The 228,607-nt window shown below is 41.6% G+C and overlaps 4 protein-coding genes and 1 pseudogene across 5 annotated transcripts; 2 read left to right on the plus strand and 3 right to left on the minus strand.

Moving 5' to 3' along the window:
* Positions 1–4,835: 4,835 nt before the first annotated feature.
* LOC130073640 (5S ribosomal RNA) lies at positions 4,836–4,952 on the minus strand (annotated as a pseudogene).
* An 8,557-nt stretch (positions 4,953–13,509) lies between these two features.
* drd1b (dopamine receptor D1b) lies at positions 13,510–16,095 on the minus strand. Of its 2 annotated transcripts, none has more exons than XM_056239156.1 (2): positions 15,443–16,095; positions 13,510–15,249 (listed from the first exon to the last, which is right to left on the minus strand). In XM_056239156.1, the coding sequence occupies exon 2, from the start codon at positions 15,121–15,123 to the stop codon at positions 13,780–13,782; it is 1,344 nt and encodes a 447-aa protein (XP_056095131.1). In that variant the 5' UTR covers positions 15,124–15,249; positions 15,443–16,095; the 3' UTR covers positions 13,510–13,779. The 2 variants fall into 2 exon arrangements, with proteins under 2 accessions (XP_056095131.1, XP_056095129.1); XM_056239154.1 differs by having other exon boundaries at positions 13,510–15,327.
* Positions 16,096–55,731: 39,636 nt separating this feature from the next.
* rad50 (RAD50 homolog, double strand break repair protein) lies at positions 55,732–196,143 on the plus strand. The gene is made up of 26 exons (XM_056239157.1): positions 55,732–55,863; positions 56,138–56,292; positions 57,283–57,366; positions 57,491–57,642; positions 60,470–60,655; positions 61,510–61,714; positions 67,340–67,468; positions 69,303–69,468; positions 70,134–70,327; positions 72,552–72,758; positions 74,811–74,993; positions 77,020–77,177; positions 78,610–78,785; positions 80,505–80,742; positions 82,208–82,397; positions 83,670–83,796; positions 171,808–172,001; positions 175,868–175,978; positions 176,157–176,249; positions 176,348–176,461; positions 187,188–187,315; positions 187,561–187,785; positions 194,669–194,754; positions 195,394–195,536; positions 195,652–195,785; positions 195,939–196,143. Exons 2-26 carry the CDS (start codon positions 56,164–56,166, stop codon positions 196,123–196,125), a joined length of 3,939 nt encoding a protein of 1,312 aa, XP_056095132.1. The 5' UTR covers positions 55,732–55,863; positions 56,138–56,163; the 3' UTR covers positions 196,126–196,143.
* A 3,138-nt stretch (positions 196,144–199,281) lies between these two features.
* il13 (interleukin 13) lies at positions 199,282–200,658 on the plus strand. Its single transcript, XM_056239134.1, has 4 exons — positions 199,282–199,701; positions 199,809–199,859; positions 200,093–200,206; positions 200,296–200,658. The coding sequence occupies exons 1-4, from the start codon at positions 199,546–199,548 to the stop codon at positions 200,401–200,403; spliced, it is 429 nt and encodes a 142-aa protein (XP_056095109.1). The 5' UTR covers positions 199,282–199,545; the 3' UTR covers positions 200,404–200,658.
* Positions 200,659–207,829: 7,171 nt separating this feature from the next.
* On the minus strand, positions 207,830–209,346 carry pou4f3 (POU class 4 homeobox 3). Its single transcript, XM_056239130.1, has 2 exons — positions 209,148–209,346; positions 207,830–208,876 (listed from the first exon to the last, which is right to left on the minus strand). The coding sequence occupies exons 1-2, from the start codon at positions 209,241–209,243 to the stop codon at positions 207,974–207,976; spliced, it is 999 nt and encodes a 332-aa protein (XP_056095105.1). The 5' UTR covers positions 209,244–209,346; the 3' UTR covers positions 207,830–207,973.
* Between the last annotated feature and the right edge of the window lie 19,261 nt (positions 209,347–228,607).

Genomic DNA, 228,607 nt, shown 5'->3' on the forward strand with positions numbered 1-228,607 from the left:
CGTGTCTCACAAGGGTAACGTCTTGACCCAGCCATCTGTGATCTTGTGTCAGCTCATGTCTGACTTTCTCACAGGCACAAGTCCAATAGCGTACAGCTGTGACCATGTCATTCAGCGGTTTGTTATGATCGGCACTGCGCACTGCAGACAGGGTGTCTCATCAACTTAATCTCATTAATATTCATAAGAGGACAGCGATATCCATTCATCCCCGTCTACGATGCCATATTCCACAGGAACGTCTTATAAAGCCCCGGAATGACAAGCAGAAAGAGGAAAAACGACTTCGTTCATACTTGAAGTTTGATGAACATTAGAGCTGTCAGTGCTGTCCTCCGAATGTCCTTGGGTTTCCACGTGTGCGACAGTGTTTATGTGCTCCTTCGGAGTGAATAATGCGCGTTTGAAGCAGATTTCATTCCTTGACAAGTCAACAGAGTATTTCATGCTCTTTCGTGGCAGGGGGGGTTTTGGGGCACGGGGGGTGGGATTGGTTCGCTGGTTTGTTTTCCCTGGGTGCTCAGGACAGGATAGAAGTGCATGAGATGAATTAAGAAGCCAGTGGAAGAATCTCCCAATGGACTCCCTACACCCATTTAAACGCTGCAGGAGCGAGTCTGGGAGAGCACATCGGCAGTGTTTTATTCTTAGCTTGTGCGTTTTTAAGTGCTGTTCCCCAGTAAGCGCAAACAAGGCACAAGAGGAGCATGCTATGAAGAACAATGACGTTGACGGGAGTAAACAGGGCCTAAATGAATAACACAAGGGGTTGGAGTCAAGACTTTTTCAGTGCAACCAAGTCAAAAATGCATAGAAAGTCATAAGTGCTGTTGCTTATTCACAAGGTTAGAGATTTCAAGGATGAACGCCGCCTCAAATCATGCAGCTAAAGGCCCTGTGATATAATCATGGTGAAGTTCTTTTTCGTTCTTCACTGAATACCCTGATATACTTCAAAGTAAATCAAAAAATGAGAGGCTTTAAGATGAATATGTACATTTGAGCTGCGCTTTCCCCCCAATAACGAAATAAAACACATGGCAAATAGGAGAGTGGTGAGAAGCTTTTAAGAAAACATCTGATCATAGCTCTGCAATTCGTCTCTCCAGTCAAAACAAGTCACGCCACATTTATTTATATAGCGCTTTATACAATAGATTGCTTTAAAGCCAGCAGTTCACAGTATTAAGAGTCAGCTTAGCGAAATATTGTGGGCAAAAAAACATTGTCCAGTTTAGAAATGTACGGTATGAAGCACTGCTCACAGTCAAAGTCCATTTCAAACCAAGCAGCTTGCTGTTGGTAAATACCGCATGGCCATCTTGAACTCTTTGCGAAATCAGCATTTGGAAACATTTCCCTGTCATGCAAAATTCCCAGTCGCGTGGATTCCTATTTGAATTACGCCTGCGAAAATTCACCAAACAACCTAAAATGTGACTGTGTAAGCTTGTTTCAGCCACAGAATAAAACATTTTAAAAAATAATTGCGACTTTTTATCTCTTTTACATTTCGAAATTATGACTTAATTTCTCAGATTTGCGAGATATAAAGTCATAATTGTGTGATAAAGTCTGAAGTCGGAGAGATAAACTCGCAATTCTGACTTTATATCACGCAATTCTGACTTTATATCAGGCAATTCTGACTTTATATCACGCAATTCTGACTTTATATCAGGCAATTCTGACTTTATATCACGCAATTCTGACTTTATATCAGGCAATTCTGACCTTTATATATCAAGCAATTCTGACTTTATATCTGGCAATTCTGACTTTATATCACGCAATTCTGACTTTATATCACGCAATTCTGACTTTATATCAAGCAATTCTGACTTTATATCACGCAATTCTGACATTATATCACGCAATTCTGACTTTATATCAAGCAATTCTGACTTTATATCACTCAGTTCTGACTTTATATCAAGCAATTCTGACTTTATATCAAGCAATTCTGACTTTATATCACGCAATTCTGACTTTATATCAAGCAATTCTGACTTAATTTCAAGCAATTCTGACTTTATATCACTCAATTCTGACCTTATATCAAGCAATTCTGACTTTATATCAAGCAATTCTGACTTTATATCAAGCAATTCTGACTTTTTATCACGCAATTCTGACTTTATATCACGCAATTCTGACTTTATATCTGGCAATTCTGACTTTATATCACGCAATTCTGACTTTATATCAAGCAATTCTGACTTTATATCACGCAATTCTGACATTATATCACGCAATTCTGACTTTATATCAAGCAATTCTGACTTTATATCACTCAGTTCTGACTTTATATCAAGCAATTCTGACTTTATATCAAGCAATTCTGACTTTATATCACGCAATTCTGACTTTATATCAAGCAATTCTGACTTTATATCACGCAATTCTGACTTTATATCACTCAATTCTGACTTTATATCAAGCAATTCTGACTTTATATCACACAATTCTGACTTTATATCACGCAATTCTGACTTTATATCACGCAATTCTGAATTTATATTACGCAATTGCGACTTTATAACACGCAATTGTGACTTTATAACACGCAATTGTGACTTTATAACACGCAATTGTGACCTTATAACACACAATTCTGAGATAAAAAGTCAGAATTGCGAGATAAAAAGTCGCAATTACCTTTTTTGTTTTTTATTCTGTGGCGGAAACAATCTTCCATATGTGACCGCACCTTTAAGCATGAAAAAAAAAAAACTTTGTCAGTGTCACTTTCAATTGGAATTACAACCCAATCGCTACTATAAAGCAATTCTCCAGTGTGTTTATGTTTTTACTTGCGTCTGACCTCGACGGACTACACACAAAAAAATTAACCAGAGAAGATTTTAACGTCAAAGAGCCCCAGAGCACACCTGCCTATTACGTTATCACTGCAGACCAGGTTTGAAGGTAAAACGAACTTCGTTTTGGCCTATAATTTTAATCGAAATGACATCACTCTGTCTCTGATTAGGTGCCTGTAATCAAGCGCACGACAAAGGAGATACAATAGGAGACTTTAATTCAAAACTTAAGGAAATATACAACCACATATCACTTGTCATCACATATCACAACAGTAACCATAGCAACAAATGAGTGGCGGGTAACAGGGACCAATCAAAATACAAACAGAAAGTCTAGACAAGAACAGAAACGTAACACACACTAGTATAGGTTTATCGTGGCCATTAGGGTCACGCTATGTCACAATGCTTCATATCCATCAATAGAGATGGTACAATCGCAAAAACATGGAGAAAAAAACAGGTTAGCGAAAATGCACAACTGTTTTACCACGACTCACGACATTTTAACAACACCTCAGCAATAACACAGCAACACCTTGGTAACCACCCATAAGCTCTTTATCATGCAGAGAGCTTTGCATGTGCAAGCACCATGCATAGCACCATGCAAATTTATTCAGAAAATGTAAAAACCTTGTTGAGTTTTGCATACGAATGAACATTCTTGAAAGAATGAAGTAATCTGAACTGAAACTGAACCAACATTATTCTGATCACATGCTAGCAACAAGTTTTTACAACAACGTTCCCTCAGGGAAAACTGCTGAGGTCTTTTCGATACGATGACAGCAAAGTCAACACAGAGAAAACAAGACAGAGACAAGAGCTTTTCACCTCTCCTGACCCCTCATGCACAACATTATTATATATTCAAATGAATATAAATTCTCCAATTGGAAATGTATTTAGAATTTATAGTACATAACATTATTGCACACAACATTATTGCACACTATTACACATTTAAATTACTTTTTGTCGAGAAAAAGGGCTTTAACACAAATAAATGTGTTCACATGACAGAATTATATATATAGACAGAACACTATATAGCGTCCGTGTTTGTGGCATTGCTCCTGTTAAAGCACCATTTCTCTGTAATAATCAAAGGTGCATTAAATCTTTTTTATTCATTTTATTAAATTGTAGGCTATATTAAATTATTTTATTTCTATTGGTAAGAATTAGACACGTTACAGTACCTCTCAAACATCATTCATCATTATTTGTGTAACTTTGTCTAATATGTTTTCTTGATTACACATCTTGATTTGATGTTTCTTTTATTTTATAACAAGTTAACATGTATTCATTTTGTTCTGAAGATGAAAAGTCCAATTGCATTATGTACGCTAAAAATGTTTTCAACTAAGCGTTCATGCTGCCGTAAAATTTTAAGTTTAGTCAACTTTAAATGTGTTTTTTTATGCGACAACTTAGATATTTGAGTTATCTTAAGTCAAATCTGGGAAAGTTATTCTGACACAAATTTTTAATTTTTCACGACATTATGTATGGAAACAACTTGACGGCAGATTTTTTTTAGTGATACAATAATAATAATTAATTCATTACATTTATATAGCGCTTTTCTAGGCACTCAAAGCGCTTCACATAGAAGGGGGAATCTCCTCAACCACCACCAATGTGCAGCATCCACTTGGATGATGCGACGGCAGCCATATTGCGCCAGAACGCCCACCACACACCAGCTTATGGTGGAGAGGAGACAGAGTGATAAAGCCAATTAGTATATAGGGATGATTAGGTGGCCTCGATGGACAGAGGCCACTGGGCAAATTTGGCCAGGATGCCGGGGTTACACCCCTACTCTTTCGAAAGACATCCTGGGATTTTTAATGACCACAGAGAGTCAGGGCCTCGGTTTAACGTCTCATCCAAAGGACGGTGCTCTTTGACAGTATAGTGTCCCCGTCACTATACTGGGGCGTTAGGACCCACACAGACCACAGGGAGAGCACCCCCTGCTGGCCTCACTAACACCTCTTCCAGCAGCAACCTGGTTTTCCCAGAAGGTCTCCCATTCAGGTACTAACCAGGCTCAGCCCCGCTTAGCTTCAGTGGGCAACCAGTCTTGGGTTACAGGGTGATATGGCTGCTGGCAATGAAACTTGCTGTTTTTTTATGCATATTCACTTTGTTGATAATAAAAATCTGCAGAAAGAGGATGAAACTTGGCTATTAAATCATTCATTCATTCCAACTTTTAAAAAAATAATTCATTCAGATTAATTAAACATTTGGGATAGACTCCAGCAAATAACATAATAATAATAATAATAATATATTTTATTTGTAATGCGCCTTTCTCAGACTCAAAGCGCTAAACATATCTATCTATCTATGTATCTATCTATACAGTATATATATATATATATATATATATTGTTAGTATTGGAAACTTTTTACCCACCATTTTTTTTTATTAAAACTAACATTTATTTAGTTAGTTAAACCAGTTAGTTGGTGATCTGCCAGAGCCAAAAACAATTAAGTACTGTATTTATTGTTTAAAAAATGATAATATCAATTTTGTAGTGCAATTTACACCACAATAATTACGTTCATGATTTCCAACTGGTATTTTTCAAAAGCTATTTTACTTATTTACGAAGGATACAGTGTCAGAAAAATGCACGCTTGATATGAAAGGAAAGGAAAGGAAAATCAAAGTAAATATCACTTGTGAATAAAATATATCCATGCAGAAAAAAAAGGTCTGTGTGTAATAAAATGCTAGCTGTGAATGTAGAAGACAAATGGTTGATCATTAGTGGTCAAATTTCCCCTTCCTAAAGGGATGTGAACGGGTGATTTGAATGCCTCCAGTGTGCCAGTGTTGCTAATAGATGTTTGCTATATTCCCGTTGTGCTGTCACCGAACCTAAGAACTGCATGGCCACAGGCACCATACTAACAATCAATCCAGCACTGTAATGTCATAATGCCTAGACCTCTGAAAAAAGCAGGACAGGCACACTAAGCTTTTACCGTGAGCTATTGGAGAGCATTATTTCCAAGCACGGTAGTCACAACATTTTAGCTAAAAAAGCAACAGCACAGGAAGTGTCCCAACTGTAAACAAATGAATATTTGAGTCAGCTTCAAATTGCCTCGTTAATATTTCATCTGCCACAGCAGCAGAGACAACTATAATGTACTCTGTTTGCACTGAACGTGAAGCTTTGTTTACCTACTGTCTCTGATGCTAACGCTAGCCTCAGCAAGGAAAAGTGCCTCGTTCTTAGAGAGACCGTGAAGAGTCGCTTTCAGAGCGTCGCATCACGCTGTTATCTATCTCAATGCCTTTCAGCAAGGGCAGCACAGCTTCAGAACTGGCAAGAGCGATGCTGTTCGGGTTTGCGTGCGCTGCTGACTCATATTGGAAATAATGGGAATGCTACAGCTGTCACATGCGTCCTGAGAAAATGAAATCGTGTTATTCCGCACCCGGTGAACAGCCAGTATTGAACTAACAACATCCACCTACCAATGCAAGCAAAGGGGGATCTGGTGTCTTTGCATGCATACGTGATATTTTTTGGCAAACACTCTGCAAGCGCCGGTTTTAAAACAGCGTTCAGTGGTAAAATCGGGCCCGAGCGCCAGTTACATAAGAACATTACAACGGCTCATAGACATCCCTTTTCCACCACAATGAGCATTGCCCCAAGCCAGTCATTAACCTTGACTATGTGTTTTTCCAAACGGGGACCTTGTGAACTCTGGTGCATGTTGGTGGGTTTGTGTGTTGTGTCCGCTCACAAATAAAGACCGGGTCAGATATCTACAGTTGAGAACCCTCAGGGGTCTGTGCTGGGCCCGTGGCTATTATTACTCATCACATTCTCATACTGCCACCGATGGAGAGCAAGGCATTTGACTATTCATGATAGTGTATTTTACACTTGAATGGCCAGCACTGCAACGCCTTATGGATGAAAACAAGAGCCAAACTAAAAACGCCTTAAAGGCAACCTCTGTGTGCACTGGCTTTGACTCATTCAGCTGTTGTGAGAAATGCATTGTTCTCTGTGTCAAATAAGCATTCAGAAAACATCATAACCTGTTAAGATTGCAATAGAATTAAATGAGTATGAAAAAATGCACTCATTTATGATTCATTTGACCTAAATGTGCTTCTATGCTGTTAATCCATCCAAAATCTGCCTATTAAACATGTGAAAATACAGTATATTCTTTGGTTACTGGTTGCTTTTACAGAACTAGTTGAATTCTTTACAGTTACAAATATAAGGCAACTGCATACCGACTTCGTGGTGAACAGGAGCATGAAATGGCTGTGATGTAACATCATTGTGCTGTAGAATCGCTACGATTATCTGTGTCTGCACTACCCCTTGTATAGCACAGCTCCATTGTGTTATTTTTTTTATGCAGTTATTTTAAGTTTGTTTATCAGAAATTTATATTTGATGATTGTCAGCCAGTATGCTGATCTAAAATCCGCATATTAGAATGATTTCTGAAGGATCATGTGACACTGAAGACTGGAGTAATGATGCTGGAAATTCAGCTTCGCATCACAGGAATAAATTACATTTTAAAGTATATTAAAATAGAAACCATTATTTTAAATTGTAATAATATTTCACAATATTACAGGTTTACTGTATAGGCCTATATATTTATAGAGATACACACACACAGTACCGGTCAAAAGTTTGAAAACATTATAATTCTCAAGAAGTCTCTTATGCTCATCAAGCCTCCATTTATTTGATCAAAAATACAGAAAAAAACTGTAATATTGTGAAATAATTTAAAATATACTTTCAAATATAATTTATTCCTGTGATGCAAAGCTGAATTTTCAGCATCATTACATTATATATATATATATATAGTTTACTTATCAGTTTACTTATAATGACTTAAATGTCTTCCTGGAGCACTAACAAAAAATATAAATAAATAAATAAACAAATACTTGCACGTACACTGCTGCTCTATTGTTCTACTAAATGTGGAGTGGAAGGACTGCTTGTACTGTTCTGTCCCTATTGGATTAATTAGTTCTTGTAATTTTCTCATTTGTAAGGCCAAAAGCTTCTGCTAATTCAATAAATTGTGTAAATAAATGTGCACATAAATAAACCCAAAGTGTTCCCCCAGCACTAAAAAAGCACATAGTAACAGACAGATTTATTCATGCTATGACCTGACTAAACAAAGTATATTCTGTATTCACTTCACAAATCGTAAACAACATCTAAAAGGGATATGAAAGTAGTAGACATGTTAGGAATTCAATTTTTTTAGGAACATTTTCAGCTGAATGGATACCGGAGAGAATGCATTTGAGTCAAACAATAAAGGCTTTCACTCAGAAATTAAAATTCTTTCACATTTTTGTTTGGGAAACCAAAAATAAGACATTTAGCAGAATGTGCTGCTGCTTTTAAAGTAAATGGTATTTGTGGCTGTTAAGCGAAGAGAGCTTTAAAAGTACCATTAAAGGATAAGAATGACTTCAGAAGACTTGGATTATAATATTCAAATGATATGGATTACTTTTATAACACCTTTTTTCCTTTTTGGAGCTTGAACGTATTAACCAGTCAATTTGTTTGCATGAAAAAGAGCCACCTATTTACACTTCTAAGTGTGGAGGGAAAATGTCTAAGGATGAATACATGAATTTTCATTTTTTTTTCTTATCCCAAGATAACATTATTATTAGTATTTCATTTCTAAATTGGTCCTATTTAGAGAGGACCAGTTTTCCCTCAGGTAAATTTGTGTTTGTTTTTATTCCCAGACTCACTTTATGATTTTAATCTCATCTGAATTGAACACATCTGTGTTTTTCTCAATATAAATTATGTAGCAAATTGCCAACTGTTCTTTTGATAACTCACGGTTCCCTCTGAGAAATCGAATTCCATCCGGATAGGAATGTTTGTGATTGTGTTATAATAGTTATTCATATCTTCTCCTCAATTATTTTGACCTTCAACAAATATCGGGAACTAAAGCTGAATTCCTGCATTCAGCATTTTCATAATGAGCTGAAACCTTTTCGCCAACTTTCAAGGTAAAATAACACTTTACGAGGTTCAAATTCTGCTGGCATGCTGATTTAAAATGTGTATTAAATCAATAATAAGAGTCTGATCTCAGACTGCTCAAAAAGGGCACATCCAGAAAGCGTTAAAGGGATAGTTCAACCAAAAATATAAACTACGTCATTCAGGTTTGGGTGATTTAAATAATGTTTTTTCATCATTTTGGGGTGAACTATGTCGTTGATTCATATCCAGGTGGGTCGGCAGGGGAGGCAGAGCTAGTTCTTGCCCTTGAGTTACTGATACTAATATTCTGGTCTCCCCTCTGACCATCCTGTTTTGCCCTCGGATAAAAACCCTTAACTCCAGTTCACTCCAGGGGCCCGGTGACATGTCACATTACTCCTCATACCTGTCATCGCGCAAGCCTTCTGGCCACGGAATGACAATAAAGGTTAAAAAAAGAAAGTGTAATCAATCGAAGGAGCTGAACTTTCCTTCTCAATAAAAAATGTTATGTAAATTACCCGATTGAGGACACACTTCTAGCTGACAAAAGTGCGTCATTGATGGTGTAATCAATAAGGATTGATTTTCCGCAAAGAGCTGACCTTTAAATAAAGAATTGGCAGTGACATACCTCATAAAAGATTCCGTGACACCTCGTATAGTGAAAATACACAGCAAACAAGATTACAAAAACAACATACACTTTTATTTAGCAAATAGAAAGGGACCGTTTTATACAAACTGTAAACTAGGTACTGTAATAAATTTGTTGGGTATACCTTGAAGAACTGCAGCACACATATGAACCTGTACAGAGACGGTCAGCGATTTTGCCAAGTTGGACATGTTCCCCGATCGACATCCTTGATCGTCCCGGAACAACATTCATGTCAACCTGTCAAATTTGTAGGTTAGGTTTGAGGTTAAGCATAGGCTTAAAGGAATATACTGGGTTCAGAGCAAGCTCAGTCGTGATGCTGATTACAACAAAAATGAATTTCCGCTCGTTCCTTATTTTCTTTGAAATTGAAATGAATGGGGCCAATCCGTAAATAATGAAATATTCTGCTTCAAAAGTATATAGCCACAATATACATGTTAGCATGATTTTAGTGTGAAAACCCTTTTCTGTGTAAAATTAAATCCTGTCTTGCAGTGTCATTGCCACAAGAAAATATTTAAAGGATTTTAAGATTTTAAATAATGCGTAAGTTTTAACAGAGGAATGCTTTTATAAAACTATCGGCTTCACATTTCTGCTCTCAAATCCTTCAAAAATTGACCTAATACACTTCCATTTAATGTGACTTAAGGTCCTTGCACACCGAGTCCGAAATCCACGACAAAAAAAAAAAAATTCAACCTCACGTTGTGTCAATCACGTTTACACACTGCCTCCGAAACTTTCGTTCGTTATAAAAAAATTCGGATTGGGTTAAATTTTCTGAATTTTTCGCATCCGTAGCAAGCATTTTGAGAGGTGTTTTGACAATTCAGAGCCACCGTACAAGCGGACCCCAAAATCCAGAACTGTTCAGGATCAACTGGTTCACAGAAATTGGTGGTCTTCTTTTTAATATGTGGCTCCAGTATCGCTAGCAAAGCATCGAACTGAGCCACTGACATCCTGAAGTAAACTTTGAATCGTTCGGGATAATCCCGCAGCTCCTTGATAAGGAGCTGGAACTCTCCTTCCTCTCTACGCAATCTCAGGATTGGATGGACCCAATATTTCCTCTTTCTTTTTATCTTTTTGAGATGGTGAACCTCACTGCTTGAAGACTTTGTATTGTTTTGACATTTTTTCGCAATGGATTAATTCATACGCATCAGACTCAATGTGCAAGGTTTCAGTGCGTGACGAATTTTTAGGATGACAAATACGAAAAAAACACACGAAAATTTCGGACTCAAGGCAAGGACCTTGAAACTTATTTTCTTGGGAAATATGGTTGCTGTTGATTGAACTTCTGCTGAACCCGGAATATTCCTTCAAGGCTGAGGTTGGGGCTTCAAAAACATTACCAACCAATCCAGGTTCAGCGGTAGATCATGTTAACGTCAGGACAATGTTGTTCCAGGACAAACAAAACATGTTAATCCAGGATCACATCCTACTTGATGGGATCACGGAAACCGGTACAGTGCTTTAACTGCATGACAAACACACATGAAAACATCATGTACATTTGTTCCCTCTACTCACAATTAAGGACTTAAAGATAAAAAAAGCACTTGTGTTCACATCTCTATTTTAACATCTTACAACACAGTTTTTTCTCCCGTTTATGTTACAATGCGTATACTCGTTGACCATCTGAGGTTAAGGTGTCAAATAGTCCTTTTTGTATCACCTTGGAATGAATGTCCATAAACAGTGGTACAATGCAGCTGATAAAGTAATGTTTCAAGGGGGTTGTGCTGCCACCGTCACACAGAATTGTAAGTTCTTGCCTTTATCATTGCAGTTGTCATTTTCAGCCTTCTCCAAAAGAAACAGAAATAGACAGATCTCAACCTGAAATCACTGGTTTGTGTAAGTATACAGAGCAACACCTGCAAAATCAAAAGATAAACCTGCAATCTTTGGTAAGAAAGAAAACGAGCAACTTGTCCCACTGTTATGTTATTCACTTCTAATTAAAAGACTACCCGTGGTTCCCCAGCAATCCTGGGAATACCTTAGAGTTTGCAATAAAAGAAGCACCTGGGTCTTTTCAGAATGTCACTGAGGTTCATTTTAAATGCTAATAATCTCGTTGGAGAAAATAAATCCAATGTTGCTTAACTGAATGCTGCTGAAACCAACCACCCTAAATATCCCAACATTAGCATTTGAGTTTGACACGTGAAGGTCATTAAGACAAACTTCCTGGAACTAAATAAAACATATAGCTGAATATTTCCATAGCAGCATTATGAAGAACGGGTCTTTGACAGGCGGGTGAGTAAACAGAGTCTTTTGGAAAATTCCCTGGAGCAAATGTCCAATTTTAGACAAATATGTGTACTGAAGTCTCTGTTTGTCTAGTCTCTCTCTCAAATTTGTCCAAGTTGCACGTACATATTCACTTACTATGTTACCGAACAGTTGAAGTTGATTCTGACAAGCTTTTAGACAGAAGGAGAATATTAGAGTAAGAGAAAAGGACACTGGCAAAGTCTGCTGATCATGATGTCCTCAGCATTTTGGCACAGAGTATTATTGAAGGCAAAATATTCGAGATTTTCTCCATTACATGAGAGTCAGTGTAAACTAAATGGGTGTCTATGATCAGCTAAAAATGGGCAAACTGATCTAAAAGCTACCGTCATTGATTTAGACTAAATATGTTGGTCTGGTTTCTATCTTGCTTGCATTTTCCCCCCCTAATGCACTCTGAGAACAAGCTCATGCGCGTCAGTTCTTTCAAATCCTGAAGTTCATGGGAAGCGCTCAATGGATGATAGGCCCTGGAATTAACTTAGATCAAGGGCAGTTACGTAACCAAACAAAACAGCTCAACAAATTATTAAAAGTGGGACAGCAGTTTATACGCCCCGGATTCTGTTTGGGCAAGTGAGCTAAAATGGTTAAAGTGTTCCAAGGCAAATTGAGAGACAATGTACCTGGATGTGACGTATGTTGGTAATCATACACCCTCCCATCTGACAGCTGACATAACAGTTCAGGGGCTGGATTCTGCACAATAAACTATATGCATGATGCAAGATGGTTTTCATCCTGGATATGCTTGGAAGCACTAGAAAGACCTACAGAGTGCTTCCTATGGTGTTTCCGGCAAGGTCACAACATCTTTCTGGGTGGCTGGGCAGATGTGTTGCATAAGATGCAGTAATTACATTTTTCCATTGTGCATTAGTGGTATTCCACACTGTCCTAGAGCAAAGTTCATCCACATAGAGTTGGCAAAAGAAACGGTTTAAAGGCAGCCGTGGTGCCTGCAACTACTTTTGTACGTTTAAATTGGATGGATTTAAAGAGGAAAAGCAGAACTAGGTTCCACATGAGCCTTCTTCTAACATTTAAATACACCCTGTGATGGATACAAGAATATATATGTGAGCATAATGACGATTGAAATGTAGGTAGCGGCCGGTGAGATTACTGCTGGGATCGTATTTTCCCTGTGCTGTCCTGCACTGTGACATGTGTAGGGCTAACGGTAAGGAAGGGGGTTGGGTGAGTTCTTTGACATCTAAGCATTAAAAATTACATCCAAATTTCATGGCCACTTCCACAGCTGATAAATCACATAGCAGAAAAATCCACTGCCCCCTGACTTCTTTGACATCACACCAATGCACACACAGAAGACAAGGTAAGAATGGCTACTGCTCTCAAGTCACATTATGGGGTGGTTTGCACATACAATTTCACAACTAGCAGCGTATGGAGATGTTGACTTAGCCAACTCTGATAAATGGTGAAAAATATAAACAACACTATGTACATTTTATTGTCGACAGTAGACGCAACCAAGTTTCACTACTTGTGAGCCATTTACGTAAACTCACCTACAAGATATTTTACTAGTGACCTAACTCTTGTCCTTATACTAACAACAGTAGTTTAACCACAACCACATGGGCATGCACATGTATACACATTTCAAATTCATAACATGTATACATATGCATACACGGTTTATTCACATTACTTTCCATTGATGTCTTGCAACAACTGACCTGTTAAAGTCAATAATAAATGCTGCGAATATTTTGCAGATAGTTATCCAGCATAAAGTGCCTTCAATTGGAACATTCGTTTGTTTTCCCGCAAGTTTCATTTAGTCCAAGAATTGTTATTAAGGTCCTCAGTGAAGCTTTTTTTGGATTCAGTACTGTATAGAAACAAGGATTCTTTGTTGGGGTCAAATCTCAGCCAATACTCAGCAGGGTACGGATTTGTGCTGCCCGTTTTGTGTAATGGGGTTGATCTTTTCTAGCGAGATTTCCGCATCGCTATCCAAGTTACCCGACATGGAAGGTGACAGTTTCTCAAAGGTCTTTATCCCAGAGTCGTCCTCCTTCTTCTGGGTCTCCTCCTCCTGGCAGAGGATACTGTGAGGGATCACATAGTTGCTGTTATTGCCCTCTTTGGGGATGTGGCCCTTAGGCTGATAGTGAGAAGTAGACGGAGGGCCACCGTTGTTGTTGATACTCACAATCTCTATAGCGTTGCTGCCCGGGCAGAGCCGATGACAGCCCAGCAGGATGGAGAACGCCTTGCGGAAGTCAGCATTGAAGGCATAGATTATGGGGTTGAGTGAGGAATTGGCCCAACCGAACCAAACGAAGACATCGAAGGTGGTGGAACTGATGCACAAGAAGTCGCTATCGCTCTCGTTCGGGTTGCAGAAAGGAACCATGCAGTTCAAGACGAAGAAGGGCAGCCAGCAGAACACGAAAACGCCCATGATGACCGAGAGGGTCTTGAGAACTTTGGTTTCACGCTTGAAGGACATCTTGAAGGAACTTTCGGACTCCATACTGCCATTGTTACCCATGCTACTGTGGCGGTTCTTGGCGCTCTCGGCCGCTCTTTCTAGCGCAGAGATCCGGCGTATCTGCTTCTGAGCGATGCGGTAGATGCGGGTGTAAGTGACCAGCATAATGGCCACAGGTATGTAAAAACTGATCAGGGAAGAGGAGATGGCATATGTCCGATTAAGGCTCGAGTCGCAGTTGTCTGGGGGAAGCTCGCCGTAGGTGCCGTTCAGCTCCGTGTAACTGGTTGTCTGGGCTTTGTGCCAGTTTAGCTGCACTGGGATGAAGGAGATAAGGATGGACAACGTCCACGCCACGCTTATCATGATGAACGCCACCTTGGGCGTCATCTTGCGCTCGTAGCGGAATGGGCTAGAAATGGCCCAGTAGCGGTCCACGCTGATGACGCACAGATTCAAGATGGAGGCGGTGGAGCACATGATGTCAAAGGCCACCCAGACATCGCAAAAGGCGCCGAATGGCCAAAAACCTACAATCTCGGTGGCCGCTTTCCATGGCATCACCAAAATGGCCACCAGCAAGTCAGAAATAGCCAGCGATATAACAAAGAAGTTGGTGACTTTTGAGCGCAGGTGGCGAAACTTTGTGACGGCAGCGCAGACCAATGTGTTGCCCAGTAAGGTGGTCAGGATGAGGAGCGAGAGAAAACAACCAGTCAGAACTCGCTTCGACGAACCGCGCTGCGACACACTGCTGTCCAGAACCGTGGAGTAGTTCACATCCATGGCTTTTTCACCGAGTCGAATGAGCAGTCACCCCATAATTCCAGACCAAACCAAGAGTGCTTACACAGGAATCGGAGCAACTAGTTGATCTGCTTTGTCCGTCGCTATGCTGACTGTAGCAGTCATCTTGCAAAACAAATATCATAATTTCAATGTTAAAATCTTTTGAGGAGCTCAAAAACGGATCCATGATCTCCCACAGACCTTCCCAATGAACATAATATGACCAAAAGAAGAAAAAAGACATACATTTAGTCTAGTAATTACTTAATCATGCTTATAAAAATATTTAGCATCTAATTCATTTCTGCTTTCATACCTTGTCAGTTTGTTCATGGTCCCACAGCATACTCTCCAAAACAGGTTAAGCAAACATAGGCAGGCGTGATGATTAGCCTTATATATGAGCTTATCGATAGTATTGATCAGATTGCTGCTGCGTTGGTCTGATTTGTCCCCGCTAATGACAGCGCGTCCGTGTCATGTTGTTCCCAAAGCAGACTCTACAGAGAGGCAACGGGTGACAGTTCGTTTGAGAAACAACAAGAGATCCGCATTTCACATCGTTTCTGTCGAATAAAATTTCTCCGCTCCTTTTTTTTTCCAAGCTTTTTTTGCCAAAGGGCTTCACTTAACTGGCAACAAAGTCCTCTTTGCGGTGCGTTCCTGTGTACATCCAGTACTGTGTTGCGTTCAGCGCATCTCAATTCGAGCGCACTTCTCACGTTTCAGGCGTCCGATTTGTCCCCGTTCCATCTTGTGCGTTAACACAAACATATTCCTTCTATTAGTTTTCCTTAAAAGTGGGTTTAAAGCGTTTGCATCGGTCCTATAAGGAAAGGCTGTTGTCGTCCCAAGCACATCATGTGGGTTTACAGCTCACTCACTCGTCTGGTCGCGCAGCATCACATGTGCATCAGCAGTGGCAGTGGAGCGTGCATATTCGTATGTCAACTTTACAATGCATTAATAAAAAAAAACTAAAAGGCGCTAAAGAGATTGAAAAAACAACGATAAGTTTTTTAATGATATGCACTGTTACAATTGCATGTCTGTCTGTCTCAGGAGATTGATGCAAACAGTCTTGAGCATCATCGTGTTTGTTTCTGGCAGTGCAATAGTTTGCTTGAGTTTTTCAGAAGACTTGCAGTCTACTGTGCAGGGCTCTACTGAAAAGCACTGACATATCTGAGTTATGGCAAGCTATTTTAACATGTATTTCTTCCAACTAACTTGAATTTATGCCTGCTTCTTTTTTCTTTTTTATAATAGTAAGCAATCTAATTGTGACTAGTATCTTTTTGAATTCCTTTTCACAGCAACTTATTAAATACCAGTAGCCTACTTATTCCATAGTGACTAGTAGCCTATATAATAATATTAATTCTTATTCATTTGCAACTGGTCACTATCCCATTAAATGACAAGGAACTGTTACTATAACAAATTGCATTTTATTTTATTTTTGTCATATGACGATCTTTAGTTCAGATATTCACTTACTATTGCAATTGTTACAGGTACTTCATCCAGTTTTACTCCTTTAAGTGGTATTTTCACTTTCTTTAGTTACTTTTAACTATTCAAACTATTCAACATTCTGACTAGATATGACTAGTTAAAAGCACTAATAAGATCATAAATGTTACTGGTAACAGTTGTGAAAGATATTAGTGTCTCATATAGGTACAATTATCCAGCAGTAGCAAATGAATAAATACTAATAGGCCTATTTAAAACATGCTGCTACTGAAATTGAAAAAAAATACATGCACACTTATAGATTACTTACTGTCAAATTAAAAATAAGGGCTAGTAGCATAAAAATATTTAGTCTGAAGGAATAAACATTAAGAAGGCTTGACATACTGAAGTACCTACATCCAAAACCTTCACAAATCGATTAATGAAATATTCATGAACATTTAATTTCTCTTAGCCACAAAATAAATACACATCCACCATGCATCAATTTTATTGTTGGTTTAAAGGGTTATAAACCAATACGCCCTAGTCATCAATACATGCTCTCTCAGAACATGATGTTGATTGTTGTTTCAGAACAACAATACTGATGAAATAAGCTTAAAACTAAAGCAGAACAGGTTCATTTATGAAAAGCAGGGCTTAAGCAGGCTTTTTGCATATGAAATGGCTCAATGAGGCCATCTGCTGGAACAGATTATTTAGATATGGGAATTACTGTCAGCCTGGTGACTGCATAGAAATCCTGCAATCCCCCTCTAACTATATTTCTATGTGAAAATCTTTTCACATTGTGAAGTAAAACGGACATAGTAATATTGGTACATGTCCAAAAAACCTGATAGTGTTAAATTTTGTCAATGGAAATAGATAATGGTCAAGTAAATGTTTCAGTGCACACAATTATACATAATTAAATCACTTATGTGTTTTGATAGGATGGCCTCACATGCTCAATCCTAAAGCAAGTCAGATGTTCAGCTTCATCCTGCAGAACATTAGGTTAATGACAGTTCCTTGGACAGCGCCCGCAAATACAGTGCCTGGGTTTATTAACTCAAATCCTACGGCTTAACACAAACCCTCTCATTGGACTTGCTTGACTCGGAGTACGTGGGGGTCAAGCTTTCCATTGGTTTCAAAAGGAAGATTTGATAGCCATTCAGTTAGAAGGATTTTCAAGCTTATTTAGCCCTTGCACAAAAGTCAGCAAGAATCAAGTGACAGTTTCAGGCCACAGCACAAATGAGCCTTTTTTATCCTTGTCAGTGTTATCGGAGCGTTGATAGAGTTGTAATATACCTTCCAAAGGTGGAGTTCCTTGATTAGTTTTGGCTTTGCAAGGACAGCGAGGTCGAAACTTTACCTTAATCTAAAGCGTTTTCAAGTCTGATAATCTCCTGAAACTTTTTGGTTGCGTCTGCTAAGGCCAACACAAGCTACCTTTGATAATGATATGAAATTCAGCTGATAAGACACTATATAGATGGGTGAAAGATCTGCCTTTCTGCTTGATATCTCTACATGCTGTTCAGCTGATTGTGTTCCTAGAAATTCAGTGAACTTACAAAGAGGTCCAGGAGGAGGAAAGACAAACACAAAGCTATTGATGCGTTCAGTCGATTCCTTGAGTGTTTCAGAGGCACCATTATTTTTGATGAGCAATCTTCACATAGAATGAGATGGTTAGACAGCTGGGATTGTTTCCTCGACTTAACTGTGTAAAACAGAAACGGATATAGTTTACTTGGTTATTTTTTCCTATATGCCCATGGAAGTGGGGGTCCATAAACACCTGGGGGTTTATGATGGTGTTCAGCAGCATTATTGGTAACACTTTTATTTTGCGGTGTCTTTGTTACACACGTTACATGTACTTGCTACAGTAATCACATGCAACTAAGCAAGAGCATGTTGTAAATTTATTAAAGTAAATGTATAATTACACTGTGACAAGCACACCTAAAATAAAGTATGACCGCATTATTTTATGTAATTAAAGCATGTTTTTGAATCTATGTTAGGACTAAGTATTTGGCAACACTTTACAATAAGTTTAGCATTAGTTAATTTAAACGAATTTACAATGAATGCGTTTATTAATTAATGTGAATTTCAGCATTTAATAATACATTGTTTATATACACTCTAAAAAATATTGGGTTATTTTTTATACCCAAATCCTGGGTTGAGCCTTTTGGGTCAATATTTTGGGTTATGTTTTGAGTGTTTGGGTAGTTTTTGTGTTACCCAAGCAGATCAGATATAACAACCCAGGGGTTGAGTTATTTATCACTCAAGGCTCAGGCTTTTTGCGACCTCTTCTAAAAAGATGTATGTTTTATGTTAATATTAAGATTTAAGATTTGTGTTAATATTAATGGATCTGGGCCCGTACTCATAAAGAATCTTAATGCAAAGAGTCGCTCCTAGTGACAAAATTCTAAGAAAATTCTTAGAAATGTGGGTGTTTCCCCTTAAAATTAAAAAAAAAATCCTAGTGAAGAAAAAAGTAATTCAGAGAGTCTCTTAACCCTTAAAATAGGTCTTAAGGTCACAATTGTTAGGAGTACGGACGAGGACTTTTAAGAGGCTTAAGAGTTTCTTTAGCAGAGGAGAAAATGGCAGGAAGACGAAGAGGGAGAAGAAATGTGTTGCAGACAATGGATGACAGTGAGTTAATAAGACGCTATAGATTGACAACCGGCCCCAATGTTCCTTTAAGGATGGCCTTGTGTTCATCCACTAACTGGGCTAACAGTAAACACCGTTCCTCTGTCCAGTCGGGCTTTCTCGTCCTTCTTGGTTTTGATTCCATATTTGTTACATTAAAACCAACATTCAAACCACCACTTAAATAGACATGCCAGCAATCAGTGTAATTGAAAGAGTGGAACAATTTTTATCATTCTAAGCCAATCAAATACCTTATACAGGAAAATAACAGCATGGTAAATAAAAAAAAAAGGATTTATATACACATATTTAATGTGTGTGTGTGTGTGTGTGTGTGTGTGTGTGTGTGTGTGTGTGTGTGTGTGTGTGTGTGTGTGTGTGTGTGTGTGTGTGTGTGTGTGTGTGTGTGTGTGTGAGAGAGAGAATGGTCAAATAGGAAAAAATGACGCATTTAATTTTAAAGTGAAGGCGTAGAATAGACCCTATAGTTAAAATCACTCTTTTTTTTCCTTCTTGGACAACCAACCAATCACAATCTTCAAAAAATTGTGTCATACATAGCAATGGGGTCAGCCCCGCCTCCTCACTAAGATGAGAGTTTTTGTCTTTTCCTTACTCAGAGTTGCTCTCAGATCGGTCCCGAATCGCTCTTAAAGGGATAGTTCACTTTGAAATTAATTTTTGATATGTTTTAGCTTACCTCAAGGGCATCCAAGATGTAGGTGTCTTTGTTTCCGCAGAAGTTTCAATTTTGATATTTTTAGGTCAAATCGTTCTTGTCTGTCAGTCATATAATGCAGGTCTATGGTCACCACCTCAAAGAGCATGCACAGAGAAGTCCAAATTAAACATGATTTAATGACTCGTAAATGTAAGTACACATTGATGGTCTAAGACACGAAACGAGCGGTTTGTGTGAGAAAACGAACAGTATTTATATCGTTTTTACCTCTTGTAAACACAGCCCCGTCCAAGTGATCTGAGGGTGCGGGCGCTTCGGTCTTTTCCGGCAAGCACCGGAAGTGATCTCTCGCGCGTGTACTCACTGATACAATTGTTTTATTTTTTTTGGAATTGTTTTCTTTTACGACGGTTTAAACATCCCAGGTAAGCGCAAATTAGTACCCTTTTAATTAGCCGTCTTACCTACAATCTCTGCTCTGTGTAAACAATGAGTGACTTACACGCGCGAGGTTTCACTTCCGGCGCTTTCCGGAAAAGACCGAAGCGCCGGCGCCCTCAGATCACTTGGACGTAGCTGTGTTTACAAGAGGTAAAAACGATATAAATACTGTTCGTTTTCTCACACAAACCGCTCGTTTCGTGTCTTAGGCCATCAATGTGTACTTACATTTACGAGTCATTAAATCATGTTTAATTTGGACTTCTCTGTGCATGCTCTTTGAGGTGGTGACCATAGACCTGCATTATATGACTGACAGACAAGAACGGTTTGACCTAAAAATATCAAAATTGAAACTTCTGCGGAAACAAAGACACCTACATCTTGGATGCCCTTGAGGTAAGCTAAAACATATCAAAAATTAATTTCAAAGTGAACTATCCCTTTAAACTAAGACTCCTACGTAAAAGTTTTTAAGCTAAATTAAGAGTTTTCTGAGAGGATTCTTATCTTTATGAATACGGGCCCAAATGGTCTTTCCGCCATTTTCTCCTCTGCTAAAGAAACTCTTAAGCCTCTTAAAAGTCCTCGTCCGTACTCCAAACAATTTTGACCTTAAGACCTCTTTTAAGGGTTAAGATACTTTCTGAAGTACGTTTTTCTTTACTAGGATTTTTTCTTTAATTTTAATAGTAAACGCCCACATTTCTAAGAATTTTCTAAGAATTTTGTCACTAGGAGCTACTCTTTGCATTAAGATTCTTTATGAGTACGGGCCCAGAGATTTTTGACTTTGGGCAATTAAGCAAACTCCCCAAAACATTATAGCATTATGGCAGTGGGCATTTCATTCAACTCCAGAAGAAGAACCTCTCATATATTCTTGTTCCTTCTTCTTTACTACCGTCTTTGATTTTGAACCCTGTCTGAGATGGAAGAGCTATATTGTTTTAGATGAATCAACTCGATCTTCCCTAAAAATAAAAATAAAACAGATCCCAAGATATGCGACAAGGGCACTTTACAGGTCTATCCTCTAAAATAAGACTTTAATGACTCAATTCACCAATATAAAAATATAAATATTCCAGTTCCAGAGCCATATGATTTTGTTTTTTTCTGTGGAACATAAAAGTGACATTTCTGAAGAATATCATGGCCACTGTTTTCAATATAATGAAAGCTGCGGTGGTCAAGCTCTGAAAAGCTCAAACAATATAAAAGTTTTCTGTATGACTTGTGTGCTATGTTACAAGTTGCCCGGCGTCACACATTAAGTGTGAGAAGATGAGACTGAAATTTATTCATTGATAATATCCTCCTTCACCACCTCTCAAATCACATTCATACACTTGAGTATGCACATATTAAAATTTGGCAAGGCACAACATGAGAACCAATGATGTTTGCCATACATCAAACCTGGCATGGCATGATATTTGGATTTATATATACATATTATTTACATATACACAAAATGAAGGTTCTTGTGACAGGACCGGAGTAATGGATGATGACATTTCTGCTGAAATATTTTGAAATATTATTCAAATGTAAAATAACTTTTCTATTTTAATCTATTTTAAAATGTAATTTATTCATGTGATGGCAAAGCTGAATTATCAGCAGCCATTACTCCAATCATTGGTGTTACGTCTAGAAATCATGCTGATTTGCTGCTCAAGAAATGTTGAAAACAGTTCTGCTACAGCATTTATTTGAAAAAGAAATGTCATATCATGTATAGAAACACACAGTATAGTCACAAAATGAAGAAGATTCCACTGGTTTCAATAAGAAAAGTCTTTAATTAAAATAAGGTAAACTCTGGTAAATACAGAAGGTGTAACAGGGTGTGCGTAAAACAAACGCAGACAAAAACATCGACCAACACACACAGAGTGAAGGCGAGGAACTAAATAATGAAAAGCCGTGGTGAAGATAATGAACAGAAGATTAGTGTCCATGGAAACTGATGAGTGGCGGGAAATTCAAACAAAGGAACACATGTGACTAATGAAAACAAACAAAAAGTCCATGAAAACGACCCAAGGGACAAACACAACAAAATAGGCATGATATTTACAGTATATATCTCAGAGGCTGTCAGTTTTTTTTTGGCATTAGAATCCATGATATCTGATGTATCTGAACTAGGGCTGTCACGATGTTAGATTTTTCACACCACGGTTATTGTGGCCAAAATAATTCACGATATCCATACAGTCATGGCCAAAATTGTTGGCACCCCTGGTAAATATGATCAAAACTGGCTGTAAAAAATAAATCTGCATTGTTTATCCTTTTGATCTTTCATTAAAAAAATTGGCAAAATTCTAACCTTTCATTGAAGTAAAATAATTGAAAGTGGGGGGGAAATCACATTATGAAATATTTTTTTTTCTCTCCAAAACACGTTGGCCACAATTATAGGCACCCCTAGAATATTTGACGAGTAAAATATCTCTGAAGGATATTCCCATTAATATTTACCTTTTTTTAGCACACCAGGGTGACTAGGAACATGAAATTGTCCAGCCATGACTTCTTGTTTCACAGGAGTTTAAATATAAGGAAACACAAATGCCAAATTCCCTTAATCATCCATCACAATCAGTAAAACCAAAGAATATAGTTCTGATGTGCATCAAAAGATTGTTGAGCATCACAAAATAGAAAGTGGCTGTAAGAAAATAGCTAAAGAATTGAAATTCCCATTTTGACCATCAGGGCAATAATTAAGAAGTTTCAATTAAAGATGTTACGAATCTGCCTGGAAGAGGACGTGTATCTATATCATAGACAGTATAAGAAGTGGACAGAGCCATCTCATTGGAACTCAGTTGATAAGTATTCTGTTGCTTTTATGGACTCATTATCTATGGGCTTCTCCCTTGACGGGACGTCCCCCCGATTGCCTGCGAGCTTCTCCTCCTGTCTGTACGGTAATTTCTGTACAGCGCGACAGAGAGTCGAGTGGTTATGACGCAATCGTTAGCCCATTTTTACAAAATCTGTTTCTACGGGGCCATAATGTAACATAGAAGGTAATGGAGCCCTTTATACATTGTCGTGTTTCTTTAGAAATAAATAATGGACAAATGGAGTCTTTAAACGCCTCAGATGTAAAGTTATTCGCTGTCAAAGTGACGCCAAAATGAATGGGAGGGAGTCAATGGAAATGCTAACGCAAGTGAAGTTCTGCTACAACATGGCGGCACCCGGCCGGCTTCAACTTCCGGTCGATGGATTACCCCCTTGGTCTATATTGCCTTAAGACAATATAGACCAAGACTCTTCAAGCCAAAGACTCTTCAAGGATCACAGATGGAGAATTGCAGAGATTAGTTGAGTCTTGGGGGTCAGAAAGCCACAAAAAAAAAAAATCAAACAACCCCTACATCAAGACATGTTGTTTGGGAGGGTTTCAAGAAAAATCTTCCTCGCTCATCCAAAAACAATCTCCAGCATATTCAGTTGTTAGACACGGCTGGAACTTCAAATGGCACAGGTTTCTGTGGTCAGAAGATGAAACTAAAAAAAAGAGCTTTTTGCTAGCAAACACGCTAGATGGGTTTGGTGCACACAAGGATAAAAAGTACCCCATGTGTACAATTTAATATATCGTTGGATCTTTAATGTTGTGGGCATATTTTTCAGCTGGAGGTCCTGGACTTCTTGTTCAGATACATGGCATTGTGGATTCTATCAAATATCAACAGATAAAAAATCAAAACCTGACGCCTTCTGCTAGAAATTTTATAATGGGCCGTGGTTGGATCTTCCATCAGGACAGCAATCCAAAACAAACATCAAAATCAACACAAAAATGAGTTACGGAGCACAAAATGAAGCTTCTTCCATGACCGTCCCAGTTCCCTGACCTGATGAGTGGAGTGAACCGAAGAGAAGAAGGACCAACATGGATCTGGGAATCTGAAGAATCTGGAGAGAGTCTGTATGGAGGAATGGTCTTTGATCTCAGGTCAGTTGTTCTCCAAACTCATCCAGCATTACAGGAGAAGACTCAGAGCTGTTATCTTGGCAAAGGAGATTGCAAAAAGTATTTAATAAAAGGGTGCCAATAATTGTGGCCAACGTGTTTTGGAGAAAAACATTTATTTCATAATGTGATTTTCTCTGCACTTTCAATTCTTTTACTTCAATGAAAGGTTCGAATTTTGCCAATTTTTTTTATGAAAGATCAAAAGGATAAACAATGCAGATTTATTTTTTACAGCCAGTTTACATCATATTTACCAGGGGTGCCAACAATTTTGGCCATGACTGTATATCGCGATATCTAGGAACACATGTGACTAATGAAAACAAACTAAAAGTCCATGAAAAAGACGCAAGGGACAAACACAACAAAATAGGCATGATATACAGTATATGTATATGTATATATATCTCAGAGGCAGTAAAAGGCATGATATACAGTATGTATATGTATAGGCCTATATATATCTCAGAGGCTGTCAGGTTTTTTTTTTTTTTGGCATTAGAATCCAGCTGAACAAGATGTCCAGGACCTCCAGCAGAAAAATAGGCCCACAACATTAAAGATCCAGCAGTATATTTAACTGTGGACATTGGATACCTTTTATCCATTTTGCACCAAACACATCTGGTGGGTTTGCTGCCAAAAAGCTTTTTGACTTTCATCTGACCACAGAATCAGGTCCCATTTGAAGTTCCAGTTGTGCCTGACAACTGAATATGCTGGAGTTTGTTTTTTAGTGAGAGCAGAGGATTTTTCTTGACACCCATGTGGGGATGTAGGCTAAGGGTTGTTGGATTTATATATAACGTCTATTCCGATAAAGATGGACAAAATTCCCAAAAGGTTGATAATAATATTCATTATTAAATAAAACATACTCAGGTAATCCAACAGGAGACAACCAACGAAACAGTGTGCCATGCACAAACAATACCAGACAATATATATATTATATACTGTATATATACATTAACGATATATTAATTATAATTATAGTTAATTGAGAAGCTAGGTCAACACTAGTGTAGCATACTGTAATAACATTTGTTGTTCATTTTAATATTGGAAAACAGGGTTAAAATGTTTTAGTTTTTTTGCATCTTAAATATATCAATGTTTAAAAAAATTAATTGGGGAAAAAGTTGAGTTAATAAAAATATGCATATGCATAATGCATATTTATGCAGAGTGGGGTGAATTGAGATTTCCAGAGCTGACGTTTGCACAGCTGCAGTTTTATGGTCAATTGCTCTCGTTGAGTTTAAGAGCAGTAACTGGCACACTGGGGCACAGATTTGTACCATTTTATTTCAACCTTTTCATTTGCACCCGTTGTACTGACAGACACTTACGTTTTCTCGAGGGAGAAATTGCTAATCATTTGGCTTGTCTAATGAAACTTTCAGCCGCCAAGGAGAGCAGAGACCTCATTTAAACAGGTTAACATGCGCCACCCTGATGTTTCCTCTCATCAAGATCTCTTCCGAGATGGCTAGAACTCTTTTTGAGATACAAAGAGTCCAATTTCACATTACCACCCACTGCTAAGAGCAATGTCAAGCTTATGACTTGGAACATCAAGGACCACAAATCCTCTTTGACATGTCAGCACATATCTGACTCGGGGTCTCCGGCGGGTATTAGACGTGTGCAGAGATTCAACATCCAATTCTAATCCTCCAATTGAGAGCTTCCGTATAACAACAACCACGCGGCTATGGTGGATTTCATGTAAAAATCTTTACGTCCATTATTAGTTATGATTGGTCTGTGTATTTTTATGGGACGCTTGGTTTGTATATGGTCTGTGGTATAGGCTGTGATCTTTTGAAGATTTTCCCTCAGGCTCACAATAGACCTTTAATCGAAAAGGCAAGAAAATAGAAAACCCCACGAGGCAGCAGATGCGCTTTTCTCTTGCGGTAATAATTCTCTTGAGTGTATCGTTTTAAAGAGGATAGATTCCCTGGAGAGGGCTATTCATTCTCCCCTCAGTGCCTGCTAACAGATTTTTGCTTTAACTTTGGGAAAGCACTGTGTTCTCCAGGCAACATATTTTACAGATAATTTTGATCATCACCCAGCACTTTCCTTAGAAAAAAACTACCATGTTTTTAACCTGTTAAGTGTCACGGGCCCACCGGTGGGCCCAAATCCATTACATTTTTAAAACAGTAATATCATATACTAAACCCAGAGGTGGGTAGTAACGAGTTACATTTACTCCGTTACATTTACTTGAGTAAGTTTTTGAAAAATATATACTTCTAGGAGTAGTTTTAAATCACTATACTTTTTACTTTTACTTGAGTAGATTTGTGAAGAAGAAACTGTACTCTTACTCCGCTACATTAGGCTACAATGAGCTCGTTACTTTTCTTTTCACCTCTTTGGTATTCTACGCATTGTTTTTTATCCGTATGCCTCATTTTAATGTTTTATTTTGACAGAGAGAGAGAGACTTCCGCTAAAGGCTCCACCACGTGACTGTGTTTCACCAATCAAACGTAGTTGTGCAGTCTCACTCATCACGTGACCAAACTCAATCTCAACGGCGGGACGGGTTAGCTGTACAGTCGTAGGCTCGTAGCAAAACAAAAATGTCAGAAACCGTCAGCAATGCAGACACAGACGATCAGGAGGAACACCCCTGGTCTCATATTGAAAGCATGTTTACCTTAGTAAAAGTGCGAAACAGCAGCTACATTATGCGGTGTCTTCTGTGTCTACCAAAACAAACGGACATTTCAGCATTCAAAAACTCAACATCTAACTTGAGGAAACATGTAGCGGTAAGTGTTCTAAATTCGTTTTCTTTTCTTTTTTTGTTGCTGTGGATAGGCGAATGTTTGTCTTTTAGGTTACACGTTTTAAATAGGGCTGTCGAACAAAAAAAAGTTTCGAAAACGAAAATAGGGAATTGATTTTAACGTCCTTTCTTTTTTTCTACCAAAAATGTGTTTTAGGTGGATACACTGTACAATACAGTACACAGAACATGTAGGATGTTGGAAAATAACAATGTCTTTTTTGTTTACAAAATGCTTTTTAATATTCGCTATTACTTCAATGCAAGTGAACAAGCGCGCCGTTATTTGTTGCTTAGTGACGTGTGTGTTCAAGCAAGCCAGAAATGCGCAGATTCTGCGCAATACGCTGTATTTAATATATCGTGAGGACTCATGAGTTGCGTATTTGCGCTAAATCCGCGCATATTTGGCTACACGAACTTCCCCAGCAAAGTGAGTAAACATTAAAACACGACAAATTGGCTCGTGATTTGACAGCGTTTCCCGCCAAAGTTAATTTTTACCCGTATTTGCCGGGTTGGCGGGAGTTAATCTCAATCCCTGAATGTTGCAATCCTGTTTGTCATTGTGCATGAAACTTCACGCCAATAAATCATCAGAAATATTGCTCGCTTGTGCGCGTCTCCAAGCGCCCTCTTTACGCTCGTCCTAATGCCTGTTAGTTGTCCGTGGATTTGCCTATATTTTTGGTGTTGAAAATGGAAACGTCTTTAGACATGGAAAATCGATTTTTCAATCTATTCAATGAACACTTGTGTCTCAAAAATCGAAAAGGATTTTTTTCACAAAAGTGACAGCCCTAGTTTTAAACATTTCCTATATATCCATCCAAATTTGATGTAATAAGTCTCTTTTAATGTCTTGATCTCCCTGTAGCCTCACAGATTTATTTATTTTTATCCACAGAGGGTTCATCCCAACAAACTGTCTAAGTACACAGACTTACTAGAGAACCACAGAAAGCGCAAGTCCTCCTCTTCCAGTGATACTCCTGTGAAAAATGAAAAAATTCCAGCCTTCGCTGCCCCAGGGCGGGTAACACAAGCAACGCTCGACAAGCTGGTGCTAAATTTTGTATGTGAGGCAAACCAGCCATTTTCTGTGGTTGAGACGCCATCCTTCAAGACTTTGATAGAAACCTTGCAACCTCATACAGTAATGACAAGGAAAACGTTATGCACAAGAATACAAGAAGCTGCAAAACACAAGAAGAGCATAATAATCAAAAAGCTGAGTGCTGTGAACTATGTTGCTACCACAACAGACTGCTGGTCTGCCAGACAACGTAGCTACTTAGGTGTCACCTGTCACTGGATAGACGACACTTCACTGGAGAGGCACTCCGCTGCATTGGCTTGTAGACCTGTCAAAGGCTCGCACACGTTTGACGTCCTTGCTGCTGCATTAGAGGAAATACATTCTGAGTACCACATCAGGGAAAAAGTGACCAGGACAACAACAGACAGTGGCTCAAACTTCCTGAAGGCCTTACGATTATATGGTGAGGAGGAAGCCACCAATGTACAAGAGAAGAGTGACTCCACCCTTGATGATGCAATAGAAGATCAGAGTGAGTCAGAGGTGGAGTATCAAGATGTGGAGAATCAAGATGTGTCTGCTATTCTGGATGACAACCCAGGCCTTGAGTACCAACTTCCAAGGCACCAAAAGTGTGCATGCCATCTCCTCAATCTTATATCCACAGTTGATACCAATGCTACAGGAGGAGCTGCAAACGAAACCTACAAGAGGCTGTCTCGGTCTGCTTTTGCAAAATGTCATGCTCTTTGGAATAAAACCAGCAGGTCAACCATGGCTCATGAAACAGTGCAACGTGAATGCAAGCTGCAGTTTCTCCGACCCAATCAGACACGCTGGAGCTCCCTCTTCCTCGCTGTAGAAAGGATTGTGCGCATTCACCGAGAGCAAGGAGAACAAGCAATTCGCAATGTCTGCACAGCATTAAAGATAAAGATGTAAGTTGACTTTTTTTTCTTTTTTTTTAAAGAATAATAAAAATAAATAAGCCTTGCTGATTAATGGGTGAATCTCAAGTAACTAAGTTTTCTTTGCATGGTGGTGTGACAATTGTGGATGACTTAACCAAATCAACTATTTTATTTTTTATTTATTTGTGTATTTAACATGTACAATACAGAATAAAGACATTATACTAGAAATAGCTATAAGTAATTTTTATTATCGTTACATCTTTTATAGGTTCCATCCAGCTGAAATGGGTTTTTTGGTTGAGTATGCTGCTGTGATGAAGCCTGTTGCCATGGCCCTTAATATCCTTCAAGGGGAGTTATCTGTGCATATGGGCCTCCTGCTGCCAACACTTTACCAGTTGCGGGACAAGCTGAAGAGGTTGGAGTCATCTTGCAAAATGTGTACACCTCTTGTTCACGCCCTGCAGCAAGGGATCCAGAAACGTTTTGGAGACGTCATGAAAGAGCCTGAGCTGATTGCTGCAGCAATACTCCTACCAAGATTCAGAACATCCTGGACCACAGAGGAGAACATCTTAAATGCTGGTAAATATACTTGTTTATCAATTAAAATGTGAACTAGTAGAAATTGACCTATATGCAGTAAATCTGTATAATGTTACTGTCATTTAGGATTATAGTGTGTCAGTGACAAACCACAGGGCGGCAATATAGTTAGAAGCTCAGGTAGCTTTTAATGTTAAACATCAGCAGCTTGACAGTCTATACAGTAGAACGGTAAGAATAATGTGCAGACCTAATTATTTATCTCGCCACAGGCCTTGACTACATAAGAAATCACCTCGACACAGACTTGGATGATGTCAGCACAAACAACAGCCTCTCTGATGAAGACGACTTCTTTGCGTCCATGGAGTTGGGAAAATCACAAGTAGGAGAGCTGGAGAGGTACCTTGCATGTCTGTCCCCTGCAGGTATGGATATACTCCACACCTTTCCTCACATCAAGAAGCTGTCACTCAAAGTCAACACTGGTCTTCCTGCATCTGCAGCCTGTGAGAGACTTTTCAGTCATGCAGGACTCCTGTTCACTGCTAAACGGTCACAGCTTCACAGCAAGAACCTTGAGAGCCAACTACTGTTGAAGCTTAATAGTGACATCACTGAGTGATTCTTTGGTGAATGGTGAAATTGTTTGTATCTGCATGTTTTGACACACACACACACACACACACACACACACACACACACACACACACACACACACACACACAGTTTATGAGAGTTTATGGGCTGCCTTGTTCTAGTTCTGCCTACAGAGGCTGGAAAAAAAGTGTCAAGGTTTGAAAATTTGTGTTACTTGTGCTTATTTATTTTATTTATATTTTATTAACAATATTTTATTTAAGTACTTGAATTTACCTGGATTATTTTAATTTACACTATTTTGTAATTAATTTAAATTTATTTTATTGATTGGATGAACTATAATTTGCCTAAAGATGATTATTTTGTATTTTTGTCTGTCTGGTTGAACGCTTGAGTTAAAAAATAAATCAGACGTTACTCAACAGTTACTCAGTACTTGAGTAGTTTTTTCACCAAGCACTTTTTTACTCTTACTCAAGTAATTATTTGGATGACTACTTTTTACTTTTACTTGAGTAATTTTATTCTGAAGTAACAGTACTTTTACTTGAGTACAATTTTTGTCTACTTTACCCACCTCTGACTAAACCTAAACTAATCTTGACAAACTATATATCATTTGAAAGCTTACAATCTCTAGTTTCCATATTTGGTGATTTTCAAAATACATTACAGAGGAGCCGTAATTTATCAATTTGCAACAAGAATATTTTCATACTCCTAAGGCGTGTTTAGACCTTTATTTTGAAATAGTGATGAACATGAAAAATCATGAAAGTTTTTTTTTCATGCCAAGAGTTCAAACGATAGCATCCATTCAATTATTTTTGAAAAAAAAGTCTGAATATGTTAGAAAAAAATGATAGTTTCACCATTTGTGATGTGGCAGGAAGCTATACCTGTTAGTACCTGTTATTTTTACGTGTTTCTTAGAGGTTGAATTCATATCAAAATCTGCCAAACTTCTCATATTACTTCTAAATTGGATGTCTACTTCATAAATTGTATGAAAATTGTGGAAATAATGGTTCAGATCACTCAAAACACATATAGAAATGGAGCGCCCTTATATGGGCAGTAATGGAGTCTGGTCGTGAAACATGGAAGCGTTCGGTACTGCGCCCAAACAAAATCTCACTGAAAGCTCATTTTTTGAGATATCAACCTAAAATTTGAAACACAACTTGTTCAGATTTTTGGCTTTGATTTTTTTGCAGCTTTAGAGTCGACCTAGGTTTTGAAATTATATATAATATTATATAAAATATGAATAATTAAATATTTTACATTGTACATTTTCATAAACTCAAACTTCTATAACTTTCTGTTTCACTTTCTTAATTTATTTCACTTCTATAAAAATCTGCCAAATGTCTTCTTTAAAACGAGACCAATCTTACGTCTATATTCCAAAGCATTCTGGAATTACAACCATTTAAGTTCGAAATTTTCATGTATATAAAAAAAAAAGGGGGGTGACAGTTAACAGGTTTTAAGCAGGAGTGCACATAACTGGTGCGCATGCATGGTGAAAGTAAACGATGCGCAGCAGAAGACGTGCGGGAAGCGCTTTTGAGTACCAACATTTGTTTTATTTTTGGAGACAGGGACACGTTTACTTACTGGAGTAGGATTTTTCTCCATATCTGGTAAGATGGCAATTACCGTATTTTCCGCACTATAAGGCGCACTTAAAAGCCTTTAATTTTCTCAAAAAACGACAGTGCGCCTTATAATCCGGAGCGCCTTATATATGGATGGTGAACACACGTTTACCAAGACGGGGAGACAGCGCTGGGCGACTTACGCCACTATCTGCCAATGGATCGTGGATGCCTGGGCTGATATATCAGTCTCAACTGTGATCCGAGCTTTCACGAAGGCAGGAATAATCCCTTTATTCAGCCAGCTCACATACCCGTATTTACTTCCTGTTTTCGGTCGAAGTCCACAGTAGTTGATTGTCGAGTTCGCGCGCGCGATCAAACCTCCTCCGTGTGTTCAACATCTGATCCGGATGAACTATCCATTTGAGCTGATATTCTCAGAACACCACACAGCACCGTCATCGGCTGACAGCTGACAGTCTGAGTCTCCACTGTTGCTTAGTTACCAATGAGTGCGCGCGCACTCGACAATCGCCTACTGTGGACTTAGACCGAAAACAGGAAGAAAATACGGGTATGTGAGCTGGCTGAATAAACATCATTTTTATTCATATCTTTCACATTTACCGCAGTCAGATTCACCGTGTTCACTCACATGGCTGTGCACTTGTAATGACACATTAAGGTTGTTAAGAGGCTAAAAGCAGGTTTAAAACTTGCCCCGTTTAAGTCAACAGGGTGCAAATTTTAAAAAGAGGATAACACGGTGTAGGCAACACCGGTTTTTGTCGTTGTTATCTGTACTGACAGCACTCCAAATTTACAAAAAAAAACAAGCTCAATGTTAAAATTGACCGGAGTTTTCCTTTAACGTTTGAACAACGTTACCATGGGAGTGAACGGAGTTGTCAGAACGCTTAATAAAGTTTGACTTTATCTGACTGTTTTGTTGACATTCCCTTTAACACATCTAGTGGATGCATAACGCAAACCCAGTCAAACGTTTGACTGCAGTATCTTATGCGCCTTATAATCCGGTGCGCCCTATATATGAAAAATGTTCTAAAATAGGTCATTCATTGAAGGTGCGCCTTATAATCCGGTGCGCCTTATAGTGCGGAAAATACGGTATGATGATAAGTACCGAGCACTCGCGTTTCCTGATTTTTAAAGGATTTTTAACGCGATTGATAAATGATGGATAATTTTTAAATGATGGATCATTAAAACCGGGACTCCCGCACTGTTTGCACAGCCTCACACACCCGAATTGCGCGCGCACGCAGAGAGAAAGAGAGAGGCGCGTTTCAGACACTGAATTTATTCCTCCCTGCGTTTACTTGCACTTGAACAGACACACACACACAAAATGATGTCAAAATAACGGTCTCGGCAAGTATTCTCTCGGTTATGTCATAAGTGAACATTTGAGAAAGAAACTGGATGCGTGTCAGTATATTCGGTCCGTGCATTCAATCTTAAAGTGACAGCAGCCTAATATTCCTGCTGTTGTCTATGTCATTAATGGTAATAAAAATAAAAAAGTCAGGACGAACGTGATGACGGCAGCTTGTATGATAAGTATACCGTGTAAAGTGTGAGTATCAAACAGCATCTCCAGGTGCTCCCTTGAGAACCAGACGAAAAATGTTTTGTGCCACCCTTGAGTATAAGCACAGTTCAGCTGTTTATTTATGAAAAATGGATTTGTTGGCAAGATCAACTTTCCGATATACTCAGTAACATATTTAAACAGTTTTTTTGTACTTAATAAAACATAATATTTCCATATGAATCTGCTGCAAATTAGGTGGCTTGCCAGTTACCAGTGGGTTGCAACACATACAAAACTAGATTTTGGTACATCAATGTATTTATATTTTCTACAATATAATCATGAAAGTGCATTTGAAAAATATGTTTATATTTGCATATGCTCACCAAAGACAGCATTTATTTAAATGAAAATACTGTAAAAACAGTAATATTCTGAAATAATATTAAAATAAAATAAATAGCCTTTTTCTATTTGAATATGTTTTAAAAACTAATTTATTCTGTGAGGGCAAAGCTGAATTTTCAGCATCATTACTCCAGTCTTCAGTGTCACATGATCCTTTAGAAACAATTATAATTTGCTGCTCAAGAGATTTGCTTATTATCAAATGTTGAAAACGTGCTGCTTAACATTTTTGTTGAAACCATGATTTATTGTTTTCAGGATTATTTGATGAATAGAAATTTAAAAAGAACAGCATTTATTTTTATCAGGTCGCCACATATGGCAGGAAATAGATGAGACTGGTACAGTATGTGAGTGACAACATTCCTATTCACACATGCTAAATTAAACTAGATCACTCCATTTATATTCCTTTGTTGTCTGAATATGATGCCCAAGTCAAATAATATAGTTGTTATGTGCAAACTATAATGTACGTTATCTAAAAAAGATGGGTTTCTCAAGAGTGTCACCTCAATACCTGGAAAGTGATGCTTCCGTTAACCTTGAGAAGGTCTTGTTAAGCACTTCTATCGATTATATTTTTGACATCATTTCGATCCTGGTTCCTGGATGGATTTCAAGAGCACAGTGTCAGGAATGGTCTGCATCCTGTGTGTTCAGTGTGCCTCATACAGCAGTAAACGGATCAGACAGGTGTGTTGATTGACTATTCACACACACGAAATGAAGTCATTCGAAGTCCTTCTACATCTTGCCTCTCCTGGCTATTTGAAAATGATGGTCAAATCAGGTAATACATCAGCAATGTGTGTCTTTCTAAAGAATAGTGGGTTATTATGTCTCATTATCTGGCAAATTATGTTTCTTTGTTACATTTTTTGTTATAGCAGTTCCATTTTAATATATAATTTATTCCAGTGACAGCAAAGCTGAAATTTCAGCATCATTACTCCAGTCTTCAGTCTTCTTGCTGTCTGGGATGATCCTTCAGAAATCATTCTAATATGCTGATTTGGTGCTCAATTATTAATAATGGTTCTTATTGTTATCAGTGTTGAAAACAGTTCCTTTTCGAAGCAGTCATGGAGTTGATACTATGGGCTGGAGTTGCCTGGTCATGTGTAAACACGCACCAATAAATCATTGGCAGACAGCGGTCCATGCCGTCACACGTGGAGCGCCCGCGAGGATAAAAGAGTGCCTGTAATACACGTCATCAGCTTTTTTGTCTTCAGGAGCCGCTTGTTTGTATATGCGTGTAAGATAAGCGCGTTTGACTCCCGAGGGAGCTGGATGTGCTCATTAGGATGCATTTACGGTAAGAAGCTCTGTTATTGTTTGATTCTCTCCCGAGGGATAAATATCTAGTGTTTGTTCAGCTAAGTGAAATCTGTTCACCATAAAATGCGATTGTATCTCTCAGAAAATTTGGACTAAACCGTTCAATTCATATGGATTATTTTACGATCTCTTTATGAACTTTTTAAAGCATCAAAATGGTAGTTGCGTAGCTGTAAATGGAGGGACAGAAAGCTCTCCGTTTTCATCAAAAATAAGTTAATTTGTGTTCTGAAGATGAACGAACGACATAAGGGTGAGTTAATAATGACAGAATTTTCATTTTTGATTGAACTATCCCTTTAAGGGAGCTGCACGTGCTCACTGTGTTGAGTCGTGACGAGGGAGCTCCCTTCTCACTTGATTTTGTCTTTTAAAAAGGGATTTAGGCCATGGTTTAGGTCTGCTGCAGCAACATGGCAGCTTCGATTGCAGGGTCGCAGATAGGCAGAGTAGAGGTGGATGTTGTCAAATAAGTCCTCCGCCTCTGCTTACCACCTTGGGGCTCATGATAGGATACAGTATATGCGGAGGCAAGACAGGCCTGCGGGGCCCTGCACATCATGAATTTCACCACGCAGGGCTGTCGGAAGGTTGCATGCTCTTGTTCGCTCCCCTGTGGATGGTTGCCTGGTGGTATTCCTCCTTGTTATTTTGCAGTCTATAACTTAGACGAGTGAATGGAGTCTTTTATGGATCCTGGAGAAGCACCTGCTTGAGCACTCTTTCTTAATTGCTCTAGGTATTTAAGTAGAAGCTCCCCCTAGGGGTTGAGTTTCGACGGTGAGAGTCTTTGGCAATAATATTATAGCGTTCCCATATTTGCTTCCTTTCTGAAGAAGATAAGGGTTGCATTCTCCCCCTGGAAGTAGTGGTAATATCGAAGGTCATAGTTTATATTGCCCCTTTGGTAGGCTACTACCTGAGGGCTTTTGCAAGGTGCTGACATAGCTGAGCCATATTTTCTAAGAGCTCTGCAAGTAAGGGAGTAAGGTTTTAAAGGCTGGGACTTCCCTTACTATAAAAGCATAGGAGCTTGTGTATCTTCTCCTACTATTGGAAAATGTTGGCTTAGGGAGTGGCGCCACTATAAAGTATAGTCATTTTGGATGTGCCCTTGGGGTTGATGCACTCTGATTCATAATCCGTGGAGTCAATTTATGATATGCCCATTATATTTGTGCATATTCACAGCTTGGGTATTGGTTCTCCATAGTGCCAACTCCATGACGCATGTCTTGTTGCCATGCCTAGAGCTTGCCTGCAAATCTCCTTCAAGCAAAAGTGTTGATGACGTGTATTTCGGTCGCCCTTTTATACTGATGGGGGCTTCAGTTGTGACATCATGGACTGCAGTCCGCCATTGGTTTATTTGAATGTGTTTACATGTACTTCAGACACCGGTCATGCTGATGCTGTCCCCATTGTGTCAACTCCATGATGCAGCGTCTCGTTTCCCTTATCAGGGAGCCGGGGTTACAAATGTTACATACGTAACCTAAACGTTTTCACTGCTTTAATTTTTTTTTTTTTTTACCATTATAAAATGTCTTTACTTTCACTTTTTATATATACACTCACCGGCCACTTTATGAGTAGGCCTACACCTGTTCAACTGGTTGTTAACTCAAATATCTAATTAGCCAATCACATGGCAGAAAATCAATGCATTTAGGCATGTAGACATGGTCAAGACAATCTGCTGAAGTTCAAACTTAGCATCAGAATGGGGAAGAAAGGTGATTTGAGTGACTTTGTACATGGCATGGTTGTTAATGCCAGATGTGCTGGTCTGAGTTTCTCAGAAACTGCTGATCTACTGACATTTTCACACACAACCATCTCTTTTGAGGTAAACGCATAGTCCGAAAAAGAGAAAATATCCAGTGTGCGGCAGTTCTGTGTGCGAAATGCCTTGTTGATGTCAGAGGTCAGAGGAGAATGACCAGGCTGGTTCGAGCTGATAGAAAGGCAAAAGTAGCTTAAATAACTGCTCGTTACAACCGAGGTCTACAGAAGAGCATCCCTGAACGCACAACACATCCTACCTTGAAGCAGAAGTGCTACAACAGCAGAAGACACACCGGTGACACTCCTGTCAGCTAAGAACAGAAAAATGAGGCTACAATTCACACAAGCTCACCGAAATTGGACAATAGAAAATTGGTAAAACGTTGCCAGGCCTGATGAGTTTTGATTTCTGCTGCGATATTCAGATGTTAAGGGCAGAATTTGGCATAAACAACATAAAAGCATGGATCCATCCTGCCTTGTATTAACGGTTCAGGCTGCTGGTGCTGTGCGTTGGATATTTTCTTGACACACTTTGTGCCAATTGAGCATAATTTAAACGCCACAGCCGACCTGAGTATTGTTGCTGACCATGCCCATGCCTATATGACCACAGAGTATCATCTTCTGAAAGCTACTTCCAGCGAGATAACGTGGCATGTCACAAAGCTCAAATCATCTCAAACTGGTTTCTTGAACATGACAATGAGTTCACTATACTCAAGTCACAGTCACCAGATCTCAATCCAATAGAGCACATTTGAGATGTGAAGGAACATTCGCATCATGGATGAGCAGCCGACAAATCTGCAGCAACTGTGTGATGCGATCATGTCAATATGGACCAAAATCTCAGAGGAATGTTTCCAGGACCTTGTTGAATCTCTGTCACAAAGAATGAAGGCAGTTCTGAAGGGAAGAGGGGGGTCAAACCCGGTACTAGCAAAGTGTACCTTATAAAGTGGCCGGCAAGAGTGTATATATACTGTGTGTGTATTATACTGTATATATACACACACACACACTAACGTTATACAGTAACTAGTGAGAGACTGAATTTTACCAATACATTTTTTTCTACAATAAAAACGCCAACAAATTCCATAGCTCTTTTCACTAAGTCTAGTAACCAACCTAGAAACTGCGCAGAACACCCTAACATCCACCTAGCAACCAAACATAATAACCAAGCTGCTTATTAATATGTGAATCAAGTGGCATACCAACATGTAGAAATACATTTATATCATAGAGCGGAGCCCTAAAGAACCTCATGAATATGCGTCAATGTCAAGCATCACACTAGAAACCACTCACTTACACAGACAAGCACCACCCACATTTTCCGGTTATAGTTATCAATTTTATTTTTTTGCTTTAGTGACCTTAAGTCAATATGATGGACAATGATGATATTCATGTTGATGAATATCATCACTGTCTATCATATTGACTTGGTCACTAAAGCCAAAAAATAAAATTATATTGATATGTGGCTAACACATGCATGGCACACAAATGAGCATGATCTAACAAAAAGAAGATTAGATACGGTATTTGCACTGAAGAGCAACTTCAAATGACTTTCCCTGTCAGACAGGCCTTGCTCTCTAATCAGTCTGGGAACCATGAGGAGGCAAAAGCAGACATTTGCCGAAGTAATGAGTGTCCCTAATGACACTAAGTTCATTTAATTTGTCCTCGGGATGGTAATAATTGGACTCCATTATGACCTTGGTGCCGTAATTAAACTGCTGCCTGGTGATATCCTACACACTGGCATGTAGTTGTCAGTAGTGATTATCAGCAATGAGAGAAAGGGAGTGACAAGCTACAACTTTTCTGGCAGCCCACAAAGAAAAGCCATTTTCAAAGGCAGATACTTTTTCTGAGAATGATGTGTCATTAGAAAAGCAAAGCGATGCAGACAGGTCCATTAGCAGGCCAAAGGCGCACGGGGTGGTAGAGCAAATTAATCAAACTACTTTCTACCATTTAAATGGCTGCTAAATTGGATAGGCGAAAGGGCCCGCATTCCAAACAGCAACCGGGCCGCCGTTTGACTTAAGGCTCTCTGGCAAACAAGTGACCTTGGCGTTTAATCAATAGGAAAAAAGCAGCTTTTCGGAATAAGGACCGGATGGAGATAAAAGTCGTCCAAAAGGAACTGAATAAATTATTATGGGAAGCTAGGAAGCGTAAAAAGGACTACATTGAACAAAACTTCTCATCTATGAACAATAAAAAACTGTGGAACTCACTAAGAACTATTTCGAACATGGATTCCAAAAAACAACGTTTCATTACTACTGATGATTTTAAGAAAGCAAATGAGTTGAATTACTTTTTTGCAAGGTTTGATAATAATGATCCTGTTAAGGAATGTGAAGAGTTTTTGCTAAATGTTGATTGTGCAATGGGTTTAAGAATAATTGTGGATCCTCAAGAAGTTACTGCTCTGTTTCGTAAAACTTGCACTAAGAAATCAACTGGGCCAGACGGTATCTCAGCTTATCTCTTGCGGGAATGTGCAGAAGAACTAACCCCAGCTTGGTGTCCAATTTTCCAGCAATCGCTAGACAATCATACGGTTCCGTCGTTATGGAAAAAGACTATCATTACGCCAGTTCCTAAAAAAACAGGTGCTGTTGATAATAATGATTTTAGACCAATTGCTATAACTTCTGTAATTATGAAATGTTTGGAGAAGTTTGTGATATCAAAACTGAGATGTAGTGTAAATTCATTATTAGATCCATTTCAATTTGCCTATACAGTGGGAAGAGGGACTATCGATGCTGTTAATACTATCACTCATTTGACTCTTCAACATCTAGAAACCTCCAATGCCTATGCACGATTGCTCTTTGTAGATTTTAGCTCCGCTTTTAATACGCTTCAGCCGCAGTTACTTCTGAGTAAGCTTGGAAAGAGTGATGTTAACCCTTTTATTATTAAGTGGCTCTTCTCTTTCTTAACCAAACGTACTCAAATTGTAAAAGTAAATAATACACTCTCTGATCTCATACCTATATTGGTGCGCCTCAAGGTTGCGTATGTTCTCCTTTTCTGTTTACTTTATATACAAATGACTGTCTTAGTATAAATAAGAATAATTATATAATCAAATATTCTGATGACACAGTAATATTGAGTCTTTTGGCGAAAGATCATGATATATCAGTGTATCAGTCTGAAATTGAGAATTTTGTGCGGTGGTGTAATGTAAATCATCTCATCATAAATGCATCAAAAACTAAAGAAATTATAATAGATCCAAAAAAACTAGGTGATTACAGCCCAGTCATCATCTATGATAATTTTATTGAGCAGGTGGATACCTATAAGTATCTAGGTGTGGTTATTGATTGTTCATTTACTTGGAAAGCCCACATTGATTACATTGCCTCAAAATTCCAACAACGCTTGTATTTTTTAAGAAAACTTCGGCTGTTTGGTGTAAATCAGAGAATTATGCAATTATTTTATTATGCCGTTTTAGGTAGCCTTTTAAATTATGGCATGCAAACTTGGTATGGCAATCTTTCGGTTCAATTAAAATCACAGCTTGCACGTCTTGTGAGAATTGCAATGAAAGTTATGGGTATAAGAGAGTACTCATCACTACAATCAATTTATGAATCGTTGGTTTTAAAGAATGCACAGACAATAGTAGGTGATACCAGCCATGTTTTATTTCCAATGTATGAGTTGCTGCCATCAGGGAGACGGTATAGAGTCCCATTGTGTAAGAGTAACCGTTATAAAAAATCCTTTATTCCTCTATCAATTAATATGTTAAATAGCAAGATGTAGTAATGTAGGTCTATAGTTTGTGTGTGTATTTGTTGTATGTATGTTATGTATTAATGCAGCCTTGAGTCCAAGACAAATTTCCTGGAAAAGGACAATAAAGTATACAAACAAACAAACAAACAATCATCAGCCGTTTCAACTTTGATGTTTTGACTGACATTTCCGGCAATCCAATTTACACCCGTTCACACTTTTAACAGCCGGTCAATTGGTCCAACGTGGTCCAGACATATTTTATTTGGAAATATATCGATTTTTTTTTCCACCACTTGGCCACCTAATACTGCTCAGCCACCAACCGAATTAATCTTGTTCAGAGATTGAGCATTATGTTTAATCTCTCGCTTCACCGAGCATTTTCAGATGATAGTTGGCTGGGTATTTCCTTGAGAAGATGTAACATTTCAGGGGAAATTGGGAATGATGAAAATTGAAAGCAAACACTTTGATGATTTACATAAATCATCATGATAATGGAGTAAATCAACTGCCTTTTTATTTTTTTAGAAAAGCCTTTTGTTTAGTTTCAACAGATTGTCTATGGGAAATGCAATGTCTATCCGTACCCTTAGGCTGTGTCTGCAAAATAGAGGTTGCTTTATGTTCTCTATGCATTTGAACATGGTTAAAAATAGCCCTGGATCATGTGACAACAAATATCATGTGACGGCAAAGAGCATTTGGCAGGAATTCAAGCGTAGAGTGCACATTGAATATGGGGTCATATAAGCAATATAACTGTAATGAGATTTCTACTTTCACTACTGACCTTTTTCATTCGCCCTTCATGCAGATTACAAATAATTTTTGAATGATTTTTTGGCAGTTTTTGTTGGGCTTGCTTTCCAATATATCTGTAACCTGAATGAGGAAAAAATAGATGGCAATCATTCTGATAACAAGTGAAAGCTTGGTCTTATATAAAGAACTTTCAATTTTAAAATCTCTTTGGGCCAGCATGAACATGAGGAACATGAACATCTTTGAAGCAATCTTTAATATTATATTAATCGAATATTAAAAGGCACACCGTGTAACTTTTGGCCAAAAAGAGTTGACATATATGAGTTATTTTAAATGATTCCTCCGGCCAATATACAGCGCTTGACACTATCAATGCTCCGAGCGGGGCTGCCCTCTTGAAATACCGCCTATATAAGGCCATGTTTACACGGAAACGATCTGAAGAGAAAACGCAAAAGTGGCGTTTCGTTTTCACTTTTTATTCTGCGTTTAGACGAGCGTTATGGGGGGGGGGGAATCTGCGTGCATATGGAGACGCAAAAGTGTTAGAAATGCGATGTAGTATGCACTCCAGGCGGCTAGGTGGCAATGTGAAGCACTGCCACACAACAACAACAAGTCCGTGCGCCTGCGTACAACCTTCCTTCTACTTCTCTCCCTAGTAGCGCAAAATTGAAAAGACTCTTGGACGTTTATCAGAGCTGCTAGGGCAACTTGAAGGTCCGACGTATGGAAATAATCCGACATGTTGGTTGTTATTTTCCTGTACTGGCGCATGCCTGTGACGTAAATGCGTACGCGACGAGAGCCGCCATGAGCAGATTTGCGTTTTTACCCGTTTAGACGGAAACGCGACGGTGGAGCGTTTTTAAGATTTCCACTTTGGAGGGTGGTTTCACTTTTTTGCCTTTTTAAGCCCCAAAAACGCCGTCGCCGTGTAAACGAAAGGCACATCCGATAAAATATTATTACGTTTTCACCCGGAATCGTTTTCGTGTAAACAGGGCCTAAGTTTGAAGAAGACGCACCGTCTTTGGCCAGGTCATGTGACCTGGAGAATGCCTGGAGAACGTATCGCTTTTTGACCATCACGTGACCACAGGCTCGGAAGATTCAAGGAAAAGAAAAATAGAAACTGACCGCGTGAGAAAACCGGACAAGAGTCTCACTCGGTCAGGCTTTCACTTAAAATAGGATAAGAATGAGCATCAAACAGAATTAACCCGGCGCGCGCAGCTCTTAAAGGGGCCACACCTTATTTCCACTCGTTATTTACGACAGTACAAGTACTCCACAGCGACTCTAGGGGTCGCTGTTTGACAAAAACGGAATTCCTACACAGTGTAACTTTAATTAAAAGAAAAGGTCCTTGTAATAATTTTCTTTTTATTAGAAAGTACAAAGGCAAACACATTTTATGTAGTGTAGGTCTACATGCTGAGACGTAGTAGATGATATTTCATATAGGAGAAATTAAGGAATCTGGATTATTTTCAATGTATGTACTACTGCAATGTCTATGCTACGGCAGCTATGGCTATGGCATGTTGTTGTTTAGCTCAGACAACAGTTTCGACTAGTTGCGCATTTCCTTTAGGACAACTGTAACAATTAACATTTTTTTTTAAATGCAATCACCATCGTTTTGATGTTTTAACACCTTCAAACTTCAAGCTTGTCAGTTCTGCATCATTGTTCTATGTTCTATATAACTACGATTATTGGAGTATGTTTCACAAGGAAATGCTATTTCAGTCTTTTACAATGAGCCTGGGTTGGGTACGGTTGCCAGGAAGTTGTTAGGTGGTTGCTAACTGGTAGAACACTATTTATAATGGTATTCTTAATTCGAAAAACATTATTGGAATGTAAACTTGTCCTAAAGAAAAGTCAAAGAGCCCAGGATGCTCCTTCAATGTAAAAAAAAATTTTCAGCATTTATAGTCCAAAACTGGTCCTCAACAAGCTATGTAATTTCTGTCTGTATAGCACAACCGGTGGGGAATGAGTTACGTGATTAAGTTTAATACGTTCGCGCTACTATCGTATGAGTCTTCAAATGTTTGATCTATTTTGAAACAAGTTCTCAAATACTTTAGTAAAAGGAAGTGATAAAAGGCCAAATAAACAAGTATCTTTGATCGTAAAACCTCAGTTTTAAATAACTAACAGTCTTTGGTCATTCAGTCAAAGCCTTGAAGGAGTACCATCAATTTATCTGAGATTCTAGTCAGACGAAAAATAATAACTTGGGGGGACTGGCAGAAGTCTCACTCGGGTCTCTGACATCTCCTCTCATCTCCTGGACTCACTGAAGTTCTGGTCTTTGATCCCTAGCTAGTATGTAGCACCTCACGCAGAACGCTCACGGCCACCCATGTGAGATATATGATACTCTGCTTTATGCAAAATGGAGTAATGGAATGAAACTACTGCAATGTTAAAGCCCCTTTAAGGCAAGTCAGTCTGCTTGGTGGCCATTTTAATATCATAAAGCCCCTTGGCTTTTTGACTACCCATGACTATTTCCAGCCTGGGAAGTACTGATTGAAAGAGGAGAGATCAAACTCTACAAAACTGTTGGTCAAGTTTACATTCTAATAATGTATAAATAGTGTTCTTTGAGTCAAATCATGAAACTAAATTGTAAAACTAGAGTAAAAATAATCCATAAGTACTTTAACTGTAAGGTGGGATTTTCATTCCTAATGTTGCCATGATGTCTCCTTGAGAATTCTTGGGAGAAATAAACAAAATTATCTTCTGGATCTACTTTCAATGTTTTACATGAGATCCCAAAAAAATGTTTTACCTGATTTGCTATATTTTATTTATAGAGAGGAAGGCAATAGTGAAAAGGGTCAAACAACAATGGGCCAGACTCAAATCTTTGGGTTATCCAAGAAGGACACATTAAATTGATCAAATGTGACAAAGACATTCATAATGTTACAAAAAAAAAATCTATTTCAAATGCTTTTCTTTTGAACTTTCTATTCATAAAGAATTCTGGAAAAATATAACCGTTTAAACAAAAATAGCAGAAAACCTGTTGTCGACATTGATAATAATAAGCAATGTTTCTTGAGCACCAGAACGCCCATTGGCTGAACGTCTGATGCATATGGCACACTCAACCGGAAACACTTCAGGATTTTCAAAGTCGTCATTTAGTTGGTTCAATGAAACAGGATGTCCGGCAGACGTCTGTGTCGCTTTCTTTAATGGCCCGCCTAGAAACAAATGCTGTGACACCAAAATCCCCTTGTGGAATTAAAACGCTGCCGTGTTTACAACTGTGACAATGAGCGCTAACCAGGATCAACTAAATGCTGGATTTTCAAAAGCATGTGAAATGAAGGCAGTAAATGTGCACAACATTGTTGGGGCATCGACTTTACATTTTCACACCCCTAACATGACGCGGAAAAAAACTAACTGTGATTTTCTTGGGCGGTCCTAGGCCAAATAAAGCTGAGTCCAGACCTTCTTGGCCACGTGAGACTACACCAGATCAGCATATTAGAATGATTTCTGATGGATCATGTGACACTGAAGAATGGAGTAATGATGCTGAAAATTTACCTTTGCATTTGCCTAGGTTTCCCCATGCTGCCTTTGCACAGCACGATTTTATTCACGCTACTAGGTAGTCTGGATACCATGCACCTGATTTTCGCCTCAGTGAGGGGACCAATCACAGAACGGGGAGGGAGCAGCAAGACGATGACGACGTCTATGCGACACACCGAAGCAGTTTGTTTATACCTATGGATCAAACATGGCAGCAGACGCGATGTTACCTTTCGATGCAGCCTTAGATACATACGCCATCGTGTACACATAAATCTCTGACCCATCGTCGTCTTCCTCGTCTAGTTTCTGTCGCTCTACATACGTCATCTGGTATATTTGAAACGATTGGCTGTGAGCTATGTACAGGCGCATTTGATAGACATTCGTATCACCCAATAAACGGCTCTGGGCATTCGTAAACCACGCCTCAAATACGAGAAAATTAACATGTGGTTCCCAGACCACGTCTCAATCTCAATGAGACTTGGATCTGACGTTAGCCAGGCTACCTTTGCATAGGAATAAACTATATTTTAAAATATAATTAAAGAGAAAAAAGTTATTTTGAATTGTAATAATATTTCACAGTATTACTGTTTTTACATTTACTTGCTTGTTCAAAAAATGCAGTCTTGATGAGCATCTGAGGCTTCTTTCAAAAGCATTAAAAACATCCCAAAGCCAGCCTTTTAAATGGTAGTGCTCTTCCTAAGAAATCTAGTTTCAAACCAGTTTCAGGCACCCCAAAATCACATCTAATGACAAGCGAACCATTGAGATAAAAAAAAATTTCTTCAAATTAATAATGCTTATTTCTCCATAGAATAATCACACTAGAAGTTCTTTCAACCAGTCTATCAGACACTGCTTTTAATCTCCCAATCAACTGGCTTTAAATCACACTTTTCTCGATATAGACAGTTTTTTTTTTTTTTTTTTTAGATTTCACACTCAGCCAATGTCTCCAAACGCGGAGTCAGAGCAGCGAAGTATGGTATCTGTCTTGGCTGAAGCTTGTTAAATCAGTGTTAGTGAGCTGCCTCCTCTCTCGCTGTCTCTCTTTTGTGTAACAGAGCTGTGTAAGTGTCTGCTAGAAACCATCCGAGTCCCAATGGATCCAGCTGATTTGCTTCCCAAACCACCTCGAAATAACTTCCTGCCCACGTACCACACTTCACCTGCATGCGCTTTTGTTTCTGGATCCTTATAAGGAACTTTGCATGTGTAGGCTTCAGGTACTGTATACCTTTATATATTTATACATTGCATACTTGTAACATACATTCAGTTATTTTTGTCTGGTTTCATTTTCATGGACCTTCAGTTTGTTTCTATCCCTTTTTTGCCCGCCAGTCTTTAGGTGTCAATGTCATAGTAACTAATTTGATTTGTCCTCCTGTTCAGGTGTGTGTACCTCATTCTCATTTACATACAGGTTCATGTGCGTTCCCCTTTAGTTGGTCCGGTCTCATTAAAGCTAGTGTTGTGTTTCTATCCCTGCCTTGATTTGAGTTTGCTCATGTGGATAATTAAAGACTTTCTTAATCTGATTTTCTTCTTTATCGTGTGTTCTCTGCAACCGTGCATGACAGAAGACCGAACCAACTATGGATTTTGGAGCACAGTTTGCTGCTTTGGCCCGGAGTGGCCATAACTGAATGAATTACACGCTGCAGTTCTGTCGATGCTCCCAAACACCAAAGGACTAAGCTGGAGGAAGGGCATCATCAGGTGTCTGGAGAGTGTCCTGATCCAAACCTCAGGCACAGCCAGACCCAGAGCCCAGCCCGTCACCACCCCGATCGACGGACACTACGCCAGAGCCCCCCGCAGACTGGAAGCTTCTGCCTACCGCAGCGTGTGGGTCTGTGCCCGAGGAAGGGAGGACAGTGCCCACCATCGCCCGCTTTGTTTAGTTGGGTTTTGTGCTGCTCTCTAATCTCTTTCTCAGTCCTAAGCCAATCCTGACACCCAGTCGTCATCGTCCCCCATCGGTCCCTCAGTGGGGGCTTCTCAATACTCTATTACACCTTTTCCACCAAGGCAGAGCTGGTGCTGGTTCGGAGCCAGAGCCTAGTTTCTATTCGGTTATTTGTTTTTCCACACGCAAAGCACCAGCTCCGAACCAGGAAAAGTGGTTCTTAAGTAGCACTAAATCATTGCTGGTCTAGAACAGAGCCAAGTAAGAACCGCTTGCGTCAGCGGCTGGGGGTGGGGTTACCGTGACCAACAAGACGAATAGAAACTTGTGACCGCCATTTTTAAATAGCAGCTAGTCGAGCTAATAGCAGCTTGATTATAATATCCGTCTATGTAAGTTACGGCGAGCTGCACAAACGCGTTGGATTCCGATGTATTTTTGCAAACCCATGAGCATCCATAGTAATGCAACGTCCATTATTGTTGATGGCTTGTTCGATCGGAGCTGCGGGAGTGTTTGGAGATCATACGACTCCTTGTGCTTTTGGATCGCTTTCGCAGTGCTTTGATGTCATGCGGCGATCGATCTGCGAGAAGCCGATGCATCTCGAACAAGCCTGGCGTGTTTGTGTTTGGCGCTACCGCACTAGCGTTGCTGGGCAACATGAGACGTATGCAGTGACGTAAGATCTGCCTCTGTTGTGGCTCTCTAGCCGGTGGAAAGGCAAACCGGTTCTTAGTAAGCTTGTCAGTCGAACCAACTCCGAACCAGCTCTGGCTCTGGCTCTGAACCAGCACCCGGGTCTTGTTGGTGGAAAAGGGGTAAAATTGACGCTTCCTCGTTTCCTGGCTCCTCCGTCCTCCAGCCCGTGACCCGGAAACCGGTCTAATTCAGCCATCTTGTAGGACATCTCAATTCTCTAATTGGCGAGGAACGAGGAGTGAGGAAGCTTCCAGAGGAGTCATAAGCGAGGATGCACAGGTCTTTCTTGTCGAGAAACTTGACGCACGTATAAATTCTCCTCCCACTTCACACGTCACATTTCTTATTTGTGCATCCTCATTTCCTTTCCTCGTTTCCTATCCTCGTGTCTCAGCTCCACCCCCTGTAGGATGCGAGGGAAGGCTGCAAGGAAAGAAAATGAGGACGGAGGAATTGAAGGAAAGTTTATTTGTATATTGGAATATTCTTAATCACTCGAGCGTCACTATAAAGCGTCATCAGCTGCGCTCAAAGGATCTGCCCTTATGTTGTTAAAGTTTGGTTATTTAAAGCTGCAGTCCATAGCTTTTTGGGGGTTAAAAATTATCCAAAATACATATTTGAGAAAATACATAACCAGCCAGTGTCCAAAACTCTCTGCTTGCCTTAGCTCGATTCAAAACGGTAAGCTTGTAATAATGTTTTTAATTCCAGTGGTACTGGTGGATTTCTGCGGGAGATTCGAGCTTGTCTTTGCGTCATTACGTCACATCTGTACACATAAAGAAGGAGTCTCGGCTAGTTGGCTATATTGCGAGTGAGGATGTTGGAGGTGGAGATTTATAGCCTTTTCTCACAGCACTTGATATAATTAAAATTATCGATTTGATGGCGGATCCAGAAAGGTTCAAACGACAATCACCAGTGACAACTAGAGACTCACCCGCTGTAAAATACAAAAGACTTCGTTCGGACTTTGGAGTGGCTACAGAAAAAAAGAGACTGCAACCGGACCCATGCGAAAACAAGGACACATATCGGAAGGACATTACATGTAGTCACGCAATGCTGACGTTGTTAACATTAACAATTTGAGAACAAAGTATAATTTGCACGGTTTTGCGTGATATGATAAGCTATTTTTAGATTAAATCAGCGCGATTTACTGCAATGTCAGAACTAGAACAGTTGTTACTTACTTGTTCAGATGACATTTTCCGGTGAAAATTATTATGTTGGTCATACTAGCCTTTTTAAATTTAGTCCATAAAGGAGCAGTATACAAAGGAGTGCAATATGCCTTAAACAGGCTAATTTTGACGTCATATGTGCACGGATGACGTCAAAATTAGCCTGTTTAAGGCATATTGCACTCCTTTGTATACTGCTCCTTTATGGACTAAATTGAAAAAGGCTAGTGTGCAGGAGCTTAATGTTGCTTATAATGACTGTATGAGGATACTGCTCAACAAACCCAGGTGCTCTAGTGCAAGTGACCTGTTTTGTAATGCAGGGGTCAGCACCTTTCAGGCATTACTGAGGAGACTCATCTACAAATTCATTTGTCGCCTGAATGACTCCCAGAACAGCATTGTTATGCTGCTAGTAAATCCTAGGTTTAGTGCCATTATACCAATCATCACTATGGAAAGGCTGGTATAAGTGTCTTTTATTCTTTTATAGAAATGCCGTATTGTAGTTTTTTTTTTTTTTTTTTTTTTTTTGTATCTTTTTATCTCTTTGTATATGTATCCGTTTTTGTGTATGTTGCATGTTATGTCTGTGCCTTCTGAATGGACCAAGAGTCTGGTAAATTAAAGTTTATGAAGAGGATGATGACTTCCAAAAAGAATAATCTGTGATTCTGAATGCCAGTATCCACACCGGCACGGTGACTGACACACACACTCTCCACAAACATTGGGTTCATCCGCGCTGTGCCGTGTCGAAGTACAACTTACGTAAAATTGATAATTCCGCGAATAACTGCAATTGCAGATTTCGAACAGAGATGGCGACAAAGAGGAAAAAGCTTTAAGAAATTAATAAATTATAAAGATAAAGCAAGATGCCCAGTTGATATATGTGTTATATATATACGGTTTATTTAAACTCCATTTATACGTGCTTCAGGTTTCTCGACAAGAAAGACTTCCTCAGAAGAGACACCCGTGGATCCTCGTTCATCACTCTTCTGGAGGCTTCCTAAGTTCTCGTTCCTCGCTGTGTAATTAGAGAATTGAGATGTCCTTCAATATGGCTAAATTCGATCGGTTTCCGGGTCACAGGCTGGAGGACAGAGGAGTGAGGAAACGAGGAAGCATCAATTTGAGTATTGAGAAGCCTCCATCCTCGGAGTGCTCTGTCCCACCTCGACCCGTCGTCCTGACTCCTCCACCTGCACTCCGTCCTCCCTCGACTCCAGCGTGGACCATCGGGTATTCGGCCTCGCTGGGTTCCCTCAGACCATCGGCTCCACCTGGGTCGGACATCGCCACGCCTTCGCTACTCTCCGGCTCCTCCACTCCTACGGCTTCGGCCAGCTCTGCCCTCGGTTGCTCCAGCTCAACCTCAGCCCTCCGGATCCCCACTTCCATCTTGGGGGGTCATCATTGGCGTCCCATCGCTCCCTCGTCTGTACATCTGCGCGAGGGGCTCCACTCCTAACGGCTACCTTTCCGTCGGTCGTCCCCAGGATTGTCACCTGCCAAGTCACCATCATCACCACCCTCCATCAACTCCACTGTGGGCTATCGTCCTGGGTCAGCACAATCTGGCCAACTGTCCCATCTACTCCTCCATGGTATCGTCTGCCTGCTTTCACAATCCCTTCGCCATCTCCTTGTCGGCCTCCAAAGCTCCCTCATATTTTCTGTTATGCCGTAAAGTTGCGCCTTCGGGAGGGGTGTAATGTAACATAAGTCGCGTTTCCAGCGAAATTACCCGAAACAATTTGTCCCAGGAACTTTTTTTACCAGGATTTCTTTCCCCCAGACCTGTTGTTGTCAGGATTTCCAACGCAATCTGAAATACCGTGAAGATTAGGAAAATAGTCCGGTGATGTAGGACTGCCTGCTACTTTACAGTTCCCGCTGGATTTCATCCTCTGAATTGAAGCTTCATAAAGCCTGAACCTCGTCGTCGGTCCATCGGTCGTATTTTTTTTTATTCCATTGTTGATTCGTATAGCAAACAACTGTTTCTGCACGCACCGGAACAAATGGTGGTTGAAATAAAATGCTGCGTGGAGTCAACCAATCAAAATGCGGCGTGAACTCAACCAATCAGTATGTTCCACCCATGAAAGTTCCTGAATTTTGAAAAAGTACTACCTTGCAAGCAGGGACTTTCGGATGGGGAAATATTTTCCAGAACTTCATTTAGACCCTGGTTCCTGCGGTGGAAACACACGGAGTACGCGGCCGGCTATATATTATTTTTGTCTTAGTTTCACTTTCAAGGACCTTTAGTTTGTTTCTATCCAGTTTTCTTTTGCTTTTGTTCTAGTGCCCGCCAGTCATGCAGGTAAAGGTAAAGGTTTTAGGTTATTTTTAAATTATTAATTAGAATTTTACCTTTTTTATGATTTAAATAATTAATAGCTTTTCATTAAACTCACAAACCCCCTGCAGTTCCTTCACGAACCCCCGAATGTAATATTTAATGCACTTTGTGTTGTTGATGATAAAGAATGGAATTAATTTTCTTTCTCTTTGTATTTTGTATATTAATATGGTACAAGATTATCCTATTCAAATCAAAGTGATAAACAAGTTAGGTCAAAAATAATATAAAGTAATCGGATTAGATTACTTTAAACGTTTATTGTAATGGATTATTTACTACCTACAATTTTTGTCATGTAATTTGGAATCAGTAACTTAATTTGTATGTAATCTATCCAGCACGGTTTATGCTATCAAGTACAGCTTTAGGGGCTGCTTTCATGGGAATCTCATGAATAACTACTTAATCATGACAAACTGTGTTATTTCCAATACAAAATTAATATACTTTTTTTGTGTTAGATATATTCATGACCGACAATGTCTCACAAAAGCAAGATGGCCAAAGCTGTTTTCACCAGCTTGTTTTACAGAGCAAACAGAGCCAGACAGGAAATAGAAACTAATCATGTTAATTTCTGCTGCTTTTAAGATATAATCTTGTAACTTAATAATTACTCCATAATCTAATCACATCCAACCTCATTTCACTGACTCAACTATTTGTTCCCCCACCACATCTGTTAAAATGAAGTGGCAGCCCATGGATGTTTGAAGGACACTGCCTTCTACTGCCAACTTAACTTCACTCTCAAAAATAAAGGTTTTTTATTGCAATCGACGGTTCCATAAAGAACCTTAAACATCCATCGCACAAAAGACTCTTTATAGAGTAAAAAGGTTCTTCAGCATATTAAAACATTCTTTACACTAAACAAAAAGGGGGAAAAGGATTCTTTTAAGAACTGATCTCTGAAAGTTATCGCTAAAATGTTTGTTTTTTTAATGGCATCGCAGCAAAACTCCCTTTTTGAAACCTTTCTTTTTAAGAGTGTAAATAAATATAGTGCACCAAAAGTACATAAAAGAGAAAGCTTGCCAAGTTATAGTCACACATTTTATTTATTGCAGCATTATTAAAGAAATCACGTAGAAACGGTGGTCGAAAGCACTTATCAATATTAGATTTCAACTTTGAGGTTGTCCTGCTATAAGCCATTTAACTGTATAAAAGCAATAGATGGACAATTAAACAGCTATTTAATGCAATGATCTAAATGGAAGTCAAAGCGAATGAATCAAAAGTCACTGCTGGTTATGCATTTGGACATCCAGTCCTGGAAAAATGTGAAACATCGACGGATGAACGTCAACTCTTGATTACTCCTCAAATTAATCTTGCGAACCATGACTTTGTCTTTTAGACAGTGTTCTCCGATCTTGCAAAACAACATAAAGGGAAGAAAAATACATCTGAATACATCATTGGGCCAACTTTCAAGGCACATATAAGAGAGAGAGAGAGAGAGAGAGAGAGAGAGAGAGAGAGAGAGAGAGAGAGAGAGAGAGAGAGAGAGAGAGAGAGACATCTCGCTTACCGAATTCTGAAGGAGAAATCTGATGTTGTGCTGTAAGAGTCTAAGGGCAGTGCGAGATTCGACAGCGCCGTCTTGTTCAGTGATTTCTGCTGAAACTAATGTCTTCAGAAGCTCTTGAGCAATGAACTCTTTACAGCTGCACATCTGAAAGAAAACAGGCCAAGTCTTGTTCATATACAGTATATGATATCTTCAAATGTCTCTATAGGCCTGCTAAGCTACTCGAAACTCACCTCTCCGCTTTCAATATGCACATTCGGCATGTATACTGTGTTCATGCCCTTTAAAAGATGCAGAGAATTACAGTGTGGGTCTTTAAAAAGCGGTTTGTTTATAGTGTAAATGCAGAAATTTTAAGGGACAATTGACAATCTTTTTTAAGGGTGCGTCTCTCAATCAGTTTCCTAGTTCAGTAGTCAGGGCACTGATCAGGGAGTCGGCCATTTTAGGAGCTGTCTCAATCTTTTCCAGTGCACTGAAGCGTTCGCTTCCTATAAAGTCCCACAACGCACCGTGAAAACCAGACCTGTGGCCTATGAGTTTCTTTCTGTTGTTGAACACAAAAGAAGATATTTTGAAGAATGTTAGTAACCAGACAGTTGATGGACCCCATTGACTTCCACAGAAGAAAAAAATACTATGGAAGTCAATGGCTACCATCAACTCTCTGGTTACTAACATTCTTCAAAATATCTTCTTTTGTGTTCAACAGAAAAAAGAAACTCATACAGGTTTGGATTGACATTTTTGGGTTAACTATCCCTAATGGAAGTTCGGAAGCACGAAACATAAATCATGTGAGCCAACTCACTACACATAATGACACGCTGTAGATGTTTTTAAAATACAAATCATATTTCAGCATAAACATACATCGCTAGACGGGTAATGAACATAACATTTATCATTTATTTGCGGCTGAAATGTTTCACGTATACATATTTATCATGATGTCCTTTAAATAACATTAAAACATAATATAATAAAGATCTCAGTGCTGCTGTTGTTCATAAACACCAGTAGTGAGTGGTATAGTGGGGACATTGTCATACTGTCCTCACAGTGTCAGAATTAATGTACATGATATACTGGTTCACGGCCTAGAAAGCTAGGAGGCTGATTGAGACGCACCCTAAGTAAGATTGTCATGTTTATGTTCACTGAGCATGTTACTTACAAATGTGAAGAGATGTGCATAATCCATGAGGTCTCTGAGGTGGTAAAGTGCCTCACGTATCGTGTCATCCCCCAGAGCCATGTGCTGCAATGCTATAAGAAAAACAGCACAGTTGGAACAGTTTTTGGGGACCTGGGAGTGAGTGTGTGTGTGTCAATTAGTGAATTAGCATGCTAATTCATTCTAGAAACATGCTAGCAGCAACAATCCAAACATTTTTTTTTTTTTCTGGGAGACTGTATTGCCTTCAAAACCTTCAAAATTGAAACTACTTTAAACTTCAAACTACTTGCAATTGAACATCTTGAAACGGCTTCAAATGGAAAACCTTCAAACTTCAAGATTTTAAAACATCTTCACACTTTCTGGTCAGGCTTTCTGAAGCCAACATCAAAATTCGTAATGATACTGAATATTCAGCTTTGACAACACAGGAATAAGCTACATTTTAATATAGAAAACAGTTATTCTAAATTATAATGATATTTCACAATGTTGCTTTTTTTTTTTTATAAACTTAATTTTTCATTTAAATAGGGCAGGCCTAATCTTAATTCTTCCAAACTGTATATTCTTGATTTTATTATATCCTCACCCTCGTGACTCTCTTCAGCTGGATTCTCATTTGAGCCTCTTTTTTATTATTATTCAATGCTTAAGAAAAGAAAAGAAAAGACTCTTCTTTTTCATAATATAGCTGGTAAACCGAACATCCTTATCAAACAAAAGGAAAACACCACCACCAAGTGGACGAATGTGGTGACGACAACGACAATAAACTTTAAATGTGAAAATGTGCCTGCCGAATGAATGTGAATATAAACAAAATATGCAGGAAAATTCATAGTGTTTTTTAATTGTATATTTGTATAATATGCAATTGAGAATAATTAGCTAAAAGATTTTTATTTTTTTTGTCGTTTTGGGAAGCCAATATTATAAAATGTGACTCCACACATCAGAATATGTACTTTTCACCTGTTTCAGACGGTCAGTAAATCAATGTGAATGATATGATCCTACTTCGGAGTACTTACAGACAAGAAACAGCATGAGAGGGAAGATTTGAGAAATTGTGGGTGGAGGTTTGCAGGTCCGTGAGGCTTTGAAATCATTGAATACGCGAACACGATTCGGCCATTTCGCACATGCTTAAAGCTCTTCTTCATCCACATCTACAAACCAAACTTTGGTAGTGTTCATGTTGATACGGTTAAACTAACCGACAGTTTCCTCAGGAAACTTGCATCTCGTGACATGAGCATTTGATACGTTTTAAGAATGTGCTGCTAGTAAACCATACTAGTTCTGAAAGCAATTACAACTCATAATCATAATATGCTAACTAATAATCTTACAATGCTGTGTTCAAACAAGCACTACTTCAACAAATCCTGCTTTAATGTAGGATATAATATAAAATAAAATAAAAAAATTGACGTTTTAAATTTAGCAGTAGGAATTGTCCTTAAAAATCAAAACAGTGCAAAATTGTATTTATGAGAGAATAACATTTCTTTTTTTTCTCAATATTATTTAATTATATATACAAATTACAATTGCTTGTATCTTATGTATTCGTTATTAAATGAAAATAATCGCTGTTAACATATTTTTTATTATTATAAAATTGCATTGTGGGATATGTAGTTTCTAGATGATCCTCGTGACGCTGAGTTGAAGGCGGAAGCACGTCACTGCGCCGACGCGGGAAACACGCGACTGCCGAGACTGACTGCCTGCAGTCAAAACAAACTAGTACAGTTTACGTGGAGTTTACTGATTTATTTATTCTGAGTGAGTTATTTTCATAAAATGTAATGCTATTTTAGAGCCGTGTTAAAGTATTTATTGAATTTTTTGCTAGCCCAGCTGCACTCTAGTACGACTGTGTTTTAAAACCATATATATGCCTCTTGTCCAAGTAATTATTTGTTCTATCTAATCAACTTCACAGGCTTTCCTTAATATATGAATACATTGACAACATCACTTTCAAGTTCTGGTTATTAAAATGCGATTTTTTAATTGTGTGCTCTGATAATTAATTTGACTTTTATATCATTTCAAGGCTACAAGTCAAAGCACTGGTCCAAAATGTCAAAGATTGAAAAGATGAGTATTCTGGGAGTGAGGAGTTTTGGAGTTGAGGATAAAGACAAACAAGTGATCTCCTTCTTCAGCCCTCTCACGGTGCTTGTGGGACCTAATGGAGCTGGAAAAACGGTTTGTATATTGCTGTCGGTCATTATGTGTGTATAATTTAAATGCTGGTAATGAGAAGAGTATTTAGAAGAGATTTAAACATGGCTCCACACTAACATTTGACAGAGGTGGGGAGCTTTAAAGGGATAGTTCACCCAAAAAGGAAAATTATCCCATAATTTACTCACTCAAGCCATCCTAGGTGTATATGATTTTCTTCTTTCAGTCAAACACAATCGGAGTTATATTAAAAAATGTCCTGACCCTTCCAAGCTTTATAATGGGAGTTAATGGTACCTTGTTTTTGAAGCCCGAAAATATGCATCCATCCATCATAAAAGTAATCCATAAGGCTTCAGGATGATAATAAAGGCCTTCTCAATTATTAATTTTTTCCTTTGTATTCGGCTGTAACAGTATTCAAAAAGGACAATATATACTGCACATTTGTGGTCTGCTCTCGCAAATATATTTATGATATATCCCATGAATAATTCACTGGAATCCACTAAGAATTTCAGGGGGGTTTTTTCGCCCCAAATCCTCACGTGTCTTTCCAGTTTTGTTTTCACACGGATGCTTTAAAATGTAATTGTCTCCCCTTTTTACTTCTAATCCCTATTAGCAGTGTTTACTGAAGTATTTCTAAGGCAGGTAAAAATAATATTTATTGCCTGTCACAATGACGGAAATCGCTTTGGGTTTTTATCACTCAATGTTCCAGTTAATGAACATTTCAATATTTAACACATCCATAATATTGCTGTGGAAACGTAATTTGTTAAAGCTTTTACACTTAAATGTCCTTTCAATGTTCGATGGTTGAAGGGTGAGTAGAATTATGTCATCTCATTGTACCCAGTTTTTGATAATGTTTATAATTGCGTTCGTAGAGCGAACCTTTTGCTGATTGTTTACAGATGTTACTCCCATAATTCACACAAAGCGTCATAGGGGCGCAAGAAAAAAAAGGTGGATATGAACAAACAATTTCTTTTTATGAATTTCCAGACCATCATTGAGTGTCTCAAATACATCACTTCAGGAGACTTCCCACCAGGAAGTAAAGGAAACACCTTTGTCCACGATCCCAAAGTAGGTCCTTGACAGGAGTGATTCAAGTAAACAATATAAACTGTAATAGAAATGTTCTGATTTACAGGTTTTTTTTGCTTGTCTTATTCAACTTATTCAACTAGATAATGTTGGTCTGTTGTAGGATGCTCATGAAACGGATGTACGGGCACAGATCAGACTCCAGTTTAGAGATGTGAATGGCGATGCTGTGGCAGTCCAGAGGTCTATGCAAAGTACACAGAAGGGCAAGAAAACTGAGTTCAAAACCCTTGAGGGAGTCATTACCAGAATGAAGTAAGTTTTGTTTTTTCAAGTCAAGTCACCTTTATTTATATAGCACTTTTTACAATACAGATTGTTGAAAATAATGCAGCAAAGTTTGTTTCGGCTGTAGTGTACAGCAGCTCTGGTGTCATAAAATAGTGTCATTGTCAAGTTCAGTGTTGATTCATTTCCGTTATAAAAATCATTAGTTATTAATTTAGTTAATTTATATAAACAGCAGCTCTGGAGAAAACTGATGTCATCGTCCAGCTCAGTTCAGTTCTCATCTAATGGTGTCAATGCAAGCAGATCAATATTATCGTTCAATATTAAAGCTGCAGTCCGTAACTTTTTTGGGTTAAAAATGATCCAAAATACATATTTGAGAAAATACATAACCAGCCAGTGATCAAAACTCTCTGCTTGCCTTAGCTCGATTCAGAGCGGTAAGCTTGTAATAATGTTTTTAACTCCAGTGGTACTGGTGGATTTCAGCGGGAGATTCGAGCTTGTCTTTGCGTCATTACGTCACATCTGTACACATAAAGAAGAGTCTCGGCTAGTATAAGCTATATTGCGTGTGAGGATGTTGGGAGGTGGAGATTTATAGCCTTTTCTCACAGCACTTGATATAATTAAACTTATCAATTTGATGGCGGATCCAGAAAGGTTCAAACGACAATCACCAGTGACAACTAGAGACTCACCCGCTGTAAAATACAAAAGACTTCGTTCGGACTTCGAAGTGGCTACAGAAAAAAAGAGACTGCAACCGGACCCATGCGAAAACAAGGATACATATAGGAAGGACATTACATGTAGTCACGCAATGCTGACGTTGTTAACATTAACAAGTTGAGAACAAAGTATAATTTGCACGGTTTGGCGTGATATGATAAGCGATTTTTAGATTTAATCATCCTAAATTTCCTTTAGTTGGTCAGAACAAAAGTGAATGTTTCTTACTTGTTCAGAGGACATTTTCCAGTGAAAATTCTTATGTTGGTCATACTTCCAAAAAGAATAACCTGTGATTCTGAATAGGGCTGGGGGATATGGAGCATAAAATATATCTCGATGTACGATATATATCTCGATATCTTTACAGGAAAAATAACCCCCCAAAAACTACTGCAAAAACAAATATGCCAAATACCAGTCTTTTTTTTTTTTTATTGGAGTGCAAAGAGGTAGGCAGTTCATGTAGGAACAAAAATCCCTGTATACAAAAAATAATAATTCAACAACGGCAATGGGTAGGGTTGCCACCTGTCCCGGTTTTACCGGGATTGTCCTTTTTAATAACCTGTCCCGGGAAATTTATCCACTCTCCCGGGACACAGAATGTCCTGGTTTTCAAAAGGCTGCGTGAATATGTATGGTCAAACCGTGTAGCGCGCGCACAGCAGAGAGGGAGAGAGAGCGAGAGACTTTGCGTGTGTTTGCTAGTGTGCGTGTGTGCCTCAAGAAGTGCATGTAAGACAGCGCCACCATGTTGAATGAGACAACACGCGAGGGGAGGGGGAACAAAAGCAAGGAGGCGGGGGCGAGCACAGCACAGAGAAGGCAAACAAGCAAAGTGGCGAAATCAGAAATAAATATATCGATATATACGATATGTCAAAATCCATATCGTGTTTAAAAAATATCTCGATATATTTTAAATATCGAGATATCGCCCACCCCTAATTCTGAATGCCAGTCTCCACACCGGCGCGGCGACTGACAGCTGCACACTTTCCTCAGACATTGTGTTCATCAGCGCTGTGCCGTGCCGAGGTACAACTCACGTAAAGCTGATAATTGCGAGAATGACTGCAATTGCAGATTTCGAACAGAGATGGCGACAAAGAGGAAAAACTGCGGACTGCAGCTTTAAGTTGTCTTACTAATCTCCTATGCGCACCAAGGCTGTATTTATTTGAGCAAAACTACAGTAAAAATAGTAATACTGTAAAATATTATTTTCTATTTTAGTAAACGGCTCTAGACTGCAACCTTTGTTCCCGCCGCTGCGACATAATTATGTTAGGTGTCGCTCTGGTGCCACTACAAACTTGATGAGCGCTACCGTTTCTGTTGCGTATGAGAAATATTAAACGAAAAATGCGCCAAAAAGCAGAACGAAACAGCACTACACGTTTAGTAACCCAAACTGTAAAGTACATATTTATATTGAATTCTGTTATATTATTAATGTAGACATATGCTTCTTTATTACAGTATTACAGTAAATGTATTAAAGAAGTAATGGAATATAATAATATAGTTTTTTGTTTTTAAGATGTATGTATTTTTTGCTTTTGTATTTATACTAAATGTGCTATTGTAACAAATATCATATAAACCATATCGTTATTTTTGCATGTTAGTGAGGTGGTCTATGCGTGGGGTTACCTGATATATATATATATACCGTATATAAATGTTGTGTAACATTATAAATGTTTTTACTGTGAAAAACTTTTTAAATGGTATGTCTGTTTATTTATATGTGATTTAAAATGTTTAATTAATATAAATTTTTAATATAAATTAATTTTATTTTTGACATTTTGCTATTCATAACATTTACTTTTTTGTGTTTTTTTCTCTTGTGCATATTTTTATGAAACAACACAGTTTTTCCTTTGAATCTCCTTCATTTTATTGATTTATGTGAAGAGGTTGTAGTAGACTGTTGTTTTAAATGTCTTATGTTGGAATTCATGAGGTTTGCAACAAACAAAAAAAAGCCTTTTTTTATATGCCATTTTTTGCTCCCACTTGGCCCTTGAAAAGTGTACATTATGGCCCCTGTTTGAAGGACTCGTTTGCTTGTTTGATGTTTATGCGCCTTGTCCTCTCTTGATGTCAGGCACGGAGAGAAAGTGAGCCTGAGCTCTAAATGTGCTGAACTAGACCGTGAGATGATCTCATCCCTGGGCGTCTCCAAAGCTGTCATCAGCCACGTCATCTTCTGCCACCAAGAGGAGTCCAACTGGCCTCTCAGTGAAGGGAAAGCCCTCAAGCAGAAGTTTGATGAGATTTTCTCAGCCACAAGGTATTTTTATCTGGACAACGGCTTTGTCACTGAAGCTTCAGTCATTAAAAGTATTCTATTGTACTTATTGTATTCTATTGTACTATTCTATTGTACTTCTATTGTACGTATTATTGTTAGTTTTTTTTCCTGAGGTCCACATATGACTCTTTTGGTACAATCTGCATCATGTTTTAGTTTTTCATTTTACATCCTCCCTCTGAACCTTAGAAGTAGACGGTCCCCTTCACATGCTTAATGGGCAACAGCACTAAATGCCTTTTAATTTAATTTTATTTAATTAACTAATTAATGTCTAGTCATTTTTGTAGCAATAAGTGCGAAGGATGTTTTCAGTCAGTTTATGAGTTCATCAAGCCATTTTATCTTATATTGATTCTTGCTGCATAGATATATCGTCCTCATGACCGCATTCAAATTAAGTTTTAATCATTAAATTTATGGGTTTTTTTACATTATATGTTAAAAAATATATATATATCAGAACATTAAATGATATAGGCCTACAAGAAAACATCATCCCATTCCAAAGTCTTTTTAAGACTTTAATATTTCGTATATAATTATTTATTTTCCCCTTCATTTAATGCATATTTTTACCCTATAAATGACTGTTGTGTATTATCTACACAATATATGTTTTGTAAATACTGTAAATTCTCTACAATCATGCCAGAAAAGCTTTGACTCCATGGCTCTAATTCTGTAGGCCTACACCAGTAGATGGTGATGAATGAGTGTCTATTTAAACAGACTTTTTGTTGCCTATTGGCTTGTCCTGTTGTGTAATTTGCTCATATTAAGCTGGCATTGCAAATGAATGGCTGAAAATAACCAAAACTTTTTGCTTGAAGGTACATTAAGGTATTGGACACCCTGAAGACGTTGAGGCAGAAGCAGACCCAGACGGTTAATTCCTGCAGGCTGGAGCTCAAGTACCTAAAACAGAACAAAGATAAAGCCCTTGAGATTAGAGAGCTGCTGTCCACTAAAGAGGCTCAGCTGTCTTCCTCCAAAGAGAGCGTCCAACGCATCGAGAATCAGATTGACCCACTGGAGGTGAGACACCACGAGTTTGTGACAGCATCCGAAGGTCTAAACGCCATGGGTGTTTTCTGTGGGATTTTAGAATAGAGGTTTTCCTTTTTTGAGATCTGTGGCAGAGGCAGTAGATTGTTTTGGATTATCAATATTTTAAATTGTATTCATCAATACAGGCAGGTGTAGGGGTGGGCCGGTAGACACGATTAACCGGTACACATGCATTGATGTGCAGCAGTGGTCACGAAAACGTATCATTTGCATGCGTTTTCAAGCATTGCGGTTTGAAAAAAAAAGTGCTTGTAAACTAAAATATGCAGCGAAAGATAATTTCGCCATATGTGTGTGCTCTTTGAGAGACGATTCCTGAGCGCTGTCTGAGAGACATACATGAAGCTTGAAGTTATTTTTGCCGCTTTGTTGGCCTTGACCTGTTAAATATACAAACTTGTATGTCAAAATGCCTGTCTTAAACACAGTCATGATTTATGTCTTAAGTGAAAGTAAACAGCTGAGAAAGAAAACGTATGTGTAACAGTATATTGGGTCCAGGTATTCTTAAAGTGCCTTATATTCCTGCTGTCGGTCATTCATGTTAATCAAACAACAAAAGAGAGAAAATCTCTCACTGCTTTTGACTAAATCACTTCTGTACATTTAATAAGAAGAAATGTATGTTTAATTTCCCCATTGAAGACTATAGTGTGTTTTTTTATACATTTGATTACTTTATACAGTTTAAGCATTTCTTATTTATTTGTTGTTGTTTTTTGGTCATATTGCTTGGAAATTGGTTTCTTATTCTTATTTTATCGCTGACATGTCTTCACTGAGCTTGAGTTTTTTTAAGGCTAGTATTAGTTTTTTGTGATACTGACATTGGTGACAAGAATTATGACATTTCTATGGTATCAACATTTTTGATATCATAGCCTAATTGTGCCTACGGGCCGAACGGCAGTGCAGAGTACCCGGCCTTCTTGGGGTCTCTGGGAGGAGTGCTGGAAAGTGCTCCGACTGGGGACTCCGTCGTTCTACTGGGGGACTTCAACGCTCACGTGGGCAGCGACAGTGACACCTGGAGGGGCGTGATTGGGAGGAACGGCCCCCCCGACCTGAACCCGTGCGGTGTTCAGTTATTGGACTTCTGTGCTAGTTACAGTTTGTCCATAACGAACACCATGTTCAAGCATAAGGGTGTCCATCAGTGCACGTGGCACCAGGACACCCTAGGTCGTAGGTCGATGATCGACTTTGTGGTCGTTTCATCTGACCTGCGGCCGTATGTCTTGGACACTCGGGTGAAGAGAGGGGCGGAGCTGTCAACTGATCACCACCTGGTGGTGAGTTGGATCCGATGGCGGGGGAGGAAGCTGGACAGACACGGCAGACCCAAGCGTACTGTAAGGGTTTGCTGGGAACGTTTGACCGAATCTCCTGTCAGAGAGATCTTCAACTCCCACCTCCGGCAGAGCCACGACCGGATCCCGAGGGAGGCTGGAGATATTGAGTCAGAGTGGACCATGTTCTCCGCCTCCATTGTCGAAGCGTCTGCTCGGGGCTGTGGCCGGTGCCTGTCGAGGCGGCAATCCCCAAACCCGGTGGTGGACACCGGAAGTAAAGGATGCCGTCAAGCTGAAGAAGGAGTCCTATCGGGCCTGGTTGGCTTGTGGGACTCTTGAGGCAGCTGACAGGTACCGGCAGGCCAAGCGGACTGCAGCCCGGGTGGTTGTGGAGGCAAAAACTCGGGCCTGGGAGGAGTTCGGTGAGGCCATGGAGAAGGACTATCGGCTGGCCTCGAAGAGATTCTGGCAAACTGTCCGGCGCCTCAGGAGAGGGAAACAGTGCCCTACCAACGCTGTTTACAGTGGAGGTGGGCAGCTGTTGACCTCAACTGGGGATGTCGTCGGACGGTGGAAGGAATACTTCGAGGATCTCCTCAATCCCGCCGTCACGTCTTCTATTGAGGAAGCAGAGGCTGGGGGCTCAGAGGTGGACTCGTCCATCACCCTAGCTGAGGTCACCGAGGTAGTCAAGAAACTCCTCGGTGGCAAGGCACCGGGGGTGGATGAGATCCGCCCTGAGTACCTCAAGTCTCTGGATGTTGTGGGGCTGTCTTGGCTGACACGCCTCTGCAGCATCGCGTGGCGGTCGGGGACAGTGCCTCTGGGATGGCAGACCGGGGTGGTGGTCCCTCTTTTTAAGAAGGGGGACCGGAGGGTGTGTTCCAACTACAGGGGGATCACACTTCTCAGCCTCCCTGGGAAAGTCTATGCCAGGGTACTGGAGAGGAGAATACGGCCGATAGTGGAACCTCGGATTCAGGAGGAACAGTGCGGTTTTCGTCCAGGCCGTGGAACACTGGACCAGCTCTATACCCTCTACAGGGTGCTGGAGGGTTCATGGGAGTTTGCCCAACCAGTCCACATGTGCTTTGTGGATTTGGAGAAGGCATTCGACTGTGTCCCCCGAGGCGGCCTGTGGAGGGTGCTCCGGGAGTATGGGGTCCCGGGTCCTTTGCTAAGGGCTGTCCGGTCCCTGTATGACCGAAGCAGGAGCTTGGTTCGCATTGCCGGTAGTAAGTCAGACTTCTTCCCGGTGCATGTTGGACTCCGGCAGGGCTGCCCTTTGTCGCCGGTTCTGTTCATAATTTTTATGGACAGAATTTCTAGGCGCAGCCAGGGGCCGGAGGGTGTCAGGTTTGGGGACCACGCGATTTCGTCTCTGCTCTTTGCGGATGATGTTGTCGTGTTGGCCCCCTCACACCAGGACCTTCAGCATGCACTGGGACGGTTTGCAGCCGAGTGTGAAGCGGCTGGGATGAGAATCAGCGCCTCCAAATCCGAGGCCATGGTCCTCAGTCGGAAAAGGGCGGCTTGCTCACTTCAGGTTGGTTGAGAGATCCTTCCTCAAGTGGAGGAGTTTAAGTATCTTGCAGGGCTCTAGAGTGCGACCAAAATTTGTAAGGGTGCGACAAGAATTTTTCCTAGGTCGCACCAGTGCACCTAACGTTCTCGCATGATCGCAATCGCATCCGCTGCCTCTCCACAAACGAGTCTTATGTTCTCCTTGCACGCATGGTTGGATCATATCGTGGTCTAAACCAATCAGAGATAGAGATTGGGTGGGTCTTTGCCTCTGATTGGTTGTGGTTCAGATATTCCTGTAGGACTCAAATGCTCCGTGCAGTGTGATTGAAATAAATTGCGACCTGTCACCTGAGCACCAGAGAATCAGTTACGGCAATCAGCAGCATCAGCTAAATAAACGCAGGAAAACAGACGACGAAGAAACTTTTAAAAATGTAGGCTACTTGAACTAGGTAAAAAATATTGATTTCTCGATTCTCATTGATTTTTACGAACCGTTGGGCTATCAGTTGATGAATGAATGGAACATTGTAGCGAGCATCCCATCCAATAAATCGCAATAATCTTTGTGCTTTGTTACTATTGATATGAAACAAAGTCTCAGATTTCAAATTAGGTCCATTTTCTTACGAAATTAAAAAACATAAATAGTGTATTGACGCTGTGGCGTGAGATCACTCTGGCTCAGCTCAGCTCAAGAGAAGCAGCAGTGCGGAGCGCACATGATCTCCTCTTCCGCCTTAATAATACCAGTTACAGCGCGAAATAAACATGAACGAGCATCTGAAAGTGTGTTAAAAGATAGAGTACAACTTATCGAAATCCGTATCATGTCACATGGAATCGCTCAATCACTGTTTCAACCGTGGAAAGACGTCAGTAAAACGCTTGTAAACAATGTAATGTAACGCCACATTTACCTCAAAAAAAACATATCCAGTGCCCATAAACTCGTTAGCTAGCTAGAAAAATTAACTCTAGAGGAGCATTGTGCCTAATATATGCACCATATTACATATTCATTATAATTTTTTATGTTTTTCAATATTTAATGCATGTTGTTTGAAAAAAATCTGGCAAGTTTTTATGCAGCCACCATTTAAATGTTTATATTTCATTTAACTTTATTATTATAAAAAAAAGTGTAATTTAGGTGTTTGTGTACAAATCAGGTAATTTTTACCTTCAATATTATAGTAGGCTAATGAAGCATAGTGGGCTACAACTGACTCCCAGTTTACAGCATTAGTTGAGATCTGTTTTTTTTGAGAAAATTTGCCATGTAGCCTACTGTACCTGATATCCAATATAATCAATATTGAATCGAATTGTGAAATTTGTGTCAATATCCTGCCCTAACTTGAACAATGTAAAAACAGCACTTTAATTTTTTTTTTTTTTTTAAGATTTATATTTTTACATACAGTATAATTGTGCTTCAAATTAAAAAAAAACTACACCTTATTCTTGTTTAAAAGCATTTACATAATATACATGAATATATGGAACGTGATAAAAAGGTGACCTTGAAATTGTGGCGTTAAAGATTTGGCGAGACGAGGAAAAATTTGAGTGCACCTAAATTTTGTGCTGGTGCACCTAAATAAAAAAGTTAGGCGCACCAGTGCAACCAAGGCAAAAAGTTAGTCTGGAGCCCTGTCTTGGGGTTTTGTTCACGAGTGAGGGAAGGATGGAACGGGAGATTGACAGACGGATCGGTGCAGCTTCTGCAGTAATGCGGTCGATGTACCGGTCTGTTGTGGTGAAGAAAGAGCTGAGCCGTAAGGCAAAGCTCTCGATTTACCGAAAGGACAAGATCCCGGATACAGGCGGCCGAAATGAGCTTTCTCCGCAGGGTGGCTGGGCGATCCCTTAGAGATAGGGTGAGAAGCTCGGTCACTCGGGAGGAGCTCAGAGTAGAGCCGCTGCTCCTCCACATGGAGAGGGGTCAGCTGAGGTGGCTCGGGCATCTGTTCCGGATGCCTCCTGGACGCCTTCCCGGGGAGGTGTTCCGGGCACGTCCCACTGGGAGGAGACCCCTGGGAAGACCTAGGACACGCTGGAGGGACTGTCTCCCGGCTGGCCTGGGAACGCCTCGGTGTCCCCCCGGAAGAGCTGGAGGAAGTGTCTAGGGAGAGGGAAGTCTGGGCATCTCTGCTTAGACTGCTGCCCCCGCGACCCGGCCCCGGATAAGCGGAAGAAGATGGATGGATGGATGGATAGCCTAATTTAAAGCAAAATTATATATATGGTGATGTATATCGTTATCATGAAATAAAATTACTTATATCGAAATTTTTTTCATATTGTCCAACCCTATGATTGTAGTGCAGATTAGGGTCCGTTACAGCATCACAGTATTGTTGTCTTTGGCAGCAAATTCATCCAAAAATATGTTTTACGAGTATGTATTTACATAAACATGGAATAATGGGTATTTTTAAATAATCCAGTCATTTAAATTCTTTATTAATAAAAAGGTCATCAAGAAGATTATTATTATTATTTTTTGATACTTGTTATTTACTTACTTACTATATACCAAACTAAAAGATCAAATTTATCCTAAATTATTGATAAGTCTGACATCAGTGCAAAAACAAGAGCTTCACATTATGAATCAGTCGAGTTAAAAACAAAAGATAGATGAGCCCCACAGTAAAATAGTCTAAATGTGTACTTGTTGTGACTGGACATCAGTTGATTTTTAGCCCATACACTTATGCAGTCATGTTGTGTAAATTCACTAAACACACTTTCCCCATATTTTCAGAACCGACTGTATGACATAGACAACAGCCTCAGCAAAATAATGAAGTTGGATAATGACATCAAAGCTCTGGACAGCAGGAAGAAACAGATGGAGGATGATAACCGGGAACTAGAGGAAAAGATGGAGCAGGTAACAAAACGTTTTTTTTATTTTTTATTATCATCATCAGTCATCAGTTATGAAGCTTTCACTGCTTCTCAGTATTAGTCATAAATGCCAGATAATGATCATGCGAAAGCAGAGGAAGTGTTTTGCATAGAAAACATGTACCGGATGTTAAGTAATGGATGGGTTTGGTATATTTACTGCTGCTGTTTTTCATATGATGTTGGAATGAGGGGTTTGCGTTTGCTTGCTTATCTTTGTTATTTGTTTTATATTGTTTGAAAATAAAAGAGGTCCATCCACTACGTTTTCTTACTAAAAGCCATTACATTTTCTTCATTTACCTAACTGCACGTTCACACCGCCGCCGACTTGAGCTTCCAAAGCGGCCGGAAGTCATTCATTTTCAATGGAAGCTGGCTTTTCTCAGCTGCAAGGAGCGTCAAATCCATCGGCGTCGCGTTTTGAGCGTCAATCAGAAAGTTGAAAGAAGCTCAACTTTATGGTAATGAGCTGTGACGCGGTTCAGCGGCAAGCAGCGGCAAAACGCCAGCAACTAATCGGAATATAGACGTCCTTCGCGCTGGCTGATTCCGGAGAAACATACAATGTAAACTTTCGTTCCTACCAAAACATTAGTTCCGAGAAAATGGAAGAGAAGCTAATAAACGCCGTTGCTGGGTTTCCTACATGTTTCCTATCATTTATGACATGACGTTGTTTGCTAATATGGGGACCGCATGAGCGCAACTTTTATTTGAAATATTTACGAATGCTCGTTTTAAAGCGGGAATGCAATTCATTTGCTCACAGTGACACCGATTTGACCGCAAATAATAATAATAATAGCTAACTATTCTTTTTTTACCGACCAAATGTGACCAAAACGGTTATAAAAATGCTGTCATTATAAAAGGTTTCTATAAAAGGTATTGCTAGTTTTTTTCTGTTTGTTACATTTTATGTCGTGACACTTCTATTCTCCCTGCAACGTCAGAGCGTTCAAAGCGTCCAAAGCGTCAACAAGCTTCCCCGTACTTTTTGACAAGCGTCCTTGACAGGGCGGCCAGAGCTTCTTTGACGCTCAAGTCGGCGGCGGTGTGAACGTACAGTTAGTGTTCTTCTGGACTACTTCTCTTTATCCAAATAAACTTTTTATGTGTTAGTTCTCAACAGTGCTCCCATTTAAGTAACATTAGTGTTGATGCTTTGGTTCAGTGGTAGTCAAGTAAAGTCACCTTTATTTATATAGCGCTTTTTACAATACAGATTGTTTCAAAGCAGCTTTACAGAGATAACAGGAAAATAATGCAACAAAGTTTGTTTCCAGAAGAAAATAGCGTCACAGTCCAGCTTAAGTTAGTTCAGTGATGTTTCATTTTTGTAGTAAAAAAAAAAAAAGTTATTAATTTAGTTAATTTATATATATATATATATATATATATATATATAGCAGCTCTGGAGAAAACAGTGATGTCATCGTCCAGCTCACTTCAGTTCTCATATAATGTTGTCAATGCAGGCAGATCGATTATATTGTTGAATATTAAATTAAATGTCCCCAAGTGACAGATTTGAGTTCAACCTGAGTCATGTCTCGATTTATTCCTCCCCTTTCTCTCCCCAAAGGTTTCTTCTTAAATTGTAATAAAACAGAGAGACAACCATCAATATTAAAAATGTCTGGAGAAATGTAGAGTTGTCAGCATTACAATGAAAACTAATGCCATGTTTTGTAAACATATCACCTAAAGGGAGCATGTATGGACAGAAAAACGAAGGGCCTAAGACAGAGCCTTGCAGCACACCATTTGTTCATTCCTTGGGGCGCCTTGACTCTGTTGTGCTGTGTTTTTAGGTGTTTCAGGGCTCAGATGATCAGCTGCAGGACATGTATCAGAACCACCAGCAGACTGTCAAAGAGAAGGAAAGGAGACTTACGGAGTGCCAGCGCGAGTTTGAACGGGCCGGCCGAGAGTGCCAGAGGATGAACCGCATCAAATCTGACCTGCTAGTTGAGCAAGGTATAGTTATTCATTTATTGTTCTGTGGTGGTGGTGGAAATGTGTTCTCTATATATGATCAAATAGTTGTTTCGTTGATTGTAGTATTTAAAAGAGTCAATAGAAGAACAGTGACGTCCTTTTTTTGTTTACATCTTAGCCTGATTTGCTACTTACTTGCTATTGTAAGTCACAGGAAGGTGGTATTGGGTAGATTCACTAGGGTTGCAACAAGCAGCTATTTTGATCTGATCATTACTTCTATGATTAAGTGGGGGAAAAAAATATTTAGCCCCATTAAATGACGCAAGCACTTGGTGTGGCAACCTGCAGGCCACATAAAAACATGATCCTGACCTTTTTAGAAGTTCTTTTATAAAGTACTCTCGTCTCGAGCTTTGGGCAACTTGGCGTTAAACACATTTTTGCTTTTATCTCACTTTGTGGCCTTCATCATTTATCCTCTTTTTAGATTGAAAATACTACTACTGCAAAGTTACTTCACTTATGAAATGTAGATTTTATAGATTAGTTATCGCTGTCCTAAAGTACACTATACTTATAGATATGCTCTAAAAACTAGTACTTTCACATCGAGTGATTTTGCTCAAAAATGCATTTTTAGCAGGAAAAATGTTTATTCTTTCTCAGAGCTGTTCATCGTCATTGTTTCTGTTCATTTGAAGGCCGTCTGCAGTTGGAGGCAGACAGACACACACAGAACATTAAAAAGAGGGACACCCAGGTGAAGAGTTTAGCGTCTTCCCTGGAGTTGGAGGGCTATGATCGGACGCCTCTTAACGAAAGACAACTCCAGAGCTTCCACAGACAAGTCAAAGAGAGACTGGACCAGGACACTGACGCCCTCAACCAAACTATGGTAGATAATTGAACTGCAGGACATAATTTACCACCCAGTTCACGCTCTTCTGTTATATATACAGTATATATATATCAGGGTTTCCGTTGTCCGGTGATTACCGGACATTGGCCGGGAAAAAAATGAAATGTCCGACAAAATTAAATCTCTCTGGTCAAATTGTCCGATTAAAATTGCGTAATAATCCCGCCCCCCTAACACAATATGAATTTGAGAATAAGCCTAAAATGTATAAAGCAAAAATACACCGACCTTTGGCTATTTTATAAAGGAACAGGCTCTACCGTTTGAACGTTATTAAACAACATGAACGATTGAGTGAGACGTTTCAAATATGGCCAGGCCGGGCCCAGGCAGGCTAGCCTTAAAGGAACACTCCACCGTTTTTTTTTTAAATTGGGGTTATTCACGGTCTCCCCTACATTTAGATAGGTGGGAAAATGCATGTTTGGAAGCACTGCTACTTGGGCGCAGAGATATCACGCAACACCTGAAATAAAGCTTGCCACAAATAACCGGCGAAAGTAATGATTATGCATGAAACGTTTGAATTATTGATAAAGTTGATAAATTGATAAAGTTGACGATGCAGACTCGCCATCTTCACAGTAGTGAACGCGCCTATAGAGAGAAGTGTGCACGCGCCGGCGCCTCTGTGTCCTGATTATATTGTCCACTATATTTGCTTCTTATTTATTAATCCAGGCAAATTTGTTGATGAAACATTGATTAAAATGAAGATACAATTTATACAAAACGAAATAAACTTTAAAGAAAGGCTTTCTACAAAACACAATTTAGAAGATACAATTTATACAAAAATAATATTCGAAGATCGCTGGGTTGATTATTATTCGAAAATCGCACGCACACATGCATTAGGCTACACACCAGAGCATGTGAGCAAAGCGGAGCGGTGTGACGCTTAATATAAGTTAAAAAACTGAAACATATGTTTCATATTTATAAATAATATAATGTTATTATTTTTTTATTTCATCTATGTTGATTATATGAAAAGGGAACCACATGAGATGAGTAAGATAGGATCATAAGATGACCAATATATCGGAAAACATTTGGAATGGGTCAGATTTTGACCACTTATTTAGTTTTGTTTTGTAGAAAGCCTTTCTTTAAAGTTTATTTCGTTTTGTATAAATTGTATCTTCATTTTAATCAATGTTTCATCAACAAATTTGCCTGGATTAATAAATAAGAAGCAAATATAGTGGACAATATAATCAGGACACGGAGGCGCCGGCGCGTGCACACTCATATGAAGTGTGCATTTCCCTCTCTAGGCGCGTTCACTACTGCGAAGATGTCGAGTCTGCATCGTCAACTTGATCAATTTATCAACAATTCAGATGTTTCATGCATAATCATTACTTTCGCCGGTTCTTTGTGGCAAGCTTTATTTCAGGTGTTGCGTGATATCTCTGCGCCCAAGTAGCAGTGTGCTTCGCCTGTGTATAGTGAAGATTGCGCAACTCGCGCAGCGCGTCGTCCATGACACTGATAGCAGCGGACACGAGCACTCAGCTTGATTTAAAAAAACAACTGATTTTAGCGCTAGATCTCTTATTTAATAGCGAGCTAAATGAATGATCTGCTAGTTAACTGGAGATGTTTTATTTATTTGTATTAGGTACATCCGTGCCTTAATGTTTCAAAAAGTGAATGTGTGTGAAACCATAGTAAAAAACAATTGGTGTTGATTGACGCCAATCGGACGTTGGTGTGTTTTTCCGTCTATTTGAAAGTTAGGCTAATAATAACATGTTGCATTCTATACGGCCTAATTATGTCATTTTTAAAGTTACGTAGCCTGCCTCCAGTTTTCCTCAACTTGACTAATTAAGAGGCGATATTTGACCGGCATATCATCAAAATGTCCGTTAAACGAAACCTCTGCCGGTCACTTTGACCGGCACCATTTTTTTCTAGCGGAAACTCTGAGATATATATATATAGATATAGATAGATATAGATATATTGCATTGCCAATTTTTTTACACTTTATGAAGTGTTTTATCCAATAAAGAGACATATGTAATGTTTGGGTAACACTTTAATTATATTATTTTTGTATTATTTAATGCTTAACAGAAAATTATAGAATAAAATTCATTCAGATATGTATAAATATCCTTATCCTGAAAAGTTCAATATTAGTATTGTAACGTGTTGCCATTTTTTAATAATAACTTCTTGTTTTCAGCGAGATATGCAGGAGAAAGAGGCACAGAAGCAGCAAAGCATCGATGATCTCCGTGATAAGAAGACCGGTCTAGAGAGAACCGTTGAGCTGAAGAGAGACATACAGGCCAAGAAACAACAGGAACTGAAGAACATCAAGTCTGATCTCCAAAAACTGGAGGGCTCCTCTAGCAGACTGCAGGAGCTGGACACCGAGCTTCAGAAAGCGGTTAGATCCGCACTACACCAATAAACTTGCCTTGAGCATTAGGCCCAAAGTATACTTGGTTTTTTAACGCGTGCGTTAGCGTATGCGTACAGTCGAACGCGTAGCCTTTCAAAAGTGTACTCCATTTGATAGCGTGCACTAGTGCTGCACGATTAATCGAATCGCAATCGTAATCGGGATGTCAAACCTATGCGATTATATAACGCAAAATGCCGCGATTTTATATGAACACAGCATCTCTTCTTTTTTGTCATCCTTTGACTAGTGTTACATGATCCCGCTCTTATTCGTGCAAATGCCTTAAAACCATTTTGCACGACAAGAAGTCAAAAGAGAGCGCGCTGCCTGTGAATGTCCTGAATGTGACTCACAGAAAAACGCGCGCCAGTATAATGCGCATGCACAGACCGCGTGCCAGAATACAGTTCTCTTTCGAGCTTGAACGAACAATAACACACACAATTATGCCAAAATGTCGTTTTGTCGTTTATCTTCATAACATAAGAGCAGTCTTATGATGGACAAAAAGAGTTGTGCTTGTGAGAGAATGAGGCGCGTGAGAGATCCGCGTCTCGGCAACGGCTGCTCTTAAAGGGCCAGCAGCGAATAAAGCGTTCCGTCAGTAAAGTTAATCAAAGAATAAAGGGAACAGAAAATTACTCACTGCTCTTGACTAAAGAAGTTTTGTGGGTTTAATAAGGATTAGTCTATATATTTAATTTATAATTCATGCAGCGCAGACTGTTTGATAACTTTATTCAATTTCTGTATATAAATCTGTATATAAATCCTCAATCCTACCTGTTAAGACAGGAAGGGCACAGGTAAATATGGCATTTATTATGGGTTTATGTGAGGATTGTTTGAAGTTCACTTAATTTAAAAGCTGTTATTATTATTTTTTAAGCCTAATAAATATTTTAAAAGTTGATAGCTTTCAATTGTATTGATGGAATCACTGTAAAGTTGGATGGCTATAATTAACGTTTAAAATGTGGGGGGTGTCGTCATTTTTATCCAGACATCAATGGTTTATTGATCATTATAGGTGTTATCAATCATTTAGTTGTTGTTGCTAGTTTGAGTTAAGAAATACACATTAATACACAGAATGATCACTAATCTGTGTGTGCATTTTACTTTAGAACCAAGCAAGTTGACTCATGAAGCCATTTGTTTATTATATCGCAATCGCAATATTGACCTCATTAATCGCAATATGACATTTTCCCCAAATCGTGCAGCCCTAGCGTGCACAAACGCAGACGGTCGACACGTGCGCTCTAGAAAGTTTCATCTATGTCCAGTGTTTGCGATGTTTTTCTCCAGAAGTTATGACTGATAAAAATGTCTTCTTCTAAAATAAAGTTGCGGCTATCTTACAGTATAACACCCTCACACAACCGCTTGTCAATGCATGTCCGCTGTTGTTGCAGGCTTCGGTATTTCGGTACAAAGTCAGTCCGCATGTGCGACCTGACAGACCGCATCTGTCAATATTCTGTTGGTTTCCTCAACTGAATCTTAAACTAAAATTACTATGGGTCAGATTTACAAACGGCTTGCACCAGCTCAGTCCCTTTTTTGGCGTTAAAAAATACTTTATATTTTTTTATTTGATTTACTGAAGACACACAGTGAAAAAATAGCGATGAAAAGACAGACAGTCATTTTTGCGGCTGACCTTATTGCATATGCATTAATAGGAGTTTCCCTTTCAGATGTAACATTTATAGGACTGAATTTAAATAAATTATACAATGTAATCTACTAAGATTTGCGGTTATCAATTTACTGGTGTTTGCCACATTATTTAACGGCCACAAAAAGCAAGTCTTGTCCATTTTGTGCTTGACATGTCTGCCACTCCCATCTGCGCTTTTATGGGATTACAGTCTCACGCTAATTTGCCCTGTTTAGTAAATCTGGCCCAAAATCTGAAAATAAATTGTAGAAAGAAAGCAATACTAACACTGCAACTAACAAATCTACCATCATCGGCACCCTGCATTGCTTGTGTATGTGTTTTTCTTAATGTACGTGTGTTTATAGGAGCGTGAGCTTGAAAATGCCACGCAGGCCTGCACTGTGGACAGTCTGAAGGCAGAGGTCATCGAACTACAGAGGGAGAAAACTGAACTGGATCAGGCCCAGCGCAGACTGGACCAGGAGATGGAACTGCTCAACACACACACCAGGGCACATGCAGAGATGGACATGCTAAAGAAGACCAAGGTGAACACACACATCATTCTCGCCCGCAGCCAGGTGGATGTTCATGAAAATATTTTCCTAAAAATGTAGGGAGATATATTGAACCATATTAGTACAAAATATTATTTTGTGTTAATAAAATTTCAAAATTGTGTTATATTTTCCTTAGTTTTTTGTATATTTTCTGTCCTAAAGAGCCTATATATTATTTTATTTTACTTTATTTCATTTCACAGTGATATTTCATCATTAAAGAAAAGATCTAAAGCAATAGATATGTCAATATAACACAGTTTATCAATGTTGAGATTTATTTTGCATAATTTGAAATTTTCAGCACGTTTAAATGTAAAATTGGTAATTTTCATACCTTAAGCTACCTACATGGCACTGCTATCATGCATTTTTGTGGTCAGAGGGCGTGTCTGTTTTGAAAAATAAACATTAGAATTGGTGCCCTTTTTGATACCAATTTTCTGCCCGCCTCACGGACTAGTAGCCCAAGACTGGTTTCCCACTTAAGCTGAGCAGGGTTGAGTCTGTCAGCACCTGGATGGGAGACTCCTGGGAAAACCAGGTTGAGGCCAGCAGGGGGCGCTGCTCACCCTGTGGTCTGTGTGGGTCCTAACGCCCCAGTATAGTGATGGGGACACTATACTGTCAAAAAAAGCACTGTCCTTCAGATGAGACGTTAAATCGAAGTCCTGACTCTCCAGTTGTGATTGAGGAGAGACCATATGTACAGTATTGTACAGTAGTACATTATAAAAAGCGCTTTATAAATGCTTGATCCATCCATTGTGATAACACCTTTATGCCTAATTCTGAAACAAATGCAGCAAACATAAACAAAACAAATTCCTTCGGGCAATAAAGGGGTGCAGAGGTGACGTCAGACCCCGGAGGGTTAATTCGCTGCTGGTTCCTTCAAAATTATTTCCTATGGGGTTTTGTAATGAGGTTTTTCAATTTGCGAGTAAAATAAAAGTCTGTGGTAAACATAACTTGATGATACTAAACTGCACATCTGAACAACACGGAAACATCCAGGATTCAGCTAATAATCTCGAGATACCATAATATATCCTACAAAATTTGTTAAGTTCTAGATGTGTATTAGTTTGCCAGCACAATGCTTGCAATATATAACTGTAACACTGGATGTCAGCACAGTCTTTCTACGATTCCCTGAACACCTAATATCCTCCAGTCTTTTATAAACACTAAATCACAAAAAACTAACTATTTATAACAATAGGTACATTATGTTAAATTTCAGTTTCAACAAAAAAAGTTTAACTGATGCCTTTTAAAATGAAAACTAATGCTAGGTTTATTTTAAAATGTTTGATGGGGCATCAAAATAATTTATAACATTCCATGCTGCCTCAAGCAAGAAATGATTGGAAATCTGAATTTGAAAATGAAATGCTCAATCAAACACATAATCCATTACAAACATTGGTCATCCATTTCTTGCTATGATAATTTTTCAGATAAATTTTTTCTTTTTTAAATAATTATTTCTTTAGGTCATGTGCAATCTATAAAATAGTTCCTTCAGAAATTGTGTTCATACTACTTTTAAAAAGCAAGAGTGTTTGCAATTTCCAGTCCTATTTTTGTTCATACCTTTTGAAACATTCTAAAAAAGAAAAAAGGGAGAAAAAAAATATATATATATATATAATCCGAGTGTGGGATAAAAGCAAAGACAATATATGCTACTATTTATGTTTTAGAAGTTTGCAGATTTTTATATACAGTATGGATTAACCAAATAATTCCCATTATTACATTTATCAAAATGTGCTGAATCAGAGCAAACTGTGAGATATTAACTGGACGTCACTTAGGACAAAAGGCATTCTTTCTAGGCAGTATATAGCGGTATACAGAATATACAGCACAGCAATGTCTGGATAGTGTGATCTATATACTCAAATATAGGAGTTTTATGATCAGTGCTTATGCCAGACAGAGGCTTGCAAAGTGACAGTTTTATCCAACTAGAAAATAAATAGTTCATCTCTGCTTCGGATTCCAGATGGATAAAGAGGAGCAAGTGAGGAAGATCAAGTCGAGACACAATGAAGAGCTGGTGTCTCTGCTGGGACACTTCCCAAGCAAGAGAGAGCTGGAAGACTGGATCCACTCCAAAACCAGAGAGATCAACTCCACCAGAGAACGGCTCAGCAAAATGAAGTCTGTCACACTTTGATTCGCTTTTCTGCAAACGTTTATTACAATAAGCTAGAGAATGCCATACATGATGATATTCAGTGCGAGGGCCTTTAATGTGTCATGCAGTTCTAATCATAATTTTAATGTCTCTACGGCCTCGTTTACGCTGTCAGTGAAATGTGACCCAATTCCGATTTTTTACTCGTATGCGACACAGATCGGATGTGTTCTATGACAGTGTAAACAGGAAAAAAACGCATGCATTCGGATATTTCGAGATCGGTTTCAGGCCTCGTTCATATGTGGAAATAAATCAGATGTAAATCGGATATGTGCCAATGCGACTGTCATGTAAACAGGCAGATCGGATTTTCCGAGGCATTAGGCTGCGTCTCCGCGGTTTAATGACGAGAGAAACCCCGACGCGCATCTGCAGATGGACGGATGGCCCGACGAAACATTGTGTCGTCGTAGGAGAGGAATGTGGACACACGTTGACACAACATATCAAAGGTTGGCTTGCTCATCCTAAAATTTCGGACCCACTGCTCCTCGTTAAAGCCCGCCACGATCTCATGAAAGTGTGTTTATTGCACGATTTTTTTTTTCACGTGGCATTTACGCCAAAAATAGTTTTTGCATGCATGATATGCACTTTATGGCGTTTAATACGCACGTTTACAGTGCATATCATATGCAAGCAAAAACTATTTTTGCCGTATAAATGGCATGAGAAATAAAATTTGTGCTATAGATACTCACTTTTATGAGATCATGTTCCCACCTGTCCTGAGATCTCGCTGCGCGTTCGTCCATCTAAGCAAGACCCCTTTAAACATGCGCGATGTTTCAGTCAAGTGTAAACACATGACTCGGATATGGGTCACAATTTAAAGAACGTGTAAAGAGACGGTAAAAAAAATCGGATATAGGCAACAAATCAGAATTGGGCATCAAGACCTGCAGTGTAAACGAGGCCTACGTGATAAGCGACATACACACATGCATTGAAACTGATGTCACAGAAAATACTGGCCTTTGTACAACCACCCACATACTTAAATCTTATACATATTTGGTTTCGATTCTGAGTTCCTGAGGAACAGGTCACCTTCAGGTCAGTAGTGTTCAAAGGGTGACGTTTAGCTTACACAGACATGTCTGATATAGGGCTGTCTAGCAAATATGGCAGAAATGACTTGCACTTGTAGTAGTGTACATAAACTGTTCGTAAGTTCACACACATCAATAAAAAACATGTTTATGTGTAAAATAATATCGGAGAATGTACAATTTTCCAAATGCTGTATTTGCACAATAAAATGTAATTATTCTCCAACTTACTCTAACTTTAACAGTGCTGAAATAATTCCCAATAAATGTTAATACATACTTTGCAGCCTTCAGATAAATGAACTAGCATTACTAGACAAGACTTTTTTATTTTTCGTAGTAAGGAGCTTGCATCTGGAGAACAGAAGAAGACTCACTTCATGGCAGAAATCAAACGTAAGGAAGAGCAGCTGGTCAACTATGAAGAGCGACTCTTCAACGTGTGCGGCAGTCAGGACTTCCAGTCGGACCTGAGCAAACTGGAGGATGAGCTGGAGAAGTCTTCTAAACAGAGAGGTCTGGTCACGCTGATGCTCTCACCAAACATTTCAGATCCACACTAAAATACAGGTGAAACTCGAAAAATTAGAATATCGTGCAAAAGTTCATTTATTTCAGTGATTCTACTTAAAAGGTGAAACTGATATATTATATAGACTCATTACATGCGAAGTGAGATATTTTTCAAGCCTTTATTTGTTATAATTTTGATGATTATGGCTTACAGCTTATGAAAACCTTTTCACAATATTCTAATTTTGAATTTGGGGTTTTCATAAGCTGTAAGCCATAATCATCAAAATTATAACAAATAAAGGCTTGAAATATCTCACTTTGCATGTATTGAGTCTATATTTCACTTTATGTCAGTTTCACCTTTTAAGTTGAATTAGTGAAGTTAATGAACTTTTGCACGATATTCTCATTTTTTTAGTTTCACCTGTATACATTCTGTGCTCATTTTGTAGGTAAATCTTCAGAATAATGCACAAAATCATATACATTTGGTAGAAAATGCTAATATAATGGATAAATCGTACATGAACCCATTAGGGTCGAGGGACACGTTTTGTGTATGATGGCCTTTGAATTCTGCTGAAGTCTTTGAAGCTTTTCAGATGCAGATTCTGTGTGGGCCTGCTTGACGGTAAATTACTGTTTATTGGTAAACCGGATATAGACTTCTTTTATGCCAAGTATGGCAATGACTGTTGATATGAAGTATCAAACTGGGACCCACACAGCTGAGTTTATGTAGTCCACAGCAGTTACACAACCAAGTATGTGTGCGAATTCAGAACATCCCTGGTTTTCTCAGTCTTCCGTGTTTTGAAATGTGATTATCGGAACTGTTGGGAAAAGTTACTTTGAAAAGTAATGCATTACAATATTGCGTTACTCCCTTAAAGGTGCTCTGTGATGTTGGGTGACGTCACTTCTTGCTGACGTTCAAAGTATTGTCAAACAAAACGGAGGCTGATTGTTACATTACTTTTGCGTTACTTTTTTTGCTCCTGGGCTGGGCTTGTTTTTTTAATAACAAAAAAGTTATATTTTTGGGCAAATGTAAAGACCCTTTAACACCAAAAGTGAAATAATAAGCCTCAGGCTGAAGGAAATGCAAATTCACGTGTGTACAGTAGAGGGCGCAGCTCAAACAAATCAAAGCTCTGCTGCCATTTCTGGATAACAGAAGAATAAGATGCAGGAGAAAAAAGTTTAACACTTACTTTAACCAATAAAAACAAAAAAATCTATCGTCATTTTTGCTTATGGTTTAACTGATTCATCAAAGGTCAGAAGTACATTGGTCAATAAAGTGAGATTAAATGCATGAAAATTTGTTTTATTAAACATATTTAGTTATTAAAGATTTGCATAGTATTCTGATTCTGCATTTCACCGATTTTATTCATTTTGATGAATATTTAATATTTTTTGTGCAAGTGAGATGAGTAAATGCACACATTTAGTCTAGAACTACAATGAGCATCATATTCACACACAACGCCTCTGCACTTACTCATGATTCTCTCAACATGGGGACAGGAGAGATGTCAGTCAATAAATGGGAAAACAAAGTAACTTGCGTTACTTATTTGAAAAAGTATTTTAAAAGTAATGCCTTACTTTACTAGTTACTTGAAAAAGTAATCTGATTATGTAACTCAAGTTGCTTGTAATGAGTTCCCCCCCGACGCTGATTCTCGGTGTCTTTGTGTCTTCTCTTGGCAGCCATGCTGGCGGGCGCCACCGCCGTGTACAGTCAGTTCATCAGTCAGCTGACGGAGGAGGGCGAGCCCTGCTGTCCCGTGTGTCAGCGCGTGTTCCCCTCAGAGGCCGAGCTCCAGGACGTCATTAATGACATGCAGTCCAAGCTGAGGCTCGTCCCAGACAAACTGAAGAACACCGAGCAGGACCTGAAGAGAAAAGAGCGCAGGCGTGATGAAATGATGGCACTGAAGCCCATCAGGCAATAACAGTTTTCTGTCACTCTATTTATCTTTCTGTCCATTACTCAATCTGTTTATCACTTTAACTATCCATCCTTTACTTCATGTTTATACATCCATCTTTTACTTCACATATCCATCCGTCTATCCATCATCCATCCTCCTGTTTACCCCTTCATTCCCCATCCATCCACCTGTTTACTCCTTCATTCTTCCATTCATCCATCCGTCCACGTTTACTCCTTCATTCTTCCATCCATCCATCCATCTGTCCACCTATTTACCCCTTCATTCCCCCATCCTGCCATCCATCCATCTGTTCACCTATTTACCCCTTCATTCCCCATCCATCCATCTGTCCACCTGTTTACCCCTTCATTCCCCATCCATCCATCTGTCCACCTGTTTACCCCTTCATTCCCCCATCCTTTCATCCATCCATCCACCCACCTGTTTACTCCTTCATTCCCCTATCCTTCCATCAATCCATCCTTCCATCTGTCCACCTGTTTACCCCTTCATTCCCCATCCATCCACCTGTTTACTCCTTCATTCTTTCATTCATCCATCTGTCCACGTTTACTCCTTCATTCTTCCATCCATACATCCATCCATCTGTCCACCTATTTACCCCTTCATTCCCCCATCCTGCCTTCCATCCATCTGTTCACCTGTTTACTCCTTCATTCCCCTATCCTTCCATCAATCCATCCTTCCATCTGTCCACCTGTTTACTCATTTCATTCCCCCATCCTGCCATCCATCCATCTGTTCACCTATTTACCCCTTCATTCCCCCATCCTTCCATCTGTCCACCTGTTTACCCCTTCATTCCCCATCCATCCATCTGTCCACCTGTTTACCCCTTCATTCCCCTATCCTTCCATCAATCCATCCTTCCATCTGTCCACCTGTTTACCCCTTAATTCCCCATCTATCCATCCACCCACCTGTTTACTCCTTCATTCCCCTATCCTTCCATCAATCCATCCTTCCATCTGTCCACCTGTTTACCCCTTAATTCCCCATCCTGCCATCCATCCATCCATCCATCTGTCAACCTGTTTACCCCTTCATTCCCCCATCCTTTCATCCATCCATCCATCCGTCCACCTGTTTACTCCTTCATTCCACCATCTATCCATCCACCCACATGTTTACTCCTTCATTCCCCCATCCATCCATCCGTCCACATGTTTACTCCTTCATTCCCCCATCCATCCATCCATCCATCCACCCACATGTTTACTCCTTCATTCCCCCATCCATCCATCCGTCCACATGTTTACCCCTTCATTCCCCGCACCCATTCATCCGTCCACATGTTTACCTCTTCATTCCCCCATCCATCCATCGTAAACAGGTGGACACCTGTTTACTCCTTCATTCCCCCATCCTTCCATCCATCCACCAGTTTACCCCTCCATCCATCTATCCACCCCTTATATTGATATTGATATTGATGAATAATTTTTGTATTGACAGGCATTCCATAGTGGAGCTGCAGGAGAAAGAGCTGCCAGAGCTCAGAAATAAACTCCAGCGTGTGAACCGAGACATTGAGAAGCTGAAAGGAGACACTGAGGAGCAGGAGACGCTGCTGGGCACACTGATGTCTGAGGAAGACACAGCCAAGGCCTGTCTGCAGGACGTCTCCCTCATGGATCGCTTTCAGGTCTTAGCTCATCTCCAGCAAGCCCAAACACAGAAAATAAAATCCAGTAACATGCAGCACGTCAGAACAACACAACATATACTTAAAGACTTATTTATTTATCACATAGAAGAGTCAGAACACTGCAGTTTTGTGATTCTTATTAAATAAACACAATACTGCAAGTTTATTATTTACTTAATCTCAAGTTTTCTGAAGTCATATAGTAGCTTTATAAAGAGCAGAGCAAAAGTGGTTATCCGGCTGTAAAGGTGCACAATGCAGGATCTTCAGTTACTTAATCTTGGCCCCTCCTTGCCCTCTCCCCTGTCATGAGATATATCAGTTGCACACGCAGCCGAACGACTCAAGAGAATACCAGCGGGAACATGAGCGATGAGCTGTTTTGTTCATTACATTTTCAAATATTGTGTTTATCATGCATAAATAGCATTGTGTATACAAAAGAACAGTTACGTTAATAGTTAGATGACTGCTTGTAATTTGCGAGCTAGTTTAGTCATCATTAGTCTAGCTCACTAATAAGCAATAATTCCGTGTCATCATAAAAGCATAAGTATAATGCCTAGTATTCTGACGGGTTACAGATAGATGTTAACAAGGCAATAGAAACAGACCGGACAGCTTAGCCGAGCTTCAGACTCACATGATAAAGTCCCGCCCTCACCTGTGCCCAGCATCATCATTGTTGATTATAAATATAGGCAGTAGTGTATCTGTAGACACAAACACCACTGCACACTTCTAGTGGACCATAAATAGTGATTGAGAGGCATTATTTTTATTTTATTTACTTTTTTGAAAATCCTGCATAAGTGCACCTTTAAGTCTGATGTCATACTTTATAGTTTCCAGGTTCAAATCCTCCTTTAGATCCCAAAAGCAAACAAACTGTGCTAATATACACTCCTGGTGTGCTGAACTACTACCTAAAGAAATCATGATCCTAACCTTTATCTCCATAGAAATCTTAGTTGGCCAGACATTGATTCATTTTTTTATGAATCATTAAAATATTGGTGTCCGGGACAGAGTCCAGAGAACGTAGGGGAGACCCTTGTATTTTATTTTATTTTTTTTAAAGCTTAGTTTAAAGGTGTGCTATAAATAGTTCTCATAAATGGCTTTATATATATATATATATATATATATATATATTATTCTCACTTGAAATAGAGTATAAACTTGGAGTGAGTAATCGATGTGTCACAACTTGACAAGCAATATTTTTATTGAACTGTGGGTAATCAGAATGTTTCCTGTCATATGTAGCTTGACCTGAAGGATGTGGAGAGAAAGATCGCTCAGCACGCAGCCAAGCTTCAGGGAGTTGACCTCAGCCGAACCATGACGCAGGTCAGCCAGGAGAAACAAGAGACCCAACACCGCCTGGACACCAGTACGTTCAGCTCTTTATGTAGAATACAAAACACTTTTTGTGAATCTCAATGTACATTCCTGTTCAAAAGCTTGGGGTCTGTAAGAGTTTTTGAAAGAAGTCTCTTCTGCTCACCAAGGCTGCATTTATTTGATCAAAAATATGAGGAAAAATATTACAATTTACAATGTTTTCTGTTTTAATATATACATGTATAATAGTGTAATTTACTCCAGTGATGCAAAGCTGAATTTTCAGCATCATTAGTCCGGTCTTCAGTGTCACATGATCCTTCAGAAATCATTCTGATATGCTGATTTGACACTGCTTAAAACAGTTTTGCACTTTTTTCAGGAGTCTTTATGGATAGAAAGTTCAAAAGAACAGCATTTCAAACAATCATAATATTTTGTAATATAATAAATGTGTTTACTGTCAATTTTAATCAGTTTTTAATTAGTATTTTATCTGAATAAAAGCATTAATTTCTTTAAAAAAAAATCTTACTGACCCCAAACTTTTCAATGGTCATGTACATAAATTTAAAAATGTGTCATTTGTTCTTTGATGTTCTTATATTATATTTATATAAATTTTAATCTTTTGAAATTGTATATCTTAGGTGGGCTACTATAGATAGATAGACACCTACACTACTTAGACTACACTACACTACCAATAAGGATTAAGCTTAAATGTAGATTAAATCAAGGTGTATCTAATAATTCTATTGCACCAAACTTTAAAAAAAAAATCCAGACTTTCATTTAAACTCATTTTGATCCTGGTTTTATTTTACATTTAAGATAGATTAACTTAGATTAAACAATCTTGTTGCTCCATTACTTTAAACTCTGATTTAAATCTCAATTAGGCATCAACTTTAAACTTAAACTAGAAAAAGTTTGTCGAGACAAACTTTAAGTTGGCTTGTGAAAGTTTGGACCGCAAAGTTTGAAGAAGTTTAAATTAGTTTGAAGTTTAAATTAGTTCAAAGTAGTTTATAGTTTAACTTAGTTTAAAGTTTAAAGTAGTTTAAATTAATTTAAAGTTTAAATTAGTTTGAATTTTAAAGTAGTTTGAAGTTTAAATTAGTTTGAAAGTTAAAGTAGTTTAAAGTTTAAATAAGTTTGAATTTTAAAGTAGTTTGAAGTTTAAATTAGTTTAAAGTAGTTTAAAGTTTTAAATAGTTTAAAGTTCAAAGTAGTTTAAAGGTTAAAGTATAGTTTCAAGTAATTAAATGTTGCTAGGGTGTTTCTAGTGGGTTGCTAAGGTGTTGTGGGTGGTTGCTAGGTGGTTTCTAAGGTATTTTGAGTGGTTGCTAGGGTGTTCTGGGTGGTTGCTAGGGTGTTCTAGGGTATTTTAGGTGGTTGCTATGGTGTTGCTAGGGTGTTTTAAGGTATTTTGGGTGGTTGCTAGGGTGTTGCTAGGGTGTTCTAAGGTATTTTGGGTGGTTGCTATGGTGTTGCTAGGGTGTTCTGAGGTATTTCGGGTGGTTGCTAGGGTGTTGCTAGGGTGTTCTAAGGTATTTTTGGTGGTTGCTAGGGTGTTGCTAGGGTGTTCTAAGGTATTTTGGGTGGTTGCTATGGTGTTGCTAGGGTGTTCTAAGTTATTTTGGGTGGTTGCTAGGGTGTTCTAAGGTATTTTGGGTGGTTGCTAGGGTGTTGCTAGGGTGTTATAAGGCATTTTGGGTGGTTGCTAGGGTGTTCTAAGGCATTTTGGGTGGTTGCTAGGGTGTTGCTAGGGTGTTCTAAGGTATTTTTGGTGGTTGCTAGGGTGTTGCTAGGGTGTTCTAAGGTATTTTGGGTGGTTGCTATGGTGTTGCTAGGGTGTTCTAAGTTATTTTGGGTGGTTGTTAGGGTGTTCTAAGGCATTTTGGGTGGTTGCTAGGGTGTTGCTAGGGTGTTCTAAGGTATTTTGGGTGGTTGCTAGGGTGTTGCTAGGGTGTTCTAAGGTATTTTTGGTGGTTGCTAGGGTGTTCTGGGTGGTTGCTAGGGTGTTCTAAGGTATTTTGGGTGGTTGCTAGGGTGTTCTGGGTGGTTGCTATGGTGTTGCTATGGTGTTCTAAGGTATTTTGGGTGGTTGCTAGGGTGTTGCTAGGATGTTCTGATGTATTTCGGGTGGTTGCTAGGGTGTTGCTAGGGTGTTCTAAGGTATTTTGGGTGGTTGCTATGGTGTTGCTAGGGTGTTCTAAGGTATTTTGGGTGGTTGCTAGGGTGTTGCTAGGGTGTCATAAGGCATTTTGGGTGGTTGCTAGGGTGTTCTAAGGTATTTTGGGTGGTTGCTAGGGTGTTCTGGGTGGTTGCTAGGGTGTTCTAAGGTATATTATGTGGTTGCTAGGGTGTTCTAAGGTATTGTGGGTGGTTGCTATGGTGTTGCTAGGGTGTTCTAAGGTATTTCAGTTGGTTTCTAGGGTGTTCTGGGTGGTTGCTATGCAGTTGCTAGAGTGTTCTGGGTGTTTGCTATGGTGAACTATTTATGAGTTTAAAAGTTCATAAGTGTATGAATTCATGAGAGTTCATACGTGTATGAATTAATGCATTTATAAGTTCATGAGTTTATAAGTGTATGAATTTATGAGTTTAGAGTTTATAAGTTTAAATGAGTAAGAGTTCAGAGTTTATTAATTTATGAGTTTGAGTTCATAAGTGTATGAATTCATGAGTTTATAAGTGTATGAGTTTATAAGTGTACGAGTTTATGAGTTTAAAGTTTAAATTAGTTTGAAGTTTAAAGTTTAAATAAGTTTGAAGTTTAAAGTTTAAATAAGTTTGAAGTTTAAATTAGTTTGAAGTTTAAAGTTTAATTTAGTTTGAAGTTTAATTTAGTTTAAAGTAGATAGATAGATGGATAAGTGTCATAGATAGATGAGTTTATTAGTTTGAATGAGTCTCATTGGCTCATATAGTGTATAGAATGGCAGTTTGATTCAGTCTAGGGTTTCAAGGGATTTACATTTGAATTTTTGACAGTTGGGGAGTTTGAAAATCTGAAGATTCCGCAATGTAAAGTCAATGGGAGTTTTTCCGACTTTGATCGTCATTTTTAGGAAAACCGTAAGTCCGATCAGTTAGAAAAGATATAGCATACCGAGTCAGAACAGTTTGAGTGTCCGTGCCGAGTTTGGAGTATGTGGAGTTAAAGCTCTAGGAGGAGTAGCAGTTGTAAATTTTGAGTAAGAAGAATAATAATAATACTAGAATGTACATTTCCAGAAGAAAATGTGAAGTGGTGCTTGCAGTGGCAAAACTCGCCGCTCGGTTGCTAGAGTGTTGTACATGATTGCATACAAGCCAACAACCATGTCTGTACGATTTTCTGGTGCAGAGATATGGCTTATTCATGTGTTCAGGTGGTTACTAGGGTACTCTATATGGTTGCTATGGTGTGCTTATACAGTTTATGAGATGATATTTAAAGACTAGTTGACAGTCTAAGTAAAAAAATCCAAACTCCATGTTTCTATTATTTTCTGGAGCTGAAATATGGCTTGGAAATGTAGTTTTATGGTTGCTAGGGTGCCCTAATTGGTTGCTAGGGCGTGAATATGAAGGTAATATGTCACTACTTATTGGCTGCTTGATAGGCTGAGTCAAAAGAGCCCAACCCCAAGTCTCTATGACCTTCTGGTCAAAAGATATGATCTCACAAATTTTGTGCCAATGTTAAGTCTATGGGACTTTTTTCGGCCAATTTATCGCCCGCCGGACGAACATCGTACAACCGATCGCTTAGAAAAGACATAGCACACCTCTCCTCAATGAACCGGTCGATTTGACACCTCATTCATGTGTCTACGACAAAACGTGCGGGAGGAGTAGCGCGCCGAAGTTTTGTCTTGGTGAATAGTAATCACAACACTAGAATGTACATTTCCAGAAGAAAATGTGAAGTGGTGCTTGCAGTGGCAAAACTCGCCGCTCGGTTGCTAGGTTGTTGTACATGATTTCATACGAGCCAACAACCATGTCTGTACAATATTGTGGAGCTGAGATATGGCTTATACATGTGTTTGTATGGTTACTAGGGTACCCTATATGGTTGCTATGGTGTGCTTATACAGTTTATGAGATGATATTTAAAGACTAGTTGACAGTCTGAGTCAAAAAAGGCAAACTCCATGTTTCTTCTATTTTCTGGAGCTGAGATATGGCTTGAATATGTTGTTTTATGGTTGCTAGGCTGCCCTAAGTGGTTGCTAGGGCGCGAATATGAAGTTATTATGTCACTACTTATTGGCCGCTTGATAGGGCGAGTCAAAAGAGCCCAACCCCAAGTCTCTATGACCTTCTGGTCAAAAGATATGATCTCTCAAATTTTGTGCCAATGTTAAGTCTATGGGACTTTTTTCAGCCAATTATTTGCCCCTGGGGCAAACACCGTACCCCCGATCGGTAAGAAAAGTCACAGCACACCTCTCCTCAATAATCCGCACAATTTGACGCCTCACTCAGGGGTCTGTGATGTCGGCATGTATTTATTTACAGATAATTACTATGGAGTTTTATATGGAGTTTTTATAGAGTTTTTATAGAGATATTTAGTATGGCCTACGGTTCCTAGGGTGCTGTAACTGGTTGCTATGGTGTGGCTATGAAGATGTTAGGCCATTACTTATTGGCTGCTTGATAAAATAAATCCTCTGAGGGAGAGAGAGAGGGCCTGACAGCAGGGCTGTCAGGCCCTTTTCTGTGGGTGTGTGTGAAAGTGGCAGTTGAGATTTAAATTTCTGAAAATTCCGCAATGTTAAGTCAATGGGATTTTTTTGGCCGCTTTTTCGTCCGCTGTGCGAACATCGTACACCCGATCTCTTAGAAAAGTCATAGCACACCTCTCCTCAATGAGCCGGTCGATTTGACGCCTCACTCAGGTGTGTGTGACAAAAGCTGCGGGAGGAGTAGCGCGCCAAACTTTGTGTGGAATAATAAGAATAACTAGAATGTACATTTCCAGAAGAAAATGTGAAGTGGTGCTTGCAGTGGCAAAACTCGCCGCTCGGTTGCTAGGGTGTTCTTGGAGTTTGCTATGATGATGCAAGGCAGTTGCTAGGGTGTTCTGGGTGGTTGCTATGGTGTTGCTATGCGGTTGCTAGGGTATTCTGGGTGGTTGCTAAGGTGTTTTGGGTGGTTGCTAGGCGGTTTCTAGGGTGTTCTGGGTGGTTGCTAGGGTGTTGCTAGTTTGTTGCTAGGTGGTTGCTAGGGTGTTTTGGGTGGTTGCTAGGGTGTTGCTAGGCGGTTGCTAGGGTGTTCTGGGTGGTTGCTAGGGTGTTGCTAGGCGGTTGCTAGGGTGTTCTGGGTGGTTGCTAGGGTGTTGCTAGGTGGTTGCTGGGGTGTTCTGAGTGGTTGCTAGGGTGTTGCTAGGTGGTTGCTAGGGTGTTCTGGGTGGTTGCTAGGGTGTTGCTAGGTGGTTGCTAGGGTGTTCTGGGTGGTTGCTAGGGTGTTGCTAGGTGGTTGCTAGGGTGTTCTGAGTGGTTGCTAGGGTGTTGCTAGGTGGTTGCTAGGGTGTTCTGAGTGGTTGCTAGGGTGTTGCTAGGCCGTTGCTATGGTGTTCGAGGGTGGTTGCTAGGGCGTTGCTAGGCAGTTGCTAGGGTATCCTGGGCGGTTGCTAGGCGGTTGCTAGGGTGTTCTGGGTGGTTGCTAGGCAGTTGCTAGGGTGTTTTGGGTGGTTGCTAGGCGGTTGCTAGGGCGTTGCTAGGCGGTTGCTAGGGTAATCTGGGTTGTTGCTAGGGCGTTGCTAGGCGGTTGCTAGGGTATCCTGGGTGGTTGCTAGGCGGTTGCTAGGGTGTTCTGGGTGGTTGCTAGGGCGTTGCTAGGCAGTTGCTAGGGTGTTCTGGGTGGTTCCTAGGGTGTTGCTAGAGTAATTTGGGTGGTTGCTATGGTGTTACTAGGTGGTTGGTAGTTGTCAAAGATGGTTACTGTTGAGTTTGTAGCATTTTATTGGCATGATTTAGCACTTAGCTAATCGATATTAGCATGTAGCTATTCACTGCTAGCATGTGTAGCATGTAGCAAGTCCTGTTTGCTAGCATGAGTCAAAAGACCCAACCCCCATCTCTATACGATGTTCTGATGCAGAGATGTAGGTCTTGCAAAATGGTTGCTAGGGTACTCTGTTTGGTTGCTAGGGAGTGGCTTGGCAGCTGCCAATCATGAAGCTCCAAAGTCAATGTGAATGTATAAACCAACCCCCATCTCTATACGATGTTCTGATGCAGAGATATTGGTTTTGCAAAATGGTTGCTAGGGTACTCTGTTTGGTTGCTAGGGAGTGGCTTGGCAGCTGCCAATCATGAAACTCCAAAGGCTGCTTGTCACTATGAAAGATATAAACCAACTCCCATGCCTCTGTGACATTCAGAATGGACGATATTCCTCTTTGGATTTTGGTTGCTAAGGTGCTCGACAATGGTTGCTAGGGCGTGGCTAGCAAGTGTTGAGGTGATTCATGATTGGCTGTTTGCTGGCCCGAGTCAAACGAGACCACCCTCATGTTTCTATGACAATTCAGTCCAGAGATATCCCTTCGATCTCTTTCAATGGAAGTCTATGGGAGTTGTTGCTAAGGTGCTCTAAATGGTTGCTAGGGCGTGGCTTGATAGCTTCACAATGATCCTGAGAGACTGATTGGTTGTCTGAGTAAAATGAGCCCGCCCCCTTGTCTCTATGACACTGTGATCCAGAGTTATGTTCAATATAAAAGCGGTTTCTATGGTGTAGGACGGCCCATTTCATGGGCCGTCCTACACCATAGTAAGTCAATGGGGAAACTTTGGGCAGCTCCTGCACCCCAGGGGTGCAACTTTTACCCCATTGTGTGGTATGTTCTTACAGAGTCTGTCAGCCTCTTCAAATGTGGCAAATTTCACGTTTCTGCGACATCCTCGTTCCGAGCTACGACTCGTCAAAGTTTTTCGCAATGTTAAGTCTATGGGATTTTTTTGGGCCGTTTTTCGCCCCTGGGGCGACCATCGTACCCCCGATCTCTTAGAAAAGTCATAGCACACCATTCCCGAACAGGCCGCACGTTTTGACACCTCATTCATGGGTCTGTGACAAAAACTGCGGGAGGAGTAGCGCGTCAAAAAGTGGCCAGAAGAATAATAATAAGAAGAAGAAGAAGAAGAAGAATAACTAGAATGTACATTTCCAGAAGAAAATGTGAAGTGGTGCTTGCAGTGGCAAAAGTCGCCGCTCGGTTGCTAGAGTGTGGTACATTATTGGATACAAGCCAACAACCATGTCTGTACGATTTTCTGGTGCAGAGATATGGCTTATTCATGTGTTCAGGTGGTTACTAGGGTACTCTATATGGTTGCTATGGTGTGCTTATACAGTTTATGAGATGATATTTAAAGAGTAGTTGACAGTCTGAGTCAAAAAAGGCAAACTCCACGTCTCTATGATTTTCTGGAGCTGAAATATAGCTTGTAAATGTTGTTTTATGGTTGCTAGGCTGCCCTAAGTGGTTGCTAGGGCACGAATATGAAGTTATTATGTTACTACTTATTGGCTGCTTGATAGGCCGAGTCAAAAGAGCCCAACCCCAAGTCTCTATGACCTTCTAGTCAAAAGATATGATCTCACAAATGTTGTGCCAATGTTAAGTCTATGGGAATTTTTTCGTCCGATTTATCGCCCGCTGAACGAACATCGTACAATCGATCACTTAGAAAAGTCATAGCACACCTCTCCTCAATGAGCCGGTCGATTTGACACCTCATTCATGGGTCCACGACAAAAAATGCGGGAGGAGTAGCGTGCCGAAGTTTTGTCTAGGTGAATAGTAATCACAATACTAGAATGTACATTTCCAGAAGAAAATGTGAAGTGGTGCTTGCAGTGGCAAAACTCGCCGCTCGGTTGCTAGGGTGTGGTACATTATTGCATACGAGACAACAACCACGTCTGTACGATGTTCTGATGCTGAGATGTGGCTTATTCATGTGTTCAGGTGGTTACTAGGGTTCCCTATATGGTTGCTATGGTGTGCTTATACAGTTTATGAGATGATATTTAAAGACTAGTTGACAGTCTAAGTAAAAAAAGCCAAACTCCATGTTTCTACTATTTTCTGGAGCTGAAATATGGCTTGGAAATGTAGTTTTATGGTTGCTAGGGTGCCCTAAGTGGTTGCTAGGGCTTGGCCATGAAGTTGTTATGCCCCTACTTATTGGCTGCTTGATAGGCCGAGTCAAAAGAGCCCAACCCCAAGTCTCTGTGACCTTCTAGTCAAAAGATATGATCTCACAAATGTTGTGCCAATGTTAAGTCTATGGGAATTTTTTCGTCCGATTTATCGGCTGCTGAACAAACATCGTACAACCGATCACTTAGAAAAGTCATAGCACACCTCTCCTCAATGAGCCGGTCGATTTGACACCTCATTCATGGGTCTACGATAAAAAATGCGGGAGGAGTAGCATGCCGAAGTTTTGTCTTGGTGAATAGTAATCACAATACTAGAATGTACATTTCCAGAAGAAAATGTGAAGTGGTGCTTGCAGTGGCAAAACTCGCCGCCCGGTTGCTAGAGTGTGGTACATGATTGCATACGAGCCAACAACCATGTCTGTACGATGTTCTGGTGCTGAGATATGGCTTATTTATGTGTTTGTATGGTTACTAGGGTTCCTTATATGGTTGCTATGGTGTGCTTATACAGTTTATGAGATGATATTTAAAGACTAGTTGACAGTCTGAGTCAAAAAAGGCAAACTCCATGTTTCTACTATTTTCTAGAGCTGAGATAATGGCTTGAATATGTTGTTTTATGGTTGCTAGGCTGCCCTAAGTGGTTGCTAGGGCGCAAATATGAAGTTATTATGTCACTACTTATTGGCTGCTTGATAGGCCGAGTCAAAAGAGCCCAACCCCAAGTCTCTATGACCTTCTAGTCAAAAGATATGATCTCACAAATTTTGTGCCAATGTTAAGTCTATGGGACTTTTTTACCCAATGATTTGCCCCTGGGGCGAACACCGTACCCCTGATCGCTAAGAAAAATCATACCACACCTCTCCTCAATAATCCGCACAATTTGATGCCTCAATCAGGGGTGTGTGATGTCGGCGTGTATTTTTTAACAGATAATTACTGTGGAGTTTTTATTTGGAGTTTTTATAGAGTTTTATAGAGTTATTTAGTATGGCACGAGGCCTGCGGCCTCGTGCCTATCACCCACGGTTGCTAGGGTGCTGTAACTGGTTGCTATGGTGTGGCTTTGAAGATTTAGGGCCATTACTTATTGGCTGCTTGATAAAATAAATCCTCCTAGGGAGAGAGAGAGGTCTGCCTGTCAGCAGGGCTGTCAGGCCCTTTTGTGTCTGTGTGAAAATGACAGTTGAGATTTAAATTTCTGAAAATTCCGCAATGTTAGGTCAATGGGACTTTTTTGGCCGCTTTTTCGTCCGCTGTGCGAACATCGTACACCCGATCTCTTAGAAAAGTCATAGCACACCATTCCCGAACAGGCCGCACGTTTTGACACCTCACTCATGGGTCTGTGACAAAAACTGCGGGAGGAGTAGCGCGTCAAACTTTGTCCAGAATAATAAGAATAATAATAAGTATGCACAATAACACTAGTGTTGCTTTGCCTTTGGCAAGCACCACTAACTAGAATGTACATTTCCAGAAGAAAATGTGAAGTGGTGCTTGCAGTGGCAAAACTCGCCGCCCGGTTGCTAGAGTGTGGTACATTATTGCATACGAGCCAACAACCATGTCTGTACGATGTTCTGGTGCTGAGATAAGGCTTATTCATGTGTTTGTATGGTTACTAGGGTACTCTATATGGTTGCTATGGTGTCCTTATACAGTTTATGAGATGATATTTAAAGACTAGTTGACAGTCTGAGTCAAAAAAGCCAAACTCCATGTTTCTTCTATTTTCTGGAGCTGAGATAATGGCTTGAATATGTTGTTTTATGGTTGCTAGGCTGCCCTAAGTGGTTGCTAGGGCGCAAATATGAAGTTATTATGTGACTTCTTATTGGCTGCTGGATAGGCCGAGTCAAAAGAGCCCAACCCCAAGTCTCTATGACCTTCTGGTCAAAAGATATGATCTCACAAATTTTGTGCCAATGTTAAGTCTATGGGACTTTTTTTGTCCAATTTATCGCCCGCCGGACGATCATCGTACAACCGATCGCTTAGAAAAGTCATAGCACACCTCTCCTCAATGAACCGGTCGATTTGACACCTCATTCATGGGTCTACGACAAAACGTGCGGGAGGAGTAGCGTGCCGAAGTTTTGTCTAGGTGAATAGTAATCACAATACTAGAATGTACATTTCCAGAAGAAAATGTGAAGTGGTGCTTGCAGTGGCAAAACTCGCCGCTCGGTTGCTAGAGTGTGGTACATTATTGCATACGAGCCAACAACCATGTCTGTACGATGTTCTAGTGCTGAGATATGGCTTATTCATGTGTTTGTATGGTTACTAGGGTACCCTATATGGTTGCTATGGTGTGATTATACAGTTTATGAGATGATATTTAAAGACCAGTTGACAGTTTGAGTCAAAAAAAGCTGAACTCTACGTCTCTACAATTTTCTGGAGCTGAGATATGGCTTGAAAATGTAGTTTTATGGTTGCTAGGCTGCCCTAAGTGGTTGATAGGGCGGAAATATGAATTTATTACGTCACTACTTATTGGCTGCTTGATAGGCCGAATCAAATGAGCCCATCCCCAACTCTCTATGACCTTCTGGTGAAAAGATATGATATAACAAATTTTGTGCCAATGTTAAGTCTATGGGACTTTTTTCGGCCGATTTATCGCCCGCCGGACGAACATCGTACAACCGATCGCTTAGAAAAGACATAGCACACCTCTCCTCAATGAACCGGGCGATTTGACACCTCACTCATGGGTCTACGACAAAAGGTGCGGGAGGAGTAGCGTGCCGAAGTTTTTTCTAGGTGAATAGTAATCACAATACTAGAATGTACATTTCCAGAAGAAAATGTGAAGTGGTGCTTGCAGTGGCAAAACTCGCCGCTCGGTTGCTAGCGTGCGGTTAGCTAGTTTTTACCAAGATGCTAGCATGATTAGCATGTTGCTAGCATCATGCTAGCATGATTAGCATGTTGCTAGCATCATGCTAGCATTATAAGCATGTTACTAGCATGTTTTAGTTAGATTCTCCCATTATGCTAGCATGTTGCTAGCATGATGCTAGCAAAAATAAGAATGTTGCAAACATGTTTTAGTTAGATGCTAGCATTATTTGCATCATGCTAGCATGATTAGCATATTGCTAGCATCATGCTAGCATGATTAGCATATTGCTAGCATCATGCTAGCATGTTTAGCATGTTGCTAGCATGATGCTAGCATGTTTAGCATGTTGCTAGCATGTTGCTAGCATCTTGCTAGCATGATGCTAGCATGTTTAGCATGTTGCTAGCATGTTGCTAGCATGATGCTAGCATGATTAGCATGTTGCTAGCATGATGCTAGCATGTTTAGCATGTTGCTAGCATGTTGCTAGCATGATGCTAGCATGATTAGCATGTTGCTAGCATGATGCTAGCATGATTAGCATGTTGCTAGCATATTGCTAGCATGTTGCTAGCATGATTAGCATGTTGCTAGCATGATGCTAGCATGATGCTAGCATGATTACCATGTTGCTAGCATGATTAGCATGTTGCTAGCATGATGCTAGCATGATTAGCATGTTTCTAGCATATTTGTAGCATGATTAGCATGTTGCTACCATGTTACTAGCATGATTAGCATGTTGCTATCATGATGCTAGCATGATTAGCCTGTTGCTAGCATGTTTGTAGCTAGTTGCTAGCATGATTAGCATGTTTCTAGCATCATGCTAGCATGATTAGCATGTTGCTAGCATTATGCTAGCATGATTAGCATGTTGCTAGCATGATGCTAGCATGTTTAGCATGTTGCTAGCATGGTTGCTAAGGTATTACTAGGTGGTTGCTAGGGTGTTGCTAGGCGGTTGCTAGGGTGTTCTGGGTGGTTGCTAGGGCGTTGCTAGGCAGTTGCTAGGGTATCCTGGGTGGTTGCTAAGCGGTTGCTAGGGTAATTTGTGTGGTTGCTAGGGCATTCCTAGGGTGTTCAGGGTGGTTGCTAGGGTGTTGCTAGGTTGTTGCTAAGGTATTCTGGTTGGTTGCTAGGGTGTTCTGGGTGGTTGCTAGGCGGTTGCTAGGGTGTTCTGGGTGGTTGCTAGGGCGTTGCTAGGCAGTTGCTAGAGTATCCTGGGTGGTTGCTAGGCGGTTGCTAGGGTAATTTGGGTGGTTGCTAGGGCGTTGCTAGGGTGTTCTGGGTGGTTGCTAGGGTGTTGCTAGGCAGTTGCTAGGGTATCCTGGGTGGTTGCTAGGCGGTTGCTAGGGTGTTCTGGGTGGTTGCTAGGGCGTTGCTAGGCAGTTGCTAGGGTGTTCTGGGTGGTTGCTAGGGTAATCTGTGTGGTTGCTATGGTGTTACTAGGTGGTTGGTAGTTGTCAAAGATGGTTACTGTTGAGTTTGTAGCATTTTATTGGCATGATTTAGCACTTAGCTAATCAATATTAGCATGTAGCTATTCACTGCTAGCATGTGTAGCATGTAGCAAGTCCTGTTTGCTAGCATGAGTCAAAAGACCCAACCCCCATCTCTATACGATGTTCTGATGCAGAGATATCGGTCTTGCAAAACGGTTGCTAGGGTACACTGTTTGGTTGCTAGGGAGTGGCTTGGCAGCTGCCAATCATGAAGCTCCAAAGTCAATGTGAATGTATAAACCAACCCCCATCTCTATACGATGTTCTGATGCAGAGATGTAGGTCTTGCAAAATGGTTGCTAGGGTACTCTGTTTGGTTGCTAGGGAGTGGCTTGGCAGCTGCCAATCATGAAACTCCAAAGGCTGCTTGTCAGTATGAATGATATAAACCAACTCCCATGCCTCTGTGACATTCAGAATGGACGATATTCCTCTTTGGATTTTGGTTGCTAAGGTGCTCGACAATGGTTGCTAGGGCGTGGCTAGGAAGTGTTGAGGTGACTCATGATTGGCTGTTTGCTGCCCCGAGTCAAACGAGACCACCCTCATGTTTCTATGACAATTGAGTCCAGAGATATCCCTTCGATCTCTTTCAATGGAAGTCTATGGGAGTTGTTGCTAAGGTGCTCTAAATGGTTGCTAGGGCGTGGCTTAATAGCTTCACAATGATCCTGAGAGACTGATTGGTTGTCTGAGTAAAATGAGCCCGCCCTCTTGTCTCTATGACACTGTGATCCAGAGTTATGTTCAATACAAAAGCGGTTTCTATGGTGTAGGACGGCCCATTTCATGGGCCGTCCTACACCATAGTAAGTCAATGGGGCAACTTTGGGCCCCTCCTGCCCCTCAGGGGTGCAACTTTTACCCCATTGTGTGGTATGTTCTTACAGAGCCTGTCAGCCTCTTCAAATGTGGCAAATTTCACGTTTCTGCGACATCCTCGTTCCGAGCTACGGCTCGTCAAAGTTTTTCGCAATGTTAAGTCTATGGGATTTTTTTGGGCCGTTTTTCGCCCCTGGGGCGACCATCGTACCCCCGATCTCTTAGAAAAGTCATAGCACACCATTCCCGAACAGGCCGCACGTTTTGACACCTCATTCATGGGTCTGTGACAAAAACTGCGGGAGGAGTAGCGCGTCAAAAAGTGGCCAGAAGAATAATAATAAGAAGAAGAAGAAGAAGAAGAATAATAAGTATGTGAGATAACAATAGTGTTGCTTCGCCATAGGCAAGCACCACTAATAAGTATGTGAGATAACAATAGTGTTGCTTCGCCATAGGCAAGCACCACTAATAACTAGAATGTACATTTCCAGAAGAAAATGTGAAGTGGTGCTTGCAGTGGCAAAACTCGCCGCTCGGTTGCTAGCGTGCGGTTAGCTAGTTTTTACCAAGATGCTAGCATGATTAGCATGTTGCTAACTTCATGCTAGCATGATTAGCATGTTGTTATCATTCTTTTAGCATTATTAGCATGTTGCTAGCATGATGCTAGCATGATTAGCATTTTGCTAGCATGTTGCTAGCATGATGCTAACATGATTAGCATGTTGCTAGCATGATAAGCATGTTGCTAGCATCATGCTAGCATGATTAGCATGTTGTTAGCATCATGCTAGCATGTTGTTAGCATCATGCTACCAACATGCTAGCATGATTAGCATGTTGCTAGCATGATGCTAGCAAAAATAAGCATGTTGCAAACATGTTTTAGGTAGATGCTAGCATGATTAGCATATTGCTAGCATCATGCTAGCATGTTTAGCATGATGCTAACATGGTTGCTAAGGTGTTACTAGGTGGTTGCTAGGGTATTATGGGTGGTTGCTAGGGCGTTGCTAGGTGGTTGCTAGGGTGTTCTGGGTGGTTGCTATGGTGTTGCTATGCGGTTGCTAGGGTATTCTGGGTGGTTGCTAAGGTGTTTTGGGTGGTTGCTAGGCGGTTGCTAGGGTGTTCTGGGTGGTTGCTAGAGCGTTGCTAGGTGGTTGCTAGGATGTTCCGGGTGGTTGCTATGGTGTTGCTATGCGGTTGCTAGGGTATTCTGGGTGGTTGCTAAGGTGTTTTGGGTGGTCGCTAGGCGGTTGCTAGGGTGTTCTGGGTGATTGCTAGGGTGTTGCTAGGGTGTTCTGGTTGGTTGCTAGGGTGTTGCTAGGCGGTTGCTAGGGTGTTCTGGGTGGTTGCTAGGGTGTTGCTAGGCGGTTGCTAGGGTGTTCTGGGTGGTTGCTAGGGTGTTGCTAGGGTGTTCTGGGTGGTTGATATGGTGTTGCTAGGGTGTTCTGGGTGGTTGCTAGGGGGTTGCTAGGGGGTTGCTAGGTGGTTGCTAGGGTGTTTTGGGTGTTTGCTAGGGTGTTGCTAGGCGGTTGCTAGGGTGTTCTGAGTGGTTGCTAGGGTGTTGCTAGGCGGTTGCTAGGGTGTTCTGGGTGGTAACTAGGGTGTTGCTAGGCGGTTGCTAGGGTGTTCTGATTGGTTGCTAGGGTGTTGCTAGGTGGTTGCTAGGGTATTCTGGGTGGTTGCTAGGGTGTTATTAGGCGGTTGCTAGAGTGTTCCTAGGCGGTTGCTAGGGTGTTCTGAGTGGTTGCTAGGGTATTGCTATGTGGTTGCTAGGGTATTCTGGGTGGTTGCTAGGTTGTTGCTAGGCGGTTGCTAGGGTATTCTGGGTGGTTGCTATGGTGTTGCTAGGCCGTTGCTAGGGTGTTTTGGGTGGTTGCTAGGGTGTTTTAGGTGGTTGCTATGGTATTCTGGATGGTTGCTATGGTGTTACTAGGTGGTTGGTAGTTTTCACATTTGGTTACTATAGAGTTTTTATAATGTTCATGGCATGATTTAGCACTTAGCTAATCAATATTAGCATGTAGCTATTCACAGCTAGCATGTTTAGCATGTTGAAAGTCCTGTGTGCCAGCATGAGTCAAAAGACCCAACCCCCATCTCTATACGATGTTCTGATGCAGAGATATTGGTCTTGCAAAATGGTTGCTAGGGTACTCTGTTTGGTTGCTAGGGAGTGGCTTGGCAGCTGCCAATCATGAAGCTCCAAAGTCAATGTGAATGTATAAACCAACCCCCATCTCTATACGATGTTTTGATGCAGAGATATAGGTCTTGCAAAATGGTTGCTAGGGTACTCTGTTTGGTTGCTAGGGAGTGGCTTGGCAGCTGCCTATCATGAAACTCCAAAGGCTGCTTGTCAGTATGAATGATATAAACCAACTCCCACGCCTTTGTGACATTCAGAATGGAAGATATCCCTTTTTGGATTTTGGTTGCTAAGGTGCTCGACAATGGTTGCTAGGGCGTGGGCAGTAAGTGTTGAGGTGATTCAGGATTGGCTGTTTCCTGGCCCGAGTCAAACGAGCCCACCCTCATGTTTCTATGACACTTATATCCTGAGATATCCCTTTGATCTCTTTCAATGGAAGTCTATGGAACTTGTTGCTAAGGAGCTCTAAATGGTTGCTAGGGCGTGGCTTGATAGCTTCACAATGATCCTGAGAGACTGATTGGCCGTCTGAGTAAAATGAGCCCGCCCCCTTGTCTCTACGACACTGTGATCCAGAGTTATGTTCAATATAAAAGCGGTTTCTATGGTGTAGGACGGCCCATTTCATGGGCCGTCCTACACCATAGTAAGTCAATGGGGCAACTTTGGGCCCCTCCTGCCCCTCAGGGGTGCAACTTTTACCCCATTGTGTGGTATGTTCTTACAGAGCCTGTCAGCCTCTTCAAATGTGGCAAATTTCACGTTTCTGCGACATCCTCGTTCCGAGCTACGGCTCGTCAAAGTTTTTCGCAATGTTAAGTCTATGGGATTTTTTTGGGCCGTTTTTCGCCCCTGGGGCGACCATCGTACCCCCGATCTCTTAGAAAAGTCATAGCACACCATTCCCGAACAGGCCGCACGTTTTGACACCTCATTCATGGGTCTGTGACAAAAACTGCGGGAGGAGTAGCGCGTCAAAAAGTGGCCAGAAGAATAATAATAATTATAAGAAGAACTAGAATGTACATTTCCAGAAGAAAATGTGAAGTGGTGCTTGCAGTGGCAAAACTCGCCGCTCGGTTGCTAGGGTGTTGTTGGAGTTTGCTATGATGATGCAAGGCAGTTGCTAGGGTGTTCTGGGTGGTTGCTAGGTGGTTGCTAGGGTGTTCTGAGTGGTTGCTAGGGTGTTGCTAGGTGGTTGCTAGGGTATTCTGGGTGGTTGCTAGGGTGTTGCTAGGCGGTTGCTAGGGTGTTCTGGGTGGTTGCTAGGGTGTTGCTAGGTGGTTGCTAGGGTGTTCTGAGTGGTTGCTAGGGTGTTCTGGGTGGTTGCTAGGGTATTCTGGGTGGTTGCTAGGGTGTTGCTAGGCGGTTGCTAGGGTGTTCTGGGTGGTTGCTAGGGTGTTGCTAGGCGGTTGCTAGGGTGTTCTGAGTGGTTGCTAGGGTGTTGCTAGGTGGTTGCTAGGGTATTCTGGGTGGTTGCTAGGGTGTTGCTAGGTGGTTGCTAGGGTGTTCTGTGCGGTTGCTAGGCGGTTGCTAGGGTATTCTGGGTGGTTGCTATGGTGTTGCTAGGCGGTTGCTAGGGTGTTTTGAGTGGTTGCTAGGCGGTTGCTAGGGTGTTCTGGGTGGTTGCTAGGGTGTTGCTAGGCGGTTGCTAGGGTGTTCTGGGTGGTTGCTAGGGCGTTGCTAGGGTGTTCTGGGTGGTTGCTAGGGTGTTCTGGGTGGTTGCTAGGGTGTTGCTAGGTGGTTGCTAGGGTGTTTTGAGTGGTTGCTAGGCGGTTGCTAGGGTGTTCTGGGTGGTTGCTAGGGTGTTGCTAGGCGGTTGCTAGGGTGTTCTGGGTGGTTGCTAGGGCGTTGCTAGGCAGTTGCTAGGGTGTTCTGGGTGGTTGCTAGGGTGTTGCTAGGGTAATTTGGGTGGTTGCTGTGGTGTTACTAGGTGGTTGGTAGTTGTCAAAGATGGTTACTGTTGAGTTTGTAGCATTTTATTGGCATGATTTAGCACTTAGCTAATCAATATTAGCATGTAGCTATTCACTGCTAGTATGTGTAGCATGTAGCAAGTCCTGTTTGCTAGCATGAGTCAAAAGACCCAACCCCCATCTCTATACGATGTTCTGATGCAGAGATATTGGTCTTGCAAAACGGTTGCTAGGGTACTCTGTTTGGTTGCTAGGGAGTGGCTTGGCAGCTGCCAATCATGAAGCTCCAAAGTCAATGTGAATGTATAAACCAACCCCCATCTCTATACGATGTTCTGATGCAGAGATATTGGTCTTGCAAAATGGTTGCTAGGGTACTCTGTTTGGTTGCTAGGGAGTGGCTTGGCAGTTGCCAATCATGAAACTCCAAAGGCTTCTTGTCACTATGAATGATATAAACCAACTCCCACGCCTTTGTGACATTCAGAATGGAAGATATCCCTCATTGGATTTTGGTTGCTAAGGTGCTCGACAATGGTTGCTAGGGCGTGGCTAGGAAGTGTTGAGGTGATTCATGATTGGCTGTTTGCTGCCCCGAGTCAAACGAGACCACCCTCATGTTTCTATGACAATTCAGTCCAGAGATATCCCTTCGATCTCTTTCAATGGAAGTCTATGGGAGTTGTTGCTAAGGTGCTCTAAATGGTTGCTAGGGCGTGGCTTGATAGCTTCACAATGATCCTGAGAGACTGATTGGTTGTCTGAGTAAAATGAGCCCGCCCCCTTGTCTCTATGACACTGTGATCCAGAGTTATGTTCAATATAAAAGCGGTTTCTATGGTGTAGGACGGCCCATTTCATGGGCCGTCCTACACCATAGTAAGTCAATGGGGAAACTTTGGGCAGCTCCTGCCCCCCAGGGGTGCAACTTTTACCCCATTGTGTGGTATGTTCTTACAGAGTCTGTCAGCCTCTTCAAATGTGGCAAATTTCACGTTTCTGCGAAATTCACACTCTGAGCTATGACTCGTCAAAGTTTTTCGCAATGTTAAGTCTATGGGATTTTTTTGGGCCGTTTTTCGCCCCTGGGGCGACCATCGTACCCCCGATCTCTTAGAAAAGTCATAGCACACCATTCCCGAACAGGCCGCACGTTTTGACACCTCATTCATGGGTCTGTGACAAAAACTGCGGGAGGAGTAGCGCGTCAAAAAGTGGCCAGAAGAATAATAATAAGAAGAATAATAACTAGAATGTACATTTCCAGAAGAAAATGTGAAGTGGTGCTTGCAGTGGCAAAACTCGCCGCTCGGTTGCTAGAGTGTGGTACATTATTGCATACGAGACAACAAACACGTCTGTACGATGTTCTGGTGCTGAGATATGGCTTTTTTATGTGTTTGTATGGTTACTAGGGTACCCTATATGGTTGCTATGGTGTGCTTATACAGTTTATGAGATGATATTTAAAGACTAGTTGACAGTCTGAGTCAAAAAAGCCAAACTCCATGTTTCTACCATTTTCTGGAGCTGAAAAATGACTTAGAAATGTAGTTTTATGGTTGCTAGGGTGGCATAAGTGGTTGCTAGGGCGTGGCCATGAAGTTGTTATGTCCCTACTTATTGGCTGCTTCATAAGCCGAGTCAAAAGAGCCCAACCCCAAGTCTCTGTGACCTTCTAGTCAAAAGATATGATCTCAAAAATTTTGTGCCAATGTTAAGTCTATGGGACTTTTTTACCCAATGATTTGCCCCTGGGGCGAACACCGTACCCCTGATCGCTAAGAAAAATCATACCACACCTCTCCTCAATAATCCGCACAATTTGACGCCTCAATCAGGGGTGTGTGATGTCGGCGTGTATTTTTTAACAGATAATTACTGTGGAGTTTTTATTTGGAGTTTTTATAGAGTTTTATAGAGTTATTTAGTATGGCACGAGGCCTGCGGCCTCGTGCCTATCACCCACGGTTGCTAGGGTGCTGTAACTGGTTGCTATGGTGTGGCTTTGAAGATTTAGGGCCATTACTTATTGGCTGCTTGATAAAATAAATCCTCCTAGGGAGAGAGAGAGGTCTGCCTGACAGCAGGGCTGTCAGGCCCTTTTGTGTCTGTGTGAAAATGACAGTTGAGATTTAAATTTCTGAAAATTCCGCAATGTTAAGTCAATGGGACTTTTTTGGCCGCTTTTTCGTCCGCTGTGCGAACATCGTACACCCGATCTCTTAGAAAAGTCATAGCACACCATTCCCAAACAGGCCGCACGTTTTGACACCTCATTCATGGGTCTGTGACAAAAACTGCGGGAGGAGTAGCGCGTCAAACTTTGTCCAGAATAATAATAATAAAAATTAGAATAAGAATAATAAGTATGCACAATAACACTAGTGTTGCTTTGCCTTTGGCAAGCACCACTAACTAGAATGTACATTTCCAGAAGAAAATGTGAAGTGGTGCTTGCAGTGGCAAAACTCGCCGCTCGGTTGCTAGAGTGTGGTACATTATTGCATACGAGCCAACAACTATGTCTGTACGATGTTCTGGTGCTGAGATATGGCTTATTCATGTGTTCAGGTGGTTACTAGGGTACTCTATATGGTTGCTATGGTGTGCTTATACAGTTTATTAGATGATATTAGAAGACTAGTTGACAGTCTGAGTCAAAAAAGCCGAACTCCACGTCTCTACGATTTTCTGGAGCTGAAATATAGCTTGTAAATGTTGTTTTATGGTTGCTAGGGTGGCATAAGTGGTTGCTAGGGCGTGGCCATGAAGTTGTTATGCCCCTACTTATTGGCTGCTTGATAGGCCGAGTCAAAAGAGCCCAACCCCAAGTCTCTGTGACCTTCTAGTCAAAAGATATGATCTCACAAATGTTGTGCCAATGTTAAGTCTATGGGAATTTTTTCGTCCGATTTATCGGCTGCTGAACAAACATCGTACAACCGATCACGTAGAAAAGTCATAGCACACCTCTCCTCAATGAGCCGGTCGATTTGACACCTCATTCATGGGTCTACGACAAAAAATGCGAGAGGAGTAGCGTGCCGAAGTTTTGTCTTGGTGAATAGTAATCACAATACTAGAATGTACATTTCCAGAAGAAAATGTGAAGTGGTGCTTGCAGTGGCAAAATTCGCAGCTCGGTTGCTAGAGTGTGGCACACGATTGCATACGAGACAAAAAACACGTCTGTACGATGTTCTGGTGCTGAGATATGGCTTATTTATGTGTTTGTATGGTTACTAGGGTACCTTATATGGTTGCTATGGTGTGCTTATGCAGTTTATTAGATGATATTAGAAGACTAGTTGACAGTCTGAGTCAAAAAAGCCGAACTCCACGTCTCTACGATTTTCTGGAGCTGAAATATAGCTTGTAAATTTTGTTTTATGGTTGCTAGGGTGGCATAAGTGGTTGCTAGGGCGTGGCCATGAAGTTGTTATGCCCCTACTTATTGGCTGCTTGATAGGCCGAGTCAAAAGAGCCCAATCCCAAGTCTCTGTGACCTTCTAGTCAAAAGATATGATCTCAAAAATGTTGTGCCAATGTTAAGTCTATGGGAATTTTTTCATCCGATTTATCGGCTGCTGAACGAACATCGTACAACCGATCACTTAGAAAAGTCATAGCACACCTCTCCTCAATGAGCCGGTCGATTTGACACCTCATTCATGGGTCTACGACAAAAAATGCGGGAGGAGTAGCGTGCCGAAGTTTTGTCTTGGTGAATAGTAATCACAACACTAGAATGTACATTTCCAGAAGAAAATGTGAAGTGGTGCTTGCAGTGGCAAAACTCGCCGCTCGGTTACTAGGGTGTTCTGGGTGGTTGCTAGGGTGTTCTGGATGGTTGCTAGGGAGTTGCTAGGTGGTTGCTAGGGTGTTCTGAGTGGTTGCTAGGACGTTGCTAGGCGGTTGCTAGGATATTCTGGGTGGTTGCTAGGGCGTTGCTAGGCGGTTGCTAGGGTATTCTGTGTGGTTGCTAGGGCATTGTTAGGCGGTTGCTATGGTGTTCTGGGTGGTTGCTAGGCGGTTGCTAGGGTATTCTTGGTGGTTGCTATGGTGTTGCTAGGCGGTTGCTAGGGTTTTCTGGGTGGTTGCTAGGGCGTTGCTAGGCAGTTGCTAGGGTATCCTGGGTGGTTGCTAGGCGGTTGCTAGGGTATTCTGGGTGGTTGCTAGGGTGTTGCTAGGTGGTTGCTAAGGTATTCTGGATGGTTGCTAGGGTGTTGCTAGGCGGTTGCTAGGGTGTTCTGGGTGGTTGCTAGGGTATTCTGGGTGGTTGCTAAGCAGTTTCTAGGGTGTTCTGGGTGGTTGCTAGGGCGTTGCTAGGCAGTTGCTAGGGTATCCTGGGTGGTTGCTAGGGTAATCTGGGTGGTTGCTAGGCAGTTGCTAGTGTATCCTGGGTGGTTGCTAGGCGGTTGCTAGGCGGTTGCTAGGGTGTTCTGGGTGGTTGCTAGGGCGTTGCTAGGCAGTTGCTAGGGTGTTCTGGGTGGTTGCTAGGGCATTGCTAGGCAGTTGCTAGGGTATCCTGGGTGGTTACTAGGTGGTTGCTAGGGTGTTCTGGGTGGTTGCTAGGGCGTTGCTAGGCAGTTGCTAGGGTGTTCTGGGTGGTTGCTAGGGTGTTGCTAGGGTAATCTGGGTGGTTGCTATGGTGTTACTAGGTGGTTGGTAGTTGTCAAAGATGGTTACTATTGAGTTTGTAGCATTTTATTGGCATGATTTAGCACTTAGCTAATCAATATTAGCATGTAGCTATTCACTGCTAGCATGTGTAGCATGTAGCAAGTCCTGTTTGCTAGCGTGAGTCAAAAGAGCCAACCCCCATCTCTATACGATGTTCTGATGCAGAGATATTGGTCTTGCAAAACGGTTGCTAGGGTACTATGTTTGGTTGCTAGGGAGTGGCTTGGCAGCTGCCAATCATGAAACTCCAAAGGCTTCTTGTCAGTAAGAATGATATAAACCAACTCCCACGCCTTTGTGACATTCAGAATGGAAGATATCCCTGTCTGGATTTTGGTTGCTAAGGTGCTTGACATAGGTTGCTAGGGAGGGGTTAGGATGTGTTGAGCTGATTCAGGATTGGCTGTTTGCTGCCCCGAGTCAAATTCATGTTTCTATGACTCTTATATCCTGAGATATCGCTTTGATCTGTTTCAATGGAAGTCTATGGGAGTTGTTGCTAAGGTGCTCTAAATGGTTGCTAGGGCGTGGCTTAATAGCTTCACAATTATCCTGAGAGACTGATTGGTCGTCTGAGTAAAATGAGCCCGCCCTCTTGTCTCTATGACACTGTGACCCAGAGCTATGTTCAATACAAAATCCCTATGCAATTTACCATAGTAGGAAAAACGCATGCATTTCATGGGCCGTCCTACACCATTGTAAGTCAATGGGGAAACTTTGGGCAGCTCCTGCCCCCCAGGGGTGCAACTTTTACCCCATTGTGAGGTATGCTCTTACAGAGCCTGTCAGCCTCTTCAAATGTGGCAAATCACACGTTTCTGTGAAATCCTCGTTCGGAGCTATGAGTCGTCAAAGTTTGTCGCAATGTTAAGTCTATGGGATTTTTTTGGAAGTTTGTTCGCCCCTAGGGCGAACATCGTACCCCCGATCTCTTATTAAAACTCATAGGACTCTTCTCCTCAATAGGCCGCACGATTTGATGCCTCATTCATGGGTCTGTGACAAAAGCTGCGGGAATAGGAGGGCGCCAAACTTTTTTCCTGGAATAGTAAATGTTATACTAGAAAAATTTTCAATGGGGGTCAATGGGGCAACTTTGGGCAGCTCCTGCCCCCCAGGGGTGCAACTTTTATCCCATTGTGAGGTATATTCTTACAGAGCCTGTCAGCCTCTTCAAATGTGGTAAATTGCAGGTTTCTGCGAAATCCTCGCTCGGAGCTATGAATCGTCAAAGTTTGTCGCAATGTTAAGTCTATGGGATTTTTCGGCCGCTTTTCCGCCCCTGGGGCGACCATCGTACCCCCGATCGCTTATAAAAGTCATAGCACACCATTCCCGAACAGGCCGCACGTTTTGACACCTCATTCATGGGTCTGTGACAAAAACTGCGGGAGGAGTAGCGCGTCAAAAAGTGGCCAGAAGAATAAGAATAAGAATAAGAATAAGAATAAGAACTAGAATGTACATTTCCAGAAGAAAATGTGAAGTGGTGCTTGCAGTGGCAAAACTCGCCGCTCGGTTGCTAGGGTGTTGTACATTATTGCATACGAGCCAACAACCATGTCTGTACGATATTGTGGAGCTGAGATATGGCTTATTCAAGTGTTTGTATGGTTACTAGGGTTCCCTATATGGTTGCTATGGTGTGCTTATACAGTTTATGAGATGATATTTAAAGACTAGTTGACAGTCTGAGTCAAAACAGGCAAACTCCATGTTTCTTCTATTTTCTAGAGCTGAGATAATGGCTTGAATATGTTGTTTAATGGTTGCTAGGCTGCCCTAAGTGGTTGTTAGGGCGCGAATATGAAGTTATTATGTCACTACTTATTGGCTGCTTGATAGGCCGAGTCAAAAGAGCCCAATCCCAAGTCTCTATGACCTTCTGGTGAAAAGATATGACATAACAAATTTTGTGCCAATGTTAAGTCTATGGGACTTTTTTTGGCCGATTTATCGCCCGCCGGACGAACATCGTACAACCGATCGCTTAGAAAAGACATAGCACACCTCTCCTCAATGAACCGGTCGATTTGACACCTCATTCATGGGTCTACGACAAAAGGTGCGGGAGGAGTAGCGTGCCGAAGTTTTGTCTAGGTGAATAGTAATCACAACACTAGAATGTACATTTCCAGAAGAAAATGTGAAGTGGTGCTTGCAGTGGCAAAACTCGCCGCTCGGTTGCTAGGGTGCGATTAGCTAGTTTTTACCAAGATGCTAGCATGATTAGCATGTTGCTAGTATCATGCTAGCATGATTAGCATGTTGTTAGCATTATGCTAGCATTATTAGCATGTTGCTAGCATGATTAGCATGTTGCTAGCATGATGCTAGCATGATGCTAGCATGATTAGCATGATGCTAGCATGATTAGCATGTTGCTAGCATGTTGCTAGCATGATTAGCATGTTGCTAGCATAATGCTAGCATGATTAGCATGTTGTTAGCATCATGCTAGAATCATGCTAGCATGATTAGCATGTTGTTAGCATCATGCTACCAACATGCTAGCATGATTAGCATGTTGCTAGCATGATGCTAGCATGATTAGCATGTTGCTAGCATGATGCTAGCAAAAATAAGCATGTTGCAAACATGTTTTAGCTAGATGCTAGCATGATTAGCATATTGCTAGCATCATGCTAGCATGTTTAGCATGTTGCTAGCATGGTTGCTAAGGTGTTACTAGGTGGTTGCTAGGGTATTATGGGTGGTTGCTAGGGCGTTGCTAGGCGGTTGCTAGGGTGTTCTGGGTGGTTGCTATGGTGTTGCTATGCGGTTGCTAGGGTATTCTGGGTGGTTGCTAGGCGGTTGCTAGGGTGTTCTGGGTGGTTGCTAGGGTGTTGCTAGGGGGTTGCTAGGGTGTTCTGGTTGGTTGCTAGGGTGTTGCTAGGCGGTTGCTAGGCGGTTGCTAGGGTGTTCTGGGTGGTTGCTAGGGTGTTGCTAGGCGGTTGCTAGGCGGTTCTGGGTGGTTGCTATGTTGTTGCTATGCGGTTGCTAGGGTATTCTGGGTGGTTGCTAAGGTGTTTTGGGTGGTTGCTAGGCGGTTGCTAGGGTGTTCTGGGTGGTTGCTAGGGTGTTCTGAGTGGTTGCTAGGGTGTTGCTAGGTGGTTGCTAGGGTATTCTGGGTGGTTGCTAGGGTGTTGCTAGGTGGTTGCTAGGGTATTCTGGGTTGTTGCCAGGGTGTTGCTAGGCGGTTGCTAGGGTGTTCTGGGTGGTTGCTAGGGTGTTGCTAGGCGGTTGCTAGGGTATTCTGGGTGGTTGCTATGGTGTTGCTAGGCGGTTGCTAGGGTGTTTTGGGTGGTTGCTAGGGTGTTTTAGGTGGTTGCTATGGTATTCTGGATGGTTGCTATGGAGTTACTAGGTGGTTGGTAGTGTTCACATTTGGTTACTATAGAGTTTTTATAATGTTCATGGCATGATTTAGCACTTAGCTAATCAATATTAGCATGTAGCTATTCACAGCTAGCATGTTTAGCATGTTGAAAGTCCTGTGTGCCAGCATGAGTCAAAAGACCCAACCCCCATCTCTATACGATGTTCTGATGCAGAGATATTGGTCTTGCAAAATGGTTGCTAGGGTACTCTGTTTGGTTGCTAGGGAGTGGCTTGGCAGCTGCCAATCATGAAGCTCCAAAGTCAATGTGAATGTATAAACCAACCCCCATCTCTATACGATGTTTTGATGCAGAGATATAGGTCTTGCAAAATGGTTGCTAGGGTACTCTGTTTGGTTGCTAGGGAGTGGCTTGGCAGCTGCCTATCATGAAACTCCAAAGGCTGCTTGTCAGTATGAATGATATAAACCAACTCCCACGCCTTTGTGACATTCAGAATGGAAGATATCCCTTTTTGGATTTTGGTTGCTAAGGTGCTCGACAATGGTTGCTAGGGCGTGGCCAGTAAGTGTTGAGGTGATTCAGGATTGGCTGTTTGCTGCCCCGAGTCAAACAAGACCACCCTCATGTTTCTATGACAATTCAGTCCAGAGATATCCCTTCGATCTCTTTCAATGGAAGTCTATGGGAGTTGTTGCTAAGGTGCTCTAAATGGTTGCTAGGGCGTGGCTTGATAGCTTCACAATGATCCTGAGAGACTGATTGGTTGTCTGAGTAAAATGAGCCCGCCCTCTTGTCTCTATGACACTGTGATCCAGAGTTATGTTCAATACAAAAGCGGTTTCTATGGTGTAGGACGGCCCATTTCATGGGCCGTCCTACACCATAGTAAGTCAATGGGGAAACTTTGGGCCCCTCTTGCCCCCCAGGGGTGCAACTTTTACCCCATTGTGTGGTGTGTTCTTACAGAGCCTGTCAGCCTCTCCAAATGTGGTAAATTACACGTTTCTGCGACATCCTCGTTCCGAGCTACGACTCGTCAAAGTTTGACGCAATGTTAAGTCTATGGGATTTTTCGGCCGGTTTTTCGCCCCTGGGGCGAACATCGTACCCCCGATCCCTTATAAAAGTCATAGCACACCATTCCCGAACAGGCCGCACGTTTTGACGCCTCATTCGTGGGTCTGTGACAAAAGCTGCGGGAGGAGTAGCGCGCCAAACTTTGTGTGGAATAATAAGAATAATAAGTTTGCACAATAACACTAGTGTTGCTTCGCCATAGGCAAGCACCACTAACTAGAATGTACATTTCCAGAAGAAAATGTGAAGTGGTGCTTGCAGTGGCAAAACTCGCCGCTCGGTTGCTAGCGTGCGGTTAGCTAGTTTTTACCAAGATGCTAGCATGATTAGCATGATTAGCATGTTGCTAGCATCATGCTAGCATGATTAGCATGTTGCTAGCATCATGCTAGCATTATAAGCATGTTACTAGCATGTTTTAGTTAGATTCTCCCATTATGCTAGCATGTTGCTAGCATGATGCTAGCAAAAATAAGAATGTTGCAAACATGTTTTAGTTAGATGCTAGCATTATTTGCATCATGCTAGCATGATTAGCATATTGCTAGCATCATGCTAGCATGATTAGCATATTGCTAGCATCATGCTAGCATGATTAGCATATTGCTAGCATCATGCTAGCATGTTTAGCATGTTGCTAGCATGATGCTAGCATGTTTAGCATGTTGTTAGCATGTTGCTAGCATCTTGCTAGCATGATGCTAGCATGTTTAGCATGTTGCTAGCATGTTGCTAGCATGATGCTAGCATGATTAGCATGTTGCTAGCATGATGCTAGCATGTTTAGCATGTTGCTAGCATGTTGCTAGCATGATGCTAGCATGATTAGCATGTTGCTAGCATGATGCTAGCATGATTAGCATGTTGCTAGCATATTGCTAGCATGTTGCTAGCATGATTAGCATGTTGATAGCATGATGCTAGCATGATGCTAGCATGATTAGCATGTTGCTAGCATGATGCTAGCATGATTAGCATGTTGCTAGCATGATGCTAGCATGATGCTAGCATGATTAGCATGTTTCTAGCATATTTGTAGCATGATTAGCATGTTGCTACCATGTTACTAGCATGATTAGCATGTTGCTAGCATGATGCTAGCATGATTAGCCTGTTGCTAGCATGTTTGTAGCTAGTTGCTAGCATGATTAGCATGTTTCTAGCATCATGCTAGCATGAATAGCATGTTGCTAGCATTATGCTAGCATGATTAGCATGTTGCTAGCATGATTGCTAAGGTATTACTAGGTGGTTGCTAGGGTGTTGCTAGGCGGTTGCTAGGGTGTTCTGGGTGGTTGCTAGGGCGTTGCTAGGCAGTTGCTAGGGTATCCTGGGTGGTTGCTAAGCGGTTGCTAGGGTAATTTGTGTGGTTGCTAGGGCATTCCTAGGGTGTTCAGGGTGGTTGCTAGGGTGTTGCTAGGTTGTTGCTAAGGTATTCTGGATGGTTGCTAGGGTGTTCTGGGTGGTTGCTAGGCGGTTGCTAGGGTGTTCTGGGTGGTTGCTAGGCAGTTGCTAGGGTATCCTGGGTGGTTGCTAGGCGGTTGCTAGGGTAATTTGGGTGGTTGCTAGGGCGTTGCTAGGCAGTTGCTAGGGTGTTCTGGGTGGTTGCTAGGGTGTTGCTAGGCAGTTGCTAGGGTATCCTGGGTGGTTGCTAGGCGGTTGCTAGGGTGTTCTGGGTGGTTGCTAGGGCGTTGCTAGGCAGTTGCTAGGGTGTTCTGGGTGGTTGCTAGGGTAATCTGTGTGGTTGCTATGGTGTTACTAGGTGGTTGGTAGTTGTCAAAGATGGTTACTGTTGAGTTTGTAGCATTTTATTGGCATGATTTAGCACTTAGCTAATCAATATTAGCATGTAGCTATTCACTGCTAGCATGTGTAGCATGTAGCAAGTCCTGTTTGCTAGCATGAGTCAAAAGACCCAACCCCCATCTCTATACGATGTTCTGATGCAGAGATATCGGTCTTGCAAAACGGTTGCTAGGGTACACTGTTTGGTTGCTAGGGAGTGGCTTGGCAGCTGCCAATCATGAAGCTCCAAAGTCAATGTGAATGTATAAACCAACCCCCATCTCTATACGATGTTCTGATGCAGAGATATTGGTTTTGCAAAATGGTTGCTAGGGTACTCTGTTTGGTTGCTAGGGAGTGGCTTGGCAGCTGCCAATCATGAAACTCCAAAGGCTGCTTGTCAGTATGAATGATATAAACCAACTCCCATGCCTCTGTGACATTCAGAATGGACGATATTCCTCTTTGGATTTTGGTTGCTAAGGTGCTCGACAATGGTTGCTAGGGCGTGGCCAGTAAGTGTTGAGGTGATTCAGGATTGGCTGTTTGCTGCCCCGAGTCAAACGAGCCCACCCTCATGTTTCTATGACAATTCAGTCCAGAGATATCCCTTCGATCTCTTTCAATGGAAGTCTATGGGAGTTGTTGCTAAGGTGCTCTAAATGGTTGCTAGGGCGTGGCTTGATAGCTTCACAATGATCCTGAGAGACTGATTGGTTGTCTGAGTAAAATGAGCCCGCCCTCTTGTCTCTATGACACTGTGATCCAGAGTTATGTTCAATACAAAAGCGGTTTCTATGGTGTAGGACGGCCCATTTCATGGGCCGTCCTACACCATAGTAAGTCAATGGGGCAACTTTGGGCCCCTCCTGCCCCTCAGGGGTGCAACTTTTACCCCATTGTGTGGTATGTTCTTACAGAGCCTGTCAGCCTCTTCAAATGTGGCAAATTTCACGTTTCTGCGACATCCTCGTTCCGAGCTACGGCTCGTCAAAGTTTTTCGCAATGTTAAGTCTATGGGATTTTTTTGGGCCGTTTTTCGCCCCTGGGGCGACCATCGTACCCCCGATCTCTTAGAAAAGTCATAGCACACCATTCCCGAACAGGCCGCACGTTTTGACACCTCATTCATGGGTCTGTGACAAAAACTGCGGGAGGAGTAGCGCGTCAAAAAGTGGCCAGAAGAATAATAATAATAAGAAGAAGAAGAAGAATAATAAGTATGTGAGATAACAATAGTGTTGCTTTGCCATAGGCAAGCACCACTAACTAGAATGTACATTTCCAGAAGAAAATGTGAAGTGGTGCTTGCAGTGGCAAAACTCGCCGCTCGGTTGCTAGGGTGTGTATAGCTAGTTTTTAGTAAGATGCTAACAAAATAAGCATAATGATAGCATGATTAGCATGTTGCTAGCATCATGCTACCGTGTCTTTAGCATGATGCTAACATGATTAGCAGGTTGCTAGCATGTTTGTAGCTAGATGCTAGCATGATTAGCATGTTGCTAGCATCATGCTAGCATGATTAGCATGTTGCTAGCATCATGCTAGCATGATTAGCATGTTGCTAGCATTATGCTAGCATGATTAGCATGTTGCTAGCATCATGCTAGCATTATTAGCATGTTTCTAGCATCATGCTAGCATGATTAGCATGTTGCTAGCATCATGCTAGCATGATTGGCATGTTGCTAGCATAATGTTAGCATGATTAGCATGTTTCTAGCATCATGCTAGCATGATTAGCATGTTTCTAGCATCATGCTAGCATGATTAGCATGTTGCTAGCATCATGCTAGCATGATTAGCATGTTTGTAGCTAGATGCTAGCATGATTAGCATGTTGCTAGCATCATGCTAGCATGATTAGCATGTTTCTAGCATCATGCTAGCATGATTAGCATGTTGCTAGCATCATGCTAGCATGATAAGCATGTTTCTAGCATCATGCTAGCATGATTAGCATGTTGCTAGCATCATGCTAGCATGATTAGCATGTTGCTAGCATCATGCTAGCATGATTAGCATGTTGCTAGCATCATGCTAGCATGATTAGCATGTTGCTAGCATCATGCTAGCATGATTAGCATGTTTGTTAGCATGTTTGTAGTTAGATGCTAGCATGATTAGCATGTTGCTAGCATCATGTTAGCATGATTAGCATGTTGCTAGCATCATGCTAGCATGATTAGCATGTTGCTAGCATCATGCTAGCATGATTAGCATGTTGCTAGCATCATGCTAGCATGATTAGCATGTTGCTAGCATCATGTTAGCATGATTAGCATGTTGCTAGCATCATGCTAGCATGATTAGCATGTTTGCTAGCATGTTTGTAGCCAGATACTAGCAAGATTAGCATGTTGCTAGCATCATTTAGCACTTAACTAATCGATATTAGCATGTAGCTATTCACAGCTAGCATGTTTAGCATGTTGAAAGTCCTGTGTGTTAACATGAGTCAAAAGACCCAACCCCCATCGCGATACAATGTTCTGATGCTGAGATATAGCTGTTACAAAATGGTTGCTAGGGTACTCTGTTTGGTTGCTAGGGAGTGGCTTGGCAGCTGCCAATCATGAAACTCCAAAGGCTGCTTGTCAGTATGAATGATATAAACCAACCCCCATCGCGATACAATGTTCTGATGCTGAGATATAGCTGTTACAAAATGGTTGCTTGGGTACTATGTTTGGTTGCTAGGGAGTGGCTTGGCAGCTGCCAATCATGAAACTCCAAAGGCTGCTTGTCAGTATAAATGATATAAACCAACTCCCATGCCTCTGTGACATTCAGAATGGAAGATATCCCTCTTTGGATTTTGGTTGCTAAGGTGCTCGACAATGGTTGCTAGGGCGTGGCTAGGAAGTGTTGAGGTCATTCATGATTGGCTGTTTGCTACCCCGAGTCAAACGAGACCACCCTCGTGTTTCTATGACACTTCTATCCGGAGATATCCCTTCCATCTCTTTCAATGGAAGTCTATGGAACTTGTTGCTAAGGTGCTCTAAATGGTTGCTAGGGCGTGGCTTAAAAGCTTAACAATGATCCTGAGAGACTGATTGGTCATCTGAGTAAAATGAGCCCGCCCCTTTGTCTCTACGACACTGTGATCCAGAGTTATGTTCAATATAAAAGCGGTTTCTATGGTGTAGGACGGCCCATTTCATGGGCCGTCCTACACCATAGTAAGTCAATGGGGCAAATTTGGGCAGCTCCTGCCCCACAGGGGTGCAACTTTTACCCCATTGTGTGGTATATTCTTACAGAGCCTGTCAGCCTCTTCAAATGTGGTAAATTACACGTTTCTGCGACATCCTCGTTCCGAGCTACGACTCGTCAAAGTTTGACGCAATGTTAAGTCTATGGGATTTTTCGGCCGGTTTTTCGCCCCTGGGGCGAACATCGTACCCCCGATCCCTTATAAAAGTCATAGCACACCATTCCCGAACAGGCCGCACGTTTTGACACCTCATTCATGGGTCTGTGACAAAAACTGCGGGAGGAGTAGCGCGTCAAACTTTGTCCAGAATAATAATAATAAAAATTAGAATAAGAATAATAAGTATGCACAATAACACTAGTGTTGCTTTGCCTTTGGCAAGCACCACTAACTAGAATGTACATTTCCAGAAGAAAATGTGAAGTGGTGCTTGCAGTGGCAAAACTCGCCGCTCGGTTGCTAGGGTGCGGTTAGCTAGTTTTTACCAAGCTGCTAGCATGATTAGCATGTTGCTAGTATCATTCTAGCATGATTAGCATGTTGTTAGCATTATGCTAGCATTATTAGCATGTTGCTAGCATGATTAGCATGTTGCTAGCATGATGCTAACATGATGCTAGCATGATTAGCATGATGCTAGCATGATTAGCATGTTGCTAGCATGTTGCTAGCATGATGCTAGCATGATTAGCATGTTGCTAGCATCATGCTAGCATGATTAGCATGTTGTTAGCATCATGCTAGCATCATGCTAGCATGATTAGCATGTTGTTAGCATCATGCTACCAACATGCTAGCATGATTAGCATGTTGCTAGCATGATGCTAGCATGATTAGCATGTTGCTAGCATGATGCTAGCAAAAATAAGCATGTTGCAAACATGTTTTAGCTAGATGCTAGCATGATTAGCATATTGCTAGCATCATGCTAGCATGTTTAGCATGTTGCTAGCATGGTTGCTAAGGTGTTACTAGGTGGTTGCTAGAGTATTATGGGTGGTTGCTAGGCGGTTGGTAGGGTGTTCTGGGTGGTTGCTAGGGTGTTGCTAGGCGGTTCTGGGTGGTTGCTATGTTGTTGCTATGCGGTTGCTAGGGTATTCTGGGTGGTTGCTAAGGTGTTTTGGGTGGTTGCTAGGCGGTTGCTAGGGTGTTCTGGGTGGTTGCTAGGGTGTTCTGAGTGGTTGCTAGGGTGTTGCTAGGTGGTTGCTAGGGTATTCTGGGTGGTTGCTAGGGTGTTGCTAGGTGGTTGCTAGGGTATTCTGGGTGGTTGCCAGGGTGTTGCTAGGCGGTTGCTAGGGTGTTCTGGGTGGTTGCTAGGGTGTTGCTAGGCGGTTGCTAGGGTATTCTGGGTGGTTGCTATGGTGTTGCTAGGCGGTTGCTAGGGTGTTTTGGGTGGTTGCTAGGGTGTTTTAGGTGGTTGCTATGGTATTCTGGATGGTTGCTATGGTGTTACTAGGTGGTTGGTAGTGTTCACATTGGGTTACTATAGAGTTTTTATAATGTTCATGGCATGATTTAGCACTTAGCTAATCAATATTAGCATGTAGCTATTCACAGCTAGCATGTTTAGCATGTTGAAAGTCCTGTGTGCCAGCATGAGTCAAAAGACCCAACCCCCATCTCTATACGATGTTCTGATGCAGAGATATTGGTCTTGCAAAACGGTTGCTAGGGTACTCTGTTTGGTTGCTAGGGAGTGGCTTGGCAGCTGCCAATCATGAAGCTCCAAAGTCAATGTGAATGTATAAACCAACCCCCATCTCTATACGATGTTTTGATGCAGAGATATAGGTCTTGCAAAATGGTTGCTAGGGTACTCTGTTTGGTTGCTAGGGAGTGGCTTGGCAGCTGCCAATCATGAAACTCCAAAGGCTGCTTGTCAGTATAAATGATATAAACCAACTCCCACGCCTTTGTGACCTTCAGAATGGAAGATATCCCTTTTTGGATTTTGGTTGCTAAGGTGCTCGACAATGGTTGCTAGGGCGTGGCTAGCAAGTGTTGAGGTGATTCATGATTGGCTGTTTGCTGGCCCGAGTCAAACGAGACCACCCTCATGTTTCTATGACAATTCAGTCCAGAGATATCCCTTCGATCTCTTTCAATGGAAGTCTATGGGAGTTGTTGCTAAGGTGCTCTAAATGGTTGCTAGGGCGTGGCTTGATAGCTTCACAATGATCCTGAGAGACTGATTGGTTGTCTGAGTAAAATGAGTCCGCCCCCTTGTCTCTATGACACTGTGACCCACAGCTATGTTCAATACAAAATCCCTATGTAATTTACCATAGTAGGAGAAACGCATGCATTTCATGGGCCGTCCTACACCATAGTAAGTCAATGGGGCAACTTTGGGCCCCTCCTGCCCCCCAGGGGTGCAACTTTTACCCCATTGTGTGGTATGTTCTTACAGAGCCTGTCAGCCTCTTCAAATGTGGCAAATTTCACGTTTCTGCGACATCCTCGTTCCGAGCTACGACTCGTCAAAGTTTTTCGCAATGTTAAGTCTATGGGATTTTTTTGGGCCGTTTTTCGCCCCTGGGGCGACCATCGTACCCCCGATCTCTTAGAAAAGTCATAGCACACCATTCCCGAACAGGCCGCACGTTTTGACACCTCATTCATGGGTCTGTGACAAAAACTGCGGGAGGAGTAGCGCGTCAAAAAGTGGCCAGAAGAATAATAATAATAAGAAGAAGAAGAAGAATAATAAGTATGTGAGATAACAATAGTGTTGCTTCGCCATAGGCAAGCACCACTAACTAGAGTGTGGTACATTATTGCATACGAGACAACAAACACGTCTGTACGATGTTCTTGTGCTGAGATATGGCTTATTCATGTGTTTGTATGGTTACTAGGGTACCCTAAATGGTTGCTATGGTGTGCTTATACAGTTTATGAGATGATATTTAAAGACTAGTTGACTGTCTGAGTCAAAAAAGGCAAACTCCATGTTTCCTCTATTTTCTGGAGCTGAGATATGGCTTGAATATGTTGTTTTATAGTTGCTAGGGTGGCATAAGTGGTTGCTAGGGCGGGAATATGAAGTTATTATGTCACTACTTATTGGCTGCTTGATAGGCCGAGTCAAAAGAGCCCAACCCCAAGTCTCTGTGACCTTCTAGTCAAAAGATATGATCTCACAAATGTTGTCCCAATGTTAAGTCTATGGGAATTTTTTCGTCCGATTTATCGGCTGCTGAACGAACATCGTACAACCGATCACTTAGAAAAGTCATAGCACACCTCTCCTCAATGAGCCGGTCGATTTGACACCTCATTCATGGGTCTACGACAAAAAATGCGGGAGGAGTAGCGTGCCGAAGTTTTGTCTTGGTGAATAGTAATCACAATACTAGAATGTACATTTCCAGAAGAAAATGTGAAGTGGTGCTTGCAGTGGCAAAACTCGCCGCTCGGTTGCTAGGGTGTGGTACATGATTGCATACGAGCCAACAAACATGCCTGTACGATGTTCTGGTGCTGAGATATGGTATTATTAGCATGTTGCTAGCATCAAACTGGTTGCTAGGGTATCCTGGGTGGTTGCTAGGCGGTTGCTAGGGTGTTCTGGGTGATTGCTAGGGCGTCGCTAGGCTGTTGCTAGGGTGTTCTGGGTGGTTGCTAGGGTGTTGCTAGGGTAATCTTGGTGGTTGCTATGGTGTTACTAGGTGGTTGGTAGTTGTCATAGATGGTTACTATGGAGTTTGTAGCATTTTCTTGGCATGATTTAGCACTTAGCTAATCAATATTAGCATGTAGCTATTCACTGCTAGCATGTGTAGCATGTAGCAAGTCCTGTTTGCTACCATGAGTCAAAAGAGCCAACCCCCATCTCTATACGATGTTCTGATGCAGAGATATTGGTCTTGCAAAACGGTTGCTAGGGTACTCTGTTTGGTTGCTAGGGAGTGGCTTGGCAGCTGCCAATCATGAAGCTCCAAAGTCAATGTGAATGTATAAACCAACCCCCATCTCTATACGATGTTTTGATGCAGAGATATAGGTCTTGCAAAATGGTTGCTAGGGTACTCTGTTTGGTTGCTAGGTAGTGGCTTGGCAGCTGCCAATCATGAAACTCCAAAGGCTTCTTGTCAGTATGAATGATATAAACCAACTCCCACGCCTTTGTGACATTCAGAATGGAAGATATCCCTCTTCGGATTTTGGTTGCTAAGGTGCATGACAATGGTTGCTAGGGAGGGGTTAGGATGTGTTGAGGTGATTCAGGATTGGCTGTTTGCTGCCCCGAGTCAAACGAGACCACCCTCATGTTTCTATGACTCTTATATCCTGAGATATCCCTTTGATCTGTTTCAATGGAAGTCTATGGAACTTGTTGCTAAGGAGCTCTAAATGGTTGGTAGGGCGTGGCTTAATAGCTTCACAATGATCCTGAGAGACTGATTGGTCGTCTGAGTAAAATGAGTCCGCCCCCTTGTCTCTATGACACTGTGACCCACAGCTATGTTCAATACAAAATCCCTATGTAATTTACCATAGTAGGAGAAACGCATGCATTTCATGGGCCGTCCCACACCATTGTAAGTCAATGGGGAAACTTTGGGCAGCTCCTGCACCCCAGGGGTGCAACTTTTACCCCATTGTGAGGTATGCTCTTACAGAGCCTGTCAGCCTCTTCAAATGTGGCAAATCACACGTTTCTGTGAAATCCTCGTTCGGAGCTATGAGTCGTCAAAGTTTGTCGCAATGTTAAGTCTATGGGATTTTTTGGAAGTTTATTCGCCCCTGGGGCGAACATCGTACCCCCGATCTCTTATTAAAAGTCATAGGACACTTCTCTTCAATAGGCTGCACGATTTGATGCCTCATTAATGGGTCTGTGACAAAAGCTGCAGGCGGAGGAGTGCGCCAAAAATTTTTCCCGGAATAGTAAATGCTGTACTAGAAAATTTTCAATGGGAAAAATTTGGGCAGCTCCTGCCCCCAAGGGGTGCAACTTTTACCCCATTGTGAGGTATTTTCTTACAGAGCCTGTCAGCCTCTTCAAATGTGGTAAATCACAGGTTTCTGAGAAATCCGAGCTCTGAGCTATGACTCGTCAAAGTTTTTCGCAATGTTAAGTCTATGGGATTTTTTTGGGCCGTTTTTCGCCCCTGGGGCGACCATCGTACCCCCGATCCCTTATAAAAGTCATAGCACACCATTCCCGAACAGGCCGCACGTTTTGACACCTCATTCATGGGTCTGTGACAAAAACTGCGGGAGGAGTAGCGCGTCAAAAAGTGGCCAGAAGAATAATAATAAGAAGAATAATAATAAACCACCAATGGGGGTCAATGGGGAAAATTTGGGCCCCTCCTGCCCCCCAGGGGTGCAACTTTTACCCCATTGTGAGGTATTTTCTTACAGAGCTTGTCAGCCTCTTCAAATGTCGCAAATCACACGTTTCTGTGAAATCCTCGTTCGGAGCTATGAGTCGTCAAAGTTTGTCGCAATGTTAAGTCTATGGGATTTTTTGGAAGTTTGTTCGCCCCTGGGGCGAACATCGTACCCCCGATCGCTTTTAAAAGTCATAGCACACCTCTCCTCAATAGGCCGCACGTTTTCATGCCTCATTCGTGGGTCTGTGACAAAAGCTGCGGGAGGAGTAGCGCGTCAAACTTTTTGAAAAAGCAATAGTAATAGTGTTGCCTTGCTTTCAGCAAGCACCACTAACTAGAATGTACATTTCCAGAAGAAAATGTGAAGTGGTGCTTGAAGTGGCAAAACTCGCCGCTCGGTTGCTAGAATGTGGTACATGATTGCATACGAGCCAACAACCATGTCTGTACGATGTTCTAGTGCTGAGATATGGCTTATTCATGTGTTTGTATGGTTACTAGGGTACCCTATATGGTTGCTATGGTGTGCTTATACAGTTTATGAGATGATATTTAAAGACTAGTTGACAGTCTGAGTCAAAAAAGTCGAACTCCATGTTTCTACTATTTTCTGGAGCTGAAATATGGCTTGCAAATGTTGTTTTATGGTTGGTAGGGTGCAGTAAGTGGTTGCTAGGGCACGGCTATGAAGTTATTATGTCAGTAGTTATTGGCTTCTCTATGGGCTGAGTCAAATGAGCCCAACCCCAAGTCTCTATGACCTTCTGGTCAAAAGATATGATCTCACAAATTTTTTGCCAATGTTAAGTCTATGGGACTTTTTTTGGCAAATGTTTCGCCCGCCGGACGAACATCGTACAACCGATCGCTTAGAAAAGTCATAGCACACCTCTCCTCAATGAGCCGGTCGATTTGACACCTCATTCATGGGTCTACGACAAAAGGTGCGGGAGGGGTAGCGTGCCGAAGTTTTATCTGGGTGAATAGTAATCACAATACTAGAATGTACATTTCCAGAAGAAAATGTGAAGTGGTGCTTGCAGTGGCAAAACTCGCCGCTCGGTTGCTAGGGTGTGGTACATTAATGCATACGAGCCAACAACCATGTCTGTACGATGTTCTGGTGCTGAGATATGGCTTATTCATGTGTTCAGGTGGTTACTAGGGTACCCCATATGGTTGCTATGGTGTGCTTATACAGTTTATGAGATGATATTTAAAGACTAGTTGACAGTCTAAGTCAAAAAAGCCAAACTCCATGTTTCTACAATTTTCTGGAGCTGAAATATGGCTTGGAAATGTAGTTTTATGGTTGCTAGGGTGCCCTAAGTGGTTGCTAGGGCATGGCTATGAAGTTATTATATCACTACTTATTGGCTTCTTGATAGGCCGAGTCAAAAGAGCCCAACCCCAAGTCTCTATGACCTTCTGGTCAAAAGATATGATCTCACAAATTTTGTGCCAATGTTAAGTCTATGGGACTTTTTTCGGCCAATTATTTGCCCCTGGGGCGAACACCGTACCCCTGATCGCTAAGAAAAATCATACCACACCTCTCCTCAATAATCCGCACAATTTGACGCCTCAATCAGGGGTGTGTGATGTCGGCGTGTATTTTTTAACAGATAATTACTGTGGAGTTTTTATTTGGAGTTTTTATAGAGTTTTATAGAGTTTTTATAGAGTTATTTAGTATGGCACGAGGCCTGCGGCCTCGTGCCTATCACCCACGGTTGCTAGGGTGCTGTAACTGGTTGCTATGGTGTGGCTATGAAGATGTTAGGCCATTACTTATTGGCTGCTTGATAAAATAAATCCTCTGAGGGAGAGAGAGAGAGGGCCTGACAGCAGGGCTGTCAGGCCCTTTTCTGTGGGTGTGTGTGAAAGTGACAGTTGAGATTTAAATCTCTGAAAATTCCGCAATGTTAAGTCAATGGGATTTTTTTGGCCGCTTTTTCGTCCGCTGTGCGAACATCGTACACCCGATCGCTTAGAAAAGTCATAGCACACCATTCCCGAACAGGCCGCACGTTTTGACACCTCATTCATGGGTCTGTGACAAAAACTGCGGGAGGAGTAGCGCGTCAAACTTTGTCCAGAATAATAATAATAAAAACTAGAATGTACATTTCCAGAAGAAAATGTGAAGTGGTGCTTGCAGTGGCAAAACTCGCTGCTCGGTTGCTACGGTGTGGTAAATGATTGCATACGAGCAAAGAACCATGTCTGTACGATATTGTGGTGCTGAGATATGGCTTATTCATGTGTTTGTATGGTTACTAGGGTTCCCTATATGGTTGCTATGGTGTGCTTATAGAGTTTATGAGATGATATTTAAAGACTAGTTGACTGTCTGAGTCAAAAAAGGCAAACTCCATGTTTCCTCTATTTTCTGGAGCTGAGATATGGCTTGAATATGTTGTTTTACAGTTGCTAGGGTGGCATAAGTGGTTGCTAGGGCGGGAATATGAAGTTATTATGTCACTACTTATTGGCTGCTTGATAGGCCGAGTCAAAAGAGCCCAACCCCAAGTCTCTGTGACCTTCTAGTCAAAAGATATGATCTCACAAATGTTGTCCCAATGTTAAGTCTATGGGAATTTTTTCGTCCGATTTATCGGCTGCTGAACGAACATCGTACAACCGATCACTTAGAAAAGTCATAGCACACCTCTCCTCAATGAGCCGGTCGATTTGACACCTCATTCATGGGTCTACGACAAAAAATGCGGGAGGAGTAGCGTGCCGAAGTTTTGTCTTGGTGAATAGTAATCACAATACTAGAATGTACATTTCCAGAAGAAAATGTGAAGTGGTGCTTGCAGTGGCAAAATTCGCAGCTCGGTTGCTAGAGTGTGGCACATGATTGCATACGAGACAACAAACACGTCTGTACGATGTTCTGGTGCTGAGATATGGCTTATTCATGTGTTTGTATGGTTACTAGGGTACCCTATATGGTTGCTATGGTGTGCTTATACAGTTTATTAGATGATATTAGAAGACTAGTTGACAGTCTGAGTCAAAAAAGCGGAACTCCACATCTCTACGATTTTCTGGAGCTGAAATATAGCTTGTAAATGTTGTTTTATGGTTGCTAGAGTGGCATAAGTGGTTGCTAGGGCGTGGCCATGAAGTTGTTATGCCCCTACTTATTGGCTGCTTGATAGGCCGAGTCAAAAGATCCCAACCCCAAGTCTCTATGACCTTCTAGTCAAAAGATATGATCTCACAAATGTTGTGCCAATGTTAAGTCTATGGGAATTTTTTCGTCCGATTTATCGCCCGCTGAACGAACATCGTACAACCGATCACTTAGAAAAGTCATAGCACACCTCTCCTCAATGAGCCGGTCGATTTGACACTTCATTCATGGGTCTACGACAAAAAATGCGGGAGGAGTAGCGTGCCGAAGTTTTGTCTAGGTGAATAGTAATCACAATACTAGAATGTACATTTCCAGAAGAAAATGTGAAGTGGTGCTTGCAGTGGCAAAACTCGCCGCTCGGTTGCTAGGTTGTTGTACATGATTGCATACGAGCCAACAACCATGTCTGTACGATATTGTGGAGCTGAGATATGGCTTATACATGTGTTTGTATGGTTACTAGGGTACCCTATATGGTTGCTATGGTGTGCTCATACAGTTTATTGGATGATATTAGAAGACTAATTGACAGTCTGAGTCAAAAAAGGCAAACTCCGTGTTTCTACTATTTTCTGGAGCTGAAATATGGCTTGGAAATGTAGTTTTATGGTTGCTAGGGTGCCCTAAGTGGTTGCTAGGGCACGGCTATGAAGTTATTATATCACTACTTATTGGCTTCTTGATAGGCCGAGTCAAAAGAGCCCAACCCCAAGTCTCCATGACTTTGGTGAAAAGATATGATATAACAAATTTTGTGCCAATGTTAAGTCTATGGGACTTTTTTCGTCCAATTTATCGCCCGCTGGACGATCATCGTACAACCGATCGCTTAGAAAAGACATAGCACACCTCTCCTCAATGAACCGGTCGATTTGACACCTCATTCATGGGTCTACGACAAAAGGTCTGGGAGGAGTAGCATGCCGAAGTTTTGTCTAGGTGAATAGTAATCACAACACTAGAATGTACATTTCCAGAAGAAAATGTGAAGTGGTGCTTGCAGTGGCAAAACTCGCCGCTCGGTTGCTAGAGTGTGGTACATTATTGCATACGAGCCAACAACCATGTCTGTACGATGTTCTGGTGCTGAGATATGGCTTATTCATGTGTTTGTATGGTTACTAGGGTTCCCTATATGGTTGCTATGGTGTGCTTAAACAGTTTATGAGATGATATTTAAAGAGTAGTTGACAGTCTGAGTCAAAAAAGGCAAACTCCATGTTTCTTCTATTTTCTGGAGCTGAGATAATGGCTTTAATATGTTGTTTTATGGTTGCTAGGCTGCCCTAAGTGGTTGCTAGGGCGTGAATATGAAGTTATTATGTCAATACTTATTGGCTGCTTGATAGGCCGAGTCAAAAGAGCCCAACCCCAAGTCTCTATGACCTTCTGGTCAAAAGATATGATCTCACAAATTTTGTGCCAATGTTAAGTCTATGGGACTTTTTTCAGCCAATTATTTGCCCCTGGGGCAAACACCGTACCCCCGATCGGTAAGAAAAGTTACAGCACACCTCTCCTCAATAATCCGCACAATTTGACGCCTCACTCAGGGGTCTGTGATGTCGGCATGTATTTATTTACAGATAATTACTATGGAGTTTTATATGGAGTTTTTATAGAGTTTTTATAGAGATATTTAGTATGGCACTCGGCCTGCGGCCTCGTGCCTATGGCCTACGGTTGCTAGGGTGCTGTAACTGGTTGCTATGGTGTGGCTATGAAGATGTTAGGCCATTACTTATTGGCTGCTTGATAAAATAAATCCTCTGAGGGAGAGAGAGAGGGCCTGACAGCAGGGCTGTCAGGCCCTTTTCTGTGGGTGTGTGTGAAAGTGGCAGTTGAGATTTAAATTTCTGAAAATTCCGCAATGTTAAGTCAATGGGACTTTTTTGGCCGCTTTTTCGTCCGCTGTGCGAACATCGTACACCCGATCTCTTAGAAAAGTCATAGCACACCTCTCCTCAATGAGCCGGTCGATTTGACGCCTCACTCAGGTGTGTGTGACAAAAGCTGCGGGAGGAGTAGCGCGCCAAACTTTGTGTGGAATAATAAGAATAATAAGTATGCACAATAACACTAGTGTTGCTTTGCCATAGGCAAGCACCACTAATTAGAATAAGAACTAGAATGTACATTTCCAGAAGAAAATGTGAAGTGGTGCTTGCAGTGGCAAAACTCGCCGCTCGGTTGCTAGGGTGTGGTACATGATTGCATACGAGCCAACAAACATGCCTGTACGATGTTCTGGTGCTGAGATATGGTATTATTAGCATGTTGCTAGCATCAAACTGGTTGCTAGGGTATCCTGGGTGGTTGCTAGGCGGTTGCTAGGGTGTTCTGGGTGATTGCTAGGGCGTCGCTAGGCTGTTGCTAGGGTGTTCTGGGTGGTTGCTAGGGTGTTGCTAGGGTAATCTTGGTGGTTGCTATGGTGTTACTAGGTGGTTGGTAGTTGTCATAGATGGTTACTATGGAGTTTGTAGCATTTTCTTGGCATGATTTAGCACTTAGCTAATCAATATTAGCATGTAGCTATTCACTGCTAGCATGTGTAGCATGTAGCAAGTCCTGTTTGCTACCATGAGTCAAAAGAGCCAACCCCCATCTCTATACGATGTTCTGATGCAGAGATATTGGTCTTGCAAAACGGTTGCTAGGGTACTCTGTTTGGTTGCTAGGGAGTGGCTTGGCAGCTGCCAATCATGAAGCTCCAAAGTCAATGTGAATGTATAAACCAACCCCCATCTCTATACGATGTTTTGATGCAGAGATATAGGTCTTGCAAAATGGTTGCTAGGGTACTCTGTTTGGTTGCTAGGTAGTGGCTTGGCAGCTGCCAATCATGAAACTCCAAAGGCTTCTTGTCAGTATGAATGATATAAACCAACTCCCACGCCTTTGTGACATTCAGAATGGAAGATATCCCTCTTCGGATTTTGGTTGCTAAGGTGCATGACAATGGTTGCTAGGGAGGGGTTAGGATGTGTTGAGGTGATTCAGGATTGGCTGTTTGCTGCCCCGAGTCAAACGAGACCACCCTCATGTTTCTATGACTCTTATATCCTGAGATATCCCTTTGATCTGTTTCAATGGAAGTCTATGGAACTTGTTGCTAAGGAGCTCTAAATGGTTGGTAGGGCGTGGCTTAATAGCTTCACAATGATCCTGAGAGACTGATTGGTCGTCTGAGTAAAATGAGTCCGCCCCCTTGTCTCTATGACACTGTGACCCACAGCTATGTTCAATACAAAATCCCTATGTAATTTACCATAGTAGGAGAAACGCATGCATTTCATGGGCCGTCCCACACCATTGTAAGTCAATGGGGAAACTTTGGGCAGCTCCTGCACCCCAGGGGTGCAACTTTTACCCCATTGTGAGGTATGCTCTTACAGAGCCTGTCAGCCTCTTCAAATGTGGCAAATCACACGTTTCTGTGAAATCCTCGTTCGGAGCTATGAGTCGTCAAAGTTTGTCGCAATGTTAAGTCTATGGGATTTTTTGGAAGTTTATTCGCCCCTGGGGCGAACATCGTACCCCCGATCTCTTATTAAAAGTCATAGGACACTTCTCTTCAATAGGCTGCACGATTTGATGCCTCATTAATGGGTCTGTGACAAAAGCTGCAGGCGGAGGAGTGCGCCAAAAATTTTTCCCGGAATAGTAAATGCTGTACTAGAAAATTTTCAATGGGAAAAATTTGGGCAGCTCCTGCCCCCAAGGGGTGCAACTTTTACCCCATTGTGAGGTATTTTCTTACAGAGCCTGTCAGCCTCTTCAAATGTGGTAAATCACAGGTTTCTGAGAAATCCGAGCTCTGAGCTATGACTCGTCAAAGTTTTTCGCAATGTTAAGTCTATGGGATTTTTTTGGGCCGTTTTTCGCCCCTGGGGCGACCATCGTACCCCCGATCCCTTATAAAAGTCATAGCACACCATTCCCGAACAGGCCGCACGTTTTGACACCTCATTCATGGGTCTGTGACAAAAACTGCGGGAGGAGTAGCGCGTCAAAAAGTGGCCAGAAGAATAATAATAAGAAGAATAATAATAAACCACCAATGGGGGTCAATGGGGAAAATTTGGGCCCCTCCTGCCCCCCAGGGGTGCAACTTTTACCCCATTGTGAGGTATTTTCTTACAGAGCTTGTCAGCCTCTTCAAATGTCGCAAATCACACGTTTCTGTGAAATCCTCGTTCGGAGCTATGAGTCGTCAAAGTTTGTCGCAATGTTAAGTCTATGGGATTTTTTGGAAGTTTGTTCGCCCCTGGGGCGAACATCGTACCCCCGATCGCTTTTAAAAGTCATAGCACACCTCTCCTCAATAGGCCGCACGTTTTCATGCCTCATTCGTGGGTCTGTGACAAAAGCTGCGGGAGGAGTAGCGCGTCAAACTTTTTGAAAAAGCAATAGTAATAGTGTTGCCTTGCTTTCAGCAAGCACCACTAACTAGAATGTACATTTCCAGAAGAAAATGTGAAGTGGTGCTTGAAGTGGCAAAACTCGCCGCTCGGTTGCTAGAATGTGGTACATGATTGCATACGAGCCAACAACCATGTCTGTACGATGTTCTAGTGCTGAGATATGGCTTATTCATGTGTTTGTATGGTTACTAGGGTACCCTATATGGTTGCTATGGTGTGCTTATACAGTTTATGAGATGATATTTAAAGACTAGTTGACAGTCTGAGTCAAAAAAGTCGAACTCCATGTTTCTACTATTTTCTGGAGCTGAAATATGGCTTGCAAATGTTGTTTTATGGTTGGTAGGGTGCAGTAAGTGGTTGCTAGGGCACGGCTATGAAGTTATTATGTCAGTAGTTATTGGCTTCTCTATGGGCTGAGTCAAATGAGCCCAACCCCAAGTCTCTATGACCTTCTGGTCAAAAGATATGATCTCACAAATTTTTTGCCAATGTTAAGTCTATGGGACTTTTTTTGGCAAATGTTTCGCCCGCCGGACGAACATCGTACAACCGATCGCTTAGAAAAGTCATAGCACACCTCTCCTCAATGAGCCGGTCGATTTGACACCTCATTCATGGGTCTACGACAAAAGGTGCGGGAGGGGTAGCGTGCCGAAGTTTTATCTGGGTGAATAGTAATCACAATACTAGAATGTACATTTCCAGAAGAAAATGTGAAGTGGTGCTTGCAGTGGCAAAACTCGCCGCTCGGTTGCTAGGGTGTGGTACATTAATGCATACGAGCCAACAACCATGTCTGTACGATGTTCTGGTGCTGAGATATGGCTTATTCATGTGTTCAGGTGGTTACTAGGGTACCCCATATGGTTGCTATGGTGTGCTTATACAGTTTATGAGATGATATTTAAAGACTAGTTGACAGTCTAAGTCAAAAAAGCCAAACTCCATGTTTCTACAATTTTCTGGAGCTGAAATATGGCTTGGAAATGTAGTTTTATGGTTGCTAGGGTGCCCTAAGTGGTTGCTAGGGCATGGCTATGAAGTTATTATATCACTACTTATTGGCTTCTTGATAGGCCGAGTCAAAAGAGCCCAACCCCAAGTCTCTATGACCTTCTGGTCAAAAGATATGATCTCACAAATTTTGTGCCAATGTTAAGTCTATGGGACTTTTTTCGGCCAATTATTTGCCCCTGGGGCGAACACCGTACCCCTGATCGCTAAGAAAAATCATACCACACCTCTCCTCAATAATCCGCACAATTTGACGCCTCAATCAGGGGTGTGTGATGTCGGCGTGTATTTTTTAACAGATAATTACTGTGGAGTTTTTATTTGGAGTTTTTATAGAGTTTTATAGAGTTTTTATAGAGTTATTTAGTATGGCACGAGGCCTGCGGCCTCGTGCCTATCACCCACGGTTGCTAGGGTGCTGTAACTGGTTGCTATGGTGTGGCTATGAAGATGTTAGGCCATTACTTATTGGCTGCTTGATAAAATAAATCCTCTGAGGGAGAGAGAGAGAGGGCCTGACAGCAGGGCTGTCAGGCCCTTTTCTGTGGGTGTGTGTGAAAGTGACAGTTGAGATTTAAATCTCTGAAAATTCCGCAATGTTAAGTCAATGGGATTTTTTTGGCCGCTTTTTCGTCCGCTGTGCGAACATCGTACACCCGATCGCTTAGAAAAGTCATAGCACACCATTCCCGAACAGGCCGCACGTTTTGACACCTCATTCATGGGTCTGTGACAAAAACTGCGGGAGGAGTAGCGCGTCAAACTTTGTCCAGAATAATAATAATAAAAATTAGAATAAGAACTAGAATGTACATTTCCAGAAGAAAATGTGAAGTGGTGCTTGCAGTGGCAAAACTCGCCGCTCGGTTGCTAGGGTGTGGTACATGATTGCATACGAGCCAACAAACATGCCTGTACGATGTTCTGGTGCTGAGATATGGTATTATTAGCATGTTGCTAGCATCAAACTGGTTGCTAGGGTATCCTGGGTGGTTGCTAGGCGGTTGCTAGGGTGTTCTGGGTGATTGCTAGGGCGTCGCTAGGCTGTTGCTAGGGTGTTCTGGGTGGTTGCTAGGGTGTTGCTAGGGTAATCTTGGTGGTTGCTATGGTGTTACTAGGTGGTTGGTAGTTGTCATAGATGGTTACTATGGAGTTTGTAGCATTTTCTTGGCATGATTTAGCACTTAGCTAATCAATATTAGCATGTAGCTATTCACTGCTAGCATGTGTAGCATGTAGCAAGTCCTGTTTGCTACCATGAGTCAAAAGAGCCAACCCCCATCTCTATACGATGTTCTGATGCAGAGATATTGGTCTTGCAAAACGGTTGCTAGGGTACTCTGTTTGGTTGCTAGGGAGTGGCTTGGCAGCTGCCAATCATGAAGCTCCAAAGTCAATGTGAATGTATAAACCAACCCCCATCTCTATACGATGTTTTGATGCAGAGATATAGGTCTTGCAAAATGGTTGCTAGGGTACTCTGTTTGGTTGCTAGGTAGTGGCTTGGCAGCTGCCAATCATGAAACTCCAAAGGCTTCTTGTCAGTATGAATGATATAAACCAACTCCCACGCCTTTGTGACATTCAGAATGGAAGATATCCCTCTTCGGATTTTGGTTGCTAAGGTGCATGACAATGGTTGCTAGGGAGGGGTTAGGATGTGTTGAGGTGATTCAGGATTGGCTGTTTGCTGCCCCGAGTCAAACGAGACCACCCTCATGTTTCTATGACTCTTATATCCTGAGATATCCCTTTGATCTGTTTCAATGGAAGTCTATGGAACTTGTTGCTAAGGAGCTCTAAATGGTTGGTAGGGCGTGGCTTAATAGCTTCACAATGATCCTGAGAGACTGATTGGTCGTCTGAGTAAAATGAGTCCGCCCCCTTGTCTCTATGACACTGTGACCCACAGCTATGTTCAATACAAAATCCCTATGTAATTTACCATAGTAGGAGAAACGCATGCATTTCATGGGCCGTCCCACACCATTGTAAGTCAATGGGGAAACTTTGGGCAGCTCCTGCACCCCAGGGGTGCAACTTTTACCCCATTGTGAGGTATGCTCTTACAGAGCCTGTCAGCCTCTTCAAATGTGGCAAATCACACGTTTCTGTGAAATCCTCGTTCGGAGCTATGAGTCGTCAAAGTTTGTCGCAATGTTAAGTCTATGGGATTTTTTGGAAGTTTATTCGCCCCTGGGGCGAACATCGTACCCCCGATCTCTTATTAAAAGTCATAGGACACTTCTCTTCAATAGGCTGCACGATTTGATGCCTCATTAATGGGTCTGTGACAAAAGCTGCAGGCGGAGGAGTGCGCCAAAAATTTTTCCCGGAATAGTAAATGCTGTACTAGAAAATTTTCAATGGGAAAAATTTGGGCAGCTCCTGCCCCCAAGGGGTGCAACTTTTACCCCATTGTGAGGTATTTTCTTACAGAGCCTGTCAGCCTCTTCAAATGTGGTAAATCACAGGTTTCTGAGAAATCCGAGCTCTGAGCTATGACTCGTCAAAGTTTTTCGCAATGTTAAGTCTATGGGATTTTTTTGGGCCGTTTTTCGCCCCTGGGGCGACCATCGTACCCCCGATCCCTTATAAAAGTCATAGCACACCATTCCCGAACAGGCCGCACGTTTTGACACCTCATTCATGGGTCTGTGACAAAAACTGCGGGAGGAGTAGCGCGTCAAAAAGTGGCCAGAAGAATAATAATAAGAAGAATAATAATAAACCACCAATGGGGGTCAATGGGGAAAATTTGGGCCCCTCCTGCCCCCCAGGGGTGCAACTTTTACCCCATTGTGAGGTATTTTCTTACAGAGCTTGTCAGCCTCTTCAAATGTCGCAAATCACACGTTTCTGTGAAATCCTCGTTCGGAGCTATGAGTCGTCAAAGTTTGTCGCAATGTTAAGTCTATGGGATTTTTTGGAAGTTTGTTCGCCCCTGGGGCGAACATCGTACCCCCGATCGCTTTTAAAAGTCATAGCACACCTCTCCTCAATAGGCCGCACGTTTTCATGCCTCATTCGTGGGTCTGTGACAAAAGCTGCGGGAGGAGTAGCGCGTCAAACTTTTTGAAAAAGCAATAGTAATAGTGTTGCCTTGCTTTCAGCAAGCACCACTAATAAGTATGCACAATAACACTAGTGTTGCTTTGCCATAGGCAAGCACCACTAACTAGAAAAAGTTCGTCGAGACAAACTTTAAGTTGGCTTGTGAAAGTTTGGACCGCAAAGTTTGAAGAAGTTTAAATTAGTTTAAAGTTTAAATTAGTTTGAAGTTTAAATTAGTTTAAAGTAGTTTATAGTTTAACTTAGTTTAAAGTAGTTTAAAGTTTAAAGTAGTTTAAAGTAGTTTATGGTTTAAAGTAGTTTAAAGTTTAAAGTAGTTTATAGTTTAAAGTAGTTTAAAGTTTAACTTAGTTTAAAGTAGTTTAAAGTAGTTTAAAGTTTTAAATAGTTTAAAGTTCAAAGTAGTTTAAAGGTTAAAGTATAGTTTCAAGTAATTAAATGTTGCTAGGGTGTTTGTAGTGGGTTGCTAAGGTGTTGTGGGTGGTTGCTAATGTATTTTGAGTGGTTGCTAGGGTGTTCTGGGTGGTTGCTAGGTGGTTGCTAAGGTATTTTGGGTGGTTGCTAGGGTGTTAAGGTGGTTGCTAGGGTGTTGCTAGGGTGTTCTAAGGTATTTTGGGTGGTTGCTATGGTGTTGCTAGGGTGTTCTAATGTATTTTGGGTGGTTGCTAGGGTGTTCTAAGGTATTTTTGGTGGTTGCTAGGGTGTTCTAAGGTATTTTGGGTGGTTGCTAGGGTGTTGCTAGGGTGTTCTAGGGTATTTTGGGTGGTTGCTAGGGTGTTCTAAGGTATTTTGGGTGGTTGCTAGGGTGTTCTAAGGTATTTTAGGTGGTTGCTAGGGTGTTGCTAGGGTGTTCTAAGGTATTTTGGGTGGTTGCTAGGGTGTTCTGGGTGGTTGCTAGGGTGTTCTAAGGTATTTTTGGTGGTTGCTAGGGTGTTTTGGGTGGTTGCTAGGGTGTTCTAAGGTATTTTGGGTGGTTGCTAGGGTGTTGCTAGGGTGTTCTAAGGTATTTTGGGTGGTTGCTAGGGTGTTCTAAGGTATTTTTGGTGGTTGCTAGGGTGTTCTAAGGTATTTTTGGTGGTTGCTAGGGTGTTGCTAGGGTGTTCTAGGGTATTTTGGGTGGTTGCTAGGGTGTTCTAAGGTATTTTAGGTGGTTGCTAGGGTGTTCTAAGGTATTTTAGGTGGTTGCTAGGGTGTTCTGGGTGGTTGCTAGGGTGTTGTTAGGGTGTTCTAAGGTATTTTAGGTGGTTGCTATGGTGTTGCTAGGGTGTTCTAAGGTATTTTGGGTGGTTGCTAGGGTGTTCTAAGGTATTTTGGGTGGTTGCTATGGTGTTGCTAGGGTGTTTAAGGTATTTTGGGTGGTTGCTATGGTGTTGCTAGGGTGTTTAAGGTATTTTGGGTGGTTGCTAGGGTGTTCTAAGGTATTTTAGGTGGTTGCTATGGTGTTGCTAGGGTGTTCTAAGGTATTTTGAGCGGTTGCTAGGGTTTTCTGGGTGGTTGCTAGGGTGTTCTAAGGTATTTTTGGTGGTTGCTAGGGTGTTCTGGGTGGTTGCTAGGGTGTTCTAAGGTATTTTGGGTGGTTGCTAGGGTGTTGCTAGGGTGTTCTAAGGTATTTTGGGTGGTTGCTAGGGTGTTCTAAGGTATTTTAGGAGGTTGCTATGGTGTTGCTAGGGTGTTCTAAGGTATTTTTAGCGGTTGCTAGGGTGTTCTGGGTGGTTGCTAGGGTGTTCTGGGTGGTTGCTAGGGTGTTCTAAGGTATTTTGGGTGGTTGCTAGGGTGTTGCTAGAGTGTTCTAAGGTATTTTGGGTGGTTGCTAGGGTGTTCTAAGGTATTTTTGGTGGTTGCTAGGGTGTTCTAAGGTATTTTTGGTGGTTGCTAGGGTGTTGCTAGGGTGTTCTAGGGTATTTTGGGTGGTTGCTAGGGTGTTCTAAGGTATTTTAGGTGGTTGCTAGGGTGTTCTAAGGTATTTTAGGTGGTTGCTAGGGTGTTCTGGGTGGTTGCTAGGGTGTTGTTAGGATGTTCTAAGGTATTTTAGGTGGTTGCTATGGTGTTGCTAGGGTGTTCTAAGGTATTTTGGGTGGTTGCTAGGGTGTTGCTAGGGTGTTCTAAGGTATTTTGGGTGGTTGCTATGGTGTTGCTAGGATGTTCTAAGGTATTTCGGTTGGTTTCTAGGGTGTTCTGGGTGGTTGCTATGCAGTTGCTAGGGTGTTCTGGGTGTTTGCTATGGTGAACTATTTATGAGTTTAAAAGTTCATAAGTGTATGAATTCATGAGAGTTCATAAGTGTATGAATGAATGAATTTATAAGTTCATGAGTTTATAAGTGTATGAATTTATGAGTTTAGAGTTTATAAGTTTAAATGAGTAAGAGTTCAGAGTTTATTAATTTATGAGTTTGAGTTCATAAGTGTATGATTTCATGAGTTTATAAGTGTATGAGGTTATAGTTTATAAGTTTAAATGAGAAAGAGTTCAGAGTTTATTAATTTATGAGTTCATAAGTGTATGAATTCATGAGTTTATAAGTGTATGAGTTTATAAGTGTACGAGTTTATGAGTTTAAAGTTTAAATTAGTTTGAAGTTTAAAGTTTAAATAAGTTTGAAGTTTAAAGTTTAAATAAGTTTGAAGTTTAAATTAGTTTGAAGTTTAAAGTTTAATTTAGTTTGAAGTTTAATTTAGTTTAAAGTAGATAGATAGATGGATAAGTGTCATAGATAGATGAGTTTATTAGTTTGAATGAGTCTCATTGGCTCATATAGTGTATAGAATGGCAGTTTGATTCAGTCTAGGGTTTCAAGGGATTTACATTTGAATTTTTGACAGTTGGGGAGTTTGAAAATCTGAAGATTCCGCAATGTAAAGTCAATGGGAGTTTTTTCCGACTTTGATCGTCATTTTTAGGAAAACCGTAAGTCCGATCAGTTAGAAAAGATATAGCATACCGAGTCAGAACAGTTTGAGTGTCCGTGCCGAGTTTGGAGTATGTGGAGTTAAAGCTCTAGGAGGAGTAGCAGTTGTAAATTTTGAGTAAGAAGAATAACTAGAATGTACATTTCCAGAAGAAAATGTGAAGTGGTGCTTGCAGTGGCAAAACTCGCCGCTCGGTTGCTAGCGTGCGGTTAGCTAGTTTTTACCAAGATGCTAGCATGATTAGCATGTTGCTAGCATCATGCTAGCATGATTAGCATGTTTTTAGCATTATGCTAGCATTATTAGCATGTTGCTAGCATGATTAGCATGTTGCTAGCATGATGTTAGCATGATTAGCATGATGCTAGCATGATGCTAGCATGATTAGCATGTTGCTAGCATGTTGCTAGCATGATTAGCATGTTGCTAGCATGATGCTAGCAAGATTAGCATGTTGTTAGCATCATGCTAGCATCATGCTAACATGATTAGCATGTTGTTAGCATCATGCTACCAACATGCTAGCATGATTAGAATGTTGCTAGCATGATGCTAGCATGATGCTAGCAAAAATAAACATGTTGCAAACATTTTTTAGGTAGATGCTAGCATGATTAGCATATTGCTAGCATCATGCTAGCATGATTAGCATATTGCTAGCATCATGCTAGCATGTTTAGCATGTTGCTAGCATGATGCTAGCATTTTTGCTAAGGTGTTACTAGGTGGTTGCTAGGGTATTATGGGTGGTTGCTAGGGCGTTGCTAGGCGGTTGCTAGGGTGTTCTGGGTGGTTGCTAGGGTGTTGCTAGGCGGTTGCTAGGGTATTCTGGGTGGTTGCTATGGTGTTGCTAGGCGGTTGATAGGGTGTTCTGGGTGGTTGCTAGGGTGTTGCTAGGTGGTTGCTAGGGTGTTCTGAGTGGTTGCTAGGGTGTTGCTAGGTGGTTGCTAGGGTATTCTGGGTGGTTGATAGGGTGTTGCTAGGTGGTTGCTAGGGTATTCTGGGTGGTTGCTAGGGTGTTGCTAGGTGGTTGCTAGGGTGTTCTGGGTGGTTGCTAGGGTGTTGCTAGGTGGTTGCTAGGGTATTCTGGGTGGTTGCTAGGGTGTTGCTAGGTGGTTGCTAGGGTGTTCTGGGTGGTTGCTAGGGTGTTGCTAGGTGGTTGCTAGGGTGTTCTGAGTGGTTGCTAGGGTGTTGCTAGGTGGTTGCTAGGGTGTTCTGAGTGGTTGCTAGGGTGTTGCTAGGCCGTTGCTATGGTGTTCGAGGGTGGTTGCTAGGGCGTTGCTAGGCAGTTGCTAGGGTATCCTGGGCGGTTGCTAGGCGGTTGCTAGGGTGTTCTGGGTGGTTGCTAGGCAGTTGCTAGGGTGTTCTGGGTGGTTGCTAGGGTGTTCTGGGTGGTTGCTAGGCAGTTGCTAGGGTGTTCTGGGTGGTTGCTAGGCGGTTGCTAGGGCGTTGCTAGGCGGTTGCTAGGGTAATCTGGGTTTTTGCTAGGGCGTTGCTAGGTGGTTGCTAGGGTATCCTGGGTGGTTGCTAGGCGGTTGCTAGGGTGTTTTGGGTGGTTGCTAGGGCGTTGCTAGGCAGTTGCTAGGGTGTTCTGGGTGGTTGCTAGGGTGTTGCTAGGGTAATTTGGGTGGTTGCTATGGTGTTACTAGGTGGTTGGTAGTTGTCAAAGATGGTTACTGTTGAGTTTGTAGCATTTTATTGGCATGATTTAGCACTTAGCTAATCAATATTAGCATGTAGCTATTCACTGCTAGCATGTGTAGCATGTAGCAAGTCCTGTTTGCTAGCATGAGTCAAAAGAGCCAACCCCCATCTCTATACGATGTTCTGATGCAGAGATATTGGTCTTGCAAAACGGTTGCTAGGGTACTCTGTTTGGTTGCTAGGGAGTGGCTTGGCAGCTGCCAATCATGAAGCTCCAAAGTCAATGTGAATGTATAAACCAACCCCCATCTCTATACGATGTTCTGATGCAGAGATATTGGTTTTGCAAAATGGTTGCTAGGGTACTCTGTTTGGTTGCTAGGGAGTGGCTTGGCAGCTGCCAATCATGAAACTCCAAAGGCTGCTTGTCACTATGAAAGATATAAACCAACTCCCATGCCTCTGTGACATTCAGAATGGACGATATTCCTCTTTGGATTTTGGTTGCTAAGGTGCTCGACAATGGTTGCTAGGGCGTGGCTAGCAAGTGTTGAGGTGATTCATGATTGGCTGTTTGCTGGCCCGAGTCAAACGAGACCACCCTCATGTTTCTATGACAATACAGTCCAGAGATATCCCTTCGATCTCTTTCAATGGAAGTCTATGGGAGTTGTTGCTAAGGTGCTCTAAATGGTTGCTAGGGCGTGGCTTGATAGCTTCACAATGATCCTGAGAGACTGATTGGTTGTCTGAGTAAAATGAGCCCGCCCCCTTGTCTCTATGACACTGTGATCCAGAGTTATGTTCAATATAAAAGCGGTTTCTATGGTGTAGGACGGCCCATTTCATGGGCCGTCCTACACCATAGTAAGTCAATGGGGAAACTTTGGGCAGCTCCTGCACCCCAGGGGTGCAACTTTTACCCCATTGTGTGGTATGTTCTTACAGAGCCTGTCAGCCTCTTCAAATGTGGTAAATTACACATTTCTGCGACATCCTCGTTCCGAGCTACGACTCGTCAAAGTTTTTCGCAATGTTAAGTCTATGGGATTTTTTTGGGCCGTTTTTCGCCCCTGGGGCGACCATCGTACCCCCGATCTCTTAGAAAAGTCATAGCACACCATTCCCGAACAGGCCGCACGTTTTGACACCTCATTCATGGGTCTGTGACAAAAACTGCGGGAGGAGTAGCGCGTCAAAAAGTGGCCAGAAGAATAAAAAGAAGAAGAAGAATAACTAGAATGTACATTTCCAGAAGAAAATGTGAAGTGGTGCTTGCAGTGGCAAAACTCGCCGCTCGGTTGCTAGGGTGTGGCACATTATTGCATACGAGACAAAGAACACGTCTGTATGATGTTCTGGTGCTGAGATATGGCTTATTCATGTGTTCAGGTGGTTACTAGGGTACCCTATATGGTTGCTATGGTGTGCTTATACAGTTTATGAGATGATATTTAAAGACTAGTTGACAGTGTAAGTCAAAAAAGCTAAACTCCATGTTTCTACTATTTTCTGGAGCTGAAATATGGCTTTGAAATGTAGTTTGATGGTTGCTAGGGTGCCCTAAGTGGTTGCTAGGGCACGGCTATGAAGTTATTATATCACTACTTATTGGCTTCTTGATAGGCCGAGTCAAAAGAGCCCAACCCCAAGTCTCTATGACCTTCTGGTCAAAAGATATGATCTCACAAATTTTGTGGCAATGTTAAGTCTATGGGACTTTTTTCAGCCAATTATTTGCCCCTGGGGCAAACACCGTACCCCCGATCGCTAAGAAAAGTCACAGCACACCTCTCCTCAATAATCCGCACAATTTGACGCCTCACTCAGGGGTCTGTGATGTTGGCATGTATTTATTTACAGATAATTACTATGGAGTTTTATATGGAGTTTTTATAGAGTTTTTATAGAGTTATTTAGTATGGCACTCGGCCTGCGGCCTCGTGCCTATGGCCTACGGTTGCTAGGGTGCTGTAACTGGTTGCTATGGTGTGGCTATGAAGATTTTAGGCCATTACTTATTGGCTGCTTGATAAAATAAATCCTCTGAGGGAGAGAGAGAGGGCCTGACAGCAGGGCTGTCAGGCCCTTTTGTGTCTGTGTGTGTGAAAGTGGCAGTTGAGATTTGAATTTTTGAAAGTTCCGCAATGTTAAGTCAATGGGATTTTTTTGGCCGCTTTTTCGTCCGCTGTGCGAACATCGTACACCCGATCGCTTAGAAAAGTCATAGCACACCATTCCCGAACAGGCCGCACGTTTTGACACCTCATTCATGGGTCTGTGACAAAAACTGCGGGAGGAGTAGCGCGTCAAAATGTGGCCGGAAGAATAAGAATAATAAGAACTAGAATGTACATTTCCAGAAGAAAATGTGAAGTGGTGCTTGCAGTGGCAAAACTCGCCGCTCGGTTGCTAGGGTGTTCTTGGAGTTTGCTATGATGATGCAAGGCAGTTGCTAGGGTGTTCTGGGTGGTTGCTATGGTGTTGCTATGCGGTTGCTAGGGTATTCTGGGTGGTTGCTAAGGTGTTTTGGGTGGTTGCTAGGCGGTTTCTAGGGTGTTCTGGGTGGTTGCTAGGGTGTTGCTAGTTTGTTGCTAGGTGGTTGCTAGGGTGTTTTGGGTGGTTGCTAGGGTGTTGCTAGGCGGTTGCTAGGGTGTTCTGGGTGGTTGCTAGGGTGTTGCTAGGCGGTTGCTAGGGTGTTCTGGGTGGTTGCTAGGGTGTTGCTAGGTGGTTGCTGGGGTGTTCTGAGTGGTTGCTAGGGTGTTGCTAGGTGGTTGCTAGGGTGTTCTGGGTGGTTGCTAGGGTGTTGCTAGGTGGTTGCTAGGGTGTTCTGGGTGGTTGCTAGGGTGTTGCTAGGTGGTTGCTAGGGTGTTCTGAGTGGTTGCTAGGGTGTTGCTAGGTGGTTGCTAGGGTGTTCTGAGTGGTTGCTAGGGTGTTGCTAGGCCGTTGCTATGGTGTTCGAGGGTGGTTGCTAGGGCGTTGCTAGGCAGTTGCTAGGGTATCCTGGGCGGTTGCTAGGCGGTTGCTAGGGTGTTCTGGGTGGTTGCTAGGCAGTTGCTAGGGTGTTTTGGGTGGTTGCTAGGCGGTTGCTAGGGCGTTGCTAGGCGGTTGCTAGGGTAATCTGGGTTGTTGCTAGGGCGTTGCTAGGCGGTTGCTAGGGTATCCTGGGTGGTTGCTAGGCGGTTGCTAGGGTGTTCTGGGTGGTTGCTAGGGCGTTGCTAGGCAGTTGCTAGGGTGTTCTGGGTGGTTGCTAGGGTGTTGCTAGAGTAATTTGGGTGGTTGCTATGGTGTTACTAGGTGGTTGGTAGTTGTCAAAGATGGTTACTGTTGAGTTTGTAGCATTTTATTGGCATGATTTAGCACTTAGCTAATCGATATTAGCATGTAGCTATTCACTGCTAGCATGTGTAGCATGTAGCAAGTCCTGTTTGCTAGCATGAGTCAAAAGACCCAACCCCCATCTCTATACGATGTTCTGATGCAGAGATGTAGGTCTTGCAAAATGGTTGCTAGGGTACTCTGTTTGGTTGCTAGGGAGTGGCTTGGCAGCTGCCAATCATGAAGCTCCAAAGTCAATGTGAATGTATAAACCAACCCCCATCTCTATACGATGTTCTGATGCAGAGATATTGGTTTTGCAAAATGGTTGCTAGGGTACTCTGTTTGGTTGCTAGGGAGTGGCTTGGCAGCTGCCAATCATGAAACTCCAAAGGCTGCTTGTCACTATGAAAGATATAAACCAACTCCCATGCCTCTGTGACATTCAGAATGGACGATATTCCTCTTTGGATTTTGGTTGCTAAGGTGCTCGACAATGGTTGCTAGGGCGTGGCTAGCAAGTGTTGAGGTGATTCATGATTGGCTGTTTGCTGGCCCGAGTCAAACGAGACCACCCTCATGTTTCTATGACAATTCAGTCCAGAGATATCCCTTCGATCTCTTTCAATGGAAGTCTATGGGAGTTGTTGCTAAGGTGCTCTAAATGGTTGCTAGGGCGTGGCTTGATAGCTTCACAATGATCCTGAGAGACTGATTGGTTGTCTGAGTAAAATGAGCCCGCCCCCTTGTCTCTATGACACTGTGATCCAGAGTTATGTTCAATATAAAAGCGGTTTCTATGGTGTAGGACGGCCCATTTCATGGGCCGTCCTACACCATAGTAAGTCAATGGGGAAACTTTGGGCAGCTCCTGCACCCCAGGGGTGCAACTTTTACCCCATTGTGTGGTATGTTCTTACAGAGTCTGTCAGCCTCTTCAAATGTGGCAAATTTCACGTTTCTGCGACATCCTCGTTCCGAGCTACGACTCGTCAAAGTTTTTCGCAATGTTAAGTCTATGGGATTTTTTTGGGCCGTTTTTCGCCCCTGGGGCGACCATCGTACCCCCGATCTCTTAGAAAAGTCATAGCACACCATTCCCGAACAGGCCGCACGTTTTGACACCTCATTCATGGGTCTGTGACAAAAACTGCGGGAGGAGTAGCGCGTCAAAAAGTGGCCAGAAGAATAATAATAAGAAGAAGAAGAAGAAGAAGAATAACTAGAATGTACATTTCCAGAAGAAAATGTGAAGTGGTGCTTGCAGTGGCAAAACTCGCCGCTCGGTTGCTAGGGTGTTCTTGGAGTTTGCTATGATGATGCAAGGCAGTTGCTAGGGTGTTCTGGGTGGTTGCTATGGTGTTGCTATGCGGTTGCTAGGGTATTCTGGGTGGTTGCTAAGGTGTTTTGGGTGGTTGCTAGGCGGTTTCTAGGGTGTTCTGGGTGGTTGCTAGGGTGTTGCTAGGCGGTTGCTAGGGTGTTCTGGGTGGTTGCTAGGGTGTTGCTAGGTGGTTGCTAGGGTGTTCTGAGTGGTTGCTAGGGTGTTGCTAGGTGGTTGCTAGGGTATTCTGGGTGGTTGCTAGGGTGTTGCTAGGTGGTTGCTAGGGTGTTCTGGGTGGTTGCAAGGGTGTTGCTAGGTGGTTGCTAGGGTGTTCTGAGTGGTTGCTAGGGTGTTGCTAGGTGGTTGCTAGGGTGTTCTGAGTGGTTGCTAGGGTGTTGCTAGGCCGTTGCTATGGTGTTCGAGGGTGGTTGCTAGGGCGTTGCTAGGCAGTTGCTAGGGTATCCTGGGCGGTTGCTAGGCGGTTGCTAGGGTGTTCTGGGTGGTTGCTAGGCAGTTGCTAGGGTGTTCTGGGTGGTTGCTAGGCGGTTGCTAGGGCGTTGCTAGGCGGTTGCTAGGGTAATCTGGGTGGTTGCTAGGGCGTTGCTAGGTGGTTGCTAGGGTATCCTGGGTGGTTGCTAGGCGGTTGCTAGGGTGTTCTGGGTGGTTGCTAGGGCGTTGCTAGGGTGTTCTGGGTGGTTGCTAGGGTGTTGCTAGGGTAATTTGGGTGGTTGCTATGGTGTTACTAGGTGGTTGGTAGTTGTCAAAGATGGTTACTGTTGAGTTTGTAGCATTTTATTGGCATGATTTAGCACTTAGCTAATCAATATTAGCATGTAGCTATTCACTGCTAGCATGTGTAGCATGTAGCAAGTCCTGTTTGCTAGCATGAGTCAAAAGAGCCAACCCCCATCTCTATACGATGTTCTGATGCAGAGATATTGGTCTTGCAAAACGGTTGCTAGGGTACTCTGTTTGGTTGCTAGGGAGTGGCTTGGCAGCTGCCAATCATGAAGCTCCAAAGTCAATGTGAATGTATAAACCAACCCCCATCTCTATACGATGTTTTAAAGCAGACATATAGGTCTTGCAAAATGGTTGCTAGGGTACTCTGTTTGGTTGCTAGGGAGTGGCTTGGCAGCTGCCAATCATGAAACTCCAAAGGCTGCTTGTCACTATGAAAGATATAAACCAACTCCCATGCCTCTGTGACATTCAGAATGGACGATATTCCTCTTTGGATTTTGGTTGCTAAGGTGCTCGACAATGGTTGCTAGGGCGTGGTTAGCAAGTGTTGAGGTGATTCATGATTGGCTGTTTGCTGGCCCGAGTCAAACGAGACCACCCTCATGTTTCTATGACAATTCAGTCCAGAGATATCCCTTCGATCTCTTTCAATGGAAGTCTATGGGAGTTGTTGCTAAGGTGCTCTAAATGGTTGCTAGGGCGTGGCTTGATAGCTTCACAATGACCCTGAGAGACTGATTGGTTGTCTGAGTAAAATGAGCCCGCCCCCTTGTCTCTATGACACTGTGATCCAGAGTTATGTTCAATATAAAAGCGGTTTCTATGGTGTAGGACGGCCCATTTCATGGGCCGTCCTACACCATAGTAAGTCAATGGGGAAACTTTGGGCAGCTCCTGCCCCTCAGGGGTGCAACTTTTACCCCATTGTGTGGTATGTTCTTACAGAGTCTGTCAGCCTCTTCAAATGTGGCAAATTTCACGTTTCTGCGACATCCTCGTTCCGAGCTACGACTCGTCAAAGTTTGACGCAATGTTAAGTCTATGGGATTTTTTTGGGCCGTTTTTCGCCCCTGGGGCGACCATCGTACCCCCGATCTCTTAGAAAAGTCATAGCACACCATTCCCGAACAGGCCGCACGTTTTGACACCTCATTCATGGGTCTGTGACAAAAACTGCGGGAGGAGTAGCGCGTCAAAAAGTGGCCAGAAGAATAATAATAAGAAGAATAATAATAAGTATGTGAGATAACAATAGTGTTGCTTCGCCATAGGCAAGCACCACTAATAAGTATGTGAGATAACAATAGTGTTGCTTCGCCATAGGCAAGCACCACTAATAACTAGAATGTACATTTCCAGAAGAAAATGTGAAGTGGTGCTTGCAGTGGCAAAACTCGCCGCTCGGTTGCTAGCGTGCGGTTAGCTAGTTTTTACCAAGATGCTAGCATGATTAGCATGTTGCTAACTTCATGCTAGCATGATTAGCATGTTGTTATCATTCTTTTAGCATTATTAGCATGTTGCTAGCATGATGCTAGCATGATTAGCATTTTGCTAGCATGTTGCTAGCATGATGCTAACATGATTAGCATGTTGCTAGCATGATAAGCATGTTGCTAGCATCATGCTAGCATGATTAGCATGTTGTTAGCATCATGCTAGCATGTTGTTAGCATCATGCTACCAACATGCTAGCATGATTAGCATGTTGCTAGCATGATGCTAGCAAAAATAAGCATGTTGCAAACATGTTTTAGGTAGATGCTAGCATGATTAGCATATTGCTAGCATCATGCTAGCATGTTTAGCATGATGCTAACATGGTTGCTAAGGTGTTACTAGGTGGTTGCTAGGGTATTATGGGTGGTTGCTAGGGCGTTGCTAGGTGGTTGCTAGGGTGTTCTGGGTGGTTGCTATGGTGTTGCTATGCGGTTGCTAGGGTATTCTGGGTGGTTGCTAAGGTGTTTTGGGTGGTTGCTAGGCGGTTGCTAGGGTGTTCTGGGTGGTTGCTAGAGCGTTGCTAGGTGGTTGCTAGGATGTTCCGGGTGGTTGCTATGGTGTTGCTATGCGGTTGCTAGGGTATTCTGGGTGGTTGCTAAGGTGTTTTGGGTGGTCGCTAGGCGGTTGCTAGGGTGTTCTGGGTGATTGCTAGGGTGTTGCTAGGGTGTTCTGGTTGGTTGCTAGGGTGTTGCTAGGCGGTTGCTAGGGTGTTCTGGGTGGTTGCTAGGGTGTTGCTAGGCGGTTGCTAGGGTGTTCTGGGTGGTTGCTAGGGTGTTGCTAGGGTGTTCTGGGTGGTTGATATGGTGTTGCTAGGGTGTTCTGGGTGGTTGCTAGGGGGTTGCTAGGGGGTTGCTAGGTGGTTGCTAGGGTGTTTTGGGTGTTTGCTAGGGTGTTGCTAGGCGGTTGCTAGGGTGTTCTGAGTGGTTGCTAGGGTGTTGCTAGGCGGTTGCTAGGGTGTTCTGGGTGGTAACTAGGGTGTTGCTAGGCGGTTGCTAGGGTGTTCTGATTGGTTGCTAGGGTGTTGCTAGGTGGTTGCTAGGGTATTCTGGGTGGTTGCTAGGGTGTTATTAGGCGGTTGCTAGAGTGTTCCTAGGCGGTTGCTAGGGTGTTCTGAGTGGTTGCTAGGGTATTGCTATGTGGTTGCTAGGGTATTCTGGGTGGTTGCTAGGTTGTTGCTAGGCGGTTGCTAGGGTATTCTGGGTGGTTGCTATGGTGTTGCTAGGCCGTTGCTAGGGTGTTTTGGGTGGTTGCTAGGGTGTTTTAGGTGGTTGCTATGGTATTCTGGATGGTTGCTATGGTGTTACTAGGTGGTTGGTAGTTTTCACATTTGGTTACTATAGAGTTTTTATAATGTTCATGGCATGATTTAGCACTTAGCTAATCAATATTAGCATGTAGCTATTCACAGCTAGCATGTTTAGCATGTTGAAAGTCCTGTGTGCCAGCATGAGTCAAAAGACCCAACCCCCATCTCTATACGATGTTCTGATGCAGAGATATTGGTCTTGCAAAATGGTTGCTAGGGTACTCTGTTTGGTTGCTAGGGAGTGGCTTGGCAGCTGCCAATCATGAAGCTCCAAAGTCAATGTGAATGTATAAACCAACCCCCATCTCTATACGATGTTTTGATGCAGAGATATAGGTCTTGCAAAATGGTTGCTAGGGTACTCTGTTTGGTTGCTAGGGAGTGGCTTGGCAGCTGCCTATCATGAAACTCCAAAGGCTGCTTGTCAGTATGAATGATATAAACCAACTCCCACGCCTTTGTGACATTCAGAATGGAAGATATCCCTTTTTGGATTTTGGTTGCTAAGGTGCTCGACAATGGTTGCTAGGGCGTGGGCAGTAAGTGTTGAGGTGATTCAGGATTGGCTGTTTCCTGGCCCGAGTCAAACGAGCCCACCCTCATGTTTCTATGACACTTATATCCTGAGATATCCCTTTGATCTCTTTCAATGGAAGTCTATGGAACTTGTTGCTAAGGAGCTCTAAATGGTTGCTAGGGCGTGGCTTGATAGCTTCACAATGATCCTGAGAGACTGATTGGCCGTCTGAGTAAAATGAGCCCGCCCCCTTGTCTCTACGACACTGTGATCCAGAGTTATGTTCAATATAAAAGCGGTTTCTATGGTGTAGGACGGCCCATTTCATGGGCCGTCCTACACCATAGTAAGTCAATGGGGCAACTTTGGGCCCCTCCTGCCCCTCAGGGGTGCAACTTTTACCCCATTGTGTGGTATGTTCTTACAGAGCCTGTCAGCCTCTTCAAATGTGGCAAATTTCACGTTTCTGCGACATCCTCGTTCCGAGCTACGGCTCGTCAAAGTTTTTCGCAATGTTAAGTCTATGGGATTTTTTTGGGCCGTTTTTCGCCCCTGGGGCGACCATCGTACCCCCGATCTCTTAGAAAAGTCATAGCACACCATTCCCGAACAGGCCGCACGTTTTGACACCTCATTCATGGGTCTGTGACAAAAACTGCGGGAGGAGTAGCGCGTCAAAAAGTGGCCAGAAGAATAATAATAATTATAAGAAGAACTAGAATGTACATTTCCAGAAGAAAATGTGAAGTGGTGCTTGCAGTGGCAAAACTCGCCGCTCGGTTGCTAGGGTGTTGTTGGAGTTTGCTATGATGATGCAAGGCAGTTGCTAGGGTGTTCTGGGTGGTTGCTAGGTGGTTGCTAGGGTGTTCTGAGTGGTTGCTAGGGTGTTGCTAGGTGGTTGCTAGGGTATTCTGGGTGGTTGCTAGGGTGTTGCTAGGCGGTTGCTAGGGTGTTCTGGGTGGTTGCTAGGGTGTTGCTAGGTGGTTGCTAGGGTGTTCTGAGTGGTTGCTAGGGTGTTCTGGGTGGTTGCTAGGGTATTCTGGGTGGTTGCTAGGGTGTTGCTAGGCGGTTGCTAGGGTGTTCTGGGTGGTTGCTAGGGTGTTGCTAGGCGGTTGCTAGGGTGTTCTGAGTGGTTGCTAGGGTGTTGCTAGGTGGTTGCTAGGGTATTCTGGGTGGTTGCTAGGGTGTTGCTAGGTGGTTGCTAGGGTGTTCTGTGCGGTTGCTAGGCGGTTGCTAGGGTATTCTGGGTGGTTGCTATGGTGTTGCTAGGCGGTTGCTAGGGTGTTTTGAGTGGTTGCTAGGCGGTTGCTAGGGTGTTCTGGGTGGTTGCTAGGGTGTTGCTAGGCGGTTGCTAGGGTGTTCTGGGTGGTTGCTAGGGCGTTGCTAGGGTGTTCTGGGTGGTTGCTAGGGTGTTCTGGGTGGTTGCTAGGGTGTTGCTAGGTGGTTGCTAGGGTGTTTTGAGTGGTTGCTAGGCGGTTGCTAGGGTGTTCTGGGTGGTTGCTAGGGTGTTGCTAGGCGGTTGCTAGGGTGTTCTGGGTGGTTGCTAGGGCGTTGCTAGGCAGTTGCTAGGGTGTTCTGGGTGGTTGCTAGGGTGTTGCTAGGGTAATTTGGGTGGTTGCTGTGGTGTTACTAGGTGGTTGGTAGTTGTCAAAGATGGTTACTGTTGAGTTTGTAGCATTTTATTGGCATGATTTAGCACTTAGCTAATCAATATTAGCATGTAGCTATTCACTGCTAGTATGTGTAGCATGTAGCAAGTCCTGTTTGCTAGCATGAGTCAAAAGACCCAACCCCCATCTCTATACGATGTTCTGATGCAGAGATATTGGTCTTGCAAAACGGTTGCTAGGGTACTCTGTTTGGTTGCTAGGGAGTGGCTTGGCAGCTGCCAATCATGAAGCTCCAAAGTCAATGTGAATGTATAAACCAACCCCCATCTCTATACGATGTTCTGATGCAGAGATATTGGTCTTGCAAAATGGTTGCTAGGGTACTCTGTTTGGTTGCTAGGGAGTGGCTTGGCAGTTGCCAATCATGAAACTCCAAAGGCTTCTTGTCACTATGAATGATATAAACCAACTCCCACGCCTTTGTGACATTCAGAATGGAAGATATCCCTCATTGGATTTTGGTTGCTAAGGTGCTCGACAATGGTTGCTAGGGCGTGGCTAGGAAGTGTTGAGGTGATTCATGATTGGCTGTTTGCTGCCCCGAGTCAAACGAGACCACCCTCATGTTTCTATGACAATTCAGTCCAGAGATATCCCTTCGATCTCTTTCAATGGAAGTCTATGGGAGTTGTTGCTAAGGTGCTCTAAATGGTTGCTAGGGCGTGGCTTGATAGCTTCACAATGATCCTGAGAGACTGATTGGTTGTCTGAGTAAAATGAGCCCGCCCCCTTGTCTCTATGACACTGTGATCCAGAGTTATGTTCAATATAAAAGCGGTTTCTATGGTGTAGGACGGCCCATTTCATGGGCCGTCCTACACCATAGTAAGTCAATGGGGAAACTTTGGGCAGCTCCTGCCCCCCAGGGGTGCAACTTTTACCCCATTGTGTGGTATGTTCTTACAGAGTCTGTCAGCCTCTTCAAATGTGGCAAATTTCACGTTTCTGCGAAATTCACACTCTGAGCTATGACTCGTCAAAGTTTTTCGCAATGTTAAGTCTATGGGATTTTTTTGGGCCGTTTTTCGCCCCTGGGGCGACCATCGTACCCCCGATCTCTTAGAAAAGTCATAGCACACCATTCCCGAACAGGCCGCACGTTTTGACACCTCATTCATGGGTCTGTGACAAAAACTGCGGGAGGAGTAGCGCGTCAAAAAGTGGCCAGAAGAATAATAATAAGAAGAATAATAACTAGAATGTACATTTCCAGAAGAAAATGTGAAGTGGTGCTTGCAGTGGCAAAACTCGCCGCTCGGTTGCTAGAGTGTGGTACATTATTGCATACGAGCCAACAACTATGTCTGTACGATGTTCTGGTGCTGAGATATGGCTTATTCATGTGTTCAGGTGGTTACTAGGGTACTCTATATGGTTGCTATGGTGTGCTTATACAGTTTATTAGATGATATTAGAAGACTAGTTGACAGTCTGAGTCAAAAAAGCCGAACTCCACGTCTCTACGATTTTCTGGAGCTGAAATATAGCTTGTAAATGTTGTTTTATGGTTGCTAGGGTGGCATAAGTGGTTGCTAGGGCGTGGCCATGAAGTTGTTATGCCCCTACTTATTGGCTGCTTGATAGGCCGAGTCAAAAGAGCCCAACCCCAAGTCTCTGTGACCTTCTAGTCAAAAGATATGATCTCACAAATGTTGTGCCAATGTTAAGTCTATGGGAATTTTTTCGTCCGATTTATCGGCTGCTGAACAAACATCGTACAACCGATCACGTAGAAAAGTCATAGCACACCTCTCCTCAATGAGCCGGTCGATTTGACACCTCATTCATGGGTCTACGACAAAAAATGCGAGAGGAGTAGCGTGCCGAAGTTTTGTCTTGGTGAATAGTAATCACAATACTAGAATGTACATTTCCAGAAGAAAATGTGAAGTGGTGCTTGCAGTGGCAAAACTCGCCGCTCGGTTGCTAGGGTGCGATTAGCTAGTTTTTACCAAGATGCTAGCATGATTAGCATGTTGCTAGTATCATGCTAGCATGATTAGCATGTTGTTAGCATTATGCTAGCATTATTAGCATTTTGCTAGCATGATTAGCATGTTGCTAGCATGATGCTAGCATGATGCTAGCATGATTAGCATGATGCTAGCATGATTAGCATGTTGCTAGCATGTTGCTAGCATGATTAGCATGTTGCTAGCATAATGCTAGCATGATTAGCATGTTGTTAGCATCATGCTAGAATCATGCTAGCATGATTAGCATGTTGTTAGCATCATGCTACCAACATGCTAGCATGATTAGCATGTTGCTAGCATGATGCTAGCATGATTAGCATGTTGCTAGCATGATGCTAGCAAAAATAAGCATGTTGCAAACATGTTTTAGCTAGATGCTAGCATGATTAGCATATTGCTAGCATCATGCTAGCATGTTTAGCATGTTGCTAGCATGTTGCTAGCATGGTTGCTAAGGTGTTACTAGGTGGTTGCTAGGGTATTATGGGTGGTTGCTAGGGCGTTGCTAGGCGGTTGCTAGGGTGTTCTGGGTGGTTGCTATGGTGTTGCTATGCGGTTGCTAGGGTATTCTGGGTGGTTGCTAGGCGGTTGCTAGGGTGTTCTGGGTGGTTGCTAGGGTGTTGCTAGGGGGTTGCTAGGGTGTTCTGGTTGGTTGCTAGGGTGTTGCTAGGCGGTTGCTAGGCGGTTGCTAGGGTGTTCTGGGTGGTTGCTAGGGTGTTGCTAGGCGGTTGCTAGGCGGTTCTGGGTGGTTGCTATGTTGTTGCTATGCGGTTGCTAGGGTATTCTGGGTGGTTGCTAAGGTGTTTTGGGTGGTTGCTAGGCGGTTGCTAGGGTGTTCTGGGTGGTTGCTAGGGTGTTCTGAGTGGTTGCTAGGGTGTTGCTAGGTGGTTGCTAGGGTATTCTGGGTGGTTGCTAGGGTGTTGCTAGGTGGTTGCTAGGGTATTCTGGGTTGTTGCCAGGGTGTTGCTAGGCGGTTGCTAGGGTGTTCTGGGTGGTTGCTAGGGTGTTGCTAGGCGGTTGCTAGGGTATTCTGGGTGGTTGCTATGGTGTTGCTAGGCGGTTGCTAGGGTGTTTTGGGTGGTTGCTAGGGTGTTTTAGGTGGTTGCTATGGTATTCTGGATGGTTGCTATGGAGTTACTAGGTGGTTGGTAGTGTTCACATTTGGTTACTATAGAGTTTTTATAATGTTCATGGCATGATTTAGCACTTAGCTAATCAATATTAGCATGTAGCTATTCACAGCTAGCATGTTTAGCATGTTGAAAGTCCTGTGTGCCAGCATGAGTCAAAAGACCCAACCCCCATCTCTATACGATGTTCTGATGCAGAGATATTGGTCTTGCAAAATGGTTGCTAGGGTACTCTGTTTGGTTGCTAGGGAGTGGCTTGGCAGCTGCCAATCATGAAGCTCCAAAGTCAATGTGAATGTATAAACCAACCCCCATCTCTATACGATGTTTTGATGCAGAGATATAGGTCTTGCAAAATGGTTGCTAGGGTACTCTGTTTGGTTGCTAGGGAGTGGCTTGGCAGCTGCCTATCATGAAACTCCAAAGGCTGCTTGTCAGTATGAATGATATAAACCAACTCCCACGCCTTTGTGACATTCAGAATGGAAGATATCCCTTTTTGGATTTTGGTTGCTAAGGTGCTCGACAATGGTTGCTAGGGCGTGGCCAGTAAGTGTTGAGGTGATTCAGGATTGGCTGTTTGCTGCCCCGAGTCAAACGAGACCACCCTCATGTTTCTATGACAATTCAGTCCAGAGATATCCCTTCGATCTCTTTCAATGGAAGTCTATGGGAGTTGTTGCTAAGGTGCTCTAAATGGTTGCTAGGGCGTGGCTTGATAGCTTCACAATGATCCTGAGAGACTGATTGGTTGTCTGAGTAAAATGAGCCCGCCCTCTTGTCTCTATGACACTGTGATCCAGAGTTATGTTCAATACAAAAGCGGTTTCTATGGTGTAGGACGGCCCATTTCATGGGCCGTCCTACACCATAGTAAGTCAATGGGGAAACTTTGGGCCCCTCTTGCCCCCCAGGGGTGCAACTTTTACCCCATTGTGTGGTGTGTTCTTACAGAGCCTGTCAGCCTCTCCAAATGTGGTAAATTACACGTTTCTGCGACATCCTCGTTCCGAGCTACGACTCGTCAAAGTTTGACGCAATGTTAAGTCTATGGGATTTTTCGGCCGGTTTTTCGCCCCTGGGGCGAACATCGTACCCCCGATCCCTTAGAAAAGTCATAGCACACCATTCCCGAACAGGCCGCACGTTTTGACACCTCATTCATGGGTCTGTGACAAAAACTGCGGGAGGAGTAGCGCGTCAAAAAGTGGCCAGAAGAATAAGAAGAATAAGAATAAGAATAATAAGTATGCACAATAACACTAGTGTTGCTTTGCCATAGGCAAGCACCACTAACTAGAATGTACATTTCCAGAAGAAAATGTGAAGTGGTGCTTGCAGTGGCAAAACTCGCCGCTCGGTTGCTAGGGTGCGGTTAGCTAGTTTTTACCAAGCTGCTAGCATGATTAGCATGTTGCTAGTATCATTCTAGCATGATTAGCATGTTGTTAGCATTATGCTAGCATTATTAGCATGTTGCTAGCATGATTAGCATGTTGCTAGCATGATGCTAACATGATGCTAGCATGATTAGCATGATGCTAGCATGATTAGCATGTTGCTAGCATGTTGCTAGCATGATGCTAGCATGATTAGCATGTTGCTAGCATCATGCTAGCATGATTAGCATGTTGTTAGCATCATGCTAGCATCATGCTAGCATGATTAGCATGTTGTTAGCATCATGCTACCAACATGCTAGCATGATTAGCATGTTGCTAGCATGATGCTAGCATGATTAGCATGTTGCTAGCATGATGCTAGCAAAAATAAGCATGTTGCAAACATGTTTTAGCTAGATGCTAGCATGATTAGCATATTGCTAGCATCATGCTAGCATGTTTAGCATGTTGCTAGCATGGTTGCTAAGGTGTTACTAGGTGGTTGCTAGAGTATTATGGGTGGTTGCTAGGCGGTTGGTAGGGTGTTCTGGGTGGTTGCTAGGGTGTTGCTAGGCGGTTCTGGGTGGTTGCTATGTTGTTGCTATGCGGTTGCTAGGGTATTCTGGGTGGTTGCTAAGGTGTTTTGGGTGGTTGCTAGGCGGTTGCTAGGGTGTTCTGGGTGGTTGCTAGGGTGTTCTGAGTGGTTGCTAGGGTGTTGCTAGGTGGTTGCTAGGGTATTCTGGGTGGTTGCTAGGGTGTTGCTAGGTGGTTGCTAGGGTATTCTGGGTGGTTGCCAGGGTGTTGCTAGGCGGTTGCTAGGGTGTTCTGGGTGGTTGCTAGGGTGTTGCTAGGCGGTTGCTAGGGTATTCTGGGTGGTTGCTATGGTGTTGCTAGGCGGTTGCTAGGGTGTTTTGGGTGGTTGCTAGGGTGTTTTAGGTGGTTGCTATGGTATTCTGGATGGTTGCTATGGTGTTACTAGGTGGTTGGTAGTGTTCACATTGGGTTACTATAGAGTTTTTATAATGTTCATGGCATGATTTAGCACTTAGCTAATCAATATTAGCATGTAGCTATTCACAGCTAGCATGTTTAGCATGTTGAAAGTCCTGTGTGCCAGCATGAGTCAAAAGACCCAACCCCCATCTCTATACGATGTTCTGATGCAGAGATATTGGTCTTGCAAAACGGTTGCTAGGGTACTCTGTTTGGTTGCTAGGGAGTGGCTTGGCAGCTGCCAATCATGAAGCTCCAAAGTCAATGTGAATGTATAAACCAACCCCCATCTCTATACGATGTTTTGATGCAGAGATATAGGTCTTGCAAAATGGTTGCTAGGGTACTCTGTTTGGTTGCTAGGGAGTGGCTTGGCAGCTGCCAATCATGAAACTCCAAAGGCTGCTTGTCAGTATAAATGATATAAACCAACTCCCACGCCTTTGTGACCTTCAGAATGGAAGATATCCCTTTTTGGATTTTGGTTGCTAAGGTGCTCGACAATGGTTGCTAGGGCGTGGCTAGCAAGTGTTGAGGTGATTCATGATTGGCTGTTTGCTGGCCCGAGTCAAACGAGACCACCCTCATGTTTCTATGACAATTCAGTCCAGAGATATCCCTTCGATCTCTTTCAATGGAAGTCTATGGGAGTTGTTGCTAAGGTGCTCTAAATGGTTGCTAGGGCGTGGCTTGATAGCTTCACAATGATCCTGAGAGACTGATTGGTTGTCTGAGTAAAATGAGTCCGCCCCCTTGTCTCTATGACACTGTGACCCACAGCTATGTTCAATACAAAATCCCTATGTAATTTACCATAGTAGGAGAAACGCATGCATTTCATGGGCCGTCCTACACCATAGTAAGTCAATGGGGCAACTTTGGGCCCCTCCTGCCCCCCAGGGGTGCAACTTTTACCCCATTGTGTGGTATGTTCTTACAGAGCCTGTCAGCCTCTTCAAATGTGGCAAATTTCACGTTTCTGCGACATCCTCGTTCCGAGCTACGACTCGTCAAAGTTTTTCGCAATGTTAAGTCTATGGGATTTTTTTGGGCCGTTTTTCGCCCCTGGGGCGACCATCGTACCCCCGATCTCTTAGAAAAGTCATAGCACACCATTCCCGAACAGGCCGCACGTTTTGACACCTCATTCATGGGTCTGTGACAAAAACTGCGGGAGGAGTAGCGCGTCAAAAAGTGGCCAGAAGAATAATAATAATAAGAAGAAGAAGAAGAATAATAAGTATGTGAGATAACAATAGTGTTGCTTCGCCATAGGCAAGCACCACTAACTAGAGTGTGGTACATTATTGCATACGAGACAACAAACACGTCTGTACGATGTTCTTGTGCTGAGATATGGCTTATTCATGTGTTTGTATGGTTACTAGGGTACCCTAAATGGTTGCTATGGTGTGCTTATACAGTTTATGAGATGATATTTAAAGACTAGTTGACTGTCTGAGTCAAAAAAGGCAAACTCCATGTTTCCTCTATTTTCTGGAGCTGAGATATGGCTTGAATATGTTGTTTTATAGTTGCTAGGGTGGCATAAGTGGTTGCTAGGGCGGGAATATGAAGTTATTATGTCACTACTTATTGGCTGCTTGATAGGCCGAGTCAAAAGAGCCCAACCCCAAGTCTCTGTGACCTTCTAGTCAAAAGATATGATCTCACAAATGTTGTCCCAATGTTAAGTCTATGGGAATTTTTTCGTCCGATTTATCGGCTGCTGAACGAACATCGTACAACCGATCACTTAGAAAAGTCATAGCACACCTCTCCTCAATGAGCCGGTCGATTTGACACCTCATTCATGGGTCTACGACAAAAAATGCGGGAGGAGTAGCGTGCCGAAGTTTTGTCTTGGTGAATAGTAATCACAATACTAGAATGTACATTTCCAGAAGAAAATGTGAAGTGGTGCTTGCAGTGGCAAAACTCGCCGCTCGGTTGCTAGGGTGTGGTACATGATTGCATACGAGCCAACAAACATGCCTGTACGATGTTCTGGTGCTGAGATATGGTATTATTAGCATGTTGCTAGCATCAAACTGGTTGCTAGGGTATCCTGGGTGGTTGCTAGGCGGTTGCTAGGGTGTTCTGGGTGATTGCTAGGGCGTCGCTAGGCTGTTGCTAGGGTGTTCTGGGTGGTTGCTAGGGTGTTGCTAGGGTAATCTTGGTGGTTGCTATGGTGTTACTAGGTGGTTGGTAGTTGTCATAGATGGTTACTATGGAGTTTGTAGCATTTTCTTGGCATGATTTAGCACTTAGCTAATCAATATTAGCATGTAGCTATTCACTGCTAGCATGTGTAGCATGTAGCAAGTCCTGTTTGCTACCATGAGTCAAAAGAGCCAACCCCCATCTCTATACGATGTTCTGATGCAGAGATATTGGTCTTGCAAAACGGTTGCTAGGGTACTCTGTTTGGTTGCTAGGGAGTGGCTTGGCAGCTGCCAATCATGAAGCTCCAAAGTCAATGTGAATGTATAAACCAACCCCCATCTCTATACGATGTTTTGATGCAGAGATATAGGTCTTGCAAAATGGTTGCTAGGGTACTCTGTTTGGTTGCTAGGTAGTGGCTTGGCAGCTGCCAATCATGAAACTCCAAAGGCTTCTTGTCAGTATGAATGATATAAACCAACTCCCACGCCTTTGTGACATTCAGAATGGAAGATATCCCTCTTCGGATTTTGGTTGCTAAGGTGCATGACAATGGTTGCTAGGGAGGGGTTAGGATGTGTTGAGGTGATTCAGGATTGGCTGTTTGCTGCCCCGAGTCAAACGAGACCACCCTCATGTTTCTATGACTCTTATATCCTGAGATATCCCTTTGATCTGTTTCAATGGAAGTCTATGGAACTTGTTGCTAAGGAGCTCTAAATGGTTGGTAGGGCGTGGCTTAATAGCTTCACAATGATCCTGAGAGACTGATTGGTCGTCTGAGTAAAATGAGTCCGCCCCCTTGTCTCTATGACACTGTGACCCACAGCTATGTTCAATACAAAATCCCTATGTAATTTACCATAGTAGGAGAAACGCATGCATTTCATGGGCCGTCCCACACCATTGTAAGTCAATGGGGAAACTTTGGGCAGCTCCTGCACCCCAGGGGTGCAACTTTTACCCCATTGTGAGGTATGCTCTTACAGAGCCTGTCAGCCTCTTCAAATGTGGCAAATCACACGTTTCTGTGAAATCCTCGTTCGGAGCTATGAGTCGTCAAAGTTTGTCGCAATGTTAAGTCTATGGGATTTTTTGGAAGTTTATTCGCCCCTGGGGCGAACATCGTACCCCCGATCTCTTATTAAAAGTCATAGGACACTTCTCTTCAATAGGCTGCACGATTTGATGCCTCATTAATGGGTCTGTGACAAAAGCTGCAGGCGGAGGAGTGCGCCAAAAATTTTTCCCGGAATAGTAAATGCTGTACTAGAAAATTTTCAATGGGAAAAATTTGGGCAGCTCCTGCCCCCAAGGGGTGCAACTTTTACCCCATTGTGAGGTATTTTCTTACAGAGCCTGTCAGCCTCTTCAAATGTGGTAAATCACAGGTTTCTGAGAAATCCGAGCTCTGAGCTATGACTCGTCAAAGTTTTTCGCAATGTTAAGTCTATGGGATTTTTTTGGGCCGTTTTTCGCCCCTGGGGCGACCATCGTACCCCCGATCCCTTATAAAAGTCATAGCACACCATTCCCGAACAGGCCGCACGTTTTGACACCTCATTCATGGGTCTGTGACAAAAACTGCGGGAGGAGTAGCGCGTCAAAAAGTGGCCAGAAGAATAATAATAAGAAGAATAATAATAAACCACCAATGGGGGTCAATGGGGAAAATTTGGGCCCCTCCTGCCCCCCAGGGGTGCAACTTTTACCCCATTGTGAGGTATTTTCTTACAGAGCTTGTCAGCCTCTTCAAATGTCGCAAATCACACGTTTCTGTGAAATCCTCGTTCGGAGCTATGAGTCGTCAAAGTTTGTCGCAATGTTAAGTCTATGGGATTTTTTGGAAGTTTGTTCGCCCCTGGGGCGAACATCGTACCCCCGATCGCTTTTAAAAGTCATAGCACACCTCTCCTCAATAGGCCGCACGTTTTCATGCCTCATTCGTGGGTCTGTGACAAAAGCTGCGGGAGGAGTAGCGCGTCAAACTTTTTGAAAAAGCAATAGTAATAGTGTTGCCTTGCTTTCAGCAAGCACCACTAACTAGAATGTACATTTCCAGAAGAAAATGTGAAGTGGTGCTTGAAGTGGCAAAACTCGCCGCTCGGTTGCTAGAATGTGGTACATGATTGCATACGAGCCAACAACCATGTCTGTACGATGTTCTAGTGCTGAGATATGGCTTATTCATGTGTTTGTATGGTTACTAGGGTACCCTATATGGTTGCTATGGTGTGCTTATACAGTTTATGAGATGATATTTAAAGACTAGTTGACAGTCTGAGTCAAAAAAGTCGAACTCCATGTTTCTACTATTTTCTGGAGCTGAAATATGGCTTGCAAATGTTGTTTTATGGTTGGTAGGGTGCAGTAAGTGGTTGCTAGGGCACGGCTATGAAGTTATTATGTCAGTAGTTATTGGCTTCTCTATGGGCTGAGTCAAATGAGCCCAACCCCAAGTCTCTATGACCTTCTGGTCAAAAGATATGATCTCACAAATTTTTTGCCAATGTTAAGTCTATGGGACTTTTTTTGGCAAATGTTTCGCCCGCCGGACGAACATCGTACAACCGATCGCTTAGAAAAGTCATAGCACACCTCTCCTCAATGAGCCGGTCGATTTGACACCTCATTCATGGGTCTACGACAAAAGGTGCGGGAGGGGTAGCGTGCCGAAGTTTTATCTGGGTGAATAGTAATCACAATACTAGAATGTACATTTCCAGAAGAAAATGTGAAGTGGTGCTTGCAGTGGCAAAACTCGCCGCTCGGTTGCTAGGGTGTGGTACATTAATGCATACGAGCCAACAACCATGTCTGTACGATGTTCTGGTGCTGAGATATGGCTTATTCATGTGTTCAGGTGGTTACTAGGGTACCCCATATGGTTGCTATGGTGTGCTTATACAGTTTATGAGATGATATTTAAAGACTAGTTGACAGTCTAAGTCAAAAAAGCCAAACTCCATGTTTCTACAATTTTCTGGAGCTGAAATATGGCTTGGAAATGTAGTTTTATGGTTGCTAGGGTGCCCTAAGTGGTTGCTAGGGCATGGCTATGAAGTTATTATATCACTACTTATTGGCTTCTTGATAGGCCGAGTCAAAAGAGCCCAACCCCAAGTCTCTATGACCTTCTGGTCAAAAGATATGATCTCACAAATTTTGTGCCAATGTTAAGTCTATGGGACTTTTTTCGGCCAATTATTTGCCCCTGGGGCGAACACCGTACCCCTGATCGCTAAGAAAAATCATACCACACCTCTCCTCAATAATCCGCACAATTTGACGCCTCAATCAGGGGTGTGTGATGTCGGCGTGTATTTTTTAACAGATAATTACTGTGGAGTTTTTATTTGGAGTTTTTATAGAGTTTTATAGAGTTTTTATAGAGTTATTTAGTATGGCACGAGGCCTGCGGCCTCGTGCCTATCACCCACGGTTGCTAGGGTGCTGTAACTGGTTGCTATGGTGTGGCTATGAAGATGTTAGGCCATTACTTATTGGCTGCTTGATAAAATAAATCCTCTGAGGGAGAGAGAGAGAGGGCCTGACAGCAGGGCTGTCAGGCCCTTTTCTGTGGGTGTGTGTGAAAGTGACAGTTGAGATTTAAATCTCTGAAAATTCCGCAATGTTAAGTCAATGGGATTTTTTTGGCCGCTTTTTCGTCCGCTGTGCGAACATCGTACACCCGATCGCTTAGAAAAGTCATAGCACACCATTCCCGAACAGGCCGCACGTTTTGACACCTCATTCATGGGTCTGTGACAAAAACTGCGGGAGGAGTAGCGCGTCAAACTTTGTCCAGAATAATAATAATAAAAACTAGAATGTACATTTCCAGAAGAAAATGTGAAGTGGTGCTTGCAGTGGCAAAACTCGCCGCTCGGTTGCTAGAGTGTTGTACATGATTGCATACGAGCCAACAACCATGTCTGTACGATATTGTGGAGCTGAGACATGGCTTATTCATGTGTTTGTATGGTTACTAGGGTACCCTATATGGTTGCTATGGTGTGCTTATACAGTTTATGAGATGATATTTAAAGACTAGTTGACAGTCTGAGTCAAAAAAGCCAAACTCCATGTTTCTACTATTTTCTGGAGCTGAAATATGCCTTGGAAATATAGTTTTATGGTTGCTAGGGTGCCCTAAGTGGTTGCTAGGGAACGGCTATGAAGTTGTTATATCACTACTTATTGGCTTCTTGATAGACCTAGTCAAAAGAGCCCAACCCCAAGTCTCTATGACCTTCTGGTGAAAAGATATGATCTCACAAATTTTGTGCCAATGTTAAGTCTATGGGACTTTTTTTGGCCGATTTATTCGCCCGCCGGACGAACATCGTACAACCGATCGCTTAGAAAAGTCATAGCACACCTCTCCTCAATGAACCGGTCGATTTGACACCTCACTCATGGGTCTACGACAAAAGGTGCGGGAGGAGTAGCGTGCCGAAGTTTTGTCTAGGTGAACAATAATCACAACACTAGAATGTACATTTCCAGAAGAAAATGTGAAGTGGTGCTTGCAGTGGCAAAACTCGCCGCTCGGTTGCTAGAGTGTGGTACATGATTGCATACGAGACAACAAACACGTCTGTACGATGTTCTGGTGCTGAGATATGGCTTATTCATGTGTTTGTATGGTTACTAGGGTACTCTATATGGTTGCTATGGTGTGCTTATACAGTTTATGAGATGATATTTAAAGACCAGTTGACAGTCTGAGTCAAAAAAGGCAAACTCCATGTTTCTTCTATTTTCTGGAGCTGAAATATGGTTTGGAAATAAAGTTTTATGGTTGCTAGGGTGGCATAAGTGGTTGCTAGGGCATAGCCATGAAGTTATTATGTCACTACGTATTGGCTTCTTGATAGGCCGAGTAAAAAGAGCCCAACCCCAAGTCTCCATGACCTTCTGGTCAAAAGATATGATCTCACAAATTTTGTGCCAATGTTAAGTCTATGGGACTTTTTTCGGCCAATTATTTGCCCCTGGGGCAAACACCGTACCCCCGATCGGTAAGAAAAGTCACAGCACACCTCTCCTCAACAATCCGCACAATTTGACGCCTCACTCAGGGGTCTGTGATGTCGGCATGTATTTATTTACAGATAATTACTATGGAGTTTTATATGGAGTTTTTATAGAGTTTTTATTGAGTTATTTAGTATGGCACTCGGCCTGCGGCCTCGTGCCTATGGCCTACGGTTGCTAGGGTGCTGTAACTGGTTGCTAGGGTGTGGCTATGAAGATTTTAGGCCATTACTTATTGGCTGCTTGATAAAATAAATCCTCTGAGGGAGAGAGAGAGGGCCTGACAGCAGGGCTGTCAGGCCCTTTTCTGTGGGTGTGTGTGAAAGTGACAGTTGAGATTTAAATTTCTGAAAATTCCGCAATGTTAAGTCAATGGGACTTTTTTGGCCGCTTTTTCGTCCGCTGTGCGAACATCGTACACCCGATCTCTTAGAAAAGTCATAGCACACCATTCCCGAACAAGCCGCACGTTTTGACACCACTTTCATGGGTCTGTGACAAAAGCTGCGGGAGGAGTAGCGCGCCGAAATTTTGTCCGGAAGAAAAATAAGAATAATAAGTATGGACAATAACAATAGTGTTGCCTTGCTTTCAGCAAGCACCACTAATTAGAATAAGAACTAGAATGTACATTTCCAGAAGAAAATGTGAAGTGGTGCTTGCAGTGGCAAAACTCGCCGCTCGGTTGCTAGGGTGTGGTACATGATTGCATACGAGCCAACAAACATGCCTGTACGATGTTCTGGTGCTGAGATATGGTATTATTAGCATGTTGCTAGCATCAAACTGGTTGCTAGGGTATCCTGGGTGGTTGCTAGGCGGTTGCTAGGGTGTTCTGGGTGATTGCTAGGGCGTCGCTAGGCTGTTGCTAGGGTGTTCTGGGTGGTTGCTAGGGTGTTGCTAGGGTAATCTTGGTGGTTGCTATGGTGTTACTAGGTGGTTGGTAGTTGTCATAGATGGTTACTATGGAGTTTGTAGCATTTTCTTGGCATGATTTAGCACTTAGCTAATCAATATTAGCATGTAGCTATTCACTGCTAGCATGTGTAGCATGTAGCAAGTCCTGTTTGCTACCATGAGTCAAAAGAGCCAACCCCCATCTCTATACGATGTTCTGATGCAGAGATATTGGTCTTGCAAAACGGTTGCTAGGGTACTCTGTTTGGTTGCTAGGGAGTGGCTTGGCAGCTGCCAATCATGAAGCTCCAAAGTCAATGTGAATGTATAAACCAACCCCCATCTCTATACGATGTTTTGATGCAGAGATATAGGTCTTGCAAAATGGTTGCTAGGGTACTCTGTTTGGTTGCTAGGTAGTGGCTTGGCAGCTGCCAATCATGAAACTCCAAAGGCTTCTTGTCAGTATGAATGATATAAACCAACTCCCACGCCTTTGTGACATTCAGAATGGAAGATATCCCTCTTCGGATTTTGGTTGCTAAGGTGCATGACAATGGTTGCTAGGGAGGGGTTAGGATGTGTTGAGGTGATTCAGGATTGGCTGTTTGCTGCCCCGAGTCAAACGAGACCACCCTCATGTTTCTATGACTCTTATATCCTGAGATATCCCTTTGATCTGTTTCAATGGAAGTCTATGGAACTTGTTGCTAAGGAGCTCTAAATGGTTGGTAGGGCGTGGCTTAATAGCTTCACAATGATCCTGAGAGACTGATTGGTCGTCTGAGTAAAATGAGTCCGCCCCCTTGTCTCTATGACACTGTGACCCACAGCTATGTTCAATACAAAATCCCTATGTAATTTACCATAGTAGGAGAAACGCATGCATTTCATGGGCCGTCCCACACCATTGTAAGTCAATGGGGAAACTTTGGGCAGCTCCTGCACCCCAGGGGTGCAACTTTTACCCCATTGTGAGGTATGCTCTTACAGAGCCTGTCAGCCTCTTCAAATGTGGCAAATCACACGTTTCTGTGAAATCCTCGTTCGGAGCTATGAGTCGTCAAAGTTTGTCGCAATGTTAAGTCTATGGGATTTTTTGGAAGTTTATTCGCCCCTGGGGCGAACATCGTACCCCCGATCTCTTATTAAAAGTCATAGGACACTTCTCTTCAATAGGCTGCACGATTTGATGCCTCATTAATGGGTCTGTGACAAAAGCTGCAGGCGGAGGAGTGCGCCAAAAATTTTTCCCGGAATAGTAAATGCTGTACTAGAAAATTTTCAATGGGAAAAATTTGGGCAGCTCCTGCCCCCAAGGGGTGCAACTTTTACCCCATTGTGAGGTATTTTCTTACAGAGCCTGTCAGCCTCTTCAAATGTGGTAAATCACAGGTTTCTGAGAAATCCGAGCTCTGAGCTATGACTCGTCAAAGTTTTTCGCAATGTTAAGTCTATGGGATTTTTTTGGGCCGTTTTTCGCCCCTGGGGCGACCATCGTACCCCCGATCCCTTATAAAAGTCATAGCACACCATTCCCGAACAGGCCGCACGTTTTGACACCTCATTCATGGGTCTGTGACAAAAACTGCGGGAGGAGTAGCGCGTCAAAAAGTGGCCAGAAGAATAATAATAAGAAGAATAATAATAAACCACCAATGGGGGTCAATGGGGAAAATTTGGGCCCCTCCTGCCCCCCAGGGGTGCAACTTTTACCCCATTGTGAGGTATTTTCTTACAGAGCTTGTCAGCCTCTTCAAATGTCGCAAATCACACGTTTCTGTGAAATCCTCGTTCGGAGCTATGAGTCGTCAAAGTTTGTCGCAATGTTAAGTCTATGGGATTTTTTGGAAGTTTGTTCGCCCCTGGGGCGAACATCGTACCCCCGATCGCTTTTAAAAGTCATAGCACACCTCTCCTCAATAGGCCGCACGTTTTCATGCCTCATTCGTGGGTCTGTGACAAAAGCTGCGGGAGGAGTAGCGCGTCAAACTTTTTGAAAAAGCAATAGTAATAGTGTTGCCTTGCTTTCAGCAAGCACCACTAACTAGAATGTACATTTCCAGAAGAAAATGTGAAGTGGTGCTTGAAGTGGCAAAACTCGCCGCTCGGTTGCTAGAATGTGGTACATGATTGCATACGAGCCAACAACCATGTCTGTACGATGTTCTAGTGCTGAGATATGGCTTATTCATGTGTTTGTATGGTTACTAGGGTACCCTATATGGTTGCTATGGTGTGCTTATACAGTTTATGAGATGATATTTAAAGACTAGTTGACAGTCTGAGTCAAAAAAGTCGAACTCCATGTTTCTACTATTTTCTGGAGCTGAAATATGGCTTGCAAATGTTGTTTTATGGTTGGTAGGGTGCAGTAAGTGGTTGCTAGGGCACGGCTATGAAGTTATTATGTCAGTAGTTATTGGCTTCTCTATGGGCTGAGTCAAATGAGCCCAACCCCAAGTCTCTATGACCTTCTGGTCAAAAGATATGATCTCACAAATTTTTTGCCAATGTTAAGTCTATGGGACTTTTTTTGGCAAATGTTTCGCCCGCCGGACGAACATCGTACAACCGATCGCTTAGAAAAGTCATAGCACACCTCTCCTCAATGAGCCGGTCGATTTGACACCTCATTCATGGGTCTACGACAAAAGGTGCGGGAGGGGTAGCGTGCCGAAGTTTTATCTGGGTGAATAGTAATCACAATACTAGAATGTACATTTCCAGAAGAAAATGTGAAGTGGTGCTTGCAGTGGCAAAACTCGCCGCTCGGTTGCTAGGGTGTGGTACATTAATGCATACGAGCCAACAACCATGTCTGTACGATGTTCTGGTGCTGAGATATGGCTTATTCATGTGTTCAGGTGGTTACTAGGGTACCCCATATGGTTGCTATGGTGTGCTTATACAGTTTATGAGATGATATTTAAAGACTAGTTGACAGTCTAAGTCAAAAAAGCCAAACTCCATGTTTCTACAATTTTCTGGAGCTGAAATATGGCTTGGAAATGTAGTTTTATGGTTGCTAGGGTGCCCTAAGTGGTTGCTAGGGCATGGCTATGAAGTTATTATATCACTACTTATTGGCTTCTTGATAGGCCGAGTCAAAAGAGCCCAACCCCAAGTCTCTATGACCTTCTGGTCAAAAGATATGATCTCACAAATTTTGTGCCAATGTTAAGTCTATGGGACTTTTTTCGGCCAATTATTTGCCCCTGGGGCGAACACCGTACCCCTGATCGCTAAGAAAAATCATACCACACCTCTCCTCAATAATCCGCACAATTTGACGCCTCAATCAGGGGTGTGTGATGTCGGCGTGTATTTTTTAACAGATAATTACTGTGGAGTTTTTATTTGGAGTTTTTATAGAGTTTTATAGAGTTTTTATAGAGTTATTTAGTATGGCACGAGGCCTGCGGCCTCGTGCCTATCACCCACGGTTGCTAGGGTGCTGTAACTGGTTGCTATGGTGTGGCTATGAAGATGTTAGGCCATTACTTATTGGCTGCTTGATAAAATAAATCCTCTGAGGGAGAGAGAGAGAGGGCCTGACAGCAGGGCTGTCAGGCCCTTTTCTGTGGGTGTGTGTGAAAGTGACAGTTGAGATTTAAATCTCTGAAAATTCCGCAATGTTAAGTCAATGGGATTTTTTTGGCCGCTTTTTCGTCCGCTGTGCGAACATCGTACACCCGATCGCTTAGAAAAGTCATAGCACACCATTCCCGAACAGGCCGCACGTTTTGACACCTCATTCATGGGTCTGTGACAAAAACTGCGGGAGGAGTAGCGCGTCAAACTTTGTCCAGAATAATAATAATAAAAATTAGAATAAGAACTAGAATGTACATTTCCAGAAGAAAATGTGAAGTGGTGCTTGCAGTGGCAAAACTCGCCGCTCGGTTGCTAGGGTGTGGTACATGATTGCATACGAGCCAACAAACATGCCTGTACGATGTTCTGGTGCTGAGATATGGTATTATTAGCATGTTGCTAGCATCAAACTGGTTGCTAGGGTATCCTGGGTGGTTGCTAGGCGGTTGCTAGGGTGTTCTGGGTGATTGCTAGGGCGTCGCTAGGCTGTTGCTAGGGTGTTCTGGGTGGTTGCTAGGGTGTTGCTAGGGTAATCTTGGTGGTTGCTATGGTGTTACTAGGTGGTTGGTAGTTGTCATAGATGGTTACTATGGAGTTTGTAGCATTTTCTTGGCATGATTTAGCACTTAGCTAATCAATATTAGCATGTAGCTATTCACTGCTAGCATGTGTAGCATGTAGCAAGTCCTGTTTGCTACCATGAGTCAAAAGAGCCAACCCCCATCTCTATACGATGTTCTGATGCAGAGATATTGGTCTTGCAAAACGGTTGCTAGGGTACTCTGTTTGGTTGCTAGGGAGTGGCTTGGCAGCTGCCAATCATGAAGCTCCAAAGTCAATGTGAATGTATAAACCAACCCCCATCTCTATACGATGTTTTGATGCAGAGATATAGGTCTTGCAAAATGGTTGCTAGGGTACTCTGTTTGGTTGCTAGGTAGTGGCTTGGCAGCTGCCAATCATGAAACTCCAAAGGCTTCTTGTCAGTATGAATGATATAAACCAACTCCCACGCCTTTGTGACATTCAGAATGGAAGATATCCCTCTTCGGATTTTGGTTGCTAAGGTGCATGACAATGGTTGCTAGGGAGGGGTTAGGATGTGTTGAGGTGATTCAGGATTGGCTGTTTGCTGCCCCGAGTCAAACGAGACCACCCTCATGTTTCTATGACTCTTATATCCTGAGATATCCCTTTGATCTGTTTCAATGGAAGTCTATGGAACTTGTTGCTAAGGAGCTCTAAATGGTTGGTAGGGCGTGGCTTAATAGCTTCACAATGATCCTGAGAGACTGATTGGTCGTCTGAGTAAAATGAGTCCGCCCCCTTGTCTCTATGACACTGTGACCCACAGCTATGTTCAATACAAAATCCCTATGTAATTTACCATAGTAGGAGAAACGCATGCATTTCATGGGCCGTCCCACACCATTGTAAGTCAATGGGGAAACTTTGGGCAGCTCCTGCACCCCAGGGGTGCAACTTTTACCCCATTGTGAGGTATGCTCTTACAGAGCCTGTCAGCCTCTTCAAATGTGGCAAATCACACGTTTCTGTGAAATCCTCGTTCGGAGCTATGAGTCGTCAAAGTTTGTCGCAATGTTAAGTCTATGGGATTTTTTGGAAGTTTATTCGCCCCTGGGGCGAACATCGTACCCCCGATCTCTTATTAAAAGTCATAGGACACTTCTCTTCAATAGGCTGCACGATTTGATGCCTCATTAATGGGTCTGTGACAAAAGCTGCAGGCGGAGGAGTGCGCCAAAAATTTTTCCCGGAATAGTAAATGCTGTACTAGAAAATTTTCAATGGGAAAAATTTGGGCAGCTCCTGCCCCCAAGGGGTGCAACTTTTACCCCATTGTGAGGTATTTTCTTACAGAGCCTGTCAGCCTCTTCAAATGTGGTAAATCACAGGTTTCTGAGAAATCCGAGCTCTGAGCTATGACTCGTCAAAGTTTTTCGCAATGTTAAGTCTATGGGATTTTTTTGGGCCGTTTTTCGCCCCTGGGGCGACCATCGTACCCCCGATCCCTTATAAAAGTCATAGCACACCATTCCCGAACAGGCCGCACGTTTTGACACCTCATTCATGGGTCTGTGACAAAAACTGCGGGAGGAGTAGCGCGTCAAAAAGTGGCCAGAAGAATAATAATAAGAAGAATAATAATAAACCACCAATGGGGGTCAATGGGGAAAATTTGGGCCCCTCCTGCCCCCCAGGGGTGCAACTTTTACCCCATTGTGAGGTATTTTCTTACAGAGCTTGTCAGCCTCTTCAAATGTCGCAAATCACACGTTTCTGTGAAATCCTCGTTCGGAGCTATGAGTCGTCAAAGTTTGTCGCAATGTTAAGTCTATGGGATTTTTTGGAAGTTTGTTCGCCCCTGGGGCGAACATCGTACCCCCGATCGCTTTTAAAAGTCATAGCACACCTCTCCTCAATAGGCCGCACGTTTTCATGCCTCATTCGTGGGTCTGTGACAAAAGCTGCGGGAGGAGTAGCGCGTCAAACTTTTTGAAAAAGCAATAGTAATAGTGTTGCCTTGCTTTCAGCAAGCACCACTAATAATAAGTATGCACAATAACACTAGTGTTGCTTTGCCTTTGGCAAGCACCACTAATAAGTATGTGAGATAACAATAGTGTTGCTTCGCCATAGGCAAGCACCACTAATAATAAGTATGTGAGATAACAATAGTGTTGCTTCGCCATAGGCAAGCACCACTAATAAGTATGTGAGATAACAATAGTGTTGCTTCGCCATAGGCAAGCACCACTAATAATAATATTAAGTTTAAGTACAACATCAGTAAGTTGGCTCTCACAAGCCAACTTAATTAAGTTTAAGTACAACATCAGTAAGTTGGCTCTCACAAGCCAACTTAAAAATGCACCTAAAATTAAAATATGTGGCTGACTAAACAAAAAAAGGAACAGTAGGTGTGGCGTCAGGTCTTTGTGAGATGTTTATTACAAATAAAAATGAAAATATGGAGCGGATAGAGTGTGAGGGTCATTGTTGCCCGTCAGCTGCTTCCGACTCTGGGGTCCACTTAACTGGATCCCTCACTGATCTTGGTGCACCTCGGACAAAGAATAGAGAATATATGAGAAAGAATATATGTTCATATAATCTAACGGCAGCTCTGATGAGGTGAGCCCTAGTGATCGCTGTCACTGCACTGTCACGAGCAAAGGTAGTCACTCCACGAATCATGCCAGTTGTTTTTTCCTATCTCAGATCTTTTTTCATAAGTTATGCTGCCATATTATTCCATTAATTGACTATAAATATATTTCTAGGCTTATGAAACCTGTAACCGATGCATTGCCGCAATGTTTTCATTGCCTGCTTTATTCTATCTGTCTCTCTGCACAGTAGTTTATAAAGATAGGTGACATTTTACAAGTTTATTTCCTTTATCGGCAAGAGATACTTATGTCAGAGAGGGAGTTTCTGGTAGTCAATAAAAAAGGAAATGGAATATTAACATTGTTGCTGTTTAATTACAATGGCGAATACATCATGGCAGAGAAAATTAATCACAGATGAAGGTTTTAATCATAGGTAAGAATTTGAATTCCTGATTTGTTAATCTGTGTAAAAATGAGTGGTGCAACACAACTCGATTATAAATAAAACCCAGATCAACAAATCATTGATTAGCTCTAAACTTTGCTTAATTTAAACCTTAATGGTGCAACCCACCAAAATGCCCGGTTTAAGTCTAGTCACTAGAGATGCACCGATTACAATTTTCTAGGCCGATTCCGATTTCCGATTTTTCAGAGTTTGACCTGCCGATACCGATTTTAGCCGATTCCGATTTCATTTTTTCTAACCACTTTAGAGCACACACAAATATTTATTTTCTCTCTTTTCTTTAGTAGAACATTTTCCATAGAACATTTTTTAACAGTAATCGCTATAAAATAGGACTATATAAATGACTCCTGGTGTGGGAAATTCACACACATCTAAAGTGCAGTGTTATGGAAGAACCATTTCCTTCTTTTCACATCCAATATCCAACAAAAATAATGTGTTCATTTCAAAAAGAAAATTCATTTTCTTTTCAGACATATACTCCAGTTCTTGTTAAAACACACCAGACATGCACTTTTGTGTGAAATCATATTTATTTTGTCCATCAAAAGTGTGCTTTCTCTTTAATTGAGCGTGATCAGTGCAGCAAAAATAGACTCTGCGCCGAAACCCGCGCTTCACCGCTTCTCCTGCTGAATGCACTCATTGATTAACATGCACGCCGGAAATAATACGCGCTGCTCACGTTTGCGGTGTGAAACGGCCGTAATTCACGAGGTTTCCTACATGTGCGTTCCGTGTGCACGTGTGATGCTGATGTTGCGCGATGTTAATCATGCGGCGCCCGAGTGCATTTGACCGGCATAAAATCGGCATATGTCAGACTGACCGGCCGGTCGCCGATCACGTGAAAATCGGCCAATTCTGGTCACCAGCCGATCAATCGGTGCATCTCTACTAGTCACAGACTAAAACTCATGTTTGAGCTGATTTAACTGGTAGTAACTTGTACTGACATACCTTATATATATATATATAAATCTGTGCAATTGTTTTTTTCCTCAAGATTCACACCAGTAATGTTTTTTTCTAAGGCATGGTTATAAAAGCTACTTAAATGTCCTAATTTATCTAAGGCCTAATTCTGGCTTAATCTAGGCCTTAATGTTTTAAGTAATTATTTGCTGTTGATTTCATGATAAATAATCAAATGTCCTCAATTTATTTTTAAGTCTGCATGCATTAATGTAATATAATAATTAGGGGTGTGACGGTTATTATATAACCGTGAGACCGACGGTTATAGTTGAACACCATCATTAGAACTCTATAACCGCCAAAACCGTGTTATTAAAATGTCTTGCAGATAAGGTTATATAGGCTACTAATATCAGTGTTGGGGAGTAACGGAATACATGTACCGCTGTTACGTATTCAGAATACAAATTATGAGTAGCCTAACTGTAGTCTCCACAGAACATAAAATATTCATTTTATTTTTAGTGTTCGCATTTATGAGGAAAAAACAATGTTTCGGACGTGACAGTTCTCCGTTACGGACGTGACCGCTCTGAAAAGCATTAAAACTTTTCACAGAGACATCAAACAGAAAGCACAAAACCTTTCTTTAAAGTGAATTTCGTTTTGTATTAATTGTATCTTAATTTTAATCAATGTTTCATCAACCAATTGCCTGGATTTAATAAATAAGAAGTAAATATAAGCAGACGATAGATAATCACGAAACGGAGGCGCCGGCGCGTGAACTGGAGCTCGTCTCATAAATGAACCGAAACTCAGCATATAAGGTAGCCTACTTGCCTCACAGTCACAGACATGTCTACTTTTAAACAGAACAATTCAAGAAATTTAAATTTAAATTTTACATAAACGTAGAGCAAGTAGCTAATCAGTGTCTGCTCGTTTTCGCAAAGCCCCGCCCCCTCCCCCGACGACGGTTATGTTACGAACTGTCACATTTGACTCACTTCATAACCGTCATCACCAATTCTGAAACCGGCACACCCCTAATAATAATGTAATATAAAAGAAACTGCATGTATTGTTAATATAAAGGAAGTATTAGCAAAATGCTATTGAAATTCATTTTAGATGTAGCATGTCACACCACAGCAAATGTCAACATAAAGTATTTTATGTCAAATACCCACATACTGGTCAAATAAGTACTAACATCTACTGTACAGGTCCTTCTCAAAAAAAATAGCATATTGTGATAAAGTTCATTATTTTCCATAATGTAATGATAAAAATTAAACTTTCATATATTTTAGATTCATTGCACACCAACTGAAATATTTCAGGTCTTTTGTTGTTTTAATACTGATGATTTTGGCATACAGCTCATGAAAACCCAAAATTCCTGTCTCAAAAAATTAGCATATCATGAAAAAGGTCCCTAAACGAGCTATTAACCTAATCATCTGAATCAACTAATTAACTCTAAACACCTGCAAAAGATTCCTGAGGCTTTTAAAAACTCCCAGCCCGTTTCATTACTCAAAACCGCAATCATGGGTAAGACTGCCGACCTGACTGCTGTCCAGAAGGCCATCATTGACACCCTCAAGCAAGAGGGTGAGACAGAAAGAAATTTCTGAACAAATAGGCTGTTCCCAGAGTGCTGTATCAAGGCACCTCAGTGGGAAGTCTGTGGAAAGGAAAAAGTGTGGCAAAAAACGCTGCACAACGAGAAGAGGTGACCGGACCCTGAGGAAGATTGTGGAGAAGGACCGATTCCAGACCTTGGGGGACCTGCGGAAGCAGTGGACTGAGTCTGGAGTAGAAACATACAGAGCCACCGTGCACAGGCGTGTGCAGGAATTGGGCTGCAGGTGCCGCATTCCCCAGGTCAAGCCACTTTTGAACCAGAAACAGCGGCAGAAGCGCCTGACCTGGGCTACAGAGAAGCAGCACTGGACTGTTGCTCAGTTTTGCATGTCATTCGGAAATCAAGGTGCCAGAGTCTGGAGGAAGACTGGGGAGAAGGAAACGCCAAAATGCCTGAAGTCCAGTGTTCAAGTACCCACAGTCAGTGATGGTCTGGGGTGCCATGTCAGCTGCTCTGGTGTTGGTGCACTGTGTTTTATCAAGGGCAGGGTCAATGCAGCTAGCTATCAGGAGATTTTGGAGCACTTCATGCTTCCATCTGCTGAAAAGCTTTATGGAGATGAAGATTTAATTTTTCAGCACGACCTGGCACCTGCTCACAGTGCCAAAACCACTGGTAAATGGTTTACTGACCATGGTATTACTGTGCTCAATTGGCCTGCCAACTCTCCTGACCTGAACCCCATAGAGAATCTGTGGGATATTGTGAAGAGAAAGTTGAGAGACGCAAGACCCAACACTCTGGATGAGCTTAAGGCCGCTATCGAAGCATCCTGGGCCTCCATAACACCTCAGCAGTGCCACAGGCTGATTGCCTCCATGCCACGCCGCATTGAAGCAGTCATTTCTGCAAAAGGATTCCCGACCAAGTATTGACTATTGAGTGCATAACTGAACATAATTATTTGAAGGTTGACTTTTTTTTTGTATTAAAAACACTTCTTTTATTGGTCGGATGAAATATGCTAATTTTTTTGAGACAGGAATTTTGGGTTTTCATGAGCTGTATGCCAAAATCATCAGTATTAAAACAATAAAAGACCTGAAATATTTCAGTTGGTGTGCAATGAATCTAAAATATATGAAAGTTTAATTTATATCATTACATTATGGAAAATAATGAACTTTATCACAATATGCTAATTTTTTTAGAAGGACCTGTATATGACCCTGTTTATCACTGTCTCCATGTGATGGTCCTCGTGTTTAGCCTGCAGTAAGATCGAGCTGAAAAGGAAACTGATCCAGGACCAGCAGGAGCAGATCCAGGCCTTGAAAAGCAGCGTAAACGAGATTCGTGGAGAAAAGCTCCTGATCTCCAGCAACATGCAGAAGCGTCAACAGTTGGAGGAGCAGTGTGTGGAGTTCTCCACTGAAATCCAGACGCTCCAACGAGACATTCGAGTGAGCAGCGCCTCTCCACTTTAATGTGCCTTTCATTCATACTGAGAAAAGTTCCCTTTCATAGGTTCACTTGACACTCCGTCATTAGCTGACATTATCGAAACAGGTGTGACGATTGTCTGAAACCTGTATAGAATCACACCAATTCATTGGCTGATTGTGCTTGCACCTTTCACTAAGGCATGTGTCACCAGTGCTTTAAAAGGATGTGATCATGGCATCACTCCTTAGATTTCTCTTCTTCAGAAATCTGAGCCATATACCCCCGGTTTCACAGACAAGGCTAAAGTCTTGTTCCAAACTAAAATGCATGTTTGAGCTGTTTTAACTCAAAGCAACTTGCTCTGATATATCTTTAAATATGTCAGTGCCATTGTTTTGTCTCAAGATGCACACCAGTAATGTTTTTTCTAAGGCATGTTTATAAAAGCTACCTGAGTGTCCTAAATTAACTAAGGCCTAATCCTGACTTAATCTAAGCCCTGTCTATGAAACCGGGCCGCAGTGTGTTTCTTCTGATTTGAATGGATTCATCGTGTTTGGTGGCCTTCAACAAGTAGATTATTATCCTCTGGGTGAACACAATGGCATTTCGTAAGTATATGTGGCTCTGTGTCCTTTTTTTATTACGAGCGAGGACTCGCATGATAAGTGCTCGGGCTGCATTTAAGGACTTGTCAGCACTGCAAGAATTTTAAAATCAAAGTGTTTTTTTCTGAGGAAAGAATGATTGGAAATTCCCCGCTAACTAGTTGTGCCATTGCTGAAGCGCTGCATGAACTAAAGCTTAGGGATCCGATTGTTGAGTAAGGGGAGAGTGGAGGCTGTGAATTTCTGTCATACTTTCTCTTTCTCTTTCTCTCTCTCTCTCACTCTCTCTTTCTCTCTCTCTCTAAATTGCATGCTGAAAGCTTTTCCGGTTGAGTTTGCACATGATGATTTGTGTCCTGATCTGGAGGCTCGTGGTGTGATCTATTTCGGTTTGGAGAATCATTATGATGCGCTAATGATCACAGCCGCTTCGGATTCTGAGTTTGTTGGCAGTCCAAGAAGTGCGTTCTTCTTTATCCTGCAGTGAGTTGTTGGATGTTGTCTCTCGCACTGTGGATGAGCTTGTAGGAGCCAACTCCGCCTCAGGCTCAAGATACATGAGCGATTCTTGGCCACCCAGAACATATCGGCCTCGCAGGCCTTTGCCTTTCCTCTAGGATCTCCATCAGGGTATATTAATCACAAACTCAGATGCTTCTGAGTTCACCACTATCTCTAACACTTGTCTCTGAGATGTAGGTGGTTGAAGGTACACGTGTTGCTCAGATTCTAACCAGAGATTGGTTTGTTACAATCTATCTGAAGGATGAGTATAGTATTCAAATTGTCCAGAGGCACAGGCATTTCCTCAGGTTGGATTTTACCAGTTTTGTTTTTTCTGAATTGGCCCTGACTCTCCTGTCATTCATAAAATGTATGGAAGGCGCTCTGGTTTCGTTGAGACTCCAGGGCATGTAGGTTTTAAACTACTTTGATCATTTAGATTTGGTTCTGATTTACAGGGGCTTGAGTTGAGTCTAAACCTTCAGAAAGGTGTGTGCCTTCAAGTGTTCTTATTGAATCGAGGAACAGAGATTGACTTTTGGTACCGATTCACTGCCTGTGGGTTGACTCTCTGGTTTTCTGCTTTATCAAGGCCTGAGGCAGCTAAGACATTTCCGCACTGTACCCTCATTGGATTTATCTTTTGGAAGGTTTAACGCGTTCTCCATTTGTACGGTGGCCGAGAAAGCTCAACGCGCTGCAACTGAAGAAAACGCATGCAAATAAAAGAAAACGCATGCAAATAAAAAAACGCATGCAAATAGAAAAAACACCCGCAAATTAAGAAAACGTCTTCATCAGTTTCACAACACACGTGAGCTCCAAATACTCACAACACAACCAAATACAGAAACGCGCTGCAAATAACACAGACCACAACGGAAATGTTCCCAGGGGAACCAAATAAGTGACGAACCCGGCTGGGACGTGCTGGTGCTTACAGCTTAGAATTATACTTTATGTGTTTATTTCTTTGTTTTGCAAAACATACAGAGATTACATTTTTATGACATACAACTTGTATACAAAATACAAAATGTATTAAGAAATGTATTAACAATATGTTCAATGTCATCAGAATACAAATGAGAAAAGAACAATGAGCAGAAAACTAAAATAAATAAATAACATAGAGAAGAAGAAATATATTTATCTTTCATCAGTTACACTGTACAAATTTTTTCATGTTATGTTTAAATTTTCATAAAGAAAAGTTTCATAAGAAATGTTAAGTAATGTAGGGTCCAAAGTTTTAAAGTTGAGACACAGATATATACACGCATATTTTAAAAGCTTTTTTTGTAAAGTAAAAATAAAAATAAAAATGTATTTGCAACCGTTATGTTAACAGCGTTATATTTCTGTGGTAAGAACAGCTCTTCAGCTGATGGACGCCATGCTGCGTTGTCATGGGAACATCCCAGGTGAAAATAATGAGGATATTACGTTGTCTTTTGTTGCTCCTTCATCAAGTGCGTTCCACGCGGCTACATAACAGCACACTAGTGTCCTGCTCCCTCCAAAGTCCCACTTTAAGGGCTCTGCCGTCTGCCCTTCGAGGGGAGTAGGGGCATAGGGAAGCTCACAAGCAATAAGCACGTCCCAGTTGGGTTCGTCACTTATTTGGTTCCCCTGGAAACATTTCCGTTGTGGTCTGTGTTATTTGCAGCGCGTTTCTGTATTTGGAGCACACGTGTTGTGTTTTCTATTTGCACGCGTTTTTTTCTATTTGCATGTGTTTTTTTTCTATTTGCACCGTACATTTGAGCCAATGGAATCAGCTTTAGAGAAGAGTCTGACACTTAAGACAGTGTTGTTATTGGCTCTGAGAAGAGAATGAGAGAATTACAGGCCTGGCCATGAACCCTTGTATGGATGGTCTGGTCTGGTACAGTCTTGTAATGACCTAGGTTAGAAAATATACCCAAGGTTGCATCAACTTAATTTCGTTCCCAGGTTATTATGTTGCCCTTTTCTTTTCCACCCTTTGAGTCTTGGGAGAATGTAAAAGGTTGCATAGGCTTTGCCCAGTTTGGAGTATTTTAAGTCAATTTTGCTGCTATGTGAAAAAATCCAACAGTTACAGAACGCAACGGTGCGTTTGTCGACCCCAGAGAGTTAAAGGTTTACGTTGACCATACAAACCAATGGGGTAAGTCTGAGCAGCTGATGTTGCATTGGGTGAGAAATGCTATTTGTAAAGCTTATGAGCTTATGGGCGTGTGGGTTATCTTAACCTCTGGACACTTTTATCAGCTTTTATAATCTTGATATTGACCTGTTCCCAGTTTGTTTGTTTGTTTGTTTTTTTGCTTGAGCGGGGTGTCAATCATTCATGTTTGTCAGTGTTTTATGTTTGTGCAGTCACGGTCACGGACTGATAAACCAGCAGTTACCTCGTAGTGTAGTGCTGTGGTTTACTGTTCCCATTGCTTCAGCTCCTGTCTCAGCGTTAAATTAACCCATGAAAGGGAATATCATATGTATTTATTCAGTAAGAATGCATCAAACTTTAAAAAAAAATTACAGTAATATACATATTAGTATAATAGTATAATGGCTGCTGAAAATTCAGCTTTGCCATCACAGGAGTAACTTCACTGCAGTATTTCACAACAGTTTTTTTTTTTTACTGTATTTTTGATCAAATAAATGCAGCTGTGGTGAGCATGAGATAATTCTTTCAAAAACATAAAATCTTACAGACCCCAGACTTTTGAATGATGATGTAATCATATTTTTACTGTTGTGTCATAATTTGTGTTTATTAGGATGCAAAGGAGCAGATGTCTCCTCTAGCTGCAACTCTGGAGAAGCTCCAGCTGGAGAAACAGGACATTGCAAAGCGCAGGATGCAGAAACAGGAAGAAGGGCAAGAAAAGGTGTCGGTTAATTTGTTTTTGCATTTGTGTTTTAGGTTTTATGTGACTTATAATTTATGTTTACTGTGAAATTATTCACCACAATGTATTACATGAAATGTTGTGGATTTTTACTTTAATGCAAGACAAAGTCATTGCTTATCATCAGAGTTGACTAAAGCTTTATACTTTCTTTTAGATAAATTCAATCAAGGAAAAAGTTAAAAACTTGACCCTCCTTGAAAGAGAGATCACCAAGTACATTGAAGAGGGCAAAGACAGCTACAAAGAGGTAGGACAAAAATCATGTCCAATCTCTTAGCTCTCGTTTCCTAATAAATGCAAGTATTTTTTCCCATTTATGTTCTTTTTTTACTTTTTCTTATTTAGCAAAAAGAAACTGAGCTACAAGAGGTGGACAAACAACTACACGAGGCTGAAAAACAGCGAGAGAAGACCAATAAAGACATGGGCAACATCCGGCAAGATATTGACACTCAGAAGGTCAAGCAAAGCTTCATGTGTTTTTGCTTTTGTTAGAACGGTGTCGTGTTAGCGGCCCCTAAGTTAATAACTAATGATCTTTGCAATGGAAGTGAATGGATCAAAAATAACTTTATTCTAGAGCTGCTGTAAAGCCAAAACAATCTCTGTTACTTTAATTTCCTATTATCACTGTAAAGCTGCTTTGAAACAGTCCATATTGTTAAAAGTGCTATATAAATGAAGCAGGGACGGACTGGGGCTAAAAAACAGCCCTGGACTTTCTCCCAAATAGGCCCATCATCCAGCCATTCGCCCCTAGCCACTAGGATGTCCTGATACTATGCCACAATACTGTAACCTATATCAGACAAGGTATTCACAGCAAGTAATATCTCAAAAACAATGATGACAATTGGGGTTTTGTTTATTAATGAAGCCTCAGTCTTCAAATAAAAACAAAAAAATGTACAATGCCATTATATCTGCATTGAAAATAAAATACAAATAATGAAATGTCACTGGCTACAGAAACCCTAATTACACAAACTTGTAATTATAAAACATTTAGTTACTATATACCAGGGGTCTCCAACCTTTTTGTGTGTGAGGGCTACCTCAAGGGATAAAATAATCTAGAAGGGCTATACTCAAAAATATTTATTATACATATAACATGGTGGTGTTTTTTTACCTTACCTTTACCTTTACCTTTACTTTTAACTTTAACTTTTTTATTTTTCACCATCATATGCGAAATAATAAAATATCTTGATATTCTGGTTCAACAATTGGTGAAAAATTTGTAAAATATATATATATATATATATATATATATATATATATATATATATATATATTATTCTCTAAAAACCTATTGTAGCATAAACATTTAGTATAAATATTTAATGCAAAATAAATAAATAAACTGCCATAAATTCTAAACAAAAACATTACTGCATTACATTTAATAGCCTACATTTATAGGCCTACATGACTATTAATATAACAGCATTTTTAATATGAATACAGGCACATTTCTGCCCAAAAAGTTTGTTTTACTAAGTTACAGTTAATTCATAAGTTGTGGAGTGAAATGTCTTCTAACTGGTTTGTTCTTGGAACAATGTTTCACCTGTTTTTTTGCGTCAAGATGTTGAGAATATCAGCGCTGTTTAATCTGGCTTTTAACTAGCTTAAATCACAGCCATCTGTGGGTTTATAATAGAGATAGAGAATTCTGCGCTGAATTGAAATGCTTCTCAGTGGATCGCGCAACTCTGTGTAATAATGTCCGCGTGATCGAGATCAGTCCGCACAGCTGCTTCGGCCGCGATCGCAGTTTTTTTGGGCCGAGCTGATAATGCTCATAGACAGTATAAGAAATGGACAGAGCCATCTCATTGGAACTCAGTTGAGACAGTTGAAGCCCATTTTTAGCGATTTCTGAGCACTTCCGTTCCTGACGCGCAGACTCAAACCGACTCAAACTAAGCTTGATGACGTGAGCAACCTGTCTGACAGACGTTAATCTTCTAGTAGCTGTGCGTGAAAATTGCCAACGTTAATCTTGCAGAGACGGGGAACTTGAGCAAAGAGTTCTTTGGCGTGAGTGAGCAGGAGTAAGTACTGCGTTGCTTTTATGGACTCATTATCTATGGGCTTCTCCCTTGACGGGACCTCCCCCCGATTGCCTGCGAGCTTCTCCTCCTGTCTGTACGGTAATTTCTGTACAGCGCGACAGAGAGGCGAGTGGTTATGACGCAATCGTTAGCCTATTTTTACTAAATCTGTTTCTACGGGGCCATAATGTAACATAGAAGGTAATGGAGCCCTTTATACATTGTCGTGTTTCTTTAGAAATAAATAATGGACAAATGGAGTCTTTAAACGCCTCAGATGTAAAGTTATTCGCTGTCAAAGTGACGCCAAAATGAATGGGAGTCAATGGAAATGCTAACGCAAGTGAAGTTCTGCTACAACATGGCGGCACCCGGCCGGCTTCAACTTCCGGTCGATGGATTACCCCCTTGATAATGCTCCGCGCTGGCATCCAACTTAAAGGTGCATTGCTGCCACCTACAGTACTGGAGTGTGAAACAGATTAGTGGGGGGAAAAAACAGGTTATGACTGCGTGTGTGGCGGGTGGTGGGCCGGCCCGCCGGCCGTCATGGAGTACCGGCCGTTCTGTGATACTCCAGATCACCCAGATGGCCAGTCCGCCCCTGAAATGAAGGTGACTTGACTTGACTTGACTTTGTCGTTGCATAGGCCTATATATACAGTTGAAATTAAATTATTCAACCCCCATTGCAAATCAGGTTTATTGGCAAAATGTACGGACTTTCAGCTGTTTGCAATGAACAAATCAAACTTTGAATGACTTCTGCAGTCTCAAAATTATTCAACACCTTAATGGCAAGCATCTTTATTACTTAGTAGAACATCCTTATGCTGTTATGACCTGCTGCAAACGAGTTGTTTAACCAGACACCAGCTTCTGGCAGCGTTTCTGAGGAATCTTAGCCCATTCCTCATGAGGAATATTACCCAGTAATATTCAGTAATTCTGAATATTAGAATATTTTTTTGTAATATTCTTGGGTTTGTGTACTGCAACCGTCTTCTTCAAATCACACCAGATATTGTCTATGGGTTCAAGTCAGGTGACTGTGAAGCCACTGTTGAATCTTCCAGGACTTCTTCTGCAACCAAGCCTTGGTGGAATTTGAGGTATGCTTGGGATCATTTTCCTGTTGGAAGGTCCAATGACGCCCAAGCTTCATCTTCCTCACTAGGATTTCCTGATACTTTAATAAATCCATCTTTCCTCCCACACGTTCCTTTCAGCATATGCTTCATTCTTCTTCCTCCAGACATACCTCTGATCCATAGTGCCGAAAAGTTCCAGTTTTGTTTCATCGCTCCACAGTTGTGCTTTTGGTGCTTCTTGTGCTTTTGGGTTAGTAGTGGTGTACCACATGAGTTTAGTACGGGCCCTACTGTGCAAGCTGAAACCTCAGTGCCAGTTGCCACCAAGTCTTGCTACAGATCTTTTGCAGCACTTTTTTCACTTAAGGGTTTTTCTTAAACTTGCCTTCTCAGAAATCTGGTTGCAGTCGTTGATTGCTTCCTTTTTCTGCCCTGTCTAGGTAGTGTAATCACTGTTACTTTAACTTTGAACTTGCAAACTATGCTTCCAACGGTGTCTCTAGGAACATTTAGTGCCTTTGCTATTTTTTTGTATCCTGTTCCTTGTTTTTGAAGGCGATGATATTTTCTCTAACTTTTTGTACCATTCTTTTGACTTAGCACATATTTCTAACATGCAATCAAACGTGACACTCAACAAACCTAGCCAGTTCAGATATTTCATGTGTTCTAGCTCAAGCACACCTCGTGCAACTAATGAAGCCCTTGATTAATTGCATCAGGTGTGCTTGGGACAACACCTTTTTTGCAGATTTGTGTTGTTGTGAGGGATTCTATTCAGGGGGTTGAATAAATTTGAGACTGCAGAAGTCATTAAAAGTTGCATTTATGTAATCACAGATGGACTTGATGATGGTGAGATCAGATCTCCGTGTGGAGCACCGGCTGTTGTCAGACTCCTTGTGCATATAAAAATCTCACTGGATTATTAATGGCAAAAGGAATGTTTAGAAATGTAAATGGATATTTCCTACTGACACACTACAGCAAAAGATATAAATAACTGGCTTAAATTAATTTTTGGGGGGTGAAAATACTAAAGTGCCTAAGACTTTTGCACAGTACTGTATATATTAGTGCGTTCAATCGATAAAAACCCCCAAATAAATCGCACATTTTTCTGAAATTAATTGGTATTAATCGTACCTACAGTACCTGACATTACCATACAGTATAGCTATTAATTGTAACATTTATAAAGCTTTAAAAAATATAACATCTTTTTATTTAACTGACCTTAAAACAATCTTTACATAAACCCATTAAAATAAATGTCACATTTACATGTGTCCTTCAATATACAGGATAAGGGCTCGATTTTTTTTCTATTGGCCCAGTCAGACCGTCAGTCAAAAATGCACAAAAAAGTTTTTGTTTCCATTGCTTTTGACCCATATAACCTTGTAAACAGTGCTTTAAGATTTTCAAGTAGGTCTAACAGAAATGTATTAAAGTTATCAAACACTTCAGTTTTCACTGCATAAAGTATCAATTAAATATAGATTCATCCTTATTAAAGCTACACATGTTGTTCAGTCAAGAGCAGTGAGTGATTTTCTCTTTTTCTTTTGTTCTTTGATTATCCTTAATGACAGACTGCAGCAGGTTTATTAGGCTGCTCTCACTTTAAGACCTGCCACACATGGAGCGGATCTGATGCACATTTTCTCACTCTTATCATATGTAGGTCACATATGTATGTTACATATGTATCACATCTCAACTCTTTACCTTCATTTGGATGTTTTTCAATGCATTTTGTTGAGTGGTGATTTTAAAATTGCAACATTATCGCTGATTAACGTACTCGGTTACTAACGTAACCTCGGTTCTCTCTAGAGAGGGAACGAGTACTGCGTAATATCTTACGCTACGGGGAAAACCTCTTTTCCACGAGATATTGAAGCCAAAAAATTATCCTTAATTTTGTATTAATGTAAAACGCTGTGCAGCAGCATGCAGACATAGGCAAGGCGGCTTGCGCACCTATTGGCTGCCCTGCGGCAACAGCAGCAGCCTATCAAGAGAGGCGCTACGTGACACCACATCCAATGGGGGAAATTCGCGCCCATTTCGTCACGTCCCGCCAGAAAGGGCGTGGTCTCGCCCTATAAATATAGCTTGATTAGGCTGGTACACTGGTTTTCATCGCCGAAGCGAACCAGAGCTGTGTATGCACGGCAAGATACGCAGTACTCGTTCCCTCTCTAGAGAGAACCGAGGTTACGTTAGTAACCGAGTACGTTCTCTTATGAGGTACTTTCGTACTGCGTAATATCTTACGCTATGGGGAACACTATGCAAAACGCCGTGCGTACTGGGATCCAACACCAAAGTCCCAAGGGCAGTAGCTCATATAGTGCATAATCACCATAGACTCACAGAGAGTCGGAGAAGAGAGGCTGCAAGCATCATTCCCCATGAAATAGCATCCCACAGGAGCTAGTTATGTTACAGTGTTCCGTGCAGACAGGGTGAACATATTCAGCCTGAACTGGGCAATAGAAAGGGTTATTCAACACCCCTCTATCGCTCGGTGAGCGATGCACAGGCAAAACTCAGTATCTGGGCCGACACAGCGGGGCAGATTGGAATGAATTCTATATCGACAGGAGCTTGGCTTGTAAAGCGGGAACCTCCAGGTTATAAAACCTTATAAATGTAGACGGCGAGGCCCAGCCCGCGGCCGTACAGATATCTTGCAAGGTAATCCCACTATACCATGCCCACGATGAGGCCACGCCTCTTGTGGAGTGCGCTCTGACACCTAAAGGACACTGCAGGCCCTTAGAAGTGTAAGCCAGTGCTATGGCGTCGACTATCCATCTGGATAAGCTCTGTTTTGATGCAGCCAGACCCTTGGAGCGTCCGCCAAACAAAACGAAGAGCTGCTCGGTCTGTCTGAAGACAGACGAGCGGGACACATAAGCTCTCAGTGCCCTGACAGGGCAAAGGAGACTCGCATCCACCTCCTCAGCATGAACCGGGAGGGCGCACAGGGAAATGACCTGGGCCCTGAACGGTGTGTTGAGGGATTTGGGTACGTACCCGTGCCTTGGTTTGAGTATGACTTTTGAGTCATTAGGCCCAAACTCCATACATGACGTGGTTACTGAAAGCGCTTGTAAGTCCCCTTTGCGCTTCACTGAAGCGAGAGCCAAAAGAAACACCGTTTTGAAAGACAGATGCTTCATGTCTGACAAATGGATTGGCTCGAACGGGGCACCTTTCATGGCTTCCAGAACCGTAGAAAGGTCCCACTCCGGGACTGAAGGAGGTCTAGGAGGGTTCAGCCTTCGAGCTCTCTTGAGGAATCGCACGACCAGGTCGTTTTTCCCCAGTGACTGGCCAGACACAGGTTTTGCAAACGCTGTTATGGCCACCACGTACACTTTGAGCGTGGATGGGGTCCTGCCCTTATCCAGCAGCTCTTGAAGGAAGAAAAGTACTTCGGTGACCCCGCAGTCTATGGGTGAAAAGCCCTGAGCTTGAGACCAGGTAGAGAACACAGACCATTTCGCGGAGTAAAGCCGTCTGCCCTTGGCCTGAGAGAGGAGGTCTTTCCTCAACGGTATTGGCCACGGGGCAGTGCTGGTCAGCCGCATCAGGACTGGGAACCAAGCCTGGTTCGGCCAGAGCGGAGCCACAAGCAGCACTGGGCATCTGCTTTCCCTGATTCTTGGTTTGAGTATGACTTTTGAGTCATTAGGCCCAAACTCCATACATGACGCGGTTACTGAAAGCGCTTGTAAGTCCCCTTTGCGCTTCACTGAAGCGAGAGACAAAAGAAACACCGTTTTGAAAGACAGATGCTTCATGTCTGACAAATGGATTGGCTCGAACGGGGCACCTTTCATGGCTTCCAGAACCGTAGAAAGGTCCCACTCCGGGACTGAAGGAGGTCTAGGAGGGTTCAGCCTCCGAGCTCCCTTGAGGAATCGCACGACCAGGTCGTTTTTCCCCAGTGACTGGCCAGACACAGGTTTTGCAAACGCTGTTATGGCCACCACGTACACTTTGAGCGTGGATGGGGTCCTGCCCTTATCCAGCAGCTCTTGAAGGAAGAAAAGTACTTCCGTGACCCCGCAGTCTACGGGTGAAAAGCCCTGAGCTTGACACCAGGTAGAGAGCACAGACCATTTCGCGGAGTAAAGCCGTCTGCCCTTGGCCTGAGAGAGGAGGTCTTTCCTCAACGGTATTGGCCACGGGGCAGTGCTGGTCAGCCGCATCAGGACTGGGAACCAAGCCTGGTTCGGCCAGAGCGGAGCCACAAGCAGCACTGGGCATCTGCTTTCCCTGATTCGTTCCAGCACTTGAGGCAGGAGCGAGACGGGAGGAAAAGCATAGAGGGGACAGCGGGGACAGACGTGGGCCAGCGCGTCCTCGCTCTTGGAGAAATATTTCGGGCAGTGAGCGTTCTCGTGGGACGCGAACAGGTCCACCTGCGCTTTGCCGAATGTCTCCCACAGCAGTTGGATCGTCTGCGGGTGCAGCGACCATTCCCCTGCTGGGACATTGTTTCTGGACAGTCTGTTTGGTCCCAGATTCAGGTGACCAGGCACATGCGCCGCTCTCAGTGAAAGCAGGTTGTGCTGAGCCCAGACCAGGAGGCGTTCCGTTAGCCTGCAAAGGTTTCGGGACTTGATGCCGCCCTGGTGATTTATGTATGCCACCACTGACATGTTGTCTGAACGGACCAAGACGTGGTGACCCTTTATCTGGGGACAGAAGCGCCGTAGCGCATTGTCGACTGCCATCATTTCCAGACAGTTTATATGTAGGAGTTTTTCCCGTTCTGACCACTGGCCAAAGAACGGTCTGCCCTCGAGCAGCGCTCCCCATCCCGAGGTGGAGGCGTCCGTGGACACCACCTTCACACTCGAGGGAGTCCCCAGACTCACACCTGACTGATACCAGTCGGTTACTTTCCATGGTTCCAGAGCTGAAACGCATTCCAGATCGACCCGGAGGCGAAACCGGCCAGTGGTCCATGCCCGGGGAGGAACTCACGCTTTTAGCCACAGCTGCAGTGGGCGCATGCGAAGCAGACCCAGCTGGAGCACTGAAGCTGCTGAGGCCATGAGGCCCAGCATTTTCTGAAGCGTTAGAGCCGCGGCGGAAGGATTTCACGGCGCGCTGAATGTCCAACTCGCGCTCTGGCGACAGGCGCGCTGTCATGGATAGCAAGTCCAGCACTGTTCCCAGAAAAGAGATTTTCTGGCTGGGAGACAGCAAACTTTTCGCCCAATTGACTGAGCCCCAAATTCTCGAGATGCCCGAGTAATGTGGTCCTGTGTTCTATGAGCTCTGATCGTGATCGAGCTAGAATCAGCCAATCGTCCAAGTAGTTCAAAATTCGCATGCCCTGGAGTCTCAGGGGTGCGAGAGCCGCGTCCATGCACTTCGTAAATGTACGGGGTGCCAAGGACAGGCCGAACGGCAGGACTTTGTATTGGTATGCCTGGCCCTAGAAGGCGAATCTCAAGAATCGCCTGTGACGCGACGCTATTTGTATTTGAAAATATGCGTCTTTCAGATCTATTGACATAAACCAGTCGTCCTGGCGAACTTGCGCAAGGATTTTCCTGGTTGTAATCATTCTGAACTGGCGCTTCGCGAGCGCTCTGTTCAGCTGTCGCAGATCTAGAATGGGTCTGAGACCCCCGTCTTTTTTCGGTACCAGAAAATACCTGCTGTAAAGACCCCCTTTGCTCTGAGCCTGAGATAAAGGTTCTATAGCCCCTTTGCTCAGTAGTTTCGCTATCTCGGCTCGAAGTAGATGAGATACTTCGTCTTTTACCGTCGTTTCGACTCGCGCCGCGCAACAGCGGGGGCGACGAGCGAACTGTAGCGAATAGCCTCTTATTATAGTCTTCAGCACCCATTCTGATACCCCGGGAAACTTTGCCCACGCATCTGCATGAATAGCTAGAGGTAGAATGAAATCTGGGCTCTGGCCGCGACATAAACGGCGGCCGGAGAGCTCCGGTGTGCTGGGAAATAAACACTGTGTTTACAGTGTGCGAGGCGGGGGGTGCGCTGATCACAGCAGGCAGCCCGGCCACGCTCAGCTTCTCTCTCTGACATGTTGTGGAGAGAATGCGAGCGGGACAAGCCCCGTAGGGTTCGGCATGCCTGTGAGGGAATCTGGGCGCGGGGTAGCGGGCACACTTACTGCACTTATAACACTGTCGGCTCGCGCCGACTGAGAATGTGTTGGTTTCGTTTTTACAGAAACCGTGGGACATGCTTTGCGTAGTGTTTGTGGGCACTGTGTTGTGGGCACGTACACTACATTTATGCACAATCGACATGAGTCGATTTTATTTGTGCTAGCCCTGCATTGTGGCGGGCTGTGTCTGTGTGTGGGAATGGGCACTGAGACGTGGGCATTCTTACAACACTCATAACACCATCGGATATGGCCGGGACACCAGAAAATACACTCTTTATTGGATTTATCTGGGTAGCCGTAAAAACGGCTTTTGTGTGCAGGCAAGCAGGTTGTGGAACATGCTTGTTTACTGCGAAGTACGCTGGAACAGTCGCATTGTCTGGAACTGAGCGAGCGAGAAGTTTCGGTGAAAATCTGGCCGCGACGGGATTTGAACACCGACACTTTCCTAGAGTGGCTAGGAAGGCTTTGAGACCTCGGGCTTGATTTCGATTCTCGGCCGGGGCCCGCGCTTAGGGGGGCGGCGTCCAGCAGAGCGAGAGCGCGGTCTTTGGTCTCGGGCCTGGCGGCGCTGAGAAGCGGCGGCGGCTGGTGGTGCAGGCTGCGGCTGAGAGCCCCGGGCAGACGGCTATTTAGAGCGGCCTGCTGCGGAACTAGAGTGCTTCGGCAGGAAGTGCTTCATAGCCTGTGAAGTTTTCTGCACCTCGGCGAGTTTTCTGCACATCTGTCCGTGAAGTCTTTGACGGCAGATCCGAAAAGGCCCTCTATGGAAATGGGCGCGTCGAGGAACACAGAGCGCTCAGCATCCGTCATCTCAGACAGCGTTAGCCACAAATGTCTCTCAGCCACGGTGAGAGAGGCCATGTTGCGCCCAACGGCTTGTGCGGCGGCTTTTGCAGCGCGTAGAGCGAGGTCCATAGCGCTTCTTAGGTCCGCCACGCAGATAGCTCCCGGTCCTTCCTCGTCCATTTTACGGAGAAGGTCGGCTTGGAATATCTGCAGTATCGCCATAGAATGTAGCGCTGACACAGCTTGCCCAGCGGCGGTGTAAGCGCGGCCGTGCATGGCTGACGTCACTCGGCAGGCTTTAGAGGGTAGCGCCGTCAAAGCACGCCGTCCAACGGAGGGCGGACAAAGATGGGACGCTACCGCTGCTTCCACTGGAGGAAGAGAGAGGTATCCTTTATCTTTCACACCGTCCACAGAGGAGAATGCTGCAGAGACAGAGGTATGCATTCTGGCCGAGAAGGGGGCGTTCCACGACTTCGTGACTTCTTCGTGAAGCTCAGGAAGAAAAGGCGCGGGTCTTGACTGAGATGGGGCGGAGTCCTTCTGAAGGAAGCAACCATCAAGCTGGTAATGCGCAGGCTGAGCGGGCGCCTCCCAGTCGAGGCCGAGGTTGTCGACGGCTTGAGAGAGCAGACGCATCAGCTCAGCTTCAATGCCGGCTCGTTTCCCAGGCGGCTGGCGGGTAGCGGGGGGGAGGTCTACAGAGCTCGCCCAGTCCTCGCTGTCTGATGACACTCAATGGCAGAAGCGGTGGCAGACGGCGGCCGCTGTCCATCTGTGAGTGATTCGAGCGATGCCGGCGAAGCTGGCGGGCGAACCGGCGAGCTTTGGCGGGCAGGATAATTAAGGATAATTTTTTGGCTTCAATATCTCGTGGAAAAGAGGTTTTCCCCGTAGCGTAAGATATTACGCAGTACAAGAGTACTCTCGTAAGAGAACCACCTGCGCACACTTGTCTGAAAGCATGTGTTGTCGCAATGTGCTTACTTGTCTGTTTTTCCTAAAAAAGAAAGCATGTTTTTCTTTTTTCCATTTTTAATGAGGATATATGATTGTGTGATTTTTAACAGGTTCAAGAACGCTGGCTACAAGATAACTTGACCTTACGGAAGCGTGTGGAGGAGCTGAAAGATGTGTCTAGAAAACGTGAGGCTTTGCTTAAGGAGATGGGAAACATGCAAGTCGTGCAGTTGCGCAAGTATGAGATCACTTATACCTCTTATATACAGCTACCAAGTGCCAGTTAGGAAGTCCTGACAATGTTCGACACTTTCTATATGCTGAGTATGTTCTTTGGTTACCATAACTCTAAATGAATCTCTCTCACTAACTCTTAGATTTTGCTCCTAACCACTTTAATGTCAACTAGTTTGTTTTAATGTTTACAAAGGGTGAGAGTTCAAATGAGTGTGTATCTTAAAGAGTGTATCTTCTGTTGTCAAGTGAGCGGCGAGAAGTGGAGCGAAAGTTGGATGACCTGAAAAAGAACCGCAGTGTGGCTGTCGGTCGACAGAAAGGCTACGAGGACGAGATCCTTCGTTTTCGTAAAGAGCTCAATGAAGATCATTATAGCCGGGCTGAGGATCTCTACAGAGACAGAATGATTGTCATGAGAACAACAGAGTTGGCCAATAAGGACCTGGACATCTACTATAAAGCCCTAGACCAGTAAGTAGGTTTTGTTATCAGGGGTTTTCTAAAGGGTAATTTCAGGTAGCGGTTTGTCAGTGTGTAGGTGTGGTTTTGATGTGGTTCGGCATACAGCAATAAGCAACAATCAGCAACAGGCCACGTGTGAGATTACCTAGACTGAAGGAAGTCTGACTCAACTTTTAGCACTAATGGCGCAGTTGAATCATCACTAAATGGTGGGCTTAATATCACAGGGACTCCCCAAAAAGATGTTTAAACGCTTACTATGTTATAACCATAGCAATGGTTATCTTGCCATGTTTAGGTGTTGATAGTATAAGTAAAGTTATTTAGTAATATATACAAAATATATGTATATACAATATACACATTTTTGTATATTTATTCAGAAACTACTAAGAAAGCAATTTTTCATACAAGAGCAAAAAATAATCACTGCAATACCCAGTAAAGTTAGAGTAAGCTACAACATGGGTAAAAATGCAGAGAAATAATAAAAAAGAAAGCATCATTTTATTTGCAGGAAATGCCTTAGATTGTTATTGTACTTTAAAGGGCTCATAACATGAGAAATCAAACTTTTGACACATAAGAGTTCTTTTTACCATTACAATACCCTAGAAGTTGTTAAAACATCCTCCTAATTAAAACAAAAGCATTTAACCGAGCTACAAAAGCAGTTTGTTAGGATATTACAGGGGTCTGTGATGTCACATGGGCAAATACACTTGCATATGATATTTTTCCACACAATTGTGGGACTAGTACTACCACTAAACTCAGGTCCTTGTGGAACTATACTGGTTCAGATAATATTTGAATGTTGATTCTCTCCTGCATGAACACACTGGATAAGTGGTTCGAGACACAAACACTGACAACTCTTACTAGATATTTGTACAATTTACATTCATTGGCCTCGTCCAAATTTGAGCTCATTTTCATTGGTCTCTGTTCTGCACAAATTTACAATTTCAGCAATAATTAAGCATTATTATTATTATTAAAAATGGTGGCCAAAATGATGTTGCTGGTGTCTGTTGAGGAATATACAGAGGAAGTCACAAATCATTATCTTTGGTTTAGATCGTATCGTCCTGTGTCTTCAAAGAAGTTACATCAGCAGGCCTGTGGTTGTCTGAATTGTTCTGCCGTCATCTGCCTATCTACAGTGCAGAGGCGTTATCCAGACTTTGTAACCGTTAATCTTCAATTTATTATTCTTATTCTTTAAGATATTAAGTTTAAATTGTCAATGACTTTTCTTTACTTTATAATAGATCACAGTTGACAGTAAAGTCATTTCACTCCAAAAATGGAATAATCAGTACTTGAGACACAGTAGCTATAGTGGTACTCATTACTGCTCAATTGTGATAAATCAATAAATCAACAGCATTTATTGCATAATCTCTGTTTTAGACTGTATTCAGTTTCCACCAGAAATAGCAGTTTTTAGGCCTAATGGACCACTTGCACTGAACTTCGTGACGCACTTCCGTTTGGAAACAATACATATCACTTATTTCCGGTTATGTTTACTTTCAATGTACTGTGGTCAATAAGTTGAACAAACGACAACTAAAAAAAGTGTCTATAATAATATTTTATATTTTGGACTTTTTTATTGACAGAAGAAGGGATGATCTGATGTTTACTGTGTGCAGAATTTTCAAAACTCATCGGAACATTAAGTTTAATCCAATCCAAGCCAATCTGAGAAAGCTGCGGCTGTTAAAAATACGCCATTATTTCACCACAGGGTGTCAGTGTTCGTCTAAACTAGTGACCGCGACGCTGAAATTTGTGAGAACAGATGAATAACATCAGTACGAACCACGAACATTTATTTATTTGGATTAAATATTGTAATCATTAAGTGTCATTTTTCAATGTCAATCGTTTTACTATTTACATGTTCATGCCCAAATTGCTTAATTAATATTCAAAGAAGTTGACTGTCATTCTCCTCTACACTGCGTGCGGTTCTGATTTTTCTGATCGTAGGCACCTCGCGAGTATTCATTCATTCAACTATTTTAAAAAGACAGGAATAAAGCACCAATGCACACAAGAAATACTTTTTATTAGTCAAATTCATTAAAAAATGTGAACTCATCAGGTATAGAATATAAGTAGGCTAAGAGAAAAATACTGTTAATGAGAAGACAGGACTGCTGCAGGTTAGTGAATAAATATATATTTATTGTTCAGAATGTAACAGTTGGAAAGAAAATATATTTATAGGAACATTTCAGCAGGCTCAAGATAATTAATACAGAGATCATTATTCATTGTTTTAATCAATTGGCATCCATAAAACGTTGTGATAATCTGCATTCTCATGTATGGAAGTGCGATGAACACTCTAACCGGAAACTCCCGATATGTAATAAGTAGAACGCGGAAGTAGTTGTGCAAGTAGTGCATTGTGCAACTCTCTTAAAACCACGACAGATTGTTTCAGGGTTTGTCATATTCCTTCTAGCAAACACCGACCGGATATGGCTTATCATTAAATAAAAAAATAAAAATCTTCAGTAAATATTGCATAAAATAAGAGATTTGTTTACCCCCATTTTGTTTGTCGACTACTTTTAATATTATATATGCACAACCAAACAAGATAAATGTGTAACACTTTACAATAAGGTTTAATTTGTTAACATTAGTTAATCTATTACCTAACATGAACAATACATTCGTTACTATATTTGTAAATATAAAATACAGCTGTGCATTGTTTGTGTTACCTCACAGTGCATTAACTAATGTTAACAAATACAATTTTTTATTTTAATAATGTTGGTAAATGTTGAAATTAACATTAACACTAGTCAGCACTAGTCTGTATGGAAGATTAAGCAGACACTTAATATGTATTGATCTGCAAGTAAGAAAACTTTTATTGTATTACCAAAGCTTGTAATACATTGATACAACTGATAATTGCTGATTAATCAATAACAAAATATACCATGTAGTAGTAATGTGTCATGATACTGGAATTTGGTACAATACCTTAAAACATATTCAATACCATTTTTGATACCACAGGGAAAACCATCTACCATATACCACCACACAGATCATTTGTTCTCATCATTTTTGGATAATTGGGGTATTTTGTGTAATAGCTTACACACGCTTTATTTGAATCGTTGAACTGCATTTATTTTAAAAAAGACAAGTAAACAGTCAGTAATAAAATAAGAATAAATAAACAAATTGCAAATGATAGGACAAATAAATACAATAGAATAAATAGACAAATGAAATAAACATGGATTTAAGTTTTTCAGGTGGATCTAACAGTAGTATTCCGGAATGAAATACTAAAAAGTATCTAAAAGTAATTTAGGCAAGGGGGGGCGTGGTTTTGCGAAGTCTGTAGCGGGAGAGAAAGGAGGGAGCCGCGCGGTGAGTAAGTAGGTCAAGTGCAGATGATGAACACCTGTGTCTGATTGCAGTAATTGGCGTGGAGAGACCGCATATAAGCTGGCGGGAGAGAGAGAATCAGCTCACAATTCACTTAGATGAACACTTTCCGCTGTACCAGCTCTCAGTTCACGACGCACAAACACTCTTCCCGCTGTACCAGCTCTCAGTTCACGTGTTGTGTAGTCGCGAGTCTCTCCCGCTCTCTCGTTCCCGCCGGCTTATATGCGGTCTCTCCACGCCAGTTACTGCAATCAGACACAGGTGTTCATCATCTGCACTTGACCTACTTACTCACCGCGCAGCTCCCTCCTTTCTCTCCCGCTACAGACTTCGCAAAACCACGGCCCCTCGCCACAGTAATCATGTGTAAAATAACACTGGATAGTTTCCATTGTAAAAATTAAAAACAGATTGTTACATACAATCAAAGTTATAAAAGTTATTCAGTTAAGAGCAGTGAGTGGTTTTCTCTTTGTCTTCTGTTCTTTGATTAACATGACAGCAGCCCTATAAACCTTTTTTTAGGTTTGTTAGGCTGCTGACACTTTAAGAGCGTATGCACGGATCCAATATACTGGTACACAACATTGTTCTCTTACGAGAGGTTCTCTCGTATTGCGTAAGCTAGCTTACGCTACGGGGAAAGATTCATCTTTTCTGAAATATTGAAGCCAAAAAATTATCCTTAATTTTGTATCCATTGTCAACGCAGTGCAGCAGCTGCAGACCTTGAGCGGGCTAGCTAGCGAGCTCATTGGTCGCTCTGCAGCAACTGCTGCAGCCTATAGACGAACTGAATGAACTCGTGTCCAATGAGAGGCGCTCGCGCCTTCATCCCGTCATAGCCCGCCAAACTGGGCGTGGCTAGAGAGTATATTAGCGAGGTTCGCAGGCTGCATCCCTGATTTTCATCTCCGGCCGTCTTCGCCACCTTCAGCCATCCGGCAAGCTACGCCATCCGGTGACGTATCCTTTTTAGAGCTAGCTAGTTCCTCAGTGAACTTCACAAAAGAGCACGAGCGTCTTTGTAAAGATGCCTCGCACCACCTGCGGCTCATGCCGCGCCCCTCTCAGCGCCGGAGACCGCCACCTCATCTGCGCTCTCTGCCTGGGACTGGAACACGCAGAGCTCGCTCTCGCTGACGGCGGATACGACCTCTGCGAGGAGCTTCCGATGTCGACCCTGCGGGCTCGACTCGAAGTGTTCAAAGCCGAAGCCGTCGCGCTGCTCCCAAAGGCCGCCGGAACCGGTGCTGGAAGCGACTGTCTCGCCGGAGCCTCTCCCTCGAGTCTCGCTCGAGAAAGACGAGAAAGAATGGTCTCTGCACGCTCTAACAGTCCAGATGTTATGGCGCCTATTCGGCAGAGCAGAGATAGACCTCTTTGCGTCAGAGGAGAACTCTCACTGCCCAGTATTTTTCTCGAAAAGCGAGGACGCGCTGGCCCAGGACTGGCCCAACCGCCCGCTTTACGCCTTCCCTCCCGTCTCGCTATTGCCACAGGTAATGCAGAGGATCAGGGAAACGCGCTGCTCGGTGCTCCTCATAGCCCCGCGCTGGGAGAATCAGACATGGTTTCCGGAGCTTACGCAGCTGTCACTGACAGCCCCGTGGCCCATTCCAGTGAGAACAGATCTCCTCTCTCAAGCTCGCGGCACAATCTGGCATCCCCACCCAGAGCGCTGGGCGCTGCACGCGTGGGTGATCAACGACTACCCGACGCTTTGCCAGAGGGAGTTATGAACACTATCATACACGCTAGACTCCTTCCACGAGAACACTCTACTCCAAATGGTCTGTTTTTAAAATGGTGCACCGACAGAGATCTCGACCCACGGACATGTGGGGTTTCGCTAGCTAGCCCGCTCAAGGTCTGCAGCTGCTGCACTGCGTTGACAATGGATACAAAATTAAGGATAATTTTTTGGCTTCAATATTTCAGAAAAGATGAATCTTTCCCCATAGCGTAAGCTAGCTTACGCAATACTCGTTCCCTCATCTAGAGAGAACCGAGGTTACATTAGGTAACCGATTAGTTTTCAACCAGATTCTTTCGTACCAATGGTCTTTGGAAAACTCATGTTGGTCGACCACTGGTACGAAAAACCAAACCTAACTGCTGTAAGTCTCTATAACTACCAAGTACTGTCTCTTCAGTAGATTGATTGGAAACTTGCCAAGGCTGAGAATTGGGTTTATGCATGTGACGTCACTTATATTCTCTATAGCTGATCAAATGGAGACTTTACACAGACAGCTGTCCATAGTATTCTGCTTTCTTGGCCGTGGATTGGGTGTAGGCTGGTAAAGCAGTTTTCTTCTAATGAAATATTGAGCCACACATCAAACCAGCTGACCCGTTCTTCTCTTCTCACCATGATACCATCATTGCTGACTGTGCAGAAGAGTTAGAGGAAGTGTGGCAATCTGATATGACACAGCATGTTGAGATGCAAGATTTCACCTAATATCAATTCTAATAAATGGGTAAGAAAAAACCTAATGGTCAAAATGACAGTATTTTCTCAGATTTTGTGAAATCCAGAGCGGTTTATTCAAAAATCTGGTGAGGAATATAATAATAAATGCATCTCTAGATTCAGTTATTCATTCATTCAAACAGTGAAGCAATGATTGAAGAAGTTTTGTTTTGTGGCAAGCCTTTTTAGCTGCTGGTATTGGTGAGCTACTTCACTGTTAAATGCCACTTAATGCTTTGGAATAAAGGAGAATGTTGTAGAAGGGCTTTGCTCCTCACAAAAATTAACAGTTGTTATAGTTGTGTGTGTGTACATTACATTACATTACTGCCCAGCCAGAAAAAAGTTGGTGTTTGGATTTAAATAGGAAAATAAAGAGCCTTTGACTTGATCATTAATCATTATTGCAGTGATCATTATGTTTCTAACATATATCTAGTTATATGTTTAGGAACCGTTCTTCTAACCCTAATTTGATGGAGTGTGTAGCTTTTCATTTCGAATTCACGATCTGTGTATAGGGAGCGGCAGCACATTTTACAAGATATTTGTCAATGACACTCAGGATCTCCGCCATCGTCCTGTCAATCATCTCTCCTTACTCTCGTCATGTGATCAGTGAAATCTGCAGCTTGTGCTGTATGGAGCAGAGAAAACGCTTTCAGTTTATAATTGTAGCATCTGTTGTCCAACTGAAATAAATGTTTTTTATTTAAATAAAAAAGCAAAACGACAGTGGGGGAGGTGCCTTGGTGGCCAAGTAATGTAATCGGTGTACGGCCGAACACTGTGTAACACTGAATAACACAGAATACTGCAGCAAGCCTAGCATGCACAATAACCAATATCGTCAGATACCAATTTGTTTTTTTTAAATCTCTAATATTATTTAATAATATTGGTAATTGATTCAAAACGGATAAATCATGCATCCCTAGTATATATGAATATTCATTAAGCTATTTATTTTTATTACAGAACAATAATGAAGTTTCACAGCATGAAGATGGAGGAGATTAATAAAATCATCAGAGATTTATGGCGGAGCACATACAGGGGACAAGGTCTGCCTTTACACACAAATGTTTGTCTGCACTTATAGCTTTGTTTTCATGAATCTTGATAAGCTGTCAAATCTTTGTTTGATTGTTTTGAGACGTATTATATACAGTCAAACGAAAATGTATTCAGACACCTTCAACATTTCTCACATTATCACACATTTATATAGTAAAATGGTAATAAAATATGACTACAACTCAAGTTGATTTTTTACTGGTGCTGGCCATCCTTCTGTTAGACTCTCACAAATGAATTAGGTTGAATTTTAAGTAAATAATACCAATTTAGGTCAACTAATTAAGCAATGCTTCATTTTGTTCAGTCTGTGGTGTAAAAAGGCCTCATTAGCAATAAAAAAAAAAAACACTTAAGCAAAATATGGTCATATCAAAGTGTCTGAATAATTTTTGGTCCCAAATTTTTATAAATTGTATTGGTAGTCCACTGTATGAAGAGTTTTGGGGTATAATATGTTACAGTTTGCTTTATTTTGCTCTCCTCACTTACATAAATGAACTACATAAATGAACTAAAGTGTCCTGCACCCACTAGTAAAAAAAATTATATCTGGTGTCTGAATAATTTTTGTTTTGACTGTGTAGTGACCTGTTACCATAAGTGTGTCTCCTGATCTCCCACAGACATTGAGTACGTAGAGATTCGCTCTGATGTGGATGAGAATGCCTCTGCCGGCCTGAAAAGAAGGACTTACAACTATAGAGTGGTAATGGTCAAAGGAGACACAGCTTTGGACATGCGGGGACGTTGCAGTGCTGGACAAAAGGTCAAAAAGCAGCTGTTTATCTTGTGTTTCTCTATAACTCCAGTGAAAAAAATTCAATCTCTCTTAGAATCTCCCAAGGTTCCCATTTAAATGTTTACTGCATGTTTGTCTGTAGGTTCTGGCCTCCCTCATAATACGGTTGGCTCTGGCTGAGACGTTCTGTCTGAACTGTGGGATTCTGGCGCTGGATGAGCCCACCACCAATTTAGACAGAGAGAATATAGAGTCCTTGGCACACGCACTGGTGGAGTGAGTCTTTATTAAAACAAAACCATAAATACAGCCTGTCTTTAAACAGAGAACACAATTTATTTACAGCAAGAGCAACATGGCAAAACAAAACTTCTATTTGCCATTTTACACTTTGACCAACTAAAAGATGTGCCATTGGTTTCTTTGCAGGATAATCAAGAGTCGTTCTCGCCAACGCAACTTCCAGCTGCTTGTTATCACTCACGACGAGGATTTTGTCGAGCTCCTGGGACGATCCAACTATGTGGAGCATTTCTACAGGATCAGGAAGAACCAGGACCAGTGCTCGGAAATCACAAAGTGCAGTATCAACACACTCAACTCCTACCTGCACTGATGCCTCAGATCAGATGAGCGAAGAAAGACTGTTAGTCTATATTCAGAGGTGACATAGAATCAAAGTTCAATTCATTAGACAGTTGATTAGCATGATCTAAACATAAGGCATATCAGTCTCCATGTACCAAATCTGGGCCAAATCTAAGCACCTAGCGGTGAAATATCCACATAACCATACATGCTTTAATTGTCGAGTTAAAATGAATGCAACCATTTACATAAGAATGGTTTTGCGTAAAAATTTACACACAAATTTGTTCTGTTTCATGCAAGGGACAATGTGATTCAACTTTACTTATATTAGTTTGTACATTTAGTTGCCGCCTTCTGAAATATTAAAAAGATATTTTCTTGTTCTAATTTCTGAATCATGATCTAATTATTTGTGACCTCACGTCATGATCTGTAATAGTGGCATCAACAATATTTGGATTAGGACTGTCGATTGATTAAAAAAAAAAAAAAAAAAAAAAAAAGAAGTAAGTCTTCTGTAATTAATCCCGAGTAATTGCGCCATCATCAATATATTTTCACATTAAATCAATGTGATAAATAAATGTGGAAACAACATAACTGTAGACTGTATGTAAAATATGTTTCGATGTTTGTTTAATGGAATCTTTTTAGTAATTAAGATTAGTATCACTGATACCAATACTGGCATTTATATTGCACTTTACTATATACTGCTGTACACCCAAAGCGCTTTACAATCATATCAGGAGTGTCTCCTCAACCACCAGCAGTGTGCAGCATCCACTTGGATGATGTGACGGCGCTAGTGCGCACACCGCACACCAGCTATAGGTGGGAGGAGAGCGAGTAATCGAGCCAATTCAGTGGATGGGGATTATTAGGAGGCCATTTTTGATAAAGGCCAATGGAGGGATTTTGGCCAAGACACCAGGGTAACACCCCTACTCTTTACGAGAAGTGCCATGGGATTTTTAATGACCACAGAGAGTCGGGACCTCGGTTTAACGTCTCATCCGAAGGACAGTCTAGTGTCCCCATCACTATACTGGGGCGTTAGGACCCACACAGACCACAGGGTGAGGAGCGCCCCCTGCTGGCCTCAACATGGTTTTCCCAGGAGTCTCCCATCCAGGTACTGACAGACTCAACCCTGCTCAGCTTAAGTGGGAAATCTTGGGCTACCGATGATATGGCTGCTGACAATTATGATGCCTCTACTAATTGGATTTTTTTACTAATTGGAGTTCTGTGCATAAAATAATTATATCCATTCATCATTGCAGTAGGCTATCATTTAAAACAGAACTAAATTGCAAATTAACTGAATGTTTTTATTTATCATTTAATAACAATTACAGAACATTAAAATATTACAACAACTTTTACATTTATGTGAACTTAAAAACAATATTCACATAAACTATTATAAATGTGTATTTAGTTGTGCCTAATATATAGTATTATTGGTTCTGTTTTTCTCTTTATCAGCTCTATGTGAATTGGTGGTCATTTATTTTCATGATAAATAAGGATTTAAAATTACTAGTTAAAAACATTTGGTATCAATATTATGGTAACTCTTTACAACAAGGTTCCATTTGTTCACATTTGTTAACTACATTAGTTAACACAAACTAACAAAAAAAAAATTCTTTACAAATAAAAGTTGTAACCGTCAATTTTAACTAATCGACCTGAGCTAACACAAACTAACAATGAACAGTTATTTTAACAATATTTTTAGTTAAGCTAAAGTTAACAAAGGTTAATACATATCTTAAGTGGATTGCTCAATGTTAGTTAATGCATTAACCAAAGTGAACTAATAAAATTGTGAAGAATTAGCCAATATGTTTATGCGAGAATCGATCATATGACATCTAGTAACACTAGCCAAAGGATGTGGGGGAAATACATTAGCATAGCTACTTTAATATTAATAAAAAAACAGATGCTGTGGTAATTGTGTTAGTTATTTTTTAATGCGTTAAACAGCAAATACAGTCATGGTCAGAATTATTGGCACCCTTGGTAAATGTGAACCTATTTTTGTGTGGATTTTGATGTTTGTTTTGGTTCCAGCCACATCCCATTATAAGTTTTCTAGCAGTGGCCGTCACGTTTCGATTTTTTATCTGTTGGTATTTGATTGAATCCATAATACCATGTATCTGAAAAAGATGTCCAGGACCTCCAGAAAAAAAAGTAGGCCCACACCATTAAAGATCCAGCGGTATATTTAACCGTGAACATGGGATACTTTTATCCCTGTTTTACCAAACACATCTAATGGGTTTACTGCCGAAAAGCTTTTTTTTTTTTCATCTGACCACAGAATCCGGTCCCTTTTGAAGCTCCAGTCGTGCCTGAACACTGAATATGGGGAGGAGATATGCAGTTGGTTTTTGGATGAGCGAGGAGTATGTCTTTTTCTTGAAACCCTCCCAAACAACATGTTTCTGACCCCCAAGACTCAACTAATCTCTGCAATTCTCCATCTGTGATCCTTGGAGAGTCTTTGGCCACTCAAACTCTCCTCCTCTCCCTGCATTAAGACCATACAGACACACGTCCTCTTCCTGACAGATTCATAACATCTTTAGTTGATTGGAACTTCTTAATTATTGCCCTGATGGTGGAAATGGGAATGATCAGTGCTTTCGCCATTTTTTTACAGCCACTTTTTATTTTTGATGCTCAACAATCAAAAAAAATTCCCAGCCCTAATTTGAATGCTTAAAAAAAATCCTTTATCAAAATCTAGTGTATTAGGTTTTAAATGATAAAACAATACATATACTGTGAAGAATTAATGAATCTAGTTACGACATGAGGGGAAATGACTTCATACATTCACTAAAAAGTTATTAGTTTAAGGTAATTAACTTGTAATCCTACTTTTTTTCATGTTATATAATGTTTTAAAATTGTCTTTAACATTTGAGTTCAGCCAACCAACGTGTTACAATTCGATTTTAGAAGTTTTTATTCTTCGGACCTTTGATGCTGTTATCTGTATGACTAATTGCAAGTACGAACACATGCAGATTTGCAGCAAACGCTATCAGTATTGATCAATTGTTTTTGCAATAATGAAACTTATTTGTACAAGCAAACTTAGTGAAGATGTGGCCTTCAGAAGCCCATCTAGAGGCCTGTTACTCAAAATCATTATGATCTTTCTTGGCATTTTGTCAGTGTCAGTTCCAGGAAATCAGGACAATATGACAAACATTATCAACCACATCTCAAGATATTCAGTGAGCGCGCTATAATCAGCCAATAAACGTCGCTTCGCTTACGATGCAAAAAAAAAAAACCTACATAGCCAAGTCTTGGCTTTTTGAGAGTGTATATATACACAGCGTACAGCAGAGAGGGAATCAAGTACCTCAGGCCTTCAAACAAGCAAAGTCTAGAGAAATCCAAGCAGACAGACAACATGATGAAGACTATTCTACTGCTCGCTGTCGCTGTAGTCGTCTCCGGTGCTCCTGCGAAAGAAGAAAAGACTTCTGTGAAAGAAGAAAAGACTTTATTGGGAGAGCTTTTGCGTAATCTTGGCGCCGCAATCAAAAACCTCCCAGTGGAGCACAAGGTAAGATTTAACTTTAGTATAGTAACTACAGTAAGCCAGAACTGTCTATACCTTTAGACACTGAGCCAGAGCATGATTGCAATATTCATTTTACCTGTTATTTCTAGGGGAAAGAAATCTTCCTGGAAGACCTGAAAATGGATGTCACGTGCTCTGAGGTGAGATGTTGACTATTCATTGACTCACAACTGTAACGTTAACAACTCCAGCATATTTATTTCATGGCCAGAGCCTGAGAAGCTTTTGTAGGTTTGTGAAAATTGTTTTTGTGGACTTTTGCTCGTCTCTTATGTGGGAACGTTTATGAGTCATTTAAAGTATTTGTGCTGCTTACATTTGAATTGAAAGGATTTGAGCCCTGGTCTTATCTGTGATGTCAATATCTTTGCAGGATGTGTTCTGCAAGGCTGAGCGAGAACTGAAGAAGGTTTCTGGGCTCAATAAATATGATGATTTCCGTACTGACAAGACACTAATGAGGGATTTACATATGTATAACAATGGGGTAAGTTGAACTCTGAAACATGATGTCTTTTCCGTTCAATATGTCCACCCTACCGGAGTTGAATAACCGTGGCGTTTGCTGTCTTTCAGACCACCTGCGATGACAAACCTGCTGATAAAGACTCAGTTCAAGTCATCCTGCATGACTTCTTGAAAAGCCTCAGGAAATGTGCCCAGAGTGCATACAGCAAAAAATAATTTATAAAAGATCGTATTTATTTTTTTTTGTCTTCATTAACATATTAGTTTGTTTACATTGACTGTAGCTGTAGTCTATATAATTCTGTACCTGAAGAAAATTTGCAAAAATGTATTTATCATTCTTAAATAAATTATGTTCTGATGTATTTTGTAAAGTACAGATTTTGTGCAGTATTTCTTTCAGTGGTTTAAAAATGTCTATCTTTTTTACTTGCACTGAAACATCAATTTATAGAGCATTACTGAGGTGTTTTTTTTTTTTTTTTTTTTACTGTAATAGATAAGGTGACCGTACAATATAATAAATACTAAAATACACAAGAAACTATTTGATTTATGTATCATGCGTCTTTATTTTATTGAATTAACTCGTGAAAATAATGAACTTTTATAATGCTTCTTAAAAAAGCTTCTATATAGGACTCTAGGGTTTTATGTTCGGAGCACTGTGAACTGGCCTTAAGGAGGAATGACTTAAACCATTACATAATTCTTTCATGTTTAACTGTTATTTCAATCTTTTGTAGTGTTTAAGTATTTTACGAGCTTTCAGCGAAATTTAATTCAAATTAAAAAAGGATCTGTATATGAAGTGCCTAAAATAACCTTTTTAAGGTTTTATGCAGAACCTTTTCTTCTAAGAGTGTACAAAACAGCAAAATTATTCAAAGAAATCATTGTGATACATATATAATCCGCAATCTTTGTATTTATTAAGACTAAAGATGCCTTTTTGGGTGGTTAACACTGATTAATAATTATGCACAAAGCTATTAATCATTCATTTATTCATTCAATACATAATTTATGCTTGTTAAATATTTCATGATATGTTCACTGTTAATAAGGGATTAGTGTATTTTTTCTTGAGGGTGTTGTCTGTGTTCCAGAGGACATATAATATCATGTGAAATGGATCACAGAAGCTTTGATACACTGATCAAATTCTAGAATATAGTATTCAATCTAGAATGCAAACAACGGTGCTATTAATTTTTTTTTTTTTTATCTACAGTTTACATACTGATATTGTATAGAAAACAATCACACCTGATATGGCTTTAGTGTTGCTTTATGCAGCTAAATTCACAGTTGTAACATTGTATCAGTATGTGTGTTCCCTGGGGATCAAACCCATGACCTGGGAGTTGCTAGTGCTATACTTAACCAGCTGAGCTACTTTTAGTGGGAAAAAATAAGCCTTAGTTACTTCAGAACACTTAAGCAACCATGTGTAGCAATGCCCTGGAAACCAACACAACACCTTAACATTGTGCCACCAACTTGCTCTATTCAAGTGCAAAATTGTCATTGTGTTGCTGTTCAATAGCACATACGCCCCCTTGCTTTTACATGTGCTCATAGCAGTGAAATGTAGACCAGTGTCCCATAGTGGGAGCTCAAGAGAACATGTGGAGCGATATATAACCACACTGCATGGGTGCATGTATTATTCAAAGGCAATTCAAGAGCCAAGTGTGCACACGTCCCACAATCCAGCACGCTTAAAGGGGCGCGAATGATCAGATACCTGTGCCTATCAGCCGCAGGGTCAACTCTATTACAGTCCTGGTGTCACGTAGCCTGGACTCGCTCACGAGTGTCTTTGCACATAGCAGGTATATGCTAATGCAATTCCCCTGACTCCTCACCAGGACACAGAATTAAGTGATTCAGGATTGCACGTAGCAATAAATGTTACAATTGTAAGCAAAAAGGATTTCCTTTTTGTCCTTCTGAAGTCCTTCTCAGCTTACGCAAGGACTCTTTGCAAACATTTTCTAGATTGCTTCAGAATTTGCAGTTTTGGTTTATGATAATACAATTTTAATATTGAAGTTAAAAATCTCCCTTTGACTTGCATTGATACATTTAGCGTTAAAATATGATAGGGATGATCCTATTATATTCAGAGTTAGTGAAAGTTACTTTTAAAAGTTATGTGTTACAATAATCCATTACTCCCTAAAAAAAAAGTAACTAATTACATAACTTAGTTACTTTTGATGGAAAGTAATGCATTTCTTTACTTTTGCGTAACTTTTTCTCACTGGGCTTGGCTTTCTTGTTTGTTTTTTAATAACACGCCAAACCAAAAGGGAAATGAATAAGTCTCAGGCTGAAGGAAATACAAATTCGTGTCTGTGAATTAAATAAAAAAATTAAACACAAATGTGATGTTAATCTAAAGTCATTTTTGCTTATATGGTTGAATTCGATCATCGAAGGTCAGCAGCAGAGACATTGATTAATAAAGTGAGATTAAATACATAAAGTATATATGTGTTATTTAACATGTAATAATTACAGGTTTGCAGGGGTTTTTTAACTCAGATATTTTGTTGTAAATTTTAAAAAGTATTACGTTACTTTAGTGGTAACTTGAAAAGAAATTATCGGGTTATGTAACTCGCATTACTTGTAATGCGTTACCCCTCAACACTGATTATATTTATCAAATTAAAATGTTCTTACATGCATTTTGTATACTGAATTTTGATCTGACAAAGCATTTCCATAGCTTTGCCTTATAGTTTTATAATAATTATCATTTCTACTTTGAAATTAATACCAGATAATCACTAGCATGTAATCACACAAATACTATTTGATTTGATTTTCTCTATTTTATCAAAATTATGACATTATCACTCACAATACTTTATCACTCACTGTCCTTACCTTAAAATACATATTTTAAATAAAAACTTTATTTTTTATTTTACAGTGTCCATTAAATGTTACATGTACTTACCGTAGTAATAACAGTAAGTTATGCATAATTACATGCAACTAACCCTCAACCAAATCCTAATCCTACCCTAAGCCATAAGTACATTAATATTACTCGGTATTTAAAAGTATAATTACTGTAACTGTACACTGTAATGGCACCTTAAAATAAAGTACCAAAAACTTTTATATGGTTCCACAAACATTTTGTCAACACAACTTTTTCTTAAAAAAAAAAATCTTAAAAAAAATTACAAAATCATAGCCTTCATGCTGAAGGCCTATAGGCTCTGGTGAGTTAAATAGTTAAAAAATAATCTTAATAGTACCCTGCGTAATAACACTTGAAAACAAATGGCTTCTGTGTTTAATTTAAACTGTAAGATGATTTGGTAAGATGATTTGTGTCGGTCTCATTCCATTCATTTAAAGTCAACGTGAAAACAAAATGGACAATTCTTATATATGTTTAATGGAATATAGCAGTATTTATCATAAATTATTTATCCATGCATATTAATACTAAAAGAATATGGAAACTTTTCATGACTTTAAATGTTAGAAATAGTTGTAATTATTTTACACTTTTTACATACGGTGTTAACCCATTTGCTACATAAATACTTGATTTATACATATAAACTTTAGTTTGTTTTAGTTTGTCTGTTCTGCATAGTGTTCAAGAAAATGTGTTTGATTATACACCGCTGACAGAAAACTTACGAGTTTCGCGAGAACAGATACATTCAATGGGGCTCTTTATTTAAAATAAAAAAAATAAAAAAATAAGTGCAAACACCATAGCATACAATGTGACATTCTAACCCGATCTCATAAGTAACTATTTTAGGATTTGGCGATTTCGGCTGACCTAACGCATACGATGTGGTTGTTAAGGAAACGTGAAAAAAAAAGATTGGGTGGGGGGGTTGGTTATCTAACTATGAAGAGACACCAGTAAGCAATTTAATAATTAATTAGCCACCAATTCGCCAAACCGTAAAATAGTTACGAATCGCCTTGATGAGCTTGACATTGAAGTATGAGCTACAAAGGGATTCTAACACAACGTTGAAGACGCGCCCAAAATTCACCTCTGAAGGACGGCCTCAAGTTTCCCGGTAACAGTATCCCCTTGGATAACCCTGTGAGTTATCGCGTGGAGACACCGCGGGCAAATGCCTAAGGTGTCTTGGCGTGTGATGATGATAGGAACGGACTAATAAAGCACATCGGGTTCGCGGTCTGCCTCCGCATTGGCTACATCTCATATGTTGCTGCTGGCGCTGTATGAATAATTAACGCCCCGGTGCCTTAACTCTGCCGTTCTCGTACGGAGACTCGGAGTGTCGGCCCGAGAACAACCGCTTGTCCCGCAGAGGGAGAGGGGGTTCGCTACATCTTCCAGGAGACCTCCACCCTCATTCTGTCAGATCTTCTTTGCTCTGAAATAAAAACATGAATTCACTTTCTCTCTCTGTCTTTCTCAGACACGCATGTCTAAACCCAAGTTCTCAAGTAGGCTAGCTATCATAAATATAAAAGTAGCCTATAGTTCTTTAAATAGCCATTTTAGAGTTTGTTGCTTAAATTTGAACATTAAAAGGTTCCGCACGCGCTTCTGTAGATCTAGAAATGTAGAAGGTTTTTTTGTTGGAATTTATAAAACATCCTGAAAAGCGTTTTTGCTATATTTTTTAATACTTTACGTAGTCCTATTGTCAGTCATAATTTCCATATATAGTTAGATTTTTTTATTATTTTTTTTTATTTCCCCAAACAAATGCCCCTGTATGAAATAAGAAATCGAATTACATGAATTCACTATTAGGCTATAGGCTAGTTCCCCTGCGATTTCCTTGAATTGTCGAGTTACTAAAACGTTATTCCAATCCATTTAGAGTTCTTGAGGATTTCTATTAAGGATTGCCTATACGAAACAAATAAAAAGAGCTGTGTTCAGTTGATTATAGGCTATGGGTGTTTCATGGGTTTCAAATTGCATCCCTTTCGATTTTTTTAATGGGAAACCGGTGATGAAAACTCAAATAGCCTGAACTGAAGCAACAGTTCTTTGAACATTACTCTGAAACACACCATAGGTTGTTCCTTATATGACACATGAGTTCCTGGCCTATAGGCCTCTTTCAGTAGATCATCAATAATTTAGTCCCCACCACTGGCCACATGCCCTGCTCTGTGCTCAACTTAGATTGGTTTACATCGTTGTTTGAGGGTTATGATATAAAAAAGTATTACCGATCTTAATTATTCATGATCCGCCTTCCCCAATGAATTTAACCCTCCTTCATAATCCCATTAGTTTAACTACTTAAATTTGGACTGATGATCGTTCTTGGCAAGCAGGAAAGATTATAATTTAGGCTTTGGGGGGAATTGCAGTGCTATTAGGCCTATAGTTACGTATTTTAAACCCTTTAACACTTCTTTGGAGAACAAATCAAAATAAATGCGAATTCTGAATAGGCTTAAGAATTTAATGTTATGCTTAAAAAGTAGCCTATTTAATAAATGCTAAAACGCATTTGTGCAACATAACATTGTCATGCAATTACCCAATTACAAATAAAGGAAAAAACATAACCCGCACTGACACGAGGCTATACATTTGAGCATTAGTTATTGTTTTACTGTATAGCCGTTTTCAAACCTTTAGCCTAGTTTTGTTTTGTTTTGTTTTGTTTTTCAAATAAGAGGAAAATAACTAAAACGTTTAGGCCTATATAAAATAAAACACCGTACACGACTATTTAACATTTTGTGTAATGTAAAAAAAACAACATTTTTAAACTGAAGTAGCCTACTTGTGAACTGTTCGGCTCTAAAAATGTCAAAATGAACTAACTCTTAATTTAGTCAAACAAAATGATTAACGGAAACTAGGCCTGTATATCAAATGTATCAACCTTTTTACTTTAATTTAATTTAAACATACCAACACTTAAATAATAACTAACTTTCTTAAGATGATAGGCTATCTATCTATTTGTTGTTGTTATTATTATTATCATCTATACAGTAATGCAATGTAAATCTACAACGACATCGTCTTTAACATAACTTCACAATTACTTCTTGAAACATGACAGTGAACCAACGAGCATCGTCTTACCTTGAACAGCGCCTCTTCTCCTTCCCTTGAGCCTGTAAGAAGCGTTTCCTGACTAACAACTCTCCCTTCAGCTCTCTGCCTGTTTTATACCAATATACAATTAATATTGCATCGCCATTACTTAATAATTTCAAATCCCACTCTGCACAAAAGCCGTGACAGACATTTATTATTCAGCGGTGTCTCATTCTTAAAGTTGGAAAACCAGAGATAGAAAAGGGTAAAATAGCCTAGTTAACGTTGGCTTGAATTTTTCTTTTTGTTCTCTCTATAATATTCTTTAAATTAGGTGGTGATTGGTCTATATTATTTCATTGATGTTTAATCACAATTGAACTGAAGCTTATTAATAAAACAACGCATGTCTTAAAAATTAATGATATTACAAGGATTTTGACGCGAGTTGCTTTCGTTGTATATTGTTTATGTAAGATGAAAATGGTGCATATATTTATAAAAAATACAGTATTGTTTTTTATTTCTTTTCTCCTATGACGTGATACGAAACCAGAAGACACGTTGTCCTGTTTTTTATTAATGTATTTATTTTATGTGTAATTAAAAATAATAATAAAAAAGTCCACAGAGGTTTTGAAAAAAATCAACAATTTATTAAATAACATTCAAAGTCACACATTTTGTAAAGTGGAGTTTAAAGTGAGAGTGATTGCAGTGGCTACATTAATGCAAATCAAATAGCAGCATTCTTTACACCATCAGTTTTTGCATATTAGGATCCCTTCGACTGATGATCGAAAAATATAAATATAAAATATATATTTAGTGACATTTTGTGAGAACGTGATTTCCACCATGTATGCAGTCACATCTGACAAGACATTCAAACGAATATTACAAACGCTATACACAAATTTCAATGGACATTTCATGTGATAGCCTACTATCGTAACTTGTGCGCAATTCGTATATTAATATAAATAAGTCTTTAAATACCAAAAACACACGTACACACTTCAAAATATAATTTCACGTGTGATAATACTGAAACAAAGTTTTTTAGTAGCCGTTCAGTTAGTCTCCTATAAATGTATTCAGAGTTTGGTTATTTCAAATCAAAGCTTTTAAGGATTAAACAGTATTGCTTTATAATGTAGTGGTAAATTAATATTTATTTTGATTTACTAAAATAAAAAATACATTACGATGCCCATGTTACACAGTGCATGTTGCTTTATAACCATAACGACGTGTAATCACAATCAGCTTCATAAAATAATTACACATTAAGTGCTCCATGTTTTTCATTAGTTGTACTAAGTTGCTCGTATAGCTAAATACAAAGTAACATGAACTCTGTAATGTAAACTGTGATCACAGATTAATTAATATAATTTCAAGTTTGTTTAAAAGGTCAAAGTGTGCGAATTATTCACTGGCCTTCGGTGGATTGAAGCATTTCACTAACATTCGGGTTGAGGTTTCTCGACCTCGCACAAACCAAATTGCTGTAACTTTTGAGGTTAAACTGAAAAGTAAAAATGCAGATCCTTTACACAGAAACCGTGTGTTTTGAACTGTGAGGGGGAGTCGAGCTTATAGGTACAGACCCCATGGATTAATTCGCACACTGGTTACATCAATTGGAGGCAATATGAAATGTCTTTATAGGCGTATAATGCTTAAAAGAAGAAATTTAGATCCCTGTGGTGTTCCTAAAATGTCTCCTTTGCTCTAACAGCATTAGTGCACTGCTGAATATTTCATCCGTTTCTGTTTTTGCCGTTGATTGCAGAACCAAACCCGAACCACGTTCTTCTTTAGATCCAACTTCTCCGCGATTGCCGCGATTTTCTCCGACGACGGTCGCGGTTGGATGGCGAAATACGCCTCGAGCGATCGCTTCTCCGGAGCCGCGATGGACGTTCGCTTTCGTTTCCTCTCGTTCCCGTTAAAAAGGTCCGGTTTCCCGTTTTTCTCCCGGTAAGCCGCTTCAGCCTCCTCCAGCCAGGCTTGGAGAACGGGTTTGAGGGCGATCATGTTGTTGTGGGAAAGCGTTAGGGACTCGAACCTGCAGATGGTGCTCTGGCTCAGCGAGCCGACCCCCGGTATCTTGAGGTTGGCGAGGGCAGAGCCCACATCAGCCTGGGTCACTCCGAGCTTTATCCTCCGCTGCTTGAACCTCTCCGCGAACGCCTCCAGCTCTCTGGGATCGGACTCCACGTCGTTGACGCACGCCATCCCGTTGTGGACCGACAGGGCGTGCGGGTGGCCCATGGCCATGGCTTGGTGTAAGTGACCCATTTGCAGGTGGTGCTGGTGGGCTTGAGTGCTCATCTCCGGCGGCGCACCCATGCCGCTGACCGATAAACTCGAGGAAATGTGGTCGAGCAGATCCCCCTCCAGGGTCTGGTGGCTGAGGTGGTGGTGGTGGTGGTGGTGCGAGGGCAGGTTGGATGACGGGTGGGATATGGGCACTGTGGACGAAGAAGAGGTGCAGGGCACGCTGCTCATGGTATGGTAGGTGACGTCCGTCTTGAAAGGGTGACTCTTGCCGTGACTGTGAGACACCAGGTCAGCCGCTGCCAGAGCTTCAGCGCGGGCCAGCAGACTCTCATCAAAGCCGCTGAATATATTGCCCTGGAGCTGCAGGGAAGAGCGCGCATATGGAAGTCAGTGGGGAATTGTGTCAACTCTGGATTAAAGAACATTCCCAAGCACCCTCCTCAAAAGCACAGGTCATAAAAATTAATATGAAAGCAGCAGCTTTGCTTGGATAGGCATGTGGGTGAGGGAGAGAGGGAGTCAGGGGGAAAGAAAGGAGAGGCTGGAGAGGGAGGGATGGAAGCTGGAGCAACTCAAAACACCTCAAAGTGACAGAATGGAGACAATACGAGGAGTTTAGCGCGAGACGTACCTGCGGGGCAGGTAGACACACCCGCCGCATGCCCTCGGAGCTCGGGTGCAGCGCAGGGTGCATGGAGAAGTGCTGCTTGCCGTTCATGGCCATCATCTTCGGTGCGCACCTTGCAGGTGAGTGGACCTGACATGGAGGCGACGCGGCGCTCTGGCTCGACGCTCCTCGTGTGTGCGGTTTCCATTGGCAGCGCCTCCCGGGCTCTACACACACGCACACACACTCCTCACACACACCGCCCTCCCGCCTCCACCTGTTCCTCTATTCAATTTACAAGAAAGCGTAAGCTTCTGGATACTTACCACATGAAAAATGTTAGCCAGTATTTCAATAGTTTAACTCATCAGCGAAGTGATAAAAAAAAAAAAAATGATACGACTACTATTATTGATAATATTTTTTATCTTCTTTAATTTATTTTCAATTATTTTATTTTTCCTATTTAATTGACATGAAATTTATGTCAATATGTTTATTGTAATTTATTTTCATTTCATGTTAATGTACTTTGTTTAAAATGTAAACGGAATTGATAATTAAATGTTATTGTTATTAATTTGTATTATTCATTTGCGATAACTATATATATAATAACAATGTTAAATGCATTATATATGTTATAATATTATTATTATTATTTGTGATTTTAAAAATGGAAAAACAGTTCTTAAACTTAGTTTTATAAATTTCACAATAATAATAATTAGGTAATTTGTGGTTTTGTATTGCCAATATTGTATCTCCTGAACTTGTAATTTCACAGTACATCAAATGTAATGGATAATTATTGAACATTTTTGTCTATTTTAATGCGCAGGAAGACCAATAATTTTCAGCTTACATTATTTCCATTTATTGTATAGAAATAGGCCTATGCTGTGTAGAATATTAGTAAAATACTAAATGTATATATGAGCCGGGGGTTTTGAATTAAACTTTTTGAATTTGAAGATCAAGGTATATATTCTATTTACTGCGGACATCTTCATCCTGTTCAAAAGTTTAATGCTTAATGCATTGTGTTCCTCCTGGAGCATCAGTAAATGTTTGAACTGTTTTATTAGTTGTGTTTGAGTCCCTCAGTTGTCCTCAGTGTGAAAAGATGGATCTCAAAAGCATACAGTCACTGCTGGACGGGGTTCAAATATGCAAAAGCTGCTGGAAAATTGAAGAATTTGCAGGACCTGAAGGGTTTGTCTGAAGAACATTGGGCAGTTTAACTGCTCAGAACAAACAAGGGACTCAAGAACAACCATCACAAAACAAAAACCAGCCATAGATCATCCAGGTAACGACACAGTATTAATTATCAGGGTTATGTAAACTTTTGAATGGGGTCATTTTTATAAATGCAGCTATATTTTTTTTTGTCTTGTGGACTATATCTTTTATATAAAATATCTTATTCAGGACAGTACTAAACAAAAAATCTGCATTTTGTTAAAATGAGCATATATATATTGCCCTATAAAAAAGGAAATGAGGAAAGTTGATGGTCGCAGTCGATGGCAGGAGCTTTCACCTTGGCTGACCCCTAATCTTCATCGGCTGTGGCGTCTGAGAGCCGCTCTCCTGCCCTGTCAACAGCCCGAACAATGAGAGTAGGACACACAAACTCTTTAACTGCTCTATTCAATATAGAGATTCATGAAGCTAGCTGTTGTTCGGTTGATACCAAAGTCAAACCGATGATTTGCAAACTCAATATTAGAAGAAATTTTAATACAAATGAGTCCAAGCAAAAAACAAAAAATCTTATGAAATCATTTTATACGAGCACCACTGAATTCCCCAGCTCCAATTGGTTTGGTGAATAAATGCATGGCATTGAAACACCTGTTCTTCTTCTGTGTCTGGGTGACGTGGCGAAGAGAAGCCTGGCAGTGCAGTGACACAGATGCACCATCCGATCTCATCCACCTCTCCTGTTCCCCCAGACGCTCAATTATTCATCTGCTATGTGGCGGGCATCCATTACCTCTCTGGCATTTTCTCATTCATTACGCAGATTAACAATGCACACTTTTTAAAAAAAAAGTCTTGGCAAAATTGTAAACAGTCTTGTTGTGCCAACTGTCATGATATTCCCTAATCTTGCTTATGATACCTTTTATGATAAAGTCTTGTCCCTATCCTTACAAGATAAAGTTTCAAGTCATGAATATTTTACAAGCATAACCTAAAAATGCCCCATTCATAGCCCATCGGTTCATCTTGATTTACATGAACACTTACTTTTTCCATAGTGTTTGTGTAATCTTGAATTGAGCGTCCAAATAAATTGAATGTATTGTTTAATCTGTCAAGTGGTACTTTTGTATTTGTGGTCAAAAGCTTCTTTGATACTCTAAATATCGAAAATTATATACATACAGGTTTAACCCTGTTGCTTTTTTTAGGGATCATGAGATTTGCCTTTCTGTTGGTTGAGTGGAAGTAATGTCCACAATTAAGTGTTTTATCATTTGTCAAGACAAATAGTAGGCTAAGTTTCTAAAATATGGTGTAGTATTAATAGTTTTGTATATTACAAGACATAAATGAAGGCCTAATGGATCAATGGGGTTGACCTTACTTGATGTAATCAAATAGGCTACATTAAAATGCAGTAAATGTTAACATTTACTTGGGGGGGAACTAAGGGTATAATCTTTATTATTTAAAAAAAACAGTAAAGTTTAAAAATATGATTAATATTTAAAGCTACACTATATGGGACATATTATCACAGCAAATATATATATATATATATATATATATATATATATTAAACAACCAATGATTTCCCTGAGGTTGAAATGTTGAGAAAACTCCTCTTAAATGTGAAATGATGTGTGTGTCTCAGTTATCAATGATCGGCTCAAGACTAGTGTCTGGTCTGTGTGTGCAATTCCACAAATCTGGAAGACCTTCTGAACATATATAAGCAGTAGACTTTAACAGAAAGGAACATTTTAAAGATAAAAAAAAAAACAATCAATGAATTATGAATAATTTACTGCCATTGTTAGAATAACATGTAATCAATAAGAAAAGTAAATAGTAAGAAGTATTTTAACACGTATAATAATCTGATTACATGTAATCCGCACTGTTTGTTCCATTTAAATACACATTGTAAAAAATACTTGTTACATTTAAAAGTAATTATGGTTATATTTAATTGCTTAATAATATTATTTTGTTAACTACAATAAGGTTTCATTATTTAATGTAAATTAATGCATTAGCTAACATTATAAAACGGTTAGTTCCAGTCTTTGATTCTGATTGGTCGATAGCTGTGTTTTATTTATAATAAAGCATGGCTATGACCACTTCGTGTATCCCTGCAACATCCTTAGCAACCATCCTACACCAACATAAACAATCAAAATAGTTCCATGTATTATGCATTTCAGCCAAATTAACTGGTTATTATTTACGTAACGAATTATGAGCGGCCCTTGCTGGCGTTATGTTGCATCATTCACCTTTCATTTTGAGGCAAGGCCCTTCCCGCTGTCAAAGAGTCTTCTCATATCCTCCTGAGACCCAGCAATGGAGTTTTTTCCTCTGTACATTATATTTTAGCAAATTTCTTTGAGACCATATAAGACACTGTTTTAAGTAGGGATGTCTTTTCAGAGATACTAAATGTTTGGAGGTTTCACCATGGCAATTCCCTCTCCTTGGTCTTTAAATATGACTGACATTGACTGAATAACGAAATTTAGCACTCTTATGGCAATATGAGAATATTTTGTCATTTTAAATCTAACTTGTTTTCACATTGTTTTCGTACATTAACATCTCAAGACAACTTTAGTTCAAATCAGAATATGACTTTCTGTTATGAGACACCAGGACTTTCTGCATGTTTATCAGGCACTTTAGGAGACGAATTGTAAATAGGGAAGAAATTATATTATATATAATCAATATTTCTATGAAATATGCGCTATTATTAAAATGTTGGCAAGTTATTACCCTTATTTTTATAGCTACTTATTTTTTCATTACATGTTGCCCAAAGAACACATTAAAATGCAAATTAGAGACAATGAATATATACATTTTATATAATGGAAAAAAAAAAAAAAAACATTTTTGGCCATGTTTACACATATAACATAAAGTAACATAAAGTAAAATATATCAAATCATTCTCTAATATCTTTCATACCACAGTTGAGAATCTTTGTAAAAGTCTTTGTGCATACTGTAGTTTGGTTCAGGTGGACGTTTCCAGGAGCTGTCGAAGTCCTGAAAATATTGTTATTTGTTATAGAGTCTTGTTTTCATTTTCTTCTTAACTGAGTCCTGGTGTCCTCTTCATAGGACATGCCATAAAATATCAATGTTTTTTCCCGGATTTTTCCCCTATCCATTTGTTTTTTATACGGCAATGTAATGATGTAAAAAAAAAAATATTTCCCACCTTCAGGGAACATTACATTATAACATAATAACATCTAACACCTAATAACAATATAGGGTTACATTAGTAACCAAGACGTTCCCATTCAGTCACGTTCAACGCTACGTCGATGACGTATTGGGGTCCCCATGAAAAGCGGCACGGCTTCTGAACCCTCACACAGTTGTGAGGCAATGCTACATATGGAAGATCTCTGCTGTAGGTCCTGCCTACCCAGGGATGGAGCTACTACAGATGCAGAGACAGGGCAGAGCAGAGCAGAAAATGCCCAGGGAAAGACACGGGTTTACCAACAGGGAAACGGTACTGTGAAAGTGCAGACATGGGATTACCAAGGGGAAATCACAGCATATGGGCATCTAGCCCAGTTCAAGGACTGACAGGCCAGGCATGCACACAAGCACTGGGCCTGACGTCAGACGCCTCTGCAGTATGCTAAAGGAACTCAAGTCAGGGTTTGCCAAGTGGGGAACTCACTTGAAGAGCAAAGTAGGCTCCCGTATCCCCCCACTAGAAGGGAATGGCACTGCAAGCGAGACACAGAGCCAGTTTTCCTACACGTTGTGGGTTTTACCCAACACACGGGAAGAAACCAGCTCAACATGGAGATTGTAGAATCTCTCAAAGGTGTTCGGTGTCCCCCAGCCTGCAGTTCTGCAGATGTCTGCCAGAGAGGTACCACGCCAACGCCCAGGAGGAAGCATGAGAGGAATGAGACCTCACTCCGAGGGGGCACGGCTAGCCTTGGGACTGGTACATCAAAGTGATGGCCTCCACTATCCAGTGGGTCAACCTCTGCTTGAAGACAGCCTTTCCCTTCTGCTGACCTCCAAAGCAGACAAAGAGCTGCTCAGAGCTTCTAAAGCTCTGCGTGTGGTCCACATAAACATGCAGTGTGAGAATAGCAACGCAAGGGCTGGGTCTGCCTCCTACATGGGCAGCGCTTGCAAGTTCACCGCCTGGTCCCTAAAGGGAGTGGTGGGAACTTTGAACACATGTCCGTGCCGGAACCACAGGATCACGTGAGACAGGGCCGGCCCAAACTCTAGCCACGATTCGCTGACCAAAAATAACTGCAGGCCCCCCACCCTCTTGAAGGAAGCAAGTGCAATCAGGAGCACTGTCTTTAGAGACATGATCTTAAGCTCAACTGACTCCAGCAGCTCAAAGGCAGCTCACTGTAGACCAGAAAGGACCACAGAAAGGTCCCAGGAGGGGATGAGGAGGCGTTACCGTGGCTGCGAATGCCATATGCCACAGGAAGCTCTGAAATTGTTTCAGTGGAACAGCTGTCTTCCGCCTGAACGTATTCAGGCAGTTTGTTTGTGAGAAGTGCCATCATATTGACCGAGTCCAAATCCATACAGAGAAAAGAGATGCTCTGCACTGGGGAGAGCTTGCACATTTCCCAGTTGACCCGAAGCCACAGATGGCTAAGGTGCCTGAGCAACACGTCCCTGTGTTCGCATAACTGATCCCCAGAGTGACCTAGAATGAGCCAGTCGTCGAGATAGTTGCGAATGCCCACCTCCCTAAGCGGGGTTCGGGCAGCCTCAGCAACTTTGGTAAAGAAGCAGGGAGACAGGGACAGCCCAAAGGAGAGGACCTTGTACTGATATGCTCGACCCTTGACAGCAAAGAGTAGTCTGTGTCGAGGTCAAATCGAGACATGAAAGTACGCGTCTTTCAGGTCGATCACTGCAAACCAATCCTGGGGCCGAATGCACGTGAGGATGAGATCCAAGATTGGCCGTAACCCACCGCCTTTCTTGGGTACGATGAAATACGTGCTGTAAAACCCTGACATCATCTCGGCTGGAGGGACAGGATCTATTGCATGATCCTTCACCACCACTGCAATCTCCGGGGTAAATAGGACACTGCTGAACCTGGGGCCTAGCGAATCGCGTAGCCTTGTCTGACGGTCCAAATGAGCTGCGGGACAGGCTGGGAAGCACTAGCCAGGCTCCCATGCTCCGTGAGAGTGGCACCAGAAGGACAACAGACAGACCAGCGGGGGGCAGCGAGGAGTACTGGGGCCTAAACTGGGAAGCATAGTGTCCCGAAGTAGATTCTTACATGGGTCTTCTTACAAGGGGTGGCTCGGAGTGAGGAAGAGGGGCATCACCAGAGCATGCCCAGTATGGTTCAGAGGCTAAGGAAATTGTTTGAGAAAGGGAACAGAGATAAAAATGAAATGGAAGATTCCCCAACCGGCCATCCTCCGGGTCTCAGGGCCGCTTAGATGGATGCTTCAAGGGTGTAGCAGAGGAGGATTACTCCATCCATGCCAGAGCCAGGGGAATGCCCTTGGCGCCAAGTAGACTGAGGGCCAGCCCGTGGCGGCCTGGTGGCGGTGGTGTCATGCCGGGCCAGAATATGTTTTATGGCCTCAGTCTACTTCTGAACTCCCGAGAACTGCTGGGCAAAGTCCTCGACAGTGTTTCCGAGGCTGGCCAAAGAAAGCGAACTTTGTCAACACCCTTCATCTCAGCCAGGTCCAACCAGAGATGGTGCTCCTGGACCAGCAAGGTGGACATCGTCTGGCCGAGGGCTTGCGCTATCACTTTTGTCGCCCAGAGGGCGAGGTCAGTCTCTGTGCACAGTTCCTGCATCAACCCTGGCTCAATGCTCGCAGTGAGAGCATGAACCATCCACGAATGCTTTCTCAGTATGCTCTCGGCTCAGACATTTGAGACAGCAATCGTGGCTGTCAGATGAAGCCTGTAAACGGCCGCATCCAGAAACACGTGAACAGAAAGACATCTTTAAAAAGACAGCTGGCCGCCCATGCTTGCTCTTTCAGGAAATCTGCTCTTACAGGCCAAAACGCTGATGGGTGAAAAGCTGCACTTCTCAGTGCACTGCTCTCTCAGGAAGTGAATCACCGCTGGATGCACCCTCACACTGACAGGAGAGATCTCCTCAGGAATAAGCTCTTTTTAGCAATTAAAATGGATGTTTCTCCTCAACAGCATTCCACTTCAGACGAAGGATGACTTGAATGAGCGATCACGGTTTACAATCACTCTGCTCCGAAGCAAAGTATGAATGAATGAGTGCGATCCGGCCTTATATACCCGTATGTCTGGGTAGGAGTGGCTCGGCATGCAAATCTCACTGGCCAATATCCATTGGCTCATATAGTTACCCCTCCCTGCTCCCAGGCGAGACTCCAATACGTCAGTATCGACATAACGACCAACGTGACTGACTGAATGGGAACTATTTTTTAGCGGAAGTATAGCATTTGATGAATTTACCTCAAAAACTTTTTTACATATTAATATTTACATTTTTGGTTTTATTTTTTAGGCCTACTTACTTATTAATTTTTGTTAAAATTTGTTAAATACTAGGCTACTATTCATAGTTAGTTCAGGTTTGCTCTAATCCAGGAAATAATATTAAAAGATACAACTAGTGCATTAAAACATTTTAAAATGAACAATAACGTGTGTCATGTACTGGCTTAACTTGATAATCCAAATGAAAGAGGCTTGTTGCAGATGAACAATAAAATAACATGTATTAAACACAAGGAACCAAACAGAGATTCATACCAGCACGAAACATTACCACAAGACAAGACTGAGGGTTTAAATAAACAAAATGACAAGGGGCTAAATGAAGGACAGCTGTAGGTGATTAGTTGACATGGTAACTAACAAAGATAACTATGGAAACAAACAAGAGGACAATGGAAACAGGAACTAAAATCACAGGAACTGAAACGAAACATCAATACAAAGAACATAAAAATAAAAGTCCTTAAACACAGAGACACAGGGAATCGTCACAATTAGTTAAATGCTTTAGAAGTATTTTTACTTCTTAGTTTTTAGCTACTTTTTAGCATTCTTAGTTTATGTTGTATTATATTGTAGTTAACTAATGTTAACAAATGGTACCTTATTGTAAAGTATTTCAATTATATTTAATTGATGATTACACCATTTCACATTTAAAGTAATTAAATAAACCTAAACTTATGTAGCCAAAATAAAAATAAAAATTCCCCTTTTTATCATGTCAGACATCCATATTTGACATTGACCCTATGATATTTGCATTTTGTTATTGTCTGTGAAGTGAAAAATTTAAAGGAAACAAGATAATGATAACGTTAAAATGTCTTTTTTTGTTTTAATGTTTTTATTTTATTTTATGGTTAAATTAATGAAACTACAATAGGCATGCTTTTTTTGATCCTCAATGATCTGAATGTTTTTAGTTGAGTTATTATTTGTGAATGTAACGTATAGTGCAAACTAATAAGTAATTGTTTTTAAAAGCAGAAACAAAAGGTTCTAAATTAAAAGGAATATCCAAGTCATGATAATGTGTAGGTACCGCAGATGAACCAAACAAACACATGTTAAACGAACCAAACAGACGAGAACCAAATGGTGACTATGTGTCACTGGGCTTTGACAGCCAAACCACCTGACTGATGCTTCTGTATCATCAGGGCTCACATTGCATGCATGGAAAGATCAACCTCACCGGTCTCTTACTCTGATAGCTGTGCATCTGCCTACATCATCTTAAAGCCTCCTATTGTCATCTAAAAAAAACGAAACAAAAAAACCCAGATTTATTATTTAACGGTTGCGATGGTATTTGCGGGGTTGTCATCAGCCGGCAACAACATAGCAGTGATTTCAGGTGGCATGTTTTATTGATATGGTTTTGGTGAGATGTGACAGGAGTTTGCTCTTCTGCAGGCATTATAGCTCTGATCTGCGCAATGACCTCGCCGTTGTCGTCGGTGTGTTTCCTCCATCCATTTCCATTTGTATCCAGGCTCCAAGCGAGCTCTGAGTGCTTGTCGCTCCAGCAGCAAGGGATGAGAAAATGACGAGCGGGTAAAGCTGGTGGTTGACGTGCCGTCCCAAGGGGCAATCAACACTGCTTGCATTAAATCAAATAGACTCTGAGTGTTTTTCACTTGGCTTCCCAAAGTAAGGGATGGCTGTGTATTATTCATGAGCATTTGAATATGTCAAAGCCACTGAGGCCAAATTAACTTTTACACTGTGTCGAAAGTTTGGCTAAGAAGGGCGGGATAAGCCAGGCGGCAGCTGAATATAAACATCTTTCAAATATTTAGAATGCTGAATTGTTGAATGTGCAGAATGTTCCTTTATTTACATCATTCTTATTGAGTTGGGGCTCCAACATTTTTAACAGCCCTATCATTTTATTTTTATTGGTAGTTAATGGTTATGGTAATGTTTTTTTTTTACATTAAGCAAACGTTCCTGTAACATGTCCTATTTGGCTATAATGAACAAAGGTTACATGCATTATGATTCCAAGAGAACTCAATACATTAGATTGTTCAGCATCATTTATTAAAATGTGTCCAATATGTGGAAAATGTACAGAATAGGGTATTGAAATGTGTAAGCAGTGGCCTCCACAAATACTGGCACCCTTGGTAAATATGCACAAAACTAACTGAAAATTTGTGAGAATGAACCTCATTGGTTCTTGCTGAAGCTCAAACGTGCTGCGTAACACAAGAATGAACCTCATTGGTTCTTGCTGAAGCTCAAACGTGCTGCGTAACACGAGAATGAACCTCATTGGTTCTTGCTGAAGCTCAAACGTGCTGCGTAACACGAGAATGAACCTCATTGGTTCTTGCTGAAAGCTCAAACGTGCTGCGTAACACAAGAATGAACCTCATTGGTTCTTGCTGAAAGCTCAAACGTGCTGCGTAACACTAGAATGAACCTCATTGGTTCTTGCTGATGCTCAAACGTGCTGTGTAACACGACAATGAACCTCATTGGTTCTTGCTGAAAGCTCAAACGTGCTGCGTAACACTAGAATGAACCTCATTGGTTCTTGCTGAAGCTCAAACGTGCTGCGTAACACTAGAATGAACCCAATTGGTTCTTGCTGAAGCTCAAACGTGCTGCGTAACACGAGAATGAACCTCATTGGTTCTTGCTGAAAGCTCAAACGTGCTGCGTAACACTAGAATGAACCTCATTGGTTCTTGCTGAAGCTCAAACGTGCTGCGTAACACGAGAATGAACCTCATTGGTTCTTGCTGAAGCTCAAACGTGCTGTGTAACACGAGAATGAACCTCATTGGTTCTTGCTGAAAGCTCAAACGTGCTGCGTAACACTAGAATGAACCTCATTGGTTCTTGCTGAAAGCTCAAACGTGCTGCGTAACACTAGAATGAACCTCATTGGTTCTTGCTGAAGCTCAAACGTGATGCGTAACACGAGAATGAACCTCATTGGCTCTTGCTGAAAGCTCAAACGTGTTGCGTAACACGAGAATGAACCCCATTGGTTCTTGCAGAAGCTCAAACGTGCTGCGTAACACGAGAATGAACCTCATTGGCTCTTGCTGAAGCTCAAACGTGCTGCGTAACACGAGAATGAACCTCATTGGCTCTTGCTGAAAGCTCAAACGTGTTGCGTAACACGAGAATGAACCCCATTGGTTCTTGCAGAAGCTCAAACGTGCTGCGTAACACGAGAATGAACCTCATTGGCTCTTGCTGAAAGCTCAAACGTGTTGCGTAACACGAGAATGAACCCCATTGGTTCTTGCAGAAGCTCAAACGTGATGCGTAACACGAGAATGAACCTCATTGGCTCTTGCTGAAAGCTCAAACGTGTTGCGTAACACGAGAATGAACCCCATTGGTTCTTGCAGAAGCTCAAACGTGCTGCGTAACACGAGAATGAACCTCATTGGTTCTTGCTGAAGCTCAAACGTGCTGCGTAACACGAGAATGAACCCCATTGGTTCTTGCAGAAGCTCAAACGTGCTGCGTAACACGAGAATGAACCTCATTGGTTCTTGCTGAAGCTCAAACGTGCTTCGTAACACGAGAATGAACCTCATTGGTTCTTGCTGAAAGCTCAAACGTGCTGCGTAACACGAGAATGAACCTCATTGGTTCTTGCTGAAGCTCAAACGTGCTGCGTAACACGAGAATGAACCTCATTGGTTCTTGCTGAAGCTCAAACGTGCTGCGTAACACTAGAATGAACCTCATTGGTTCTTGCTGAAAGCTCAAACGTGCTTCGTAACACGAGAATGAACCTCATTGGTTCTTGCTGAAAGCTCAAACGTGCTGCGTAACACGAGAATGAACCTCATTGGTTCTTGCTGAAAGCTCAAACGTGCTTCGTAACACGAGAATGAACCTCATTGGTTCTTGCTGAAAGCTCAAACGTGCTGCGTAACACGAGAATGAACCTCATTGGTTCTTGCTGAAAGCTTAAACGTGCTGCGTAACACGAGAATGAACCTCATTGGTTCTTGCTGAAGCTCAAACGTGCTGCGTAACACGAGAATGAACCTCATTGGTTCTTGCTGAAGCTCAAACGTGCTGCGTAACACGAGAATGAACCTCATTGGTTCTTGCTGAAGCTCAAACGTGCTGCGTAACACGAGAATGAACCTCATTGGCTCTTGCTGAAGCTCAAACGTGCTGCGTAACACGAGAATGCCTCATTGGCTCTTGCTGAAGCTTAAACGTGCTGCGTAACATGAGAATGAACCTCATTGGCTCTTGCTGAAGCTCAAACGTGCTGCGTAACACGAGAATGAACCTCATTGGTTCTTGCTGAAAGCTTAAACGTGCTGCGTAACATGAGAATGAACCTCATTGGTTCTTGCTGAAAGCTTAAACGTGCTGCGTAACATGAGAATGAACCTCATTGGTTCTTGCTGAAGCTCAAACGTGCTGCGTAACACGAGAATGCCTCATTGGCTCTTGCTGAAGCTTAAACGTGCTGCGTAACATGAGAATGAACCTCATTGGCTCTTGCTGAAGCTCAAACGTGCTGCGTAACACGAGAATGAACCTCATTGGTTCTTGCTGAAGCTCAAACGTGCTGCGTAACACGAGAATGAACCTCATTGGTTCTTGCTGAAAGCTTAAACGTGCTGCGTAACATGAGAATGAACCTCATTGGCTCTTGCTGAAGCTCAAACGTGCTGCGTAACACTAGAATGAACCTCATTGGTTCTTTCTGAAGCTCAAACGTGCTGCGTAACACAAGAATGAACCTCATTGGTTCTTGCTGAAGCTCAAACGTGCTGCGTAACACGAGAATGAACCTCATTGGTTCTTGCTGAAGCTCAAACGTGCTGTGTAACACGAGAATGAACCTCATTGGTTCTTGCTGAAGCTCAAACGTGCTGCCTAACACGAGAATGAACCTCATTGGTTCTTGCTGAAGCTCAAACGTGCTGCGTAACACGAGAATGAACCTCATTGGTTCTTGCTGAAGCTCAAACGTGCTGCCTAACACGAGAATGAACCTCATTGGTTCTTGCTGGAAGCTCAAATGTGCTGTGTAACACGAGAATGAACCTCATTGGTTCTTGCTGAAAGCTCAAACGTGCTGCGTAACATGAGAATGAACCTCATTGGTTCTTGCTGAAAGCTCAAACATGCTGCGTAACACGAGAATGAACCTCATTGGTTCTTGCTGAAGCTCAAACGTGCTGCGTAACACTAGAATGAACCTCATTGGTTCTTGCTGAAGCTCAAACGTGCTGCGTAACACGAGAATGAACCTCATTGGTTCTTGCTGAAAGCTCAAACGTGCTGCGTAACACGAGAATGAACCTCATTGGTTCTTGCTGAAAGCTCAAACATGCTGCGTAACACGAGAATGAACCTCATTGGTTCTTGCTGAAAGCTCAAACGTGCTGCGTAACACGAGAATGAACCTCAATGGTTCTTGCTGAAGCTAAAACATGCTGCGTAACACGAGAATGAACCTCATTGGTTCTTGCTGAAGCTCAAACGTGCTGCGTAACACAAGAATGAACCTCATTGGTTCTTGCTGAAAGCTCAAACATGCTGTGTAACACGAGAATGAACCTCATTGGTTCTTGCTGAAAGCTCAAACGTGCTGCGTAACACGAGAATGAACTTCATTGGTTCTCGCACGTCAAGCCAACATGCTTGAGCTTTTGTTTACCATATCTGATGTGTGAGTTGATGAATGCTTATATGTGAAAAAAGCCTAAATTAAATAATTAATGGGGTGGCAGTAGCTCAGTGGTTCATGTAGGTTGTCTACAAACCGGAAGGTTGGTGGTTAAATCCCCGGTTCCACCTGACCAAGTGTCGAGGTGTCCATGAGCAAGACACCTAACCCCAGCTGCTCCCGACGAGCTGGATGGTGCCTCGGGATGGCCGTTGGTGTGAGGCAATATAATGTGTTATATAAATGCAGTCCATTTACCATTCCGGAAATTGGGATTTCCATTTTATATGGATTAGTTTTACGATCTCTTTATTAAATTTTTGAGGCGTCAAAGTGGTAGTTGTGTAGCTGTCGATGGAGGGACAAAAAGCTCTCAGATTTCATCAAAAAGATCTTAATTCGTGTTCCGAGAGATGAACGAAAGTCTTACGGGGTTTGGAACAACATGAGGGTGGGTGAGTAAATAATGACAGAATTTACATTTTGGGGTGAACTATCTATTTAAGTGTTCCTGATCACTAAGGTGACCTTAAAAACATATCACATGAACGGGAATATACTTCAGTTAGATTTTCAGTTGTCAACTCTTCCAATAATTTTGGCACACATATTTCAGAGAAAACCATATCATTTCATTTATTTCACATTTGTAAATTCACTACAATTAAAGGTTATATTTTTGTGAATATTTTGAATGACTAAGAGGGGAAATTTTCACTTGGTGTACATGGCATACACAGCCAAAAAACCCTGCTGGTAGTAAGGATTGATGGCTGTCAGGGGAGAAGACCAAGAATATGTTAATGACAGGCAGTGAAGGTGCGTGCTGTGTTCTCAGATGGAGGGAGGGGTTGAAAGATTTTCTGACATGTTAAGTATGATAACCCACACTCGGATTAGTGCACACTATATGATAACCCATCCAAGTTAGTGCACACACATTAGGAGTGAGTAGTGAACACAGACACACACACACACACACTGCAAACTGTGGACACACACCCGGAGCAGTGGGCAGCCATTTTTGCTGTGGTGCCCGGAGAGCTCAAGGGCACCTCAGTCATTTCCTGTCAGTATTGAGAATTGAACCCGCAACCTTCGGTCTACCAATATTGATAAATTGTCAAATTATTAATAAAATGCATTAGTGTCAACTGTTTCAGAAACCATCAGTGGCAGATTGGTTTATATCTCATTTTACTAATAGTATATCAACCCTGAAACTGTTTCTCATTTCAAGCTGTATAATAGTCTGTTGAAAATCTCACTAATGTTAGCTTCTTAGTGTAATATAGTGTAAAGATAGTTCAGACTCAGAAATGATACAGTAGACCTTATGTAGCTCCGCCCCTTTTCTGCACTACACTCATTGTATTTCAACATCATGAAGATAATGTAATATCCAGAGCGAACGCAAATGGATGTTCTAAAGATGCAAGATGCGAGCTGCATGCTTGTTTCTCTGGCGCATACGCTTTAGACTTTTCAACCCTATACAATATAGCAGAACAGTTATTAAAACAATACAAGAAAAACAATAATAAAACAATCTAAAGTATAAAAACTCTAAAAGACATAAAGGGGACCTACAGGACAAGTTGTGAAAAGGACTAAAGGTCAGTGGTTTTATAGTTCTGACTCAAATAGCCACACAAAATGATGTTTTATAAACAAAGTTCGGGAGGAGCATGTTCAAATAATTGATCCAATTATCACTTCATACCAACCAGCTGTCGACAATCAGTAAATAACATGTCTATCCAATCAGCTTGAGTTGGAGACCTATATACAGTATATACTCATTTGACTCACCAATGTTCCTCGACAGTTTTTCAGCATCCCTCCACCACCCCGTCTCCTCACACTCGCCTGGTTACTTCTTAACCAGCAATACGGGGGGGAGTACTCTGGGTTCGGGCCGAATGCTCCTCGGACAGCATGCAAAATACGCATTTATTTTATCTGACTTATTTGTAAGTGTGAACTCGTGAATGCCTGTTTAATGTGGTTCCCTTTCAAAGTAATACATCAATGTGTGTCATGGTGTTGATGCTGTGGGCAACGGCATCAGCATGACCGGTGTCTAAAGCATGTGTGTAATCATTTCAGAGCATGGGGAGTAGTCTGACAGGAGTTTGTCCCTTTTGGGCTTCTCCTGCTAGCTCTATTGCTCTCATGTCGGTTCAGAAAGACACTTGTTGCTTTTTGCATAAATCACCAAGTATGCGCCTTTGGTATTGACGCTCTCTTGACTCTGGCCTAGTCCCGTAGAGTCACTCAATGCTATGCCCACTTTCTTTCTACATATTCATAGGTAGGCATTCTTTCAACAAGGCATAGTGGGTAATTCCCCATAGCGTCAACACCAAGACAGCTTTAAAGCTCCACATGGAAAGGAAACGCCTCAGGTTGGACAAGCAACCTGGTTCCCAGAGAAGGGGAATGAGACGCTGTGTTTCACTGCTATGTTTTAGGCTCTCCTGCACGTCTCCTTCAGACAAAAGTGACGTGTAACTCAGGCATTACATATGATGGTTTATATGGGTTTGTGAAAATCCATTGAATTAACTAAATTAAAAATCAGATCTGTTGTGAAATTTTGTCCTTTTATATTTCTGATAGTATTTCATATGTTGGTCGTCTTCTTTAACCAGTGAACACACTCCACAGTTACAGTAGTGTATCACACAATATATATATACTGTATATCCACTCACCTAAAGGATTATTAGGAACACCATACTAATACTGTGTTTGACCCCCTTTCGCCTTCAGAACTGCCTTAATTCTACGTGGCATTGATTCAATAAGGTGCTAAAAGCATTCTTTAGAAATGTTGGCCCATATTGATAGGATAGCATCTTGCAGTTGATGGAGATTTGTGGGATGCACATCCAGGGCAGGAAGCTCCCGTTCCACCACATCCCAAAGATGCTCTATTGGGTTGAGATCTGGTGACTGTGGGGGCCATTATAGTACAGTGAACTCATTGTCATGTTCAAGAAACCAATTTGAAATGATTCGAGCTTTGTGACATGGTGCATTATCCTGCTGGAAGTAGCCATCAGGCGATGGGTACATGGTGGCCATAAAGGGATGGACATGGTCAGAAACAATGCTCAGGTAGGCCGTGGCATTTAAACGATGCCCAATTGGCACTAAGGGGCCTAAAGTGTGCCAAGAAAACATCCCCCACACCATTACACCACCACCACCAGCCTGCACAGTGGTAATGATGGATCCATGTTGTCATTCTGTTTACGCCAAATTCTGACTCTACCATCTGAATGTCACAACAGAAATCGAGACTCATCAGACCAGGCAACATTTTTCCTGTCTTCAACTGTCCAATTTTGGTGAGCTCTTGCAAATTGTAGCCTCTTTTTCCTATTTGTAGTGGAGATGAGTGGTACCCGGTGGGGTCTTCTGCTGTTGTAGCCCATCCGCCTCAAGGTTGTGCGTGTTGTGGCTTCACAAATGCTTTGCTGCATACCTCGGTTGTAACGAGTGGTTATTTCAGTCAAAGTTGCTCTTCTATCAGCTTGAATCAGTCGGCCCATTCTCCTCTGACCTCTAGCATCAACAAGGCATTTTCGCCCACAGGACTGCCGCATACTGGATGTTTTTCCCTTTTCACACCATTCTTTGTAAACCCTAGAAATGGTTGTGCGTGAAAATCCCAGTAACTGAGCAGATTGTGAAATACTCAGACCGGCCTGTCTGGCACCAACAACCATGCCACGCTCAAAATTGCTTAAATCACCTTTCTTTCCCATTCTGACATTCAGTTTGGAGTTCAGGAGATTGTCTTGACCAGGACCACACCCCTAAATGCATTGAAGCAACTGCCATGTGATTGGTTGATTAGATAATTGCATTAATGAGAAATTGAACAGGTGTTCCTAATAATCCTTTAGGTGAGTATATATATATATAGTGTTGAGGAAAAATTATTTGAAAAGTAATTCATTACAATAATAATATTACATTTGCTACTCCCTTAAAAAGTAACTAATTGTGATACTTGGTTCCTTTTTAACAAAAGTAATGTTGTGTTACATTTGCGTCACTTTTTCTCACCGGGGCTGGGCTTATTTATTTTTGCTGCTCAAACAAACCTTTCAGCTCTGCTGCCATTCTGGATCACAGAAGAATAAGATGCAGGAGAAAAAAAGTCTAACACTTACTTCAATAAACACAAAAAATCTACTCATTGTTGCTTATGGTTTAACTGAATCATCGAAGTACATTGATCACTAAAGTGAGATTAAATGCATAAAAATAATAGTTTTATTTAACATATTACATTTTTGAAGGTTTGCCGTTTTTTTGATTTTCCATTTGACTTATTTTATTGATTATGAGGAATACTGAATCCTTTTTGTACAAGTGAGATGATTAAATAGCTCACGTTTAGTCTAGGACTACAATAACTATCGTTTACTCTGCACTTACTCCCGGGTTTTCTCAACATGGGGACAGGAGTACTTGCGTTACTTATTTGAAAAAGTAACTTAGATTTTTTTTTTTGCTACATTTTAAAGTAATGCGTTACTTTACTAGTTACTTGAAAAAGTAATCTGATTACATAACTCGCTACTTGTAATGTGTTTCTCCCAACACTATGCATGTATGTGTATATACAGTAGTCAACATTTGAAGTATATAATATACAGTATATACAACATTACTGTATATTTAATGTCATAATGAAGACTTTAAATTATTACTAGGAACATGACAACCAGCCCCAGTGTCTACACGCAAACAATGAATGTAGAAACAACATCTTATACTCTTTCAAAGCTGCCTTGCTAAATCTCAATTGTCACGTGATTAACAATTACTTACAAAATAAAAATTATATTACAGGTCCAAATGTAGCATCTTACCGTTTCATAGAAACAGTAAATATAAGTTTGGTTTTTTTTGGATTATGCAGCACAATCATTCACAAAGAAAATAAAACACACGACAACTGTTTCAGAGGGGAATAATTCTTGGAATGGATCATGATTTTTTTTTCTTCCTTTTTTTATCTCTCTCTCTCTCTTTTCACTGAGACATCTTTTTCCTTTTTTGTTTGTTGTAAATCATTTTACTTTTGGCCAATTGAAAATATTTTGTTTCCCTTGATATTCTTCTTGCTCACCCCCATTCCATTCTCTTTATTGATAAGCAAACATGCAACTGTTAGAAATCCATTTTACAAACAAAAAACTGAAAAATACATCCATAGATATTTAAATTTATAAACAGTAATAAAGTCAAAATCTATTTACGCTAAATGTATGACTTTGTACTAATGTGGTGTAGTAAAAGGGTTATACAAATGAGCAAAATCCATTCTTTAAATTCACACACAGTCTCGAGTCCTTCTAGACTCGTGTACAAAACCAATATCAAGACCCGCCAGACCTTAAATGAACAAATGAGTTATTGAGAAATCATTGTAGAGATTCTAAAAACAATATGTACCATCGATTGGGAAGAGCGGGACAAACGGGTGCATCACTAAATTCGAATGGCGAAGAAACGTGCTATTACTGTCACATCAACAGCATACATACGTTTTACACTGGTCCTTCCTTCAGTAAAAGGAACTATAAACTTAGATTTCATTTTAGCAAAGTATGTAAATATGAATATTAAAAAAATATATATGCATACATACACATATTTTCTTTTTTCAAATGAACACACGCATACATACGCCAGCATGCTATTGGGTAATATTGAAGGTTACAGAAACGGGTGTGTTTTGGACCCATTTCTGCAGGACCAGGCTTTTGAAATGAGTGGAGTGTCAAAAATGAGAAAAAAAAAAAAAAACCTATACAACAGAATCTTCTTTAAAGCATGGTGTAATCTTATAAGAGTGTGTTTTATTTAGTCATACACTCACTTAAATAAGCCTAAGAGTTTCGAATGCGATCCGTTTAGCGATTCATTCATTCGACCGGCTAAAATAATGAAGTGAGCAATCATTGTTACTGCAACCATTTACAAAATATACACACAAAAAAAGGGGGAAATAAAGTCACATATCTCGTAAAAC

The sequence above is a fragment of the Rhinichthys klamathensis genome, unplaced genomic scaffold, assembly GCF_029890125.1.
Source record: "Rhinichthys klamathensis goyatoka isolate OS25496 unplaced genomic scaffold, OSU_Roscu_1.1 h1tg000554l_1, whole genome shotgun sequence".
NCBI lineage: Eukaryota > Metazoa > Chordata > Actinopteri > Cypriniformes > Leuciscidae > Rhinichthys > Rhinichthys klamathensis.

Coding starts and splice junctions, on each gene's coding strand:
- drd1b (XM_056239156.1), bottom strand. CDS start 15,123: ATGGATGTGAACTACTCCACGGTTCTGGACAGCAGTGTGTCGCAGCGC.
- rad50 (XM_056239157.1), top strand. CDS start 56,164: ATGTCAAAGATTGAAAAGATGAGTATTCTGGGAGTGAGGAGTTTTGGA. Junction 57,367..57,490: donor CCTTTGTCCACGATCCCAAA/GTAGGTCCTTGA, acceptor GGTCTGTTGTAG/GATGCTCATGAAACGGATGT. Junction 82,398..83,669: donor CCCTCATGGATCGCTTTCAG/GTCTTAGCTCAT, acceptor TGTCATATGTAG/CTTGACCTGAAGGATGTGGA.
- il13 (XM_056239134.1), top strand. CDS start 199,546: ATGATGAAGACTATTCTACTGCTCGCTGTCGCTGTAGTCGTCTCCGGT. Junction 199,702..199,808: donor ACCTCCCAGTGGAGCACAAG/GTAAGATTTAAC, acceptor TGTTATTTCTAG/GGGAAAGAAATCTTCCTGGA. Junction 199,860..200,092: donor TGGATGTCACGTGCTCTGAG/GTGAGATGTTGA, acceptor ATATCTTTGCAG/GATGTGTTCTGCAAGGCTGA.
- pou4f3 (XM_056239130.1), bottom strand. CDS start 209,243: ATGATGGCCATGAACGGCAAGCAGCACTTCTCCATGCACCCTGCGCTG. Junction 208,877..209,147: donor TGTGTCTACCTGCCCCGCAG/GTACGTCTCGCG, acceptor TCTTCCCTGCAG/CTCCAGGGCAATATATTCAG.